Source organism: Ptychodera flava, chromosome 16 (genome assembly GCF_041260155.1).
Source record: "Ptychodera flava strain L36383 chromosome 16, AS_Pfla_20210202, whole genome shotgun sequence".
Lineage (NCBI taxonomy): Eukaryota > Metazoa > Hemichordata > Enteropneusta > Ptychoderidae > Ptychodera > Ptychodera flava.
In genome coordinates, this window is record NC_091943.1 from 13,143,650 (window position 1) to 13,432,007 (window position 288,358).

The 288,358-nt window shown below is 37.7% G+C and overlaps 8 protein-coding genes and 2 non-coding genes across 22 annotated transcripts in view; 4 read left to right on the forward strand and 6 right to left on the reverse strand.

Annotated features, from left to right (window-relative positions):
• Nucleotides 1-23,233: 23,233 nt before the first annotated feature.
• Nucleotides 23,234-30,588, forward strand: LOC139114048 (large ribosomal subunit protein uL18-like). Its single transcript, XM_070675525.1, has 7 exons — nt 23,234-23,371; nt 25,328-25,513; nt 27,159-27,293; nt 27,856-28,058; nt 29,099-29,276; nt 29,862-29,953; nt 30,390-30,588. The coding sequence occupies exons 1-7, from the start codon at nt 23,369-23,371 to the stop codon at nt 30,478-30,480; spliced, it is 888 nt and encodes a 295-aa protein (XP_070531626.1). The 5' UTR covers nt 23,234-23,368; the 3' UTR covers nt 30,481-30,588.
• Nucleotides 30,589-31,793: 1,205 nt separating this feature from the next.
• Nucleotides 31,794-52,827, reverse strand: LOC139114047 (protein-associating with the carboxyl-terminal domain of ezrin-like). Its single transcript, XM_070675524.1, has 11 exons — nt 52,499-52,827; nt 50,353-50,538; nt 49,612-49,725; nt 47,931-48,090; nt 47,516-47,621; nt 46,043-46,260; nt 45,340-45,542; nt 44,145-44,285; nt 40,756-41,041; nt 37,467-38,302; nt 31,794-35,799 (listed from the first exon to the last, which is right to left on the reverse strand). Exons 1-11 carry the CDS (start codon nt 52,790-52,792, stop codon nt 35,740-35,742), a joined length of 2,604 nt encoding a protein of 867 aa, XP_070531625.1. The 5' UTR covers nt 52,793-52,827; the 3' UTR covers nt 31,794-35,739.
• A 3,323-nt stretch (nt 52,828-56,150) lies between these two features.
• On the reverse strand, nt 56,151-80,259 carry LOC139114049 (protein PRRC2C-like). 6 transcript variants are annotated; one of them, XM_070675528.1, is made up of 21 exons: nt 80,102-80,259; nt 74,049-74,223; nt 73,354-73,537; nt 72,639-72,790; nt 72,019-72,162; nt 71,501-71,834; nt 70,776-71,027; nt 70,427-70,529; nt 69,763-69,870; nt 69,276-69,434; nt 68,215-68,545; nt 67,864-67,973; nt 67,271-67,523; nt 64,701-66,896; nt 63,851-64,068; nt 62,671-62,806; nt 62,351-62,523; nt 61,519-61,774; nt 60,688-61,235; nt 58,935-60,122; nt 56,151-58,621 (listed from the first exon to the last, which is right to left on the reverse strand). In XM_070675528.1, the coding sequence occupies exons 2-21, from the start codon at nt 74,161-74,163 to the stop codon at nt 57,380-57,382; spliced, it is 8,202 nt and encodes a 2,733-aa protein (XP_070531629.1). In that variant the 5' UTR covers nt 74,164-74,223; nt 80,102-80,259; the 3' UTR covers nt 56,151-57,379. The 6 variants fall into 6 exon arrangements, with proteins under 6 accessions (XP_070531629.1, XP_070531628.1, XP_070531630.1 ...); XM_070675527.1 differs by having other exon boundaries at nt 67,271-67,526; XM_070675529.1 differs by having other exon boundaries at nt 67,271-67,526; nt 70,427-70,526; nt 80,102-80,252.
• Nucleotides 70,133-70,202, reverse strand: LOC139115053 (small nucleolar RNA SNORD83). The gene has a single exon (XR_011548033.1). It is a non-coding gene; the product is annotated as a small nucleolar RNA SNORD83 (small nucleolar RNA).
• On the reverse strand, nt 71,107-71,176 carry LOC139115055 (small nucleolar RNA SNORD83). The gene has a single exon (XR_011548034.1). It is a non-coding gene; the product is annotated as a small nucleolar RNA SNORD83 (small nucleolar RNA).
• A 6,022-nt stretch (nt 80,260-86,281) lies between the features above and the next one.
• Nucleotides 86,282-113,999, forward strand: LOC139114056 (syntaxin-6-like). Its single transcript, XM_070675546.1, has 6 exons — nt 86,282-86,536; nt 96,337-96,506; nt 97,979-98,136; nt 99,236-99,453; nt 100,747-100,841; nt 109,004-113,999. Exons 1-6 carry the CDS (start codon nt 86,502-86,504, stop codon nt 109,078-109,080), a joined length of 753 nt encoding a protein of 250 aa, XP_070531647.1. The 5' UTR covers nt 86,282-86,501; the 3' UTR covers nt 109,081-113,999.
• On the forward strand, nt 97,681-181,956 carry LOC139114055 (L-fucono-1,5-lactonase-like). 2 transcript variants are annotated; one of them, XM_070675545.1, is made up of 8 exons: nt 97,681-97,691; nt 168,231-168,268; nt 177,138-177,318; nt 178,269-178,348; nt 178,741-178,898; nt 179,539-179,724; nt 180,497-180,563; nt 180,669-181,956. In XM_070675545.1, exons 2-8 carry the CDS (start codon nt 168,257-168,259, stop codon nt 180,867-180,869), a joined length of 885 nt encoding a protein of 294 aa, XP_070531646.1. In that variant the 5' UTR covers nt 97,681-97,691; nt 168,231-168,256; the 3' UTR covers nt 180,870-181,956. The 2 variants fall into 2 exon arrangements, with proteins under 2 accessions (XP_070531646.1, XP_070531645.1); XM_070675544.1 differs by lacking the exon at nt 97,681-97,691 and having other exon boundaries at nt 168,147-168,268; nt 177,157-177,318.
• On the forward strand, nt 116,129-144,332 carry LOC139114054 (WD repeat-containing protein 47-like). Of its 4 annotated transcripts, none has more exons than XM_070675539.1 (9): nt 116,129-117,711; nt 129,261-129,527; nt 132,287-132,547; nt 134,395-134,534; nt 134,960-135,129; nt 135,682-135,849; nt 136,740-136,895; nt 138,013-138,231; nt 139,484-144,332. In XM_070675539.1, the coding sequence occupies exons 1-9, from the start codon at nt 116,515-116,517 to the stop codon at nt 139,624-139,626; spliced, it is 2,721 nt and encodes a 906-aa protein (XP_070531640.1). In that variant the 5' UTR covers nt 116,129-116,514; the 3' UTR covers nt 139,627-144,332. The 4 variants fall into 4 exon arrangements, with proteins under 4 accessions (XP_070531640.1, XP_070531643.1, XP_070531644.1 ...); XM_070675541.1 differs by having other exon boundaries at nt 116,139-117,711; nt 136,740-136,877; XM_070675542.1 differs by lacking the exon at nt 132,287-132,547 and having other exon boundaries at nt 116,136-117,711.
• Nucleotides 148,357-159,020, reverse strand: LOC139114050 (uncharacterized). Its single transcript, XM_070675533.1, has 4 exons — nt 158,896-159,020; nt 155,863-158,320; nt 152,912-153,343; nt 148,357-151,763 (listed from the first exon to the last, which is right to left on the reverse strand). Exons 1-4 carry the CDS (start codon nt 159,001-159,003, stop codon nt 151,546-151,548), a joined length of 3,216 nt encoding a protein of 1,071 aa, XP_070531634.1. The 5' UTR covers nt 159,004-159,020; the 3' UTR covers nt 148,357-151,545.
• Nucleotides 181,957-185,611: 3,655 nt separating the features above from the next.
• LOC139114057 (retinoic acid receptor RXR-alpha-B-like) overlaps nt 185,612-288,358 on the reverse strand; it is a 103,711-nt gene continuing 964 nt past the window's right edge. Inside the window, exons 1-7 of one of the 4 annotated variants that reach the window (XM_070675548.1) lie at nt 268,082-268,274; nt 256,334-256,765; nt 202,495-202,674; nt 198,057-198,208; nt 194,432-194,558; nt 193,565-193,789; nt 185,612-192,897 (exon numbers count right to left, since the gene is read on the reverse strand). In XM_070675548.1, coding sequence (XP_070531649.1) covers nt 192,647-192,897; nt 193,565-193,789; nt 194,432-194,558; nt 198,057-198,208; nt 202,495-202,674; nt 256,334-256,765; nt 268,082-268,241 — 1,527 coding nt within the window. In that variant the 5' untranslated portion in view covers nt 268,242-268,274 and the 3' untranslated portion in view covers nt 185,612-192,646. Of the gene's footprint in view, nt 192,898-193,564; nt 193,790-194,431; nt 194,559-198,056; nt 198,227-202,494; nt 202,675-256,333; nt 256,766-268,081; nt 268,275-288,358 lie in introns of those variants that run through there. The other 3 variants (XM_070675547.1, XM_070675549.1, XM_070675551.1) reach the window with 3 other exon arrangements.

The following is a 288,358-nucleotide window of genomic DNA, read 5'->3' on the forward strand; positions in this document are numbered from 1 at the left end:
TCCTTTTGCAAGGACATCGGCCGCAGTGAACACAGGAAGGAGAGAAGAAAGATGATCAACATCGGAAACGAAATCAAGTCAGTCAAAGAGAAAATTAAAGAGAAAAAACTCCAACTGAAACAGTTCAGTACGGGTATAAAAGCTTCCCAAAGTACTTATGCATCTAAAATAAGACAGAAGTTAATCAACAGCAACAGGGACAAATATTTGTCAGGCGACGGTTCAGTGAATTGGCTGGAAGTGAACACCGATGCCAGAAAACTGGAGACTGCTTTGAATGGTGACGTACCCGATGAGTCAGCAGATTTACAGCAGCTCATCAAAAATTACACAGAGAAACTCCCACGTGTAAATGTAGCAAAGAAAGCTGAACGCAAAGTTATCAGTCTGTGGAAAATGAAAGGAGTGGACTGGCCAGGGCAGAAGACCGAAAATGCTATTGAACCTCATCACAACATTGAACACACTAGTGATGTAGACATCGGTACACTGGCCAAACAACATGATGACCTGCTACTGAAGCTAGGAATGGAACAAAGTATGAAGACATACGAAGCGGAACGACAAAATGAGCGCGACTCTGATACAGGCCCTGGGACAGATAGTGACAAAATAATAAACAGCGTATTTGCAGTTTTGTCAAATATGCAGGAACAAATATCCATACTAAGTCAACAAGACACAAGAAGTGTCAAAACAAAATATAATGCACCCCCTGAGTGTTTGCCAGGACCAAAAAATCCTCAAATTCCACCTCAAAGTTTGTCTCTGTCATTGGGTCGTCAGTCTGACAATTCAACATTTGATAACGGCAAATTTCAAAACACGCCTGAAGCTGAGAGTAACAGTACTCACAGGCGTCGGAGAAAAAATATGTTCACTGTTGAATCTATGTTGTCAAAGTCACCGCCAAAACAGCAAAATAGCTATGATGAATCGATGGGTTTTAATCCAACAAACCATAATATTATTAACCCTCTAATGTTTAGACAGCCACCAAATATACCCTACTGGTTATCACTGCCACTGCAGCAGAGTTCCTACACATTGCCACACATGGTCACACATGGCCAGGGCATTGCTCAATGCCATACCATTCCTCCGGTTCAACCATTGGAAAATAATGCAGGCGATTTCAGTGAACAAGCGCAAAGCTTGGTAACTCAAGGTGAAAATAACCTGTATAAACCATTGCATGATCCCGCCATTTTTTTCCCGGTTGCAGATCAATCTGTCGGAGATTCCATGCAGCCGATTGGTCAAAATTTTTCATCGGCATCTGTAACTGACAACAGTCATGCAAACAGTGTAAAAACTGACACCCGTATTCCACTGATGAATACTCAATCTTTGAGTACAGTTCCGTTACCACAAAATACGGAAGATGAAAATACGAGTAATCTGATGGCATTGTATGAATCAGCGCGTCTACTTAGAGACTTGTAGTGAAAGTTCCTGAGTGACAATACTGATTTAAAGTCACAGTTTTCACTGGGATACTGAGAACGATAACTTGATCTTGCTCTGCACGTATCACAATTTTGAAATTACTGCGATAATTTTGAAACTCTTCACATCATTTCGTTTACTTTGGATTATATGAGTATAATCCAGATCCGATCTCAGATAAACATTAAACAGCTGGATCATTAGAAATTATTACAAACTTCCTCACTGTGAATTTAAAAATCAGAAGTCTATATCAAATTTTGGTCAGTTTAATACAAAAACTAAAAAGTTCACATTACCGTATACGGTAAATGTATTCATTTGATAATTATAGATTTTTCATGTTATTTGCGAGTTGCAACATTTTTCTTGTTGCTCATTTGTAAAAGATGAAACTTTTCATGCATAAATCATAGATAATTGGTAGAGCAGACCGAGTTGTTTGAAATTTCATGTTGTTGGTGTTCATGTGCTTTTGGCTTCAGTTTTCTAGTGTTACAATTTCAATTTGTTTTGATTTTACTTTTTACCTTGGGGTATTTGTTACGATTCAGCCCATTTGTTATGGACAAAATATTCAACTTTGAAAATCTGTATATTGGCGTGAATTAGAGGGTGACTTATTCAAGACAGTAGTAAAGAAAGGGTGGTACACTGGGATTAAGTAAGAATTTACACCCCATTTTATTCATTTATCTACATGAAGTGAAGGAAAAATTAACCATCCATGTAACTAAAGTATGACCCTGACCTATATATGAACTCACGCATGCGCAACAGCTGGCGCAGCAGTGCATTGTCCTGAACTAAGCGGGGAAATTCCCTGCTGAGCATGTTTATACACGTTCCGAAGGTGTACGGGAAATTCCGTGTGAGTCATCACCATCAAACTAGCCTATATAAAGGGACTTTTACACCCGTTGTCAGTCCGGCCGGTCGCGGAGTCTAGCTGATGTTGAACACGAAGTTCCTATCGGTGCGAACTAAATTTCATATCCATTCAATCCATAATGTCTTAAATATCTTTCCAGAGGCGGACTAAATCCTTCTTGTTTTTGAATTTCTAGCGCCTGATGAAATATGTCCTGAATAAGTTCTGACTCCGGAGCCTCCTCGTTCCGAAGGGTTGCACCTTTTTCTTGTATTTGTGTAAGCAGCTGTTTATATTGAACATAATAATGTTTATATTTCTCTCGTCTCTTTGCTACACCAGTTTTCCCTTGTATCACATCAATAACAACACCTGGTATAGGAGTTAAGGCTAACAGTACCGGAACTGTTGAATTGCTGCTATTACAGCAGAGCTTACAAGAATTCCCTTAGTAATATTGAGAACCATATCAATTCGACCCATTAATTTATAACTTCGTCGATATGCAGCACTTGTTCTTTCTATGTAATCAGCCAATTGTTCAACGCTTTCAACAACTGAGATGTGCATTTTTACTGTATATGTAAGGGATGATAAAAAATAATTGTAGTAATATAGAAATACAATATGGCAGAAGGAGGAGAAGATATACCACTCCAGGGTTTAGATGATGCAAATGTAAATGATGATGATGATGACGCTACTGCTGAAACAACTTTTTCCTATGATGATGATACCTTTGCAGAAGCCGATTCTTCCCAGGCCGTCTCAAGCGCGCGGAGCCCGCAGGTAGATCCTACGACTAGATATAAAGTAGAACTTAGAATACAAATGGCTAAAGAATTCTTAGATGAGAATAATATTACTGATGAAGCAGCACGAAACGAATTATTTTTGAATGCAAAGATTAGGTATGGAAAGCTGTATTATAAAGAACTCAGGCTATCAAAACTTTCAGGAAGTGGTTTTAAATCGCTCAAGACAGTAAAAAAAGAAGCAGGAGGATATGAATTTGTAACTAAAGTATACAGTAAGACGGGGGACAGCGCAGAGCCCGAATATGTGAGTCGTACATTGTATTCTGTAGATGTGGAAAACGATAAAATACCGGCTGAGAAGATGACGCCAGAAGACATGGGTATATACAAAGATAAACTGACAGAGTTACGACAAGATGCTTCTGGTAATGCAGATAAAATACAAGCTTTTGAAAATAAAATCGAACAATGGAACAATCTAAACCCAGAATATAGAGCTATTAATGATGAATTAAGGATTGCGAATATGCGTATTAGCGACCTTAACAACGAAAAAGTTAAAATAAGGCTATTGAAAAGAGAAGCTGAAAAACAGTTAAAGGAAATTCCTGAAGATCACACCCAAGGAAAAGAAAAAGCCAAGAAACTACTAGCTGAACTCATAACAAGAGAAGCTAAAGTTGACAATCGAATTGAATACGAACATGGTAAGATCAGTGAGGCACGTGAAAGTCTGGCTACGACTAGGTCTCTTCGTGATGTAATTTCCGATCCAGAATTATCACTGAGACTGAAGCTGACAGAGTTATTTAAACGGAATGGTATTACAATCGCTGCAATACTGACTGCCCTTGGAATGACAATATCAACAATTGCCCTGGCTGTGACTAGAGGAGGAGGAGGAGGAGCGGGAGCAGGAACTGGCGGGTCTGGTTCAGGTCCACCCAAAGTATATACAAAAGCGAAAGAAATTGTAAAGCAATTTGGTGAATGGTTAAAAACATTGGCCGCAAAAAGTGCTGCTGCAATACCAGGTTTAATCGGCTCCCTCGTCAGTTTTCTATTAAAAACAGCAGGATCGGTGGTTGGATTTGTTGGAGAACAGCTATGGATATTTTTAACTGGTTTAACATTAGTAATTATAAATAAAATTATGTATTAATATATGACACTCCCCTACGGCATCAACATGTTTGGTGAAAAGAATATTGCAAAGTTTCTTTCTAAAAATAAAGACCTGTTTGGTTTCTCTGTCGAATTGGAATGGTGCAAACTCCGACGAGTAAATCGACATATACTTCGAGCAAATCCAGGTGTCCGTCTCAAAGATGATAATCTATATCATAACATATTAGCTTTCGTGAAGGAATGTCAGAAGACTAACTTCTTTAAGCGACTAGAATTCATAGCTGTATTCCAGGATACTGAGGATGACCAAGAGGCTCATCATCTCCAAGAATATTGGGTTCTTCGATTGATTCGCGACACAGGCAATCGATTTATCTTTCAGTCAGACGGAAATATTTACGTAAAGATGTGATTTTTTCTTCTAAGTCATTATATACACGAAGTGAAATGTAAGATGTGATTTATTTTCTTTTTTTCTTCTACTATATACATTACACGAAAAATGGGGTACGATAGAACATTATCACCGACTTTCACCAACCGAATACCGAATGGAACGAAGTCAGAAAGAACTCATCATGTGATTGCTCATAATCCAAGTGAGGCAGATCCAGGCCAGACACTTATCATACGATGTCCGAAGTTAGAAAGCGGAGTACTCTTAGTCCAGATACTTTCGACCTGGTTTTTGATCTCGAAGTAACGGGAGGTGGAACTACCCGTGTAGTACAAAATGTTGCAAAAAATTTGGTGGAGCGTATGAAACTCACATTTGAGGGTCAGACACTTTTCGATTTGAATAAATATAACCTTATTGAATGTTATCGCGATCTCTTCAAACATAAAAAGGAGAGAACGAACATGACACTGTACGGAATTCAGAACGAAAATCTAAGAAAATTAAGAAGCGGTTCGACCGATGCAGATGCCGCCGTCGTGGGCGATAAGTTACTTTTCGACACATATAAAACAAAATATGCTATTCGTCTCACTCACCCCCTCATAACAGGCCATGGAGTTGCATATCCATCAGCGTTAGGGAGTCATATCGAATGGGAAATTACGTTGGCACCCGCCCCCCAATTACTTGTCAGTAATCAGTTTATTACAACCAATTATAAATTAAAAAACATTCAAATGGAATACGAGACAATTTCTGACCTCGATCTCGCGAGGTCAACTGCTGGTTATTACAACGGTGGAAAAAGTTACCTTTACGAGCATATACATTATTTTAGAACAATCCCATTCAAAGAATCGGACACGGTTATCAATGAAAATATAAATGTACCACGACGTAGCATTAGAGGTATCGCTATACTCTTCACTAAAAATCAGAATCAGTCAGAACTGAACAGTGAACTTTTCTTTAACCCCATCCATTGAATCTGTGTCTGTAATGATTGAAGGCATTGCAAATAAAGTGTACGCTCAGAAGATGATACCAAGACAATTTTGGCGAGAGGTGCGACGGTATTTTGCTGAAGATAAAGATTGGTGTGAAATTGATATAGATGAGGCCGATTATTTGAAGAATAAATTCTGTCTGTTTATCGATCTGCGTAGTTTTAAAGATATTGAGTTTCATGGAAATGGTTTAAAAGTAATGAACACAAAGGACGGAATTCAACTTGAGATCCTGAAGAAAGATACCGCGTGGGGTGGCGATGACGCTCACAATGATAATATATTTGCCCACATTTATGTTATCAGTGATGCCCTAGTCTCTATTGAAAATAGTAGATTAATGTCTTTACAATTTTAAACCGTAACCATGACCGTCGTCCGTCCTATCGGCCATGTTTCTGCCAACCATTCGCCCGTGTCTGGATTGTATAGCTGCACACGTTTGATATCATTTGGCGCCATCATGATTTTACTACGCTTTTCACTACGGATTTCTCCAGCCTTTTTCCGTACAAACTGTACAAACTGTGCCGGCTCCGGCTTCTTCCCAGTTTCAAATAGATCTTTATAATCTTCAAAGTTCAAATGTTTTCTAACACAAACATCTTTCACCCCTTTATTTTTTTCGTCTCCGAAGTTGGAGTTCGAAAAGCATACACTTTCGAGCGTATGCCGACAAAATCAAGAATAGGTTCACCATTCAACTCATCTTTAAATTTACCTATCACTTTTTTATTAATCTTCGGAAAGTTGGGGGCCACCATGGGTCCACTCATCCCACTAGTATCATATATAGACTTCTCACCATTCTTTTCAACATCTTCCCGAACTATATCATTGAAAGTTACGTCCGGATCCGGGGAGGGTATTGGCACACTGTAAACAAAACTGTCAGTATCCATGTAGGCTAATCGTATTCCAGGGAACTTGACCCGAAAGTAATTGTAATGCGTCTCATACATTAGCAGCTTAGAAAGTTCCAGTACTGCGGCGCCGATGAAAACTGGTTTTACATATCTATGCTCATCCGTTTTCAGTTCCAGTAGGGCACTGTCGCAGGAATCGCCATCCTCTTCGGAAGTTATGAAAGTTATATGTTTCATCTTTGGATTATACTTCTGAATCTTTTTACGTCCACTATCCGTGCCGTTCCAGTCCGAAACAAATTTAAAGTCTCTGTACTTTCGAACATCTTCTATTGTCTTACCGAACATTGCATTATTCATCAGCTTATAGAAATTCTTTCAAATCTGTCCTCCCCTTTGCCCTCATTTTAGTGTTAAAGTCGATATATTTCGCGAGACATGGAGCTTCATCGAAAGCAAGCACCCGATAAATCTTTTTCAATCTCATTCCCATCCGAAGATAGAATTCCAGCAACTTGTAGTGTAAGACATAGGACTCTCTATCCATCACACTTGTAATCAGTCGACCGCCGTCTCGGAAATTCATAGTGATGCGGCGCTAATGGCAAATCGCTGTGTTCTTCATGTAATTCGGCTGGGTATTCTAAGTCTACTTCTAGAAAACTTGGTGGAAAGGTGGCGCCAGGTCCCCACACTCCGCCAGCTCGGGCCCCCGCTCCACCGACTCCGCCTTCCCATTCCTCCCACTCTTCCATCGTCATCCAATGAAGTCCGCCCGTAGGCATTGCCTGACTCATTGCCCAGCCGTAGAGATTGTTTGCATCGAGATATTTTATTTCGGTCACCGGCTTCTCTGGATCGTAATTCCCGCCAGTGGCGCCGGCCGCAGGATGATTTGTCTGTAAATAATGAATATTACACTGGCTGATACCGCCTCGAATCCCCCTCTGTACGAAATTCATCTGCTCAGCATCTTGAATGAGCCCAAATTTATTACCTGTGTAAAGTAACATAGCATCCCATGTCAAGCCAGGCGCTGACATATAGTGGGCTGGATCTAACTTGTATGCTTCTAAACATGTGTCACGGAAATTTTCAAATATATTTGCAAGAAGTAGAACGTCAGTCTCACAATAGAATTCCATATAATCACGAATCGTCTTACACTCCAACTTCGTCCCATACTCTTAATGCATGTTCGTAATCAGACTCTGAAATCCCCTCTTCCGTCAATTCGCTATAAAATTCCCCCCTCTCCGGGAGCTCACCCTCTCCCAGTCTGTCAACCGAGTCTAAATATTCGTAGGGGAAGAAACCTTTCGCCCTTTGAATGTCCGGGTACGTAAGTGGTACTGCCGTCCATCCGTGGTCCGGCACAGTCGTTGCCAACTTCGCCAATGACCCCATCATCAACTGAGCACTGTCCATAAACTTTATAGAAAAGAAACGTCTCTTTATCTCCCTCTTCCCTCCGGCAACAACAATTGAGGCGTGAAAAATAAATGTTTTCAAGAGACCCATAATTCCTCCATTGCTCGTCTTAGCTATGATTTTAGGCTCTGGTCCGGAACCCCCATCATCTCCTTCGGTAACGATTTCATGTAACTTTTTCAAAATAAAAGAACCATCGTATCCCTTGAGGTTGTGAAAGTAGATAGGAATGGTTCTCGACGGGCGACATCCTTCGCAATAGAAGGTCGCCTCCTCCTTCACTACTCGGTATCCTGCCGGCTCTCCACATGCAATACAGACTGGATCACATCCGTCGCGCCGGTAATTAGAAGGATCCCTATCGGTATTATTTTCCAATAATACGATTTCGAATAATACTCGGCCCGTTCTTTCATATCCTTTAGAAAGTCTGTAACACAGGAGAGACCTGTGAATGTTCTTTTACCATAAACAGTGGGTCGGCCCGGGCCTCGTTCCGAAGGTCCCCACCCCCGTTCCACCATAACATACGAAAGACAAATTGGAATGTGCCGGCCAGTCCCCTTCTCAATAATTGCCTCAGTATCTGCATAGACGACGTAGGGGGCGGGGACCTTCTTCCGATGTCCTTCGAATTGACACACTTCCTTAGGAAAAACTGGCTGGGCGTCGTCTGTTCCACAGTACACCTGATGTATTTCTAATTCTTCTGTTGACTTAAAACCTCTTTTACAAACCAGGCAAATACACTTCCTTCTGCGCTCATTCTTTCGATTAGTACGAGAATTACGAAGGCGATTTAACGCAGTAATTGGTATGAAGTGGCACCTTCGGGCTTCGCCAACTATCAGTAAGATATTTGCTATTTGATTCCTATCGGCTCCGCCTTCGGAACGGGCTCCGCCTTCGGCTCCGCTACAGCTACTATATAACACATTTATGCCGGACGGATCGGGATCATTCTCGTAGATCTGAAATACTTGAAGTTTGACCCCTGGATTTTGCTGCTCGAAGCGCCTGAATACAGTCATATCGGCGGGCGTGGGCGTGGGAATACCTTCCCAACAGTAGTCAGCCATAAATGGGGCGTACGTATTCCATTTTCTCCTTACCTGACCACATTTCTTTCACGAAACTCGGGGTCGGCCAACTTTAAACTTGCTACGATGGCGTATTGAAAACAGTTCTCGCTGCCCGAAGGTAGCACCAGATCGCTCACACAATGCTTATTTTTTAACCATCTGGGAAGTTGGACTGCGCCAGCCCCGAGTAAAACTTCTACTAGAATTACTTCAAAATTAAGTATCTCCTCGAGAACGAGACCAGAACCCTCAACATTTTCAATTGTATCAAGCATACGATCGTAGCGATCTATTAATTGTTGCCCCACATCCGATCCCGATCCTCTTACATCTTTTGTGTATGTATCTTTTAATTTAACAGGCAATGTACGATTTTGTGTATTACCAGTTTTCGGATCCGATAATTTGACTTCCATTTCGGTAAAAACAGAGTACATCTTTCGTTCCGAATGGACCATACCTTCAATATCCACCAGCTCCCCGATATCCTTGACTCGCTTGACTTCAGGAAATTTTTTTGTAAAACTGCTCCCTTGAATGCTGTATGTATCGACGGGCCATAATAATCTTTATGATATATACTATCCTAAAAATTTTTAAAATGAAAAAATAATTATTCTATGATAGGTCATCAAAATCCACTATAATATTTTTGTCAGCATTTATTTGTTTATATATCTCGCCTAATCTTTCTAAGTCGACTAGTTCTTCCACATCTTGAATTTCTGGTTTATTAGGCGCAGCACAAAATATTAATCTCTCAACAGTGAAAGAAAGAGCACGCTTACTTAAGCGCGGTTTAAATGCTAAGAATTCTATCTTACTACCTTTTCGGATATTACGAGGTACAATAGCAGGATTTTCTCGGACTGGTAGTAACGGACTCACTGTTTTAAAACCGCAGTCAATTTCTTGAACCATATCAATACATGTAGCGAAATCGTGAGCCCCTCTCCCTCTCCCTCTTTTAAACTGAAATTTAAAATACCTCATGCCCGGCTGTCCTCGCTCCCTCGCTTCTGATACACTTTAGATGGATTGTAAAATCCCAGTAGTATTCTTGGAGTGAGCGGCCAGGCTTAGAGCATAACTTTTAGCAGTAGATGCATCGAAACTTTCACCTAGGGTACGGAATATTATTAAATCAGTAAACTTTTGAAGACTCAGTTGCCAACTGACACACACCCCATCACATGTAGCTGGATCTCCTCCCGAACCATATTTAGGTCCGATGTTGAAAACTACTTCTAGCTCACTGTCTACGTATATGAAAGGATCTACATATTCACCAAATACTAATTTGCCTCCATCATCAATTTTGATGTTTTCTCCGGTTTCAAGTATTTTTATTGCAGTTGAAATAGAAAGGATTGTCATTGTCTTATCGTATATATCTTAATAAAATATTTTAAAAAAATTTTTTTCTATGATATAGTATCCCACAATGTCATACATATTCATAAATGGACCAACTGGAAGTGGTAAGAGTTACGATGCAGTAAATTTGGATCCGTATCACGTACCAGAATTTGACACTAGTTTTTTCCAGCAACATTGCCGACTTTTATAATGGGCGCCACGTTTCGATTGCCGATTTTCAGAACCAGTTTATAGAACATACGCTTAGTTTACAATGTCAGGCTGGGAGGAGGAGGAGGAGGAGGAAACCTCCTCCCCCCTCCCTTCAGAACAATACATTATTTGTGACTCTTCCATAATTCAACATCTGACTTTTTCTCGAATCCGGGGCGTTTCCACGGAGTGGGAAGAAAAAAAGATTGTTTCTAGAGCATTTGACCATTTACCAGTTTCATTATCATATTCAAAGATATGCCTTGGGATTATTGCAGGCGGAATGTGTTGACTCGAGCCAGGTCGTACGAAATAGCCGCCTTAGAAGAACTAGAAGAGATTCACAATAAGTTCAAACAGACTTTCTTAGAAATTTGCCACGACTAAGACTTCCATGTTTGGTAATTCGGAACGCTCTTACCCCCCTCGTTCTCAAGAATATACTTAATCCAACAATTGATACCGAGACAGTCGGACCAGTAGAATATCCACGAGCTTTTGACTTTGGAATTGCATGGGGCAGCTCACGCGATAGCGGCAGCCAGGGATTTTTAATAGACGGTTTCAAGGAGGAGGAACTTGAAAAAGCGTACTTCCCACCTGGTCAAGAACAACTAGAACAACCTCGAGTCTCACTAAAGAACCTACACAAACTTCTTAACGCTTGTGAATCTGTGTGTGCTTATAATGCTTCGTTTGACCTACGAGCACTTGACATTATGAAACCCTACGGTTCTGTAACACCGGACTTTGAAGTTACTTGTCTATGGCTCATGTCAGTTGTGTACATTATACTTCAACCAGAACTTATGATAAAGCTGAAAAAGGGGGACTCGAAAGAACGGACTGTGGTAACATGAGAAGTCGTTTTGAAGATCTTGCAAACTTAATATGTGCCTCCGGAGGAACTGAGGGGCCCCCCTCATCCACATACGGCCGAAAAAGATGCAGTAAGTGAACATTACTTACGACAGTACATGATAAATACTTGGCCAGGTGGGGGGTGGAAGTGGGGTGGTAAACTGACACTTCGGCTTTCAAGAAATTAAGACTTTTTCCATGGTACTTATTGAATAACTTTCGTAAATACTTACGTTAGTACTTACGTAGTACTTGACAAGTACCATGGACAGGAACTTACGAAGTACTTACGAGTACCATGGACAGGAACTTACGAAGTACTTACGTAGTACTAATAACATTTTCCTCCGGCTCCCAACTATTGAAACTTTCTGGATAACCTTTCCATTTTATCAGATAATATTTCTTTCCTCTAATTTTTTTCGTCTTCAAAATTCGTTCTACTCTGTACAGCTCGTCGCGTTCTGAAGGTGCGCTCTGAAGTTCATCAGAATAGAAAGTGCCGAGTATTTCCTCTCCATTCAGATCTTTTATTTTGTAAACTGGCGGCGTTCCCAAGCCAGCTGCGTACACAACTTTTGAAACCACGAAAATCTCCTCTGTCCAATTTGGTAAATATCCTTTCTTAAAGTGGTCTTGTATTTTTGTAATTCGGACCCGTTCTCCCGGCTTGAATTCAGGGTTAACTCCCCGGCTGCCAACTCAGGACCGAATAGTGTATAAAATGCCTGCCAATCGTTCTCCTCTGTTACGTCCCTGGGTTTCATTTTGATACTTCCGTGAACGGTGTTATTGTAATTCTCGAGAAGGTGGGGTAGAATAGAAAGCCATTCACGTGTCTGTCTGTATGTAAAGTATTTCCACATCATCGTCTTGAGGGTCCGATTAAAACGTTCAACGACGCTAGCTTTTTTGTCACTGTAGGTGTGAAACCAATGAATGCCTGACTCCTGGAGCCACCCCTGCATTTTTCGATTAGTAAATTCCCGCCCCTCATCTGTCTGAAGTTTGTCGGGTCTTCTCTCAGATTTCTTAATCACATCTTGTAGTGCCTTCAGAGTGTCATCGGCCGTTTTTGACTGTATTGGCCTAGCCCAGGCATATTTACTGAGTACATCGATTACTGTTAGCATGTATCGAATGTTATGATTCTCTTTTGCGAATGCTGCAGGGAATTCCACAAGGTCTGCTTGCCACTGTGAGTCTATCGATGTTACAAAAACGCGTCGGCCGCCCCGGAAGGCACCCCCGCGAGTACGAGGTACCGGTTTATGTAGATTATAAGTTAGCTGAGTTTTTAACCAGTCCTTCACCTCTTTCTTAGTAACGTGTAGTCCGCTGGCCCGTGCTGCGTCATACAATTTTTGTACACCTCCAAAACCAGTTTTCGGGTTGTAATATAATTCTCTAAGAGTTCCTTCGGGGGTGCCTTCGGCTTCAGCTTCCATAATTGCTATATTATACGAATAATTTTATGTCGTACGGATTCCGTAAACGAAATACTAGTTTACTGAATGGTCTACTTTTCAATTGCTTGATTAGGCCCACGGCTTCCGTTCTGACACCTCCATTCCATATTCTTTTATAATAGTTTTGTTGTCTATCTTGTTCGGTGTGTAAAATAGTACTAACATCTGTATGTTTTCCCTAAATGGTTTACTAATACTAGTATATTGTTGAGTCAGAACCCAGACAGATAATCCGTCATGTCTTGCGCTGAAACCAAGTTGGACTAAAACGTTACTGCGCTTCTTCATATCTTTGGACGAGGCGCAGTCATCGAGGATTATTAAAGTGTTCGTTCCAGCCCATTCTTTATGCACGTAGGTTAATGTATCATCCACTGCATCGAGTCCGACTGGAAATATAAACACATTATCATCGGTGAAAATGAATCTTCTATTATACGCTTTATTATTCATGAATGTTGGGCAAATGAATATCACATATTCGAATTTCCTTAAGTACGGACCGGTGAGGAGGTCCAACATAAATTCTGTTTTGCCAGAATATGTCGGTCCAGTTATAATCATGTTGAATGGTGGGGTTACGTATATTGACATTTCCTCTGGATCTATATACTGTAAATTAATGAATCTCTTCTAGTTCTTTTAAGTTACTGGTTCGAGTTAGATGAAACCCAGTCACATCGACAGCATCTGAATGAACTATATAGTTAGTGACTTTATTCCAGTACCTACAATAGTAATGAATATTGCTAAAGATAACAAACCAATTTTACCATATTCGTGAATAGGGTCTACGCTGGTCACGGCTGCTGCCCGTTCTGGGGAGGGGAGGGGAGGGGACCGAATCCGAGTCGTGTCATTGTGAGGTGACTCTCCGGGCTCGTCCTGCCACTTCACAGGATCTCCCCCTTCCATCTCGTGTACAGCACTTTCTCGAACTTCCGTGTTTATATCACCATTCACCCCGAAGACCATAGATTCTGTTGCGTATTGCAATTCATTATTATAACCCGAGATTGCCGGGCCCGAAAGGATGACCATCTCAGACGGCAAGAGAAGTAAATTGGGTGAAACTGCCATATCAAGTTTGACACCAGTATTCATTATTGTGTCTTGATATCGCCTATAACTGATTACTTTGTCAGTATTGCGAATTTCATCTTCGAGGAGAACGCCGAATTCTTTTCTTACTTGCTGTGCACTGCCAGTATCACCCACTATGGTACTACGAATATTTGCTTGTGCGCCAAGTATGCAATATACGTAGGCTTCAAGGCTTTCATTGAGGCGGGCGAGACCGGCCTTTGTTAGTCCCGAGTCTCCCTTCAGAGGAATGAAACTATTGTATTGTCCCTCCGATCCATCATTTCGGAAGAAATAATAGTGTGGTCTGTCTTTGTCGGGCAGTACATGTTTTTTCTTTCCAAAAATGGTATGTGTATAGAAAACGCCTCCGTCGGCGGAGAGGAAAAAGTCATGACCGTTGTATATCGCTTTTGGCTGTCGAACAGGGCCACGATTAGTGTAATATTCATATCCATAACCAAGACCTTTATTTTGACCTTTTCGATAACGAAAGTCGGACTTCGTTGGACTTATATTTCCAAATTCTGTACATAGAAGTTCATATTGGACGAGATTGTACGGATTGTCGCCCGCTTTGAAGGTGGGGGTATCGTCTGGAAGTGCAACGCCCATTTCGTGAAGGATCCGACGTATTGTAAAGTATACATGGAAACGGCAGAATGATCGTATTTGCGGAGGAAATTTCTTATCGAAGAGATGGGCGAATGATATACCACAACCAGTAGTGCTACACCATACAGCGAAATTCAGTTGCTGGTCCCAGTATTTCATGTTTGGTCCGCCCAGCCAGACATTACTTTCTTTCGCTGATCGATGAGTGATTACGTTATCTTTGAACACATCCCGAGGATGGAAAGTAAATTTATCTGTCGGCGTTACATATATTTCTAAGTCCATGAGAATAGGTTTTATTCCCCCGTCCGGTTTGGAAGGGGGGGTATCAGCATGCTGTACTGTCGGTACGCTCGTCTTATTCAATTGAAAAGCAACTGGGAATAGGTCTGTACTCATTATTCGTGTTTCTATATACAGATAGATTTAAATGGAGGAGAATTTTCTCGGAATCCCTGTCGGAACGATTTCTTTAGGGGTACTAACATTCCAGACTATGTTAATACTTTATTTCGGATTCAGGTTTAAACGAATTTTTTATTTTTACTAAGAATAGATAACATACTGCAAACAATGGAGAATTTAATAAAGTCATCGGCAGCGGCAAATATGGCAGCGCCCTACCGGAACGGTTCCGAAGGGGCTTCGGCGCCTTCGGACAATAATCAATCCATAATAGAGACAAAACGTGAAAAAATACTCTGTGTCATCGCAAGTGGTCAAAGCAAGTTATTTTTTGGTAAGGAGATTACAGTTGCTGACGTAGAAAAATGGAAAGATGAAACGGTGGTTAAAGCCTTCAAAATGTACGAAGCGAAATACAGTTCTCTTATAAGTGATACCATCACTCAAAGTTTCATAGATCTAGGAGCCCGTGCAATTAGTCAGGTAGTTCCAATCGATGATCGAGATAACTATGCCACTGATCTTAAAAAGGATTTTATTCTAAACAGTGAAATAAAACGATTATCAGGACGGATAGGGTACACATGGGGGCCCCTGATTGCTCTAATTTCCACCGGTTTAATTACGGGTAAACATTTAAATTTTAAAAAAATCGGGTTTAATATAGTACCTGAAATAAATGGATTCAACTTCGCCGACTCAGCAAACGGCTCCGCCAGGGACTCCGTCAGAAGCCCCGCCGACGGGGCCCCACCGCAAACGGAAACGACGACCTTCCCTACGCCACAGCGCAACATAGAGAAAGTGACGTTACCGCCGAAGCATCCAGGGAGAGTTGCTGCGGGCAAGAAATTAGCGGAATGGAACAGGCAAAACAGGAGAAGAAACTAAAAGCAATGGAGGGGGGGAGAGGGGGGGAGGGGAATGATGCGGTAGCAGACCTACCGCCTACAATGAAAGAACAGTGTGATAGCTCATTCGATAGCTGGTATAATAATGTTATCTTGTTTTAGGAATTGTGTGGAGTTTCATTGACTGCATTAGGGCTATATTGGAGGCGTGCTCGACATACCCCCTGTTCCGTCCGGAAAGATCCTCCACAGAAAGCGAAAAAAACAGAGCACGTAGCAGCTCCATCCGGAACAGTTCCGACAGGGGTTCCGAGAGGAGGGGAGGGGGAGGGGGAGGGAGAGGTTCCCAGCTCCTCTACATTGTATGAGATGGATTAACTCCCCATATTTTTTATTTTTATTTTTTATTTTATATACTAGTCAGCAATCATGGATATTAAAACAGTTGTAAACACAATGTACGATGGTATTGTAATCGCAGGACTTGCGATGGGATATCTTATGATCTCCAGCAAATTTCTGAAAATAGAGGTTGGCGATCCAAGTCGTCCAAATTTGACTCGATTGGCAAAATTAGGCGGTGCGACTGCTGCCGCGGTAGCAACCAAAGATCTCCTTGAACAGAAAAATATTATTCCTGCAGAACCTTATACTTCGTAATGGGCACCTTCGGAATAATAATAATATTCATCGAACATTTATACTTAGTAATATATACATACAACGTACAACGATGATCATTTGGATTGAAAGCAAAACAGGTGAACTGTTACTGTTAATTTTTACCCTTGTATTGACACGACACAGTTTACGAAGATAAGACTGCTAGAGTGCGGACTATATAATTCATGGCATAACATAACATCGACAAATAATGTAATAAAATATCAAGAAGGTGACCAACCGAAGAAGACTAAATCAATACGTCCAGGTAACTACAATATCGATACGTTAAACAAAGCAATCGGGTTGAAGCAAAAAATTAATTTTGAAAAACATCTGCCGACAAACCACGTTCTTCTAACTTTGGCTAAAGATGTTAAAGTTTATTTCAATGCTACAGGTAGCTTCGCCAACGTCGTTGGCTTTTCAGATAAGCCAGAGGACAACCCAGTTATAAAAGTACTATGAGTCCGAAGAAAGTGGATTTCTTAACAGTCACTAAATATATAGTTCATTCAGATGTAGTCGATGTTACTGGAAATTATGTTTCATTTGGTTCGGGTGCCTCCGGAGGATACATACAGGGGAAAGTATCGAACTGTTTACAAATACTTCCCATCCGGGATACGAGAGAAATAAGTGAAAAGGTTACTTACGATTTTAAAAACGGAGCAATTTCTATGCCATTGAGAAAAGGGGGAGATTACATGAATTCAATGCGTATCTGGATAACAGATCAGGATGGGAACATGATCGATTTCAATAACTGGCCAATTAGCTTTTGTATTGAATTATTGTAGTCCCGAAGCGGGGCCGGTGTAACCCTATCGGAAGATAAACCATCCCACGACCAATCCTCCAGCAATATATATCATTTCATATTTCTTTTGCTCAGGACTGGGTTGATAATAATCTGAGAATTGCGCTAACGCTTGCGCTGGACTTGACGTAGAGTTGCTTTGCACCGCTTCTGCTTCTTCCAGGATTTCTGCATCTGTATCTCTTAATTCTGCCGCAGCATGTGCATCCTTTGCCTGATTTTCTCTTTCCCAGTCAGCCTGTAGTAATCTTTTTTCTGACCAGACGTTGCGATCATGTTCAAATTTTCTAATGCTTTATCATGTCGGACCTTTTCTTCAATAAGAGCATCACCATTACCGGAAAGCTTTTGTCCGATAATATTTCCTCCTGTGAATGCCGTTGCATTTAATACAGCACCGAGAACTGTCATTCCTATAGCTGAAGCCATGACTGTGTATTGTATATTACAAGGTATTATTTTAATTTTCACTGTATATAGGTCCCTACGGAGTATGTCTGATCCAAGTGGCTTCGGTCTAGGTACAATTCGTATGCAAAATCTTGAGCTTGAAGATCTGAGTGATGTTAAAGTTAACAATAATACTAAGATGGCTGCTAATCATAATAAGGATTACGTCCTTCGTTATAAAGACCGCGAAAAATATTTCGTTTTAGCCAATGCCGCGGTGCAATCCCACGAGCATGCTGTAGAATTTTCCGAACTTAAAGACATTGATGAAACTGTAATTGACGCCACAAAGGCTTCGAATGATTCTACTCCTTTTGCTCTGACATGGGATTCAGCTAGTCAGAAATTCATGCCTTATAATGTGCCGCGTAACATCTTAGATATATTGGATAGTGAAATTGCAGGAGGTGTTGCTGAACCACCAGGAACTCCGAATGTGATTTATTTGATAGCAATGTAAACAAATATAAATTGTTAGATTTTCGTAGTTGGCTTACTCCTACGAATCCATACATTGCACTTCTTGGTATACCGATTCACCTTAAAATTAGTCCTCTTAATACAATAATGAAGGCAGATAATACACTAAGAAGGTGGATAAACGAGGGGGAGAATTATTGCTCATATACAGCTAGCGGAGTTCCAGTTAGATTATTTTGGGACACAACTTTAAAGAAACTGGGTCTTAAAAGTGTCGGTGATGAGGCAGCTGTTCTCACTTTACAGACTGTAAATCAACAGATGACTGATAATATGAAAATACTTCAACATGGTACAGTTCTCATTAGATGTGTAAAGTTAGCTACTGGAGATGAATTTGACGATTTGGTTGGATATTATGCTATGAAAACAGATAACAGAACAACTTGTGATATTATCATAAGTATTGATAAAGATCGGGGAGGGGAAATGAGTATTGAATGTTTTGTTGGTGGGAATAGAATAGAGAACGACTTAGGAACTACATTTGTACGTAGAGATAAAAGAGTGAACACTTTAGATATCAGTACCATTCATCTGAAACGTCTCATATTATTTGAAGTAATGGTCTTCCGTCACATTTTAAGTTCAGAGGAAATTACTAAAATTTTATCTATCAGGTGAACAAGTTCGCACCGATAGGAACTTCATGTTCAACATCAGCTAGACTCCGCGACGGCCGGCCGGACTGACAACGGGTGTAAAAGTCCCTTTATATAGGCTAGTTTGATGGTGATGACTCACACGGAATTTCCCGTACACCTTCGGAACGTGTATAAACATGCTCAGCAGGGAATTTCCCGCTTAGTTCAGGACAATGCACTGCTGCGCCAGCTGTTGCGCATGCGTGAGTTCGTATATAGGTCAGGGTCATACTTTAGTTACATGGATGGTTAATTTTTCCTTCACTTCATGTAGATAAATGAATAAAATGGGGTGTAAAATTCTTACTTAATCCCAGTTGACCACCCTTTCTTTACTACTCAAGACTAATCAAATCAAAATTGTGTTTGTTGTGTCGAAAACAGTGAACTTCATGAATATCATTCCGTCATGGTCAACTCAAGTTTTGTGACGTCATAAAATCAAACTGGCTTGCATGCGTTTATTAAATACTATAACATGTATTCATATAAATATTACACTTCGTATTTACGTAGCTTTGCCAGTTTTAAGAAGTAACTGTCTAGTGTATTTCTCGTATACGTGTGCTCTACAGCAGGCAAGTTACTTGAAGGCAATGGCGAATTGTTTTTACGTAGTTGTTTTTTTCTTGCTGCTAGTCCCTGTTTGGTTGTTGTAATAAAAGTTACATTAGTTTCCTGTTGATTTTATCTGTAGTATTAATGATTTGTTTGCAATAATGCGCTTTAATTTTATAAAGAGAAAAATTCATGAAATTCAAAAATAACGCGATGTCCGGGTGCAATCACGATCGAACAACAGTTTTAATAGACATTAGAAGTGTGAACAAACTAGATACGAAACTACGCTATGTTATGTCCAACAAGAGCTAAATGTCCAAATCAGAAAGCCAACACTGCGATAATAACCGAGAACATCTGATGGTTTTATCTCGCGTAAAGCTTCGAGAACCGCGAGGTGTAGGCGGCTCTGGCCAGAGCGTTGAAGTCCGGTCTCGACAACGTTTTCTTCAGTTTTCCGAAAACGAATTCGGCAGGGTTTAGTTCAGGAGAGTAATATGGCGTGTATACTAAATAAATACCCATTGAATCAAGCCAAGCGCCCAATATCGACCTCCTTCATGGTGATGAGTTGGATGGTTGTCGACGACAATGAAATCACCATATTCTAAGACCGGCCGGTTTGTCACTAGACGTACGTTGTCACTTGCGTCTTCAAAAAACTGTAAAAATTGTATGGTATTGGTGTTTTCTCTGATAACTTTGGCATAACTAACCCCTTCTAGACTGACCATCAAATGCAAAGTTACTGCAGGAGATCTCATATACCGCTGTATTTCAACTGCTCTTTCGCCACGCAAAGCGTGACCATATCTGGGGTTGAGATCTTGGGTCAGTTTTATACCAGCCTCATCAAAGAACTGGATTTTGTGAGGGTCTTGTTCGTGCAGAAAGTTCACGAATTCGTTGCAGTAGGAAATATTCGCATCAGTGAATTTCTCATAAGCAACTGGCGTCAATTTTTTGAACGTCCAGGGCCCATCCGATAGACGTGTTCTCACAGCTCGTCCAATCGTACTGATGGAGATATTATCGGCAGTATCGCCATACTCCGCTATCTTTTCTTGAATAGTCCTGTACGTCATAGATGGCCGATAGCGTTTTAATGTTTCAACCAGTTCAATGTCACCATCTTTAAGCTTCGGGTACGATCCCCTGTTTCCCTTTATTGGTTTACATGATACAAAGCGTCGCCATAATTTTCGCACCCCATGATCACTAAAACGAAACTTTTCAGCGACCTCGCGAAATGAAGAAAAGTTACCAGTAACTGGATCTCCGCCAAGCAGCAGTATTTCCTGTACAATACAGTTCTGCAAATCTCGGGAGGTAGTTTTCCCCCTTTTCAATCTCCGTCCAGTTGAAATTACAAAATTATATTCTGCCATGTCGCTAAATATGCCGGTCTGCTGACGTGAACGTGGCCGTCGAAGCTGTTTGTGAGCCTTGAAAAAACGTGCAACATAATATTATCATAGTGGGCGTGTCTTTGACTTTGCGGTTTGGCGAGTGAATGTTTTTGGTTTCGCGCCACAATGTTTTGAGTTTGGCGCGTTAAACTCTTTATGTGACAAGTTGCCTGACAGCTCATAAAAAGTTGCAGTCAAACGCGCTGGCGGGGATGCTTATCTTTTCACGCATTGGACACTTCGGTGAACTGCGCAGTATGCAGGTTTGGAAATCCTAACGGAAAGTCTGTAATACATGAGAAAACAACGCATTGAATAGGAATTGAAATAATTGACTGAACAGACCATAACACATACAACATATTCAAGATGCGACGTCGGTATCACTACTCAGTATACTTCCCCGATAAAAAAACAAACAAGCAAACACAGATACATACCATCAAATAAAATAACAAAATTAAATAACTAAGCAAAAAAAGCAAATAAAAGAGAAAAATAAATTGAATAAACAAACATACATACTAACAAAAAGGTAAATAAACAAATAGATACAAGCAAATAAACAAACTAAAATTAAACAAACGTACCAACAAACGAAAACAAACAACCAATTAGATACATGTATAGGAGAAAATAATGAGAATTGAAATAATTGACATACAGCAATGTCATATTGCTACTAACTGTACTCCTTTATTGCAAAGTTAATATATATACATTTTGTTTTGATTTTTACAAGCAATTTCAGTTCCACAAAAGTTTTCTCCTGACAGCAACGATGTCCCACTTCCCCTGGCATGTATTTAAACAAAAAGATAAATGTAAATGTGGATTATTGTAACATGTACTGGTGTTATTTTATCAATTCAAAAACAACTGGAAGGAATTACTGCAAAGGGAAAGCTTTATACTGGCAACTGATAAAAAGACACGGGAATATCTTTAAAAAATCCTAATCCAACAGGCAGCACAAGAAAATTTCAACCCCCTACTGCAGAAGGGAAAGTATTCAAAAATGAATTATACTGACGATATTGATCGGAAAAAAACATGGAAATTGATATGTTAAACTTCAAAAGAAGTGAAACTAAGGATATTTGCAATTCAAAGTCTTTTACTGTATATTGGCTACAAATATATTTTTGATGAATAATAAAACCAAAGACAATGCTTACTGTCAGCATTGTAACCTTGAAGAGACTATAGAACAAGTCTTATTCCAGGAATGTAGTAAAGCCAGACATTTTTGGACAACCTTTCAAAAGTTTTGTTGGCGTAAAACAAATGAAACATTTGTACTGGCTTGTCAAAATGAAATTAATTTTGTGTAACGACTGGCAATGAGGGTATGGAAATACCTTTGCCTGTACATGCATCCTCAGAGGGCAGATGTCCCATAGGAATTATCATTAGCTGAGTATATACATTGTTATTTGGTTATCTAAAAAATGATTGAATTAGTATTTTTCTAAACAAAAAGGTTCCAGTTTGAATAACTTTGTAGGATATCAATGAAAATGATTGTCAATGAGATATTGTAAGAATCATATAAATGTAAACATTGCTTATTTGGAGGGCAAAGTAAACCTAAAAGAAGGCTTTCAAGAGGAGAACAAGTATTTGAGTCAAGTAAAATGTGACTACAAAAGGTGATAACACAGATACAGTTGAAGTGAAAAATTGAAAAAAAACTGAAGAAAATGTGATGTTCATTCCTATCATTTGCAATTGAAAGGATCGGAAGAAAAGATTAATTAAATAGTTCATTTGAAGGAAATTAAACTTGAAATTAAGTTTTATGAACTTAAGAGATTATGAAATGTGTAGAGATAGCATGTCGCGTTTTGTACTCACCAAGATATGCATACCCAATTATGACCTAGCAATTGAAATTGGCAGACATGCAGACCAAAAACTCCAATTACTGAAAGATGACATACTCAATGTAACACTAAGATTATCAAACATAAAATGCACTTGCTGGTCTGTCCAAAGTGTGAATTTCAAAGAAACAACTTTCTCAATAAACTTTAACTCCAAATTGAAACACATCAAAATAAGCTCATTTTTCTACTATCAAAGCAAGAGTCGTCATTTAATGAATAACTTATAGAATATATTTGTAAATTATACAATCACACACTGAGAAATACCTAGATATTTTTTCTATTGTTATCATATTGATCTTGTTATATGTCAGCGAAAAAAATCTGAAGTCATTTTCATATAACTTTTATTGCTACAATCTGTGATGTTAATCCTTTGTTTACAAGCGAGCAATAAATATCATGATTATTATTACACCTATACTGACACATAAAGAACTGTGTAATACTGGCCTCAAGAAAAGTTGGGGGTCATTTTAGTTCGCACATCCGGGGCTCGTTCTCGATTTGAGCATGCGCAATATGTGTCGGTCTTTTCGCAGCTCTCAGCCTCTAGCCGAAGCTACCTGCTCAGTCCTCAACTTTGAGGACTGAAAAAATCACCATGGTAAGCGTATATTTTCATAATAGTAACAGAAACATAAAGAAATATAAATAAAGAATACTTAATCAGACCCTTTTCAATTTGTTTGTCCGTCTTGCGTGCAGATGGGATGGATTGAAGAGTTAATTTTTGCTGACTACGCGCATCCAAGATGGCGGATAGCAGGCATGACTTACGGTTTATCACATGTTCAAGAAGTTTTTCCGAAAGGAAATGTGTGAAGTTGAATGCTCATGTCATTGTATGTTACCTATATGTGTCGTGTGAACTTTACGCAGAGCGGGGTGTCTCTGCCGCTGGTGTGCCCAATGTTTTGAACAGTCGTATGGTTTCTTCGCCAAGGCTCGATTCAACTCCCAGTCAAGTCGATGGCTGAGTGATGACGGTAAAACTTCCACGTGGCCAAACTCACGTGGAATGCATACTAATGTCAAAACAAGTAACGACCAAGTTCATTTTGTTCACCAGCTTTCTGTCAGAGCTGTGTGCGGTTTGGTTATTTCGATCGAACAACTATCTTCACGTTCAGCGGTTCAGTTGTTTTGGAAAAAGTAAGAGCCCAGAAGTACATGTCAATGTTAACTGATAGCAAAACCAGATGATGCCACTAGACAACCCACTCCTGCAAATTTTAGCCTTTTGCTTTAATGAAAATGCAGTACATCATGGATTATTTATTCAAATCAACGCAAGAGGTCCGTGAGAAAGTATGTTGACCCGTGTGTGACTGCCGAAGACTTACAATATCCAGTGACTCCTGACCGTGTAATTCAACTCTTATTGTGTATTTTCAACTTTTACCCAATATTTTGTGGTGAGCATCGCCAATAGGGAGGGTAGATGTGTATAGAGTATGGACCCAACTGCAGCGCCCCGAGGGGGGGGGGGGAAGGGGAGACAAAATTTCATGGGAAAGAGTTAGTTCCCATCCCAAAATGTTTATTTTTGGGAGAATGTTTTTATTTGTTTGATGTTACGTTACTCTAACCCTCTGCACTGTTATATAAGATCTTTCTGTCTTCGAAGGTTTACCATTTCTAATTTTTTGGACAATTTACAAACTTTTTTGGATTCAGACCACTGCAAATGTTGTGAATATGTGAAATTTTCTTACGTTAATGAGACCCACTTTAGTCAGTGGTGTAGCTGTGATATGGCAACGATGCTTGTGGAGTCTTTCGAAGGCGCTCGGGTCAAGGGTCACTGCCACAGTACCGCTGCTAGCCAACCCATAGGCTTTTTTCGGTAGTTTACTATGACACCAATTGGTGTCGCTGATTTGGATTGCAAAATAATAAAATAGATCAATCTTTGAATAAATCAACCCGTACCTACTGTGTCACTCACTATCTATGACTCATCTCCTACTCCTATCCCGACTGTGACAACATGTATTTGTGACCATTTTTCGGTGAGCCGTTGACGGTTCCTGCTCGAATTTAAACTTTTGACCTCCAGTGTATTCAGTGTATTGTACATGTGAGCAGGCAAACATCGCAGAAACCATCGATGGGAAATGGGTTGAAAAAACATGTTCTTAATCGTCAAGGTAATTAACAGGCTTAGAGAATGAGTCTTAGATAGTCAATGATAAAGATGATACAAGTTTATTTATTTAAAGACGTATACATTTCAATATTGTGCAAGGTAAATCAGCGATACTGATCTGTGTCGCAAACTACCAAAAAAGCCTATGAGTTGGTTTTGCAGCGGTACTGTGGGGATGACCCTTGACCGCAGCGCGTTCGATGGCCGCCACTAGCACCGCTGTGATATCACAGCTATCAGTGGTATATCTCAATGGCTTCTGACGCCATGTTCTGTGCTATTCCTCCCATAAAGGAAATCTTGCATGGGACGCCATGAGAACTCTTGCTCTCCCACTGTGTTTGCACACTAGTATGAGAACTTGTTATCTATCCATCACTGAACATTTTTGTCGTGTCTCCGTTTATCCAGGGGTTTGTCAAAGTGATCAAGAACAAGGCCTACTTTAAGAGGTACCAAGTGAAGTTCCGTCGTAGGAGGGAAGGAAAAACTGATTACTATGCTCGCAAACGTCTTGTAGTCCAGGATAAAAACAAGTACAACACCCCCAAGTATCGTATGATTGTACGATTCACAAACAAGGATATTATATGCCAGGTATGAATGAAGGCTTTCAAATTTGTGGAAGTAATGTTGTTTTGATTTGCCTTCCATGTTTTCCATCAATATTTTAGTATAACATATATACGGTTATTGTGTAATTGTGTCAGCCGTAGTGTGAAAAGTTTTGATTCACAAAAACGGTTTAGAAATGTCATGTTGTAACCAAATAGCTTATCGATAGTTGATGTAAATGATAGTTTGTTCAAAGCAGTGGTAAAAAACACGATTTATGTAGTTTGTGCACAAGGTGTGCGTGTATGGGAACAGTTCATTTACATTTTCAATGATGATAGCCAATGAAATAGCTGGAATTACCGAATGATACAGATGATTCCATATTGGCGTCTGAGAAGTGTACTATATATTTATGGAAATCAAAGCTCAGTTGTACATAAGTAGAGCAAATATTGTAGCATTTTGAAGAAAATGTCTTTACTGTTGGACCTATTTTAAGTCATATACCTTCACTTAAATACTTCGGGATTTGCAAAAACTGTACACCGACCAAAAAGGTTAAACAGAGGGTATTCTGTTAAAAATAGTTGGGGTTATAGCAAAATTTTGCAGTGAAAAGTCTAAAGTCTAAATTGTCTGAGTCAATTTACATTAATCACTTCATGAAATGATTTATGGTCACATGTGATATCTTACGTCAAATTTAAAATAAAAGTTATAGTGAGATCTTACCCAAAGCTAATTTCCACCATAAATATGAAAGAGACAAATTGTTTTAATGGTCGTGTGAAGATAAGAATGGACAGTGAAATTGATCCAAATGTTATCACACTTGTGTAATTGGTTTGTAAAGTTGTTCCAAAACTTGCTGCAGTATCAGTACTTGTAATCAACTTGAGGCAAAGAACAGGATGATAGTGTTGTTTCACAGCAGGCTTCAGCTGTAATTGCTGAAGTAAAGCAATAAAACCTGTCGGCTGGTAGGAACTGATTAGTGTCTATGTGTGGGATAAATGTTTCCTACAAGTGTACACACACTTGTATTTCAGTAGTGGCCATGGCCGAGTATATGTTCAAAGTCGAGTTCTTGTACTATTCCCAAACACGGATAGTGCCCGTCTTCATTTCTGAAGCTGACTTTCACAGCATGTCTTACACTGATGACTTGCCAATGCCGGTCGCCGCTGATATCTGTCGAAATGACTTTCCATCCACTTACATTTCGAGAACTTTCTCACATACTGCTTCTGGCGTATGTACACCTCTTTTCCCGCGGATCATGATTTTTTTTTGCACAAAGAACTTCGTACAGTGCGAAGACAACAAGAGTTCTGATGACAACTAGACACTGACTTGGCTGTGACACTCAGGGCGGCGGTAAGGAATGTAATATGATTCTGCGTATGTGAAGTGCACCGCAAAGTGTACTCCCATGGTGTGTGTTTATTAGGGGTCCATAAAAGCTCTCTGATTTTCACCGCAATTATAACAAGTCAGTGCAACTTCTAAGGCAAGTTTTGAAACAACTTTACAAACCAATTACACAAGTGTGATAACATTTAGATCAATTTCACTGTCCATTCTTATCTTCACACAACAGTAATGTTACTTTACCTATGAATTATTTGGATATTTATCTGCACAAACTGTCTTTCAAATCTGATTCTTTTCTCTGTCATTCCAGATAGCCTATGCCAGAATTGAGGGAGATATCATCATATGTGCTGCCTATGCACATGAGCTCCCTCGATATGGCGTGAAGGTCGGGCTGACAAATTACGCTGCTGCCTACTGTACCGGTCTGTTGCTGGCACGTAGGGTAGGTATGAAGAATCTTGTTATGATTTGTTAGCAAGTATATGTGGCAATGTTTTGGTCAATGTCGGAATCATTTGAGTGTGTCTCAGTTAGTGTAAGATTGCATAGTAATTCTATATCAGTGATCATATATTATATTTCCCCAGAAATCGCGTGTCATCTTTGTAAATTTTGATGGAAGATAACCCTAATAAAGCGCAGCTTGTTTTTAGCAAGTGGTGTATGATATGTGCCAGTCATCAATGATGAGAAACCAATATACATACGCTGGAATTACCGTATGAGGGTCCATGGCCCATGATTCCAGTTTGGCATCTGAGAAGGCACATCTTCCTTTCTGTTACCCTCCGAACAACCAAACACTGATAACGTAAACCCAGAGACAAACTCCACTAACACTATCAGCTTCCCAGTTTCTGTCTCAGGGCTTTCAAGATCTGTAGAAATGATATTCACCATGTATTGTCGTTATGTTCAAAAGCTGTTGGTTAGTTAATGCTCAAAATTCTCAAGTCGTTCAAGATGGCCTCAGAGCAATGACACTTGTTTGATGTCTTGAACAGATTCTCACAAAATTCAATCTTGCTGAGATATACCAAGGAGTTGAAGAAGCCACAGGAGAAGAATATTATGTTGAGAGTGAAGATGGTAAACCAGGTGCCTTCCGATGTTTCCTGGATGTAGGTTTGGCACGTACCACGACTGGTGCTAAAGTGTTCGGAGCACTCAAGGGAGCTGTTGATGGTGGGCTGGATATCCCACACAGGTGAGCTAACAGTGATTTACTGGTGAAAATTCATTTTTCTAGTTACAACAGGGAGAGTTGTACTGGCTAAGTTTTCTCTTTGAGACTTGACTTTATCTGATAAGCATGTTATACCTCATGACACTGACATATGCAGATATTTGTGAAAATGCCTGATCTGGTGGGATTCTGTGTATTTGATTAGAGTGGTTAAAGTTTAAAGCCTGAATTATGGACTCTTCAATCATGTTTCCTAATCAACTCTCCAGAATTGATGTGCACTCTGTCGATGATGATAGCCAAACACATAGCTGGAATTACCGTATGATACGCGTATACGCATGATTCCAATGCGGCGTCTGAGAAACCTGTGCTCATCACTGAACTGCAGTCATATGTTTTGTTTTGAAGAGAACTTTGACAATTTTCCCTTCCACAGAGTACAATTATTTAAAGCAGTGTGGTTTTACACAGAGAGACTAGAAAAAAATGGATGTGATTATGCTATCAAAGCAGGAATAATAGTGTTTTTGTCACTGATAATATAGGGTTATACACAAAATACGGCCCTGTATGGACGAGGGCTCAGTGAGTGACGTATTGGACGAGCCGAAGGCGAGTCCAATACGTCATTCACTGAGCCCCAGTCCATACAGGGTCGTATTTTGTGTATAACCCTATTATTATACACCTCCCTCCATTAATCGTCCGTATAAACTAATTCTATGGTAAATTTTGAAGGATGCGGCACGCGCGATATGAGTGGAACGTGCGCAATTGTTGAAATAAAATTGCTACAAACCCCAAACAGGCACGTTGCGCGTCTCCCGTATTCGGGACTCCGCGTACTATACAAAATACGGAAAGTTATTGGACGGTCAAACTCCCATAGGTTACGGCAGTAGGTGTATAATAAGTAATGGTATTGTAAACTCTGAAAGTATTTGTTAGCATGGCCGGATTCCTAATGCATCTCATAGAAGAGAAGTACATTTATCATTTTGTGTGTCAATATTTGACATTTTGCCAGGTGTACTTAACTATTGTCTTCTAAATTTTAGTTCCAAGCGCTTCCCTGGCTTTGACCCAGAGGGTGGAGAACTCGACGTGGAGGTGCACCGAAAACACATCTTTGGTGGCCACGTGAGCAACTACATGAAGGAGCTGCAAGATGACGATGAGGAAGCATACAAAAAACAGTTTTCACAGTATATCAAATTGGGTATTGGGCCAGATGATGTAAGTGGATATTTATTGAACTCTGCTTATGACAGAGACTTTGGATTTCAAAATTTAAACAGCCAACAGCATTGAAATGGTGAGCCAGCAGTCACAATCTTGAACAAGGAATGTGCATGTTGTCAATGATGATAGCAAAACACATAGCTGGAATTACCGTATGATACGCATGATTCCAAAGTTGCATCTGAGAAACCTTTGCACAAACCAAATCGAAGACGCATTTTTACTCGTAAATAGTAAAGCTGTTGTGTACCAAATATTCATTGAATTTGTCAAACTGTTCCTCTGCCAGTTACATTGGATTTTAGAATTCCTCTGTTCAGTTACTGCCGTTAGTCACCACTGTGAAAGTTGGGGATGAGCCATACCTAAAGCTGTATGTTATAAAACTTCTCTACATTGACCACAAAAGTAGGCTTTACGGACTGCTAAAAGTAGGCTAATGCCGGTGTATTGATCACCAAAACTTGGTCATTGTTACCGTATGATATGTATACTTCAAATGTGATGACTTCGCAGAGAAAATAGTATGTACTCATGACTTTTGAAAAAAATCTCATTGAATCTTTCTTATATTTGCAGTTAGAAGAGGTATACAAAAAAGCACATGCAGCTATCCGGGAAGACCCGACACAAAAGGACAAACCAACACGTTCAGAGATGAAAGTTAAGAGGTGAGAGAAGTGGACAAGTATTTTGTCAATGTTATAACAAATATGTACAACTATATTGCATTTTGCCTGTATTGAGCCGGATCATCATCTGTGGGAGAAGCTTTTCTGGTTCCCCATCGTGTCTCAGCCCGATTCATTGCCACGTTTCTTAGCAAGAAGACCAGCTACTCCGAACAGCAGGGTTAGTCCAACCTTGCATTTTGAAGGGTGACCCTCCTCTAGCCTGATTACGGTGCAACCCAAACTTTGGTATAAACCATACTTGTTTGCCCTTATGTGGAGGCACAGTAATTTGTAAGGATATTTAAACTATTTAAAGGGGAAGTCTTATGATCGAATATGCCTTTAAAAGAATTGCCACACATTAAATTGTCACTCTCCAGCATTTTAATATCTTGATTTATGTATGATACATGTTGTCTTTTTCATCTCTCAGATGGAACCGCAAGAAGATGTCCCTTGCACAACGTAAAGACAGCGTCAGACAGAAAAAGGCATCGTACCTACGGGCTTTGGAGAAGGACTAAATAACAATTCAGAGAGACTATTGAATATTTCCACCAGATGTCTATATATTGATGTATATGACATATGTCTTACAAGAAATAAAGCCTTCAATATGTGGGCAAACAGAGCTTCACGTGTCCCTGTGTGATCATGATTTGCATATCTTCTTTTGTACTTCATTTCTCTGGTTGAGATGGGCAGAGGTCTTTCTTACCTTACGTTGGCTTACTTACATGGTGTGCGTTGAGCTATTAGCAATATGGGACCTAGACGTACTTTCTAAATTGAGGAATTGCCAACACTGTCATGTGTAATTTTCATCTGGGCAGCAATATTGGTCTATGACAAAGAAATCAACCCTGTCTTGGAGGAGGTAGGGATAAGTCAACAAAACCACCGCTCAGAATGCATCATTTGCAAGGTTATGTGTAGATCTGGTAATATTGTTTGGATTGCGTCCGACTTCAAGACTGTTTCAACCTTTGCAGAGTTTATTCTTTTTGATCAAACGATATTACTGCATAGACGATAGTTACACCTCTAACAGTGTTGGCAGCAACTCGATTAGGAGAGCATGTCTAGTTCCTGTGTTTCCATCGGCTCAATGTAAACCACTGTATTTGCAAAGCCAGCCCCCACAAGTAGTGCCCGTGAGGTGATATTCATTCACTTGGTGTATATATTGATACAAATTTGCCAAAGTAGGTGCTACACATTGACCTTGTATTTCTATGGCTGACTGCTGAAATAAAAAAAATATCTGGTGCATCTAACTGAAAGTTCTCCCTCACTGTCACTGAACTTGTCAGGTGAAAACAACCCACCACACTCGAAATTTTCTCAAGGGGGACACTCCCCTACCATTTATTTTTGGGGACATTTTGCACATTTTGGGGGCGTGTCACTTGTTAATCAAATTTTGCATATATTTTCACAAATTTGTTTCACAAAACAAAATTCAAGCTATCTGGACCGCATCACTATGCTTGAATTTCAGCAAGTGATTGTGGCAGCTAGTATACTGTATCTTCCAATCAGAGAGCTCAGTCAGACTTATAATATCAAGTGCAGTGTTCTAATCTGTGCTCAGAAAGTTAAGAAATATGAGCCACAAAATAATCATGCAAGACAAAGGTCATCGTCAGTATCACATGTTACTTGCAGACTAAACTCAACACAGTGCAAAGTCGGCTCATGAGTGCGCCCGAGGTGACCCGCAGTATGCAAGAATGCAGGACAACTGGTTTGATTTTGGGGACATTGATGCAAGGGCACGTCCTGGCTGCAACACTTAGCCAGTACATCTTTGAATGATTAAACACAGTACACGCTATTTCTGAATATCCCAATTATTTTATTGACAGCGATTGAAGACAGGCAGTCAACCATCCACTGCAAATGGTTTCGCCTTCCACAAAAATTATTGCACCATTCATACCTGATCACCAAAATGTCACAAATACATTTCTACCATCACGCTGGTACGCTGTGACGGTACTGGGTAAACAGACAGTCTGAAATACCTCATATTTGCCTTCCGTTCAATTTGTACAATTGCTTGCATATAGGAGACGAAAGATTCTCACTCTCCAAATCTAAAGCACCAGAAAGAGTGTTGAACACTGGTTCAATGTTTAACTGGGTTACAATCTATCATCATCCTAGGGGTATGTTGAAATTTGTTCTAAAAGGCACCCTAGCAAAAAGTAGATTACATGTGTGGCATTCAATTCTATTCTGCGGATAGGCTGAAGGGCCAATAAATACTAGTACAGTACACACTACCGGTATCACAGAAATAATACATGCACATCAACATACAACAGATAACACTAGATAGTCCTTTCTTTACAGGCTTCCAGATCACAATGAATCATCATTCCACTGTTATAACAGTATGATTTGATCACAGAGTTCATAATCTACAAAGTTGCACATTATTTACATAAATTTACAGATTACCCTTGAGGCCTGTTTTACACATTGCCAGTTCAAAACAACCTTTAAAGATGCATTTTAAGTATGGTTGATTCTATGCATGGAATGGGGACAGAAGGGGATTATATCAATGGTAATGACCTTGACAGGACTAAGTAAATCTAACATCTGGGGTTTTACATAAATTACCCAAAAGTCCACTTACTCAGGCAAAAGCATGCAATTAAATGTACAATGAATTCTAAAATTTCATTTCTTCACGTCATTTGAGACTATTCTGTTCAAGCAAAGCTTCCATTATTTATAGCTAAAAAGCTTCTTGAACGCATCTGATACAGATAATTTATTTTAGAGGACACAAATCAAGCTAAAAAATCTCTTCAAAGATTGAAAATACCCCATTTTAATAATTTCAGCATATGATTGTGACCATCGGCCTAAAAAATTCACAATTTGACAAAAAAATTTGTTTACGCAAGTGAACATTAAAAAAATTGACACAATCATGAGAATAACTCTAATACCCCTATGAAACGAAAAATCTGTAATCCGCATCAACTTCAAATATGGCCATTTTGAATTGGCAAAATTGAAAAAACAGATAAAATCAAACGTGGAGTTTAACCCTTTCACCACCGTGGTTTGGCCCAAACCCAGTGTTATCAATGGTGATTGTGGACCTGTTTACAGGGCATTTGGATGAACAGGTTATATGTAATTTGGTGATGAAAATCAGAGTACTGGGCTGAAACACTGAGTTCATTTTGATTGTCGCTCAAAACAATATATTACCTGAATCAAAACCATAAAAATTTTCAACCATGTGATGAAGAAATCAACTTTTTTTTTGAAGTCCATGTAATTTTTTTTCCCCTAAAAACCTCTACCTGTGAATTTTGAATTGTATATTTTAAACATATTCCTGGCCAACTAAGTTGACAAAACATGGCACAATCTTTCAATTCCTGTTTTCCCAGTTTCCCTCTTTACAGGTCCTTCCGTTGCAACATGGGTGGAACAAAGTATGACCACATATAGCTCCACAGACACTGACACAGTAAACTATTGCGTCACGAGCTGGTGAAATGTCTTTGTAACGTAGAGTAGACAACAAGCACTTAAGGACCAAAATCAGTGAATGTTTGATCTGAAAATTTCAATAAATTAATAAATACTCATCACATATCCACATTAGCATGCAAGAATTTCAGTTACAGAACTGGTGCACGGCACATGGAGTCTAAAATACTGCACTGTATTTTCAGTCGTTACCAATCTATGTGCCATGGAGATACAGTCATCTTGGAGTGACATCGCATCATACAGACAGAGAAATGAGGGCTAAGGTGTGGCATTCAAGAACTAGATATATTTGAATCAGGTAAATCAGAATGCCACATTAAGTCAATTTTGAATCAGATCATATTCTCTGGCAACCTGTCCATATACCGTGATGACTGTGTTCCTCGGAGGCAGACTGCTCTGTGCAAACAATATTGGGGTTTTATCTCAATATATCATTGCAACAGAAACCTCACCTCAGAGTTCCTCTGATTCAAATTTGACCAGAAAACATTGAAAATGTACCGAGCGTGTTAATGTTTTTTGGCACACTACATAGCCTCATTAATCACATTTTTCCTTGGTTCTTTACATCTGGAATGCACTACAGGGTATTATCTGTGTAGGGCAGCTCATGATAACAAAGAAATGCCATGAAATCTGTACAAATTATTCAAATAATTTTCCATTGTGCATTTTAAAACTGTTCAAAATGATCATCTCAATATTGCATGACGACGCCTTGACAAAAAATAGACAAAATTCTCAGCAAGCCAGGCTGAAATAAGTACTAGGACATTCAAAAAATTCATCTTTTAGCATTACCATGATTATAATCATCATAAATTATCCCCTTTCTCTTTTTTACCACTTTAGTCCCAATATGAAGCATGACACCCCTCCCCCTCCCCATTACAGGAAGGGGGAAGTCTTTTTTGTCACCACCGTAAATGCAGGCAATGTGGTTAATTCCAAATATGAATTTGAACTTGATGTAATCCACATCAAACAATGAACACTGTACAATAAACAGGTAGTACTGTCCAAAGGACTGACTGTGAGAAATGAAACTTTATAGAAGATTTTTGATAAATTCTTTTCAGTATCCAATTAAACACATGCTTCAGAAAACCTTGATAAAGAGAAAAACATTTATAACTTAAACTGAGATGTGTCGATGTAAGAAAACAAACGTTTCACATGAAACTAAAGCTTTGTACTTTAAAACTTTCCGTGGTACCTACTGGAAATAAAATTATGAGGTGGAAATGCTGAAAATTAATTTAAATAAATAAGTCTGACAACTTCGATACCACCACGATATTAGAGTTTCGCGCCAATATAATGAATACAACATTGTCAATACTATGCAGCATGGAAAAATCATCGGCAGCTAAAATTAAATTGAAATAAGCGAACTGCTATGAGTGTCTCTTTCATCAGAAATGCGCAACATTACACAAGGCACATTTTATAAATAAAATGTTATTCTTTGGTGAAACGTTTCACAAAAGTCTTTAAATGAAAACATGAACAGCACAGTTCCACCTCTCCACTGTAGTGGTTTCTCCCAAATCCATTGGCAAGCTAAGAACCTGTGTACAAGGAAATGGGATGGAAAGTTTAGTGAATTTCACACAGTTTTGGATGAATCTACAAGAAGTATATGAAAGGGTGAGATTCTGTTAATGTCATGTATTTTTCCTATGAGTAGTCCATGTTACAAAATCTGCCTAGTTATTCTTATCACAGTTTTGCTTGCAACAGTACACTGTTGGCGGTGTTATATTGAAGGACAGAAGGAATAGTAAATTGTAGGAAAATAATTTTGGGTTCGACTACTAGATCTTGTTATCAAAGGGAATGATCAATGATGGCAAAAGCCTGCAGAGCCAAAATTGCAGAAACAAATGTGCAGCCATGCTGCTTTTTGAGAGAAAAAAATACTTCCTTGAAAGTCAGCTGGAAATATGTGTGGAAATTTGGGATAAAAATTCACATGCCTTGCAAGATCCACACTTGAAATTATCAAAGTTTGGAACGAGAAAAATATTCCTAGTCATCATTTTGATCATCCCCTGCTTCCAAGATCTAGTGGTCTACCGACTACAATTCAACAACCTTGGCAAAAAAAGCATTGTGTGTGTAAAGTGGCTGCCGTGCTGCTTTTGTGTGGTCTGTCAGGGGTCAAAGGGCAAGGTGTTGAGTTTTATCCATGTATGGAGTGATGCACAGTTCATAAGCCAAATAATAAGTCCACAGTCTTGCATTATCCTCAATCACTGCTCATCAACTTCCACATCCAAATCTAGGTCATCGTCACCCCAACCTGCTTCAACCTGCAAAGAGAAAAAGACAACAAGTATTAAGCCAAAATGATATGATAGTGCCAATGATACATGACAATATACTTTTTCATTACAACTGTACATAAAACCAACAAAAATATCACCTTAAAATCTGTAAACTACATTTCACAGCAATTCAAACGAGCAGTTCCCTGGAGGATGATATGAAGTAAATAATATGAAGTAAATTACATCAAAGCTATCACTTTCTATTTTTAAGTGCAGGTTCCATTATTAAAATCAACAAGGCTACATTACAAACAATACCTGTAAACAAGCTATCAAAGGAATCTGACCAGACTTTCTCTTTTGGAAAAAATTTTGACTGTTAGCCTACTTCAGTTTTTGGTATTCACACATAATTAATCATAATCTCATCTACAGGTATGATGGATGCATCCTAATGTTACCGCAAGTTTGTGACATGCAGAATTTTGCAAGTTTCAGCAGACAGAGAGACAGACAGACAGACAAACAGACAGACGGACGGACAAGAGATGGTGACGGGGGAGAGGAAGATTTTTTTTTATCATTGAGGAGGACAATGATTCTGCCTATGAAGTGACTTTTCTAATGCATTTGATGTGAATACCTGCAGATCTTAGACTGAGGAAACCTGTATAATAAAGTTGGATGGCCCAAAAATATTTGGCAACCTCTTGATGACACGTTTCACACTCAGAGGTTATATTCACTTTTGATAGTGGCCATGACAGTGAATATGACTTTCACTCAGTATGTCGACGTAACATGGCTAAAAATATACCATGGTCATTAGGCTATGAATTTCAGGATGACAACTTGGTACATGTTCTGCAGTTTTGGGGCGATTTTTGGCAATATTTCTCTGCCATCATGGGATATCTTTTGTACATTTAAGAAAGCATAATCTGTAGATGTCCGGTCTTTGACTGTGGGGGGTAGGGTGGGATTTGGGGGTGTCACTTCCTGATGCGGTTTCATCGCATGGCCCTCGTTGTCACTGGAAACAAGTCACAATACTTATTATACCTTGCTATTTGAGATTGAATGAAATTAGCAGAATAGACTGTCAGGTTTTTTGTTGGGATGAGATTTCTATAATTTTGTATATACACTGTAATTGTCATTGACGCATTCAGTGAAAATACATTTTCATTGCCTTGCCATCATTTCCCGTGCCTGTCATCCATGTACATCAGTTCAAGCATTGATATTTAATTAAAAATTTGTCACAAAAATTAAACTTCACTGTTGTCTTTTTAATTTGCATGATAAAGTCATAATCGGGTCTGTAAATCTAAGAAAGAGTCATTTGTTCATGCATCAATGTTGACAGGCCAAGACCACGCCTCATTTATATAACAACTGTCAATTAGCCAAACTGACTGAGATTGCAGAAATATACCTATTTGAAGCCACACATGGTTTTCAGACTTGTCTCCCAGGGGTGGTAGAAAAGATTCTCTAACAGAAGCCGCAGATTCACTTAGGAACTTTATGGAATATATCCCATAAAATTCCTGATTTATATAAAGATTTCGTTATAGAAGCTGCAGATTCAATGAGGAATTTTATGGGATATATCCAATAAAACTTAAGGTGAACAGACATCACAAAAGGTGAGAAAAAGTTGTTTCAAGATGGGTGGTGTGCTTTCTTGAGGAAATGGTACTCACATCATCAGTAGTTTCCACGGCGGCAAAAGAGGCAGAGAGTTCAGCTTCAATCTCAGCTTCAATTGCTTCTCTTTCTGTCTTGGTTATTTGAGATGATGTAGTATTTACGGTGGTTGTATTTGACGTCTGAGGGGAGGACTTCAAAAACGTTTTCGCCTTGCTAGACGCTGATTGAGTTGTATTCAGTTCATCCAATCTTACAATATTGGGTTTGACGGTCGGCACCATATCGGCAAAGAAGTCCGGCTCCGGATCCGGCAGCTTTGCTGTGATATTGGGAATAGCATATCCCTCTCCGAGATCCTTCGGCGTGACATTCCGCCCACCTTCTTGAGTTGTTCCTTTGGAAGAGGCGCCTTGCGGTGATTTGGGAGACCTGGGACTTTTCACATGCCCAGCAGGTGACGTGGGTGACTTTGGAACTGTCTTTTGAGGTTTACTTTCCTTGTCTCCCTTTCCGCCAATTTTCAGTTTCAAAGAACCACCCTTGCTCTTGGCAGCCATTTGACCATGAGCAACATTTTCCTCCTTGCCATCGTCCCAGTTGGACCAATCATTTTTCTCCTCCTTGACTGCTTTACTCTCCGCAGCAGTTTCCGTGTTCGCCAGTTCAGTTTGTTCCATGTCTCCCCAATCTGACCAGTTGTCCTCTTCCTCTTGAAAATCCACTTTTTTGGTATCCATGTCTATATCACTAGAGTCTCTCTCAGTTAACTCAGTTGCGTTCTGCTCACTTTTGTCTTCAATGAGTGTGGCGCCCTCTTGTGGCTGGTCCTCCTCCTCAGTCCACTGGTCAGCAAAGCTGACGTCATGTAAAACTTCTGTGGCTAGAGTGACTGAAAAAATAAAATGATGAACTTGAAAAAGTGTGATCCATGAGTACACTCTCTTAACTTGACAAACAATGCTGCTTAGCCTGCATTTGCTTGACAGTAAAACACAATACATTTACAGACAATTTATTCAACAGCAACTGCACTGTATGTCTAATGAGTGAAATTGGGTCATATCTGACCACCGGCAAAGACAATGTGTAAAACTATTTCCGACGACTTACATGGCCAAAATACATATGAAGTAAAACAGTAGCATAGTGCCATAAATGACAATTGGTTGCCTTGCAATTTTGAATTTCTGTGGTTATCGTTCTTGTTTTGGAAAATTGCTTCTTTTAGGTTTTGTGTGCATTGTTTGAAATGTGCACTGATGACCCAGCTGCATGGATGCTGACAAATGACCCTTGACCTATGAACCATGCATTGTGCAGAGAGAACATCAACTTTACAGCACCCTAAGCTGTATAAAACTACACATGTGTCTGAACTTCAAGGTGAAGTTTATTATAAAACTCTGCAATATGTTGTCTATGTACTACACCATCTAAAACATCTTATCCATGCATATACAATGATTTAAGACTTGGCAAATGTTAATTCTTTTTGCTCAGCATACTTCACCATATTATAAATTACACTACAGAGATGGTTTAATAAGCAACACAGCTCTGTCTGCTGATGCCACTGCATACGGAACTGTTACGAAACCTCTGCAACCGCATAGCTCTGATTTATTTACCTACAGCCATGCAGGCTGATAACAGGTATGTCACCCCTGTTCTGAACCACATTCTGTGATTGTGAAATCTGAGTGCTTGAAGGAGCCAGTAGCTGCAACTTCTGATGAGTTTTTCACCATTTTTGTTTTCAAAGTAAACTAGTTTCTTGTTCCACTCCCTAAAAGCATGTTGTCAACTCAGCCTGTACACGTGAAAACTGCATTTTTATTGACGGCAAGTGAATTCTGGGTCCGGACAAGAATTCAAATGTAAACAACAACAATGGATTTTACACGCAAAGATGCTGCAATGACAGGATAAAAAGTGGGTGTTTCAACATGCTTTGGGAGTAGAACTAGAACTGTAAGTGTTTCAACATGCTCTAGAAACTAGAAAGCATTTGCAAGCAAAAGCGAAGTTCCAGAGACCAGAGCAGCGGAAGAAACGAGAGAATGTGTGACAAAGATAGGTGCAGAATGAAAGAGTGCTTTGGATTTTAATATTCAGGGCTGATAGCAGTGAACACGATAATACAACTAAAAGCAAGGCAGTCCGGGGAATTACAGTACACAGATTACAAATGCCTACATGTACGGTAAAAACGCAACAGATACATACGGGGGCGACAACGCACGGAAATGTTTATCAGACGACATTCTCGCGAGCCAGAGCAATAATTTTCGCTCCGCTGACCTACGCAAAAATCAATCGCTTGACGGGTAGCGCTGACTTGTTGCCGTAAAGAGGCATGTGATTTACGACGATGATCAGACGAGAGGAAACATCGGACCTAGGCCGTTGAAATTGAGCCACATGCATTTTCATTTGATTAAAAGCACAGACTAAAACAATTTTCATTGCTATGTCGCTGTTTGCACAAGATACTGACCGTTTGATCTTGGAAAGTTGAGTTGCTTTTACGTGCAGCCAACGCATGCCGGTGCGAGACAGACAGTACGTACACTATGAATGGCTAGCTCTGCATGGCAGGGCTGTGTGTTACCGGCCCTCCCACCACAGCCCCGCAGACTGATATAGGAAAAACCACAGGTGGCTCCTCAGAAATACGGCGGGCAGTTTCTCCGCCAAAACAGCCGATTTTGGGTCCAAATTTTCATTGATCATCGTTTTTGAGCACACCCACCTCGCCTAGGTAAACGATATGCCCAGCCGTGCTTGTAAACTTTCAAAAACCATACTTTTCTCTCTCTGTCCGAGCAATTGATCGATACGCCGCCATTGTTGTCTCATGAGCATTCGGGCGAAACAGTATAGCGCCACGTACGGCGAGTATTTAGAGAAAAATAAAATCAAAAAGCAACAAAAAACAAAGCGAAAGAAAGCTAGAATTATTAATAACTGAACGCAATATGATAGTTGAGCAATGCCAAATAAAAATAAATAAATAAACAAACAAGAAATGCCCGTAAAACCCGTCCGAGCTGAGCGATGACGTCATAGGCGTGTCGCAATGCATTCTGGGTAATTAAGGTAAAATTTGTGTATAGCATGTGCTATGGTAGTAATACCGGAAATAGAGAAAGAAAGAAAGAAAGAAAGAAAGAAAGTAAAGAAAGAAAGAAAAGAAAGAAAGAAAGAAGGAAAGTGAGCAAAAACTAACAGTTCCAGAGCTGGTCTCTGGAACTAATAACTTTAAAAGTTGACCTACAAAACAACAATAGGAATGAAATCAACAGAATTTACCGCCACTGTCCATTTAAAAACTTTTCACACCTTTTTTCTGCTGTTCCTGTTTCCTCCTTTCTCTCTCCTGTCTCCTCTCCTCACTTTTCCTCTTCAGTTCCTGTCGCCTCTTTTCCCTGGCCTCTTGAACTGACGCATCTAAATCCCTTTCTTTGTTACCCTGGTTACCAGTCTCCTTGTTACCCTGGCTACCGGGGATGTTGTCGTCATGGCTACGGACTGGTTTGGTGATCTTGGGCAGGTTTATGACCCCACTCACTGCAGTAAGGTTGAATACCTTGCCACCGCTATGAAATGCTTTCTTCTGTTTCTGAAACTGCAGAGAAAACAAATGATGTAAGTTATTTATCCTGCTCGTATCTTTTTACAATAAGAAATTTAGTTATTGATTTATCATAAGGCATTCAATATGATATGTTAATGGTGGGCCCTCTAGATCAAATGTTATTATAACTGGTCCTGTACCGTATATCAAAGATTATTATAACTGGTCCTATACCATGGATCAAAGTTTATCATACCTGGTCCAACACCGTAGATCAAAGTTTTTTATAACTGGTCCTATACTGTAGATCAAAGTTTATTGTAACTGGTCCCATACCGTATTTTGCTCAAATCACATAACTGCAGCGATGCAAGGTTACCCCATTGCTTTGATAACTGACGTCTTATATACAAATGTGGTTTAGTTCAAAAGCCTGTCAAGTGGATGACATGAAGTGTGGTCAGACTGATAGCCTAACAAATACATCTATCCTGACAATGTACAGTGTAAAATACTTCATTGCTGATAATGACTGCAGTGGCTGAAACATTTTCACATCTAACAAGGTGTAGTTCTTCCTGTCCTCTGCACCTTATCTTCACGTTTGCATTGCTACATACTTTTACTTATTTATTTATTTATTTATTTATTTATATACTTTTACTTATTTATTAGTGAAACTTGAAAACAAACTTGGCAACAAATCCTTGTTTTCAAAGATGGTGGTATATTTTCCTAGCGAAGACATCACAGTCAAAAACCATCAAAATATATCAGTTGAGTGCTATGAGTTCTAAGACTGTTTCTGCAAATAACAACAATATCAAACTATAGAATGAGGGTAACAAAATGGCTGCCAAGTAGACGCAATCGACAAGCATATACCAACATATGTTACAGAGTGTATTGTCCTTGGTCAAGTTTGAATGAAATAGGTCCTGAGAAACAGCATTAGATGGACAACATTGAATGAACTCACCCAGGACCTAATAGGCAGTGACTATTGAGCATTCTTATGCTTGCAGTGGGCACGGGAAATATATTCTAATAAATTCAGTAAAATGACGAACACTTTTTATGATATCACAAACGTGAACCAGGAGGAATCAGCTGGATGGCACATTTCATTTTTGAGCGTGCTTGAAAATGGTAAAATGTTAAGCACAGAAGTGAGCTTGAGAGCATGAAAAACTGATAATTGCATTCTGGATGGAAATCAAACAATCAATTGAAGTGATAACAATCTCAAGCATTCATACCGTCCTATACTGCTGTAATTTTCCTCAAAATTACTCCAGTAGTTTTTTTATGATTTGTGACAAAAGTTCATGATTATTTTGTGACCTGGATATCACTGAACATGAACACAATTCAGTTGTGGTGAATAAAATTCAGATACTATGGCAATGAAAAGCAAAATAATTAAAAATTCATGTCATTAGGCTGAAAACAAAACAGCTGAAAACAAATTAAATCAAAAGAAGCAAAAATGCAGAGAACAGAAAGGTACAATTGTGGAAAGCAAGCACAAGTTGAATCTACCTGCAAGTTTGTAAGAGCTGATCCGATATTACACAGCAGAGAATGGCAGATATAAACGGTGTACGTGGCAAACTACAATATGCCAATATATAAAACATCATATTGAGTAGGATTACCAGGGAGATAAGCTTTGGACTACACCATTTGTGTGGTAGGGGTGTACAGTGATGCTGGGTATCATAACATTACATTGGGCCAGTAATAGTCAATCAGGGCACTTGCATTTATACCCTAGGGGTGTATCCAGATGGTGGGTACAAAACACACAACATTCAACCTTTATACCTGGCAGTAAATTGTAGAAAGTGATGCTGTATGTTGAGCTACTCTTACCAACATACATCCTTTATTACATGAACCGTTACACAAACTATGTGATATATACCTGTAACACCACGAGGCAAAGAAAACAGTCTCTCACTATGATTTTTAGTTCTAAGTTGTTGTAAATATCTCTAGATAACACAGTACAAATGACTTAAAATGGAAAGATTTAAAATGGAAAGATTGACCAGGCTTTGGAAGGACTGATAGCTGACATGACCATCTTTCAGAGATACCTTCAGCTATTTTTCAATTTAGAACACTTTTCTGTTCAAAGCTTAATTTGCTGTACAATGGACTATGAGATTTTTAGTATTTCTAAAAATGTCCCGGAAACGCAGATTCAAATGGTATATGCAGTAATGAAAGCATGAACATTCTCAACTTTTTAAAGTGGAAATAAATAAAAGTAAAATATATTCAAAGAGGAATAATTCATTTTTCATGATATTCATTTCTGCAAAAGTGACCATTTCTCTATTATCTTCACCAAAATGTCACTTTTTCTTCACTACCATGAGTCAGCCATCGTTTCACAGTGCATAAAATTAAACTGAGCCAATCTGGTATGCCAGTCGCCTAGCAACACAGCTGGTCACACAATGAAGTGTCTGATATCGATACACAGCTGTACATGCTAAAAATGGATTAATCGGAAGTAAAATAAGCCCAAATACAGTCATCATTTATAATATTGAAATGGTATGGTATAAAAATAATGCTAATCTTAGAAATAATTGTCACATGAAGTTGATTTTGACCAACTCTTTTAAAGCAAAGCCATAAATATATATACAGTCCCGTTTCTCTAAAATAATAAATTAATTTGAATAAATTTTATCTTATTGTCCATATTTCATCATAATTTTTAAAACATACTTTTGGCCTTTCATTTGTCACTTTTTCTGGTGTACATTTTACTAACAAGGTAATATACAGTGAAAGAGAATGGACACGGATAAAGAAATACTAGATAGATTACAAACACAGCTGACATGCTCCATATTATATAAACATCAAAAATACCTATGGAAAAATGAAATGGCACTTTTTATTACTATTGATTAAAGTATATTGTTAAATCTGAAGAAGGGGAAAACAGGGCAATATGGACACAACGTCAACGTATGTCCCTTCACATGAAACTCTGAATGCATTGTGTCCACAAACAATTGTAATGTACGTATAACTGACCCTCTCATTCAGGTCACACAAACCCCACTAAGTACGTTCCTGACGCAAGCACATTTCGAGGCTATCACACTACGAACAGCAAGATGAAAGTTACCTTGGGTCTGCCATCCAGGAAGTACTTGTGTCGCTCTCCACCGACCACTATCTTACCACCGAGGATTGGCACGACATCACCAAGGGCTCGGAGACTTGCACTGACGATGTCATCATTGGTGTCTCTCAAACCCAACAACAACTGAAATGAAGGACAATAAACAACAATAATTAACACAGAAAGTAATAATCAATTTCCTTTGAATAATTAACTTGGGGATGTACTATGCATTTTTGTATGATGCATTGAACTTTTCATGTCAGATAAACTGAATGTAATGTAAAGATTCTTTCATGGTTTTTTAGCAGATTTTCTCAATCTCTAAATTCTGACATAAAATACAATTATGACACAAAATATGATAAATTAACCAAGTCTGTGATTACAATCATTTCTGGTTACAGTGCTTAGTCAGAAAAAATTGTTCTGGAGAGCAACTGGTGTTCCTTTAAGGGTTTATCCATGATAAGTCTGATACAGAAACACACAGAAAATGCCAAGGTCTTGTTTAAATTTTATTGAAACCGATGGGAGCAAGTTCAATTTACAGGCTAAAATACTTTCATTTGAAATTATAAAATGCACCCGTTCAATGATACTAGAACCCTTAGCTACTGGGTTGAAAATGCATTTGACATACAATGTCTTGGATAAGAAAATATCATCCTGGCCACGCAAGGGATTAACAAACAATCCTCTGATGAAAACGTTTTCGTTCTGGATAATAAGACAGATTTTAACATACTACATCTACTGGCGAAAGGATTGGTAGTATGTTTAATATAACTGAGCATCCACTACCGTAAAAGTTTGTATCAGTAACTTGCAGGTGGAATGCGCCTCAGGGACATATATTCAGACTCAAAACTTTTACAATTCTTTTTTTGTGTACCACTTGTGGAGGCTCATTTTAAAGATTTTGTTGTTTGAAAATTTTCAACATCTTAGTTTTTGAAAATAGAAAATTTAACTTTCCCCACTAGGGTTAACACAGGGATGGCGGCCATTTTGAATTTAAAATATCGGTAAATCTTGTGTAGTTTGTTTCTCTAGTACAAAAATTTGCACAGTGACCCCTGATTTTATTTTTGATTTTGAAAGAGAATGGTTGAAAGATTCTTTGAATTTTGAGTAATTGTTTAAGTCTTCCACTTTCGAGGCGCATGCTACCTTAAATACAATATTTCTTTCTCACCTGTGGCATTATTGTCTTCCTGAGCACGTCCGGATCCACCAAATTAACATATAATGGAAAATATTTCAGTAACGTCAACCTGACATGAGTTTCTCTGACCAAGAAGATCTTCTGTAGAATCGGAATGACACTCTCTTTGTAGGCTTTCACTGGAAGAATTGGATTGACTTCATTGTCTTTGAACACAACATCTTCACTTGGTTCTGAAAATCACAGAGATATTTTCCTGTTAATGACTATTGTCAGTTGACAGGCAGGGCATTCTTACAAAGATGTGGCATCTTTGAATACATATATGTTTTCCATGATGATAATTTATTGTCAGAAGATATGTGACATCATTTTGCTACTAAGTCTTTTTTCAACTTCATCCCTCACCTCAAACCCCCTCCACCCTCATTCCCCTGTACATGTGTATACCTTGATGAGGGCACTACTGTACTGAAAAGGATAGCCAATTCTGTCATTAAATAGATCATCCCAATATGAACCACTGCAATCAACAGCTGTTGTCACAGCTTGGCACAAGGGAAGCAATTCTGAAGGTAGTTTTATTTATGTTCATGACAGGATAAATACCCAGTATCACATTTTTTCACATTTTATATCATCAACTTTTATGGCAGTGTTTCTAATTACATATCAATAATCCGACCTACAAGTGCACAGATTACATGGTCAAAATATCCATAAATATACTCACCAGTGTTTGGAGTAAATAAATGTGGATAGACATACTCAGCAGCTGATGCCTCAGCCATTACAAATCTAGTCAAGAGTTTCGGTACCAGTCGGCTGGCGATCAAGTCAGTCGGCAAGGTTAGTATCTTGGAAACCAAACCTTTGAAGAATGTTATCTTCTCTGCCTCCTCCTTGATTGTGATGTTGTTTAAAAATTTGATGATTTCAAGAAAATAATTTCTGTAAAATGAGAAGTTATGAAATTTGAAGCCATGTCTCCCCTCTGCCACATAAGTAGCCTTTTTCAGGGTACACACTCGGAGGGCATAGAAAAATGCCCTCAACAGGCTGAGATGTTCCACTACACATCACTGCTATGGTCTTACTCTTAGCATATTCCTGCCCTACATTCAAAACTTCAATAGTTGTAGTTGGACTGACTCTTCTTACTACAATGTTTCTTTTGGTGCAGAAGCTTGATTTTGTACACTTGTGAAGTTCAAAGTATTGAATTTGAACTCTTTCTGGTCAAAAAGGAATTTTTTAACTATTTTTATTCACATTGTTTCCACTGGTACATGTTCAAAGTTCAAGGTTTCTTGCTTATTCTCCTTTCATTTTCAATACAGGAAAAAATTCAGGGGTAGGTCCCTCTTACACCAGACCATTGAAATGATATCTCCATTTTTGAAGCAATGAACAGCTTGTTTCATTGCATGAATGAACCCCGAAATAAAGCTGTAACTGTTACTAATAAAAACAAATGATGTATCATTTGAACAACATCTGCTATAGAACAGACCAATAAATTTATAAGATTTTTCTAGCTCTCTTGTTACAATTGTGAATTTCTAGTACTATTTGGTATGCATCTATATATTCTGATCATGAAACCTTCTACTTCCAAATCAAAATCCAAAATATCATGAATGTATTTTACTACTCCATAAAAGTTCAGAAATCTTTGAAATTTTGTGGAAATGCCATTATCAAGGGCAGAACATAATGTCATTAGAACAAAGACTAATATTCCATTTTCAAATAAGCTGAAGGTGATGTTGAAAGTCTTAATAAGACAACATTACCATTCTCACATTAAGCTTCACAGTTTTTCACTTTTTTTGCTACATAGAAATATTATTGAAAATCTGTGAACTGAATCTGAAAAACAAATTCCTAAAGGAAAACTAGAATCTTAATTGATGGATTCTGTCTATAGATCAATATTGGATAAAGAGCAGATTAGTTAGAATTTGAAGGTGGTTGGTCATCACGTTGAATAGTTTGTATCTGAAGCAAAATTATTTACTTTTTAGTGAAGTCAAAATTTTCAAAAAAATAAAGCCTAGATAAGGTGTCATAGAGGCTACAGATGTTTGAGCAAAAACTTGTAGAATTCTGATTGAGTACTTCTATACTTCACCAAGCTTTCACACTCTGTCAAAAAGGAAACGATATCTACCAAGAACTATGAACATATGCGTTTCCTACTTACTTGAAGAGTCTGTCTGTGAGTAAAGTGTTTAACTTTGGTCTGAGAGTTGGTTCAGGGTTGAGGAATCCATCCTCTATTGCAGCGGAAAAGTCTGTGGTCATGTCTCCTGCAAAAAGTGTTAAATATTCATTACTTCCTGAGGGTTGGGCCATTTACATAATAATGCATAATTTGCATATCCGTTTGTTGAGAAAATGTAACCTTTTGTAGGGTTATTCACAATGTAAATATGGCTGGAAAAACACATGGGTAGCTACCCATCAAAAACGCCCCTGTGAAGAACTGTGTATTGTATTATTCATACTAAAATATGACAACTGCCTCACTGTACACAACAAATAATATTCAAAAGACAATTCTCTGATGGAAAACTTGCTAACATATAATTCTGTGGAAACACTAGGAAATTTCTCACCTAATTCTGTAAGGTACTCCAGAAGTTGCTGTGCTAGAATTCCAAATGCATATGCATCTCTGGCATGTCCAAAGTCAGGAGAGGTACTGCTGACTTTCTTCTCTTTCTCCTCTGGTGGTACGAATTTAGGGTCCCGGAGGGGACACATCTGTTCCAAGAACTGAAATAGCGCAAATACTTGATTAATTACAAGCACGCTGAGTTTCACCTGGACACCCCATTTCCCAGTACAAGGATTCATATAAAACACCATTGATAACAATCAGTCTGGCCCGAGCTATGGAAGCGAAATTGTCAAACCTTTTGACTGGGTTTCATTTCATCATTGGTGATAAACACACAATGTGGAGTGTGAATGACTTCTAAAATCAGTTTAAACAGATAAAATAAAACACAAGAACTAAATTATCAAAATAAACATTAGATACGCAACACTCACACCATTTGATGCTGACAAGACACATCACCAGTTATAAAATTGACAGAAGATCTGTTCAAAATCATATTAGCAGCTGTTGCAACTTTATGATGTCACATATATGATTATGTTATAATAATGGCTAATTACCCTGCAATATTCATGAGAGTCCAGCCATATGGGGAATTACCTCAGTTAAAAGAGCAGTTTACAAGTATTTTCTCTGCTGTTGGCCCTCCGCTAAAATCAGCTGAATTTGCATTTCAAGGGGCACTTTGTTTTGTCATTGTCATAACAACCTGTGTCATTTAGTTGATTTTTCAGTTTTTTCCATGAATTTGTTGCATAGTCTGCTGGATTTTCTTTTTGAATTAAGTGCTATTTGAATGTTCAGATCATTATTTTCAAAAAGTAATAAAGCAATTCACAGACTGATCAATTTTTTAAAACTTATCGACAAACTTGTTCATTGATGAACTGTTGCTCATTACATACATATTATTATTGACTCCGATCTACTCGAAAAGTTTGTGTAATTTATTCAAAGACAGATTCTTTCAAACCTGCTACAGTAACAGATGAAAGTACACACATATTGGTACATGGAATTAATCAGCTTGTATCACCTGCAGAGTGAGAGAGGGGACTTTGATGTTTAACCCTTTCACCCCCAGTTCCCTGTATACAGGTCCAACTTTACCATAGAAAACAATGGATTTGGGACAAACCATGGTGGTGAAAGGGTTAATTGAATTCTGGTCAAAAAAAGCAGGCACAAACTGTGATGAAAGAACAGCTGTATTTCTACAGCAATCACTGGGCCGCACATAGAGTGAGCTACATGCCTGTGTTGGAAACCATCTTGTTGAAAAGATGCTGGCTCCATGGCTGGACAGTGAAATGAAACACAGGCTAATTTTGCCAGCATCTCAACATAAATTATAATTCCTTCAGCATTCACTTTAACCTGCCTTGAGGTTTTGCAGACACAGATAAAATGCCAGTCATCCATAATTCTACTCTTCAACATTTTGTTGTTTCCGGACAATCAAAATTATCATAGACAATAGAAGCGAGACTGTCCAAGATCTTACCAACAACCACTTATACAACTGGCGGTAGTTGGCACTTTCATGGAGCTTTATTGGCTGACTTTAGGAGACTGTCTAGCCAAGCAGATGAGTACTTGAAGATAATGCCGAGTGGTCGGTAACCTCAGTGTTAGTAATGTTCCCAACCTGTTAGCTATTTAGGGTTACACACCTGTACAGTCGCCTCATGAAACTTGCACAGATGTTCCATACCACCAAGGCGCCATCCTCCATCTTGGCTCACGTAAATGGAAGACATACAAATGTTATTGTGGGATACACCACCCTGACCAAAAAGAGACAAAACATTTTGTCAGTTGTAATACTTTTAGGGCCAAATGCCAAGGGCTCACCTTTGCCGACAGTATGCAGTGAGCCAAAATATTACTCGTAAAATCTATTCATAATTGGTTCTATTATTTATGGGTTGGAATGGGTTGATGATGGTCCTTTTTGAATATTAATCCCTTTCCTGCCAAGTTCATATTTCACCATTCAGTCACGTTCATTAAAATAGGTGAAACAAAATATGTCCCATTTGGTGCATTTTAACAAATATTGAACATTTGAAGGTCCTTGAAATCACTGATACTGTAATTTGTAAACATGATTTTTGTGGACTAAAGCTGTTCACACTGACCAGCCAAATGGGTGGAAATATACATGGTTTTGGCTCAATACCCCTTTAGACTGAGTTCGCTGATAGGAAAGTGACGCTGTCTGGCAGGGAAAGGATTAAACACAATCAATTAGGACACTATCTATTGTAATCACTGGGATGTGTTGAAAACTTTGTTCTGCTCACCATACATCCAGTTCTCTTTGATCAAAGGACAAAAGGACTCATTAACACTGACAAACACCCCCCCCCCATTCAACGATGTATGTGTAGCAATGGATTTCCATAACTCACCCTTTCATGAAGGAAGCTCAGGGCTTCTATAACATTGTACATGCCAGCGCAGATCTCCTCTGATGTTAATGTATCGAGAACCAACTCCAACGGTTTCACCAACTCAGTGATAAGGTATGTCCCTTCAACATTGTTACAGGAATCAAAGAATTTCAGAATTGTAGGATGCCGCAGGATTTTGAGTTGCTGTGAATAAAGTAAGAAAGGTTATACTAGGGTCCAGACTCAAGGACACTCAGCCACATCCTCTTTATGGTAGGAATCAGTAACTGTCTAAGGTAGCCCTATGAGTGTATGGCAAGAGCGTCCAGCTTTGGCTAACGCTGCCTCCTTGGGAGGTGGTGTAGCTAAAGCTAGACACTCACATTACTCGTAGGACTACTGTCTAAGGGTGCCTTTAAAGGGGAATAAATTTATACAAACAGGACCTTTTAAGTTCCTGTTGAATTCCACTACAGCAAGACATGGGGCCAACTATACTTCAGTCTTGCCCTGGGGTTATCATGCTCCACAGTGCCTCAACCACTGACAGTTATTGTGATTGCTCCAAAAAGATAAAACATCTAAAAACTTAACATTTATGTATTTCTTTACAAATCGCAATGTTCATGATAGCACTGATCGCGATTTTTAGGTTTCTTACTAACTATACATGCATGAGCACGACTTCCAACACAACTGCTTGAAATCGGGACAAATTTTATTGTTGCATGTATGGCTGTTGTTGCAGTTTTGTAACTCTGAGCCTAGCTGCAAAATTGTAGCTCTACGGTGAGGCGGTCGGTGAGTTTTGGTTTTTTGCGACATCGCTCACCAGTAGAGCTACAATGCCGAAGGCCCTGAAGCATACAAAATAAGCACGCTGCACATGGCATGGCATTTTGATGTAAAATCCCATATATTTACTGCATTTGGTCATACTGATTTATCACTACTGAAGATTAAACACTGTACTACACTAACCTTGTCGTGTATGGGATTTGGTATTTGTTCAAATACGTCGATAGCGTTCCAAAAACATTTCTTGGAGCCGCCATTACCAACTTCCGATAATGGCGGCTCCAAGAAACACGCTCAATGTTTATGGAACGCGATCGACGTGTCTGTGCTAATACCAAACCCAATAAACGACAAGGTTAGTGTAGTATAGTGTTTAGTCTTCAGTAGTGAATAAATCGGTACGACCAAATGCAGTAAATATGTGGGATTATACATGAAAATGCCGCACCATGTGTGGCGCGCTTATTTTGTATGCTTCAGGGCCTTCGGCATTGTAGCTCTACTGGTGAGCGATGTCGCAAAAACCAAAACTCACCGATCGCCTCACCGTAGAGCTACAATTTTGCAGCTACTCTGAGCCATGAGTTAGTGTCACCTTCAGTACCCTTTGTAACACCAGTAGGTTGTCTTTCCATCCCTCTTGAGGAAAATGCAGAAAAAAAAATATTTTTGCATATCAATGAAAGGAAAATGACGTCACTTGCAATTGGCACTATTCTGAGCTCATCGTTCATTTTCAGTCACTTTTAAAGTATATTTAAAACAGTTTAATTAAAGCATAATACAATTCAAGACAATGGTCTTTGGACTTTGATTTGGTTTGAATGAAGTTCAGCCCTAGGTCGAAAATGCAGCTGTTCTGAAACATGATAACATCCATATATGCCTGCTTTCTGATCGGCTGGGCCAAACAACACAAAATCTAGTATTGACTTCATCGGTAATAGCATTGGTCGAAAATATCAATGGAAGCATGTGTTTCTCATACTGATGGTGGGTCATACAGTTTCCCCTATACACGCCCCAGAACGCTGTTACCCTGGTGTGACAGAGAGGGTACGTACATCAGAAAAGAGCACGTTACACATCGCAAAGTGTAGAATTTAAACTTGCTGTACGCAGGGATGTAAAAATTTTTTTTTATTTTTTACATCCATGCTGTACGCAGGAATATAATAGAAGAACAGCAACGCACCATCGTCACTACAAGTACTGTCAACATGACGGTCATATGACGTCGCCGTAGTGTACAGCAACTTGGTAAACACCATCATGACCAACAAAACGCACGACGGACCTTCGCCGAAGAAAAGAGCCACTTCAACTTCATTTCAAGCTTAAGTCAACGGTTAGATTTAAACCTTACCCTCGCAGCGTTTTCCAGTCTCTTGTCAGACGTCTGTTCCCTATTTTGTTTCTTATGGAAAAACACGGAAACCCTCGACCCATCATTTCTCTTCGCCGGATGTATTTTCCAGTCCTGTTGAGAAGTTTCAAAGGGTTCTTCTAAATCACAGCCTTGTAAAATACTAGCTTCCGTACCCATGTCAGTGTTTTCGGCTTCTTCAAAAGTCCACAATGATTCTTGTGTAGTTGAAATAGTACTGCCGCGATAGTCTACATACTGAGATTTGGAGATTTGACGGATTCCACGAGTCATATATCCACCATATTGAAAATGAAATCTCGTTTCAATCGTAGTCTCGAGAACTGCGATTTTCATTATGAAACTGTGAGGGCGCCAGTTATACACATTTCATAGGTATTCATGAGAACATTTGACCTATGTTTGACTTGCTTCATTCTACCACCACAATTCACAGGGGGTTCATGCCTTGCAAGTAGGGATGGACCATTAGATCTTGGGGGGGGTGGTCACAATGAAATTGTGAAAATTTTTTTTTACAATTGTAAATTTCTGAAATTTTTTTTTTCCAATTGAGATTAGCTGTGCAAATTTTTTTTTTCAGAGTAAATTTTCAGATTTATAATTTTTTTTTAGTTCGTCGCTGTCTGAAGATAAAGAGGGCAAAGATGTGGTGCCAAGCACCACAAGCGGCCACGCAAGCGGTCACGGGGGGGGGGGGGGAGGTCAGGAGAGGGGTGTCCCCCTGCTGCTGTTGGAGCTTTTGAAAAATAGAGATTAAAATGGTGTTATTTGGTGGCACTTGGGGAGTATTTTGAAGGGGGAGGTCAGGAGGGGGTCCCCCTCCTGCCGTTGGAGCTTTTGAAAAATAGAGATTTAAATGGTGTTATTTGATGGCACTTGGGAGTATTTTTGCGGGGGGTGGTCAGGAGGGGTGTCCCCCTCCTGCTGTTGGAGCTTTTGAAAAATAGAGATAAAAATGGTGTTATTTGGTGGCACTTTGGGAGCATTTTTTTCGGATTACACATCTTCCTCTGAAACATGGTCTTCTTGCTCCTCAGTAGCTTCCTATAGTTTTGAAAATTGACTATTTTGGTTTCCTGGCTTCCCTTTCTACTGCGTGGTGAAATGGCTACATGCACCCCACCAAACATCATGCATATCTCATGATTCACAATTGATTTTGACAAGCTGAGAAGCTAAAATAAGCTAAATAATATAGTTAAATTTGCATATTTGTGTTTTAGAGCAATTGTTGCCCTTTTTTGATCAAAACATCTATTTCTCTGTAGCAGCATGTCCAAATTGATTGGATGTGTGTAGATGTGTTGAAATTTCAATATTTGTCTTTTTAGGGCAATTTATGCCATTCATGGTCAAAAAATCTGTATTCTCTGAAAGGGCTTGTCCAATTTCTTTGAAATTTGCTACACAAAAACGATTATTCATGCAGATTTATTCAGTATTTGCTATCGAGAAACTTTCAAAGTTCAACCCCTTTTGTGTGTTTTTGTGTTGGGATTTGTTGGATAGATGGCATTCTACGTAGTGTATTGTTGAATGTTAAAACATGTGTTGCTGTTGTTTTTTGAGGCTGTTTTTTGAGAAAAAAGAATTGAAAATACCTTTTTAAAAGCAAAATAATACATAATGACTTGATATCATTATTGACGTGTTTCTACTTGTTCACCCATTCTTGCAGTCATCATTGCAATAAAATGCTGTGAAAAAAATGAAACTGATGTGGCCTGCATCTGTTTACCTTGATCTTAAAAGGCAAATACAACTTTCTGTCTTGACAACCATACCATAGTTTCAATGTTTTACCTAGTGTACCTGCTTGGTTTGTACGCAGGAAACAAGTAGAAAACAGGTTCTATAATTTCATAATTTTCAAGTGATCAGAATACAAAAGTCCTGAAAAGATAAGATAATCACAACTTCCAGTATAAGGGATACAGTCACTCTAAATGTATAAATTAAAATTAAAAATGTGCCGGGAGGATGTACTAAAAAATACAGAAAGTTGCTTTCTGTCGGTAAATCTAAAAAAATTCAAATTTTAAAGACTTTTGCAGATTTTTTTTTACGCCTTTGTCTTCTTATTTATTTTTTTTTTATTTTGCAGACTAGTTTGAAGATTTTTTTTTTCCTAACTTTCTGCTCTGAAAATTTTTTTTTTCTGTTTTTGACCACCCCCCCTCCCAAGATCTAATGGTCCGTCCCTAAGCATAGTGCCTCCCCTCCATAGGGACTGTGATGCTACCTAAAGTCATGTCTGATACTTGGTATGTGTGGAATCTCTTTACATTGTAAGTGTTCTGAACATTGTAAGTGTTCTGTTCTGTGATCTATCAGGAAAAATCTAAATGTGTTTGATAAATCTGATGAGACCTAAGAGCGTGAGCAGCAGTCTTGTCTTAGGATTCAAAACATGCTTGTACAACTCCAGATTTGCAAAACATGGCACTTTGACCACCAGTATGTGAAATTTCATAGCAAGAAAGACGCTTCTTGTAATTGTAGGACTTCCTTTCAGTTTGTATGAAACAAGGTGAACCGCGCAGGGATACTGAGATCTATTGTGGGGCTTGTGATTCCTACGCTGATTTTCAAATGAGACACAGCTTATTGGTATCAAAACTAGTGAGACAGGGATATACATCCAAAAGACTCGTGAGGACTTTCAAAAAGTTCTACGGTCGATATGATGACATAGTGGCCAAATATGACACCTCGGTCACTCAAATGATTAGCAACAGCATTCCCGGCTTTGACTTAATACAGTGATTCATATACTGTATCACTTCATACAATATTTAGACAATTGTGGGACCAATCCTGATGGGTGTAGCATGCTAGCAGGGTACGCTTAACCATTCCGGACACCTGGTACCACCACTATCAGTGGTTCACGATGGTCCTACTTAAATTTGTAAATCTCAAATGTCCCATGGACCTGGTAATGTATTACCTTGAATGGAAGTGATTATTGGACCAGTTTAATGTCATATTGAACCAGACTGAAATATAGGCAAACGGTGCTCATCTCTCAGAAAAGCTGGGATTTTGAAAGCACAGCTCCCATTTCCTGCATTGAGAGAGGTAATGAGACGTATCATTTGGGCTTGGGCAATTTTTGTGATAGTAATGTGTACAACGAATTGGAATACTGAGATCACATGTATGGTAACATCATAATCCAGAATTTGGATTTCATCGTTGAATAAACAGTGTTGGAAGAATGTGATTTTGCCGTTTTGCATTTTAAAAAATATCATGAAACAATACCAGTATGGAGAGAGAAAGAGAAAGTGGGGTAAAGCATGGCGATGATAAATTAAAATCCTGACAAGATTCTGTTATAGTTATTCTCTGTAAGCAGTCTTTATTTGTAATATTGACAACCTGGAAATAGACCCTACTTTCACAGCAGAGGATCTGAGATCGAGAGGAACACTAGATATCAGGTGATTTCCTTGTATTCTTTTTAATAATAAAACACGACTATTGAAATGGCAGCGGACATGTACATTAGCAAATGGAGAAGTGAAAGGAACGAGGTAACACTATGTGGGGAAGGTTCGTGATCAAAAGATGATTCTTTAAAAAATTTTTTTTTTGCATTTCATATTTCAGACCTTACAACATGTCACTTTGCAAAAGGCAAATTTATTTTACAAAAGAAAAAACATTGCTGTTTTTTGTGTAATTTTTTTTTAAGTTTTCAAAGACGACTCCTCCCATCAGCCCACATTGAAAGTCACATCACACGCACACAGTGTATTGTGTGTTACCTGGGCGTATGCTCTTTTAGTCACAGATACACCACTGCTAATCAATTTTAGTTACAATTTAATCATCACTTTTTGAAACGTATACTTCTCAAAAAAGATTGATTTTTTTTTAAATTGTGCACTGAAATATACATTGGATTTCAGTACAAGCAATGAGGCTCTAAACGGGAGAGTTAGCCACTGTCCCCTGTCTATAGTGGAACCTTGTATTACAGGAAAAAAAAACAACAAAAAACAAACCGGAAATGGTAATCATACTTACAGCCACAAACAAAGTAAATTTTATTGTCAATTCTAATACCAATGTTGTTTAAGTAAAACTGAGTACCATTCTGTAATTATACTCTACTGCTTGAGAGAAAAGCAGCAGTTTCACTGTAAACTAAACCATACCACCTTTATTTCTCCCAAGCCACTGCACATGTAACTTTTTTATCAGAACAACACATGCTACTGGTGCAAGAGTAGCAAAAAACTGCTCTATAAACTTCAAGAAATTTTTTTTTTGCTGCACACTTCTTCACGTGCAAGTTATCTTCAAGTCGAACCACAGAAGACTCAATTACATCGTTGAATCAGATTTGAACAAACGGAAGTGCAACAGATTAAAAGTCGCAGATCTGTTGCACTTTTTAGTGTGTGTTTTTGGTTTGGAAAAAAGATTCATAGTATCAACCATTTGACTTTTTCGGCTGTGAGTGTGAAAATGTGACAGTGCCGTGGGGGCAGACACAGCACTGTCAATGAAATGTAAAGCCTTGGTCACACCATCATCATCATCAATATCACTTAGCTGTTGGTTGATCTATAAAGACATGAAATTGAAAGCTGTTCATACTTCCATCAAGTACCACTTGTTATTTTACCGTATTAACACTCATCCCTTTTTTCATAAGAGAAGGCTAATTGCAGCCACAACAAACCATCATATCCTAGCCTATCAATATTTGTAAAGCCTATCAATATTTGTAAAGTCTAACTTCTTCTTATCCTGTTTTCAATAGTTAACACCCAATGCGTGATCTCCTGTCACATCTCCTGTCATTGAAGTGCAAGAAACACTTTTATTAAGAGTTCGATTTATTTATGACTTGGGTGCCTGTTCACTGCCTTTGACTTGCTCTGTATCTTTGGATTCAGAGGGGGCCTTTTCTTCCTTTTTCACATCTTGTTTTGCTGTGTCCTCCGTGGACTCTTCCTTCTTCTCGCTCGACTTCACAGGTTGTTGCCCGAACTGGGTGAAGAAGGCCTTTGTGGATGCGAGTACATCCTGTCTTTGCTTCTCCAGCTGTGTCTGTCTGGAGTTTGGCGGCTGGTGCTGAGGGCTCTGCTTGTTGCTTGCCACCATTGCCTGCTGCTGCTGCTGTTGTTGTTGTTGTTGCTGCTGCAGGGCTGGATTCATCTGTGGCCTGGGAGGCGGCTGGTTCTGCTGCTGTAGAGGTTGTGGCACCATTCCTTGAAAAGGCTGGCCACTCGGCCTTTGAATTGGCGCCGGGTATCTAACACCAGCTGCACCTGCTGTAGGCGGGACAGTGCCCTGTACCAGACCTCCCATCGGGTAGTTAATTATTGTTGACTGAGGACGTAGCATTGCCGAGGGATGACGGGCTACGGCCATCTGAGGTCGGATACCACGTGGCATGTTGGTACCACTGTAAGTATTGGTGTATTTCTGTTGGCCAATACTTGGCGCTTGTGTGTATACTGCCTGCACTGGATGAGCAGCACTCATCATCTGAGATTGACTTTGATTCTGCTTTGGTGAATGACCAGTTCCCTGGCTCTGACCCTGCGCTTTGCTGATAGGGCTGTGAGATGGTGTGGACGTCCGGGTGCCAGGGGGAGTTGCACTACGACCAGGGCTGAATGGCTTAGCATCAACATGTTGATTCATATCAGATGCCCTGGGTGACATCTTCCCGACCTGCTTTGCTGAATGCATGCCAACGTTGACGAATGGTGCAGATGTGAACTGCTTTGGGGGTCGTGTTGGCTGATTCATCATTGACCCTTGTAGATTCATAGGGAGACCTTGTGGTGGTGGCTGGGCACCACTGTAACTCTGAGACGCATACTGCACTGGTGATCCTGCCTGGGGGATCTGGACGCCACCACCTGGTACTGCAGCAGATGCCGACTGTGCACTGTTGAAGAACTGGGTGGATCCATGCTGAGGGGGTGGAGTGTACATGGAATTTGGTTGTTGCGGCTGTGGTTGCGGCTGCGGTTGTGGTTGCTGCTGAGGTTGAGGCTGCTGCAGACCAGTCTGTAAAGCTACAATAGCGGGAGATGCCACCATCACTTGTCCACCAATCACTGACTGTGTCTGAAAGTAGACAGCATATTTTCATAAGCACACTTGTAATTGAATGTATTTACAATGCAATATACAGACTTTACCATCAAAGGCAGTCAACAAGACATATACGTCAGTGAGTGGTCTCATTTCTTAATAAATATCACTATCTACAGACAATAAAAAAAAGTTCAAATGTTATCACCGAATGAGATATTACACATACTGACATCTAAGAAATTTTATTTTTGAAATCATGTTGATGGTAAACAAGAGAATTTTAAAAAAACTTCTGAAATGACATCTATGCAACAGTTAACTGTGCATACTATTCAAAACTCACCGGCGCATACAACTGTGATGGTTGAATAGTTGCTGTGGAGGCGCTACCATATGTTTGATGAGTCGCAGGTTTAGTCGATGAAGGCAAGGAGTAAGTGCTCTGTGGAGCTTGTGGTTTCACAGACATCGTCACAGTGGTTGATAGAATTGGAGCCTGTGTATACACTGGTGAGAAAGAGTATCCCTGATAGGGCTGAGATGGCACTACTTGTTGGGGCTGTGGCTGTTGTCCCAGCGTCGATGTCAGTATGGAGCCAATGTTACGACTTCCAGGGGCCTGAGTAGTAGCGGTCTGCATCTGCTGCGGCGCACCAATCTGGCCATACAGTGTAGGATGTTGCTGGGGTGGCTGCTGTGACAAACCAAACTGGTAGTTGCCGCTGTAACCCGGGGCAGCCTGAGCTGGTGCTTGGACCATTCCTATTGAAGCCACTGACCTCTGAGGGCTGTCGGTCTGGAAGAGAAACGGCTGACCGTTGCTGCTGGCAAAGAGTGTTTGTGCGGTGCCTGAACCTAGGTCCGCTGCAATGCCACCACCGGATGGTTGAAGAGAATATGCTATTTCCAGTTGCCGCAGCTGATCGGCGGATGCAGGTCGCACAGGTACTGATGCAAATGCAAGGTTACCTGAGTAAGGTCCAACCACTGAAGCCGAGTTGAGACCAGTTGCCTGTGTAAAAGATGCCATACTATCCACCGCACTTGATGACGACGATGCAACTGCCATGTTCCCTGGAAAGGTGCTATACGACCTGGGACTCACTTGCATGGATACTGGAGGGGATTCACTGCTACCCGGGGGAAGGAAATCTGCAAAGGTATCGGTTGGCACGCTTCTTGGAACAGCTGGCACGTTATCTTCTAATGGTGTCACAGCTGCAAAGTTCCCATAGGAGCTGGTTGCAGTGGAAACAGAGGTCTCGGTCTGATCTGTAACATTAGGACTTCCCCCAGTTTGTTCCATAACAGGCGGCAGGGCAGCCTCCCAGACTCTCTTTGCAGAAGCTATTTTTAAGGTGAGATCCGCTGACGGTGAAACCGGCGTGTGGCTGCCGCTCACATGGAGATCCTTTTTGGTATCATCTAGTCCAGATAGAGACTGTGATAGAGCAATATCACCTGCAATGTTACTATCAAGAGAAACTGATGCCTGACCACTTGTTGCTGGTGTTCCAATGTCACCTAATCCCTGGAAGATATAAGACAGGAGAGAAAATGAGGTTTACGCCATGACTTGCTGATGTATCAAACATCCAGCGAATGTGTATTAAAACTGCACACCTGCCTTTGACACATAGCCTTTTGTACAGCCAACATTCAAACATTTTTGCAGGAGGCATGTAACATTACAATATTAGATCTACTAGCCAGAGTTTATCACCCACAATTTAGAGATGTTCTAACTACTACAGGCAAATTACACTTAAATTGTGTTTGGACTGCAAAAACGTCAACGGAGAATTAACTCTTCACAATAGTGTGGATGATTTCAAACTGTTCAAAGACACCTTGCTATGAAGAACACTATGAGAAGTACTTCAGTTCATATTACACATGTCCTGAATACAAAGATTAAATTTATGCGTCAGCTATTTGATGATCCCCTTTCAAAATTTAAATTTCTCTCGAGCAAGAGTCCTTATCACAGCTGGTTGCACAATTCACCGTGTGGTGCAAAGTGTATAGCCTAGTAAAGCTTCTGTATTTTCTCACTGGCTATGTCACTCACAATGATATTGTGATTGTTTGCTTACCCCTGAAACCAAAGTCTGTCCTTGAATAGTTTTGCTTGAAACAGTGCTTTCATTGCCGATTTCTGCAGAATGATCACCACTTTTTTCTATGTCTGTCTTCACATCAGTGGGAGCAAGCGCCTTCTGACTTTTCAACTGTCCTCCGACAATTTTACTTTTACTATCACTGAGTTGTCCAGGTTTGCTTCTCTGCTGCAACTTCTGCTCTCGGATTTTATCGTTGAGTTTATCCACAAGGTCGGAGTCAACTTTGCCTTCGGTCTTGATCTCATTGCTTGGAGAGCTTCTCTGGGAGGACGGATTGGAGCCATGGTGGTCACTGCTAAGATCAATACCGCTGTCGTGCTGTTCAAAGTCACCTTTGTCAGAGTCCTGTTTGGGCTTGGCATCCTGGCCAGCTGCCGCTACTGTGGTGACTGTGTGAAGCGTTGCACTGGCTGAGGAGAGAGGAGCCTTCACACTGACAGTGGAAGGAATCGCAGCTTGGCTCTGAAGTGGCTTGTCCCATGCATTCACCGAAGGTGGAGGAGGTAGCGATATCTGTGACACTGCGACAAAGAAAAACAATCTTCTTTTAATGTAGAAATTCATTTGTCAGGAAAAAGTCGCTGTTTCTTTCAGAAATATTTTTGATAATGTCACATAAGTTATGAGGTTCGTTGTTTGAAACATACGGTACTCACAGTGTTGATCAATGAAACAACATCAGTGGTTAAATATATATAAATATAAATTTACTGCATCATGCATGTTACATATCATACACTCACTAAAGCATGTGTGTAATTCAAGGCAACCTGAACTCATAAGTCAAATAGTATGAATACTCACCCTTTTTGTCTTCAGGCTGAGTGGGTTGCTGAGGTTGTGGTGGAGGCTGTTTGACTACTTCAGCAGTAGTCTTGCCAACTTCAGCAGCCACTGCACTTGCATCCCACACCCCTATGGTCATGCTGTTAGCAGAGTTGCCATTTGTCATTGGAGGCGGTTTGCTGACATTCTGCTTGTTGCTGAACCTAGGAGGTAGCTTGGCATTTCTTGTCTTCTCGTGGTTGCTGTTCACATGCCTCGCTGCTGCCTTCAAACTCTATATGGAAAATAAAGATTTGACATTATTAGCCATCACTATAAAAGTATCTTTTCTTAGCCACTGGTCTGCCACCCAGGATGTGACCATGACCAGCCAGGTTTCAAAACACTCTACATTGTCAATATTTTACCATTTCATTAGATATTATGAATTATTCATCCACTTTGGAATATTTTATCACATATCACACATATTGATGGAGGGGCAAATTTCAAAGACACTCAAAGTCTGGAATAGTGTAGAAATGATTTGGACATGTTCTATTCGTGAACTCATTTGGCTAATTACCGGTCATGTATTCACAAGCACTGACTGAAGTAATAAATGGTCACAGTGTTATGGCCCAAGTGAGGGCCACCAAACATCCAAATTAATGGTCAGAAGACGGCTATTACTGATCAAGTGATGACATAAATTTTCAAAAGGATGAGTGTCTCAGCAACTACCTGATGAGTTCTCCATAAAGGTCACTCATCTGCATCAGCTGAGGTCAAAGTTCATCACCTGCGACCTCCTTTCAACTTTAAACTGGTGTATTATTTCCTAACAAAATTAAGCACTGTCTTTTCTCACCTCTTCTCTCTTCTTCTTTTCATTGGCTCTCCTGAACTCTTCCTCCTGTTGCTGTTTAAGTCGCTCTTTCTGAGTCTTTTTAGAGACCACCTCTTGGAAACCTTCATCCGGCGTCATTATCTGAATAGGGTCTTCCAAGGTAACTTCCGGCATATCATCGGCAATTACTACACCTGTACAACGAGAGCACAATACCATGTGAAATATGTCCATCATATAACCTACAGTAACAGTTCGTTCATCCAAAAATCATTTGTGCAGAAGATTTGTTAACTGGAATTAAAAGAGTTTGTCAGATGAGAAGACAATATTCTACAAACCTGCATAATTATTCAAGTCAATATGTGCTAATGCATTTGGTTTGTCAATCTTCTTGCTATTACTTTTGGCAGTGCTATTCTCAGGTTCCTGTTTCTTCTTTCCTTTGGTCCGATTGGACAGATCTGACAATGCATCCTGCAATCGGTGAATCAAAAGGGTAAAACAAACATTACTAATTGTTTGGCTGAGAGTGTACCCAAGGTTTTTAAATATCTTATGAATACATAAACTTGCATTGTCTATCTCTCTCCAATTCTCTGAAAAGCTACAAGGCAAAGGATCATTTTATATTCATTTTTGTTTGGAAAACACTGGTTTTAAAGATTTAGGAAACATACAGCCACTTTGACTCTATACAGATATGATTAACCCTTTGAGCGCCAAAGTCAATTTTTGTCGCCTTTATAAAATGTACCCCAGTCAATTTTTCTCAGATTTTTGCCAAAATTTTGATGAAAAACTGTAGCTAATGACATTTGATAACAATTTGCTCCAAAATTATCAAAAATTACAGAAAAATTCATAAAAATTGGTAAAATATTGCACTCAAATTTTGGTGCGAAAAAATTACAGCACTCAAAGGGTTAACCCCATGAGGGCTGTGATTTTTTATTTTTCCCACCAAAATTTCGGTGAAACATTGATTTTACCAATTTACCAATTTTTATGAATTTTTCTGTAATTTTTTGATAATTTTGGACTAAATGAACTTTACCTTTCTATGGCTACAATTTTTGACAAAAATTTGGGGGAACTCTGAAAAACAATTGTTAAGATCTGAAAAAAGTTGCTGGCTATGTTGTATTCTATAAAGGCAACAGAAGTTGACTTTGGCACTCAAAGGGTTAAAGGTATACTGTCACCTGTTCCAATTTTGCCACAGTTACCATGGAAAGAGAAAATCTAACCAATCACAGATTTTAAGTGGGTGGCCACTTTTTAAAAACAGCGCCCTCACATGAGCATTTTGAATACCAAGGAACGCCCCTTTGACCATATATGGGCATATTTAGATTACAGGTGACTGTATACCTTTAAGATACGGCTAGTTTTCAATCAGGTTCGAACCCACAACATACGGCATCAGTTGCCTAGCGGAGAGGCCACAGAGACTTAGAGCACTGCTGACACTTCATATAGAACAGCCATCTCCCTTCCAGTGACAATCAATTGACTTACTTGTATAGCTACGGGATCATTTGGTATAATTTCATCTACCCTGTATGCACTCTGTACAGCATATGTACCATCACCACTGTTTTCACTATTGTGTTTTGATGACTTCCCTGTAGATCCTGAAGGAGCTGATGAGACCTTTCTGTCACCCGGCTTCGATTTATTGCTCATTTTATCCCTGTTCATGGGACTGCGTCCAGTATCTCTTCCTGACCGTCTCTCTGAAAGATGAAATATAAAGACATTAACTTTAATCAACATCTCTGTACTTTCTGATGGTTTTGGTCAAGGTAAGCAATCGGACATTTCAGTCCTTAAAAATTTGGAGGTATTTTCAGGCGTGCAAAACTTGGCTAAAACCAATGGTAACATCTCTAGTTTTCAACACAATTACATTGAATTCTGGAAAATGACTTCTTTTGCATGCACAAAACATGCAAAGATCACTTGCAACAAAATACAAATATGCAGCTTATTCATAACTTCAGTTATAGTCTCCCATTACCCAACGTGTATTGAGAGTATACAAATATTTCTATGTTCTAATTTCAGTCATAACATTATAGTATACATGTTACATTAGAGCAGTCACAGTTGGGGATGGTTTTACTGCGGCTGTGGCTCCAGACAATTTATCTATGATCCACAACTTAGCAAAAACACTGCTTAGAAGTCAATTTCACAGCAGTGTAACCTGTTGAGAAAAGCTTGTTTTCAACAGCAGATGCCATGACCACCTCCAACAAAGGCATATTATGGGGAATATTTACCAAAATATATGAGTATATGGCACCACACAGGATTTTACAAATTTTTCAAAAACATGACACTCAGGTTGATCAATGCACTTTACCTTGAGGAGGTCCTTTCTTAGTTGTCCTATCTCCTGGCCTCTGATTCTGGAAACTTCTTCTGGCTGGATTGGTGTCTTTCCTTTGGGGAGCTCCACTTTCCTCTTTCTTCTCTTGGTCAACATCTTTGGATGTACCTTGTTCCTTCTTCCTTTCTTTGCGGTCGCTGAAGTCGCTACTTTCTGAGGCAGTTTCCCATTCTTCATTGGCTTGATCTGATGAATTTTGGCTTGTCAGAACAGCATTCCTATTGCTCTTTGGTGACGGCCCTGAAGTAGCTGCTACCTTCCCTTGCCTTCCTTGTCCACGACTGGACTCTATTCTACCCACCCAGCCACCCCCTCTTGGTGCTTTACTTTCCTGCTTCTTCTGAAACCTTGGCGGTCGCTCATTTCTTGAAAACCTCGGAGGTTCAGAACGCCTCCTATCTTGCCTGGTGTCTCTGCTGTTTGGTCTCATCTGTTTCTCGTCATCCCTCTTCTCTGAGTCGTACCTTCTTTGATTATCTCGATACTTCTGCCGTTCAGAGTCTCCTTCATATCTGCCACTCCTACCACCTCTGGAAGAGGTTCTCCCACTGTTGAGTCCCCGACCTCTTGACGAGCTGCCTCCTCCTCTACCCCTACGTGACGGTTCTCCCCTTGGTCGGAATCCGCCCCTATCTTGCGGCCTACGATCATGATCCTTTGCCCTGGATTCGGCTTTCTTCTCATTCTTGAGGTCTTTCTCTAATTTTGCATCTCGTGCTTGATCTCGGTCTTCTATGGTCTCTAGCTCCTTGTCCTTCTTTGCCTTGTCTTCAGCCTTCTCATGAGATGACTCACTCGCCGTCTGGCTGGCATTGTCATCCAGCGATTCACTTTCTTCATCATGCTGACGCCTACGTGGAGGTGCCTTCTCCTCATCAACCTCATTTTCAGCATCTTTAAATTGGTCTCTCCCGTCTCTTGATCCCCTAGAATCCCTGCCACTTCCGCCACCTCGCCTATAATCACTCCTGCCTCTACCTCGGACTGGGTAGCCCCTACCTCCACGGCCTCTGTAACTGGACCCAAACTCTACCCTCCCTCGGGAACGGCCACGACCACGTAAATTGCCTTCCCTGTATCTATCCCCTCTCTCCTTTCTCAAATCCGACCTCTTTGCACCTCTGTCCCTGTCCCTATCACGGTCTCGATCTCTTTTACTAACACTTCTGCCATCTCGATCCCTACTGTCTCTTCTTTCTGACTCCTTGGCAGGTTTTCTCTCCCTGGTGTCTGGCTTGATTTCATCTTTCCTTCTATCTTTATTGTCAGCCTTCACTTCCCTAGCCTTTTTGTCAATCTTCTCTGCCTCAGTATCTGACTTCATTTTATCCTCTGATTTCTCACTATGGTTCAAGCCTTCTTTCTGAGGCTCTCGTTTCTTATCCTCAGCAATCTTGCCCTCTTTTTCACTCACTTTACTGTCCTGCCCGTACTTCTCCTCACTTTTTTCTTGTTCCTTTGGTTCAACTGGTCTATTCAGTTGTTCATCTTGCTTCTCTCTGTCCTCGGGGGCATTTGCTTGGCCAGTGCCCGGGTGTCCAGGCTCTACTGCTCTTGCATTCTGTGGTGGCATTGCTCCAGGGGGAGGTCCGTGTGGCCAGAAATACGGATCCTGTGGATGGGGAGGAAAAGGGGCTCTGTAGAACCCAGGATGTGGGGGAAATGGATGAGGAGGTGGAGGACCTGCCCATTCTCTGTTGAAAGGCTGTGGTGGCCTCTGTTGTTCATGTGTATCATCAAATGGATCGCGCTGAACTCTAGTTGGCGGCTTTGAATATTGTTCAGAATCCCGCTGTGGATGATGCTCCCTTTCTCTATCAATATCCTTCTGTCTATTATCCTGTGAAGGTCTATCAGCTGCTTTGTCATCCTCTCTTTCACTGCCCCTCTCTTCTTCAATCTTATCATCCTCTGGATGTTTCAAGTCTTCCCGATGAGCCCTTGCCTCATACTCCTGCCTAGGGTCATATGGCCTGCCATATGGTGGATACCTTCGCATGTCTGCATCAAATGGCATCATCTGGGGTGGCATCTGCCCATAGGGAGGTGTACCCCACCTTTTCTCGTGGGAATCAGGTGTATGGCGACCACTGTCATGATCTGATCCTGATCCAGTACTGTCTGCTCGCACACGCTGCATCATTCGCTTGTCAGGTGGCATTGGAATCCCTAAGAAAAAGGCAATATCACCAAATTAGAATCTGAAGAACAACCACTTAAATCTTTAAACAGTCTCAGGAATTCTGTTTTATTAAATGCACATCAAGCAATAGCAGCTCTTAGTTTTATATCTATATGCAGCAAAGGAATGTTAAAATGTACAGAAAATAGCTCTGCAATAGCATCAAGCTTCAAATTTCTCACTCCTTGTAACATCTGAGTCACTATCAGATAGGTAGCAAATGGTAACATTGATTGTGTGACTTATTCTTTACTTCTCTACTTGTACAAATCGATATTCTAATATCAATTCTTTGTCAGCTTTGCCGTTTACTTATGCATTCACTACCATGAGAACTTTTGATACAAGTCACTTTTCTTACCTTGGGATGTGGGTGGCATCCCCATAGCCCTTGGGTCCTGCATGTAGGGATGCATACCATGCTGATGCAAACTGGCCGCCCATGCTTGTGCTCTCGGATCTCTGGGATCAAAACCCATTGGTGGTGGCGGGTGAGGATGCTGCTGCTGAGGTGATTGTCGCTGTTGTGGATGTTGCGGGGGTGGAGGATGCTGCGGCTGCTGCTGCTGTTGTTGTTGCTGCTGCTGCTGTTGTTGTTGTTGTTGTTGTTGCTGCTGCTTAGAAGCAAAGAACAGGTCTTATACATAATAGTCATTAAAGCAAACACTAGAATCAAGTAAGTTATAAAAAGAGATAAAAATCAAACAATTTATGTTGATAGTGAAAAAATTCAACAAGAGATAAAGACTTATCTCAGTTGTATTCCTCAAAGAGTATGATGTAGGGCTAGAGTTTTGCCATTGCAGTCAATTTATTACTAGTTCTTTCAAACAGTTGCCTTTTTTGATAGTTTTGTAGAAGTAGTTTGGCAAAATACTGACAAAAACTATAACTTCCATGATGTAAAGATACTATTAATTAAACTAATTGTCAATCAAAAGAGTGCTAAAGTACCTGCATCTGTCGCATCTGTTCTTGTTGTTTCTGGAACCTAGGGGGCAGGTTCTTTGGCATTGATCTTGAGAAACCCTGCTGTCCTCTTTGCGGATAACCTTCATGTGACCCTGGCCACAGAACAAAACAAAAAGATACAAGTGAGGTATTGCTTAACAGTTTAGTTATATGCAAGAACGTATATCTATATACTTTCAAACCCTTGGAGGAAAGGGCAGAATTCAATGTCTTTACGTCATTTTCATACACGTTTAAGAAAACCAACAGAGCTAAGAAATTCTCCAGCAGTACAAAATGTTAGGTTTAACTTCCGTATTAATTGCTGTTCACACCAAGTATTTCACTACATACCCTTCTCTCTACCCTCTCGTCTTGATCCATCACTGCTCCCACTTTCTGTGCGCTGTCTCTTGGGTTGTTCTTTGGGAGCTTCTGTCACCTCCTCATTTTCCTTTTCCTCTTTTACTTTGCTGCCATCGGACATTCTCTCTTCCAGGCGCCGGAGTTTCTCTCGTGCTGCAGCTTTCCTGTCCTCTTCCATCCTCCTCTCCTCTTCCAGTCTCCTCTGCCGTGCCCGTTCAATTGCTGATGACATCTCATCATGCTGCTTTTGCCTCTTTTGTCTCCATGACTCGTCTTCATCGATATCAGTGGTCTGCGGCAGCCTTGGAGGATAAGCACCCTGATGAGGATGACCACAGACGGAAAATTGGGTGAAAATTCAAGGGAAAGGACATTGTGCACCAATTGAGAATACTGGATGCACAAAATATTCAGTAGCGGGAATGAATGTTGGTGCACCAAGGATGACAACACGTGCTTTGCAACTTTGATAAGAAAATCAAAAAGTAATGTATAATATAAATTTTTCTGCAAACCACAATTCACAGTGTTTCTGTTCACAGAGATATCAGAACATCTCATGCAAAACTACATCTAATTAATAAACTAAAACTACACACATGTGAAAGTATGCACACCAAACATGCCACTACATAACAACACACTCACAGGTTCTCATAGCTTCATATGTGCAGATAAGTGGTATGCCCATCAAAGTTCACAATCATTGCAAACTTGATCCGGGAATAATTATAATATCCCATCTGATGGACGCTTACCCAAATGGTGTTAATTACGTAAGAGATGGGGCAGAATTATTTTGTTTTCCTTTCCATTGATGAATGTACCAATATCACTTGTGGGTATGACCATCTTACATTAACAAGCAGCTTATTAAGTCATGGTAAGTAAAGGTTTTTCTCATCAACAGCAAAGAAAAGAGAGTTTGAAATTGGCTATTTTAAAGTGCAATGCAAGAACCCAATGTGCAATAGCATGCAATACCTTGTGCAACTCTAGATGAGTTAGTTCATGCAGATAGGTTATGAGTTTGATTAGTAGAAACCTACCTGTTGAGGTGGCCTATGAAACTGTGGAAGTGATGAAGGTGGTGGTTGTGGTTGTTGTTGTTGTGATGATGGTGGTGGTGGTGGTGGATGTTGATAATGGCCTGGAGGTGGCATTGGACCCCTTTGATCAAAGGGCGGCTGCTGCATTCTGTTCCATCTCTGTTCAGACACAACAAACAGAAATGTCACCAGGACGGAACAGGGAGGGAGAGGAGCAAACATAGGAACACCACAAAATATGAACAGAATTGAACAAAATGAATAATGAGATAAAATGAGAAATCAGGATTGTTTAAGATAGGAGGGAATTTGAACAGATTTTTTGATGTGCAGCAGCCCCTTTGAGTAAAAAGCTTTGGTTTAATCAAAGCATTTCTAACTAAACACACACACATATGTACTACTACATACCATACAGCATACACAGGCAAACTCAGGCGGAGCCATACAAATCTACTTTTACTCCATTCCAAATTGACAACTGTACCTGTGTTTCATAGCCCGATGTACTTGTTGGTGGTCCCCTGTTACTGACGCTCCCCTGTCCTTGATTCCATGCTTCTCTGGGCGGCCCAGGTCTCCCTCCTTCCTGGTCCTACATGATGATATAATGATCAGAACAAAGTCACACAACGGAATTTTCAAAGCAAACAGAAGACCTTAAATCTATGACTGTAATTACCATATAAGTCCAGGGAGCAATTTCACATTATTACAACTATAAACCCTAATATGTTACATCAGTGACAAATTCTGAGAATGCACTCTAAACTTTGCCTACTGCTCTTCATATTATGCTCAAGAACTATCATACTAGCATTATTCAGACATGTTCATGACATAAGCACTTTCATGAAAGCCATCAGTAATGGGTGATAGATGGAAGTCTTCATTGTAAAGACTAAGAAACTATATGCATCATCTGGCTTGCAAGTGCAACTTCACATATAGTTAAAAGAAACCTACACAGTCAACACAACTGTTTGGAGGTATAGCATATTACCTGCGATGATTCTTTTTAGGAAAGACTGGCACTGATAGAGTTTTTAAGTTTTCACCTCATCACGCACCAACTGACAAACTTGCTTCTTCCCTCTCTAAAGACGGTTAAAACCTGAAGATTCACGGCCAACAATGTTGAGAACACTTACCCGAGAATTAGAGGTTCTTTGCCTGTCATCAGTATGTTTATTTTTTTCTTCATCTCTTCCTTGCTTATTGTATGAATCTTCTTTGTTTTCATAAGTTTCTCTGCTGTAAAAAATGTGAGAAAAGAGATGATCATGCTCCATCCATTATAATATCAACTTTTTTATGCAAACTATGGGTTTGAACATAAATTTTGTGTATGACTAAAATTGCAACCATCATAAATAAAAATTCACACATGAGAGACGTGATGACTGAATATTCTACAACTGATTACATAAACCCAGAGTAGACGAGATTCTACAATTGATCTCTTTAAAACCTCATCGATCATTGCTTGTCATAGCTTACTTTGAATCTTTCTCATTTTTTCTTGGAGTAGTAGGCTGTGCATCTTCATCATCACTGAAAACTAATTTTTCTGAGTAATCAATTTCTCCGTGTGCTCCCGCCCATCCACCGTCATCAGCTTCATTTTCCAGTTGGTCGAATTCTTTGAGATTGGCAGCACTAATTATTGAAGGCCTGGCATACTCTTCACCAACCTCAACTTGGCGCTGGGACGATGGCGGTGGCCCTCTTCCGGGCCCAGACTGTTGGTATCTGGCAAGGAGAACGAGAAATTTGAATTTAACACTCTAGCACTTTAGATATTGCACGTGAAAATTTGGAAATGAATGAGAGCCATCAGTCATGGGTGATAGATAGTAGTCTTCATTGTGAAAACTTAGAATGTAATTGCATCCTGTGGCCTTTATGTATTTGGTGTAATAACTTCAGAGTGATAGAATCTCTTTATAGCGACAATTTCCGAGCTTGACTAACAAAGTATTATATACGGCGGTTTCAAATCGATTACGTAATCCCTGGATACAGACATGACAATTCGGTGGAATTAAAATGAACCTTGGAACAAAGACATCATGTATACTTCCAGTTTCCTACATCTGGAATACACAATACACATAAAATCAACTCAACTTCCCAATATCAAACCGTCAACATGTTGTTATATTCTACACTAAACCATTTCAAACTATGCATTTCATTAGAATCCTGGCCTTGCAGTGACTAACCTTGGGTCTGAGTGTGGGTGTGGATACGGATGTCTTGGTCTCTGCATGGGAGGCATGTTTGGTGGATAGCTGCCCGGTGGTGGTGGACCTCCCACATATTGGCTGAACATATAGTGAGGCATCATACCCCTGTACTGTTGTGGTGGTCCTTGCATGGGACCCCCTTGAGCACCATTCATGCCCATGCGAGGAGGAACGTTACCACTGGGTTTCCCACCATCTCTCTCTGCCTCCTTCTCCCTCTCCTTGTTCTGTCCCCCTTGGTCTCCTCCAGTGTCCGCATTTGCATTGCTTTTGTTCATTAACCCTCCTCCTTCCTTCCAGTTTCCTACATCTGGAATACACATGTACTATGTTAGATTCTCTGGACAGTTAAAATCTTTGCAATGGCAATTTACTCCACTGTATGTCCTAGTTGTTTAAATTATGTTGTCAATACCATGTGAACTCTGCCATTTGGCTATATTGCCAGACATGGGAATCACTTACTAACATGCTTCTATAGCCTGATTACTTACTCTGTGGTCTTAAGCTTGGCCCTGGGCCATACTGAGCCTCCTTGTTGGTTTGTTTGTCTTCTGAATCTGCAGGTACATCCCCACTGCCGAGTGTTGGGAACTCTTGATTGAAGTATGAACTCTTGCCTTTGCTTTTGCCCCGTGCTGATGGAACAATAAGACATATAATCTGATGAGATGCTGTGAGCCAGTGGGTCTTGTTCATCATTAAAACAGCCAACTCAAACAGAAGAGTGCATGGCCATCAAAAAATTTAGCGACCAATCTTATGTCATGGCTTCACAGCCATTGTATTCATTATCTGAACTCTACATAACAGATGTCAAGCACTGAAAAATCTGATCTTCCTCAATATAGATGCTGTTTTTCCAGTCATTAGTGTCACTTGGTCACTGTAAGTTGCATCTCAAATCCTAAAGCAATGAAAGAAACTGAACAAATATTTTAATTTCATCCCTTTGAATACCTTCTGCACTGTTACTAAACAGATATATTTTCATTTCTAGTTATACATCTAAACTATGAACATCATGTTCTGTCAAACAAAGTTCTCATTGTGATGCCAATTACTTTGTGGATGTCGCAGGTTCATACTCCTAGACTACAATCTGAAAGGTTACCTGGTTGAGTATCCCCCTGGGCCCCTGCGACTGAGCCCCAAGAGGGTTTGTTGGATGATGTATCTTGTGCTGGTTGTGTCTGAGTCTTCTGTGTTCCACTGATTTGCCCCTGTGGTGTAGCTGTTTGTGCAGTCTCTCCTGTTTGTCCAGAACTACAAGGAATATCATTAAATTGTTGTAAGTATCGTGAATGTCTAGAAACATCATCTTCACTAACAGAAATGACATATCGAGCTGTTACACCATGAAAATAAACACATCATGGTCGTCACCTTTCTAAATTCAGGCTTCACCACAAGGGGACTCAGAAGGGTGGACCACAACTCTGACTTTGGAGCAGTCTATTCATATGTAAATAACCCTACAAAGCCAAACATTTTCACAATAAAAGAATATGGTAATTACTTAGGAATTGCTATATAAATTGGCTGCCCGTTTTTTTTCAAGCTGTGGAGAACGCTGATACCGTATTCATAAATTTTACAAATTTACAAACGTATGACATAGAAGCAACAGTGCAACAATAGAACGTAGTCAATTTTCCGAAATTCACTTCTATGTACCAAGCCTTGAGATAAGTTTTCTCACACAAACATACACATACCCTGAAAATAACACTGGCATCCTGCCTGCTTGTATGCAAAATAACTCTCAAATAATCACTCTGCTCCACAAAGAAATTGTACTTATGTGAGTAACAATTAATTTTAAATACCTGTTGTCCGGTTTGTCTTTGTCCTTGCCTCCTGAGCCCCATCCTGATCCTCCAGAAGGTACTAAGTTTACGTTAGGATCGTTTCCGCTGTGCTCACTTTTCAAACTTGGTAGATTGGCAGGTGGTGGCATACGCCGAGATACGTTAACTTTACCAAGACTTTGTAAGCCATGACCTCTGCTGACTGAAATCCCATGATAGAAATGTTGAAATATGAAGTCATTCAAATAAATACTGGAACTTTGGTTGACATTTGTAAATGTACACAATACATTACTATCAAGGTCAGTCATATACATGAGGATTTAAATAAATTTTACACAAAAATTAGAAATGAGCAACACCAGAAATTACGAGCTTCACTGCTGAAGAACACTACGCATGTTTTGATTATAGACATTAATATAATCAATTCTGTTTTTCCATCATGCAAACATTTTTTCAGGTATTTTCTTCTTTAAATCCTTGATAATATTTGTGAATAAAATTCTGAAAACCAAATGCTAGATAAAAGTATGACACTCTTAAATGAGTATCTATGGCAGACCACTTCATGTCAATTCTCTGTCTTGGTCAAAGGCCTTGACCAAAAACACAACAAAAGAAGTTCATTATCATACATGCCTTTAGGCTGCCACGCATTGCTGATGATGGATGCGTGTTAACTACATCTATACACGGTGCAAGGTAATTACCTGAAGTTTTCTGTGTTTCTACACTCTTGCCTTTATACGTATTATACAAATTAAGCGAAGCATATTTAGTCTTGCCATCCTTCCCCTTACTGGCTAGCCCCGAACGCTCGGACATTCTGCCAACCGGGTCATTGAGTTATTTCTTGTAATTACCCGAGGAACGTGCAAGAGATTTCTGAAAAGGACACAAAGAAACACTTAGCAATTTTTTTGTAAATACAATTAAGTAAAACATGTTCATTTGACAGCAAAATGTTAATTTTATTACACATGGCTTACATTGTCTGAATTTTGTCCATTGTGACTTGGTTAACAGTGTTGTTTAATAACTTATCAAAAGGCCACCAAAGGCTATACAGATGTATCTTGTGATGTAAAGACCTATATTTTGTGCTGCTAATCACGTAGAGTTATAATACTTATTCGAATTCAACACTACATCAAGAGGCAAAATTGGTGTCTTCCTTCTTACGTATCTCTGACTACATAAACATGATCACAAATTCTGACTATAATATGACTGCTGACATTTTTTGAAAAATAACCAAAAATTTTTCATTCACTGCCATTCTCAATTTGCTTGAATACTAATATGAGAAACCCTTTCAATTTTTGAGGAGATATCCTTTCGGCAGAAATGGTGATCGTACATTTTCAATGACAGTTAAGGGAATGATATCAACATCCCCATATATTTCGCACATCTTGCCATTCTTGTGATTAGACAAGAAAGAAAAGCAAGGAGGGAAAGTGAATTTCTCAGTTCAAGACCATTGCCTTGACATTGCGGTTATGTTGTCCTGTTGCAAGCAGTAACATTTCCCAATGCAGTATTTTTAATACACGTCATTTCTGTCCGTAAAAAAATCTATGTGTAAGACTTGCGGTGCGTATCATACATTGGATACATAGCTATACAAAGACAAACAGCTTGCACCAACAAAGTTGAATGACCCTCTTTTGCAGATGGACCTTGGCAATATTGGAATTACAGCAGCCTATGATTGAACAAAACAATATTCAGTTTTGTGAAATAATTTGAGGAGCAAATCAAGAGACAGCTCTCAAGAAATTGATGTTTGTATAGCAGCTGAACTTGACTTAGCTGCGTGTACCTCCTGTGTTGCAGCTACGGTGCACTCTGAAGTAACTAACATACAAGAAAAGGTTGATGTAGTGTCTTTGCTATGGCACTCATATTTTTTGTAATCTATCATTGGCATGCTGAAACTTTTGTTTTGACTTGAAAACAGCTGACAGGTATTTGCAAACTGTTGAACAGCCACAGAAGAAGGTACCTACAATATATTCCAAAGCAAATAATACTGCTCTGAAATGTAACCATAGACCCTATACAAACTGCAATGTAACCCAAATACAAAGATATCCTGGGATGGAACTTGTAACTAAACTACTTCTGTGGCAAAGTCAAAAAGATGGATCATGCTGCAACAGTTCAGGAACTCACAACATTGCTCGATTATGGAACATACAAACACAATGAATGTCCACACTTACATGTAACTCTGCTTTTATTTAAAATTTCTATATTATTGATGTAAGGAACCCCAGAAAACAATATGAGGAATGCTGCATTTACAAATCAATTTTTGCTATCAACTTTAATTTCCTACCGTAATTGAGATAAAATCTTAATGTACTTACAACCAGTGTAATGATGAATGGTTACTTGAGTAAAAACTATTTTATAACAAAAAGAGCAGAAATGCTTTTATAAAGTATTATGTTAATAATTCAGCTCGTTCTTCCCGAATTAAAGCCTTTGAAGGAAAAAGTGATATGCCAAACTTGTCTGTTGTGCCAAGGTCAAATGCAGAAAAGAGATAGACACACCCCACCCCCACAACACATTTCCATAAACATGATTTACACAACCTTGTATTACTGAACGTACACAAACAGGGTGATTTTCACAGTCTAGGCCTCAAAGTGAGTGTATCCTTAATGTGTTGTTACAGCGATACTCATTACTCATGTACACAGAATGACTTGCCTACACGTAGAAAGAAGGTAAATGTTTCTGGTCAAATGAGATACACCATAGACCCTCAAGAATTCTAGAGGTTCTATGGCTACACCTATAATGCTATGGCCTTAAATATTTTACAGTAGCCATCATACATTTCATTAACAGATCACCTTGAATACAGTGAGCTATGAAAGTCCAAATACTTTCACGGAAAATTTTTGCTCCCAAAATGAATGCACTTAGTGACTACATTCTTTCCTTTGAAAGATTTTAACGGTAAACTTACTATCAAAAGCCTTCAGCACTTTAATGTGGTTTAAGGTGAGCTCATTTCTACCCTTACATTGAGAGTTGCTGAAGTGTTTTTCACTGACGAAATCTTCATGCTTCCTTCACTGTGTTTTTAATTAACTACAGAGCAAACATCTATTATGAAACTATGAAGCACACACCTAGCATCTTTGTGAAAACTACTTGAACAGACACCTCACAAGTCTAAATGCTGGAAAATGACATACTCAAATTACTTGAAAAGGGTAACTCAGTTATCCCATTCAGAGTGTGATGAAGGACATCCTTAACAACCACTGGGAATGTCAGATATGGAGAAGGAAATTTCTATGGCATTCATCAGCGGTAGTTGATTCACTATCAGAGTTGTCCACTTATTTGAGGATCTGGAGGTCTTAGCACAGGGTCTCGGGATGACATTCAAGTGTTTCCAATTACGTACATCTCTGTCAATGAGGTGGTAGGTAATTTTAGGTGGAGAAAGATATCTTCAATACTTAGACGATATACACAATTTCTGCAGGTTCATTTTACCATATTGCACTCCTTGGGATATCTAATCAAAAGCATTAAATGCTTTACAAAGAGGAGGTATATGCATGTTCTTGTGTTTTGCATCGGTTTGCAGTCATACAAATAGGTACATTTATGCAAATGTATCCATATAATGTGCACTTTTCGCTTTTGATCAAAACATATTTTTTAAGTAAAAGAAAAGATTACATTTCAAGTAAAATATACTAATGGGGCAACCACAGCAATTTTAGCTCCATGAATATTTTGGTCAATATTAACCAAATTACTTGATATTGTATGAGGATTATTATATATTGACCAAAGGTTTGTCTACATGTACTGTAAGAAATACAAAGAATTTTTACAACATTCAAAGATATGCGCTATTTAGTTTAAGCATGGTTTTTCTTCATAGTACAGCCACTAAAGATAATCTGTCATTTTGCAAACTGGTTTACATTAATGACAGGAAACAAAAACAAGAGTTCATCTTAATTAAGCCTTGACATATTGCTACATTCTTCTGCTGTGTAGAAAATTTCATCATAAATTTTGATATTACTCTTCACAGCTATAGGGCTCTCCCCAAAGCAATTACACTGTGAAGCATAGTGCCCACTACTCTTTAATTACAGTAAAACAATAGAAATTCATTATCATGACAATTAATTACATTGTTATACAAACTGGCCACTATGCTAATCAGAAATTCCTGGGAGAACACTGCAGTCATACAAACAAGGAATATACATGCCATACCATTTTTCACTTTTTTAGAGGAAAGAGTCATATTTTCCCCATAAGTAGAAATACTTGATAACCTCTCTAAATTCCATCATTATGTAAAATTGGACTTCATGTTTTACAACATTCTTTATATACAGTGCAAATATCTGCCCTTCAACAAAATGTTTTGATCCCAAAAAAACTGCCGTATATCTTTTCTAATGTCAATTGATAACATGAAGAAAAGTTCATCAGGTTGGTGATAAACTCAGAAATATTACTATTAATCTCTTGTGAAACAATTGAACAAGTTAGTGAGATATGCCTGTACTTTATGTCAGTAGAGCTCTGTCCTTGGAAGACCTTGAAAATTTTTGTGAATGTTTATCATTCAACATGCTTTGCATTTTCTGATGGCTAGAATACATTGGGAATAAACAATTTTAACGGTGAGAATATAACTGCGCCTTCAGCTACATTTCTGTCTATTAGATGCATACATGTGATAATATGACAGTCATATATCTGGAGAATGAAACGCTTCCCTCTCAGCTATTCTTTTGCAGTGTATATGCAAAACAGGGTTTGAACGATCTTGTATTTCCTGGAAAACCAAACAATGTAGGTCGATCTTCAGTGGAAGTCCACATAAAATAATACGTCATAGCATACCAAATATGATGAGCATTGAATGACCATATCTATTCATTAAACAAAGCTACAGAGTATTTTTCTAACATATGTAACTATTTGTAAGAATCTTTCAAGGAAGAAGTGACAGGTACAGGCACGTCTGAAGGTCATTTCAGGGTCATTGCTGCTGTGTGGCCTCGGCTACACTATCATCTCATCCATCCCTCTTTAATTTTGACAGACAATCCACATCACATTTTATGAAATTATAAAATTTTCAAACAACGTGAATCATAAAGGGACACACCCTTTAAAAACACCTGATAGGGTTTACACTTTGGCTTGATTTGATGATTACAATGTACAATGATAGGTACAGAAATGAAACTCCCACTTAGTGAGCCACCCTGTCATTTTAACTTCCTCATACTTTACACAAAAAACAATGTGTGGATTAGACCAACAAACAACAGCAATAGTACTAATACTCATTTATAATTATAATTTCATGTAGTACATGGCTAAAACTAATGAACATTTTAATCTCACTGAGAAAAACAATACCAAACATGACGATGATGTGTAATAAGGAAGTTTTGCCAAATTTCACTACAGCAGCTGGGCTTTGTGTACAAACAACAGTATATTGGTATAACGCACGACTACAGTTTCAGTTCAGCACAACATCACGTCAAGTTGTATGGCAAAAGGTATGACTCCATTAACTTTTAACTTTTCTTCCTGTGTCCACATAAATTTCCTCCGGTCATATGAGCATCAATCTGACCTTGAGAGGAATGTTTCAGTAAATGATCAGTGAATTATAATTTCAGTCCTGTAAAGAAGCCTATCTGCGCACCTCAGAAAAAGAACGATAAAAAGTTCACATTATACTGAAAAATAATAACAACCTCAAAAGATTTTTGGCCAAAATAACATTGAGCCACGTGAGGCAATGTGTGTGAAATTGTGTGACTGTATTACCAGCGCGGAAATATTTGTGTAAGATTGTAACTCGCTTGTACACTTCATTTTTTCTCCAAGGAAACAAAATTATTCAAAATAGAAAAAACATCTGTAGGTTGGCAATGTGATGATGAGTTCTGAGGTAACCAATGACAAGATGCGTTTGTTCTCTTCGATTTCAAACGGACACATCTTCGGTTGTGTCTCGCGCGACAATCCAGAAGCACGCTCACCCACGGTCTTCCGCTGAAGTTCCGGGTGATGCGATACTTATGACAGCGGCACACAAGTCGGTAGTGTTTTGATATGTTGTATTATAGTCCAGTGCATAAAATGTTTTTCCTTTAAAATCTTATAAACCAACTGTGGTATATTTGCACGACAAAAATCGTCGCCATTTTGAATTAAATCTCCGGAATGACGTCCAACACGACACCGGGTTTGTGATATACTACAAAAACCACAGATATCAAAGAATGACAATATGGAAACAACAATAATTTATGTTTTCTACGTGACGAGTGGTAATCAATACAAAATCGGAGTTTGGTATAAACAACGGATATGATGACCTACTAATATGCGTTTTGAGGCGCCTTGCCTGATGTCAAGAAAAGCTGCGCTTGGTAACGATCAACTGACTGTGTATGTCGTAATGTCTTTTCATATTGTAAATATGTACTACCATTTGAAAATTTTAAAGCAAAGATTTTAAGGCAAGTATCTCAAGTTTAAGTAAAGAGAGACGTGGGTTATAAGAGTGTCGATCTCAGCTATACGGTTTAGTCTTGCAAAGAAATAATTGCCTTCCACTGGCTACAAAATATGCAAAATCGGCTTCCGTCGACGCTGAACAAAGAACGTAGGTCACTGAATCAGGGCTCATTTTACGGACAATCCGTCAGATTTTATCAACAAAACCAATACTTACCCTTGCCCGTTCTTATGGGTGATATCCACAGAACAATTAGAACTTCGTAAAGGGAAAATTCTACAGGATGGCAACGGATTTAACGATTAATACAACAAGGTGAACGTTCGAAATAAAGATGGCGTACAACGACAGCTCAGAGTAATTGCATAAATTATGCAAATATCCATACTAACCTGTCCCAGGATGCACTGTTGTACTGAGAAATCAAGTTGCCATCATGCAGGCGAGGTTGCCTTCCACCTTCGAACAGTACATGATATCGGCTGGGAAACATTGACCAACTTTATTATAAATATGATCGAAATATTAAAATAGAAAACTGAAGGTAATAAAAATATTTTATTTTAATGGAAACCGATGAGGAAGACACAATTATTTTTCTACGGGGACGCTCGAGGTGGCAAGGATCAATGAAAATAGATATAGTATTTCATATAGCGGGATGACATTGTCAATGTCATTCTATTCGAACTCAAATTTTCAAATTGTTACGTAGTGTAAGTGCCATCAAAATATTAACTAAACACGCGGTAAAACATCGGGTCACACGGCTAATAATCGAGATACAGGACTGCGGATGCCGGTTCTATAGATATCCTCCTCCTCTTCCGCCTCCTCCTCCTCCTTTGAGGAAATGGTTGATGGATATTAGTAGTCTGTGACTCCGTACCGAATAAGCCTTTACCAAGTTATGTTTGGGAAAATGACAGTGCTGACATTTTGAATGATACATTAAGTAATGAACATTTCACTCATGCCTTTGATAAGTTTATGAAATATGATCTAGATAGTACAGATACAATACAGCAGCTATAGAGTTGACAAGGATATTTTCAACAGGCGCCAGGCGATGTCTGAAAGTTAAATACAATAAGTCTAGGAAAAAGAAGACAAGAAATCAGTGGTTTGACAAAAACTGTTATAATTTACGCAGGGAACTAAAATATGCTGCTAAAGCCTTTGATAAAACCCCTAATGATCCAGTTTTGAGATGTAATTATTTCACCCTGAGGCAAAATTACAGAAAGCAACTTAAATTTAATAAACAGCAGTTTACCAAATCATTGATAAACAAACTAGAATTGGCACACGGAAACAGTTCAGGTGAATATTGAAATATCTTGAAGAACCTTAGGAAGAAATCGGGTGTCCCATTGGATGAATCTATACAGTGTAATGATTGGATTTCATATTTTCAGTCATTGTATAATAATAAGTCCACAACAACTGAAGAAAAAATTGTTTCTGAAAAATTGGGAGATTTGGAAAAAATAAAGAGACTAAATACTTACCTTAATACTCCAATAACACATGAGTTATTATCTACCATTAAACAATTGAAAACTAGGAAAGCACCGGGTGAAGACTGCATAAGAAATGAGATGATTAAAGCTAGCAATAATGTGTGTATAAGTAGCATTTTAAAATTGTTTAATCATATACTGGATAGTGGTAAATTTCCTGCATTCTGGAAATCAACATTGTTAGTTCCACTTCACAAATCAGGGGACAAATGTGATCCAAACAATTACAGAGCAATTGCACTTTCAAGTTGTTTATCAAAACTTTTCACATTGGTATAGAACAAACGTCTCATTAAGTATCTAGAGGTCAATGATCTTTTCTCACCTTATCAATTTGGTTTTAGAAAGAATAGACGTACTTCAGACTGTGTATTTTTGTTAAAGACTGTAATTGATAAAATGTTTTCTACTAAAAGTTTGAAAAACTCAAGCTCAAACAAGCTTTATGTAGCTTTTGTAGACTTTAGAAAAGCTTTTGATTCTGTTTGGAGAAAAGGATTATTTCTTAAAATGCAGAGGTTGGGAATAACTGGTGGTTTCTATGATGTTGTAAAATCTATGTATGATAACACTCAGTACAAAATGAAACTACCAAGAGGTATTTCTGATGGGTTTCTTTCTACGTGTGGTGTTAAACAAGTTGTAACCTTTCACCAACTTTATTCAATATTTTTCTGAATGATCTCCCAGGTATTTTTGGTGATATGTCTGATTTTCCAATAGAAATTGGAGACCTGAAAATGAGTTGTATTTTGTATGCTGATGACTTAATACTTATGTCAAAATCTGCAGAAGGTTTACAGAATTGTCTGAATAAGTTACTTTCTTATAGTAAATTATGGGGTCTCACAGTTAATGTAGATAAGACAAAAACAATGGTATTTAACAAGAGTAATCGTTTCATAAACAATGTGGAATTTTATTTTGAAAACAATTTGATTGAAACAGTGAAACATTTTACATATGTTGGTGTTCTTATTACACCAAATGGAAAATTCAAACAAAACCAGAATAATCTTAAAAACAAAGCAATGAAAGCTTCATTTAGCATAAAAAGGTCAATTTCATGTGAAAGAATGTTAAATCCTAGACTTTGCTTAAAACTTTTTGACACATTGATTGTTCCAATTCTTTCATATGCTTCTGAAATTGGGCAACAGAAATCACTAGTACTGATAATTGTCTTGAAAGTCTTTGTATGTCGTTTTACAGATTTATTCTAGGAGTCAGTAAACGTACTCCTTTGGAAGGCATAAGAGCTGAGTTGGGTAGACTACCATTGAAGATCTCACTTTATATGTCTGTTATAAGATATTGGTGTAGACTGAACAGTTTGCCTTCAAATCACATTCTTAAAAAGGCACTCACAGAAAACAGAAAAATTCAATCTTCTTGGGTGAAATTTATTAATCGCAATTTGGGGGATTGTAATCATATACATGTTTTCAGTTCATTGGGAGTGAAATCATATTGTCAACTGAAGAAGAAAATAAAAGAAAATCTTACAAGTGAATATTTGGGTTCATAGAGGAGAAATCTGTTTGATGATGTAAAAAAAATGGAAATGGTAACAAATACGTACATATAGAATTTTCAAAACTGAGTTTGTCTTCGAAAATTACTTAGATTGCTTGTCTGACTTTACACTCCGTAAACATTTGTCCAAATTTAGATTGAGTGACCATAACTTGGGTATTGAAATGGGAAGAAAAAGTAAACCTAGATTACCTTTGAGTGAAAGAATCTGTCAGAGATGTGATTATAATGAAATTGATGATGAATTTCATTTATTATTTTCATGTAAAAATCATACCATCAGTGTATACAGGCACACAGTCCATGTAGCCGACAATTAGATGCAAATGATATGCGGTCAAGGTCTCCTCAACTAACTTTCAGCTGGTTCTTCACTTTCTACTATTTTTATAGTATTTTTTACAAAGGCACAGACTTATTTCTACCTGCAAATTAAAACTGATAGTGATTTTGTAGCTCATTCTTTACTATTTTTCATAGTTTTTGGTAGCCGGTAACAGACACTCGTGTTCGTGTCGGCTACATGGACGATCTGAAGTTCACACGCTATCACAGCAGTACGACTCCAAGCGATCAAATCATAGGGTCATAAGGCGTTATCAGTCATAGCAAGAGTGTAAAAAAATCAACAAATTTATCATTATGAATACTATCCATAAAAATTACATATTTCTGTCATTATTGTATACTTTAAAAAGAACCCTACTGCACTAGAATCCTGAATGACGATTGGTTTTCATGCAAAATTCACGCAGTTGTAGCACAGACCCTCCGAAATATGGTAGTTGCTGCAGTAGCACTGCACTGTGCGGTCACAGTACTGCCTCGGCAGACTCTCTGAACAATAAATAAATACTTATCATCATTTAGGATTCAAGTGTTGTAGGGTACCTTTGTAAGTATACAATAATGACAGAAATATTATTTTTTTATCAAGAATATTCATACTCGTAAATTTATTAATAACAGGGCCTGTAGTACAACTTCGCGAATTTGGTATGAAGACTAATCATCATTCAGGATTCGCATGCTGTACGGCACTTTTGTAACTATACAATAATGACAAATATTTAATTTTATAAACAGTATTCATAATCATAAATTTATAAATATTTTTGCACTCTTGCTATAACTGATAATGCCTTGTGCCCCTGTGATCAAATTGTAAAAAAAAAGCTTGCCATCGAAAACGTGAATACCGATACTATAAAAGTACCCCTCTCCGATTTCCCGACCATTATCATCGCTGGTTCTTTAAGCTTATGGCTGTAACTTTTGATGATTTTTTATCAATTATTTTTGTCAGCCACACTTTCTTGTATTCAGGTTGTCAAACTCCTCCTGTACATGTCTAATAGACCCAATATTGTTGAAAAGAGAATTTTAGTCCGTACCAAAATAAAAATTTTGGTCTACATGTATAAGCTTACACGATGTGCATGCGTTGACAAGCTGGACAGTGGGTGTTTCAATCCTTTAAGGGGTAAAATAAAAACTTGCGTTTGGCATTTAAAGTGTGAAAAGAAATCATAAAAAGTGTACCAGCAAGTGTACAGTGTGTGTTCTTGTAAATACATGTTTTCGTATAACCAATGTCAGCAGATGAATGACCTTCTCAGCCTGCTGGAGGTTGCATACCGGTAATAAGCTAGTTTCAAACACTAAACCCAAAGTGCCACTTTTTTATTTTTTATTTTTTTTCCTTGCATCTCATTTTATCTTCAACATTTTAAAGTAATCATTCAGATGATATATGGAGTATAAAAATCCAAAAGCGAAAGTTTACACCATTTTTAAAGAAACGTTGATAGAGGGAGCTGCATGAAAGCAATGCACTGAATGAAATCAAAAGAAACAACCTGTAGCTCAAGGTTTATGGAAAACGTACCACAATGTCCATGGTCCTGTACTTCAACGAATCAGTTCCCTCGCGTACTTCCCACAATTTTCAATCAACTCATGTCTCCTTTATTTCGGTAGTTTCTTCAGCATCATCCGAATAAAAGACTCTTCCGCACAGTATACTCAAACAGTGCATGAAAAATCTTGCTATCAATACTCTGGAAAGTACGATACGCCGATCGACCGATAATCGAAATATATCTAAATCAATCCATTTGCCAAAAATAACTTAATATTCAGAGCGACTGGTCAGTCCAGAAACCAATCGATCGATAGATCGATCACTGAAAAAGTCAACGCCGAATCCAGGTGACTGGCAATATGTTCGATTGGAATAAGTAGAAAGGGTAAGGATAATTGTCGGCAACATGAAAGTGAAACTATCCATATAATGTACCGGAAAACTTTGTGAAAATAGAGGAAATGATGTCCTTTTATTTCTTAGCTGAAATCTCACCTGTATTTGCATTTATTTGTTTTCTTGTTTTTGCGGTTCTTATTGGATGTAGGAGTATTTTGTTGATGTAGTGTGTGCTTTTTCCAAAGATGGGGTGGGTCTTGAAATCAGGGTTATTGTTAAGAAAACGTGTCACAGAGTATGATATTGAAAAGACTTTCACTAAAACGCTTTGGGAGTTGTATTTATGCAGCCATTGACCTGCCTAAAAGCATAGCAATAGTCCTAAAGACTCCTACCTTAAATTTGAATTCAAAAACAGGGGAAATAATGCTCTGTGTCAGGAAAGTGCTCAGGAGTTCATATTTTCCCTAGCTTCTCACGAAAAGATGGTTAATTTTTTTAAATGTAATTTTATCGTCAGTTAAGACCAACTGAAGGAAGTTTCGTTCTCTGACGTCAAATAGGTTACCCATTTCCAAAATACACATTAAAAGTGTACAGAAGAATTTCATAGTGCAGCCTGATTGGGTGTGTGAAAACGTAGAACGTATGAATGACTGCTCACACCACACTGAAAATATGTCAGAATTGAAAATTAAGGAAATTCATCAGGTATCAGTGGGCTTGCGAGACATCGGTAGTGCCCAAAGTCCCGTCGATCGCAGTGCCAAAAAATCATAAAAATTGCCTTTTATATTTTAAACTTCCAATTTCACACTACAGCGAGTACACGAATGCCTTTGCTTTTCCAAACTTCGATTTGAAGAAACTCCCCAGTTCGTTTCAACGAGTCATTTTAGAGATAAATAATGTTATAATAAAAGGATAGTCATTGTAGGACTACATGGTACATGTAAGGAATATGAGTGGATCGTCAGAGTGAAATTAAAAGCCAATGGTCAACATTTGCCCTGTCATGTAGATGTGCAACTGTATATATTCATGTAAGTGCAAAGGGTGGTATACTTCACAGTCACAGTCCCTCTACCGGCCTACGGAAGTCTAGTTTCACAGTCGAAAAAGGGAATCCCGAATAATTTCCTTTGACGTCACGAGGTCAGCAGTCACATGATCCTGGCGAGCAGCCATCTTCGCCACGAAATAGGATAGGCCTATACCTGACGTCGACTGAACCGGCGTGTTTGTGTTATTATTGTTACGGAAAGGATTTCTTTTTAAGATCAATCGTGTATTCGTTATACAGAAGCATATCTTAAGAAACCCATATTGGTGAAGACAGCGTCGCACGACCGAAATGTCTTTGGAAGACCCATTTTTCGTCGTGAAAGAGTGAGTATGCGTGGATGGATTCTGTTGACAGCGTTAGTGTGTAAATGTGGTTTTGCCTGTACCACGGTCCTGTACTGTATATTGTGACGTACATGAGTGTTATGAGCACTTCCTGATGAAAGTGCCAGTCGTGTTTGTGAGGTTTACAATACAATCAGCCACGATGGCTTGAATCTTTAAAAGGAATAGTATATTCTTTTCATAACAGTAAACGAGACGTTTCCGCTCCACGCCAATCACAACATTCACAATATTACACATTTGTTACACCCGAAATACGGTCGTGAACGATATTGAGCGTGACCGTAGGCTGTCTGTGGCCATGATATGGCATGATCAAGTTCTACCGGTGTGTCCATTGTTATTTATGGACAGGCCATGAAATACTAATGTAGCATTTGTAAAGGTTAATTTCGTTCAGTGTCACTCAAAGTGATGCACACGTTACGCATACGCTTGTCGACACTACAACATCGTTATTTTACGATACAGGTATGAGGTAATATATGACGATATTGTCGCTTACAAGTTACAGTAATTTTGTTATCGCCAAATTTCAACTGTGAAACGCCCCAATGTCACAGTGATCTACTCACACAATATTTGCGGTAGAGATCATTGCTCCCATTGCAGTGGTATATTTCTATTGGAAAGGTGCACAAGGAAGCCCTATAAAAATTTGCATTTCTCCTCAGTTTCCTCGGTCAAGGTCGTGTAATTACGATGAGCACAATTGCCTCACATATTGTTCAAAACAATAGCTGAATGATTGTCAAGCTTCAGTTTCATGTCTTGTTTTGGTCATGTTTTTGTAACTTTCCAATAAAACAAATGAGCAGACGCTACTTCAGTACTTGTCACTCTATAGCATTGGCTGTCTGACCAAAATGTGTTTCAGGATTTAAGGTAGTATGCGCCTCGAAAGTGGAAGACTTAAACTTTTGCTCCAACTTTCCTCAAGGAATCTTTCAACAATGCTCTTTCAAAATCAAGAAAGCAAACTTTGGTAATAGGAAACAAACTACCCAAGATTTACCCATATTTGAAATTCAAAATGGCCACCATCCCTACATTAACTCTATGGAATAAAAGAAAATTTTCAATTGTCGAAAAAGTAAGACATTCAAGGTTTTTCTTTCATCAAGAGCTTTAAAATGAACCCCAAGAAGTGGTAGATTAGAAAAGTATTGAAAAAGTTTGTGAGTCCGAATTTCTTTCCCTGAGGCATGTTCTACCTTAAGGAGCAAAGGATAAATTTTATACAAGACATTACAAATTGTAACACCAATGATCATGATACACGCAGTGAGAGAAAAGTCAAACAATCGAGTGTGGTCAGAGAAATGTTTGCAATGAAGATGGATGTCTTCAGTCAATTATTTTAGATCAGTTTTAGTGGTTTTTTCAAACAGAAAGAGTAGTATTACGGTACTACAATGTCAAAATATTATATTCGGATGGTTTGCTATGGTTTAGGAATCGCTATACCATTGCATTGATAAAGCAGGGGAAGCCGATAACATGACTTTGAACTCTGGTAAATTTACCTTGGTACAGTACCACCCCTTACAAAAAGATTGATAGGCTGGTATGTCTGCATGGGAATGTAAAAATAGCCACATCATCTGTTCATACATGCAATTTTTCCATAGACCAGTCCAAAAATATCTTAAATTTCTACTTAAAAGTATAAGTGAGAATGGCAAATGTCCCCAATTATGATGAAAACATGACCAGACTGACAGATTTCTTTTTGCTCAAGAAATACCAGGTAGACGTGCCTTCACATTTGGTTTCATCAAATCATTATTTCACACTGTGGAGAGAAAAAGGAATGAATATTTACGCTTGTGTTGCGGAACTGTTAATAGAATCAAAGTGTTAACCATTTTCCAAATCTAAATCTGATCTAATCTTTATGCAAATTACAAAGACCTCCAGTTACGTGAGCGGGATAACACAGTTTGCATTGTGGCAGTTTCTGTAGATTTTTTCAAAGCGAAGGGTTTTGTACAGTATATTGTAAATTATTGTATGTTTGTATTGTGTGGACATATCACAGTTTCAGAGCGATGATGTTGAAGGTCTTGGGTCTAAGTCCTTGCAATTATTCTTAATTTTCAACTGTCAAAGATGAAGTAGCAAACCTCGTTAAGTCAGTTTTCCATGCTCATTCAGACTGGATGATAGCTGTGCCAATTCACACTTCATACAGTGTTACTATTCATGGACTGAACATTCCTGTACACATTCCAAAGGGGATCTCCTGTCAAACCACAACATGTGATGTTATTGTGAGAGTTAATGAGAAGTAAATCAGAACCATCTCACAAACCATGTGCCTCCTCCAATGTTGGTCACAGCAACTGGACTGGAATGTTGTTTTTGAAATATTTGATATTGGTTGCTATGGTTTCAAATGAAAATACCAATCAAAGGGACATGTATACTGACTGCTGGATACACCCAATCAAAGTTTTGATTAGTATAATCTTAAATCCATTATTTTTAGAAATGATTTCTCCACACACTCTCTACAAAGTACTTCACACCTCTGATCATCATTTATTGCACATTATTTTTTAAAGAACACTTCTATCAACTGACACTTTCCAAGTCTTATAACAACTACGTGATCAGGATTATGTCAAAATATCTCTGAATTTGATATGCAAATAGTGCAAAAGTCGCCTATGTACAGATAAACTTTGAAGATACATTGCTACCTGCAACATAGCATTACATGTATTGCCATATTGCCATTTTGCTCGAATCTTTTCCATTCACTTTTCATAAATGATTCATATTTGTTCTTTGGTTGGTTAACCCTTAGAGCATTGTTCTTCCAGAAAAGTACAGTATCAAAAAAAATGACTTTTCACAACATTTTATCAACGCAACAATGTATTTTCACCCAGTGTATCATTGACAGTCCATCTGTATTGATAAACCCAGTTTTTAGCCTATGTATATATTTATGTCCCTAAACCTGCCAGATACTAGAGATAGTTACCACTTCCCCATCAGCCAAGTCAGTAAAAAGCCATATTGAGCAGAATCTATATGTATTTCACCTGCTTGGCATGGTGTACCATAGCATGTTCAGTTTAGTCAGTAAAAATCATTTTGACAGTATCTGTGTTTTCCGGGGCCTTCAAATATTCAAGCCTTTGTTAGAATGCAACATATGGGACATGTTCTGCTATATTGGTAATAACAAACTTGACCTGATGGTGACCTATGACCTTGGCAGGTCAAGGGATATTGCTATTATTTACTGTAAGGCTCAAATGTAATTTCCCAATGGATTCTGTCAAAGTGTTATAAATATGTATTATTCATTTATACCCAAACAAATCAAGAATCAGGGAAATTCACAATGTTTGAACAGATGGAGAATTTTTAATAAGTACAGCCATTGTAAAAACAAAAGCCCACTGTTTTTTTAGGTCAATTTCTATGTCATTAGAAACTAGAATAATAAATTCAACTATTAATGCATATGCATGATACTAAAGAGCCAGATATTACCTCAAGGTACAATACAGGTAGATTAGCTTTCTGTCCAACCAGTGATTGGCTCATTAGCAAATGTTTCTGGTAAATGTAGGCAAGTATACTTTGTTTTCCTATCTATTCTGTCTACTGGTGATGCAGCAGGGGCTGAAGGTATATTTATTAACCAATCCATCAGCTTGTACCGAGATACCCAACAAATATTAATTAACTTTTAATAATACAAAAATTATAAAAAACAATGTCCAAAGATAATAAAACTGACTCTTTATATATAATCAAATACTAGTACATTTTTTGCCATGCTCTACTGCAAATGATTCCTTTGATAGCTCACTTAGTGCCAAAAAAGGTGTATCAAAATCGTGCCTACCATGACATCGCCTGACAGTGAATGGGCCGTGCATGACCTGGGATAACCTCTGCATATTTTCCAAATGTATCATGGGTGGTGTAATCCAAGGCAGTGTCATGCCAGGTTAATGGTACATCAGTGCCCCCATATCTACCCTTACAACATGCTGAAAAGGCAGTTCAATAGCCATGAAAACAAATGAAGTCAGAGTGTTATCAAAACTTGTGACTGAAGTGTTCCAGAATTTTCAACGATGCTGGAGCACATACAGTGGATGTTTCCCTCCACTGTCTATGCAGCCAGGGGAGATGAGCTCTATTGATGTGTTCATATAGTCAATGATAACCTGTATATACCCCCTGAACACAAAAGAACAATCTTGTATTTAGGTCCAACGGGGTTATGGATACTAATACAGAGTATCATAGGGGACCAGAAATGATTTACAACACAGTGTAGGAAGCTGTTCTTTTCTTGGAGGTTGTAGATTATTTGATTCAGTTTGTTATTGCTGTATTGCCTTTGGCTTGTGAATGTGATTTGGAAGATTTTTATGGCAGCCTGACCCATGTCCCCAGACTGTGCTTGAAATTTGATATAATTATTCGCCAGAATGCAAGTGTTCATGTACAGGGAATCTATTGATTCTGAATAATCTCTTTCCTATATTTTCACAGAGTTTTCTGGTACATTACAATTACCATACAGTATTTTTTATCTCATTGTAGTTTTCAATTTAGTACCATGTGAATTGCCGTAAATTATACATAAATTATTTTTCTGATGGAAAATGTGTTTTGAGTCGCTCAGTATTCAAAACAGCCCTAAATGTATTTTCAGCAAATTGAGCTGTACTAATCTAATACTGAAATATGATGAAAACACGAGGGTTCAAATTATTTGTTCAATGCTGGCTGCAGGGCAGTGGTTCTGAAGAGAGATATATGATGTTTTCAACAGCAACCTTTGTCTGTATACTCTCTTAATTGTCACTGAAAACAGGATATCTCAGATGTAACTTTATTATTGAAAAGGTCAACTGAAAATAATTGTATAAAACAGTATAAATTATGATAATTAATACCAGGGTTTGGATCAGATACTAAATGATATATAACATCCAGCCGCGTATACAATATGACATAGCGTAAGTAGCTATATTTTCTTTCAATGAAGTGGTAGAGTTGATCCACTTTTCAATGAAAGTGGTATAGGTTGATCCACTGTTTTCCTCAGATTCATTGGATTGGCGCCACTCAAGGTCATTATCAATTGATTGCAACTGTTGCCATGGAAACTAGGCAGCTTTCATTGATTTCCTTGAATTTTTTCAGCAAATGAAAGTCAAACATTTCAGTGCTGGCCAGAAATAAAGTTGAGGGATAGTGACAGTGATTAAATTTTACATTTTAGACTTGCCCAAAGCATGCAGGTTTGTTGATGCTGTATTGAAGTGAGTAAATTTAAGGAATAAATTTAAGTGAGATGTGGTGTTTTCATCACACTGGTGAAATGAACGAGTGATAGTATGATCACAAAAGCTAGGTGTGCCTCTGCGGGTAAAAACCTATTTGTACAAAGGGACAGGACAAATTAAATTACAGCTGTCAAAGAAATAAAAGGGCTACTACAGAATTTCAGTTCATAATTAATATTACAGTATAATATAGTATGAAGAATTGTTTTAGAAAAACATCTCCCATTGTCACAATATTTATAATCTTCACTATCATTGCTAAATTAAGAATGTTTCAAAATACAAAATTTTCATGGTATTGAAATAAGCTTGCACTATTAATATTAAAAATACTACTTTTAGTTTTAGAGGGATTCTATCACCTCACAAGGCACTCATCTTTCATCACAAGGGTGGAACTATATAATTTGCTAAGTCTATTTCAAACGATGGATTTAGAAACTGGAATATGCAGCATGGTGAGCCATTTTTAAGAAAATCCAGTGTTGCTGGAACAGTTACTAACTTCTCCTCTTAAACCTCAGTCCAGAAACAGCATTGCTGAAATAATTCAGCCTTGTATCTCATCATGCTGTTTTTAGTGCTGATAAATACCAGTGACATGTAGTGATCTCTAGCTGACTTGGAATGTTAACATGGCCGCTGTAGGTATCATAGACTTCACAAGACGCTCCTCTGTCACGATTTCATTATCGTTTGACTGTCCAGCCTCAGGGTGCTTTTGTAGAAAAATCTGTTGGATAGCTTTTTGTGACTTGCACTACTATATGTGTGATGGGATTGGAAGTAAGTAAAAGGAAGGGGCTTTGTCAAAAACATTTCCATTTGGCAAACTTACTGATCTTCTAAGTATATGTAAACCATGATAATTCTCAGAGGTACATTTAGTAAGTGTGTAAACTTTGACGATGCTGAAAATGTTAGCAAACTCACGTATTTGCTCCAAAGGTAGATTTATTCAATTTGAAGTGCTGAGAAACAAGGGATGATGACCTCAAAACATTCCTATAGGAAAGCTAAATATTGTATTATTAAAGCCATCAGAAAAAGTGCTTGATTCACAGTTGGATTTTCTGACAAACATTTCATGGACCCCCTAAGCTCCCCCATATTAGTTAGCTCCCGTGTTCAGCATGATAGGTTTACAATAATGAGGTGGAACCTAGCTACAGGTAAAAGTGTCGATTATTAAGAACTCTGCAAAGAATAACAAAAGGTCCTCAGTAATATTTTATAAATGGTAATTTTTGGCTGATAAATCTGTTTGTAATAGCTGTAATAAATGTTATTTCTTCTGTGTATAAGAAATATATTTTCTTATTCTCCTTCTGAAAGTACGGAATGTTGAAGTACCCAATCTGTGAACATGAAGCACCATGTACAGAATGCATTGTAATTGTTGACAAATGAAATCTTGTGTAGATTATTGTAAAATACATGTAAATACATGTAAAATACATGTTTTCAATGATAACATATACAGGACATCGCAAACACAAACTTACTGGACAAGTTGAAGATCTGGCAATCCATCATGATATTAGGACTATCATCATGATATTAGAAACTAGCTGTATTTTACATAAAAAACAAATATAGTTGAGAGTACAAGAAATATTACAGCTGATGGAGTTTTATACTGTAATAAATGTCCTGAACTATAGCACAAATTTACTGAATTAGTGAATACTGGTGGTTCAGAATTGAGGTCTGGATTTACAAGCCACTCAAGCCCTTTAAGTATACATTTATATAATAAGCTGAGAAACCCAACAATCTCAGGTATTTGCATAACGAGATTATGTTCAATGTTTTCTGTAGAAAGAACTATAATAGAATAGGTAACCTTGAGATATTCCCAGTACCAGCCAGGGGCTTTGAACCACTCTGCATGTAACACATATCATAACAGTTGACTCATAAGAATGCCTAAAAATTCCATCCCTAATGCTTTACTTTCATACAATACAGCATGTTTGAAGATATAGTACAAAAGATATTGTACCACAGAAGCCTAGGGTATAGCAGTAGCACTATTTTCTTGTTGTTCTGCCGTGTTTTCAATCTGACTGTCAGCTGATTTTGGAGAGTTCCAGTTTTCTTGGACATTTTGCCCAGCTTTTGTAATTCTTGATTTCTCAAGATAATCACCTGCATGCTAATACGGGAATCGTAATGACAAATCCTTGCCTATGAGATATTTGAGTAAGGCATTAATTCAGTCTGAATGATAAAAGTTACTCAAAGGAAAAACATCAATTTTCATGCCAATTTGTGAATATTGATAATTATATCATACCAGTATATTGATGGCGCAAATACAGAGATCTGATTGGTCGAGACGCGAAAAGAATCGTGGTATATTGGCAATATACCATGGTTGGCATACGCGCAAGCTCACAGCTTTAGCAAAAATTTGTCTTTGATGTTCCACGCCAGAACTTCAATATACAGTTATGATATAATAGCAATAAATCACACCCAGCGACGGTATACCAGTCGATTTTGACCAGTTCACTTCATATATATGCACTCACTATCGCGTGTGCATATATTCGTGAACTGGTCAAAATCTTGTGGTATATCGTCGCTGGATGTGCTTTATTGCTTAAATATAAAATGCCAAAATAAATAATGCCAAATGTAATATAATCCAAAACATTGCTCTATTGGATTTTTTTATTTATTTATCTGTTTATTTATTTATTTATTTATTTATTTGTTTATTTCAAGAGTAATAGGGTACCAGTAAGCAAGGTCAGAACAAGCATATAATTCTGTCATGTTATGTACAGACATCTGGATCGCAGCTTGTCAACTTACTCTCCAACCTCTGAGCATAAACATAGTGAGAGTTGTAATTATCAGACAACTATTTATTTTACATTTGTTTACTTGTGAAATAGCCTTTGCAGTACAAATACATACCAGCAGTGAGAGTCATTTAACACAACACATAACTAATCCAGTGCTTGTTTATGGGAGAACAAAAGTCCATACTGGATCAGATGTCATGCTGTGGCTGATCAAATGTCAACAAGTAGGTGATACTGAAATTGAAGAGAAAATGATCACCACAGTCAACAAATACAAACTGGAAGGGTTATCGCTGTATGCTGTCACAGATATAGCCAACCAGCTGATTTTGAGTAATTACCTGAGGCTGTGGGGAATAAATGTGTATGCTGTCACAGGGGCAGCCGACCAACTGATTTTGAGAAATGGAGGTGTTTGCTTGTAAACATATATGCTTTTACAATGTGGAAAATTTCCCCTCTGGCCCTTAGATTTTCCCATTCCCAGCTCCCATCAGGTAATCCCTCTGCTTCCCCTCCCCCATTAAAAATCTCCCTAGGCCCTCTTCCTTCCTCCCCAAATCCCCACTGCTATATGATTACCAAATGCTTTTCCTCTCTCCATCAGCCAACTCCCAAAACCAACCAAGTCATACTTCCTACCAACCAATTTCCACTGCCGCTCATAAGGAAAATTTGCTCATTTGCCCACTCCATACTCACTGCTTCATAAAAAAATTGCCTTCCTGCCCAACTTCCAAGAAGTAACTTACGAACAGCTTTCTGCAAGAGCAGCTTTGATGTCTGCCCTTGCTTTCATCCAACTAGTAGTCTACGTTGACTGGAAAGTGGAAGTTACTTCTGGTATAGGAAACAATAGGCTTCTAATTACCAGTGTGACCTTTTTTTTTCTGCCCCACAATTTCTACTCCTCTTGCGCTAATATCCCCAGTTGTCACTGCACAGAGGAGAGTGGTCTATGATGATGATATCTAGTAGTCAATAGGTTTGTCCGTATCCTTAACTGCAAAAAATGACAACTTGTAGGTTTCATGATCACTATGAATATTAAAACTTATGTATCAGAAGTCTTCATGTTGTGGTAGGGGCAATCGAAAAATGTCATGGTTGGACTGAATTTTAAAACTTCTATTTAATACAATGAACAGAGGAGTTTCTTCTGTTTGTGGCCATACCAAGTCATATGAAATACCATTCTTGCACATCAGCATACTCGCACGAAGCCTTGTTGAAGCTATCTAGTCATTCCAATTGTATCTTTGCACATATCACAAGAAGTTGATGTCATAGATTGTCCAGATTGTTTGTTCCTGAAAAGTATGTGTGTATATTTACATTCACATCAGACACACTCTCATGTTGACAGATCACTACAACTATGCGTTTTATGCACTGGTAACATTTATATCTGCTGACTATCACCAGTCATTGTTCTGTACCCTGCTGTCCCTGTGAATTCCTCCAGTGTCGTCCCCTAAATGATGGTTACTGTTGCTTTCAATGGTGTGGTTCATTCCATGTTTAGACAAATAGGGGAGTATAGTTGGCCCATTGCAAAAAATATAAATCATCATTGGACGGACTTGCCAACTCTCGCACGCCTAACTTTTATTTTTATCTTTCATCCCTTTTTCAGTGAAGTTCAGAAGGCTGTGAGCAATGCAAGAAGTCTTTACCAAAGATGGTGTGAGTTACTTGAAGACCCTAGCGCAGTCAGCAAGGAGGAGTATGATTGGACAACAAATGAACTGAGGAATAGCTTACGGAGTATAGAATGGGATTTGGAAGACTTAGATGAGACGATTGATATCCTTCTGTTCAAAATAAGTTCAAAGTTCAGAGCTTTGAGGTGAAAGTTCACTGAATACCCTGATGCTCACAGTTAAAGTTATTTTCCAACAGTAATACAATGGTACTCACACTGAAATATCAAACTTTTTCCAAGTCAGCCCTACAAAGCCGCTATTTTGAAACATAAATATTTATTTTCTTCCATAAGCTGCCTAATTCTTACATGGATATATATTGACTGTATGGTATGTTTGATCTCTGTTGTCAAGGAAACTATGCATGCTTTCATGGAAAAAGCACTTCAAAAGGTTGATGAAAAATTCATACCACATGATGAAGTGAGAGCTATCCTGTTGGTAGAATGTACTGATCTCAAAGATGAACTTTCTTCTTTAACCCTTTGAGTGCTGTAATTTTTCCCGCCAAAATTTTACTGCAACATTTTACCAATTTTTATGAATTTTTTCTGCATTTTTTGATAATTTTGGAGCAAAAGGACATCACATTTCATCGGCTACAGTTTTTTTACCAAAGTTTTGGCAAAAATTTGAAAAAATTGACAGGCGGATATTTTATAAAGGCGACAAAAATTGACTGTGGCACCCAAAGGGTTAATCAGGAGAGTACTACGCAAGCTTACACCAACATTGTCATCACAACATGTCCTTTGATCAGGTGTTAGTATGAGTTTCCATCCAATTTATTATAAATATATATGCTGTTTTGATACATAATATTGATAGCACCAGGGTGAAAAAAATCATACAATTTATGAAGGCACAACATGTTTTTCTGGAAAATGTAAGTAATTAAATATATGCAAGTACACTACGTCAATTATTCTAAATTGTTTATAGATGAGAACGGGATATGTATAAAGGCAATAACTTGGTAGAATGACCTGGTTGATTTGTTATTTGTGTAAACATCCAAAACATAGAAAATACTGTACTGTACAGTTTTTTGTCCAAAAAGACTTTATTCCAAGCTGCTGGACAAATTCTATCTTAACACGTACGCTGGTTTGATGCATAATGTATTATCATTTTAGGAAACACATATCTAAACCAAATTTTCAGGTCAGTTAATAATGTAAAATATCACTGTTTGGATCATCATATTTGAGAACTTCAGTGTCCATAAAGAGTAATTCTGTGAATGCTGCGTTTATGGAACTGTACTGCTAATGGTTTTCTCTGTACCATTCTTGTAAATTTCAATACATTGCAGGAAATGTAATTTATCATTAATTTTACTGTTTGACTTTAAGCCAGCAAGATAAATCATTTCATATCATTTTCAATAGAAGATTGAATTTTTGCCAAAATGTCACTTACGACCGTCTAGCACTGACGCAACAAAATATAATGTATCATTCATTTTACTGCAGTTTGATTAATTTCATGTGTTTTCACTACCAGACAATTTAGACTGGCTAATCTTTGCCTCCAAAATTCAACCCCACATTTTCTTTAACGCCACATTACGAATTGTAGAAACGAATCCCAAGAAATTTAAAATAGATTTACCGGAACTCGAAGAGAGAAAAAATTTTGTCCTGCGAACCAAAGAGCTGGTGAAAGAAATGAAGGACCATATGGCCAGTCCCAGTACTAAGTCAAGGGAAGAGAGAAAATCAAGACAGGTGGGTTCCAAAAGTTGCTCTGTTGGATGGGTCATATACCCTTTCACCCCCATCACCCAATGGAGTTACCCAATTCTGTTTCCAAAATAACGAGTTCATGCGAGGATTTGGCAATGAAAGGGGTAGTAAAGTGTAATTTTAGCAATTTTTTGTCTACAGTTTCATTAGTTATCAAATAGTTGTTGCCGACCTAATTAAATTCTCAATTTGTGTGATGCATATATCTAATTTGAGAATGCGAAGATCCTAATTTGGTAGTGTGTCATCGGCAAAAATGTTCACGCTCGCACAGGTTAGAAGAATAAGTCTGTTTGTCGAATGAGAAAAAAGCTTGCTTTAAATGTAGCTTCAGTCTATTGTGAATTTGATGATAAATTGACCTGTTACCTGTTCTCTTACTTTGACATCTTTGTGATATTTGTTTACAGCCCCTAGTCTACTATGCAGCTTATAATTTTTGCCTTACATTTAATTGCGTCAATGTCTCCTCAGTGTGCCCTCAGTAATCTCGCTAAGCTAGCCCCAAAGCAAATGTACAGTTAAACCTGGTCTGCTATGCCAGCTTATTGAACCAGGCTACAGAAGGCTTAAAGGTGTACAGTCACCTGTAAATATGCCCATATATGCTCAAAGGGACATTCCTTGATATTCAAAATGCCCATGTTAGGGCACTGTTTTTAAAAAGCAGCCACCCGCTTAAAATCTGTGATTGGTTAGATTTTCTATTTCCATGGTAACTGTGGCGAAATTGGAACAGGTTACAATACACCTGTAACCCTTTGAGTGCCAAAGTCAATTTTTGTCATCTTTAAAAATTTCCCCAGTCAACATTTTCTAGATGTTTTCCAAAATTTTGATAAAAAACTGTAGCCAGTGAAATGTTATGTCCATTTTGTTCAAAATTATCAAAAAAAGTACCTAAAAATTCATAAAAATTGGTAAAATGTTGAACTATAATTTTGGTGGTAAAAATTACGGCACTCAAAGAGCTACTAACATCAGGCTAGGTGAGGACCCCATCACCTAGCCAATGAAGGGATATGAGAGATTTTTCTTCACAACAGTTCTTTCCCGACCAATCTTTCCCTCCCTCTTCCAGAGTTTAATGCCAAACGGACCAAAAAGAGGGCAGGACAAGTACACTAGGTTAGAGAATGACATTGAGCAATCCAACCAAAGATACCTAGATGACACGAGACAACAACAACAACTGATAATGTCACATCAAGACGAGCAGTTAGAAAAAGTAGGAGATTCTGTTACCGTTTTAAAAAGCATGGGTCAGACCATCGGCAATGAACTTGACGAACAGGCTGTGTAAGTATGATATTCATCTGTAATATTACCTTGCAACGTTTAGTTTCCCTGATGGCTTTGTTATTTTACTGTTTCGGAACTGTCAGATATTTTGAATGCACACTACACTGTTTTCCATACTGTTATTCTTTCTTGACATCTTTTGTATCACAGTGCAAGTTCCCATTCTTAATATTTAATGAATATATTCTAATTATTATACACCTATGTCTGTAACCTATGGGGTTTCGTTGTACAGTAAATTTTGGTGTAGAAGACAGGGAGTCTAATTGACACTGAGTACAAAGGCTTTGGTATTATGGGACCTTAGTTGACCTTTGACCTCATACCAGTTAATGTAAACGCTGGGAAAACAAGATATTTCACTGTAGTTTTTAAAAAATATTCATCTAACAATCATTAAGTCAAGCAGTGAATGATGGTCAGTCCAAAACCTGTAAATTAATGCAAAATTATGCCACGGAACTACAATTTCTAGCACGTGCGCTGCACTGTGCGGGTTGAATTTTCATTCTGTATGCTTAGCGGATGCGATGATCGTATTTCCAATTTGCTCAAGAGCATGCAACGTATATTGTATGACAGAGCATTCTCAAAACCCTGTACATTTAAACATTTCCAGTAAAATTTGACTAGATCATACGACAGTACTTCCGCTGTACAATCTAATTGGACATAAATGCTGGTATTTTGTGAATAACCTTGTATTATGATGAATATAGTATGGCAATTAAGGTGCCTAATTGTTCATTACCAGACTTCAGTCAGTTGAACTCTATTGTAGTTTGGCGCCTTATTCTGTAAGAGTATCAAAATCAGCCATGTTCTGAAAATGACTGGTATTACTGTCAGCTTATTAGAGTTGGTTGAAAAGAAAAAATGAATCAAAAAGCATGAGAACGCACCCACATAGGATGAACCGATGAAACCTAATCAGATCTCCATTGCATACGTGTGTCTACGTTCTTCTGAAATTTGTGTATCTATAGACAACCATATTGAAATGCAGAAGTAAAGGAAGGTAAAATATAAATGATCAGAAATATAATTTTTTTGGAACGACAGATACAACAACAAGATTCCCATCATAGTGAATATAATATGGCAAGGTATGTGCCAAATATTTTGAAGTAGTTGAACATGGGAAGAGAAGGCACAATCTTCCCTCTTGTGTATTGTCAGATAAATACATATAAAAGATACCCATCATGAAGATACATAAATGAATCAATAGATGAGAATTATAATGTACCGGTAAAGTAAAAATATGATATGTTTTTTTTTACATGACAGAATGTTGGATGATTTCTCAACTGAGATGGAGAGAACAGATTCAAAGCTTGACGGCGTTATGAAGAAAATGGCAAAAGTTACAAGAATGTCAAATGGTGAGAGCAAATATCTATTCTGTTCTTTTGACATCTCTTCTTTGATTTGACCTGTCATATCGCTGGGCAGAATCATGATATCAAAAACTGATTTTCCAATAAAATAACTGGTGCTGATCCATTCGTAAGATCAGCAACTGTACTTTGTAAATGTGAACTCAAAGTGCAAAAACCTTGTGTGAGTATTCTATCTCTAGTGTAACGGCTGCGTGTGTTTGTAGACTTTCTTATAATTATCAGTTAAATGCTATTTTTCCAAAATAATCAGAATAACCATGTCTTTTCAATGAAGCATAATAATAGATTAACTGTGTTTTTCAGTTGTAAGTCAAGATTATCTGTAGTTCACTGTGGAAGTACCTCGCTCAAACCACTTGTAATACCAACCAGCCATATTTCCAGCTGACAGACATGTCAACATTGGCCAAATTTTTAAGTCAAATAATCATGAAAACCATATTTTCAGCAAGGTCCAGCCAATATTGACAGACAAGTTAATGGCAATATTTTTTAGAAAAATCACTGTAAAAAACCCCACTATTTTCAGCAGGGTACACCCCAGCTCTTTTCATCTGCCGATTGGTCGGGTGAAAAAATATGTAGGCTGTCCACACCTGCGCATCAGTTTCTATTGAATTGCTAGTGTTTCTGAGTAATTAATTTATAAATCTATAATAGTGTTTCCATTCACTCTGCCTACATGATTGAGTATTGTAAAAAAAGTAAGCCTCATCAGAGCCATTCCTACGACAGGTGTTACCACCCCTCAACCAGAATGAGATGGCCCATCCTGAAGGAAATGAGCATAACAGCATGTACATTGTTTGTGATGACGGCAATAGAGCTTTGGAAAAAATTCATCATCTTTTCTTTTGTCTAGAAATATCAATTTTGTTTTCTTTGCATATGTTCCGTCAGAGAAGCACTGAATATTTGATTAGAGGAAATTGTTGGCAAAGCCAGCCGTATGAAAGTCATATATCCTTCCATGCATTTCTCCTGTAATATACCGTACTTGTCAAAACAAGCTTTGAGTCGGTGACCAAGCTATATTGAAATTGACAATACGGGACTGTAAGACTGGGATGAAATACTGAACAAAAGTGATCTTGACTCTTTGCACCCAATTTTGGGGTAAATCTTTACAGGGTTGAAAGTAACTCCTACATTCCAGTGTTTTGGTAAATCCCTATATGATGTCATAGGTCACCAGGAGGTCAGGGTTCAGAGGGTTGAAAAATACTCCTGCATACCAGTGTTAAAGGAAATCGTTGCTTTAAGGATGCAAACAAATATACCCCAGCCACTTTGACATCCACTTTTGCCCTCATGGATTTTCTTAATGGTTTTTCCACTCAGCTCAAAACAGCATGAGCAGTCCGGGTCAGCTCCAAAATTGGAGACTCATTATGATAATGTATTCCGGCATTCAGCCAATCATCGACCAGATTACATCATTAATAAAGTACAGGTCACGCTGGGTCACAAATTACCCACCAAGTGTGATCGGCAGTTTTGGGCCGCTTATTAAGCCCCTGTCTTGTGAATTTCGACGAATTTCGACAGTCAACATAATCCACGTGTTCTGCAGAAGGTCATGTCAACAAGGAGTCCGATTAGTGAACAAATATTCGAAATATTGACGATTCATTTCTACCCCCAGTTTATCGATTTCGTTCAAGTACCGAGAATCATTTTGTGGATGTTCGTCATCTCTATTAGAAATACTGTTATAAAGGTTATTTGTGTAGGTACGCGTATAACATTTTGCAAGAAAGAAGAGCAATGTCAGAGCTTTAAAACGATACCTGTTTTGTAGTTGTCAAACGCAGACTAAAAATGGTACGCGATTTTGAAAATGTGTTGACAGAGTGGCCACACACAACTGTTCCCCATACGGTAGAATTTGTATCGCTGCCATCTCCGATACAAATGGGGTATTCTGAACGATCTGTGTAGGTACACGATTTATATTTCGCAGGACTTCAAGCCAGAGTCTAGGAATCACGGCGATATATGGGGTTTGGTTGTCTTAGCTAGAATAAAACTGGTACGCGATTTTGAAATTGTGTTTTGACAGAGTGGCCACACAACTGTTCGACATTATGACAGAATACGGCGCGGGAGTTCGACACAGTATGGCGTACGTAACGAAGGACGCATGTGGAGGTTGCCAGGAAATACAATTTTTACTGATGGCGCGCTGGCCGCTGATTGGCTAATGAGAGGGGGAAAATATTATGGTATAGCGTCTCCAATTTTGGAGCTGACCCGGACTAATGAGAGCAACAGTAGGTTTGTTGCTAAATCATATATGTCACTTCATCGTGAAATTGGCCATGGCTGGCAGATATTCAGATCAAAGTGTCTCTTTTGTACCTGTGTCTCTTTCTATAGGCAATAAACAAAGTCTGATCAGAAATTCTGGACAAGTGTTTATTTTAACATATTGATAACAGAACTGTATCATCATTTGGAATTAGTCTGGTTCATTGCAAGATTAAATATTCAGAATGTAAAATCACGGTCCCTCTATCCACGATAGAGGGACTGTGGTAAAATACACAGTTAAGTTTGGTATCATAATGTCAGTCTTGTCTTATGCAAGTATTTAGGTCACCTACATGTAGGATCAATTTTATGTCTGAAAGCCATGGCTGAGGGTGACAAGTGTACTTTTCCTCAGGGGAAGTCGGTAGTGAACTTGATAAAGGGACATGATCACCATTGTTGGAATGATATTATTCTGGTTTTCATTTCAATTTTGTGGAAGGAGTCATGATATTCTGTAAGATGGAGTATTTCTAATGGTCAGTTGCCAAACGTATCGTTTCTGTTCACAAGCAGATCATTTGAATACTGCAACGCCATAATGACAAATCCCCTACAGTCGACGGGATTTGAAAGAGGCAGCAGTCAGCCATTATCTTGACACACAAGCATCAATAAATCTCCAACCAGAAGGTACATCATGCAGATAGTCGGACTGTGATATTGTCACATCATGACTTTTCACAGCCTTAATTTTGTTTCCAAATTTTTAAAATTCAGCCGTATTGTCTAATAATTCAAAACTTTTGAAACATCATTGTCTTTGACACTGTCATTTCAATTCATCTCTTCATTCTGGAGACTCCATAATGCACTTCTCATGTCGTACCGTGATGACACTATTCTAAATTCCTTTGAGAGTGTACTTTACACGAAAGATGTACTGAAAGTAGAAATCACTGTATATAGAATGAAAGTAGCTGTAGCTTCTGTAGTTCCCATTGGTGTCATCAGACTGGTAACCTTGGCAACCAGTCGTTACATGGCTCACTGGGCTGGAAAATTCCTGGATGCTCATATTCAAATAGGGGCACTGATATTGCGTGTACATTGAAGCATATAAAAGTGTCTGATGTGTACCAGAAATTGAATTGCCCTACACGTTACTTTGACAACAAGGTGAATGGTGGAGTTGCAGTGTCCAAATGAGGGAGCATGTTTACAATGGCAGAATGCAATAAATCAGATCTCACAGGGAGAAAAATGGCAAAGATTTTGTCAATGATGGATACTTCATCAATTTTGTCCCCTTGGACAGCGGCAGATATGCCAAATCCAATAATTGGATAACAATATTGAAGTGGAAGGAGATATATTTATAAATGGCTTGGATGCTGTGAGATTTGTGCTTGCAGAATTTTTTGCTAAAACAGTGTAAACTCAAGCAGATTTACCAGAGAATACTTATAAAATTCACCAAATCCTCAAAGTACAATAGCGCTGATCGCAAATGATGTCACATTTTCTCTCATTAATATGCATAAATTAATTATCGTCCGCATTTTCAGCATACACGATGAAAAGATAACCTGTGAGTGTTACAATTGCAACAAAATGTCAAATGATTCGTATGAATTTATGGTTTTGACGACAAGCTACAACAAAAGCCGTGCATATAACAACAAAATTTGTCTGAATTATAGGCAGCATTGTTGGAAATTGTGCGCTTGCAGCTATATTTAGTAACAAACCTGAAATCGCGGTCAACGCTATTGATGAATGATAATCATTTATGCGATGAATGTTAATGAATGTTGTTTATGTATGCAAATCAAGAAACTCATCGACTCATTACCAACATAGAATATTCATGTATCTCGGATCCTGCACCATATAATAAAATTCAATGTCTTACTTTACCGGCTTCCAGAAACACTACAAACCTCACAAGAAATAAGTTATACACAATTAAAAATTAAAAATGGACATTAAAAAGTGACATTTTGTGTACATTTATATCATAATCTGACAAGAAATAAGTTATATACAGTTGAAAAAGTGACCTTTAATCCTTTGCACCCTGACCCCCTGGTGACCTATGACATCATACACATTTTTGGACACCGTGGTGCGAAGCACCAAAGGTGTCCTATGTCGCCACAATGTCTGTGTGTGTCCGTCTGTCCGTCCGTCCGTCCGTCCATCCGTCTGTCCGTCTGTCCGTCCGTCCGTCCGTCCGTAGACAGATTTTGTTCCACTCATAACTTAAGAACCCTTAGGTCCAATGTCATGCAATTTGGTATTTGGTATTATCATGATGAGACTTAGATCTGATTAGATTTTGGTGGGTGTGGCTTATTAATTAATTGCTCATTTGCATATTTTATGACTTTTTTCGTTCACGCAGATATCTCAGAGACGCCTGGAGCGATTTCGTTCAAACTTTGTAACAGGATAGTACTCTACCTCATACAGATGCACATTGATTTGTTTCACAATGTGATCAAATTTGGCCGTGTTAGAGGACTTTTTAGTTTTCGCCTCCATAGACTCCCATGTATAAGGCAATCCATAGACTCCCATGTATAAGGCAATCCATAGACTCCCATGTATAAGGCAATCCATAGACTCCCATGTATAAGGCAATCCATAGACTCCCATGTATAAGGCAATCCATAGACTCCCATGTTTAAGGCAGTCCATAGACTCCCATGTATAAGGCAGTCCATAGACTCCCATGTATAAGGAAGTCCATAGACTCCCATGTATAAGGCAATCCATAGACTCCCATGTTTAAGGCAGTCCATAGACTCCCATGTATAAGGAAGTCCATAGATTCCCATGTATAAGGAAGTCCATAGACTCCCATGTATAAGGCAGTCCATAGACTCCCATGTATAAGGCAGTCCATAGACTCCCATGTATAAGGCAGTCCATAGACTCCCATGTATAAGGCCAAGAAAAATAAAATTTTAGTTCTCATCGTATTCATATTGCAAAAAGGATGCAGTGACACAGTTTTTAGTCCCCACAGATAAAGTCCAGGGGGCTCATAGATTGGGTCATGTCAGTCCGTCAGTGCATCCATGTGAGTCCATCCGTTCACGCAGATATCTGAGATGCTTTGACAAAATGTCACGTGACCTTTGACCTCAAATATACATATTTGTCCATAACTCGGTAACCACAAGTGCTAAACCTTTCATATATGGTATGATGGGACACCCTATGATAACACATATTGTACCTCATTAATTATGTGCATATCTAATTTTGAGCAAGCCAATAGAGCTAGAGGTCTGATTTTGGTATATATGGATAACTTAGCAATACAATTTTTTTGACAAAATGTCATGTGACCTTGGTGACCTTTGACCTCAAATATACATATTTGTCCATAACTCAGTAATCACTAATGCTACACCCTTCATATTTGGTATGATGGGACACCTTATGACGCCACATGTTGTACCTCATAATTATGCACATATCTAATTTTGAGCGAGCCAATAGAGCCAGAGGTCTGATTTTTGGTATGTACGGATAACTTAGCAATACAATTTTTTTGACAAAATGTCATGTGACCTCGGTGACCTTTGACCTCAAATATACATATTTGTCCATAACTCAGTAACCACAAGTGCTACACCCTTCATATTTGGTATGATGGGACACCTTATGACGCCACATATTGTACCTCATTAATTATGCACATATCTAATTTTGAGCGAGCCAATAGAGCTAGAGGTCTGATTTTTGGTATATAGGGATAACTTAGCAATACAATTTTTTTGACAAAATGTCACGTGACCTCGGTGAACTTTGACCTCAAATATACATATTTGTCCATAACTCAGTAACCACAAGTGCTACACCCTTCATATTTGGTATGATGGGACACCTTATGACGCCACATATTGTACCTCATTAATTATGCACATATCTATTTTGATTGAGCCAATAGAGCTAGACGTCTGATATTTGGTATATAGGGATAACTTAGCAATACAATTTTTTTGACAAAATGTCATGTGACCTCGGTGACCTTTGACTTCAAATATACATATTTGTCCATAACTCAGTAACCACAAGTGCTACACCCTTCATATTTGGTATGATGGGACATCTTATGACGCCACATATTGTACCTCATTAATTATGCACATATCTAATTTTGAGCGAGCCAATAGAGCTAGAGGTCTGATTTTTGGTATGTAGAGATAACTTAGCTATACAATATTTTGACAAAATGTCACATGACCTCGGTGACCTTTGACCTCAAATATACATATTTGTCCAAAACTCAGTAACCACAAGTGCTACACCCTTCATATTTGGTATGATGGGACACCTTATGACGCCACATATTGTACCTCATTAATTATGCACATATCTAATTTTGAGCGAGCCAATAGAGCTAGAGGTCTGATTTTTGGTATATAGAGATAACTTAGCAATACAATTTTTTTGACAAAATGTCATGTGACCTCGGTGACCTTTGACCTCAAATATACATATTTGTCCATAACTCAGTAACCACAAGTGCTACACCCTTCATATTTGGTATGATGGGACACCTTATGACGCCACATATTGTACCTCATTAATTATGCACATATCTAATTTTGAGCGAGCCAATAGAGCTAGAGGTCTGATTTTTGGTATGTAGGGATAACTTAGCTATACAATTTTTTTGAAAAAAATGTCACGTGACCTCAATGACCTTTGACCTCAAATATACATATTTGTCCATAACTCAGGAACCACAAGTGCTACACCCTTCATATTTGATATGATGGGACACCTTATGATGCCACATATTGTACCTCATTAATTATGTGCATATCTTATTTTGAGCAAGCCAATAGAGGTAAATGTATGATTTTTAGTATGTAGGGACAGACTATAGGATAGAAATTTTTTGACAAAATGTCATGTGACCTCGATAACCTTTTACGTAAAATACACGATTATGTCAATAAATAGGTAACCACAAGTGCTATGTCCTTTATATTTAGTAGGATGGGAGACCTTATGACAACACATGCTTTACCTCGTTAATTATGCCCATATATAATTGTGGGCAAGCCAATAGAGCTAGAGGTCTGAATTTTGGCATATATGGATTAATTAGCAATACAATGGTGTTTTTTTTTTCAAAATGTCACGTGACCTTGATGACCTTTGACCTTGAATATGCATATATATGCATAACTCAGTAACCACAAGTTCTTTACGCTTCAATTTTGATAGGATAGTAGACCTTAAGATGTCACATCTTGTACCTCATTTATTATGCACATATGTATTTCTTGGCTGGCCAATACAGCTAGAGGTCTGATCTTTTTTCCCGATTTAGAACCATAACTTAGACATGCCTGTTGTTTCAAAATGGGAACAATGACATCGACCTATGTGTCCATAGATCTGAACATATACACTCCAGTGATACTTCTTAATGACCTCATTTCCCTGCCCCATCAAGACTAATACTCCTATTACAAGTGGGGACTATGTCAATGTCAATGACTTGTTACTTCTATACAGAATATTATCTCACATAGTGAGTGTCTGAATATTATTCTGAATTGTATTCCAAAGCACATTCTGAAAGGACTCTTCTGGAATATACAGAATATTATCTCACATAGTGAGTGTCTGAATGTTATTCTGAATTGTATTCCTAAGCACATTCTGAAAGTAACTCTTCTGAAAATTTCACATTCTTTGGCACTGCACCATCTCCCTAATACATACTGATGACCCACGGTGTCCACTCAAGTCTCACTTTGATTTTCCGAGTCGGGGTTAAAGGATAAAAAGTGACATTTTAAATACATTTATTATCAAATGTTTCTAATCCAAGTTTTTTTTGTCTTTTCTTTTTGCAGACAGAAGACAGTGGATGGCTATCGGGGTCCTCATAATTATAATGATTGTAGTGATAGTATTATTCTTTGTACTTTAAAGCAGCTGTTATTTATTCTCAACATTTGTAAAAAAGAAAGACAACAGTACATTATACAACTGAGTCAGACCAACTAGCAACAAGGAAGGCCCGACATGTATCTGCAGAACCTGTCATTTTACAAAAAAAAAAATGCCGTTGTGATACATATTTAGTGAATTTGAACTCAGAACAAGGTAGAAGGGATCTTATAGATCAAAATTTATATATCAAATTTCATGTCCTGTATATCATGCATTTATAAATTCACACATGAGAGAAGAATAAAGAAGTAAATAGTACTACATGACTGTACTTGGTCTCAATATCCATAATCTTATCTGTCTCTCTCAACAATCAACGATGGATTTCTTTTTATTTTATCTTTTGTATATCTTTCTTCTTCTCTTTCAAGGAATGTTGTCCTATTGTATTTCTTTGTTGGTGCTACATTTAATTTTTGTTTGGCAATCAGTCCTCAAATTTTTATTTAACAACTTTAAAATGTGTAATTTTTTAATTCTGTAGCAACAGCCCAGTTACACGCAGTACCTGTTTGAAATTTGTTTGCCAGTTGTAGTCTGAAGATTGAACTGTATCCATGGCCTGTAAGTAAAGTACAACAAAAAGTACCTATAGTTGGCAGTCTCCTGTTGCTTGTTGGTCAGTTTCAGTTGTACTTAGAAGACAGAAATGGGACAATACAGTATTACACACCATTTATGGACATTAAGTGTAGGTTCCGTTACAACTCATATTACATAATCACAGGGACAACCGTTTTATTACCTGTAATTGACTCTATGACTTTGCAGGGCTCCAGTCAGAATCAATTTGTTGGAAATTAAGCGTAGATTGAAGATTCCTATTTTCTTATCATATTTATAACATGATCGCTCTGTGACTAATGGCTTCTGGCAAATCTATCCCTCATAATTTCACAAAATATCCTGCCTTGTAGATTCTCATTTTCAAAATGAAAGCATATTTTTGACAGACTTAACCCTGAACGCTGTATTACAGAATGTGACAGTGAATGGCTACAAACACATTTAAACCTGGTCGTTCAGTCTGTTATTTGCATAAAGGCAAACATTTACTTTGAAATATGCCGTCAAGGAGAATTTGTGATTGCTATGTTCCAACATTTACTTCACAAAGTTGCAGGCTTCTCAGCTGTGTTTAGAATTCACTTGCTGATTACAAATGCCAGTATTTGACTTGAAAATGACGAGGTTACCGGTATCTGTTCAATATGGCACAGTGCTTTCTGTTACATGTACTACGCCCATACAGCAAAACTCTACATTTATGAGAACAAGCGTTTTGAAACTTTCAATCTTTCCAAATTCTGTATATTTCACTTTTGACTCAAAAAATACATAATGACCTAATACAGTCTTTTACAGTTGAACCAAAAGGACAAAATTCTAGAGGAAAGACCGTCTTTTATGTATCCTATACAGTGTAGTGCTGATCCAAGCAGTAGGGTCTTCATTGTCATATCGTGTTCCTGGAAACTAAAATGTGTACAATGGTGTGTTTGTGATGTACATTATGTATAGGACTTTAAAGGCAGAACTTGCTAAAACACAGTCCTTGTAAAATATTGACCGTGTTTATGGACAGAGCAGGGTTTAGATATGCCTTAGTAGGGAAAGAGACGGATTATCAAGCCCAACAAATCTCGAATATTGTATTTTACCATGTGAAAGATACAAAAAATTGTAGTCTGCACCCGCATATTCCAGTAATTGGTGCCTGTCTTGTCACTTAAGAAAAACACTTCACTCATTGTAGCTTTCATGATGAAATCTTGGAGCCATATTTTTAAAAAAAAGAGATTTCATTAGGTTTGTAGGGAAACATTTTTTGCCGCTTGTTTGTAAATCCTAAATTCTTCTTTGAATAGGTTTGGCTGAATTTGTTTCTGTTCCATCTTGAAGGAGATCACAGAAAATTTTGATATTTACCAGGGTGTTACAGTTTCTAAGATACATCTAGAGAAGATGAATTACTTGCAGACAATTTGTCATGCAGAATAAAAGGTGTGACATTTTCTATGATTAGAAAATTGGTTAAAATGAAGCACAAGCAATGAACATTGTCACCCAACGGACTGAGGTTCTTTGCAGCCTTTACCTTATTTATGAAGAATTACGGATGGCTTGAACACTTGTATACATATCCCTCAAGTTCAAGGTGACATCCCTACGCACATCAACTTTGGCTTGGGCACCCCTAGGTTCCCTGTGATTTGGTTACACATACCCTCTGCTCAGTCTTTATCAATTATTGCTGAATTTGTGCAGAATCAGAAAAATCAGAAAAACACCAAATGACATGGGATGTCTTACAAATGTGACTATTTTCTAACATTTTTTATAATGAGATAAGGAGCATTTATGGTTTATTCATTAAGCGCTCATCATTCATGGGCCAGGTTATTCTTTGGAGCAGTTTACAACCTCTTCAAGTGTTAAAACCTGATGTTTACATTATCAAAGCTGTGCTGTGAGTTTACAGAGCAAACCAACCATAGATCAGTGCATTGTTATTCATCACTGTTGTTGTCATTGCCTCTGTACTGTACATCTTTGAATGAAAAAAAAAATTGATTTAATGTGACATGGAAATGAGACCAGGAAAGTTACAAAAAAGTGTACAAGACCCAACATTTGACAACAGATCTGACTTCAGAACTTCACATTTTGGTGGTGCTTATCGTGATTCTAGAATGTATACCAAGTAAAGCATTACATGGGCGACATGGCTTGTGCTGACAAAATTCTGACAATTTTCCTCCTTTTTTGCCAGTGAATATTGCTGTAGCCATCAGATTCCTCAATATAAGATTTCACGAAGTCTGTCTGTAATATCAGTGATAACTAAGTTCAAACATTGTCATCCCAGTAAGCTTCATTTCAGAAAGTCCTGTTTAAAATTCTGACAAATATTTATTTTTATGTACTAATAATGGAACTGTAACATTATCACAAACCAGTCTGATTTGAAGTACTGTTTCGTCCAGGGTCATGACGTGCTGTCCTGTGAAATAACATACAGTACTGTCCCATAATATGTTACGATGTGATCATTAAGCCAAATGTACATATATATTTTTAAATCAATATTGTGCGTGAGCAAGCGCTATGTTTCACCCAAGTTTAATACAGGGTTAGTTCACATATTCTGTTAGTTATTCCTTGATGTTATATACAATGAATACTATCGAAATTTTCAAATGTATTTTATTTCCGGGAAGTAATATAAATGTATGCTATGATAAGTGAGGTGATATTAAAGCTATGTAAAGCTATGTTTTTTGATCTTTATGTTCATTATTGCTCACACTCCATATTTTTGTCTTTTATCCCACATTATCTGACATGGATTTTAAATCACTGCCAATGTAACCTGGTGTCAAAAGTGTTGTGCATGATATCTTAAATGAGGTTTTACTGATTTTTTCGGGTCTTTTTTGTTGTTGTTGTTTTATTTATGGGTTGATAATGCAAATGTACCTGATACAGATGTATCGATTGATCTCTCTGAGATGTATCTTAGCTGAGGTAGGGTGTAGTAGTAAGTGTAGTGTACCAGAGCTTCTCCATGTTACTGAGGTGTCATGCTGGCCTTCACCATCCTGGTACTTTTACCATCTCAGTGTCAGTGAGGCAAAACTCACATCCGTGTGTACCCTGGAAGAATCATTAGCAATTTGCTAGGAAAATTTCTATAAATAGTTACCAAATACTTTGTCCAAATAGAAGATATCTTTGTTCAAGTGGTGTGCATTATAGAGCACTCCATGACAACTGGCATTTCTGTATTTCCTTTGTGATAGAAGTCATTTGCATCGTTGGACATATAATACATCTTTGTAGCCCGTATTTCTTGCAGGAGATAAGTATCAAAAATTTCCACCTGAAATAAAAGCAAAACAAAATTGACAGATGGCCGGAAATACTGCAGAGAGAAAAGCAGATACCTGGTCAGCATGTACCTAATGATAATGATTTAATTTGTTTGGGGTATATATTTGTGATTTAGAGCATTTCAGTTCTCAAATTGTGAATTCCTGAAAAGAGATTCTCAAATTGTTGATTTCTGAATAGAGATTATCAAATGGCTATCTCCTCCAACATATCACTGGTAGTGTTACATTTCAGTGGTTTATGCATACATACTGGTTTGATGTACATGCAATATGTATCACCTGCGTCCAGTGTCCAACCATCTGACTTATTTGTATATAAAATGTTTGAAGCCTATAGTTTTTTCCTGTTTATCTGTTTAATGTCAATATCCGCTTTGCTTGGTATCCATTGACTATAGTGCTGTGAATTGAATGTCATAGACTGCGATTATTGCCCAATGTTTCATGCAAAGTTCATTATAGCTGACAGAAATGACATCTGGTATGGGCTAACAGTGAGTTACCCATGATAAGAATGTCATTATTTGAATGGAATTTCGCTGCTGGAGAGGGTTTAACCTATTCACCCCCCCCCCCCCCCCCCCATCCCCCTGTGTCTACCAGTCCAACCTCCATTTGAAACATCAGGATCAAACCTTTACACATAGGTGTCAGGGTGAGCTATAAAGAGCCTAACCTGTAATTTGCATGTTCAATGTGTGTGAAGCTGTTAACACACCAAAGTTGCTTCTTTTTTAATATCATTTAAAAAATATCCCAGTAATGTTCTGAGGAATTCCTTTTACACCTGAAAGTTTGAATGTAAAATTTCCAAGTGACAGATTCCATATTCCACTGTAGAATATGTATTTCTTGCATTGTAAAATTAATTCATCGGAAAGAGTTGTGGCAATTTTCATATCTGTACGTCAGGAGTTCTCTTCAGGTAGCTCAAATACTTCTCAGTTCAGCATTTAATGAGATTAAATAGAAAATAAAGAAAACAAAGTTATCCACCGAAGAGTATAAAATTAATTTGCCAAATGTTCCACCCAGTAAAAATTTTTGGTTGTTATAACCAGTTATAACCAGTCCACTCACTTGTAAGTTTTTGTTCAATATTTGTGGGTTCTTCTTTCAGAATCTAGGTCTGAGAAATATTGCAGTTGTTGTATTTGTGTTATCAAGTGATATCAGTAAAATCTATAAACGACACAAATATTTAATTGATAAAAGCAAATGTTACCTGATATTACTAGTCCATATTGTATGGGTTTTGTGGTAAAACAAGAGTATCTTAGGCTACCTCCTGCACAGTTTTGTGTGGTAGAATGTGAAGCAATTACCAGATTATGGACATGTATAAAAACAATGAATTTTCATTAGAAATCTGTGGGGGCGCTCTTTTATGTAGATGACCATTTGAAAACATCTCTGTCCAGCACACAATGTGAACAATTACTTTGTTGAAATGAATGTAAACAATATAATGTAATCAGTGATGTTATTTATTTGTAACATTTAATTTTTTCCCACAAAAAAGCATAAACAGAGATAAAAAAATGTGAGTTGTCTGTATGTTATTATAATGGCATAGTAGTCATTGACTTACTTGGGCTCTGAGCTTTGTGTAAGGTTTAGTTTTGCACACAGCTCAAAGTCAGTTTCAAATTTCTGAAATAGCTCCTATCTTTGAAGTTCATTGTAGAGAGCGTCCTTGGAATTTCACAATATCAGCACACTGCCCAAAGATTACAACTCTACAAGAAATGATACTATATGTAATTCGAGATACCAGAATTTTACAAACTGTATTCTGATCACATTCAGGTTATTTTAGCAGTCTGTGTGCTGTATATTCAAAGTTTCCATGAAAAGCTGATATTCAATGGTGTACAAGGACCGTAGACGACGACTACAACCTGCGCGTCTCAAATTTTCAAAAAGGATGAACTTTTGTATTACAAATAACCAGATCTTTTTAAGCAAGGAATCTGACTGAAACAGCGTGTTTCAACTCTTTCAAAATATATAGCAAACTCTGATTGACAGATGCGCAGGAAAGCTCAGAAGTTTTCAGAAAGTGAATTTCTCTTCACAGACGAGACAGTTTTTGATGGGAAAATAGCCGGCCAAGTTAGTGAATATTGTTTTGATTTGTCCAGTGTCTGTGAAAAAGGAATGTGCTGTGCAGTGACCATTAAAGTAAAGTTGTGTAATAATATAAACATTAGTTTCCTGAAAATAAGATTGCGCCATGCATTCCCAACTACAATTTTGGAGTGAATTCAGCTGTCAACAATAATTTAACCCTGTTACTGACGGACAGTAGGTTGAAATGTGGCTGTTTTGACTCAGTGAATGAGGATAGGAGAAACAAAAGCTGTAAGATAACATTGCTGACCTGATGTCTATGAAATTTTTTTGCACATGTTACATGTAACCATGCCACATTTTGTTAAGTGACAATAAAAAATACTGTTTCTGAGACAAAGAAACACTGCCCTCTATCGGTGTTTGTCATTAATTATTGAATCTTTGCTGGTTCTACTTGTACAGGTGCAGCAAATAATATTACAATAATACAGAAGATTGTGTGCATTCTCAACCTTACATTTTTAAACAAAATAAGAAACAATTCATTTCTAGGAGAAGTGCAAGATGCAATGGGTATGACACCAATTTTTCACTCTTTTATTTACATACCTTTCCGTCTTTATGACTTTGGTACACTGTAAAAGGGGGCAAAGCAAGGAAGTTTTGTGACCGTATAAAACTAAGATCTGAAAGGGTTCTACTAAATTGTCAGTACCTGTCAAGACAACTTTTTTACAGTTTAATGGGTACGATCTCTCACACACGTTGTCATGGGAGCATTTTTTCAAATTTCTACGTCTGCCAAAGCACCCTCCCCCACCCCATCCTCCAAGCAGTGAACAGTTCATCCCCAAATTTTATTTGCCACATTCAAATGGTGAGGACAACAGGAATCTAGGGGACACATTGTTTACTTAAAATTAACATTTGTTTTTCGCTGCTAATCATATCTATTGCACTTGATCGTTGAGTCATCTTCCACTTTCTTCATCCGAAAGGGGCCGACGCCCATGTCCATTTCGCCTCATCATCGGAATCAAAATCCAAGCATGCGCAGTTTGTGCTTCTCCAAGATGGCGGACTGTCTCTGAGTGTTCATCGTGGAGGTGTGCCAATTTTCTTGACGATAGTCGGTGATCGCAAGGAACAAATTCAAAGCCCCCCTGTCGTGAGTATTTGTATACATTTGGAGGTTAGGCTGACCGCGAACCGAATTGTTTCCATCGTGGGAACGGCTGTCTGCAGTGAGAAGCGCCATCGCTTCGGACATGTCGGATGTCAACAACATGCAAATGTATAACGGAATGAGACATGATCTAACTTAGGTGTCTCACGCTGAACTCATTTAGACGCCGTTCATACGGTGTACGGGACGCAACGTTAGCTTAACCGCTGCTTTTAGGTATTCTCGACTGTCACACTTACAAAAGTTAATCAAGATGACGGCCACAAAAATCAGTCTGAAAGAACATGACATCATCAAGCTCGTACTTGAATTTCTCCATTCACGGGAGTTGTTTCTGTCGATGCGTGCTGTCGAGAGAGAAACTGGGACCATAAATGGGGTTTACTCTGATGACCTGATATTCCTCAGAAGCCTGATTCTCGATGGACAGTGGGATGATGTTATGGAGTTCGTTCAACCGCTGGAAAGCATCGAGAGCTTCGATTCGAGGAAATTCCGGTACATGATCATGAAGCATAAATTTCTGGAGATGGTGTGCATGAAGTCAGAAGACATGGGGAACCTGCAGATTGAGTTCTCCATCGACGAGGTTGTCAGCTGTCTGAGTGATCTGGAGCCGTTCTGCCCCACCAAAGAGGACTACAACAGTCTGTGTCTGCTGCTAACTCTACCAAGACTGACCGACCACAGCGAATACAAGAACTGGAACCCCAGCATGGCCAGGGTGCAGTGTTTCAGAGACGTGCTACCTCTCATTGGGAAGTTCCTGCCTGTGGACAAGAATATGATAGAATCTGAGTTCACTGCAAGTAATGACAGGCTAGTCCAGCTTTTGCTGAAGGGACTCTTGTATGAATCCTGCGTGGAGTTTTGTCAGCAGAAGGCCACATCTAAAGAGTCAAGCACAGTGAACTTCAGCATACGGGGGCTGCTGTACGGATCACCTTGCGATGACGCAGACACCAGTCTATTTTCATGGTTGCAGAGCATCCCACTGGACACTTTCACATGTGCATTTGAGCAAAAATCTCTCGATGTCAACGTTGAGAAATTGGACAAACCAAAGCAGTCGTGGTCGGAGCAGATAATGACCCCTCTGACACCCACCCCAGTGAAACGCGGATCTGGTTACCCCTCCCCCTCTCCATCAACCCCAACTCTGTACCGGGGACGGCCCTGGGGTGGGAGTTCACGGGTGCTGACGCAATCTCTATCACCATCAGTTGAGGGTTATCTCCAGAGACGTCAGTCAGACTCAGACAAATTACCACCAGATGCTCTGTCGAGGTCATTTGCAAATTTTCATCTGCCACCTGGAAACAGAAGCCCAGGTCTGACGATGCCAGGCCTAGCTGAGAGTGTGGAAGATGGCGTCATGAGGAGAAGTAGTGGGAGGAGTCCCTCCTCACCAAAAACAAAACAGAAACCTCCCAGTCCTCTGCCATCACAGGTAAGGTTAGAACTACCCTCCCTTCCTCCCTCCTACACAAATAAGAAGTACAGATCGTCACCTCCAGATAGCATGCCATTCAACATACAAGTTTGTAAACATACACACTAAATGTAATGCAGTTTGCAAATCTTCAAAAACAAATGATATTAAAAAATAAATTTGTTAAAAATTAATTGAGGCATCAATCAAGGTAGGCTGCTTTATGATGACAATTTATGCACAAACCCATCTAAACAAATGTTCAATTTATGAAATATTAGCATATGCAAATTTTATCATCACATGCATATTAATCACTGTTTTCTCATTTCAAGAACTAGTAAACACATTTTAGTACATAAAAACATGTTGATCAACACAATGAGAGTAAAAAAAACACTAAACTATGGTAACCAGACTTTTATAAAGGTTTGTTAGATTGTCTATGAGAAGGATTTTGTTCTTGTAGACACAGTCATTGTATGCTCAAATTAAGCATTTGAATAATTCGAAAAAGTGAAATGCTGCAAATTGTTAAAAGAGGAAAGAAGTGTAAAAACAAAAAAAATTCAGACTTCAATAATGTAAAAAAAAATTGAGTATACTTGTATCTGGATACCATTGCAATCCAGGAATGTCTGACTGGTGATTTGTGAATTTTAATCAAAAGCTGCTAAGGCATCAAGCGTATCAGCACAAATTATTGATGTAATGCTGGACAAATTAATCATGCAGAGCTGGTTTGCATATAACTTTGCAATGAGTTGCATGTAACTATATCAGGGGACATGGATTGCAAAAACTTTATTCATGAAATCTCCTTTCATATCCACCTCCGATGGAAGTCCGAGATGAGACAATGTGAAATTATTCACCACTAGGAAGTAATTACAAAAACATCGACCAGTACAGAATAATTTCCCGTATTGCTTATTGTAATTTCATGGAACTGTTGGACAGATCCGTCACTAATATCCATGAAAGGTCATATGGGGACATAAAGCGTCAGGAAGATCCGAAGCATATGGCTGTAATTTTTTTATTTCCAGAAGCAGACCACCCGTAGATCCGTCATTTTCATCCGGCCATGTGTGTGCGAGCGTGTGTGTGATGTCGTAAGAGATACTAGTTAAATGTTGTAATGCTTGTAACTAAAAGCAAGAGTTCAGAGGAGATACCTCATACAGCCCCCCTGGTAGGAACAGCTGAGCAGAATTACTCATGCCAAAATTCAATCATGTGTACAGCAGAGTGTCATTTGAACTGTATAAACTGTGCATAAACATGTGAACTGTGTTGCAAGATCTAGAAGAAGGCAGTTTTAAAAGAAAGTCTTGATATAAGAGGTTATTTTGTCAAATTTTTTTATGTAAGCGGATTCTTATTCTGATCACTGTCTGTTGTGTATAGATGCCAACTTGTCTGTGACCAAAGGATGAACTTTCATGATGTCACAATACCTTATTTATATGCATACACATTAACTCTATCTCTTTTACATCATTATAGAAGTTGGAAGCAAAGGATATTACTGCTACTAGGGGTGTTTACTTTGTAGTACTTTGAGAATTTCAAGTTTGACTCGATGATCACTGTAAATCGTCAGTTTAATTGTTGATCATTTCCATCACCACGATGATTACCATCATCACTTTAACCTGCTCACCCCCAATTCCCTGTGAAGAGGTCCACACACCCCATTGATATCAATGGCGTGTGGGTCAAACCATTGTGGTGAAAGGGCATAAGCTGATTGTAATTATCACAGGCAGCAAATTCACCCAGAGTATGGTTTACTGACAACCACAGCAATAGTGTTAAATGAGCTATCATTTTGTGTCAAGAAAATCCTGAATTGTGTATAACAGAACCCAGCTAGCAGCTGGTACCCTGTTAGCTTGCACTGCTCATAGATAATTCTGTAACATAAATTGCATCACAAAGGGAGATGCACAACCTTTAGAACAAAAGGTAACTAAAGTTGAAAACACTGTGATACCTGATGTTTCAGTAATTCACAAAAGCAGATTTCTTCAGACTATTGTGACAGAAGACAGTGTTTTTGGAAGATTTCCTGGTTTGTGCCAAGAATATAATGAACAGAAATAGCCTCAGGATATTTGGTTTACACTCTCGTTTCAAGATACATGCCTAGTACATAGATACTTTGCTTAGTACTGTTTCAACCTTTGAATCTGAGGTCAGTTTATTTGATGAATACATTCAGCTAAGGCTTAAGTGGCCTGAACAAAACTTGCAGAATTAGATACTTATCATTGATAATTTTCTGGTATTGTCTACTAGTACATTGGGCACCAATTCCAGGCAGGGAGTATGCATTAAATAACAGGTATAGGGGCTTAGCCATCAATTGGCTAAGTAGGACATTTTCAAGAAAAACTTATGACATCATGGTGTGATGATGAAAAGACTAAGAAAATGCTGTTCCAGATACTCTATAATCTGCCAAGGAATTCATTCACATTCTAAATAGCACACAAAGTACATCCATTGTTTGTTCCAAACGCCTTGATTTGACCAGAATCTCATCACACTGGCTCTTCTAATCAAAATCTGAAGTTTCAGTGCCATTGTGGTGGTAAAGTCCATTCGTTATTTTAAGAGGATGACTTTGTTTTTAAAAGTACATAGTCATAAAATCAATAAATATTTTTAAAAAGTTTGTACATTAAATTTTACATTTTATGATCAAAATTGGCTTTGTTCTCACTCTGTGAACAATGAGTCAGAATCAAATGTAGTAACATTATTGTACATCAATACAAATGTTTGCATGACTACATCAGTGTTTATTGCTGTAAATGTTATAATTAATAGAGCCTCAGAAAGCAACGAGCAATGCAAATCATACTATAAAAATATTAAAATTTTGAGATTAAAAAATTTTGTAAAAACCAAAATGCTCTCAGACAGACTTCAAAATGATTTAGGAACCTGAAATAAAAAAACAACACTGAAAAAGCGTATACTTAAAAGCAATGACAAATCTTGTAACATTCATGATGTTGAAATGTGTAGTTACAGTTTACCATAGCTTGATGATAAGCACAAGGTTATGGGATGGGTGCAGTACAGATACTGATAGGATTTCCAATGGAGTTCTGAACGAACTTAGACTGTGAAAAAGTGATTTAACTTTCAGAAGAGGTTATAACTGTGATATTCATACCATTTTTTAATTATTGAGCGTCAGATGTTCTAAATGAAGCTGTGAGGAAAAACTAAAAGTTTTGAACAGTTTTGACCAGTTGTTCACAGGCAGTTCATATTGTGTGAAACAAAAATGACAGATTAATTTTCTTTCCTTTCCATTTTCGTTGTTGAAAATCTTGTGAATTCTGCGAGACTTGCAGCATTCACATACTGTTGTTGTAGAAGCCATAGAAGTGACTCATTGCATTATCTTGTATGACTGCAATGCTGCAGCCTTCATGAAACAATGCAGAATATTGGATCAGTTTTCAAATGTCTTTTTTCAGAGCAATTTACAGTTACTCTTGTTGTGCCAAGGCACTGTTTCTAATTGTCCGAGTTCACCAGACTGAGCTTGGAAAATATATTCTTGCGAGTGCTATAATTTTTCCCACCAAAATTTTAGTGCAACATTTTTTCAGCAAATTTTGTTAATACTTCTGCAATATTTTGATAATTTTAGACCAGATGGATATGATTTTTTATTGGCTACAAGATTTGATCAAATTTTTTGAATATATCTGAAAAAAATTGTCTTGGTTGGATTTTATGGATGTGACAAAAATTGACTGTGGCACTCAATGGACTAGAATGAAATTCCTCGTCCTGTTAAAGTGTGTGTGTAATTCACTCTGTGATGTTAGGTGCCTGGGTAAACTCCTTACCCTCATTCCAGCTTCAATCCAAAGGTTCAACTCGGCTATCACAAGGAAGGAGATCAAAGTACCAAGTCATTAGCTGAGAGGCAATGCTAGAGCAGTCACATTGTAGTTTTTGGCACAGTGAATCTGCTGAGCACAGAAATATATTCATATTAACAGATACATAAAAACACTTATGAACAGAGAATATTATTTGTGTATGCATTCTTTAACAATCACAATATAATGGCAGCTTGTTCATAACAACTTATTTCGAATCTTTCTCCTATCTTAGGTTTCATCATATCATCAAATATTTACCGGTAATGTACTTATCAGGTTGTGTACAAATACTCTCTGAGCGACCTTCTAAGGTCAATCTGTAGTGACTCTAAACCTTGCCTCGATTTCTACAAGTTTTGCAATTCTTTATGGAATACGCACACAGAATACCTAAATAAATATTACTGGTGTTTCTGCATGTGTATGGCTCTGTGTGTGTGAGTGTGTGCACACACATATTACATGGATAGAAAGATATATAAGCAAGTGTAGTGATTTGCAAATTACACATTCTTTGGTACGTTTTATGACAAGACTTAGTCAGTAATGAGAGAGACTTATAGATACCTTTGTTATGCGCAAGCCAAAGACTGCAGAAGTATTTTATGCCCAATAATTTTACTATGAATGTTTTAACAATAAATTTTACTCCTGAAGACATGATTAATTAGACTTGTAACAGAGGTGATGCATCTAGATCCGTAAGAAGTATGCATATTTGATATCATAAGTTATTTATCTCATCCTCTGCTAATGCTAAAAAGGGAATGTTTTGTATAAAGGTTAAAAGTTTCATGGCGTACTGCATGCTATTTACAGCCAAGTCTATATAAAATGTTGCCATGATTAAAGAACTGCACAAAATTGAACCGAGATAGTGTGTAAGCTTTACTGCGCTGTGCTGACATTTTTTATTCTGTTTGAACAAAAATAACTGAAAAAACGGTGACGTGACTCCGAAGGATGTATTAAAATTTCCTGTCATGCAGGCAACACAAGGCCTCCAATTTATAGTTGTCGTCTGCTTAAAATATTTTGTCGTTTCCTTATTTTTTGTCTGTAAATTTTAAACAGTGAAGATAGAATGTCATGCAAAATCTGTCAGTGTATTTTTAGGACAGGAAACGGGATGTGGAAAATGCTGTACTGTACCTGTTGCGAAATAATTCAAGTTGTTTTTCATCTTTTAAAATATAAATGCTGTCATATAATTGTCACGCATGTGTCGGTTGCAACAATGATGTCCATCATGTGAATAATATGTTGTTGAGTTTTTACAGTGAATCAATAATGAATAAGAGAGATTTCTCAAATCCCAGCTGAGATACTTTGGCACGTTGTTTGTGTATCTTTGAATAAGAGCACATAGAATACCACGCATCATAACATACCAAGTAATCACTGATTGGTGCACGAGTCATTTAACCACATGACCTTTCAACTCTGCCATACAACGGTGATTCCGGGGATGCAGTTGGATTTTGACAAAGTGCCGAAGTGTTGCAAAGCGTTCATAAGATTTTGTGGTTATTTTACACAAATGGTTGAAAAAACAATCTAAGATCAGTTATGATAAGTTGTAAAATTAAGGTGCAAGAAATTTTTTGTATCCTTCTTCAACTCCTATTTTGCTGTATCATACTTTAATAATAGCAGTGGGAGGTATCTTTGAAACAGTTGTTTTTTTCATCAGCAGAAGTGCAACAGTTTTCCCACTGTTGTGTTATCAGCAACTATTATAATTGATACCTCTCTATGCTTGCTGAAAACATACCCGACTTGCCAACTGAGATTACAAATAGCCAGAACCCAGTCTGAGCAGACACACGTTTGTATGAAACCAAATTCATGTGAAAAAAATAAAAGTTTAATAGGACATGTCAAAGTGGAAGATATCTTCTTGTCATTTAACCTGATCGACAGTCTAATTAAATATACTTGAAATCAAGAATTGAATGAAAAATGATATACATAGAAATACCAGCTTTTTTATTTTCAACTGTACAAGGCATTCTTGCCATAATCACATTTTCACATTTATTGAAATACAACGAGTTTCAAACAATGTCAAACCAAAGCAGGATATTTGAAACTCCGATGTTTTGGCAGTGGTCATTTGTGTCAGATGATTCATTACAATGGTGTCCACTCAATGATTATTAATAATCAGGAAAAATTGTATATGATCAACAAACAATGTATTGAGTCATAATAATGGAAAGGAAACAGGCCAGATGCACAAATGTTTTTTGTAAATGCTGAGTATCTTTTGACTGTTTACTCACAGATGCCATTATTAATACTTGTCATAAATTATCAGGACATTACAAGCACTTACTCAGATGCAGACATATTTATTACATAGAGTCACAAGGCTATAAGACCAATGGATAAAAACACTTGACATTTTGACAGTTCCTGTGTTTGTCTATCCTGTTCTTGAACTTTTGAACAGCTTCTGAATTTAGTAACGGCTGTTTACAGATATCAAATCAAAATGAAATATTGTTTTATAGCCAACTGCAGTACTGCTGGTTGTTTCATTTGTACAAACTACAGGTATTCAGCTTTACCCTTGGGGGCTGAAACACCAATAACAATATTGAAATAATTCAGGGTTTGCCACGGCCTTTTCGAGTAATTCTTTTTAAATTGTTAAGAAACTCAGAATAAAGTAAGTCAAATAGTTTTAACCATTTTAAAAGACATGAAATTTATCATTTGATATTGAGCAAGCCTCCGGTTCAGAGCTGTGACAAATTCTTGTTGAATCCAGAATCCAACAACTTTTATAGAATGCTAAATATATGCACTCTTTACCCAGCAAAACTTGTCTTGAATTCCAATGAAAGAGAATAAGGCATAGACAGTTACTTAGGAACATGCATGCATATTACTGTAAATTTGAACAAAATCACTCTAGTTTGGTGGGTCAGCATTCACTTTTTGCATACACTCAAAATTGGATTGAAATTGGATAGTGATCAGTGTTCATGTACAGGTCAATTGGTAATTAGCATCTTCTAAGGTATTTCCATTTTCCATCTCATTCAGTAACCTCCAGAAACCTCTCAGCCTAGACTTAGACCATCAAAGTGAAAGAACTGGTAGTACAACATGATAAAAAGTGTATGACAGATTTAGACATTTTAGTGATGAACAGTTTAATTGAGTACTAGACCTATTTATAGATACTTGAATCAATGGATAGTATGTGGAACTCAGTCTGAAAAAAATCGTAATGATAATATCAATGAAATTTTTACGTAGATTCTTTGACATTGAAATTGAGTGGTGGAAATTTTATTACACACTAAATCAGGTGTTGAGTATTTTGTATTTCATGATGGGAGTGTATACAAACACGATTATCCGGCTAAAATAATTATCTTGATGTCTGTATTACAGGCTCCTTCAGTTGTAAGATTTATTGATTCAGGGGTTGTAATCTGTACAGCGACTGTTTTTGAGTGGCACTCTAGGCCATCATTGACCTGTGCTGATGGAGTACTGTGTTTGGGCAGTGCTGCCCAAACATGGACATGCCAGTCGTGATGTCAGGTGATCACTTGCCAAATATGGGCATGTGTTAGTCAGGTGGTAATTCAGTGAATATTGATTGGTGGAGTCAGGTTTTTCAAATTTCGTTACTGCAGTCCCTTGATAAACATCAGTGTTATATCGGGTTTCCCTTTTAACAAAAACTGCATTGATCAGATGATAATAAATATTCAAATGATAAAAATATTAATAAAAATAAAATTAATATAGTAAGGGAAAAATAATTAGACATTTTTCATAGTTTTTACAGGCCCTCAAAAATTTTGCAAAGGTATTTGGGTAAGTAATTGGAAAACACATTTGAAAATATAATGCAGAGTTAATTTGCCTTCTCAATTTGTGAAACTAGATACAGTAAACTTAAAAGAAGTTGACTTTTATGTATAATACGGATGGTTCCTCTATCACAGAGGGACCATGCTGTACGCACTCTTTCTAGCTTGTACTTTATTGAGTTACCACATGGTTCAAAGGCTGGAATACAACCCACAATAAAGTAAAAGTCCATGGCTTCATTTTGCAATAGCAATCGTCAATAAAGGAGCTTTTTGCACAGAGAAGTGTGCATATGATCTCCTGAAAAAGGAAAACCTACATGTATTGACGCAAAAACTGATAATTTAATTATTCAGGCTTTAAAACCCAATTAGCTGAATCATTTTGCGTGTTGTTCGATAAGATGGTTTAAAATCAAATGTAGCTTATGTAAAAATGCTTACCAAAGTGTGACCACAGAGCGTTGCTCAAACATTGGTGATGAATGTACAATAAAATGCTTACCAAAGTGTGACCACAGAGCGTTGCTCAAACATTGGTGATGAATGTACAACCTAGATTTCAGCAACTAAATAATTTTTGACTAACAAATCAAATATGGCCGCTCACATACACACATGTGTAAGCGCCTGAATTTAAGCAATCAACTCCATCACCAAGGATTGAAAAAGTGACATTTTCAAAGACAATATGGCTGAGTAACATTATGCAAAACATCTTTCCAAAGATTGGATGATATTTCTCTGGTAAATAAAATGCAAAAATATTTAGCCAGTGGGGCTTGAAAGTACAAATCAGATATTAATCAGAACATCATCCTAGTTAGATGTTTACGTCTTACCAATCTGATTGCAATCTGATGCATGGATTGACTTCCTCCAATCAAACCCTCTAACCTAATCATATCCTGTCAAGGCAATTGTTGCTTCTCGTGGGTGGGTCGGGCAAAAAACAGAAAGGACTGAAACACGACAATATATTTGAGGTTATAAATGTTCCAGTGTCAGTAGAGTTGTTTGGAATAATTTCCCCAAGTTGTACCCATCTACTTTATCATTGCAAAAAATGTTGATTTGTATGACAGCAACATTCTTGTCCCCCTCCAAAAAGAATTGTCTATTTATAAATACTTCCTCAAGTGTGGATGTTTTGTTGTATGAGCAGTATCAATTTGCTTTTGAAAATGAACTTTGTCAGAGAAAAGTAGCCATTGCCGTATCAAGTGCTGATTGGGCGAGAGAAGTCACATGACTTGTTTTGCTGTCAAATAGTGAACAAAAGTATTCAACTTTACAATAGGAGATACGTGAAATGATCAACAGCTGCTGATTCCAAATTTCCATCGGAACGTCTTTGACAACATAGAAATACAAACAAGTATATACTGCGTCAGCTCATTGCAAGAAATCTAGCGTAGCAATGTTGAATACGCTCATTGCAGAGCCATCCCTAGAGAATGAGACACAGAGAATTTTGCCCATACAAACCCTTCACACTGGATGATGACACCCCAGTTAGCTGTATGTAATATGTACATGCATGGCTGCTATTGCATTGAGTCTGGAGTTTGGTCTCTGGGTAAAAGGTTGGAGACGTGCCCCTGCCATTGTCTGTAAAGATAGTAATTTTCTGTAGTGTTCCATCGGGTCATTGGAGTCAAATGAAGGGGTCAGATAAGCAGTAATGGTATTTCAGTGATAACGTGAAATCAATGATTACAAATTACATGGAGATAATTTGCCAAATGGACAGAACCATAAAACATGCACCCAGTGAAAGAGGTCCCTTTGCAGCTAGCGTCTGTTTCATTTACATGTATTCTTAATAAACTGCGCACCTTAAAATTTCTGAAGAAAGCAAGGATGAGCAAATCATTTTCAGATCCACTGTCCCCAGGCATGCAGTCACAGTTGCCAAAAAGATCCCCAGCCAGACCTTCAGTTTCCCGTAGTCACTAGCTTTACAGCAGTCTGTAGAGAGCCATTCAATAGCTTCATCAAGAGTCATGTGACTTCTCTACCCTTTATTCAAATCTACACTTTGAAGTCTTTAGTCTCAACACCGCTGGTCATGTGAGTGGTATTTTCAAATGAAAATTTACCCCTGTTCAAAACATAAATACACATGCTGTAATCTCCATACTGCCGTAGCAGCATCTGCCTCTAGCATCAGTGCTATATCAGCCTCATTCACTGGTACATTCAGGTTTCTCATTCCTAAATTCATACATAGAGACAATAATATCAAATATTATTACGTATGTATTGTGATACTGTTGTTCGTCAATGATGGCAAAACATTCCCCTGTAGAGGAGGAGAGTCATTAGCATTCTGTCATACCTAAAACTATCTAACAGAGTATTGAAAAAAAAAAGGTGTTAAATTAAGCAAATGTGTAACAAACAACCATATCTCTCTTGATATTCAGTTTGTCAGCAAATTGCCATCTTGCGAAAAAAACCTGTCTTTATTAGTACATCACTCATATTCTTTTAATCCTGTAATATTGTTTGACAACTTTCTATAAAGGTATGTGAACTCGGCAATGCACTTTTGTAGAATGTGACACTCTGATTTTTTTTTTCTGTTTTTCCACAAGGAAAAAAGAGATCAAATTGACTGCCAGCAGCTGTGCAGTGAGAGGGTCAAAGGTTGCTTGATTGAATTGCATTTCACGTGTACTATCTGCAGACCTCCACTGATACCCGGTCAGTGAGCTACATTATCAGTACAAATTAAAGTGTGCTGGTATCTGAATTTGTCGATTTAAGTACCCTGATTAAATCAGTTGCCATGGTGATTTTGGTTCCAAATGGCAGTTGGTTTGTTCATTCATTTAACATATTGTTTTATCAAAAGTAGGGCAGGGCTTCCATGAGTTTACAGTATGTGTGTTGAAAATGCAGATTTTGTTCAATCCAAGGTCCCCCCACCACTGTGAGGCTTGTAGCTTATTGGTCAGTTTGAATTTTATAATTTTGCATATAAATCTCAATCCACCTTCCTGTTACTATTAATACGTCCATCTGCAGAATACTACCAAGATAGTAATTTTAGGGCAGGAGTACCTTACGCCATTTTGTGTAACAAAGACTTTTGTTATAATGTTATTATGATAATACGCCCAGATATCATCATAATATCTGGCATAACTCCATGAGAGTGGCTTGTGAGGTCCATAAACTTTAATGAAACAAACTTTTATATACACATAGTGTGTGTATCTGCCTATTCATGATATATCTGCCCATCACAACTGATAATTGTATGTTACTGTCATCCTACACAATATAGTTTTTAAAAATCCTATCAATTCAGCTATTGGAAGCTGCACACAACATACATGCAGATTCACACAATACACAACACCTGTTCCGAACAATATCATGATGTCAGTTCAGTCAGTTCATCATTTATTACACAGACACAGACACACACACACACACACACATACACTCACACACATACACACATAAATACAAATACACAATAACACCATGCATTCATGGTCTCAAGACCATGGACACATTGAGAGATATCTGTCTCCAGAACATTACGTAAAGTTTGTCCATGCATACCATGTGAAAGCCAAGGTATCAAATTGATACATACAAGTGCAAATCCTCTGTATGGAAATTGTAGGAGTGCCTATGTCACATTAAAAGCCAAAAAAAAATGAAAATCTAAGCAAATAACAATACTTCTCTGTGAAATATTCTAGTTATGTCATGGATTAAATACTGCCAATGTTCTTCCATTCAAGAAAAGATGTACAAGAATCACTGCATATTTTCCCCGTCTTTTGTTTTCCAGGGTTTGGCCCAGTCACCCAAGTTCAACCAGACGGGTGTTATGGACACCCGGGAGTCCACCCAGATGTACCATCAACACCAAGCTGACCGGGAAAAACTGCAACAGCAACTGCAACAGAGAGAGCGTGAGAGAGAATTACTGCAGCAACAGCTGATGGGCACACCAAGTGCATCTTCCAGTACTGGGAATGTCAGTCAGTCCAGTCATCCAGGTGTAGCGGCTACTCCGCCACCGCTCCAAGTCAATCCAGGATTTCCTGTATCCCAGGTAATCATTTCTGTTAATATGAAAATTTTTCTCCCAAGCCAGAAAGAAAAATGTATCCATAAGAAATGGGTTGCCATTGGTCAAATATCATAATTGGATTTGCTGTATTAGTTAAAAGGCCTGTAGCTATAACTTTTGATGATTTTTTCATTATTTTTGTTTTGTTTGTGTATTGCAAATTCTCGTTCTACTCTCCAAAGCATTTCAAAACACCGACCATTTAGCTTGCCAACACTGTGTCTATACATGCACTGTTATTGTTTACATTTGAATTCTAGGCTGGACCAGAATTCACTTGTCAATAATAACAATGCAGTTTACACATGTACAGGCTGAGTTGACAAGCTGAACACTGTGTATCTCAACATGGTTTCGGGAATACAACAAGCAACTGTAGTTGAAATAAAAAAATAGTGTTTTAAAAAAAATCATAACTTACAGCTACTTGCCTTTAAGAACACACAACACCAATTTAATGTAGTAGTTGGCCTGACAGCGTCAAGCCAGGTCCCATTGAATAAATAAATTTATGTCAATGAATGACGCTGCTTTTTCAGGTGCTGTGTGTCCTCCAACTCTAGAGAATTCTAAATTCTGTGATTCAAATTTCAATGAAGGAAGTGCTTGACATTTCATTCAGCCAGCCGGCATGTATCATGTAAGATTTTATTGCGTCAAAGAAAACACTCTTGAGTCAGTTAAGAGTCAAATTTGCATTGCGGGCACACACTATTCTGGTTTTATGAATTCACTTCCCAAAGCCCCGGGAGAGGAGAACATTTCCATGGATTCTTTGCTGATCCAGCGTGCTTTGCTCTTAAAACCAAGCTGTGCAAAGTCATCGTAAGTGTCCATCAGTTGTTAGTGTTCAGGTAGGTGATGGTGGCGGGGCCCTTGACAAGGTGAAAGGTGAAACTCGGGTAATTTTAGAAATCACACGCGCCGTGAATAAGCATTATAAACGTGATGAAACTTGGCTTGCTAATTGAAGTGCCATGACCTCTGTCACCTAAACTTCACTAAAAACATCAATATTTGTGATAAGGTGTAAGCTACCTGATAGCCCCCACAAGGCCATTTTTATCAATCACGCGACTTGTGTAGTTCTTTCTCACAAGTTGAAAAGGACGTAATGCATTTTATTGAAGTGGCACATAAAGTGGTTGGGTGTGTTATTTTACTGGCAGTCTTCCAAACACTGAACAACTGCAGGTGCTCAACACTGTTTACTCAGCTCTCTCAGCCCTCATGTGTGTCTGTGGAGTTATCAAGTATAAAAGAGTGGAGCCCTTTGCAGTGTTTTTGCTAAGGTTTTGGAAGACAATTTATGGTTTTGGAAACCTGGAACATTTCTGTCATCCTCTATGTATGGCTTTTCAGAGAGGAACACTGCTAAATATAATTAGAAAACCATGGTACACTTTACTGGAGTACAACCCACAACAAAAGACTGCTTTTAGAAGAAACTTTCCTCACTTTCAGCAAAGATTGACTTTTCACAGACTACAGTAAATTAGTCAGCGTGTTTGGAAAAAGATATTTCCAAAGTCATTCCAAGACATTGCTTTATGGGCTTCAAAACATGAAAAAGACTATTTATCCACATAAGGTGATGAAAACCTATACACCACAACCAACTACTGCCAGGGAACTTCATAAAATAGTATAGAGGAGCTTATAGTTGAAAGAGGGAATAGATTTTGTGAATAAAATCCAATGACAATAAGAGTCTAATGCCAGATTTTTATCTCACGAAGATTTTTTCTTATGTCTTGACATCCATATTGATGATGCATAATCTTGATGATGTATTTTGTACTAGGTAGTTAAACACTTGCCTAATCATCGTTTTCATTGTGATTTTCTATATACTTTTTACCCTGTTCTGTGTATTGCGCACAATACTCAGAACTTATCTCGTGTTGTTCGACAACAGGTCTGTACATATCTATGTACAGGATACCAGGTAAACGGCATTGCTGAGTTTCTGCCCGTAACAATATCATACGCTATCTCACCATCTCTCTAATAGCCACTGCTAACAATCAAATAGCTTGCTCACATTCATTCTAACATAGATTTCGTTATCACTGCATCGGTTTAAGATCATGCCAAATCAGCTGGAAGGCAGTGTGTCAAAGGTGCTTGCTATCTCTTCACTGACAACAGCGGCCTGATCTAAACAATTAAATAATGCATTTGTTTGTCCTGTATCTTCTCTGTTTCACACACCCTGTTTTCAACTTTTAACTGTATAAAGTCCCAGCCAACCTCTTTTTTTTGGAGTTTGTTTCAAAAAAAATGGCTCCCTTTGCTGAGAAATGTCCAATAAAACATACAGAGAGACTTTGAATTATCCTGGTATTTAGAGATTTATTAACATTCAAAACCAAGCCAGTGATATCCTTTTTAGTATTCAGCGTTCATTTTAGTACTGTATTCAGTGTCCAAAATTCACCCTTTAATTTGCAGATTTTAGAAAATATAAAGAGTTCTGCCAATACAAGGGTGCATGACAGTAAATTAGAATTATGTGACCTACGAAATAAATCATTGTTTCTGTCATTTTTCTCTGAAATCCTTTTCCAGTTGTTTGTGTGCAATTTTCAAATAGTACAGACTTCAGAGCCATTTTATTCACATTGCACCCTTGCCAGTGTATTCTCTCTGACTCCACATCGGATCATTCCATTGCACAAGAAGCACAGGGGTGATCAGACGTATTTACCATCTCTCCTAATTCTCAATCTGCGTAACAGATGCCTCCACCACAAGCTAGTGTGGCACCTAGCCCTCGACACCACTCCCGGCCCGTCGGCCCCATTCAAAAAGTCCAAACCTCATTCAGTGAGCAGGCTAACCGAAGTGGTGGCGCTGTTCGTGGTCTGAACATGACCTACACGGCCCCAACTGGAGCCAGCCAGGCTGCGTCTCAGAACATGTACATCCACCATGGTGGTTTACCCCATCACTCAGGTGCTAGGCATGATGGGAAATCTCACACTAAGTCTGTGACTATGGTTAGTGATATAATGCTGTCAATCATCTTTTAAATACTTCAATATTTTGTGCTCTCCCTGTTAAAATTGTGATCGTCAGTATTGCATGTTACAAGATTTCATCTTCTGTTGTCTGTATTTGAAGTGTTCGTTGTGAAAATCATGGAAGCTACCTCGTGTCCAATTCAGGCTGTGGTTTTCTGTGCTGTGTTATTTGTTGTTCTGTGAGCTTGTAGGAGTTCAAATGTAAGCTGTAGCACATTTGTTCAACCAGGATAAATAAACTCACTGTCCGTTTTCACAAAGTACAGCCATGGAGCCTTCTCCAATAAAAGTTTGACCGGAACATCACACAAATTGAAAAGTTCTCGGTACCTCTGTTCCAAAATGGATCAAAAGGTCATGAAACTTCTGTCCATGATACAAATTCTAGTGTCAAAACTTTTTACCAGAAGGCTTCAGTGTGATTCATAATATTGCATGAATTATTAATGATACACATCACTGATATAACAATAAAATGCATGTGGAGAATGCAAGAAAATTAATGCATGAAATGTGAACCTGTAGTAGACGTCTTTACTCATGGAATGCTATATAATCTATCATTAAAGTGCCGGGTAGTCATTTTGTCAATTGAGTTACAGTCAGTGTTTTTTCCAAGGTTATGTATATAGGTAAGAGTGCGGGAAACCCACTACCAATTGATATATTGATACTCTTAGGGTTACCCCCCACCCCCCAACACAATATAATGGGTGAACTCGGGTAAATTTACTTGGGTGCCAGGGATGGGAAAAGTACTGACGACGGTGTAAAATTCCAATAGATTGGAGTGTTTTATTATTTGAAAGAGATCAATTATGCTGGTCTACTGGTGTACTATTTTTATTCTTGTTGATTTGCATGCAAAATGTATAGTAGGCTTTATTGGTATGATTTTATTATCCCAAAGCCAACTGCTGGATACTCTTTTGTTATTATTATATTATATCAAGATCTTATGGTATTTATATACTTGTATACCAGTACAACATTATCATAACTTATTGCTTGCGAGTTTTTTGTTTTCGTCACGTTACGTTATTTTCTTATTGTAAGTATATATACGATATTTATCTTATCCTATGCCATTATAGTGATGCAGTTTGTCTGCAATTTCAAATTCATTTTCAAGCTTTACTCCAATGTGAAATGATCCATGAATCTTTTTGGGCAGAAAGTGACAACATATGAATCAATCTATGTGTGAATTGAATTTTATCATAAATAGCAGGATTTTGAATTTTTATCACAAACAACTTAGTTCAGTTGAATCCACAGCAGCTGTTGCTATCCCTTGCAATTTTGCACTTCTCTGTAAGATAGAGAATATTCTTCTGGCACATGATGTCTGACGGAAATTGTTGATGTCTGTGGTCAACCTTTTCATAAAACAATTTGTGTAATATCTGTGGAAAGTACGCTGAGGCCATGAGTTGTATTTTGATCAAAATATTTTACTGCATCACTGTAAAATACCGTCCTGCTGTCCCATCCACCGGATCTGCCATTCTCAGCTTCTAAAAAGTCCATCCAGGACCCTTATGATAAAATTGAAACCCTATGATAAAGAAGTAGGTTCATCATTTGCATAGTACTGATGTAATTTGCATAATAGTATCAAATATAGATAATATTCTTGTCCTTTTTCTATGAGTTAAGTCTCTTGGCAGTCCCAGTCTAATCCTCATTTGCTACACATATTCATTTAGGCCAGTCTATATGTACTGTTGTCTACTGGTGGCAGTGTTAAGCTTTCCCAAAATAATCCATGTAACAGTTGGAAGGTTTTGTTGTGATACAATTTTTTTTCTGTCTATTTACAGGATAACCGATTTTTTCCGGTAACCACTCTTGAAGATGTACAAGCAATCCGCGCTGTGGCATTCAGTCCCTCAGGCTCACTGTATGCAGTTGGATCCAATTCAAAAACTCTGAGAATATGCGCCTATCCAGAGATCCCTTCGTAAGTGACATATTGTGAGAAAGACATGAAATTCTGCCCTCTGGAGGCCATGAAGTTCACTTGCTGTGATATTACTTAACCTGTTCATTCCCAATACCTTGTGGAAAGGTCCACATTCACCATTGATAACAATTGGCTTGGGCCAAACCATGGTGGTGAACGGGTTAAGCATATGTGGATATTGTGAAAGGTCGAATGAAAAGCAATAGAGTCTGTCATCAAGTTCATGTTGTTAAACTTGAATGTTTTTCTGTGAATTTACATACAAACTGACAGCTATGTGGATATTTCCTTGCCAAAATGAGAAAAATCAGTAATGTTTCATATATTTTACGCAGTATAGGCCAGATTACTAACTGCCACAGTAGTAAACATCCAGTTTTTGCAAAAAAATCGAAAGTTCAGCCATTTTGTCTTTTTTTCAGATCTGAACAGCCGATGAAACAACCCAATGTGTTGTACAAACGTAACCGACATCACAAGGGATCCATCTACTGTGTCGCATGGAGTCCCAGTGGTGAGCTTATCGCGACAGGGTCCAATGACAAAGCTGTGAAATTGATGAGATTTGACGCCAATAAATGCAATGCAGAGGGTAAGATATCCAACACTTTGAAATATACAAGTATTTATTTAACTGGCAAATACTGTCTTATAATTACGGTATGGTATGTGGTGTTCCACCTATTTTAATTATTTATGAACAGGGATTGTCATGTCAGGAAAAAGATTTGAAAATGTCATTTTGAATATGTTAATTCCGATGTGTTGTGTGGGGAATAAGACTTACAGTTTGCACAAAACTACGTTGTATATTTATGATACACGTTCAATATGGTTTGTGAAAATCTGACACTGACAGATCCGATGCTGGTAAGTAAGATGCTACAGTGTCTTCTCAATGGGTTAGGAAAGGTCCAACTAGCACCCCTTGCTTCTGTACTTGGTTCCATCTAGACCGCGGAAAACAATGGGGTGAAACCACTGTGTTGTTGTTAGCAGTTGACCCATTACACACACACACACACACACACACACACACACACTGTGGAAGTCAGCCATTTCACAACAACTGATACATGCAACACACCACGACAAGCTTTAAAAAGTCAGTGTATCTAACCAACCTGAAACTGCTCATTGACAGGTCCCGACACAGAGCTGACAATGCACAACGGTACTGTACGAGATGTTGTCTTCCTGCCGGACCCAAACAGTGCTCCACTGCTGTTGAGTGGGGGCGCTGGTGATTGCTCTGTCTACATGACCGACTGTAGTCGAGGAGAGAATATCCATGCCCTGTCTGGCCATTCAGGTATGAAAAATTTACATTAGGGTTATACGCACCTCGTCAGAACAAGAAGTTGTAAACGTTTGTTCAAAGTTTCTTCAAAATTCAACCCATTCTCTTTCAGAATCAAGATAAAAAATCATAGGTCAACATGCAAAGATTTAGATGAGAGAAATAAATTACCTCAAACCTACCGATATTTGAAATTCAAAATGGCCGCTTTCCCAATGTAAACTCTATAGCGAAAAGCAAATTTATAATTGTCACAAAAACAAGACATTGAAGACTTCATTTACTCCACAGACTTCAAAATCAGGTCACACAAGCAGCAGACCGGAAAAATAATGTAAAATTTTGAGTGTTTGGATATCTGTATCGGAGGTGTATTCTAGCTTAATGTATGGTACTTGAAAATGTTTCTATGTGTAGTGTGGGTATCCAGCATGTGTTGGTATTAAATGTCCCTAGTTGATCTGTCATACTTCTGTCCATATTATCACAAAGTAACACAACAGTCTCAACACTGTATTATTTCTTCACGTGTATTTCAGATTATGTCTCATAACAATAATAATATTACTTGATAATCATTATCTTTATTACCCATAAAATAATTCTAAGTCTTCTTTGTGTTGGGCTGCCAACAAATACTGAGATACTATAAATATTTTTGTACACTGTACTAGTATTACAGCAGAATAGATAGAGATGAGACAGTCATTATGCTTTCCAAAACGATTTTGTCAAGTTTATTGTTAAGTTAGTTAGCTGACAGGAGAGGAAATTTCATAAACCTGTAGAAAGTGAATATTGAAGTATGTATCCCTCTATTTTGCCCACTGTCCTGCATATACTTTATATTTTGTGTGTCTGGTCATTATTGTGTTATATTCACCCTTTCTCATCCTCTGCAGGGCATGTATTATCATTATTTGCCTGGGCCGACTGTATGCTTGCATCGGCCTCCCAGGACAAGACCATTCGCTTCTGGGACTTGCGAACGCCTCGTTGCGTCAATATTATCGGTAGTCCAGGATCTGACGCTGGGGAAGGTAGGGTCAGTTTTTCCGGTAAGACTACATTCTCTCTCTGTTTGCTCAAGAAACACTCCATATTTGATTGCTTTGCGTGAGAAATAACAGTGATGGTATCAGATGTTTCTGCGTATGCTGGTATGACTCTAAATAGGTTAAGTGTGTATCAACGCAGATATTTGATACTGTTTTTAAATCTTACAAAATCCAGTATGATACAAAATCAATATTTTACACTCTGTACAAAATAAAACACTCAAAGCCATCCACAGTAATTCGCTTCCTCTGATAAGTTATTTCGTGTGATCTTGCTTATAACTCCATCTCTGATAACATAATGAAAACAAATATTTAGTCTGGTCCAGTTAATATTTCTGAGAAGTGAGTGAATGATTGCCACAAAGGTGAGTTAGAGCCTTGTAGGAGTTTAAAATATTTGCAATGTAATCTCAATTTTATTTGCCTTTGTGTGAAAAATAAGAGAGATAGTTCCACAAGAAAAGATGAAGATCTGTGGTGCCATTGTCATGTGTGTTTATACCACCTTGCTTTTCACTGTGTCATTTGAACGTACAGCATTTGAGACATGATCATGGTTTTGGTCAGACAGGAAAACATGCAAATATCAGGAACATAACTTGAAAAGCACTAGAACAAAACTTTAAAAATATGGAAAAAGACACAGTTTTAAGCTGGAAAGTGTAATATGATAAAACACTCTTATGCATTATTCTGTGCTTCATATCCGGGTGTATTGACTTCCTGTCAATGTGAAAAAAATGTTGAACTGCCATGTCATTGCTGTCACGTCTTTAGTTACTACTAAGCGCTTTTGTTTTTTACAAGTCAAATGCCATTTACGTTCCACTATCATTGACAACATGAAGTGTTTTATTTTTGTTTTGTTTGTTTGACAGGGAAGATATTATTGTTACTCATTCCTTCAACAATGATTTAACTTTACTATGCCATTTACGCTTTCAGAATAAAATCAACTTCACAGATGTTTTCATTTTATATTAATCGGAGTAGGCATCTGTGAGACAGTCCATTGCCGGCAATGTCGTTATTCAAACTGAACTTGATATTTTAAATGTCTACAACTTCTGATACATAAGTATGCTGATGCAAGATTTCCATGTGTATATTCCAGGTAGCGCAGTAGCATCTCTGTGTGTGGACCCCACCGATCGTCTCCTAGCAACCGCCCAGGAGGATGGCACAATCATGTTGTATGACATCAGAGGAGCGCGCATTGTCCAGACGTTCAACCCCCATCAGGACGAGATCCGGTCGGTGAGATTTGCGCCGAACTCCTACTGTCTACTGACAGGCTCCTATGATACTAGCATTATGGAAACAAATCTCAAAGGTAAGACGTGTGTCGTATCATGCGTTGTTAAGCAGTGTGGCCCTGCCCACCAAATTGACTACTCTGCAAATTCACCATAATGGGTAGAGACTCAAGCAATTTCATTGCTTAAAGTGACAAAGTCGGCCATTTTTCATGAATTTTGTTTGATACGAGATACTACTTATATTGTTTGACTTGTTGAAAGATACTGAATGAATGGGTGACCATGCATATATTCGACCCCGGTGTTAGACATGATACATGAAACATCGCGAAAATGAATTAATGGTCATGACCTTTAATTCATTTTCGCAATGGTTTCATTTAATTTGTCTAAAACCGGGGTTGAATATATGCATGGTCACCCATTCATTCAGTATCTTTCAACAAGTCAAACAATATAAGTAGTATCTCGTATCAAACAAACTTCATGAAAAATGGCCGACTTTGTCCCTTTAAGTCTAGAACTTCACAAAGCAGCATGGGTATGGGATGTCATCTAGGCCCCATCAGCACAAATTGACTGCTCTTCCAATCATGATAGTGGGTAGAGATTCAAGCAAATTTCATTGCTGAAGTCTAGAACCGTACAGAACAGCATGGCTATTGAATGCCTTTCAGCTCCATTTTGCTGAAATCACATAAATTTGGGTTTTGTTGAAAGCTGTATTCAGCACTGCGCTGAGAGTGTTACACGGATGTAGACTAACAAGTTATTCCTTTCAGCCCATGAACTGCTCACATGACTTCACCCACTCACCACCTTGGTTTTGACCAAACCCATTGTTATAAATGCTGAGTGTGGACCTGTTCACAAGGAATTAGGGTGAACAAGCTTCCAATGTTTGAAGCAGTTGTAGTAATGTGACGGACAAAAATTCAATTATCACACCTGAAGTAACTTTTCCAAACTGGCTGAGTTCCCCCCATATTTTGGCATTTAGTTAATCACTAGTTATTTTGTTGTGCTGATGAACTCTTCACATGCCTTTACCCGATCATCACCTTGGTTTTGTCCAATACATTATCATAAATTTCAGATAATTTGTTTCCCAAATCCAAAACTTTGTGTGAAGACCCCCGAGTTCCTTGATGATACCGAGGAAAAAGTTAAAAAACTTTCTTTTTCAAAGAAGTGTTACCTTTATTTGGATCAATCCACCATTTACGAAGGAACTCACTGCCTGTCAAATTCTGTTCCATCACTGTTAGTTGCATTGAGTTTGAAGGGGTCATTGTACGCTCTCATATCTGCAATTTTCTGTTGCAGGTGACCTAACTAAGCCTCTAACAACTACCGTGGTCGCCGAACACAAGGACAAGGTGATCCAGTGCCGCTGGCATCCAACTCAACTCACCTTCCTTAGTTCAAGTGCAGATAAAACTGCCGTGCTTTGGGCCAAGCCTAATTAGGGGAAGCAAGAGACGGTTGCCGTGCCAACGGAGAAAAGATACAGTTCAACCTTGGAGATGTGATGCATTTCGTGAAATTAATCTGTATTCAGTGCTTTCAATCATATGATCTTATCTGTTGGAAAAGTCTGTTTCCACAAGCTGATGAGAAACAACGAAATGTATGAAAGGAAACTTTTGGAAAATGCATTCGTCAAAATATTCACCAATAAGGGAGGTTCAGGATGGGGTGATGTTGGCGCTAAAAATTATGCATATCTTGCAGTGTTTGTGATCATTAAAGCTTCCAATGTTTTACTCACCGTTTCAGATTTACAGAATGTATGGACAAAAATTACGTGTACCAGGGTGTGTGTTGTTTGCACGCGTGTTTCATCCAGATGCATGCTGCTGATGTTTGTAAGATTGTTGGTCATCCACATACCTTCTAGAGATGTGAGTGTTTTCAAGTAATTTACAAAAGAAACTAAGAAGCTTGTTTCTCAACTTTTCTTTTTTTTTCTTCATCAAGTTCTGTAGTTATAGTCTTGACACTACAGAACTGTGTAGTGTTGTTTCACTTACTGTGATGGATAATTACCCTGTAAGTGTGCACTTATGCTTTTGGTCAAAGTTCTGAGTACGATGTGAAACAATTGATTTCATGGACTGATCAGGCGCAAGTTAATATTCTTGCATTCTTCACTGAAATAGGCAACATGTATTGTGAGTCATTTGAAAGAGGTTGGAGTGATGGACAGGCTGTGGCCATCTTATTGTCATCATTATCAACAAATTACAAATAGCAAACTCTGAGAATGACAGCCATTTTGAATTTTGCGTTTTGGTGAGTCTTCAGACAGTTTGGGTGTGTAGTTACTGAATTAGTATAGTGATCCCCAGGTTGTCTCTTGATTTTGACAGACAGTAACTAAAGTTTCTTTGAGCAAACAACTATAAGCAAATATTTCCAGTATTGAGGCACATATTACATTAATTCAAAAAAATGGGTGTCATGACAACCATACCTGCTCGCCAGTATCAGTTCACTAACATGTAAGACTTGAACTTGGTGGTATTTTCAAGTGGTTTACTATTAACAAATGAAGCAAAAAATTAGAAAATGCATTCCGAAACCAATTCCTACTTGTAAACTGATTAGAATTGTATGTATAAGAGTAGATATTCATGTATAATATGTATATGTATGTAACGGAGTTGATAATTTATTGTTGATCAGTGTAGAATTTTCAAAAAGTGGTACATACTGTGGTATGTTAGTGTAGTTCTTGAGTTTGTTCCACATCATGTGACCAAGCATTCACGTTTTAGATCCAGATTTTTCTGGGTGATCACAGCAAAACTGTCCTCAAAGGAATGGTAGGGGCTGTGCTGTATTTGGTGTTAATCCTGGTGTTTATTATTGTTTTATTGTTCAAAATAAGAGTAGATAAAAAAATATATGAAACAGTTGAATATTTAAGATGATTTGAATATGCTGAGCGTAATCAAAGAAAGAGTTACAGATTAAGTTACCAGAAATCTGTTCAAAAAGTTGGAATGCATGGACACATACAGAAATGAAAATTGTTAAAAATAAATAATAAATAAGTAATTAAATGTAGGTAACATTAATAAGCGTTGTTTCAGTGATCATACTTCATTGTTGGAATATTTTTGAGAAAATTAAGCTTGTTCTGTTGTAAACGTTCAAAAGCTTTGCATGAACAAGGAAGGAAGGATTAAACTGCAAGATTCATATTTTAAGGTTTACTGAAAAGGCTTTTTATCTTGCCGTAAAATTGTTGTCACAGAAGTTCCACTGGAGTTTTTCTCAAGTCTAGGAACGTAGAAAAATTCACAAGACCAGACATGGCTCTTGTAAGTCATGTTTCTAAATTTGCAAAATTCGTCTTTCACGTTGAATGGTGTGTATGTGTTTGTTAGCACAGTGATCAGCCAAAAGTGTTATTATATCCACATTTCAAGTTAGTCAAGTATTTAACATAACACTTTAAAATGTTTACCTGTTAGGAATTTACCAATTCCTTGTCTTTGCTCTCAACCATGGAAGACATACATATACATCCGTAAAACAAAACACTGTTCTCTCATTTTAGGGTTTGAGTCATTTAAGAAATGGCCACAAATGTCTGATACACAGTACTGGCTATGGAAGTGCTAGTCCAAGTTAGATGTTTCTCATTGACCTGTCCAAAGTCGGCCTCAGATAAGCTTTGCATGCATTACTATAGAGAGCGCCCTCATGTGACAGCTGTTCCATTATAAAGAGGGAGTCTAAGATGGACTTCGCAGCAAAGCTTCTAAAAGTGGAAGCCAGACTTTTATCACATTACGACACTTCCTTATCATCTAATTGCTGTCTTTTTTATGCGACTTTGTGCTCTACAAACAAAAAAATTCAGATTTCAACTTTGCTACAGTGTGTTGAAATAGGCAGTACGCTGTTAATCTCATTTGCAACTGAAATATAAAATAAATATTTACTTGCAGTTATAAGATGGGAGCTGTGTTATACTATTATCAGATGTTTCCACATTGATGATTCCTCTCATTGGCTATTTATGTGACATATGTAAAGTTGTGTCCACTCATTCAATGCTCCTCCAGGTCAAAGTTCACTTGATGCATCATGGAAACACCATGGTACCAAAACAGTGGGTCAGTTCTGTTTAATCAGTAATGACAGAGATGTATATGTATGTAAACTCAGTAATTTTGTAAATTTTGCCTTATCTGTTCAAAACGCTATGTAGTGTAGTTCAAGAGTAGTGGCTGATTACATGCCTCAACATTTCAATTGCTTGTGTTTTATCAGTTTTACAACTTTAGTAGCATATCACCATAGTTTGTCCGCAAAATGCTTTGAGAACAGGTGCTGTATTGACGCTTTTTGAACGATTTTCAATAGAGTAGTGTTGGCAAATCACTGAAATATTAACAGATGATAAATAACAGCCATACCACAGCATACACCCTCGCCACTGAAGTGTTAGCCCAACGACCGTTTTCTGCAAACAGATATTTTTTTAGTAAGTCAATTTGAGAACAGTAGAAAGTGCTTCCGATGGCCTCAGTCTTAAATCTGCACTTCAAGATTTACTGTTAAGAACAGGTTTGTGTCTGAGACGATCTGAATTTGAGGCATATTTTCTGTAACCTTATTAAAAAAGTACTTATAATGTAAAAATGATTTTTTTTCAAATTTTGATCTCACCGATTAGATTTTCGCACATTGAGGGTCAAAGGTGAAATGTGTTGCCCAAACTACAACCCGAACTTGTAGCTACATTACCTGCCTCAGAGCAAATCAAATATCTGACAAGCATTACTATAATTTTCCAATCTTGCACATGATTTTCCAAACATTTCTACTCCTATTCATTTTCAAGCGAGATGTATACATCTAGAGTGGCACACTGTACAGTTTGAAAAAAAATTGACAACTTTGTTTTTCCAGAATGCAGTAACTTTCAGTTCAGATTGAGGCAGCTGCATTGTGAACTGTGACCTATGGCCTGTGATGTTTTTTCTGCTAAAGTGTCAGACTTGGCTCTTTCTGTGTAATTTTTTAGAAAATTAGATGAAAAGCTCCAACCCAGTGCTAAAACACCAGCTGTCCAAAATAATCTGTCAAAGGAAGGTGAACATCGGTGTTCATCTGTGGTGTGTTTACAGGTCTGCTGAAAATGAACAGTTTCTCTAATTTCATCAAAAATATATTCTTGCATCTTGTGAAGTTTTTAGGAAGTCACAGGTCACGAGTTGGAACTTTTGTCTGATCTTTCACAGGAAATGTGCATGGTGTTATGTCAGTCAGTCTCTGGAATGTAGAAACTATGAGCATGTAATTCAAAATGTCAGTATTGAAAAGTATTTGTAGCTCTACTGACATACTTTATTCTCTTCTTTGAAATTTTTCTGATTTTTGAGTCGTGTAGTTTTTAAAAAACATTATGGCAGCTGTTTTTAGCATACAATGTGAAATATTTGTTTTTGTTTTTATTGCTGCAGCCATTTTAATAATAATTGCCATTGAGTCTACATGAAAAGGATTTTGATTAAAAAAAATAGATGACTATGCCAGCATGAAATGAGAAATCAAGGGGAGAGAAATCAGTCTCCATATTACCCATCATGCAACACTTATGAGATGCTGTGACCTCTGACCTCTTTTGATCAGTTTGTAGAGCCATCACAAAAGCAAATGTATATATTTTGCAATTAAATGCTGGGCATTTTTTGTAGCACCTCCGATGAATCGTTTTAGGAATTTTCAACAAAACCAGTAAAGCAGGATTGTGTTCCGGAATATTATCCATCACCACTAAGAGGAGTGAACAGAATCTCTCACAAAGAAGATTAGCAGTTCTTTCAGTTTAAATTCTTGAAACAGAAAATTTATGTTTTATGTAGTTTTTAAAAGAATAACTTTCTCTTAATTGTAAATAATTTCATGAAAATTAGCGTTTACTTTGGAGTTTGTTCTTTGTATATTTTTTTCAGATTTTATTTTTTACAGATTCTGATCATTGGATTGTTTTCGTTTTTTTTTCAGTGTGAAAAATTTATTTTTCGCTTAATGTTTAGAATGTGTTTGTACATACTGAGGGTCAAAGTCTCTTCAAATGTCACTGTTTTTAAAAGGAAAGAGTATGTGTTCCAATAAAATAGATGTCATTAAAATTTATCAATGGAAAAATGCAGGAACTGTCTATGATGCTGTTTGTTTTTCTTTCCTTTAAAGAGACTAGCAAGATACTTTTTATATTTTCGTTTATTTATTTGTTCCAGAAACTAGGTAAATTTTTCTTTTCTCATATGAAGTATTCTGAACATGCAGTGTTATTGTTGACAAATGAATGGGACTAAAAACCAGTGGTCACAAATTAACAGTAGACATGTCAATACACGCTGCTTTGACAAGTTGAACATAAGACATTCCTATGTGATTTTTGGGGAATCAGAAATTATTTTTGTACAAACCGACCAATTGAGTGGAAAGTACACCAAAAGTTACAGTGTGATGGAGTTTCTGAGTTGGTTGGCAGAACTCTGCTTGTCAAATTTATTCATTTCGATCAAAAGCCCTTGACCTAGACAAAACAGTAAACAGAGCCGTGACTGCCAGGGTGCTGTTTGATATCTAACAGAGATGACTATGGAAAGATGTGTTGAACATTTTCTCATGGCCAAAATGTAACCATACAGTTGATTAACTTTATGTTACATATGGTACCTCCATTATAATCTAACAGAACATTAGTACGAGAATGTTTATCCAATATTTTATGAACAGGATTTTGCAGTCGACAAAATGCACATGAAAATGGTAGCGTTCTGATGTAGTTGATGTCAAATTTACAGCTTCACCGTCAAAGCAAAACCGTTTTCACTTGGTTGGCATCTTTATGAATCTGATAGCTATCCCAACATTTTGTGAGAGTTATATCTAATATTTTTTCAGAGAAGCAGTGTTACCATCTTGGACACGCACCTGTTCAAATGAAATAGATATTCTGTGTTCTGAGTAGATACTCCAGCGCTACCCAAGCTCAATATGCTAAACAATGTAACAGATATTTCATTCATTCCTATCTTATGAGTTTCACAAAGCATATCTGAATGATTCCACACAAGAGGATATACAAGTGTGACAAAACGTATAGCATACATGTAACATTTATCACCATGTATAATTTTCCTCCAAAAGTGATTCATTGCAAGATAAAGCTAGCTAGAAACCAGTGATGCACAAGATTGTGCACCTTCTGAGACAGTGTTGGTGTGAAACACTAGCATCCCTGACTTAGACTGTCAGATTACCCAAACATGTTGATAAGGTCACCAGCAAATTTCCTGCTGTGATCTTCCGTACCATTGAATTTATTCCTTCCTCCCTTTGTGTTTGGTAAACCAGTGTTCTGGTGTCAGCTTAATCAGGAAACCCAAACTTTTTAGAAGTCAGTGATGGATACCTTGTAACATTTTAACTTTTGTTCAAATGTGGTTGCTCAATGAATGCCATACTGGTCTCAATGCCATTTGATTTGTGACTCATTAGATCCTTTTTAGCTCATGTGTTCACACACATGGGCTAATGTCGCAGCAATGTCTGTCTGTCTATCTGTATGTCCGTCTATCTGTCTGTTGGCACGGTATCTCAAAAACAGCTCATCAGATCAGAATCAAATCTGGTACATAGATTTAGTCAGCAATGGCAAGAACTGGTTAGTTTTGGTGGGTGTGGCTTGCATACTTTTTGCTCATTTGCATATATAATGTTTTAGAAAAAAAACACGGATATACACGGAGAACAACTGCACACAATTTGATTAGACTTGCTACAAATGTTGATCACACCAGGATATATCAGCTGTGAAAGGTATTAAGGGATGACATGAAAGACAATTGCTAATTTGCATATTTAATGAACTTTCCTAATATATCTGAATTGACTCGACCAAAGTTGACGAAACTTGCTACATAATTGAATATACTATGATACATCATTATTGAAAATTATAAAGCATTTTTACTTCAGGCAATTCTGAATTTTCATATTTGATGAACTTTCCTAATTAGGGGTATTGATCTGAAAGAACTCGACTAAAGTTGACAAAACTTGCTATCCACATTAAAGATAACATGATACAACAACATTGAAAGTCGTTCAACATTTTTACGTCAGCCAATTCCCAATTTGCATATTTAATGAACTTTCCTAATTAAGGATATATATCTTGATTGACTCGATCAAAGTTGATGAAACTTGCTATGTACATTGAAGATACTATGATACAACATTATTCAAAGTCATTTAGCATTTTTTTTCAGCCAATTCCGAATTTGCATATGTAATGAACTTTCCTGATTATACTTGATCAAAGTTGGTGAAACATGCTATGTATATTGATGATACCAAGGTAAAACAATATTCAAAGTCTTTTCACATTTTCATGTCAGGTAATTTATAATTTGCATATCTAATGAGCTTTCAAAGTTTGGCATATATTAAACTTGAAGGACTTGACCAAAGGCAATTACACTTGCTACATAAAGTGGTGATACAATGACAGCAGTCAAAGAAAGTAGTTTTATTTCAACTAATTACATATTTGTATACTTAATGACCTTTAGAATTAATCTGTGGTGAATACTGTTCATGATGTTGATCATGAACATTCACTCTGTCTGTATGTCTGTCTGTTTACACAATAGTCAATAACTCAAGAACGCCTGGACGGATTCTAATCAGATTTGGTAGGCAGGTACCATACACTAATGGCAAGAACTGATTAGATTTTGGTTAGTGTGGCTTGCATATTGATGAACTTATGAAATATCATTTTTTTTTTCACATACAGGTAATGGTTTCCCATGGAGACTGTAATGAAAGTGTCGTCAAGAAATACTGAACCAAATTTCATGAAACTTTTCACTGATAACAATATCAGACCATTATGATGGTACTGTGAGTGTCATGTCAATTATCTGCTCATTTGCATATTTATTGAACTTTTATAATTAGTGATATAAATCCAAATTACTATACCAAATTTGGTAATACTTGGTACAAATATTGATCTGACAGACATCTAATTGTTCTGAGATGCATTTAGAGTGTCAAGTTAATAAATAGTTCGTTTGAATTTAATGAAGTTTTGTAACCAGTCATATACATGTAACTCCGAAATAACAGCACCAAATTTGATGAAATCTGCTGCAGATACTGATCCAACAGATATCTGGCTGTGTTGAGAAGCATTTAGTAGTGTGAAGTTAATTAAGGGTTCAATGAACTTTGTAATTAGTGATATAACTCTGAAATTATCGCACCAAATTTGGTGAAACCTGCTACAGATATTGTTCTGATAAATATCTAAAGTTGTCGCGTGAAGCACTGAGTGTCAACTTAATAAATAGCTCATTTGCATATTTAATGATGTTTTGTAATAAGTCATATAACTCCGAAATAACTGCACAGAATCTGATGACATCTGCTGCAGATACTGATCCGACAGATATCTGACTGTGTTGTGAAGCATTTAGTAGTTTAAAGTTAATTAAGGGTTCATTTGCATATCTAATGAACTTTGTAATTAGTGATATAACTCTGAAATTACAGCACTAAATTTGATGAAATGTGCTACATATATTGATCTGATAGATATCTAATTGTGCTATGAAGCATTGAGCAGTTTCAAGTCAATAAACAGCTTATTTGCATATTAAAAGAAGTTTTGTAATAAGTGATTTAACTCTGAGAGTGCTGTGCGAAAGTTGATGAAACCTGCTACATATAATGATCTGACAGATATCTGATTGTTCTGTGAAGCATACGACTATGTAATGGAACCTGTTGTAGACCACGTGACCACATTCAGTTCACATCTGGTTCAAATTTGGGAAGGGATGGGGATGTGGAAATCACAGTTCATCAAACAAGAAATTATTTGATGTCGCATATAATGTAAGTCACACATCACTGGAAAAACTCACTGCTGGTCTCACTGACCAATCCTGCGTGTTGTGAAATCAAGTAGAACAAACAAGACTTCAAAATTGGCTTGAAAAGTCTTAAAACCAAAGTTGGTTTCATGGTGCAATTGGCAAAAGATGTTACTCGCATCTGAGACAAATATTTTGACAGCTTTGATCCCTGTTATAAATTTTTACAGTGAAACAGCAGTTTCTGAGGAATTATAAATCATAAGAGAGACTGTACAATTATTTTGTATAGAAAAGTTTAATCAAATCATGTGTTCTGAGAAAAATGTTGAAGAAAAACATATTAATGTTAAGCTATTCATCTCATTATCTGACAATTGATAACCTAAAAGAAAAAATTGTACATGCTGACATCAGCTTCTCAGACGGAACGCTATCTTGTTCACTTGGACAGTGTTCCAAATACTGGAATAAAGAAATTTCTTGCCGACTCTTCACTGTAAAGAATTAGCAAATGTTGATCTGACAGCACAAACATGAACTACAGGGCTTTTGAACCGTTGACATTACAGGAACTAGACACTGTCTAAATTGATGAGTTGCCAACACAGTCAGGTCTTAACTATCATCTAGCGATAATATCAATCGATCGTAGAGAAACTAACTCTGCAAAAGTTGAAAAATTGTCTTGCAGGAGGTCAGACGTAGTCAAAATAACACCACCAGACTAGCACACAATCCTGTGCAAAGCAAATGATGTGTTCAAACGGGATGAGTGGATGTGTTGTGTTGACTAATCATGACCTTTCCTTCCAGACAGTGTTTCAACTTTCACAGGGTTATTTCTTTCTTATTGGCAGATATTATGCTGGATGATAGTTACACCTTACAGTTATAGGCACTCCTCAATTAAGATGGTATTTCTAGTTCTTGTATTTCCAACGCTTCAATGCAAGTCACTGTAACAAACACGTACATAAACATAGCTGAGATTAAGAGAAATTGGCTTGTCGTAAAATACATTTCATAAACACTGAGGTGCGGGGTGTTCATTACGCAAAGTATGACTGATAGATATGTTCAAATTGAAGATGGAATGATAAATTTCATCACAGGCAACAAGACGACATTTCATACAACAAGTTTGCCATCCTTCGTCCGACATATTGATACCAGTGTATTGATCAGAAGATGTGCAGGAATCTCTTCCAATTTCACTTTCCCTTTGTACACTGTTTTATTATTGACAGTTTTCCATTAAATGCTTTAGGTCTACGAGAGTAAGAAATTTTTCTTGCTGCCAAGTCAGTGAAATACTGCACTAATTTTGAGGGTGCCAAGAAGCTGGCATAGTGCACAGTCTCAACCCACCTGTGAGACTGTGCATATAGGGAGCCATTACCATCGCGTCAATGAAATTCAGCAGTGCCTCTATACAATAGCCCAGTCAAGTGACACGTACTACATACCCAGCACAGCACAACTATTAAGTTACATTGTAAAATAGGAGTCACATGCCGAGATGATATTAGGTTTTGGATAAACACCTCTGACTGGTGACAAGCCCAGCACCATTGATAAACATGATAGATAACCGGTACTACAATAGAAACCGATACGACAAAATTGACACTTGCATACTGACTCACTACACAGATATATGTCAGTGAAATACAGAGAGCTGTCAGGTTACTGACATTTCTCTTAAAATTAAATTAATAATAATTGTTTATCAAACCCAGCGATGCGTTGCATAAAAGTTACAGAAAACATACCTATACACCAAAAAACCAAACAATTTTGGACCAAATATTTACATCACATCCAACGCAACTGTTCGGCATAGGATTTTATTTCATATTTGAATTTGATCCAAAAAATAACTTGCGACGTAACAAATTTGACATAACAGAACTCATGGCAAATTGAAAAATAAACAATTCTGAATTCAAGTGAGTTTTTTTTCTGATCAAACTCTTTGAGCTAGTCTGTTTTGATTGGAAAGTGCCCCTGGAGATTAATAGCACTTACTTGATAGTTAAATTATGATCTTAAAAACTTTTTGACATAGAAAGATGAGAAAATGCTTGCATTTTATTATATAGAATATTGTTAGTTACAAATATTTGCAGATATACACCCATGTTCCTGTGTGTTAAATAGCAATATACATATAAGAGCATAAGCATAAAAATAGCTGCATCATACTATCTTATGTCAATTCCATTCTGATTTAAGAGTAAACAAATTTCCAATTTTAATTCATTCTACATTAATGAACAGCTACAGTTGTAAGACAACAGTTGGGAAGCTGATTATTGTACAACCCTAAACCAACCATCAACGTCATGTTTTTTTTATAAATCTAAAAGCACATTGACCGACTTCAGTTCTTGATTCTGGACCTACTAGGCAGCAAATGCACATAAGCTCCGAAGCATTGCAGAATGATAGATCTTTCTATGCTGGCAAGGAAAGCACCCATAAATGAGAGATTTCAGTTCTGTACAGACTCACATATTTACTCCATCATGTGTGCAACGACCAAATTCCTTTATTTCCATTTTTTTTTCAATTCTAACAACATAATGCTTCCAGTGTCACCATTGTTCTTATGTATGTTACCTTTCAGCTGTTTTTTGTCCACATATCGTATTATTTGACATGTCTTTCACTTAATAATCTCGGTGGACATACTATATTATTCTGAAGAATTCGAAAGAATTAATACTTATATATATCACCACAGACATGTCCTGTATAGGTAAAACAAAGATAACCACTAAGAATATTTGAAAATTTTGAGTTGATTGCGTGTGTGTATACGTGTGTGTATTTGAATTTTGTGTAAAGCAAGAAAATGGCAAAATTCAACTTCTGTTTCACGTCTCAAAAGCAAAAAAGTTCTTCCATAACATGAATGTAAAACTTGATTCTGAATTACTACTAGCATTGCTGGGAACAATTTTTCTCCCTCGGTTTCAGAGTAATCATATTTAAGATTTTCATACCTACTTTACAGACTAAAAGTATAAAATCTGAAATTCTCTAATGGAGATGTACAGGTTTGTCATTTTTGTAGTTTTCTCTTTTAAGAAACAAGTTTTGATCACATCATGAAATATCGCTTTGAGACATAAACATAAGCTCAGCAACGATCAGCATTTTTGTTTCAGATAATAATTTCTGAGTACCCTGTGTTGAAGAGGAAAATGAACATTTTGTTCGAAGTCATCGAAGTTACGATGGTCAGCTATCACTGTTCCATTTCCTGGTAATTTGCAAATGCCTCGTCCAAGATTTTTCACCGCATTATCGCCTTCATCATGAAGTCACAAAACCATGCACTAGTCAATTTCTGTTCTAAGATCTCTAGCTCTGTGTTATTTTGAACATAGAAAAAATTACAGATTTACTCAGTAAATCAACAAACTGACAGTGTCACTGTGAGAGGTAACCACAGCTGGACTATTCGTCACTATCTGAGATCACGATACACTCCATGTCTTGTGACTGCGGAACTCTGATGACCGGCACATTCCTGTATGCACCCTGAGGGAAGGAGACCGATGCAGCGCCCCCTACAGGCAGCTTACTAGGACTGCAACTACTGGTGACATCTTGAGGTGGGGTTATGCAGGGACTGATTGTAGACATCGGCTCCTGTGGTGAATCTATGTTGTAATCTGTGGAGAAATTTACATATATTAGGGTAACAATAACGTTTCACATTTGTGAGCAAATGTGATGGTAGACTTCGTCTTGTGAATCAGCCAGTACCCAATACCTTGCTTACCTCAACTGTTCATCTTCAAAAGAATGCTAAAATCCCCATTGGTAAATTCATTTTTAAACTCCTCTTCAGGTTTACACCTGCCAGATTGAATTGTGTTGCAAGTCCGCCCTGAATATTTGATGAACATACAGTCAAACTGTTCTGAACACGTTCGTCTGATTTGAGAATTTCTGGTAACCTGGCCATGGACAATGTACATAGATGCACATTATTTATTCTGAAACACAGTTGTTTACGATAATCATGAGAAAAACAGCTTTTCCAATATGCAGTGAGTGACCTTTAACCATTTCACCATCATGGCTTGTCCCATTTCTATTGTTTTCTACGGTAAAGTTGGACCTTTACACAAGGAAATCGGGGTGAAAGGGTTAAGGGATGTACAGTTGTTTTATGCAAAGATGGGAACAGGGATCAATAATTGTGGATGTGAAAATGAAGTGGCTGCAAGACAACAAAGTTCTGTACACTGGTGTGCTGTCCTTATTGTTACGTCTTTGTGATATATTTGACAGAGGTTCTATGTCAAATAGATTTACATGAAGATCACAATTTTCATATTTGTTGACTGATCCAAGTGTATCGATTAACGCTGGATTAATGGATTAAGACTTAAAAATTCATGGACTTTTTGAGCAATTTTCAGTTTTGAAGTACAAAATACCACTTTCCATGTATCCTATCATTTTTATATCATGACTGATCATCTTGCCATTTTTGAAAACTGTCGGTAGATTAGAAATTTTTCAGGACTTTCGAGCACTCAGTAAGAGTTTCATTAAAAAGCACTTTCCAGGAGCCTACAACCAGTGGTAAACTGTCATTGCTGGGCAGCCAGCAAAAGGGGGGTGGGGGGGGGTGGCGGTAGGGGGAGCTGCAGGGGTTGATGGGAAGGGTGTGTTTACATAAGTTAATACCCCTTGATGGATGAGAACATTTACTTTGGAAAAACAGAGCAACAAAAACTTATTGAATGAAAAGTCATTTTGTTGACTGGCCAGCTTTACACAAAAACTAGATGTACATTCAGTCACTCACCTGGGTCAAAAGATGGTTCATCTTTCACAGATATACCACCAGATGAATCTCCCGCTTTTTTCACAGATAAACCGCCAGGGACTGAAGCTGCAGCTGACACTTTGGCTGATTTTGCCAGCATTTCCCAGTCCAGTTTCCTGAGAACCACCTCCGCTTTGGACTTGCACACAAGCTTCTCCAGACTCTGAATGGGAAGGTTTCCCGGATTCAGGCCGAGGGAAGAGTTGCTTGCCTGCATCCTGGTCACTGTGCTTTCTCCGTCACCAGACGCGTCAATGTTTTTGATGCTGCTCGGCACGACGTCAGCTGTATCACTATTGTCAGCACCTTCCTCAATGCTTGGCAGGGGACTCCACTGAACTTCAGCAACACTTTGATCACTCTCATCACCATCATTATCTTCTCTACTTTCAACCTGGCTGGTCATGTCACCTGGCAAACAAAATGAAAAAAAATCACAGCTAAAAACCTTGAGTTTCAACTACAGCGTTTATTCATATAGTTCTGACATGCTGCCATACATCTTTTAAAGATTTGAAGGAATAATTCAAATTCTACACTAAAGAAAGATGCACTGTTCTTACCCTAGTCTTTGTCGGTGTTCTAATAAAGATTGAACTTTTGTAATAGTATCTGTAGAGTCAATTTTACACCGTCAAACACAATGCCTTATGCCGGGTCACGCCGGCAAATTTTAAGCCTCAGTCCTCACTTCCTGGCAATAGAATTAGTTCTTGTTTTGTTTTGTTATTTTTTATTTTATTTACTCCATCATCTTACCATACAAGACCTTCAAAGTTTTTCTGAAAAATATTTGTTGACCAGTGCCGGGCTTGAACTTCACTTACTGGACATGTGTTGCCGTTCTGACATGTACGCCAGTGTTGCAGCCAGGGTTTTGAAACCCGAGGACACAGTGTCCCACTACTGTACATTTTTTAGGACATTTTCACTTTTTAGGACAACATGCGTCAGTTTTCAATCAAATTTTATATCATTCTGTAAAAAATTAGTTTCAATGCAAAAAAACAAAATTAAAGCTAGCGGGACTATGCTTGAATTTCAGTAATTGTAGCAGTATACCTATCTGCCTCATATCAGAGCTCAGTCGGACTGCAAGCAAGTTATGATATCGAGTGCAGCGTTTTAATTACTTCTAATCAAAACTCTGGAAAGTCAGTAAGTATAAGCCTCAAAATAATCATGCAAAACAAAGGCTACCGTCAGTGTCCAATGTTACTTTCAGACTATGAGTAGACTCATGCACCTGAGGTGATCAGCAGTACGCGAGAATGTGGGGCAATGGGTTCCGTTGGGGACATTGTCACAAGGGTGCGTCCTGGCTGCAACACTGTACACCAAATTTTTACTTGTCCATTTGTAAAGATCCTTGCCTGAAGCACACGTTTGGACTTCAAGTAAAAAGTGCATGAATTGATTGTATGTGTAAAATGCAGTTTTAACCGCTTTCCTGCCAAGTTCATGTGTCACCATCAGGTCAAGTTTGTTAAAACCAGTCAGCCACAACTCTATTTTGGAGTAATTTATTCATATGTTAATATTATAATAACTATACAAAAGAATATGTTTTCACAATAAAAGAATATGCAAATTGTGCATTGTTATGTAAATTGGTCACCCCCTCTGGTTTTCCAAGCTGTGTAGAACACTGGGTAGTAATCATGATCAGTAGCTGATGGTGTATCCGCTATCTGTCTGCTTTGGTCATAGCGGTAATGGGCAAGCACTTCTATCGATACTATAATGGTCTCACAGCCAAACTTTGTCTCCATTCTGACAATGTTGAAGGACTGACGATATGTTATAATAGGTATGCCAGTCTCACTGTCTGAACATTTGAACTGCTTGAAATCAGTCATCTGCCCAAAAGGACAAAATCTTTTCAATACTCTGATTTCAAGTTTTCACTTGCCATGTGCAGGCAGGCAACTGTTACACTGAACCCTTTTCTAACCTGACAGTAACAGTTCCCCATCTGCTTCAACCATGTCCAATTATTTTTCGTAAAATGCATCGTATCGGACATGTTGTATTTTGCTAGATTTAACAACCTTGACCTGATAGTGAAAAATTAACTTGGCAGGATAAGGGTTAATGCTTGATGAGTTATATTTTTTCATTTCAAATTGTATTTATAAACATTCAAAATCCAATGATATATAATGATCAATGATTGATTGTAAGTATTTACAGATTATGCATGACATACTTTGTAAAATTTTGAATGGTTTAAAATTGAATATTAAATTCTAATTCCCACACATATAAAAGGTTTCATTGTAATAAGAGATGGCATACATTATTACACTATTTCCCCTCAGCAGATTAGTGTCATTTTACCTGTTCACCCCTAATTTTCTGTAAACAGATCCACACTCACCAACGATAACAATGGGTTTGGACCACACCATGGTGGTGAAAGGGTTGACATTGATAAAAAGCTGGCAAACACTATTAAAATACTCTGTTTATCACACGTGAGACCAGTCCCCTTTGGTGAGACTTCAAAAATTTCATGGTACGAGCAAACCCATTCACTGGCCCAGATCTAAACTAGTGGTCTGGTTGGCTAATCCTGCACGTTAATATATAGGTACCAGAATATCACAACAATGAGTTGGTACACCAGCATGACAATTCTGAAGGACACTGGGCTCACATGCAATCACCGAGCAAATTACAAACCAAAGTAATCTTGGGGGATCCAAGTTGCTTCATAGAACCTTTGACGACCCCCTAAGAAAACCTTATTGCTTTCATAAATAAGGTCAAGTGTTCTTCAGGAGCACCTTCACAGGTCCTTTGGACTGGTGGTATGGCAAATACATGTGCCTGGTCAAAAATTCAGTGATTCCAGACCTTACACCTCTGGATTTGCTCACTCCTGAAATTCAATTTTACATCCACTCTTCATTTTCTTTATCACTCACCTTCGGTATCACTCACACTTTGTAAATTTAATAACGGGTCATCGTGATCATCCGCGTGATCTTCTTCTTCTTCTTCTTCTTTGTGTGCATTTTCCGTATCTGAGCCGTCATCAACTAAATGTCCTGACTGCTCTAAAGCATACTGTTTTTCTTTGTATTCATTGAGAACACCTTCTAAGCGTTTTTTCCCAATGGACTGATTCGATTTCAGTCTTTTGAACAGGTCCTGATCACGTTTAGCGGGATCGTTTGTAGCTTTGAAATCATCTGTCAGGTGACTTCCAAAATTTAGTCTGAAATCAACCTCTCGCCTTTGCTGTAGAGATATTCCCACCGTCCTGAATGCATCCGCTGCAATCTCATTTAAATATTTGGGTTTCAAATTCATCTGTTTTTTCCTGTTGACTTTTCGAACGATGCCCAGAACGTCGTGGTAGTCAGGGAAACCATGTTTGTTGACAAACTTTTCAATTTTTTTGTTTATCTCTTGATACCGCGTCCCTTCAAAACAAATTCGTTTCTCAATAGCTCTGCCGGTTCCTGACGACAGGCCTTTCAACTCGCACAATTTATTCCAGATTTTCATGAACCGTTTCTTCAGCCGGTGTTCCTGAATGTGATCTGAGTCCTCCTCATCCAGTTCATCCAGTGTTAGTTCTTTTTCTTGCAACCTCCTGATCTCATCACTCACCTCTTTCAGCAGATTTTCAAGCCTCCTTATTTGGGAGGTGGATGCAGTTTTTTTCTTCTTGGTATCCGGACCAACATCAAGGTCGGCATCTTGAACCGACGACGATGGCTTGTTATCTTTCAAAGGATCGGAGTCTCTTTTGCGTTTTCTGTCTTGCTCCACATCCATTACAGCACCAACACTGGTTACACTGCTCTCAGCTCTGCATCCAGATTCAATCTTTTCCGGTGCTTGCTCGGGCAGCTTTTTAGTTTCACGCAGTCTGTCACTGCTTGCTGAGGTAGATGGCCGACACAAGCTTTGGTCTGTTTCGTTCGCATTTTGAAAGCCATGTGTTACAACTGTAGTGGAAGATGGCTCATCAGTGGTGCTTTGACAGCTGCTCTGCACATTGCCACACAAGCTAGGTTTATCACCGTCGCCAGTCTGGGTGGTAGAAACAGTGCCAGGTACAATTGCGTTGACGTCAACACAGTCACTTTTGTCTTCGGGCCATTCCACAGAATCACACTCCATGACAAGTTCACAGCTGGCATCGAGCGAACTGGGTTCCAAAAGTCCGCCTGTCTCTGGCACCTCTGGCATATTGGCATCATCGTCTCCTTTCATTTCAACATCGCCATCATAAAGACACGCAATTGAACCTGCAGCATTGTCACCATATTGGGGAATGCCCATGGCTGGTTTTGCATCCTGAACGCCACGAACGTCAGGTGTTACAAGACTTGGAGAGGTGACGACAGACTCTAATTTGCATCCAGCATTCATTCCTTTCTTATCAGCACCATCTGTGTCATCATTTAACGCTACCTCAGAGTCCTGAACATTACTTTTTCTGTTTTTTTCATCATTGTCCGCTGTATCCTTTTCAGTAGAGTCACTAGCAGTATCTATCTCAACAGCAGTATCTGTCACTTCTCTGAACACTGCATCATGACTCAACCCTGCCTTAGATTCTAGAAAATCACTATCTCTGTTTTCATCATTGTCTACTGTATCCATTTTAGACAAGTCACCACTAGTGTCAGTTTTCACTTTTTCAGTCAGACAGCCTGATTTTCCAGCATTACCAGAGTCAACAGAATCTCCTTTAAGCATTTTATGGACAAGGTAGTCAGTGCGGCCAAGCAATGCACATGACGTCTCTTGCAATGGCCGTGTCCCTATTGAAATTATTTCAAGATCTGAACCTGAAGATGTGGCAATACCAGCATCAGAATCAGAGCTGGTTTGCCTGTTTGTCTCTTTGTTTTTCTCTCTTGTTTTGAATTTGCCGTCGTGTGTTTCACCAGCACTTTTGAACACACCGTCATGTAATCCACTGGCAGTGTCATTGTAGGCAGTCACCGTGTTATCAATCACAGAGATTGTCGCAGGTTCACGCTTAGATGAGGCACCTTGCAGAGCTCCACTGTTGGCAGTCGAGTTCAACAATCCCTGACAGGTTTCACTTCCCTTCTTGTCTTTGCTACCCTTACCACAGAGAGCACCTATGCCACCATCAGCGCTCTCTCTGCCATTGTCTGAATCTGACGTCTTCTTTTCAGGCTTTCTCTTGTAAGCCTTCAACAAGTTGCAAATTTCATAGATATGCACGTACACTGATTTCTTGGTAGTTCTGATGTCTTTGTATTTGCTGTTGATTGTATGGTGGAATTCTGGTGACTTGGTATAGTGGGGCTTTGCGTTGTCGTACCTTTTCCACAAGAGAGTCCTGACTGAAGTTTGGTTCTCTGCCTTGACAAGAGGGATGCATAGATCGACAAACTGCAAAGAGACGGTACATTTATTATCAGTATTGTAGTACATGAGAATCATGGAGGCGTTTCCATTTAAAGAGCTGTTATATCATTATCAAATAGCTAATTGGGATAAAAACTTCTCTTCGGGCAAAATCAGGATATATGGATCTAAATGGAGAGTGAGGGCAAAGATGGGCGAGGCGAAGCAGGCTTGACGGGGTTGGTCGCATCGAACGACCGCTGCGGCCCTGCGTTTCCCGGCTTCGGAATATACCTTGTGATTTTTGAATGCTGGTAGCATTACTATGTTTTGCATTGCAACGAAGTTCGCTCCATTTATAGCGACAAAATATTGACACATAGCATGATTTTACATGCCAGCGCACTGTATGGAGACAAAAATATGTCCCAGTGGTCGGTACATCGTCTCTTTCAGTGTCGGCACGATGTCAGCGACGAAATGTACGTAAGTGTAAAAGAAATCACCCAGGCACCATGCACCACCATCATAGTAAATATAAGTATCAGCCACTACCTTGCATTTACGACCTCACTAACTGATCTACTGCATTATTTCAAAAGACGGTAGGGATCACTTACCCTTTCAAACAAAATTCTGCCTTTATCAGAGTTCTGACGGAGAGGAAACCTGCGATGTTCATCATTCGACATGCTATCGCTGACCTTCCGCTTTTCTTTGTGCGCCATTTTTGGCGGTGAACCCTTCAATCACTGGCGGCGCTCTATCTTTCCCACCGTCAGACTGCTATTAGCGCCACCACCGTTTGGTCACATCATATACTCGAGCTTACCGTGATTAATATCCCAGACAAAACAATTATCAAAGCACCTTCTTATACTAAACTTTATTTAACAAGAAAGAAGTGAAATGAGTTTTATTCCTACAGTATACAAAATTTGCCCCACTCCCACTCTCAATACTAATACTAATAATAAGCTTATAATAATTTACTGGTACACACACACATCAAACCTTTTACCACTGTCCTCAAAGCCTCGATCGATATTATCCGATAAAACAGTATCGAGTATCAACGACTAACCCAACGCTTCTAACACTAGAGTACTTCGAAGTTAAGATCTATCGATTTTATCCGATAAAACTCTATGTCGAACATCAGCCATCCGGATCGATCAAATCGGCTCTAACTTTGTGTGTAAATTTATGGGGAATATTAGACTAAAACTTTATTAGGCCAAAAAAAAAAAATTGTGTGTTTCCTGTAACATGCTCTTCAGAAATAGGGTAGGTAGGTAGGAAAAAAAATTTTTTTTGGTAATTTTTTTTTCTCTGCAAAAAAGAAAATGTGAAAATTTTAATACCCTTCGACAAGGGTCAAGGCATCGTCATTGTCAACACAAAAGATTACATACACGAATGCAAAAGACAATTACGCAACACTCAGTATTATACACAACTAGACAGTGACGACACAGAACAAACAGTAAACAAAGTACACGAACTATTAAACAAAATGTACGAGAACAAACACATCGACCATGATACTTATAAGTATCTCGATCCAAAAAACATAAAATCCGTACCCAGCATTGGTACTTATTGCCTAAAATTCACAAAACGCCGCCTGAAAACTCAACGTTTGCAGGGAGACCAATATTTAGTGGCTGCTCCAGTCCCACTAACAGAATTTCTGAATTCCTGGATTACTTCATAAAACCACTGGTCCAGCAACAACCGTCAAATATAAAAGACACAACAAACTTCATACAAGAAATAGAAAAAAACAAATTTCCCCAACATGCATTTCTTGTAACACTCGACGTGGTGTCGATGGACACAAACACAATTCACGACGAAGCGATTCGGCTAGTCAGTGAAACATTAAACTCACAAACCTCGCTTCAAACAAATTACGGCATCAAAAAACCACCACGGAAGACTTAATAGAAATGATTTCACTAATTCTAAAACACAACAGTTTTGAATTTAACAAGCAATATTTCCGCCAAACCCGCGGCTGCAGCATGGGATCGAATGCCTCGCCAGAGATAGCAGACATTGCTTTTCATGAACTTGAAAAGAAAATAATCGTAAACAACCACAACAACATTCACTTCTGGAAAAGATTCAGAGATGATGTCTTTGCAATCTTTCTGGGAACACAAACCGAACTCACTAACTTCATTCAAAAAAATCCACACAATGCACCCAACGTTTAAGTTTTCATACGAAAACTCAACACAAGAAATTACATTCCTAGATGTAGTAGTAAAGGTGCAAGATACCACAAAGAAAATATCCTCGACATCAAAACACATACTAAACCAACAGACACATTCCAATTTCTACATAGAGAATCGTGTCACCCGACAGCAACATTTAATGGCTTTATCAAAGGTGAAATCCTTAGATACGCTCGCAAATGAAACAACAATGACGACTTTACTAAAAAAGTCGCTTTCTTTAGAAACAAACTACTCGACAGAGAATACAAAAAACAATGAAATCACGAATATAACAGAAAAAATAAACCACAGTATTCGTAATACACTAACAAACTGTACAAGTACACGTAAAGAAGCAACAAACAAACTCATCTTCAGTACAACATACAGCCCTTACATAAAAACAAAAGATCTTAAGGGAAGTCTTTTGAAACATTTGGCTGAACTGGAGAAGGACTCAACACTAAGGAATCTATTCCCAGAATCACCAATCATTGCTTACAAGAGAAACAAAAACCTAAAAGACACACTAGTCAAAACAAAATTTACAGAAGTAAAGAAACAAAAAACAAACAAACCAGACCACCAAACGGACTCACAACGAGACCCAAACATTGATATTCTTGCCTCGCTATTCGAAGAGCAAGACCACTAAAATACATTAAAATAAATTTTCACAAACACAAACTAACGAAAGAATCTACATTGCGACTGATGAGAAACCACACTCGGGTTTCGAAACGCAAGCGTCAAAGGGCCACTCATCAACTTTGTAACACAATAAGTCCGGCTGCGTTTCGCCATAAGCTTTCCCCACACAAACAAAACATTACCGTACACACTAATCCAAAATATCCGAGGCGAAACAAACATTTTCATTAACAAAAAATCGGATAAAAATGTAGGAACACATTTTTGAAACGAATCAAACACAAACTCGACACAAAAACATTTTGGATAGTTAGGTGGGGAGCCTCTTTCACACTTTTTACAATCGCCATAAGCTTTCCCCACACAAACAAAACATTACCGTACACACTAATCCAAACTTCCCTACAAATATCCGAGGTGAAACAAACATTTTCATTAACACAAAAAATCGGATAAGAATATAGGAACACATTTTTGAAACGAATTAAACACAAACTCGACACAAAAACATTTGGATAGTTAGGTGGGGAGCCTCTCACACTTTTTTGCATTTTTTCTTGAACGTGATCGCATTTCTCACATGTTACGGAAAACACGCTTGCACAAGCAGTCGCTATTGTTGTTTAATGACGTCATGAAATCACGCGTGATTTAAAACTTTTCCCAGCCAATCTCGCGGGATTTGTTTTCAAGGTCCAAAAAAAAGTTTAGGGTCGGGGGGTTTGAACTAGGGTAGGTCGGGTTACCGGAAACACACAATTTTTTTTTTTAGGCCTTAGCTAGGAAGATGATACTATCGATTTAATCCAATATTAAGCCAATCAAATTCTATAAAACAGCACGTCGAGCATCTTTCACCCCTGATCCTCCTAATATCAGACTCCAACTTAGAAGTTATCGATTTTATCCAAAATGATGAGATAAAACACGCATGTCGGGCATCTCCACTTCCCAACCCAATCGATAACTTCTTAGAGTCTAGGCCTAATATTAGGAATATTGGATCATCGCTTAGAAGACGATATTATCGATTTTATCTGATGATCGAATAAAACAACAGGCTGAGCACCTGCAACCCTTTACATCTAATATTCGATTAGAAATTTAAAGGACATTCAAGTTAATTTTATCTGTTCCATCCGATAGAATCAGATAAAGAGTGGACATTTTGATTTCTGGGTAAGGCAACATTTTTTTTCAGCCAATCATGGCAGCAATTTTTTCCCCAAAGGTTACCTTGAAACATTTTTGGATGGTCCTGTAGAGTCAAAGCAATTTTGTTCACAAAAAAACCCGAAATTCCTGGATAGCAATCTATGTTATTACGCGCACAGCACACAATAGATTACCCACATTTCAATTGATTTGTACCAATGGTGATACCCTTTCTTATTACTTTTCCTGCTCTGCACGTAAGCGGTAACAGTAAGCATTTACAATTTTTTTCAATAATATTAAGTAAAAGTGCGTTTAGATATTGACGTAAAAATTTCAAATAATCATTGTAGTAAATTACAACTAAAGTCACAACTTCTGCGGGTGCCTTTGCCATAAGGCGTTTTTATGTGGACCGGGTGGTTTTTAAAAGTGTAGTTTATGCTATGAGTTAATGCTGCGCCTACGATCCAATAGTCTTATCACCAGGCTACATATCAGAATGTCGGAACGTAGCATAAACCTCACCCGATCCACATAACGCCTGTGGCCTTTGCGAAGCAAGTCACGTCAAACTAAATGGGTTTTCTCTTAGAAAAGTCATCAAGTAACTTTATTTTGTCATTTCCTTTGGGAAAAAAATCATATCTTTTTTGTTTCATAAAACAGATGCAACTAGTCTCCATACTTTCCATTACATTATTCCGTATTGCTACACGTGGATACAATCTGTGGAAAATTTTACAAAGATTCCAAATCATTAAAATGGGAATAGAAAAGAATGGTATGCTTAAAATATGTTTTCAGAATTGTTACATGTAAAACTAGTGACAAGTCCACTTCTATGAATGTGTCTACACATGGGAGGCATTGTCGACTTCCCCGAAGAATCAACACGTGGTACAAATCATAGTGGATCATGGGATATCTCCAGTCCTGTGTAGCATTACTATGTTTGGAAACTGACTAGGGCTGGTGTCTAGCATCTGTAGCATGAGGGTGCATCATGCGGCCCTTCCCAAAACAGATCCTGGCACTTCTTTACCATTCAATATTTACAAATCATGAAAAGTGTTACCTCTACCTATCTGCAATTTTACTATGATATTTTGTCTTTATGATATTTTGTATTTATTTTTATTTGGTTGTATTAAATCTTCCATGAAACAGTTTGTGTACTTCTTTTGAAATACACTTTGTTGATGCCTAGTTATTACATGTAAACTTGTAAGTTGTTGTGAAAAAAATAGCTATATACGTGTCGATTAATAGGACAGCTTAGCTTCTAAGGTATCGACAAATGTTCTGCAGAAAATGCTTTGTGTTTGCTTGAAGTTCAAATTTTCGTTAAAAGATACCAAACATTCCAAGAAAGTTGCTGTTTTATAAAAGCTTTAGAGAAAACTGTTAAAACAGACTGAAGTTTTTAAAGGGACAAAGCCGCCATTTTTACCTTAATCTGTCGAGTACAATTAGGTTTTTAGGTTTCAGAAAGTTTATAAAGTTGATTTCAGTTAACTAAAAAAAGGTTTTATATAACGTGCATTTATTTTTCGAAAATTTATTCAAAACTCTTGTGAAATGTTTTTTCTTGGTTCAGCAAAGATTTGCCTTCATATACAGTTCTTTATGCATGTTATTGTTCATAGTCTCAAAGTCATGACCTTAAAAGTTTTAACCAATGTTTTACAATGCACAGTATTAGAGATGTTTTATATGATGCAGAGTAGTATAATGCTATTTACGGGTCATATCTTTTGCAATTTCTACCACTGTTAAAACCAAGTCAATGTAAACATGTGTAACAGAAGATTGGAGCTAAGGGACCGTTCAGTTTTTACGGCCGGGGGGGGCCGGCAAAATCCAGGGGGGGGGGGTCATCGTAATTTTGGAATCCACAAAGGGGGGATCATTGCTTTTTCACTGGTCGGAAAGGGGGGGGGGTCACCACATTTTCAAAAACATAATACCAACAATAAAGTTCACTTTATGCCATGGCCATGATCGACCCTCTTTACCGGCGGGCGCCTTCGGCGGCCTACTACAATAAATATACATTATGTATTACCCATGACCCTCTTAACGGGCAGATGCCTTTGGCAGCCCACTCCAATTAGGTTTACTTCATGCAATGGCCATGATTGACCCTCTTTACCGGCGGGCCGCCTGCGGCGGCCCACTATACAATAAATTGACTTTATGTAATACCCCACGGCATTCTTCCGTACAATTCCCAATTGAAGCCGCGGCTTGTATTAGAAACATTTTTGAGAGACCCTGGGATCACTGAATAATGGTAATGGTAATGGCCGCGCGCCTTCAGCGGCCCTGTCCAGTAAAGTCTACTTTATGCAATAGCCATGATCGACCCTCTTTACCGGCGTGCCACCTTTGGTGGCCCACTAGAATAAAGTTGACTTTACGTAATGGCCTATGACCCTCTTAACCGGAGGGCTGCCTTTGGCGAACCACTCCAATAAAGTTTACTTTATACAATGTCCATGGACATGAGTTGTCTATGGAAATGAAGTTAAAAATTGCCTTACAGTCGTCCTAATTAACAGACGTTTCAATGGATGTGGCTGAGAAGTTTGTGCACTGGCATCTCTGCTGCATCCATGGCCAGTAGCCTAGAATTCTGCACGTTTTACATTTAATACATTTATCCATGCACGAAATACATTCTTTACATTAAATACATTTATTACATGAAAGGTCTGCACGAAATACATTCTTTACATTTAATACATTTTTTACATGAAAGGTTTGCAGGAAATACATTCTTTACATTTAATACATTTTTTACATTTATTACATGAAAGGTCTGCACGAAATACATTCTTTACATTTAATACATTTTTTACATTTATTACATTAAAGGTCTGCACGAAATACATTCTTTACATTTAATACATTTTTTACATGAAAGGTTTGCACGAAATACATTCTTTACATTTAATACATTCTTTACATTTATGTCATGAAAGGTCGGTCAACAGTTGGGTCTAGCTGGGCTTGCACGAAATACATTCTTTACATTTAATACATTTAATACAGTTTTTACTTTTATTACATTAAAGGTCTGCACGAAATACATTCTTTACATTTAATACATTTTTTACATTTATGTCACGAAAGGTCTGCACGAAATACATTCAGTGATTCTTTACATTTAATACATTTTTTCAACAAATGTCCGTACGAAATACACGGAACTCTCGGGCCTTTCTCGGGAGTTATCGGACATGATCGGGATTTTGGGCCGGTCTTGCACGAAATGCATTTTTTACATTTAATACATTTCTTACATTTTTTTAATTTAGTACATGAAAGGTCTGCACGAATGAATTTTTTTACATTTTATACATTTTTTACATTTATAACATGAAATACATTCTAAGGTCGAAATACATTCTAAGGTTGGGTCGGGTCTAGCTGTGCTTGCAGGAAATACATTCTTTACATTTAATACATTCTTTACATTTAATACATTCTTTACATGAAAGGTCTGCAAGAATTACATTCTTTACAATAAATGCTTTTTTGTCCGCACAAACTATCAGGACTTGGTTGGGAGGGACGGTCCGACCTTATCGTGAGTCTAGGCGGGCCTTGCCCGAAATACATTCTGTACAATTAATACATTTTGTCGTAAAAATGTCCGCACGTAAAACACGTTACAGTGGCCTGTGTTGAACTATCTGGACTTCGACATGGCCATAGGTGTGAATGGGTGCTGAATATCAATACATTATGTAACACTTTGTCATGTCAAACTTGTCCTAAGTGTCGCTTAGCGGGAATGTACGTTGTGCTAAGACGATTTTCGCCCATTTTGAACTTTTACAAGCCACATCTACAACCTGCCCCGAGCTTATGATGTATTTTGTGCAGAACTTTCATGTCATCCATGTAAAACATGTAAAAGTGTATTAATTGTAAAGAATGTATTAAATGTAAAGAATGTATTTCGTGCAAGCCCATCTAGACCCGGCCCCGATCATAAAATGTATTTCGTGCAGACCTTTCGTGTAAAAAATGTAACATGAATGTAAAAAATGTATTAAATGTAAAGAATGTATTTCGTGCAGACCTTTCGTGACATAAATGTAAAAAATGTATTAAATGTAAAGAATGTATTTCGTGCAGACCTTTCGTGTAAAAAATGTAAAAAAATGTATTAAATGTATTAAATGTAAAGAATGTATTTCGTGCAAGCCCAGCTAGACCCGCCCGACCATAGAATGTATTTCGTGCAGACCTTTCGTGTAAAAAATGTAAAAAATGTACTAAATGTAAAGAATGTATTTCATGCAGACCTTTCGTGTAAAAAATGTAAAAAATGTATTAAATGTATTAAATGTAAAGAATGTATTTCGTGCAAGCCCAGCTAGACCCGCCCGACCATAGAATGTATTTCGTGCAGACCTTTCGTGACATAAATGTAAAAAATGTATTAAATGTAAAGAATGTATTTCGTGCAAGCCCAGCTAGACCCGACCCGACCAAAGAATGTATTTCGTGCAGACCTTTCGTGACATAAATGTAAAAAATGTATTAAATGTAAAGAATGTATTTCGTGCAGACCTTTCGTGTAAAAAATGTATTAAATGTATTAAATGTATTAAATGTAAAGAATGTATTTCGTGCAAGCCAACTAGACCCGACCCGACCAAAGAATGTATTTCGTGCAGACCTTTCGTGTCATAAATGTAAAAAATGTTAAATCGGCAGCTATTGGCCATAGTTCCTCTACGGAGTTCAAATCCAAACCATGCGGGTAAATTTTTACATATGGGTTTTGGTTATTTTTCAGGGGGGGGGGGTCATCAATTTTTTTCGTCTGACAAAGGGGGGGGGGTCATATTTTTTTCACAAAAATGCAGGGGGGCCTATATTTTTTTGAACACCGGCGACAAGATTTTGCCGCCCCCCCCCCAAGGCCGTAAAAACTGAACGCTCCCTAAGGCCGAAGAAAAAAAATCTGCTGTTCCGATAACCCGACCCTATCCTATTTTATACCTGACGACCCTAAAGGGACAAAGTCGGCCATTTTTCATGAATTTTGTTTGATGCAAGATACTTCTTATATTGTTTGACATGTTGAAAGACACTGAATGAATGGGCATATATTCGATCCCGGTTTTAGACAAATTAAATGAAACCATTGCGAAAATGACCATTTATTCCTTTTCGCGATGGTTTCATATATCGTGTCTAAAACCGAGGTCGAATATACGCATCGTCACCCATTCATTCAGTATCTTTCAACATGTCAAATAAAATAAGTAGTATGTCGTATCAAACAAAATTCATGCAAAATTGCCGACTTTGTCCCTTAAACTTTTTGGAGCTACGTAAACATGGGAGTAAAAACAAGAAAGACAAAAACCCGTAAAATCACGTGTTCGTTACTTGGCATTTGAGTTTTGATTGAACGCGTATGTCTTTTGTTTTTATCCTTTTATATGTATGATCCTTTGTTTGGAAATGTTGTGGTCAGTGTTTGATCGCTCTGAACCCCTGAAAAATGCATATTTAAAACTAAAAATATTTCGGGAAAAAAAAACCTGCCGACCTACCTACCCTTTTTTTGAAAACCGGGTTATTGGAACAGCACAATTGCCTAGTGCAATTAGCCTACATACTTACAATGAATATCACAAAATAAAACGTGATATAGTTGGAGTTGAAGTTTTTGTTTTCTTCATTAAATATTTTATAAAATGGCATACTAATATTTATTCCTATAATCCGATAATCATAATGCCTAAAAGTGCCAATTTCTCGGCATCCCCAATTTCATACCGGAAAGGTGCTAACAATACGTCACAAACTAATGACGTCACAGTATACAGTGTGTCGACCTACTGGGTGAAGCCATATCGTCACGTATGCCATTTAAGTTTTCTCTGTCATGACATGATGGAGTTAGGAACGCCAGTCGATGCACACTGCCGTAAGTAAACTTTATTCAGCCAAAACTAACGATTTAAGAAAATGTGTAGATCCGGGGTGATACCAACCTCAGCGCTGGCATTTGTTGGATTTGCGGTCCAACGAGCGGACTTTTGATCCGGATATACACATAAGTGCTACGCGAGGTTATGAACCTGCCCTCGGAAAATACACATTTACAGTAAGAGTCTGCCCACTGATCCTATAGCCGACAATCAGGACAATGTCATAGCCTAGACCCTATTCGTCGCTTTCGAAGGCCGAAAGCGACGAATAGGGTCTAGGCTAATAATGTCATGACTAGCAAAATTGAAGTGGAAATGGTTCGGCATGGACAGCTGTAGCTCTGCACCTCGAACAACACACACAACAGTGCGATATACGTGTTGCCGTTTCATTTACAAGTAGTTGAGGGGCGGATACCATTTGGTAAATATATAGAGATCGCGATGTTTGTACAGCCCGAAGCCAGAATTACAGTTTACGAGAAAGTTACCTTAAAATTTCTACGGTGGACAAAAATGCAAGCTATGTTGTATGACTCTCATGAAAGCCACATATTATAGGCCTAAATATTTTGTACCTATCATTGTATCAGAAAATCAGAAGGAAACAAACCAGTCACGATGATGTCATTTATTATCAATGTTGGGATTTGTCTCTTGCCACACACACACCAGATACTTATGACTGCCAGACAACATTTCCATATCATTTTTATTCATTTTTAGCTCACATGGTCACACATGTGGGCTAATGTCACAGCGATGTCTGTCTGTGTGTCTGTCTGTCAGTGTGTCTGTCTATCTGTCTGTCTGTGTGCGCGATATCTCAAAACTGCTCATCAGATCAGAGTCAAATGTGGTACATAGATTCACTTTGCAAATGGCAAGAACTGGTTAGTTTTTGGTGGGTGTGGCTTGCTTACTTTTTTGCTCAATTTATAATTAATGATGTTAGAAAAAATGGATATACATTGAGAACGACTGCACACAATTTGATGAGATTTGCTACAAATGTTGATCACACAAGATATATCAGCCATGAAAGATATTCTATATATACAGCGTGCGAAATTCACGCTAACCCGATGGCCTGAGACCAGCAGTTTTCATGCCGGACCAGTAACTGTTGAAAGATGTCCTGCTGTTCCTAAAGACGCAGGCCAGTAACTTTCCTTATATGTACAGAAGTTTACCAGAATGTTTTGCTAAGCTAAATACCTGACAAAATTATTCAGAGATACGAAATTTATTCTTTCAAAGGATTTGCAAAACATGGAATTCGCAAATAAAAAGTGAACAGACTGATCGGTACTGCATCAAATCGAAAGACCTTACCTGGCGTTTACTCGCGAGAGTAGTGGCGCTATTCGATATGTTCCCCCTTTGTTAAGCATGTCTTAGGTTAGAGATCTCGTCGTGGTCATAATAGGAATCAGTCAAACAGGCAGAGATATATGCATATTTCGAGGTAAACTGGATTTCGAGGACACTCCAACATCGCACTTGATATCGGATATTTAAAGCTACTGGACAATTCAGTATCCAAATTAGAATTGTTTGATCAGATCATAGACCCTCAACAAAAATTATGGTCAGATATATGAGGTGGTGAAATATCCAATATTGGATCACAGTCACCTCAGGTCTTTTCCGCTCTGAGTCTATGTGCCGTATAGACGTGTGTACATATGCCTGAGAAGACATATGTACACACGTCTGTATGGCGCATAGACGCAGAGTGGAATAGACCACAGGTGACTGTGTATTGGATATTTACCCACCGTTTTAGACAAGTCTAATATCGTATAATTTAAGCTAGAGTCGGACTACTGAAGTCGGGCTTCGCTAGACTGCGGGGCCAAATCTGTAAGGTAGTATCTCCCAGATATACATCGATTATTTGCCCGCGATTTGACAAGTATAGTATCGTCTAGTATCGAAGTTAGAGCCGAAATGATGACGTCGGGTTTAGCAAGATCTGTAAGGTTGCAAATATCGGGCATATATATCGGACATTTGTCCGGAAATCGCCGATAAACATCGGTGATTTTACATAGCCCAGACGTGCCTGAGACACAAGGCGAGTCATTCTAGTGACGATATTAGAGTCCCAATCGCCAATAAATATCGAGTAAATATCTGTGATTTCACAGATCTGGTGTGTCGAGACTAAAGGCAAGTCATTCGAGAATTGCCTATTATCGTTTACTATAAAGAGTCCAAAAATCGCGATATGTATCAGCCTGAGGTAAAATATCGGCAATTTCTCAAACCCGGAGTGCAGCGACAGAAGGCAAGTCATTCTTGTATCATCTAGTATCGATATTAGACTCGATATATAGATTGTTATGTATGACAGAAATATGTTGGACGTCAAACTTTGATACTAGAAAGTAAATATCCGATATTAAAACATTGTGCAAAGTAGGTCTTCATTGTATTTTGACCTTGATGGCCATTTGCCTTGGTCACCTGTAAAGATTAGCTTACATTTTCAATTTGTGATTTGTCTTTTAACGTGGGTTTCGACACTTCAGTATTATTTCTCTTCATCAGTTGCCCTCATTTTTTGTATTCCCTTCCTTGAATTTGATGAGAAGTCCCTCAAAGGGGAGAAGCCAGAATCGTTTTTTGGAAGAGTCAACTTGTACTGACTCCATTTGTGTGTGATCCGGTGTTTGTGCAGCCAAAACTTACCCATCCCTGATGGGAGTTCTGGATGCTTAGCATTTCCGTGTTGGGACATATTTCACTCCCATGCTTGTACTCGTTTTCTCAGTGTTAGAAATGTTTGTTGTGAAAAGCTATTTTAGGAAATAAAAAAACATTTTACGCATTATAGTGCTTAATCTTTCGCTGATTTCATATGTTTTTGGCACTGAGATCAGTTACCCCCAACTTTTGGTTTTGATAGTCATCTTCATTTGAAGAATTAAAAAAGAATAAAAGAATTAAAAGGCACAAAAAGCGGTTTGATGTTAGGATTTTGAAGTGGTGTCTTTCTTGTTTTTTTAATCACATGTTCTTGGCCCCTATACTGAGTGCAGGTAAAAAATCTCCACCATTTTTGGATTTGACCTGATTTATGATCGGACCAGTTGATTTCCTTCAGGGCCAGTGATTTTTTAAAGTTGCTGGCCTGCTTGGCCAGTAGAGATTTTGCTTGAGTTTCACACACTGGATATATACAATATATTATATATACAATATATTATATATACAATATATTGTATTGAATTGACTCAATCAAAACGAAATTATTGTACAACTAATGTTCACAATTTTAAAAAACTACTCAGTTCAAACAATACTGATCAACTGGGCAGTCTCTTTTATTTTGTATATAAAGCCTTGAAATTGAGAGAATCACACGAACACAGTGATTGATGGATGCATTCTCCTTACTGTTCTTTTGTGTTACAGTTGACGAAATTGTATGTATTTCCATTTCTTTCTTTCTGATTTGTATTATTCTCTGTCACAAGTTATGTATTCTATATAACTCCTCCTTGTATATGGGCCGGTGGCCTTGGAATGCAAATAAATACTCGAATTGACTTGACCAAAATTGATGACACTTGGTATGTACATTAAAGATACTATGATATAACATTATTGAAGGTCATTAAGGAGTTTTACCTCAGCCAATTCCTAATTTGCATATTTAACGAGAACATTTAAGTCAATTCCTAATTTGCATATTTAATGAACTGTCCTAATTAGGGATATTTATCTGAATTGACTGAACCAAAGTTTACAAAACTCGCTATGTGCATCAAAGTGCATTATATTACTTCAACCAAGTCCTGATTTGCATATTTAATGAGAATATTTCAGTCAATTCCTTATTTGCATATTCAATGAGAATATTTCAGTCAATTCCTAATTTGCATATTTAATGAACTGTCCTAATTAGAAATATTTATCTGAATTGACTGGACCAAAGTTTACAAAACTCACTATGCGCTTCAAAGATAATACATTATTTTACTTCAACCAATTCCTGATTTGCATATTTAATGAGAATATTTCAGTCAATTCCTTATTTGCATATTCAATGAGAATATTTCAGTCAATTCCTAATTTGCATATTTAATGAACTGTCCTAATTAGAAATATTTATCTGAATTGACTGGACCAAAGTTTACAAAACTCACTATGCGCTTCAAAGATAATACATTATTTTACTTCAACCAATTCCTGATTTGCATATTTAATGAGAATATTTCAGTCAATTCCTTATTGCATATTCAATGAGAATATTTCAGTCAATTCCTAATTTGCATATTTAATGAACTGTCCTAATTAGAAATATTTATCTGAATTGACTGAACCAAAGTTTACAAAACTCGCTATGTGCATCAAAGTGCATTATATTACTTCAACCAAGTCCTGATTTGCATATTTAATGAGAATATTTCAGTCAATTCCTTATTTGCATATTCAATGAGAATATTTCAGTCAATTCCTAATTTGCATATTTAATGAACTGTCCTAGTTAGAAATATTTATCTGAATTGACTGGACCAAAAACTCGCTATGCGCTTCAAAGATAATACATTATTTTACTTCAACCAATTCCTGATTTGCATATTTAATGAGAAATTCAGTCAATTCCTAATTTGCATAATGAACTTTCCTAATTAGGGATATATACTTGGATTTACTTGATCAAAGTTGGCAAAACATGTAAATTGATGATTATACCAGCTTATAACAATATTGAAAGTCATTTTGTATTTTCATGTTAGCTTATTTATAATTTGCATATCTAAATGAGCCTTCACAGTTTGGCATATATATTGCTTGAAGGACTTGACCAAAGGGAATTACACTTGCTATATAAAGTGGTGATACAATGACAGCAGCAAAAGAAATTAATTATTTTCATTTCAGCTAATTATATACCGGGTATTTGAATTCTTAATGACCTTTAGAATTAATATGTGGTGAATATTGTTCATTATGTTGTTGCAAACATGTGGCAAAGGTTAAAATTTATACATAACCGCAATATATAATGAAACACGTGAAAATTTTCAGTTCATATCTGGTTATGATATTTAGTTTGTTTTTCCATATTCTATGTCATTCCGTACGTTATGTAATTCAAAATTAAACTTGATTTTTGACTATACACACTTGAAGAGGGCTAACCTAACTTGTATTTAGTCTCATCGGTTAAGATGCACTGTTGATTTACAGTCTCTCCATATAATTAAACTTTTTTCATTGAACATGTATATTAGATTAGTGTACACTCCAGATATATGACAAAGTACATGTGATGTATGTAGGGACCAAGCAAATGTTGTTCTCAATTTTTTCTCCCCTTTTGAGTTATAAAAGTTCACCATTTTCTTCTTTAGGTATTTTTCATCCTTTTGAGTCCCATGTCTTAATTCACCTTCACACATATCAAAGGCTGTTGATACTTAGATTCCACACTTGAATTTACATATTCCAGCTCCTGACAATCACAGTTATTGTCTGTTATGCTGGAGTAGAAACCAACCAGTTCAAATAACTTTCATCTATGTCCAAACATGGAGCTAAAAAAAGGACGCTCCATGGTCCAAACAGTTCGACTTTTTTGACAAACCTCACATTCATATCACATAATAAACACGAGGAAGTACAACATAATAAGGAGGTACAAAGGACGTCGGTGACCCCCGAGCCCCATGTTTTGTTCTGTCTCCATAAAATAGTCTTTGTGGGTTACCGTGAGGCAATCTGCGTAGGCCCGATTTTAGTGGCTATTGAATTTTTAGACAGTGCTGCAGTGCCTCCTCAATAGAAAACTACAGCTAACAATAAAAATTGTAAGATGTTGAAACAGTTTACCCTCCTTCCTGCAGAGTTGCAATGTATTGGAACAGTCTACGTTAGCTTCTTTCTACAAAGTTACATATTATTCCCTGGTGCGTAAAACCACTTATTGTTGTGCTGTTTGATAATACAATGAGGATTGGCTTTGCCTCTGCAAGTCCCCTTCATCCCTTAGTCTGTCAAAAGTTTTTCCTACTTTGCTTGGATCAAATTTGGCTTGCAACTACTCAGTTTGATAGTAAAATCCATAAGTTCAAAGGAAACTCTCACAAACAGAGTCATAATACAAGGGAAAAGGAGAAAACTCAGGTGTTCTCAAAGGGCAAATCTAGGTCATCGCATCCCATCATGTGATGTCATGCATGAAGACCCCTCAAGTACACAATAATGTTCAAAAGAAACCACCTAGGATGGTCCAATAGGTACAAGGTAATCTCTGATGCCTTCCAAATGGCATTCAGTTTGACTGTCAGTTTTAAATTGAATTTTATTTAGAGTCATGGCAAAGGGAAATTGTAGTAAGCATATCCAATTTCAAATCAGCACATCTGAGAACTGCAATTTTGTATGGTCACTTAACATCAAAGCAACAATTAAAAAGTAGAACTACTAAAATTGTCCATTTTTTACTATTTCAATCTGCCATTACTTATACAAGAAATTATGTGATTCTGAATGATTTTAATATTTTTGCAGATTCCACCAGTCTAATGATGTAGAAGTGAACATCACCAGGCATTTCTTGATGATATCAAAATATCACATAAAAAGATTTCTGGTCTAAAATGTTATTTTCTCTCTGGTGGTAAAAGTTAACCCCCAGAAATGAAAATGTTTCTATCCCTGAAATGTCATAAAAACACAAATAATTAATGCAATAAAAATGGATCAAATATTTCTTTAATGTAAAATCTACAATGAACAACATATAAAACATCTTGATTTGTAAAATTAGGAACTCCTGAATGCCGAGAAAGCTGTTGCTGCACTTGCGATCATAAACTGCCTAAAAGTTGCTCAAAGTGGCTACAAGATTTTTGATTTGGCTAATGAGTTGGCTAATTATTTTGGTGACTTAGGGGAGCCCTGCAGTTTATTAGGATACCAGGGGGATGGCAGTAAACTAAATGATAATAAAAGTTTCACGTGGGTAAAATTTGGCACAACACTGCAGTGGCCTATTATATACTTATACCTTTAATGCACTTACCTGACTTGTCTATTTAACACCAAATATGGTACCAGGTCTTGATGACACACAGTGAGACTTTACTGTGTTATTTTATTGAAATACGTAACATTACATGTCCCTCAAAATTGTAATTTGTCCCTCATTTAAACAATGGTCCTACCTGGTACTATGGGTCACTGTGTCCCCATGCTATCAAAAGCTGGCTTTAACACTCAGATGATGGCAGTCTAAAAAAAGGGAAAAAATCTGCACGGCGGCAAGGGGGGGTTTGATTGCTCCGTTTGCCAAAACAACTTATGCATCTGGTCATTAGATATGCAAATTACAAATTAACTGACATGAAAATGCAAAATATCTTTCACTAATCAATAAACTATTGTAGAGTTCTTCCAGTCTTTTGTCCCTAATTGGGAAAGTTATAGTTAAATATGCAGATTAGTGACCAGCTGGTGTAAAAAATGCTAAACGACTTTCAATGATATTTTATCATAGTATCTTCAATGTACATAGCATGTTTTGTCAAGTTTGATCAAGTCTACTCAGGTATATATCCCTAATTAGGAAAATTCATTAAATATGCAAATGAATTATTAGTGTGTCTAAAAATGCTACAACTTAAATGTCACATCATAGTATCTCCAATTTACAACTCAAGTTTTGCCAATTTTTGTTCAAGCTAAACCAGATAATATATCCCAAATTAAAAATGTTCATTCAATATGCAAATTAACAATGGCTGAAGTAAAAATGCTAGATGTCTTTCAATAATGTTATATCTTAGTATCGCCAATCTGATCAAGTTAATTCAGATATATATCCATAATTAGGAAAATTGTCAAATATGCAAATTAGTAATTGCTGAAGTAAAAATGCTTACTGACTTTCAAAAATGTTATATTATAATATCTTCAATGGACACAGCAAGTTTCGTCAACTTTGATCAAGTCAATGCAGATACACAGCCCTAATTAGGAAAGTTCATTAAATAAGCAAAGTAGTAATTATCTGATCTAAAAATGCTGAATAACTTTCATGAATGTAATATTATTGTATCTTTAATCTACATAGCAAATTGTTGTCAACTTTGATACAGTCAAGTCAGATATATCCCTAATACTAAGAAAGTTTAAGTGTGAAAATTAGAATTAAAAATGCTAAATGACTACCCAAAAGGTTATAACATAGTATCCCCAATTTACATAGCAAGTTTCGTCAATTTTGATCAAGTCAATTCAGATATATCCCTTATTTGGAAAGTTCATAATATATGCAAATTAGCAACATTTACATGTCATCTCTTAGTATCTTTCACCGCCGATATAGCCCTGTGTGATCATGTGACCAACATTTGCAACCTCATCAATTTTAGGCCGCCATTGTTAGTGTATATATCCGTATCTATCTACAATCATTCATTATGCAAGCATAAAAAGCATTTATATGTCTACAAAATATGCGAGCCACATCTTCCAAAAATAAATCAGTTCTTGCCATTTGCAAACTTAATCTATATACAAGATTTGATTCTGATCTGATTAGCTGTTCTTGAGATATCACGCCAACAGACAGACGGAAAGACAGACTGACAGACATTGATGCAGCGTGAGCTAATGAATTACAAAGACTGACCTCAAAAGGATGATGAAAAAACTACATGTTTGGCCAACTCCTACCACATGGACGACTCTGGCTCTCTGTTTGTTTGTTTAAAATATTTGTTTGTTTATTCTTTATGTATGAGTGTTACCATGTACAATAAAGAATCAATAAAGTTGTATTTGTGTTCGTGTTTTTCAATAAAGAATGGTGATTATTTGTTTGTCCTTCTTGTTCTAATCCAGTCCCTACATTCCGATGCAGATTTCTGGGACCTTCAGGCAATGGACTATGTCTGGCCGACAAAGGAACATCCTGCACTTTTCCATAATTTCTATCCAGAAGACTTAGAAGAAGAAATGAAGGAATCTCCATTCAAAAATGTTATTTTTGTTCAAGTTGTGAACAATACAGTTGATGAAAATTGTAAGTTTTCAACAGGTTCAAGCATATTGGAATACCCAATACACGGCCCGTCAACACTGTACATTGAAATACCAGGTATTTCGTTTATGAGGAAAATTGAATTCAACTCCTTGACTGAACTTTAGTTTCCAGCTGTAATATGTATAGATGTAAGGTATACAAGGTATACAACCTATGTTAAAAAACAAGTGAATACTGGGGTGTTTAGCGTGTGGAACAAGAAACTAAGGGTGATGCAAAACAAAAATATTCAAAAAAAGCTTGGTGGCTTCAATTGATTAGTGACCAAGAAATATCCTCTCTTTCATTAGAGTCTCACATTTTTTAAACGGTTCACCCCCAATATCCTGTAGACAAGTCTGCAGTCACCATTGATAACAATGTATTCGGACCAAACCATTATGGTGAAAGGGTAAAACAGTCAAAACTGTAGACTTTAACAGCCGCCGTGAATCTCACAGAATTATAGTGAGACTTGCCTAGTCGTGGTATTTACTTCAATGTATGCGCATAATTAGCTATGTGAAAAATACCACAGACTGGTTTTATGGACATGAACTCTTTTGATATTAAATATTCATAAGGTATGATGACCAGATATTTTATCTTATTTTTACCACCATGAATTTGTCAGATAAATTCTGCATGTTGTATGAATATATTCAATGTGGAGCTTGGAGTCAACCTCGGTGGCTGCTGTAACCTCAGTCGTAGCATCAATGTGTTCTTCTTATTTGTATAAAATGGTCCCCAAATCAGGGATGCTTGTGCAGATTCGACCAGGCTGTGGTTTTGTGATTGCATCCACAGAATGTCGCACAGATGCTCCAAAAACCACAGCAAGGAGCCAGGCTGAATTAAAACGATATTTTATGTCTTAATATGCTCATGAACTATAAGCTAGAAGTTGTCTGTGTAATATTTTCATAATGTCATCTGTTTCCCTCCAGATTGGGCATTTGATCTCGCAAAAAAACACAAGTCAATTGTCGGTGTTGTAGGCTGGGTTGACATGACAAAACCTGAAACGGTAATCTCTCGTCTTTCAATTCTATTTCAATAGTATGGGAAATTCTAACAAGCGCTTACAGCCACATAGAGGTAAACTGTGTAATTTTTAAAATGTTCCTCTACTTTCAATGCTAGGTCCTTTTACGAAAGTGTCCCAGAAATGGTAAAGTGCTCATGTTACAGAATAGAAGAAACAATTTATGGTAATTTCAGATATGGGGCATGTTCCTAAGCTATCAAAATGAAAATACATTTATTTATCTGGTATATTCAAAATTTTAGAGTTGAATTTCTTTATGATTCAAATTTTTGCCATTTGCATTACTATCGATTAGTCATCACAGTAGAAAAACTGCAACTCTCTACACACTTCCCCCTACCAAAATTAATTTTTTAATTCTAAATCTTCAGGTAGGGGACACTATCAATAAACTTCAGGAAAACCCGCTATTGGTTGGTTTCAGACACATCACAGAATTAGAGGATCCTGATTGGCTACAGCGCCCTGATGTTAATAAGAGCTTGTCAATCATTCAAGATAAGGGATTGACCTTTGACCTACTGATACGGTAGTTCTATATCTGTATAATTTTTTAGGAAGAGCAACTATCTTCTTTTCCATTCATGTTTAACACACAAAAAAATCATTTTGTAAAAGAAAGATTTTTCTACTATTTGAAAGTATGATTATGTATGATGTACAAGGTATGTGGCCAATTGCACCTTGTTCCTATAATCTTTGTAGGAGTTATGTGACAGACATAAACCAGAAATTTTGAAACAATTCAAAATCTATTTATACTGCCTTCTCTTATCATTCAAGGTTTCCAGTTGAAATATCAGTCATGAAAGTCAACTGTTCTTTCAATATGTCAGAAATTAGTTGGCCTCAGTTTTTTTACTCAAGTTTGGAGAAGCCCTCATGATCAGTTAACTTTCTTGTACCAAAACTTGTGAATAATTGCAATTTTTGTAGAATTTTATGAAAGCTTTCCATTAACTGTACAGCAAAGAGCAGTTTGAAAGAGCGCCCTCAAGTGGCATTTCTCTCAATTTAGTTCAGTTTTTCCTTGTGTTTGCTGCATACATAACACAACGGGAGTTCCATTGATGTAGTGCAGAGATACTCATCACAACAACCAGTCTTGGAGCAGTACACTATCTGCTAAGTTATTGACAAGAGCCAATTCTGGTCAACTTCTGTTCTAGGCCTCCTTTGACATCCCGTCTGGTACCGAAGCTTGCCCGAGACTTTCCTCAACTCAAGTTTATCATAGACCACATTGGCAAACCGAATATCAAGGATGGTGACATTGACAAGCCTGACTTCAACATTCATGAATGGAAAGAGGACATGAGAAATGCTGCCAAGTATCCTAACGTTTACTGTAAACTGTAAGTCACATTTTCCTTCCAAAACTTGTCGTCTTTTGATTTTTTTATTTCTTATGTACCGTGTTTCACATGGCATTGTACTTCTGCAGATGAAACCATGTTATTAGTTGAATGTCTACCCAAGTCCCGCTCACAGAAATATCTTTTAAGTACTAAGATACTTTAAACAAGAGCCACACCCTCAAAGTCACTGTAAATTCAAGCACTTTCTAACAGTTTTAAGCAGTTTCCCCTGGATATTTTGGGATGAGAATATCATTTTTTGAGAATGTCTCTGTGGAAAATGTATTTTAACTTCCATGCAACATGTATGTAGTCTTTATATGTAAACGTTATGACCATTGACTTCTCAAAATGAAAACTAAACAACAGTTAAATCTGGATATTATCTTTGAGTGTAGTTGGCATCAGCTTGATTTTGCCACATTATTTTTGTACTTTTATAGAATTTGTGTTCAGTTCAAATTTTGCAAATATTAGAATGATTCCACAATATCGTGCACAAACTATAATTTAAAATGTAATGATGAACATGAAATGTTCAGAATCCAAAGGGTTTTTTTGAACTGTAAATGTAAATTACACATACTTTGGGAAAGACTTTCAGCATAATTTGTTACAAAAAAGTGACCAACGATATTACTTCTTGTAAAACCCACCACAGAGGGCGGTCGTTATCTACACCATAGCCCCAGTGAAAGACCAGAGTCTGCACTGACACACTCTAGATATGTAGCAGAGCAGTAACATTTCTGTTTTTTGTGCTCTTCAGGTCTGGGTTGGTTACAGAGGCTGATCTCAATAAATGGAAACCAAATGACTTGAAACCTTTTGTACAGGTATGCTAGAAATTACTCTAGATTATATGTTTTAGAAAAAAATTGTCAACGTTAATCCATAAGCATACTTGAAAATGTTGATGTATTTGTCTTCTTCCCATACAGTACTGTGTGGAGCATTTTGGAGCTGATAGGTGCCTATTTGGAAGTGACTACCCTGTGTATAAGATGGCCAATGCTACCTATTCTCAAGTCTTTTGTGCCGTCGAGGAATGTCTTGAAGAATGTACTGACGAAGAAAAATCTGGAATTTTTGGAAAAAATGCTGTTAAATTCTACAATATCAGAGTGCCTCTTAATAAATGAACTCTATGTTCTGTAAGATCATGACATTTTAGAATGAAAAAAAATTAAATCTTCACTTGCAGGAATGAATAGTTCTGATTGAATGTCAAAATACCAAGATGAGAGGGGAAGGTATTCTGCCAATTTTATCACTGAAATATCATTACCATGGTTACATGATTATCAAATGACCAGTACAGTCAGAATTGACTCTAAAAAACAGAACTTTTCGACAGCAATTTCTTTCATTGATAACTTAAAAAGTACTGCTGGACAATCAGTTGTTTTATAAAACTTTGCTTGTGTGCCACTTATGTTGACTTATAGGCTGTAAGAGTAGCTTTTACTGTTTCATTCAGGTGAAAATCCAAAAATGTTCACATCAAGTCAACACAGTGAATAGCAGCCATTTTGATTTTCAAACATCACTAGTAGAATTTAAATAATCTGTTTTTTCTAATTCATACATTTGTATGGTATATCTTGATGCGATTTTTAGACCACAAAAGAAAATGGTTGAAAATATCTTTTTGGAAAGCTTAAGCAGAGGTTTAAAAACTTTCTGTTTCTAAGTGCATACCAAAGAGAGCCAAAAGTCAATTTTTGTCGCTTTTATAAAATATACCCCAGTTAATTTTTTCCAGAAGTTTGCCAAACTTATGATTAAAACCCGTAGCCAATGAAATGTGATGTCTATCTGTTCCAAAATTATCAAAAAAACATACAGAAAATTTCATGAAAATCAGTTAAATGTTGCACTAAAATTTTAGTGGGAAAAATTACAGCATTCCAAGGATTAATTTTGGTATTAATTTATGCAAAGTGAAGGAATAAGATTTGTTAAAGTATGCCAATCCTATCATAATGTCTGGTCATCAATCATGAATATTCATTATTCATGCATTGTGCATGCTACAGTGAAAACGTAAGGTATAAGTATGATTCAATACTTTCAATAGTGACTGACTATCTTGGTTGAAGTGGAGCAATATATAGTATAAGTAGACAACTGTTTTTTTTCAAATTGACATCTCAGCTTATTCTTTCTGTGAATTTATCTTCACATGGATTTTACGAAAAAGTTTATTAAAAATATTAAAGGTAACAATTTGTGCTTGACCTCTATTTTTCAACATTTATCCAAAGTCTGCATATCAACAGACAGATTTGACCATTGCCCGTATGTCATTATGAAAGAATGGAAATGTAATTCTTCTCTTGAACTTCAAACTCAAATCTTGAATCAACATGCAGATTGTTTAACAAAAGTGACTAAATAGTCAGCAATAGTAATTTTGCAAAAATTGTCAATATTCACTTGTTTCTTAGCCAAGCCTGACTTGTTTCATATCTCTGCTCAGTTTCAAATATCTACATGCAGATTCATAATAATCATTTAAATTTCAGGAGATGATATGGTCCATGTAATTCTTTGAGCAAATTATTCCGGAAATACAAAAATTCATATTGTTTGAGGAAAATTGTATAAAATGCCCTGCAGTTACACTCGGTTCACATGCTCTATGCTTATATTTTATGTTCATATGCTCTTGTGAATAGTGAGTGGCACTTGGTGGTCTACAAGCTTTATCTTTGCCACAAGAGGGCGCTACATGACATCCAGGCCCAAGGCAATGCAGAGTAATATGCACCCAGAACTCATGCTTGCGAGCCAGTTTTATTTTCTGCTCCACAAACCTGCGCAAAATTTCCATGGTAATGCGAGTAGCTTTTGCCATAAAGCCTGTGGTTTAAAAATATCCCAGAATTTAGTAACTTACCAACATTGCCTTGTGAATCCGTGGTTCTTGGACACATTTGGTGCGGAATTCTCTACGAACCATTGCTTCTAGTTTCTTCTTCGTTCTACAATTTGAATGGTTTAATCTTGTTGGAAACGCAAATGTTTCTCAACCAGCACAACAAAGCACATGTGATGTTTGCATTTTTAGCTCACATGTTCACACTCATGAGCTCATGTCTCAGCGATGTCTTCTGTCTGTCTGTTGAAGTGATCTCTCAAGATTGGAGAGAATCAAATTTGGTGTGTAGGTTCAGTTTGCAAACGGCAAGAACTGATTAGTTTTGGAGGGTGTGGCTTGCATTTTTAATGCTTATTTGCAAAATTAATGATTGTAGAAAAAAATGGATAGACATTAATGATGGATGCACACAAGGTGATGAGAATTGCTACAAATGTTGATCACACTAGGATCTATCAGCAGTGAAACATACCAGGGATGACATGTAAGTTAATTGCTAATTTGCATATTTAATGAACTTTTGTAATGAGAGATATATATCTGGATTGACTGGATAAAAGCGGACAAAAATTGATGTGTACACTAAAGATACTCTGATGTAACATACATGAAAGATGTGTCAGAATTTTTACACCAGCTAGCTACTAATTGGCATACTTAACTTTCCAAATTTGGAACATAAAGATTGGAAAGACTGTACAAAAGTTTTTGAAACTTAGTATGTATATTGATGAAACAATTATAATGTACTAGTGAAATATATTTTGCATTTTCGTGTCAGCTAGTTTATAATTTTCATATCTAATGAGCTTTCACAGTTTGGCATATAAAGCTTGAAGGACTTGACCAAAGGCAATTACGCTTGCCATATAAAGTGGTGATACAATGACAGCAGTCAAAAGAAATATAGTATTTTTATTTCAGCTAATTACATATTTTATACTTAATAACATTTGGAATTTATAATCTATGGTGAATATTGTTCATGATGTTGATCATAACACTTTCAATGAAGTTGCAAACATGTAGCAAAAGTTTCAATTTACAGACAATTGCAATGTGTACTGGAACACAGGAGCATTTTCTGTTCTCAGCTGGTTATAGATGATGATGCAGGAGATGATACCAATGGCAAAATCTATTGGTTTCTTTTGAAGTCCCTTTTGGCTGTTACCAATTTCCTGTGCAAAGGTCTGAACAGCTTGACTGTAAACAATGGGCTATGGACAACAAGAGTGTAAAAGGGTAACACGGCTTTTAATCACAGATAGATTCATCTGTTGGAATGTGACCAAACTTTTGGAAAAACCAATACATTGGCGTCTTTAATATGTCACAGATTAAGATGTTTACTGTCGGTAGTGTAAGAGACCTCTGGGAACTTATGACCTCTAATGGCAGTTGACTCCATACAAGGTTGGAAGGGTTAAAAAATCAGTCATATTAAGGGTTAGCTGGGTCAAGGCTTAAACAGCAACAGATAAACTGTGACCTGGATACAAGTTGAGCCATCGAAGACCACAACACACAGTACACAGCACTGTAACCCTTTGAGTGCTGTAATTTTTCCCACCAAAATTTGAGCGCAACATTTTCCCAATTTTTATGAAGTTTTCCGTATTTGTTTTGATAATTTTGGAGCAAATGGAAATCACATTTAACTAGCTACAATTTTTTATCAAAATTCGGCAAAAATCTGAAAAAATTTGATCGGAGTATATTTTGTAAAGGCTACAAAAATTAACTTTGGCGCTCAAAGGGTTAAAGTTACTTGTATATCCAATTTGATGTGTACAAATTTAACAGAGAATTATGAAGTTGGGTAAATCTGAATTCATACACAGAAATCCACTTAAAAGTTTCTGTAATGTGCAAAAAATTTAGGTTCCTTTCTATTCTCATTGCATATTATTCAGAGTAATGATTCTTTATCATCATCAAAGATCAGAATTTATGAAAGTTTCATATTGATTTGTTACTCACCATAGCAAATTGAAGACCTTTTGAACAACAAAATAAAGAAAACTACTGCATCCATTTTGGTAACACAAAAACAACTTTTGGAATGTATCCCATAGAAATAAGACAATTTTCATATTAGATCCATACAAAGAATAACAGAGCTAGAAATATTTACTTTGCTGTCATGCATGCTGTGCAGGTCAGAATTTGCATCAGCATGTACCTGTTTCCGAATGTATGGACAGTGACCGGGTAATAGTTCATCAGTAATATGTTAATTAAGTCATCTTCCTCATTATCACATCCAATTATTCCTCAATTTGCAGTCATGGTTGGGTCTTCTGTGTTGCATTTTGTCGTCTTTGCACCAAGTTCAATTGCAAGGCCACTGGTAGCTGTACATTTACATTCAACTTTGACCTTGGCAAAGTCAGGCTGACATTGGACTCACAACAGTGGTGAAAGAGCAATGTTTATTGACGATGAGCTGTTCAGAAAACAAGATTTTTTTTAAAGACTTGTTTTACAGCTGCATAAAGAGGTCGCCAATAATAAACAGCTGATACAGAGCCTACGTAATTTCTTCATGTATGGGGCTGGGGAGAGAGGTTAAGCTAGCTTATTTCATGAGCTCACTTGTACACCGCTACCATTTCTCCAGACAGGCAGTAAGTATCACATTGTCACATGAGATTTCAACAAATCTTTAGAAGACGAGAATGATCAGGATGCCATATAACTCAAGAGCTCTTGGAATCAATTTCACGATTTTTGGAAATTTGCATCAGCCCTGCACCAATAGGACTACTACGTATGAGATTTTTGCATCTGAGGAAATTTTCTTGGAGTCTGCTGCATGTGAATTAAGCAAAGAGGGGGCACTGTGATGGAGGAACTGATGATACACTGAAGTTCTTCCAGTCTCTCTATAATTCTCACACAATCAGGTAAACACATCCCTTCTTCCGAGTTCTCTCGTACATTGAACAATTTGCAAATTTTGACACCATTCATTCACAAAGAGGCCATAGCTCGGTGTCTTGTCTAAAATAAGGCTTTATTTACCCGTACAATACACAGATAGACAACATGAATGAAGGATTCGTCCTCAACTTAACCAATGATTACGTTACACATGATCAGAAAACGAAACCCACCGACCCCCTTCTACTACACACTAGAATACAGCAAGGAAAAAAACAGCTACAATAACTATTTTCCATTTATTTCTTGGGAGGGGAGAAAAAATGATACAGAAAATATCTATGAAGCAAAACGAAAATTTCAAATTTCCAAATACATATTTTCTTTAAAAATAATACTGTGTAGACAGAATGAGTCACAACTATTCTGGAACAGACACAGAAAACATGAGAAGTATGGTCAATAAAGCTGGGAAAGTGCAAAGAAATTTATGTCATTTTGCATGTTTTCAAATTTTTTAATATTTTTTTTATATCACCACACACCAAAAAAAACAATACAAAGATAAGTCACATTCCCCCCAGCTGTGATTTATTTTTCTTTGAAACAAGTTGCTTATTTACAATGCCTACAAAAATACTAATCTTCCACAGAGTTCAGAAAAATTCTCACCATTTCAATTTCAAATCTTGGATATCACTCAGCATTTTAATTTAAAAAAAAAGGATTTTCTGAGTTGAATTTTCTTTGTCTGTTCCTTTAGAAATTATCCTTGACAAGCTCTGTAATTGTCAAATCAATATATAGATCATCAAAAAAATGTTTCAGTTCACAATATTTGCAAGTTGCTCTTTTTTCATTCCCCCAATCCTTAGAAAAAAAAAGATGCTTTTTCTCCTATAGGCTGTACCACCAACATAATGTTACAAAGATCCAGTACATTACATGTACATCAAGTATCATATGGCACTGCACTACCGTGTCTCTGACACTCTTCCTTACTTCTGGTATTACTTCAACCATGGACATAAAAATGTTGTCTCTTGCATGTTTTGATTAGTTGTTGGCAAATTGGCTAGACGTTAAGCCCAAATCTGGAACCATGGAGTAGCTTGGCGTTGTCATTTTGTTGACTGTTACATCTTATCATGGATTTCCTTTGATATCATTGGTGTTGTTTGCAACCAAGTCATATTAAAGCCATGAATAAAAGGCACTTTCTGATTGGCCAATTTTCTTCTGATGTCACTTATGCAAATACTGTATTGTGTGATTGGTTGATTTTCATGCATTGTTTCAAAGTCTGATTCTGATTGGACATTAACCTGTAAACTTGGTGGTTGTCCACAGCTGTCCTGAAAGGTTGTCTGTTATTGGTCCATTTCTTTATATTTCGTTAGACCATGGCCTTACATCTTCTGACAAAGTTTGGTCAGCTCAAGGTGTACTGCTTTAAAGCAGTACAAATTGAGTAAATAGTGGCACAGGGCAAATAACATCAATGATAGATATTGATTGAACAGACAAAATGTAACAGCCAATTTCATTGGCTTCACAGAAACTCCAAAAATCTCTCAGATGATTTGATTGGCTGACAACTGAAAAACTTGTAAAGAACAGTTCAGAGATACTGTAGGCATAGAAAGCATTTACAAACAGCAAGGCCATCTAATCTACATCGCATACTAACATATACTTTTCAATTACAACTGCAGCATATAATATCTTTCATTTTTTTGTCTTCCATTTTTTTCAAGTATTTTATCTCTTTTTATAATATTACTGTTGAACATATTTTTCTAATAAAGTACTACAGCTTATTTCAAAGATTTACTAAAGAGCTGATTTTAAAGTAAAAAAAACAGACTCAAAGAAACTGGCTCCTATTTCTTGTCACTATAACAACCAAGCCAGTTTGAGGAGTCCTTTTGAGACGAACGATTTGCCAAAAAAAAGAGTGCTGTGGTGTCATGATGTACCGCAAAAAGTTCAAGAAATGATTTTGCAAGTGACATACTGAAGTTCACAGTCTTGGGATAGCTAGAAGGGTTGACTTCACAATCACGGGTACAGGACGCCCAATGAAAACCTTTTGTTACCGTTGTCCGGGTTCTGGCATGGTTTCAGTTTTACTGGACTCAACAAGATGCAAGCAAAGACCTGACTGGACACCATGCACTCCACAGTTCAAATCTGAAGCTAGATTCTGGTCACTTTACAGATTGATATCCGCAAACACAATGGAAATACAATGTATGTTTTTTATCACCAGCAGAGTAAAGTAAACATACTTAGCATTCAGTGACACTCACATTTTAACATTTGAACAATTCTGTCATTTTATAGGGCCTTCATTAAACTTGTTACAGCTGTCAACAAATGATTGAAGTGAATGAAATTCAGAAAGTTTCCATGGTCAGTGAAATCATCAAATCATGCATACTTTTGACAGTACTACATTAGATGGATAGGAATAGAGTTATGTTATCATGACTGCAGAGATTGACGGCTATTTGTTCTTATCCACGCCGGAGGAACCTAGGTACAGTGCACAGTGAGTCTGTTCCTTGAGAAATGACAGTCCTGTCTAGCATTGGTTGTACTATCAGACTGAAAGATCCATCTCTCGGGGGCTCTCCCTATGCTCCCCCTCTTGTGTGCAGAGCGTAGAGAGTGATCTTGAACGACGGATCTTTCAGTCTAGCGTAATATATGAGTAATGAACTTAGCTGAATTTACAGCTGACATTAATGAAACTTTTTTCAGTGTATTTTTGCTAAGATGCCAAACCCTGACCACTTAAGGTAGAATGTGCCTTGGGGACAGATATTTAAACTCTTAATTTTAATTTCATACTTTCCTGGTTCATCATTTGTGAGGCTCATTTTTGTGGTCTCAGAGTAATAAAGATTTTCATAGTCTTAGCTTTTTGAAAAGTTAACAAAAGGATGGCGGCCACTTTGAATTTTAAATTCCAGTAAATTTTACGCACTAATTTGTTTCTCTAGCACAAACTATGCATGGTGACCCCTGATTTTTATCTCAATTTGGTAAGGGAAAGGTTGAAAGTTTAAGTCTTTCATTTTCGAGGCGCATACTACCTTAACCACTGAGCCAAAGACTGCCTACTGAACCCGTATGTACGACCACTTACACTGACCCTAACCGCCGAACCCACTGGTGTTTCAAACGTGCACTGTTCTTCACAGCTGAATCTGTTTGGTGGGGCATCTAAGCCATTTGTACAGTGAACCCAGATGGTATGACCAATGCACCCCAGGGGTCTTACAGCACTGTTAGCTGTCTTTTTTTGCATTTTTGTTAGATGGTGCGAATATACGCAACTTTAATATAAAAAAAAACCTTACCATAAGTGTGACCACACAATGTTTTTCAAACACTGGTGACCAGTGTAACTTCGATTTTAACAACTGTGTAATTTTCAAGTTGCGACTCAAATATAGCCTCCCACAATACTCAAATAAGCATCTGAGACTGAAATAGTGACATTTTCAAAGAAAGTGTGGCCTAATCAGGGAATCCAAATCATGTCTCCGAAGATTAGATGGTATAATTTTGGCGCGTAAAATGCAAAAAGATGCAGCTAACAGTGTGTTAACCACTGAACCCACTAAATGAATACCTTCGTAGGACAACTAAGGCCAACAGAAAAACCTGCTCCAAACCAAATGAACCTGTTTGCCAGGACCCTGAGCCCCACTGTAACCACTGAACCCACAGTGGTCACATAAGATAAGACAAGCCAGAATTTAAATCAAAGCCTGTTTACATCAGAAACGCAGCAAAATCAATCAACTAACATTGTCGCTTGCAAAGCTCAGAAAAAGACCACCAGAAAGTAAAACCCTACCACAGAGCACGGGAACAAAAAGGCATTTCAGCTGCATATGTAAACAATCACTATACAAAGCTAAGAGCTGCAAGATAATCTGTAGTAGCATTTAACACTTATAGTACTGACACAGTGCAAAATAGTCTTGGTTGTTGTGCAACTGTCAGGGAAAAAAGATTATACAATCACTAATTGTATGAAAGTGTGGAAATTTTTGCATTTCAAACGAATAAAGATTCAGTTCATTGACTTACACTTGTTAAAAGAATACATTGTCTCAGGTTTGAAGCAACTACGCCAAGGTCAAAATTTTGCATGCATTCATATGCAAATATTTCATCCCAACAAAATTTTTGAATGTATTCATATGCAAATATCTAATCGCAACAATATTGCAAAAAATATTTACATATGAATAGTCTTCCTTCTGACCTTAGATTACATATGCTATACATTATTTGTCATATTTGAACATCACAAAACCTTTGCCTTTCATACTCTCTGCATTTTAAATATTTTTTGTGTGTAGTATATATGTGAAGATTTTGAGTAGGGGTCTATACAAACGATTTTTATATTACATCAAACAACACCGGAATCATGACATAAGATCAACAGTAATGTTTCTAAATATCAGTCAATGAAAACAGAAACAAAGAAAAAAATAAAAATGTGCAATCATAATTTGAACAGTGTGGGAGTTCATAAATTGTGACACAGTCGTGGTGTTTGCCATGGTTCTGTCTCCTGTTCAAGTTCATTCTCCAAACAAAATGTGAATTTTTTGTCACTGTGATGAAAGTTGGCACTATATCAATAGGTAATAGTAACCTTTCTTATACTGGAAAAGAAAACACTTCCAACTTTGGAAATCAATTGACCACTAGTTATACTCTACTAACATGAAAGATTGTCATCAAAATGTTCAATATTTCAAAACCAGTAACCTCGCAATATATGACAGACATAAAAGTGAGGAAATTTTCAATGATGCAATACGAGGTCACTTCAGTGTACATCTGTGCATCACTTAACTTGTAGGAGGTGAGCTACAACTTGGGATTGTAACACTGGAGGCCCTAATGCACAAACAATTTGTGAACAGCAAAGAATTTCCATAGGTTTCAAGTGAGCTTTCAGAAATTATGCAACTTTTGCAACGCGATTCCTTGAAAATTAAATCCTTCACCCCTCTTCCTTTACATGGTCAAAACCACATCAGTAACTTCAATGGCAGCTTAATCAAAGATGAGGAGCACAAAGATAAAAATAGACTTTGCTACATTTTATCAAGTGTTATGAGTCACACACGTTATTTCAGGAAACCTTTTCATTACTCTATCTCAAGAGCTAAGTGTCATGTTAAACATACCCTTTCTGTTCTTATCAAGTGCTGAGTCACATTATATCAGACAATTGTTACATTGTATCAAGTGCTACATGCCACATTTTCTGAAATCTTTATCTTGTTACAATGTATCAAATGCTATGTGTTACATTATTTCAGACACCATTTTGGTTACATTGTATCAAATGTTCTGTACCACATTTTCCAAACACTTTTGTTCTGTTACATTTTAACAAGAACCATTTTGGTTACATTCTATCAAATGTTATGTTATCATATTTTCAAGACACTTTTTTTCTGTTACATTGTACCAAGAACTATGTGCCACATTGGTACAGCACTGAATGTAATAACAGTCCAGGTTATAAATTTGATACACAAACACCAATCTCCTGAGAAGAGAGACATACTTACAAGAGAGAAAGAAATTTTGCAAATTGTTTGAACCACACATGATGCACTAAACATTTAATCTCTCCCCCAGTGGAAATACATGAGAATACATATGAACACTATTTGAACTACCTACAGGATAGACCACAGTGCTGCAGTAAAAAGAAATCGAAAAAACTTTATTGTACATGAATCTGCAGGTAAAGTGTGCCTCGAGACTAGGTTTTCTGAAAAGGAGTCTTAAAATTTCATTTGTTGAGATTTAAAGCTTAAGATCACTCTGAATAGTAAAACACGTACGCCAGTGTTTACCATTCATTTTTGTAAAAATCAACATATTTTCCTCTAAGAAGGTAAAACAGGGAGCAGCCACAATTTTGAATTCAAAATACTAGTATATGGTAAATTAACAAAGTTTGATTTTCCAATGCATGATATCCTAAATTTTTCTCTCTTCAAAAGGAATTCTTTGAGCATGCGACTTGATGTAGTTTAGAGGCATGTTTTTACCTTAACAGATACATGGAACCAAAAATAATCTCATTTTTATCTTTCCATTTTTCTCCCGCCACTGTGTTCTTCTAAAAACTCTTGACACGTTCAAACTCTGAGTCAATGTTAATTGTGAAGGTGAATGACCTCTCCCTGAAGAAAGAAAGACAAGACTGAACAGGTAGATTGGAATATTTCACAAGAAACTCAGGCACTTCATGTATCTACACAATAGCAGAGCAGTGGCAAATCAAAGCTTGCTACCACAAAATTTCTCATTCAAAGTTTTCAACATCAGAAGAAAATACGAAAAACATCACCCAAAATTATGATTATCTATATTCATTACCACTTCAGCACAGAACACTTTTCTGTTTGTTGTCCAATGCCTGGATTTATAATGTACTACACACAGCCAGAAACTCATTGAGATGTTTTGTTGTTTTACGACTTTGACATATACTTTCTTTTACAGAAAATTGCTTGAAAAAAGTAGTTTCTTTCTATATATCAAGTGATAGAAAGCATCCCGTACTGAATGGCTTTAAAAATGCACTTTTCTAATCTCTACAGCACTGCTTCTAAACTATACTATATGTCCTGCATCTTCTGAAACTGAGATTTTAATTCCACTTTTGTAAATGTACTGGAAAATCAGACTACTGACACATCAGACTATTGACCATGACACCCTATTCACTAGTTTTCCTAGCAAAAGAAACTTTTTTGTTCACAGTAGAAGTACTGCAGACTTGAAAGACTTGTCCACAGAAAGCTTAACACAAGATTTGTGGGTAAAGGTAAGCTCAAGGAAAGGTACGAAGAAAGTTTAGTTTTAACCCTTCCACCACCCAACTTTGGTCCAACCCTGTTCTTGTCTATGGGGAAAGCTGGACCTCTCTACATGAACATGGGGGTGAAAGGGTTGAGTTATGGCACTGCATTTCACCATGGCTTAAAGCCTTCAATGTTCTAGAACAGTATTGTAACTGAGAGATTTGATTAATATGGTAATGAAGAACAAAAAAATACAAAGAGAGAAACACAATAAGAGAGATATATTTTAGTTGTTGCTTGGGGCCTCCAGCATCTCCATCAAGAATGTGTCAATCGGCGTGTCTCCGATCAACTTGAAGAAGAACAAATGTTCCAGACATTTGAGACCAATAGATCGTAGTGCTGGTAGGCGGAGGAGCAGTTTGGCAAATCGGCCAGGTTCATCTGGGTAAGTTTTCCGGCAATACTCCTCTAACGAAGCGTAGACTTTCTCACGTAATTCTTCGACTTTTTGGATGGCTCCCAGATTCTTGGCATCTAGGTAAAACAGCAGAAACAACATGCATTAACTTGCTGAGTGCTGTAATATTTTCCCACCAAATTCTAGTGCAACATTTTACCAATTTCAATGAATTTTTCTGTAATTTTTTTGATAATTTTGGACCAAAAGGACATCAAATTCATTGACTACAGTTTTTTATCAAAATTTTGGCAAAAATCTGGAAAAAACTGACTGAGGTATACTTTTATAACGGCAACAAAAATTGACTTTGGCGCTCAAAGGGTTAACCGTATCTTTACCTTTCTATACTTTCCACTAAACTTTGTACAAGAGTTTGGTTTAAATTGTATACAGGCAGATAAAGATGAAAGGAATCCACATTAGATGTAAACAGGAATATATATGTCACCGGTCAGAACATTCTGTAACTATACTAGTAACAGTGGCAGCTTCTATACTCATGTTTCATTGGTGAAAAACACACTTGTAGAGTATCCTTGATGCCCATACGGCATGCTGGTGATGCAGCTTTCTTTGATGGAGGAAAATTTTTGTATTGTACAAGGCTGACGCACAGAAATTTTAAATTGTCTTCTTTTGAAAAGAAGCTAAGATATAACGTCCAAAAGGCACGGAGTGCCTAGCAGATAAATTTCCCTACCAAGGTGGAACGTAGGTATTTGCTCAATGCAAGATGCTTACCAGGATTGAACAATACAATTGCTCGGAGACAGCCAAGCTCTGTTTTATCCATCTTCATTTCTCTCATCTTGGCGACTAGCTCCGTGAGCACGCGGTCGAAGATGGTACCGACGCCAGCACTGTGGGCGCTGTTTCGGTGAACATGAAGACCAGTGGCCAGTAAGATGCCGTCTCGGACAGCAATTGAACGGTGTGAAAACGCAGCAATTAGTAGCTCATTCCATCCTGACCAAACAAAATGACATGCAAACATGAGTTATTACACTGAAAAGATGGGATTTTAACTGCAGTCACTTTCAATGAATGCATCTTTTTTGAACAGGAGTGGTTACCTATTTACTGACTTGTTTCTGTTTTCCAGTTTCACATATTGATTTTGAGATGAAATGCAGCACAGCCATGCATGCAAAATAAACATTTGTGTAAGCCTGAACTTTTGTGCACCTTCACTGACCATACGGCAACCATCAACTATTTGATACCAAAACTGCCAACTTCACAAATCTTGCTTTGTGTAAAGATTCCACATTTTGTGAATGGCGCCATGAAATTGAAAGACCAGATAGAACCAGTTAAATGAGCTATTGACACAGTCATTGTACCATAACAAGTTCATGATACACTTCAGGTGATATTTCTATCACAGGCAACAACACATGTTATCAGTCATGCAGAACAGGGCAAACCACAGCCCTGTGGTCACGGCCATAAATCATGTCAGTGGTTTTGGTATAACAGGTTGTTTTGAAGGCTCTTTGTCACTGTGGATGGTAGGTATTGCTAGATACTAGATCATGCAACACTTGATCACAGGCACAAACAATGTGCAAAGTCGTAGACAAATATTCGTTTTACGGCGCCACTCACCTGCTCTAAGAAGGATGACCTGGTCATCTAAAGGTAGTTCTGTGAAGTGTGGAATTCTCTTTGCCCATTCTACCAGCGTGAACAGCTGTTTGTCTGCGGCCTGGCATATATTGGTCACTGGATCGTTCTGCAAAATGAGTCACACTTCGTGTTAGAAAATTCACCCTGGCACAGGGGAAATCATGAAAGTATCACAAAGACATGACCGTTTTATAAGTGATTACCAAAATTTATTTATAAGTGATTATCAAATACGGTTTCATAGAGACCATGGTACTGCTGATGACAAAAACTGCGAGGACATTTTTCCACAAACAGAAAGTGTTAAGAGATGTTTCAGTTTCCCTCTTGGACTTGAATGCTGATCCTGACACACCCTGGATCATTTTGGGCTTTTGTCTGGAATCGGGTGAAATTTTGCCAAATTTTCAACAAGGGGTTATGATGGCGATGGGCATAATTGAGAATGTTATCATGACATAAAACGAATATGGAACCTTGAAAATGCAGGGATAGAAATACTTTTTTATTTCTCGTGGCAAAAGTTTGCCACTGGATATAAAATCAGGTGGCAATTATGAAAAATCTGGTGGCAGTTTAACACATGTGATCGGTATAATACAACATCTTGTCATTGCCACATACTCATTCTAATTTATAAATTCTTGAAAATATGGTGAGTACACGTCACAAAAAATCAACCTATACTGCAGGCCTCGACAAAATTTTTTCAAACTTACTAATCGTGGGACACGTGAATTTCATTTTTACTTGCCCGAGAGGAAAAATTACTTGCCCTAAATTTCTAATAACTGTACTAGTAATTTGTAACAGAGAGCAAGAGTTTGGCCATATGAAGTGAATTCAAAGAGGGAAAACACAGATTCAAACATGAACTACATTCTTGTTAAAATGAAGGACTATTACCAAATCTGAAATGTCGCAGAAGAAATGTGAGAATACTTTAGTTTTTTACTGTAGATTTGGCCATCTAGAAAACATCTTTGAATTTGGAATTTTTCCACAACCTAATCCAAATTAAAATCTTTGCATAAGAGTAATAAGATTGTGTGATTTACAATGTGCATGGCTGGCTGCTGCTCTTTATTATCAAGCTGAGATCACAAACAACTGCTCTGCCAGTGTTTATCTGCCAATGCATATGCACATGTACATCTGCAACCCTTTTACCTGTTTACATGTTTACTCACTGAGCACAGCCGTCTTTCAAAGTTTTATTTTGATAAATGTATTCGTCAAGAGAGCAGATTCAAGTTTCGTTTTCGTTATACTCTTCAGTGCAGATTTGTTTTCTGTAAGTGAGAGCCGATCCCTAACAACCAAGGTCACGTAATTTGAAACTTAACTGTCTGCATCTCACGCAATATGTAGCTGCAATATGTGGCCTCCTTGGTCGACTGAGCCCGTTTCGACTAGGATGTAAACTTGTACTTTTTCAACTAAGGGTTGATTTACGTTGAACAGTAAGCATTGCCAAGATCCATGGCTTCGAATAAGTTAACATCCATTTACCAAGCACATGGTGCAATTACACTATCGCGTGAAGCCGATCGACTGTCATACGACTCATACACTTGCACAAAGAGAATGGCAACCACTGTCAAAAGCATGCCACTTTACGGCACACATACAAAACAGTGAGTTCACTCCATGTCGTCGGAGAGAACATGTCGCAAAACTCTATTTTTACGACTTTTTGTGTTTTACAACAGCAAGAATGATTATTTTGCGATGTCGGGCGGATTTTCAAGGGTTTTCAGAAAAAAACTTCTGAGAGTTGAAGGACTTACAATGATTGTAGGCGTTCGTGTACAGACCTAATGAAATACGTTTTCAAGCTTGAATTGTCCAGAGCTTAGATAAATCAACCGTTGGTGCACTTGCCCGTCGGACGGGAAGCATATTGATTTTACTTGCCCGAACGCAAAATTCACTAGCCACGGGCGTCGGGCGATAGGAATTTTTGAGCCCTGTACTGGCTGATGAATTGCAAGTATTTATTGTTATTTAATTCATGCAGGCTGCAGTTTGGCTTTGTTTTCAAAATGTCACAACATGCTTTTATCTTGTGCCATATGACTGCATATGCGGCTATCACAGAGGGCAACAACATGTCAAGTGTACAAAAGCTGCTGTCATCGATATGGAGATTAGCCAATCACAAGTTTGGATTCACCCTGTGTTTTCATTCATGCCAAATGTCGCAATTAGTTTGGGTTTTTTTTTGCTAATGAGTTTTTCCGTCGTCAGACAACGCGTGTTCCTTCAGTGTTCCTTCATTCAAGCCGTAGGATCGATGACATGATGACCCAAAATTTAGTGGCAGAAAAATACCACCAGAAAAAAATTTTGGTGGCAGATTGACAGTTTTTGGTGGCAAATGCCACCATTGCCACCGATTATTTCGATCACTGAAATGTTATCACTTGAGACAGAACATAATGGTATGTCACTCAGTAAGTGATGCTACCCACAATTCTCCTTGATTCAAACACACTGAAATTGCTCATTGAACTGAAGCAGATTTCTTCTGTACACAGAACAGCTTGGTCCATATTTCTAAATTCTAACAGCATTGTATCGATAATCATATCCCTCTGATATCCCTGTTTGAATAATGAGAAGATCAACACCTTTTCCGTGGAGGAGATAGCAATTTTGTAATTTTGTCAACAGATAATTTTGACAGCCAGACAAAATGTTTTCAAGGAAACAAAGGCAATAAGCTACACTTGTGTTGGCAAAAGAAAGGATATTGATTTTTTCTTAGTTGTCTATTGCAAAGGAAATTTATGTGCTACACAGATGGTAAGATGACACCCTCTCTGTTGATGACAATTTTACCTTGAAAACTGTATAATTTATAGCACCTACAAACATTAACTTTTAATTCAATTTACCCTTGAATATGTAGCATAATTGATTATTTTGGAGCATCCTTTCAACAAATAATCTTGAAACTAAATTTTACAGTTTTTAATCGTTCAAAAGTGAATAAAAATGAATGAACTTTCAGCAAACAATACTGAGTGCACAAATCACACAGCATTGTGGGTAACCTCGCTGTGCGTAAGATATCACAGTTGGCCAGTGTTCAAGCAAAGCAAACACTACTTCAGCTGACATGGGTGTTTGACTATATTTTATTATTGTCAGCTTACTTTCAGCAGAACGTTTACATGGCCAAGATCCCCACTGGGATACAACTTCAAACCAGGTAGAACCCTTTCACCACCATGGTTTGGCCCAAACCCATCGTTATCATTGGTGACAGTAGACCCTGTTTACAGGGCACTGGGTGTGAACAGTTTAACCCGATCACCACCAGAATTTGTTACATCCCCACTGTAAAAAATACGGCACAAGGACCATCATTCGGGGGAAAAGGATTTGAATGTAACAATAGGTAACATAAAAAAATTAAAACTGATGCAGATGAGATGCCACATCAAGTTCAACCACAGACGCTTGTCATTCTAGCAGGTATTGTTTTGCCAGGCCACAAGTGAGTGAGTTTTGACCTTGAAAGCATTACTGATATTTTTGAGATTTCTGAACTTTCAGTAGATCGAGGGAAAGCTGAAAGAGTACTGCTACAACTTACAGGAGTATCCACGTAGGTATCTGTTTTGGGTTCTACCGCCAACTCTGCTTCCAGTATCTTTTCAACGGGCATGTCATTGTTGGCGTTACTCGTACTCTCAACCTCACCGTCGCCACCGGCTTTGTCTTTGCGCTGACGTTCCTCCTGTACGGCTGTAACAGAACACACAGCTGCTTTGTCATAAGCATCAAAACTTCCAGGGATTCAATTTGCCAAGAGATGTGAAATGTGTTTCGGGGTGGGGGGGGATGATATATTTACAATTTCTAACAAACTGACTACAAAACTGTTGGGGACTCATTTGCCGAGGGACCAAAGGTATGTTCAAAGGGTGGGGATGATATTCGAAAGTTCTGACAAACCTACAAAATTTCTGAGTTTTATTTGTCGAGGGACCAGAGAAGTGTTTAGCGCCAGGGAATCACCTATACCTTCCCACCAACCTACTACAGATTTGCTGTGTGTTCAAATATACTGCTAAATAATTCCAGCAATTTTCTGTATGATATTGTAATATTTTTAAGACTCTTCAGATCTATTTTGTGTATTGAAAAGATTAATACTGACAGAACCATGGGTGTATTTACAAAGTTACACTGCAACCAGTTTTTTTCAGTGAGAATATTGTTCAATGTTAGCTTTCACAAATACCAGTTGAGTCTAAAATCAATCATGGAATATGCGAAATGAAATGCCAGCTAATTTTAACAAAAATTATGATTTGCCTGCACCACCTTGAAAGTTTAGAGGATACAGCTGAAGGGAAATCATGGCTTTTTTTTTCCTCATATCAAAGCCTACATATACCTGTAAGACAATTCAAACATACACTTAGACATTTACGCTACCACCTGCGTCAATTATGGCATTTTTCTCACATGCACCCACTCTAACCAATCAGGATAAAGCATCCCCGGAGACAGAATGGCATTCTATTCTTGTTCACCGACATTTATCAAAATCAATCAGTTTGGACAGAAAAAGAATCTTTCACATTTTTCTAAATATGTGCGAAAATGTCGAATAATTTGACTGATGATCACGACTCCTAGATGGATTTTCAGTTACTTCAATAATTGATAAGAAGAATTTAGTTTCAATTTCAATAATTCTGATTAATTTTCAGTAGGTAATCCATGGCCTTTTCCTCATTTAAGTTATAGAAGTAAAGAATTCTGACTTTCCATGATAGCTAGCTAATGCAATTTAAAATGGCTTCATTTATGCTTTTGAAACACATTGTGGACAACGCTGTATCACTGTGGTGGACAAAGAAACTATAGCACCACTGAAGTTGGAAATTCTAGTGATGAGTTTAAAGTGGAACATGTCTCGGGGACAGAAATTTGGGCTTTCAATTGTATAAATGCTTTTCTGATCTACCACTTGTTGGGGCTCATTTTAAAGCTCTTGGAGAAAGAAAACTTTTAACTGTCTTAGTTTTTTGAAAATAGAAAATTTTTATTTTTCACCATAGAGTTAACACAGGGAGGGTGGCCATTTTGAATTTCAAAGTATCAGGAAATCGCTAGTGATTTGTCTCTCTAGTACCTAAGTTTGTTCAGTGACCCCGATTTTTATTTTTTCTTTGGTAAGAGAATGGTTGAAAGTTTCATTTAGGAAAGTTTGAGCAAAAGTTAAAATCTCTCACTTTCGAGGCGCATATTACCTTAACTGAATGTTTCTCAAAGTCACCCCAAGCATTACTGATGTGGCAAGGTGAATAAATGGAACAGTTGGATGGGTTTCAGTGTGATATGAGATTTCACCTCGATATCCCAATGACTGGACAAATGAATCTTCAATTCGTGCGAATATGACTTGGAAAATATCTCTTCATGCGTGACTTACGCAAAGAAAGAACTTCAATGCAATCCCCACCATACACCGTATATTCAGAAATGGCTGAAAATTCATGGCTATTTTGTACTACAATGTATACCAAGCTCGCTATCATTTGAAATAGAATCTAAAACAAGTCATCGTTGATGACACAGTCCCCGCTTGTCCATTTTGTCATAATCTTTGGTGTCTAGGTAGCTGTGGAATGACATTGATGCAACGGGTGCATCAGGCCTGTGACTTGCATAATAAAGTAATCTGAGGAACGTTCAATAAAAGACTCATCTCTGCCGGTGTTGACCACTAAAGGAACTTTTGATTACATCACACATAACGATGCCCTCACTGCCTCTAGTGTCATGACAGCACATACTATACACATGGTTTGGTGGAATTTTCGAAATGGTATGGGATCGGGTATGTTGTTGTAATCAGCCATTTCGGATCATATAATAAAACAAATTAATGTGCACAAGAATGCAGCCATATCACGTTTAAACAAAATCAGTCCATTGAAGGACAGTTACCTATGTTTATAAAATTGAAATCAAATGGCTGTCTATTGACCATATGGATCGTAGCACAAAATTAGTAGCCATGCATAAGTATGCCATAGTACTTTATCTTTGTACCAAGTCTCAACAACATTGGATAAGGAATATTTGCATATGATGAAGCCTCAAAGACATGAAAAAATCCAAAAATGACAATCTGGCAGCCATATTGGAACATGTCACGAAGTAAATTGACATGTATACATGTATGTGTGCCATAGTGCTTGATCTTTGTGCCAAGTTTGGACAAAATGGGTTTAATGACCTTTGAATTATGCTTCAAAGACATGCAAAATTCCAACAAAATGGCAGTTCTGCAGCCATATTGGATCCTATCGCAAGGTTAATTGATACATGCATATGTATGCCATAGTGCTTTGCCTTTGTGCCAAGTTTGAACAAAATCAGTTCAAGGATGAATGAGTTATGGTTCAGAGACATGAGAAAATCACAAAAAAATGGACGCCTGTCGGCCATATTGGATCATATCATGAAATAAAGTGGCGTTCATATGAAGGGCATAATGTTTTGCTTTTGTGCCAAATTTGAACAGAATCTGTTCAAGGATGTCTGAGTTATGGTCCAAAGACATGAAAAATCGCAACAAAATGGCTGCCTCACGCCCATATTGGATCGTATCGCAAAATAATTTTACATGCACATGAAGGCCATAGTGTTATGCCTTTGTGCCAAGTTTTAACAGAATCTGTTCAAGATGTCTGACTTATGATCCAAAAACATGAAAGATCCCAACAAAATGGCCGCTTCACGCCCATATTGGATCGTATCGCAATATAATTTGACAAGCATATGTAGGCCATAGTGTTATGCCTTTGTGCAAAGTTTGAACAGAATCGGTTCAAGGATATTTGAGTTATGGTTCAAAGACATGAAAAAATCGCAAACAAAATGGCCGCCTCGCGGCCATGTTGGATCGTATCGCAAAATAATTTGACATGCACATGTAGGCCATAATGTTATGCCTTTGTGCCAAGGTTAAACAGAATATGTTCAAGGATGTCTGAGTTATGGTCCAAAGACATGAAAAATCGCAACAAAATGGCCGCCTCGCGCCCATATTGGATTGTATCATGATATAATTTAATATGGATATAAAAGCCATAGTGTTATGCCTTTGTGCCAAGTTTGAACAGAATCTGTTCAAGGATGTTTGAGTTATGGTCCAAAGACATGAAAAATCGCAACAAAATAGCCGCCTCGCGGCCATATTGGATCGTATCACAAAATAAATCGACATGCATCTGTAGGTCATAGTGCTATGCCTTTGTGCTGAGTTTGAACGAAATTGGTTCAGCAGTGTCTGAGAAACTGTTGATGACGGACGGACGGACAGACGGACGGACGGACGGACGCACAGACGGGACCCAATCTGTAAGTCCCCGCCGGACTTCGTCCGCGGGGACTAATAATCTGACAGTTTGACATTTAACTTCATGGTCAAACTAAAAAGCTCTGAATAAAGTTCTTTTATATGTAAGAATTATATGACATTTCAATCTGTCTCTTTACAAAGGACAAGGCTGTTATCTACTATGTATTTCTGTCTAATGATGGTGAAATTTCAGTATCATCTACATTGTCTCGAAAAATGTGTAAACTGTTATTTCACAAATTTCAGTATTCAACTGTTAATAACAGCATACAATAAGACTACATCTTTGATGGCCAGATAAGATTTCTCTAAATTATCAGTCAGGTTGCTCACTGCCCACCAAGGCTGGTCCCTTCTGCTAATCAGTTGAGGTCTTTCATATTCATTGTCTGCTCAGTAAAGATTAATATCTTTGGCTATTCATAATGCTCTGGCAAGTGTGCATTGGGAAGTTGTCAGAGAGATGTACAGCGCCTGATACGCTATCAATATTGCCAGTCACCGTACCTTGAAGTAAATCTAAACAAACCTTGGCTTGAGGGAAAAACCGTGTCCGTCCTCACAAATCCAATGATCAAACTACATTTTCCTTTCTTTTGAAAAAATTTCAGAAATTATCATATAATACACAACTTGGATGGACTATTACCTTCTCGTCTCATGCCCATGGCTATACATTTTTGGTATCGGCAATACTGGCAGCGATTTCTCTGTCGTTTGTCCACGATGCAGTTCTTCTCATCTCTGCAGGCATAGTGGAGGTCCTTCCTCACAGTACGTTTGAAGAACCCTTTGCAGCCTTCACAGCTATAAACTCCATAATGTTTTCCTGGAAAAGGACATAAAAAGCAAAATAAACATTACATGTCAAGAAACCATCGAGCCACGTCCTGTAAAGAGAGATAACAAGTTCCTTTCATAATGATTTAATTTCAGCCAGAATTTATTCTGACTGGTATTCTGTGGAACTCTCCTTAACCCTTTGAGTGCTGTATTTTTTCCCACCAAAATTTTAGTACAACATTTTACCAATTTTTATGAACTTTTCTGTAATTTCTCTGATAATTTTAGACCAAATGAACTCAACATTTCATGGTCACAGTTTTTTCATCAAAATTTTGGCAAAAATCTGACAAAAATTGACTGAGGTATATTTTATAAGGGCGACAAAAATTGACTTTGGCACTCAAAGGGTTAATTATACCAGTTTCATTAATTGTGTACAATAACATCTCAATTTGTAATTCTCAGGTCTATTTAAGTACCAGTGCTGAAAACTACTACTGCTGAAAATTACTTTTTTCATGTCTTGCGCATCCTTTGACAAGTCACCCTTTTAACAAAATGGTCTAGACAAAACCTATTATCAACGGAGAGTGTGGATCTGTTTTATACCAGAAAGAGGGGTGAATAGGTTAATAAAACTAGCACACATTTCGCACACAGAGTCACAACATTACTCCAAAGTACTTGTGCCTTTTACATGAAGATGAATTTCATATTGGTCAGTCGCACCAACTGTTGACATGAATGGCTGTACTTGGCCACTGAGGGCACTGCACATTCATGGTACTCTACAAGTCTCCATAAATCAAACAATCACATCCATCCAAAACAAACACAGGTTGCATTAAGGGACATCAGACAGGACATACTCCCTGGTTACCACTGTATTCATGATTCAAAAAACCAGAGTAAATGAGCTACTTTGGTTTTGAACAAGACCAGATATCCTAGCAAATGAGTACAATACTAAAGTGCCCTAATGACTGACAAATCATGCTTGAAAATGCTGGTATATTACATTGTAAAGTAATATATAAGCAAACTACAAAACTAAATTACACTCTATCCATACAACTCCCAGACAACAAATCACCATGGGCAATAGATGTTAGTTAAATTGTTTGGTGCTTGAAGACTTGACTAGACTTTCAGATGAACTGCACAACTGTAGGCCTTTTTCATTCTTTCTTCAACATTACAATACAAGAACACCTCAAGGAATTCTGCATCTATCATTTACATGTCTCAATACAAAAATGACATTCTCTAAGTTTTGAAGCCGCGGCTATACTACAAAAACAGCATTTGAAACAGTGTGCGGTACTATGTTGGTGTCCCTGCTTGTTTCAATAAATATCTGGATTCCAAACATGAAAGACGTATGGAAATGTGCAAGCTAAACACTGGTACAACTTGGGTTTGACTATAATTATGTATGTGTGTACACACACAAATGTATAGTTTATGTGTCTGTGTGTGTATATGTACATCACAACTTTCAAATCAGTATAATTCTGTACTTTTAATAAATATAGGTATGTTTTATAGGTATGTTTTGTCAACCTCAAAATCGATAAAACACAACCAAAAAAGATAGGAGCTTCTTCGTTTTACCATATACAACACTCTGCAACTTGGACAGGCATTGATCTGCCAATAACAGAAAAGACCTCTCTGTCAATCCTAGTAACAAATGAAAACTATCACTTCATTGGCAGCCATCTTGACTTTCCAAGAAGCACCAGACTATTGAAAGAGAAAGATTCCAATTTCCAGTCCACGGGATGTGCTCACATGGTTGTTGACTATACCAGTTGTTTAACACCACAACATGGAACTATATATAGACCACAGTATTCATACGGTTATGTTCAGCATGCATATAGTCTGGCAGAGACCCTGCGATTCGCGTTCTTCCCAGTGTCAGTCAGTTGGAACACGCGCGCGCCCTTCAGAGACGCGACACGAATCCCAGGGTCTGGACGTTCTTGCAAGCGACCGGTCGGATTTCTGCCTGATCCGGGTACTTTGTAGAACTCCACACATCTGTTAATCGAAACAACAACGACACGTACCATAGCCAAATAAAATTAAAAATGAAAAATAAAACCATACCGCGTATATAGGTTTACTAGCTACTAGTACAAATTCTCTCCATCCAGTTAGATAGGTGTTTCTTTTGAAGTCACAACCCTTATGAATATTCATATACTTGCAAGAACCGACAGTCGCTGTGTCTGGCAGCGCGTGCTCACAGCTGCACAGCGTCGCCTTCGAATGCAGGCCCAACTTTGGCGCGCACAAAACAAGGCACAGCGACTGTGGAGAGTCTACATGCATACAATGGGAACTCTACGTTGAAATTATGAATGCTATCAACCCGACATGTGGAAACTTCGCCACCTCTTCATTGGATCTCAGCAACTTATGGGTTCAAAAGGTCATTGCACTTCGCTTCTCAAATAGCTTTAGGAAAACCAGACTGTAGGGTTACAGTCATACAAATGAGACCTTTTGACTTTCTGCTTTTCTTTCAACCACACATCTCTCATACTGTTTGCCAATTGTATTGCATGGCAGTGAGAGAGGGGGAGAGAGAGAGGGGGAAGACAGACAGAAAGAGGGGAGACAAGGACAAATAGAGTGGAGTGGGGGAGGGAGATAGACAAACAGAGTGGGGGAGGGACAGTAATCAAGCTAATGGACAGTGAGTTGAAGTGTTGCCTAACGCATTACTTGCAGATCTGTTTATGTCACACATGTTAAAAACAGACAGGAACATGGGACTATAGCCTTTGTGTACATTCTGTTGTGAAAGGTGTCACCATGGAAACAGCTTACATTTGTGTTTGAAATGACATTTCCATGCCTATTTGTCACGTTTTGTCATAAAAATGAAAACACACGCACGACTGAGCTACGTAATATAGCTTGGTAATTTCTTTTGTAATAGCTTTATACAAAAATGCCTTTTTTCATATTTTCTTTCACTTTTAATGCATGAGCAAATCTCCCCACTTTTAAGGGTTTTTAATAACAAAATTCAGCCATATCACGTCTAGAAAATAAGATCTAAGCACTTAGTTGTTAATCCTCTTCCTAAATTTTCTTGGTTACATGATTATTTCAAAATAATGCCAGAAATTTTACCTAACGTCACGAGAAAGCTCTAATTCATGCAAGAGATGGTTGTCATGGTAACCATTAAAAATGGAGAATAATGATAGGGGGAATTATGTAAACGTAACTGAGTAGGTATTTTCCAGAATAAGTGTAGATAAAAAATAGCAAAATTTCACTGTTGCCAACTGCCTTCACCATTCGTCACTGACACTGGTCAATTACTTTCCAAACACAGTGTACACAGCACTAGCTTGGCAACTACATTGCTCAGCAATTTTAGAGAGGGAAAGAAAACAAGAATTATAGACATCTGATAACCACACTCCAGACGTCAGAGTTTGGTAAAATTGTACTACCAACTTGCTTTTCAGGGAAAAGAGTTTCTGTTGTAACGTAAACACACCATGCCACCCTTTGATTTCTATACACTGCTGCTGATCACAGATTTTAGAAACATGAATATAGTATTTTTGTTTTCCTGCTGAGCGGTCGACATGTGCAATATTCCATGTCTAACACTGTGACAGCTGATCATGCTCACAGTGACATCAATAGATGGTGAGTTTTGGTAAAATGTTTTTCCTGTCATCTCAATATCACAGCCATTCACTCCAGGACCCTTGTAATACTGTGCCATTCATTTTAAACTCAGTGGCTCAGTATTACAAGGGGTCCCAGAGTAAATGAGTGTTTTACATCCATAGAATCCCATTTAAGACATTCATGTCATCAGAAAAGGGTTTGCACCGGCTGACAAGATTCTCAAGGATTATACATGTAACTGTGCCAGTACTAACACATATGCCGGCCAGCATATAATGAAAAACTTTTCACAAAATATATATGCTTATTGCCAATCATGAGATTTCCATGAAGTCAGTATCTGATCACTTCCATTTTCATGAAGTGATAATCTTTTTATTCTGACAACTTTAAACCTTTCTAGATAAAGAGAGAGCTGCAGTGCTTTAATTCATATAAGTCTCTTTACCTAAGGAGACCACACTGTTTGGCTTGGTATCTTGAATAGCCATTGCATAAAAATGTCATGTCTATACAACTTCTGAAACCGGCCAGTGTCTGTGATTAATGACTTCCGCCTGCATCACTTCAGCGTCATGGGTGACAGTTAAGTAAATCTTTGTAAACAATTCCTCCGCCTGCCAGTCTTTTTTCTCTGAAACCTTTAATGGACCCACATGTCAAAAGTTCAGACCTTACAACATGGGGAACCACAATATGCACTTCATTTGGAGTCTAGCAGAACAGTCTACATACACGTGAAAATCTGAGTAAAATTTGATCTACCATATAAATCTCTTTTGCATCATATATAGATCAAAAAATGAGAGACTACCACCAGGCTAGTGAGCTTACAGGTAACAGTTGGATGAGCTAGATTTTTTTTATATGATATTTCACTACCATGCATTCTGATTTTTGATGGTATTTGCACTTGAGTACTACTGCACTTGCTGACACCTGTGCTTTCAGTACCGATTCTCTGGTTCCCACCTCAGCCATTACAACAATGGAAAAAGACCAAATGAAGATGCATGTTCACAAGCTATACAAAGTAAACTGTGTTTATATTCAAGGTAGAGCTGGCTTTACATGAATACATTGTTTGTCGTGTGTGTGTGTGTATTTGTTTATATAAATATATATATATATGTGTGTGTGTGTGTCTGTCTGTCTGTCTGTCTGTCTGTGTTTACCGAACTTCTGTCTACAAAATAACCAACTTATCTGGCCATATCCATTAACACAGCAATCAAGATTTCTATAAAGCTGTAACACTACAAGGCCATAGCAGGGTGATACTGAAACCGTTCTCTTATACTGCTGGGCTCAGGTAGACTATCTGCTATGTATCAATAATTCATAATGCTTAATCGGGATATCCATATAAGCTACAATTGCTGTTATAACAAGGCATGAACACATGTCTGCATACAATCATGTTGAACAAAAACCATGCACTGCCAAAACATAGGCAATGTCTTGACTGACAATCAACAACTTTCCCTGTGGCTACTACCAAAACCAAAGGGAACTGAGCAATCTGAGTGTTTAATGTTGCCTTTGTTGTAGTTTATGCTGTTGTTGGGTAATAAAATTGAACAACCCCCTTTTTTGATTCATTTGTATTGTAATAACTTTAAAAGAAAACAACAATTATAGAGCTTCCAAGGCTTTGAGGTGGAAAGAGATAGAATACAGTGCTGGCGTCCGTTCTTTCCAATATATGCACGGGCGCTGGTATCCTTCTTGAAACTTCACTCAAATGGACAAAACGTAACTGTTCAATCATCTGTCTTCAAGGTGCAAACAAGGATCCTTGAGAATCTGGGTCTACTATGCTGAGTACCAAGAACATTACGTTTCACAGAAGCGTATCTTTACGCAGGCAGGCATGACTTCCTTCACCCTGACAACCAACTGATAGTGGAGACACCAGGCGTCTACAAAATTACATTATAAAGTATAATTCTAACTTGATAAAGATTAAAATTCTTTGCATGACCATAATATTCATAGTAAGACAAAATGACAATAAAACACAATTTTTCTCTATGACACAGAATCAAAAGTGCAATGAATTATGAATAACTTAATATCTCAAGTTTAGCCCAAAACCCATATGCCTTACGTAAAAAGTAGCTCTGCTGATACTGCGAGTACAGATTAACATCTTATGAGTTTGAAATGAAAGATTGCTTGATTCCAAAATTGCTTAATTCCAAGTTCACGCCTGGCATAGTGTTAGAAAGCACCACACCGGGTCATTACCAAGCCAATGTCGAAAACATGTCCCTTGCAGGGCCGGGATAAATATCCTTATGGTAGATCTATGAACCTGTAAATTGTACTGTGTACTTGAACAGAGACATCTGATACAAACAGACTTGTTCATTAAACCTGACACCAAGACACGGTGCGGTCACCATTTCATATCACACAATGAGCAGTCATGGCCTGTGCTATATATAATTAGAATAGTAGCACATCTATGTACATCAGCACCAGTGACCTGCATATCAAAGGCAATCCTTCACGAAGCTGGCACACAACTTACTAAAAATAACCCTGCCCCATTAGAGAAAATACTTCTATCCATGCCACAACGTAAACAATGTCTCCCTTTCTGCATTTCTGACATATTGTATGGCACACTTCATGCTGCCTATTTGCATCATGGGAAGAGTTCACTTGCTAGGGATCATAGGAAATTGTACTTTGGGTAGTACTGTGACAGATTTCAATTTTTTTTTTTAGCACATACTAGTATTATACAAAGGATAAGGAATTATGTCTGTTTCTATCTGCGTATCTGGTCACAAAAACAGTACAGTAATGCATTTTTTACTTTCTTTTTTTTTGAGTTCACGATTTCTAATTATTGACAAAGAAATAAAAAAAAAAAAGAATTTATACATGGAATAGTAATTCTGATAAGCAGCACAATAACTGCAGTAACTCACTATTCAGAATACCCCTGATTGCAAATGACGTCATTTTTCTTTCATTAATATGCAAAAATAAATATTTGTCCCTATTTTCCGTGAGAGGGACGAAAATAAAAACCTGCTAGTGTTACAATGGATACTAAAGGTCACACTAACTCAGACAAGCTGCAACAATAGCCATACAACAAGGAAATTTGCCCAAATTTTGTATGTCACACGTGTGCAGCTATATTCGGTAACAAAGCTGAAATCACTATCAGCGCTGCTGTACAGTACCATATAGACAACATCTTCTGCTCTGCCAGGCACTCTGTGAAAGTACTTTCAATTTTCAATGACCTTGTAGATCAAATTATCTTCTGTCAGTTATATTTGATTTGATAAATCATCTCGTCAATGCAAATTATAGTCTAAATCTGGTAGCTATTACTTGAATTTCTCACATTTTTGTCAAAAATGTGACATTGTTTAAAATGTGGTGTCATGAAAAACGACAAACAAGTAAGAAATTTTGACTTCACGGTGCGAGTTTACTTTCATCTTTGAGTATTGAAAATCTGATTTGTGATTTCTAGACTTAGCTGACTTGGATGGACTTCAATATTTTTCAGAGTGAATCGCCTTGAGATGAATCAAACGGACCCATCAGTTCTGGGAATTCCTTCTCTAGTGGATCATGACTCAATCCATTCAGATGGTCTTTAAAGGACAATCACATTAAAAGTGAATATCACTGTGAAATCTCTCACATTTATGCTGATAAAAACCAGATATCGTATTTAATGAGATCAAATTATCGGAAATCTAAAATTAGAATCAAATCTGCGTGTAATATTGACTGGGCTTTGTCATCTACGCTTTGATTTACACACAACTCCTGATAAATACCTGCATAAATCTTGCTCAGGTCAATATCAAAAGATATGTTGATTTTCATCACTACCCTTCAAAATAGTAATAACAGTACAACTGAATTAAACAAAGAGGACTTGGCAGAATAATATGAACATGCCTTACTTAAAGCAACACAATTAAAAAAAAATTATGACAAAGATAATTTTGAAATCAGCTTTTAAAACAATCCATGCCCCAAGACCTTTTTTTCATGACTAGAGGGTTATACAAAGAGTGATGGCTGACTGTGGGGATTCAGTTATGGGATGGCAACACTCCATTCAAAAATTGGGGCAAATCAAAATAATGAAATCTGCCATCAGTGACTATACGTAGGACTCATTCTAAACATCAGACAAAATTTGAAGAAGTGCCAAACGATTTCTCAAATTTTGAATGGTCTGTATGTACATTCAGTGCCTCATTCAATTTGAATATTGAAAAAAAAATTGCCGAAGAGCAAAACTCAACACTTTGACAGAATTTAATAATGATGTAACATCATTTTAAAATTATTCTTGTGTCATTGAGTAAAAGAGAAGTCACAAAGAGAGGTGTATTTATTGAATAAAATCTCCAATGCATGGGTGTCTATCAATTACATTACAATTTATGCACAGTGTCCATAGAACCAGTGTGTGGCCATTACTGAAAGTGAAAGCGTACTATTAATCACAACGATTGAATTGGTGATTAACGCGGAATCTGCAAGGACCTAACTCAATTTTCAATGAATCATTGCGAAAAGCTGTTACTTAATGCATTTGAATGTCAAGGTCTTTCACTGCACGCACCACAGCTCCTGTGTGTGTGCTAAATCTTCTGACTGGATCATGCACTCATCAAGTTGAGTTGGACAAGGGATGGGGTGATGCAAGGCAGCAATTCATACACTTGCTTGCTTTGCTTGTTTTTCACTCTGCTGAAAGTCTTTGCACCTCCTCCATACACAGAAGCTGTGTTTTATTCCATTTACATGTCCTCTGACAGTCTTAGAGACACAGACCCATCTACTGAGACAACTTCATCCTCTCATCCCTACTTCACTGTAGAGGTCTAAAGTAGCCATAGAAAACAATAGGAATGTACTACACCTTGGTGGTAAAGGGGTAAAGCCATTTCCATCAACAAATCTCTGAGACTCTTAATTTCAAAGCCTCATTATTATCAACTTTAGTGAATCCAGTCATCATTAACCCTTTTCCTGCCAGACAGTATTAACAGGGCCTGAAAAATTTAATTTTTATCCACTTGTCCTCGGACAAGTAGCCTCTATTTTTCTACTTGTCCGTAGCAGAAACTCACTTGCCCTGAAAATTTTCAAAAAAAAAGATTTCTGCTCTTACCAAGATTGTGGGACCTCGAATGGTTTGTGACAAATTGGTGGTATCTACAGTTTATAATTGTAAAAAAGTACATTACTGTAATGAAAATTATTTAATATGCTTTCGTCGTTTATGGGAATTCTTTCCAGTTACCGCATTAAGATGTGTTTAACAGAAATAAATACTAGTAAGATGTTTCATCACACTTATGACTACAAAAGTAGAAGTGATTGAAGACAATAGTCTAATAATGCAGACATTTCACATGGTTTTTTCACTGGTGCTGTAAAGTCAATTCATTTTTATAATTGCCCAATTGATTGATACTTTTTCATTGAAATTGCAAAAAGAAAATAGGTTGAAAACGCTAAATATCTGAGAGGAACTCCTTTCTCTTCATAATAGCAATAGCAACTTGCCATACCACGGCTTTGACAAGCTAGGTGGCTTTTGTTAAGGTCCGCTACAATCAAGATAGGGGTTCTTGACCATGTAAGGAATTCAGCATGGTGACCTACACAAGCTTGCTGCGTACGATCGAAGAGTGGCATGAGACTCCTTCTGGAGAAATTTCTGACTGCAAAATACTACTTTGAAAGACGGGGATATAATGCTTCATCAAAATTTTGGAGTTACTGATATTTTTAGGTAAAGTTGTGAGCTTCCATCACACCACATAGTGCCGTTTGATGTCCCGTGCAGTGTGGCTAGAAATTTCATTCTCCGTACACACTGTGTACTATAATATAGCTAGCAGGTTAGTTGGGTAGAGTAACCGTGGTTGTCAATAAAGTTTGCTTCACTGTTTCACTGTCCAAATTGTTTGGTGAAAAGTTAGTTGTTCTATTTAAAATGATCTAGGCTTCCGCTTCAAACATCATTGTCTGGTTATTATCTCGTTACATTTTACATGTAAAATGAGTGGAGAAGTACGTGGCCCTGCATTTGCCAAGGGTCCAGTGACTAGTGGACGCACATCGACTTGCTTACCATAATTCGCAAACTGTAACAGAGTAACTGATTTTTCTTTAGTTTTTCGGTTGAGACGAAAAAAGCCCCGATTTGAGTGCGTCCGAGTGACCCATGTCTGGTACTTTGGGGGACATTGTTTCTAATTTGCGTCAAAAGACGAAAGAACGCACTCTTGGCAAAACACTGAGTTGACTCTGAACTTTCTGCCCGCGGGCAAGTGAGGGCTAGTTTTGCGCTAGTCCGTATAAGAAATCAGTCTGTCCCGGGCATCGGGCAAGCGTAATTTTCAGGCCCTGATTAAGACTATTACTTCCCCATCAGCCAAGTCAGTAAAAAGCGGTATTGAGCCCAAACATGACGTATTTTCACACGCTTGGCTTGGTATGTTATAGCATCTTTAGTCCAAAAAAATCAAGTTTACAGTATTTATGTTTTCAACAGCCTTCAAATGTACAGTATTATGTTAAAATACACCATATGGAATATGTTGTGTTTCATTGATTTTAACCATCTTGACCTGATGGTGAAATATGGACTTGGCAGGAAAAGGGTTAACTAAAACCTCCCCATATTTTACTTCCAACTTTTAATCAAAGCTGCCTGAATCCCCTCCCCCTCCCCTTACACCTCCTCTCCCTCTTATTTCCCACCTCCCTCCTAAATGCTTTTTATAGGTTTGGGTCAACTTTGTAAAGAATATCACCCACAGTTGCTGATGAACCCTGTCACACACTTCTCTTCAGTTTTTGGCTGATTTTGTGTTGCCATGGCAATTCGCCATTACTGTGACACTGGGATCACCCATTAACACAAAGGAGTAGGAGTCTATTTGCATCATTTACATTCAATTAACCTGCAATAATTTGACCGTGTATCTGTTTGTGTTAATGATCAGCTGTCACTGGCAACATACCTTGAATCAAAACAAACAAGCTAATTACCAAATTAGGCATGGATGTGAGTCAATATTATCACTGAAAATCTGTATTACTTTCATTCACAAGTAATGAATCACATCATTTTATAAAAGACCTGCTGGAACTTCAACTGTAAATCATCTGAAGTGTAGAACCAATTCATTGCACTCCTCTCAATCTGATAAATTACGGTCAACTAGCATTTCATTATAAAACACTTCATAAAAATGCAGGGGGTTCAGCTGAATATGGAACTACACAGGTATGTGAAATATTACCTTAAAGCCCCAGGACTATAACACAAATTATCTTTCTGCCTCTTTGCGTCTATGTGTGCTTTTCTATCTCTGTCTCTCCTTTCCATCTCATGTCAAATGTGTGTTTATGTGTGTGTGTGTGTGTGTGTGTGTGTGTGTGTGTGTGTGTGTGTGTGTATGTGTATGTGTGAGTGTGTGTATACACCTATTCACATGTGTATATGGATATGTTTATGTGTATGTATGTACACATTATACATATATACATATAAACATACTTACACACATACTATAATGCATACATATAGAATAAAATTGTTTCAAGTACAGTACTATATTGCTGCAATAAGACCTGCCCATGCAAAAATACACTGGAGTATAGGAAACTGACCGCACGATAATAGACATCTTTTCAGAGGAGTAAATTAAAGGTTTTGCCTTGATCCAAAATACAGACAAAATACAGACAAGTATATATATCATATTACTTAAAGTACAACAGACTCTCCTAGATACTTGAAGTATAATTTCAATTTTGATTGGAGTAGAAGTTGACATGTTTAACATAATTTGGTGAATTAAAAGAACCACGGCGTAAAATGACAGAACTCCGGATCTGTCAAGTTTAATTCAAAATGGATAAATTAGTACAGCAGTGAATAAAATACAGCAAAGATACAGGCAGAATGACAGCTATATCCTATGCACAAACAACTGAACTTAATTATCGAATAAAAACCGGTGACTGAATCACCTTGCAATGACCGTAATTTATGAAATAAAATCTCCCATTTCCGGTTTAATAATAATAATTTTTCCGTGACAATGTGAGTTTTATATTAGTAATCCATTGAGGCTGGTTGTGATGTTTTTAGATGAAACTTGCTGAGTAATATTTCAGCTGGCAAAGTCATCAAACACAGCTGGAAATATATCACATGTTCACTGGCAGTTTCTGAATTCTAATTGCCTGGTTTATATGGCAGTATACTGTATTTTTTTTGCAATTTCAAGGTTATTCGTTACTCTAGTCTTGATCAACTGTCAGTAACATTGTGAAAATTATTCCGTCATCGTTTCTCTGCCTTTCATAAATCATTCTTGAGAGTTGGCTCTTTATTTCCGTGATCCGATGATTCAGAGAATTCTTGCGGAAACACAAAGCCATCGCAATGCACAAGGCCAATTGGAAAGATGATACAGAACTAAAAAAAACATCTTCCCTTCCCAGAATGATGCAAATTTGCTGCTTTCTTTAGTACATAGCTTGATGAAAAATAAGGATTTCTCTGCCTGATATATGTATATAAGCTCTGTTGTCAATATTCATTCTGTTCATCCCCAATTCCTTGTATACAGGTCCACATTCACCATCAATAACAATGGGTTTGGGCCAAACCATGGTGGTGTAAGGTTAGACAAAAACCAATAATGTCACACCAGATCAGGAAAATTGCTGAATTCCACAAATATTTCCTCCTGAAACTATACAAGAACCACTGAATACAGCTGGAGACCCTGCATTACATTTATAGCTGCACATCTTCTCATATGCCTTCCTGTTAATCTTTACCCAAAATAAATTTGGACTCAGAGATATCAGTTTTTATTAAGGGGTGAGGAAAGTTCAATTTTAAAATGATGGAAATACCAAAGTCAGAGAGAACTGGCGGCTTTTATCGACATTTTACGAACGACATGGACAAACGCAGAGCTGTACAGGCTAGAATGAAGTTAAAATATTTCAAGCTTATACTACAACAAAGATCAGTACAAACATAGCACCTCATTCTTTCATCCCCATTTCGTGATAGTAAGGTCGATCCATCCCATTGGAAACAACAGGCATGTACCACTACGGTTAACCATAAACTTCCTTCTGAAATCCTTCAGATTTGCACTTTACCAATAAAAGATATAAAATTTTCAGTTCTAAATACTTCGTGCAACAAAACAGTCCAAAGACCTAATTTCATCAAAACTCTCCTTTTCTGCCGTCCTACTTCTTCAGAAAGCTATCACATCAAATGTGAATGCACGGTAAGACATAAAACTACCCACTGCACAGGAAAATTGGGAGATGCTTAACGGCACAGTGGAATGTAATTTCAGCTGAATCCTGAGGCCTACAGGCAGCCTGTCAAGTTCCTTACAAGCCACAATCAGACATTGGCTGATTTTCCTTGCCTGCCCAGAGCACATATATCTTCAGATTTTGATGAGATACAAATTGCTGCTGGTGATTTTCAATGGAATTGATGGATGGTCAGTGACCAAAATCTCCAATATACATGCTGCTTCATTCAGTCTCTGCAGTGTCCTGATTGTGAAACTTCATTTGTAACTGAAAAACTTCTTAGATGCGGGTTTCAGGCTGGCCAGGAATTTTCCATTTTTTAACAATACCGTTGGTAAAGGTTCACTAGCTGTAACTTTTGATGATTACTTTTCACCATTTTTGCTTTGTGTGCTGACAACCGTTTCTTGCTCTACTTTCCAAAGATGTTCCCAAAGATTCACAGTACTAGTAGTCAGCCAATCAGCTCAGTCAATACATGTATCGACTGCATTGGTATTGTTCATGAATGAATTCTGGTCCGGACTACGATTCTAATGTAAACTACACATTGTGCATTTTAAACAATAGAGATACTATGTTGACACACTGCAATTGTGGGCTTTTCAACACACTTTGGGAATCATAATAACAAGAACTTGCCATGAACATAAAAATCACATATTGTGGAAAAATAGTCATAAAAAGTTGTAGCTACTTGCATATCATTAACAATGACATGATCCTGGTCCAAAAGCACTAGGACATTTGACAGTTTAACACTTTAATATCATCGATTTTCACTGAGTAGTTTAGTACAGAAACGAAAACCAGAGGCTTTGCAAACGGAGCTATTAGATCATACATGGACAATCTCAGTAACAGGTTATACACAGACTATCTACACGGATGTTTAGGGTTTTTTCTGCTTTATGCTGGTTGTAAACATTGTTTTCCATACGAACTGCAAAATGGTTTGAAATTTTATAATTTACAGTAATTACCCGGGTCCATATTTGCAGCAATTACTTGTCGATATTGTAACTGTATGTATCCTGACATTAACTGACGCAGAGAACTATGCAATTTCAAATCACAGTCATGGCACAAAAAGCAGTGAATTGTCTACTAGCTATAGTAAGACTGCACGTCAGAATTTACACAGAAAAGTTCTGCTACATCTAATTTGTAGTCACGCAGAGCATACACACAGCCTGGGAAAAACCTCAAAGTAATTCTTGTTTGCTCATGGAGTTTCCCGACACCACGACACATGAACATTTCATCACAAATATCACAAACCGCATTTAATGTGTTGGATGTTTACCAGATTGCATCAAGATTCTGTTTCCTGATTTGTGCGTATCATTTTTCAAAATGAACAGTTGCCGTGAGGGCTTTTACACAATCCTCAGTTTTTCATTTCTCTATCGTAAAATAATCCCTTATTTTATCCCAGGCAGGCAATCTTTTAATCTTTACTATGAAAATTGAAAAACCAAAATCCTTCCCTTTCTTTCTAGGGTTACCAACGTGCTGTCCAAAGGTGTGTTTTTTAAAAAATCCATCTGGAAAATGGTGTGCAAAATTTTTGAAATATGATATTTCCAGAAGCCTCACAGTTTGTCGTGATTATGTGACAACAGAATCCATGTACCCATACAGGCTGAGTTTTATAGGTGAGTTTTAGAAGATTTACTAGACAAAATAAAGGGGTGTTGAATAATCTGCCAGGGTTTTTTTGGTCTTTTAGGTTTGTCGGAAACGCCAACGTCTATAAAATCAACCATGAACTCACATGAACCTGATGTTCCAAGGCATGCGAATGCCAAATCAAATCATGCTAGAGAATCATAACACAAAATGTTTGTGTTTAGTTTGTGGTGTTTAGTTTGTGAGAACAAACATGAGCTCAAAGTCTCATATATTTCTGTAAATTCAAAGAAAAAATAAAATGGTTTTCTGAATGCATGTTTTGTAGACCATTCTTTGAGCAAAAGTCACCGTTATGTTATGTGCAACTGATTTTTTAACACCACAGACAAACAGGAGGAATACTGAGGTGCAAAACTTAGCAGTCCAAGTTTTTGTAGTGGACAGACATGTACACATTATGATAGTAAATGACATGACTGAATCACAGGCTCTGTGAGTGCCATCCCTACATACCGGTATATGCGGCCTGTAAATCACAAACCAATGTCATTATCCACAGATGCTACATTGCATTTCGGGGTAGCGAAAAAGAGTAATGAAATTCAGTCGGTATTAATCTTGGATTTTGATGGCAATTCCTGGGACTGACAGCATTATCAAGTCTTCTCTAAACTATTAAACAAATGCCTCTTCTTTTAGATTGAATCTCGAACAAAATGAATCACACTGGCCAGAATCAGGCTTCTCACCCTGATTACTATGGCAACACACTATAATTCAAACCTTGGAAGTCTTGTACAGGTGGTCTATCACAAGGCTTCTTCCTCCTGTTACTGAAGGGTTTAGTATATCATAAATTTGCCCCTGCGGGACAAATTTGTGAGAGTAAAGTTCAGCATGTTAGGTTTTGTCAAAATCAAAACAAGATGCTATACAATGTGCAGCTATGCGCTGTTGGTGGTGCTGATCAACTTTGACTCTACTCTGCAAGATCAGGCAAGTAAGATGAATTTGATAAGATATCAGTGTCATTTATTTCAGTAAATCTTTATGATCTGCACATTTGATCAAAGCGTCACACCTCTGCCAATGTATCCCTGCACAACCTTTGCTTGTAATGTAATTTATATTCAGATATTCAGACTCTCAAATGTTCATAATACTTTTCTGATCTACCACTTGTCTGAGAACCACTTTTGTGTGGGCTCATTTTAAAACTCTTGCAGGAAGCAAATTTTAACCATCTTCCTTCGAAAATTCCAAATTTCAAATTGAAAATTTTTCCCAAAGGCTCTACATTTTGAATTTCAAATATTGGTATTAACCCTTTTCCTGCTAGACGGTAATAACTGTATCACTTCCCCATCAGCCAAGTCAGTAAAAAGCGGTAACTTGGCTTGGTATGTTAAAGCATCTTTTGCCCCCAAAAATCAACTTTACAGTATTATGTTTTCAACAGCCTTCAAATGTACAGTATTATGTTAAAATACATCATATGGAATACGTTGTGTTTCATTAATTTTAACCATCTTGACCTGGTGGTGAAATATGGACTTGGCAGGAAAGGGGTTAAATTGTCAGGTAATTTATTTCTCAAGTACCAAACTTTGCATAGTCGTGACCACTAACTTTTATTGTTCATTTGGTAGGAGTATGGTTAAAAGTTTCATTGAATAAAGTTTGAATTTTGCACTTTCGAGGTACACATAACCAAAAGAGATATGTGCTAACCACTTATCAACAAAGCGCCGTTTTCAACAATATGAAATCTGATGGATCAAGTACGAATTAAGCCTATGACCATACAGTTTTACCAAACCTGGGCCCAATCTTCCATATGCAAATAATCGGTTTACTTAGGGGGTCTTCAAATTGTTAGTAAACATAGAATCCCCCAGAATAACCTTGATATGTAAAATTATCGTGCGTGGGCCAATTGTTCTTAAGTCTCGCCAGAGTTTTCATAGAGGTCACACTTGCTCAATTAATTTAAAGACCTGCAGTATACAGAAAGGCAGAGAAACAATATCTCGTGGCCTTGAACATTTTGTTTCTGTCGATAAAAAGTCACATCATCCATGATGCTGTGTTTTCCTGACACTGAAAAAACTCTATATCCATGATGCTTTTAGGTGATGAGTACCTACACATGCTACATGCATTAAAAGGAAGAAAACATTTACCAATCATTATCAAGATTGCATTTTACATGTATATATGCTACGGATTCAGAGCGCAGGTGCGTGGCTTGTGATCCCAAATAACATTTCTGAATCTGCTGTCCCCTGAACATGATATCGCTTTGAAATGTCAAAGGGAATTCTGCCAAATGACTGCATGGATTGGGAACCACGGCAACGTTTACTGATTGACTTACTCATATTTCAGTATTGTATGCATACAGAATTAAGAACATCAGTAACAAACAGTATCCTTTCTAAAATGACTCTTACAAAACAATTGTTGTGATGGGAAGTCAGATTCCCCGCTCTGATTTCAGAGCAACGAATCTTTGTAAGCATTAAGAAAACAAAATACTGACACAACCTAGTCACAGAAGTCACGTCTTATATGATGGTCACGTTAGTTTACATGCATTTGTGAATACACTCTCACAAACTTACTGAGAGTACACTTACATTTAGAGCATGTGACGTCTGATTGGATGTTGTAATGGTATTATGCAAATGTTTAAATATTCCATATGTTGTATATTTCTGATGGTGTTTTATAGACATATGCAAATCTTAACAGTGAACATGTGTCGTCTGATCTTACCTTGCACGGTATTGATGGAAAGGACACAAAATATCAAGAAGTTTTTTTATACATACATTAAAACATTGTATAAAGCACATGTGAAAAAGCTATTGCCAAATATAAATATGGTATGGTATTTGGCATCCTGGTATCTATGCACAGTTAAGAAAAGTATGACTGTTGGGAATTACTTGACTGAACGACATTGGCAATGAACAGACAACGGACTTCTACAAAAGCAAGTCAGTGCAATGTATTTGTGTTTTAAAATTGACCTGCAGGAAATCTTATTTATCTACAAATGTAACAACGTCAATGCATTATTCACCCAGAAATCATGACATTTAATGAACAAAAATAAACCAGACAGATCAATAACACCATCATTTCACATCTTCATTCTCCGTTCCAAGTAAATGTTACATTGAGTAAACATTTATGTTATAGCTGCCTCTTGATAATTTACATTACTATTACAATTCTCCATCACTGTAAACTCTCTGAGTCATACATGTAGTTGTACAAATAATGACCTTGAAAATTTCTCTGTGCTTTGAAGGTCACAGAATGCAAGTATGCTTTACTCAACCCTTGTATATTTCATGTTGGCGTCAGGATTATAGAAAGTGTGTTTGATGGAATTCATACATCAACATTCTTTCCAAATATATGTCTGTTGCTGATCAGATAGAAGTTACCGGCCACAGTTTTATGCTCAGCATCTGTGGAGAAACTGCTGATCATATTTTCCTGCTGAAAATTTTTGTAAATATTAAACTCACAAAATGTGTGGACATGTGTACAATCTAAAGACTCAATAGAAAACTGCAAACACACCTGCTGTTCAATGCAGGTCTAATTTTTATAATATTCAGCCTGATACGGTTACACCGTTATACTTGTTGTCATGGAACCCAACCTTTGGAGACGGCTAGCTGTTCCCACCAATTCTGCCCCAGTACCTGGCAAAGTTTGAAATTTCTCTAAATGATGTGCCCACAGAATATCTGGGCATGTGCAAAATAATGACAGGGAATGTTGTGTTGACTTTGTATTGTGGATCCAGGGCAAAGCAAGAATTACCATACATTCATAATGACATCATCAGCTTCCCTGTTATGATACAGATCCATGTAATTTAATGAAGACGAATGATTCTTCCATATGATATAAATCAGTTTTGATCTGTTTAAAAGCAATATCATCAGTATTAAAATAAATTAACGATGGGATAGAGTAACCACACAAACTGTTCTTACTACATGTAAAACCAATCTGCCCGAGGTGCAGATATCACCAGACTCAATCAGTGATAGCTGCAAAATGTGTAACATATGACATGATCATTCTTTTCAAAGCATGTGATATCATTTCTATCTAACAATCTGACATTTCAATATATTTTTCTGTGACTGATGTGGTGATGTTTGTCACTGTATTTTGTATGCGTGTGTGTGCATGTGCATGTCGTGTGTGTGTGTGTGTGTGTAATCAAATTTTTCGCACACTTGACTCTGTTTATATGACTCCCATTGTTTTTGATGGTTTGGATGAATCCACATACAAACAGATAGGAGAAAAAAAAGATTTAAATGCAAAGATATTCAAAAAGCAGCATAGCCAATGCCTGATTTGAATTCTGTAGGCAAATCTTTCATCAGGATATGCGACATGATTTTGAAAAATGGTGAAACAGGAGCATGGCTGTGAGGAATTGATAACTTTATTACCAAGATAGAGTTATCGCATTGTCATTCCTATCAGGTCCCAGCGCTATTACTTTACAGCTAAACATCCAACCACAGGAATTCCTCTCCTCTGAGCTGAGCTGTCCGAGAACTGATGGACAACTTCACAGCAGCTAGTTATTTGGAAAAACCGCAGACAATAACACCGACAATTTCCAGATCAGCAGCCACAGCCCAGACACAAGGTGAACTCACTGATGTTTACACACAGCCATACAATGAAGGGCAGTGAGGAATATAGTTGGCAAAACAGGAAATTACCTATCATGGCCAGTTTATCAACCAGAAAATGTCTGATAGTAATAATCACTCTCAAACCACAGTGAAGAGAAACAGTGAGCCTTGGATTTTCTAGGCAAGATCATACTGAGAGACAGCAAGACTTGTGTTTTTTGTCCATGCATGGAATCGAACCAAAAGCTTAACAACTTTTTTAAAACATGTATTATCTTCGTCGTAACAATACAAGAACATTGGAATCAGTGCATGCCCTCTGGGCTCTATGACTAAAGATTATTCAAATATTTAATACATTACTGACTCAAGGAGACCTCATGAAATCCCAAATTAGAAATCACTGACTATCACTGATTGTCTTACAATGGATATATTTCAGACGAAATTCATTTTTTAATACATTTTAGATACCTTTATCTCATGAATTTTCAAACAACGAAATTTCTAACAATGTTAGGTCTTTTTTTTCATGTGAAGTAGATGAAGAGAGGAGATGAAGTCAGTAGTTTAAATGGCTTTAATTCTGTAGAAACGCAACGACAAAAAAAAACTGATAATGTCATACATAATCTCAAGAAGAGCGATGCATACAGGTGCATAACAACAGAAATTAAATATGAAAAATTTCTGTTCTGAGCAAACAATAGAGGGTGTTTTTTGCAAAGTGTATTATGGAAAGAGAAATGCAGTGTATCTTAAATTATGGTAAGGAAATCAATGTATCTTGAAATAACAAAGTCACTGTATTATTTTATCTTCCTCAAAGATGATGAGGTTATTACAAAAATACTGCAAAGGACGAGGACATTTGCGCCAGCATATCACCCAATGCAAAGTGAAGGGCGATGTGTGGCGGCAATGTCCAAGTGCATCCTTTGTGGTACTTTCATACATTTGTGATTAGGATGTCAAATGGGGCAGGTATTGACCTTTTTTGTACAATATGTCAACAATTTTTCTTCCGATTCATAACAAGTATGGAACTCTTTCTAAGACATACTTCTGGATAGCCTGTGAACTACACATAGAAGACATATTCTGGCAATAGTTCAATTGGGTCAATCGAAACTGTTCAACAGTGAACATACAGATGCAGCCACGGAGTGCAATGCACATGGAGTCTGGTGAGGGACGCCTGGAAACAGTATAAAGCTTTTTTAGCCCACGCAAAATTCTGCTGTTCACAATGCTAGATGTCTGTAATAATGACAGGTATCCACACTGCATGTATTGATATATAATGAACCTCTACTTGGAAGACATATACATGTATCACAATACACCTTGAATACATGATCCACAAACACCGGTATTTCATTACCTTATCCAACACATCAGTGATAACAACACTAGCAGAGTAGACATTAGAGAAGACTAAAACCTAGAACAAAATCAATTTTGAGACATTGAATTGAAATCAAATTTTGACCATGTCTTCAAATTTCATATCTCCTTTAAGCTCAATGCTTTTCCGAAAGCCTATTCAGTTTTTGTAGCTATAGGGCACACTTTCCGCAAAAAAAATTGTATTAATTCCTTTTTCAGACATAACAACCAAAAACATTGACCTGCATTTAAAAGGAAAATGTCCAATCTCAAAGCTGTGAAACCTGAAAATAAAAGCTGACAGTTCAGAATGTGAAAATTCAAATCCTTCAAAATGTTCATTCAACAAGAAATCTGGAAAGGTTTTCTTATAAATACGTAAAAAAGGGGGAAAAAATGCACAAATTTGCAGCATGTGACAGAGTGGAACAAGAGTTTCAAGCCCTGTCAGATATGAAGTGACCTTTTCAAAAATAATTTTCCACATGAATTTCTTTTTGATTGAGATTGATTGCTATGGAAAGGACACAATCTGACCTTAAACTGTTATTATGCGATGGGTTGGATGAATTGCCCAGCCCTGTACTGCTTCTGGACATCAGTCAAGATGCTGGTGATTGAGATGATAATTACACTGCTTGCAATTTATGATGAAGGCAAGAGTTTGCGTGGGTGTAAGGTGATTGCAGCATCAAGGTAACTTCAAAACATGTGGACAGGTACATTTGTATAACCCTTGACGTTGGGTAAGATTCATACCATCTGTGAGGGCCCTTAAGCTAGAATGCGCCTCGGGGACACAAATTTGGACTCTAAAACTTTTAAAATTCTCTTCTGATATACAACTTGTTGGGGTTCATTTTAAAGCTCTTGGCGTAAAAATACTTATAACCAGCTTAGTTTTTCGAAATTCGAAAATTTTATTTTTCTCCATAGAGTTAACACAGGGATGTCGGCCATTTTGAATTTTAAATATCGGTAAATCTAAGTGATTTGTTTCCCTAGTACCAAAATTTGCACAGTGACCCCCGGTTTTTATTCGTGATTTTAAAAGAGAATGGTTGAAAGATTCCTCAAGGAAAGTTTGAGCAAAAGTTTACGTCTTTAACTTTCGAGGTGCGAACTACCTTAACAAACCTTGCTCATTTTACATGTGATGAATATTTAGCAGCACAAGCCCTATTACCATCATGATTTCACTAAGACCCACTGTTATCAATAGCAAACTAAGACCTGTTTTCAGAGCCTTGGGATGAACAGGTTAACATATATTCCTTTGTTCATAAAAATGATAAATTCTATATCATTGCACAACCTGGATAAAGGATATAAAGAACACAGCAGCCTAGTAAAATGAGAAAGGTTTGAGGGATAAATTCAACAAGTGGTTAGTCTCGTTACTGGGGTAGCTATTACAACTTTGTAACACTATCCACTGTTTATCCACGAGCGATGAATGAAGCGCTAACCTACAGAAACCCAAAAGATTGCGATGAAGTTGCTGCATGTAAATGTATCATGCACATGCAGTACATAAATATCACATACACATATACAGCTTATTTGAAACCTTGCACCACAATATACCCGTCCGGTAGTTTGGGACTAAAGTTTGAATAGAGGAGTATCCTTTTTGCACAGGTTTAATTAAATGCCCGCTATCGAGTGATTTCCAGTATCGTTGACACTTTTTGACACACCAAATGGTATTACAACCACTAAGACTGAGTTTGTTTAACTTCCCCACTTGTCAGAAAATGAAAAAACAGGATGTTTTGTTTCATCTTGCAATGGTTTATCACTAGGGTCCACCAAGTTTGATCTTACAACGCACTTTCCTATAACACATCGAATTGTAAACAATGCATATTACACACATGTAAATATCAATATAAAATATACATCGGTGCATGCAGTGTTTGAAAATTTCAGACAGTTTCCCTCTTTCAACGAGACTAAATGTCAGAAAACAACATCCTGCCATCCACCGCTGGGAAAAATTATCCAGCAGAGATTTATTATAGAGTCAGCAGTGATTATTTATTCATGAGTGAAAAACCATTCTTCACAGCCACTGTTTACACTCATATACAGTTACAACTCCCTACTGCAGGTACTGTGTTTTTATCTGCCGTTCAAAGCAGCTCAAAGTTACTCATATTGAGTTTGGATGGTTCTGTTTCACTGGATCAAATAAACATTTCGCATTCTGTTTTCCAAGGTGTCACATTCCTTGTTTCTCTACAGCCTGCATCTGGACTAACTTAAAATTCATACCACATACTGTACTGTATGAGAATAAACCTTTTTAGAGAGATACAGTACGCACATTACGCTCTATTTCTGTTTTTACAATAATTTTCCTTGTAAATTTTACCCCCTTTGTTGGAGCAAGTGAATACACAGCGCCCCTCAAATGACCTTTGACCTTTCTATCCAAACATCTAAACGACATATAACTTTATCCAAAACAGCACTGTGGAACCATGCATTGGCAGTAAACTGTGGATCATGCATATAAAAAGTAAACTCTTTGCATCAGAAACTCAGCTCACTTTGTAGAAGTAACCACTGAAGACGTGCAAGAGATTGATTTCGGTATACAATTTGACATTAAATGCGAGCCATTGATGCTGAATTATTGGAATACATGTAAATTACTCCTTTTTAGGGGAAAACAGTCTCCCAACTTTGCAGTATGTCTGTGAGTTTGTTTTATAATTTCCTCTTTAGCAATATGTCATAACAGTGTGGTGGTCCTGCATTATACCTTATGACTATTGACTGTTGTCGGAATCATGCTCCCTGAATGATCTAACTTGAAGAACCCCTGACAGAAGGACACCTATCCCACAATTCCAATAGTTTCTGTTGTTATTCATCATGACCTTGGATCTTTCACTGTATCAATAGACATGCTGTTTAATTATGAATACAAACGATTACCACCAGAGTCGATTCCTACGCCCAAACTGCGACTGAAAGAATTCCGTGTGACGGCCTCAATTGCCATCAGTAGAGTGACAAGAATTCACTACATGCACATGCCTCAAACCGAAAGATTTAAACTTTCGCTCAAACTTTCCTCAAGTAAACTTTGAACCATTCTCTGTAAAAGTCAGTACTAAAAATTTGGGGTCGATGTGCAACTTTCAGTACAATATATATAGAAACAAATTGCGTAAGATTTAGTTACATTTTATACAATTCAAAATGGCTGTCATCCCGGTGTTAACTCTATGGGGAAAATCTAATTTCTGATTTTCACAAAAATAAGACCATGTAAGCTCTATTTTCTTCAAAAACTTCAAAACGAGCCCACACAAGTGGTAAACAAGCAAAGCACTGGAAAAATTTGAGTCCAAATGTCTGTCCCTGATGCCCAATCTACCTTATGAACTGGTACAACAGTAGAATATGCATATACTCTTTCTCCTGATATATGTAGACAGTGAGAAAAACTCATACGCAACCAAAATGGGAAAACGTCTTTACTTTTCATATCAGAATTCCTGAGGTAACAACAGACAATTTTTCTCCTCTGACACTGTGCCTATGTTTATCTGGCTATCTATTGGCTGAACTGAAATCCCCAAGGTAGAATAAACCTGTTATGAAAATAAATTATGTCGGTCTAATCTCTCCCTTGATATAATAATAATAATGACGATAATCAACATCACTATCACAGGCATTATGATAATCAAATTATGTTGTTCAATTTAAATTTTTCATGTATTAATTACATATGCCTGCAATATTTACCATGTACAATATCGTTCCAGATAATTTATTAAAATTAATGAAAGGTACATAATTGAAAAAAGAAATGTATCAGTAAAATACAAGAACAAATATTGATTTCTTTCAATTTAACATCTGATAAACCCAATGGAGTTGAGCCCTCTACCATACGTCAGAGTTCCATCCAAGCAGACATGATGTATCAAGGATACTCCTTTTAGTTTGGCATTCTCTTTTCATATTGACTGGATCTACAAGGCTGAAACTCACACACACGTTTTAGGAATGCACAGAATAGCACAAAGAATCATAAAATTCTCAGTGAGATTGCTAGCAAACTGCCTTGAAGACTACCTCGAAGACTACCTCAAGCTTTTACAGCCCATATGCAGGCTTCCACAACCTTTTGTTGCCCCATACAGTACTCATGTATTCCAGCTGAACATGGATTCATCCATGAACCACGGATGAAGTCCAAGGCCTACTACACTGACATGAACCACACCACATGTGCGTATACACAGCGTTCAAACAGCTATGCAGACAATACACAAAACAAACTGATAGAAAGTCCTTGCATCTACTGGTGGCCATGACTTCCTTTGCACTGCCTTCTGGTTCAACCTCCACACTGTTACAAAGTGTCATGGCCAAAGTCAGAGTCAAAATGTCCTACTTTCACTCATGCTGGCTACACTTGTGAATACAAACTTCAGGTTTAATCAACCGAAAAAAGCTATCCAATTTTAATAACAGCTTCCTGTGACATGACTAGGTTTTGCATATTATTATTGACACTGATAAGCCACTAACTGAATAAATATATATATAATCTAATCTCTCATATATCCAGACACCATTTTTGTCTTATCTTTTCCAAGATATATACATGTGCAATTAATCTTTGCAAGTTTGTATACTAACAGAGATAAAAAGAGGCATAGATAGTTGGGCTGAAAATATGTCAAAAAGATGTTTACAATGTACATGTACAATCTTGTGGTGATCACAGCGTGAGGACATTATTCTGTATCTTCAGATGTCTCCTCTTTTGATGTTGCACACACAGCATAAAAACATATACCGCATCATAAAACTTCCACAAAACTACAGTACTGCATGAAGACTGAATTTGCACTACAGTCAGAATACCGCACTTCTATACCTGTGGGTATTTTTCAAAGCAAAACGTCCATTTCAAAATAACTACCCAGCAAAAATGAATCAACGTGATACTGTTCAAGGCTTGCTGTTACATTTTTTCTTCCCAGGCACAATTATGATCCATCAGAACAGAAGGAAAAAGATATCCCTGAGTTAATCCACATACATGAAAGGCTGAAACTCAGCAACTCATTTTTGAAAGCAATCATAATTATTGACAGCTTCAGGAGATACATTTCATTGCTGGGCTAATCCTTTTCCCCTCCAAGCTAAACAAAATCCAGCAGCCCTGTCCTGGCTATTACCAGCCTACAGTACACGGAAAACAAGTAAATACTCACAACTTGCCCCAAACCAGATCTTTTGTGTTCTTTGATTTGGGGACGATTTTCCACTACCCTATGATTTCGCTACGATTTCATCTTCTGCAGTGTTTCATTAATTTCTATTAATGACTTTCTTTCGTTTATGTCGAACCTCTGGCATTTCCAAAATGTCATCTTTCATATCTATAACTCATGATTGAAAAGGTATAGGCCAAACATTTCCCTAACCACACATTCATCCAGTATCTCTTTCCTTTCACTCCCTGACAACGGTCTTTTTTTCTTTTTTTTCTCACCAAAATGAGCGAATACGTCCACGTTATTTCATTTCAGTTAGGATTTCAAGGCAAAAATGTTCATTATATCGTGAGTGACTTTCTAGGCTAATTTCACATAAAGAGGGATAATTTTTTTTTCCAATTTAAGATGACATTTGCATGTATATATCTAAAACTACCGATAGAAAGTCAATATCTCCTGCACGAAGCTGACCATGCATTGAGGAAGAAGCACAAAACTGATTTGTTTACTACAGAAAGTACAAAAGTGCTCTTAGACCCTTGTTACCAAATAGTACGTGATGAAAATGTGATCCATTATATTTGGCCACTTATGGATTTTTCATTGCAAGATCAGGTAGTTACTGGATGATAAAAACATTTCTAATGGTTTGCTTACTTTGAACATTGAGGGGACAGAATGCAAACAAAAAGGATTTAAAAACATAGGGCCAAAGTCCCTGAAGCTACTATAGACATGGATACAAAATTAAGTATTTCCTGACTGTATGAAATTATCTCACTAAGGTCATCCTAGGGACCTGTAAACCAAATATTAAAGGTAAGTTTCCTTTAACTGGGGGATTAAAGCTGTCTGACCAGCGGTTTTGAAAAAACAAGCGACTCAACAGTTGACAGAGCTCTGCTGTGTTATGTAGAGAATAACATTTTGTGACACATGTATTGATGAAGAAGGTGGATATCTTTGATAGCTCATTTCAGGATGGCCTGACCAAAAATGGAAAAAAAAATTCCGTAAAAATACCGATTTGCTATTTTCATCAGACTATATTAGTCTATAATAGCAAATAAACGAGAGTTAATTACATTCTAATTAAAGTAAACAAGACTTGCTTAAATCAAGATTTACGTCATAAAAAAACAGCATATCTGTCAGGTTAGAAAGAATCTTGAGCTGGTTATCTTTAATATCAGTATTTTCATCCTATTAACCAAGCATTTTAACTTTCAAATTAACATTGTAAGGAAGTTCTGTTGAATAAGTTGAGACTGTATGTACTCAGAGAAAGCACACTAAAGAGACAAATGTTTGAAACTTAAGAAGTTCAAGGTCATCCAAAGCATTATAAGGAATCATGTTACACTTTTATTGCACTGTTTACACAGATTGCATAAGTGCTATAAATAGCACATTAGGAATCTTACAGCCCAGCTTTACCATAAAAACCCTATCACTTTGACCACTCTTAATTGACCACTCTATTTTTTTCCTCAAAAAGTAATCTTATTTTATCCTTACCAAGTCAACCATAAATGGAAATTAGAACTTTCTCTATCTCTATTTATTTGACCACCCTATCATGACACTATTAAGAGCAATTTCTTTTAGATAACATAAATGGTGTTCAGAATATATCAAAGTTGGGATTCAGGAAAGTTGCCTTTACATGTTTTAATCCTCCAAGATGGTAAGCATTTCACTTGAACTGTCAAAAAAAGTTGAACTTTCTGATAATTCCACACTAAAATTATTTGACCTAATTAATTCAATTATTTAAAATCATATTAATTATTTTTTTCTGGGTGAATTGATAGGGTTTATACAGTACAAGAATTACATACAATGTAAGTCAAATTTTGACCAAAAATGACAAAAAAATTCCTTAAAAATACACATTTGCATATTTCATCACAATTTGAACAAGTCTAAGTTGGGTTATCCCTAGGGACCTGTATACCAAATAACAAAGCTGTCTGACCAGCGGTTATGAAGAAGAAGATTTTTTACCAAAAACGCCTTTTTTTGCATTAATTTGCCTATTTTCAACAATATCAAAAAATTAAAAAAAATAGTTTCTCAAAATCATATTTTTCATCTACACAACAAATATCAAATCAGTAAGTACTGCGGTTCTCAAGATATTTGAGTGGACGGACGCCTCACAAACGGACATACATACATACATACATACATACATACATACAGACTGACGACGGACGCCGGACGGATACCCATCCCAATAGCTTCTATAGACCACAGTCTATAGTAGCTAAAAATAACGACATTTAAAAAATACATTAATACTGGATGCATGCATGTATGTGCCATACAACCGCATTGTTGTTACCAAGAGGGGTTTTATCAGGCAAATTCCTGTCTGCATAGCAGAACCAGAGTCATATTTCAGGATTCTTCACACCTTTTTAAAACATCACTATTTTTGTCATTATTGATGTAATTTTTGAGAATTTCTATGCTATCTTACGGATTTTTTTACTGTCTTTTTTCTATAAATTTGTATTTTTATCAAGTTTTACTAATCAACTTGTAAGTGGTAGCCATTTGATGTTGTTGACATGAATGAAATAAAATACAACAAACAATACAACAAAATGATATCATTTGTGTATCCAACGCATTTGCACATATACATTTTATCTGTTTACTCGCCTATTCCCAGTAAACAGTTCCACAATCACCATTGATAATGATGAGTTTGGACCAAACCATAATGGTAAAAGGGTTACATGTAATGACCATTTCTACATGCAAAATGATATGTACATGTATATCCTTTTCACTCCTTTAAATCCTCTTACCATAAACAGAAGATGAAGGTCGTTCACAGATTCCCAGCAAATTTGCAGGATATAACTGCACCATAGCAATGGTCATCCATACACTGCACAATAGCATGAAAAAACGATGGCGCTTTGAAAAGGATATATACCTTGTAATTTTGGACAGTTAACTGACACTCGTTAAAATAAGTGAGCTGTGAAACAAGCAAGTCCATCCATGAAATGCTTGGCTCTCTGTGCTGATCGGAAGTGTTTACGTTTTTTTATCATGCCTTTTGGTTCAGGTCATTAGCATCACCATGAAAATATAATTGGCTATCACATAGTCGCCGCTTTTTATTGAAAAAAAACATTTGATTTTCAATTCCTTTGGAGACATTACGAGACTTCAGTATTATATAAAAACTGGCCACAAATCATGAGGAATCGCTCATGTTTCGTGACAGTTTTGCATCCATTTGGCACCGATGTTGGATTCCTGTCCCCACAGCTACACGAGACAGCTTTCATTATTCTGAAAACCGTAAATTTTAAAAATCTTGTTATTTATACATGCTTTTCTTTAAGGTTCTTGTGATAGCTTGCAAACTGTACACTTTTGTTGCCTCTGCTTCATCGGACGACGTCAAGATTGGCATTTTGCCAGCAACGCTTTAAATGTTTCAAATCTAGAAAGAACATCCCTGTGGCTTCTCTGCTTACACTCCGATTAATAAACTAATATAAGTAAGTGATACAGTTTTCCATCTGAATGCTACCCTGGCATCTAAAACATTCAATAGGAAAAGTTGTCCAACATCCCAAGCGCTTGTATCTCGTACCGGAAAAAAAGCTCAAACACGATGCCACGGATAAAAATAGACCTGTCTCTTGGAGATAATCCAAATTGATATTATTCACGTGAACTGGTGGCAATGTCAAAATAGGTGAAGGACGATATAAAATACAGCACACCGCCTTACAAAAGAGAATACAGAGCTCTCCCCAGAGCAATTACAGCATAGTGGCCACTACTCTGTAATTATGGTAAAACAATAGAAATTCATGAACATAAAAATTAATATTGTTATGCAAATTAGCTGCTATGCTATCGGAAATTCCTAGGGGTACTGTATTTACCTGCATATGAGAAACCTAACAAGTGAAAATCTTTTTTGCTTTCTTAAACTCGTCAAAAAACTGGTCAAGGACTGACATTTACATTTAGATTTTAAGAGCAATGCAGTAATTATAAATGAAGTAAAAATATAGAAATCTCAAAGTAACAATTGATAATTTAAACTGATTTTTTTAAAGTCTGAACTGAACCTTCTACACTCAAACACTGACTAAGGCTTGACTATTACATTCTATATCAACACACTTGAGGAAGAAGAAGAAATATCATTTTCTTGAACAAAAACAATGAAAATATTACTATAATAGTATCTTTAAACAGACACCAGTAACAAGGCAGAACAAGTAAGAATAACCAGTACCGTCTCTGTTGGACAACCTACCACAAAGGAAAATCTCCCACTTCATGTAAATAATCTCATGAAATGTACTTGCATTTTCATTAGTGAGCACCATGAATCAATGATAACATAAAGTAAACGTGATCATAATGCCGCAAAGTCATTCACAAGAGGTGTGATTCAATGTTTCCAACAATACACACAATGACGGAGGACAATTTTCAGCTCTTTGTGTCGCTGCACGCACTGTACAGTCTCCATTATATTTCTGATTAAAAATATTTGCTACCTTCATACAGATGCTTTGAAGAGTTGACATATTTGACAATGTTAAAATGTCAGGAGTGCACTTTCAAATCCCTCTCAATTTTTTCCAAGGAAATATTCTTCCACCATTTTACAATTTTTTTGTTTCCCCAAAAAACAATACTCATTCATTTGTGAAAATATCAAACATAATTTCTGCAAATACCGGTATTTCACACTTGAATTTGTCACAGTATCTTGTGCAGGCTGGTGTCGGCATGTCAAAGACCGTTCCATTATAATGCTCATGAGCTGTCAGTGTTGGCGCTAGGAATTTTTTCATTGTAGCCACAGCCTGTTAGTGTGGCTAAAATGATCAAAATTTTTTTAGCCACAAGCAATTTTTATTAGCCACACCCAACAAATCAATTTCACATACAAATTGCACAAACCCTATTTTCAATAACGTTTGTACTATATTATCCAAATGTTGGGCCAGGGCCGGGCCAGGGCTGTTGTACATACACTTTAATTCCTTGACAGATAAACTGCTGAGCACATTTTCTGCCAATTTATAGCTGCACATAATAATGACCACTGAGGAGCACGGTAAAACTCCAGGTCCTTTGTGAAAGTTGTCTGTCCTTCAATTAAAAAATATTTATTAAACAAAAATTGGTCTTAACTCTGTTCAGATCTATATTTCATAAATGCTGGTGAATAAATTGACCCCTCTCTTTATAGACAGGGACAAAAAAACTTCTGTTTATTTTTAATCTTTATTATGACACAAACAACAAATCGAGTTCTTTTCTTGGAACAAAACTTGCACAACATGTTATGAAAAAATCATCAAAGTCTTATCATTGGCCATAATTGTTCCTCTTTTTTATTTTTTACATGGTTTAAAAACTGCTTTATACCGTTATCTGGTGATATGGATAAAATTACAGTGATTGCCTGACTATGCAAAGCATTGTCCATAAAGTATCAAAGAAAACTATTGGTATTAAAAAATTGCTAAGGTTTTGAAAATTAATTAAATTCGCAAACTCAGTGAAAAATCAAAAGAGCAGTTCGTCAATACGACAAATCTATGACCAACCGACTCATCTGTAGTCTCACATTTTATACACCCATGTACAGACAAAAACCTTGCTGAAATTTGTTCGACCATGGTCTAGAACGTGGTTCGTCTGTCTTTGTTCTCTTCTCGGTGGTTTCCCTATTTCCTTTTTTTTTCGTAAGCTATTTTAAACCTAGTTTCTTTCCCAGCTGAGAACAATCAATAAACTATTTGTAGTTGGCAATCGTAGCTGCCCGCAAGCTGCATGGCATTGTACCGTGCATTCGTAACACATTTGGATTGTTTGGGTGTCTCGAAACTACCCAAACCGCACACTGACCGGAGTATACAAACTGGGGATCTTGAAACTTTTTCACGCATGCTCATTTAAGCTCTGGGCAAAGTCAAACGCCATCATTTTAGTCTGTCAGAGTTGCATGGTCGAACTCTGCCGTCTATCATCGGATGACGTACGACAAAGCAACTAATTATTTCGTTCAAAGGCTAGATATTTAAATGACTGAATATTTCGATAGTCTGAGCGATCTACGGGTTATTTTGATACGTTTAAAGTGACAGAACCGGCGTGATTAACGATGGTGCGCGCTGTTTGGAATACGTTGCTGCTATGCTGGCCGGCGTGAACTCAAAGTACCCTTCATGCTTGCATCCTGACGCGACGTACGTGGTCAAATGTTTCGTACGATGCTTGCAGCGTTTGTGCTTGAAAATTTGGATTGCGGAAAATAACGTAGACTTATTTGTAAAAACGACTAGTTGTTAGAATAGTAGGCTACATAAATAATCCAGTACATATTTCGGATCGATCACCATGAACACCCACATGTCGAAATTCTTGGTCCTTCGGGAAAACCGTCGGTCTGGGATCCCAAGACTGACGTGACTTTCGAAGGCGTCTAGGGTCAACACGGCACCCGGTCACGAGCTTTCGCCACGCGTGGCGAAGGCGTAGCAATTTTTTTTCGCCACATCGGACGATTTATTCGCAATTTGCGACTGTGGCGAACGTTAGCGCAAACCCTGGCTGTGTTATTACTGGGTGATTGTATACTTCTCGATGTCCAAGGACTTTGACAAATTACCTCTGATTATTTCTTGAGTCTAGACTTTGAGAGCCATAGAAATTGGAAAAATCTCTTGCCAGAGCACTTACATAATTGTTAAAAATCATCATGTTGGCCACAATAAAATACCTTTTCCCTGTTTCAGCCGACTTTAAATTTATGTTTGATATATCTTTTTACACAAATACTTGAAAAAAATTTTGGCATGAGAGTATTCTGGCCATGAGAGAAACTACATGCTTCTTTTCATATCGTCGCTCAAATAACTGTATCTTCGTTTCTCTTGTCTCCTCCGATCCTAGGTCTCTAACAATAATGATGCCGTGATACAACCTTTTTACTTTGTCTTTATTTTGTTTTAGCTCATCAGATCAAACTGCACACACACACACATTCAACGACACACACATATACACACTATGTAACTGTGTGTATGTATGTGCATATGTATGTACATGTATGTATGTATGTATGTATGTATGTATGTATGTAAATGTATGTATGTATGTATGTGTGTGTATATATATATATAATATATATAGAGAGAGAGAGAGAGAGAGAGAGAGAGAGAGAGAGAGAGAGAGAGAGAGAGACAGAAGAGAGACAGACAGATATATAGTGTATATATGAATAATACCAAAACTCTCACATATGAAATTTTACACTGACAGGTTTTATTGTCCTGACGATGACGTATGTGACAGCCACATGTATGTGTAAGCTTCACATGTGTGTATCCCTCTTTCACGTGTCGATTTAACGTGATGACCGTGCACACTCACTGTACTACGTATGGTTCACCTTGGCTTGTATGTGCTTCCCTCTCTGATCACATGGTTGTGACATAGACAAACAAAATCCATTGAAAATCCATGATCACATGTTCCCTACCTTCATATTTTTACAATTTTAAGAAATGCTTTGATGGTCTAACCCTGAAGAGAATGACAGTGGGATCTCTCTTGACTTTCTGCAGCCTAATTTTGAGTTTCGCTGCTGCAAGGCCTTGTGGCAATCTCCCATAAATGTAACAATTTTGAGATTTTAAAACTCAATTCACCATTCTACACCAAATATCTGCATTGCTTGGATTAGCCACCAAACAAGGACGACACTTTTGTGTTTGTAGTATTCTTTCCATCATGGGTTCTACACACGTGAGCTGGATCAACAGATTGACTGGCATTCCAGACTTGGATACTGTCATTCTCATAAAGGTCACTTTCTTTCCAACTATTAAAATAAAATATCTAACACTGATATCAATCATCCTTGTCTATGGCATTCTCTTCTCATTAATTCTCTAGTTGTTTTTTCATAAGGTACATGCATGAGGAATGTTTGGATCTCTGTATCCATGGTAACTTGAGGGAAATGGTGATCCAGAATTAATTCAGCCTTCTCCAATTTGGATTGTTTTGCAAAAAATGGTTTTTATCAGTGGTGCAGCTCAACTTAATCAGGATAAGCTGGAGAGGCGGGGAGCTTGATGTTCATGTAAGACTCTTCACTCCATATTCATTCCATTCTGCCATCTCAAATAATGTTTGCCAAAGTTGTATATCAAATTCACAAGGCATTTACGTGATATGTCATGCATATACCATAATGTTCCCAATTATAGCATAATAGCCAATCGACATGCCCTTCTGTTTTCTGGGAGGTCACAGTTCAGTACTGCTGAAGTAAATTTAAAATTGGGCTGTCTAAGTAAAAACTGATAAAGTACCCATACAAATGTGGTAACAGACACAGACCAAGTCACTGAAGCAAACAGACAGATACACATGGATGCTATTGAAGCTCTGTGTAAAGTTTCTGCCAGAATGAGTTAGGCACAGACTGACAAACAGATAGGTGGAGGAATCGCTACATTTTTGGCTATCCTTTGTAGATATACACCTTTAATTAACATCGTATAATTTTCTCAGCTTGCAACTCAGGCATCAATGAGCATGACATTACCGTATGTCATGAAAGACATCTGGTAGCTAGGATAAGAAGGGATTGTGTGGCCTTGGTACATTGCGTAGGTTGGAAACTTTGGTGATGTCGTACGTCATCAACATGGAGAAACAACTTTTTGAGTGTCAGCTTCCGGAGCGTGAGTCTTAACAAGGATGAAGGATACCTCAATAGATAATACACTGATATACAAATGCTGGTGGCACTGCAAATCAAGCAGACTGACAAGCAGTACATTCATAATGTAATGCAGACTTCAATGTAGGGGGGAAATTACTCGATGATTTGACAGTACTTTTGATTTGTTGGCTATGTGAAACAAATCTTTCACATGATGCAGCAACTGCTTTTATGCCATGGCATAGTGTTTCAAGATTAGAGATTGTGCTATTGAGTCTATCCCTTCATTTTGAAATGATAGTTACATTGTACTTGGTAAACATGTCAACGTGTCAACATTTTCAGATTGAATTATTTTGACAAGTCTCATCACTGGACAGTGTCTTCTCCTTGGACGGCTCCTCTGGCTTGCAACATCATGTCAGGGAAAAAATGTGTTACACTACACGCTAACAGGTCTTTGAACAACAGACATTTCAAAACAAAATCTGAACAGTGATCGATTGAGTAATTGGCAGATACAATTTCTATGTTGAATAAACTGCGATATTATAGTTATAAATGCGAATTTGAACAAGAAAACCAAAATCCGTTATTACCAAAGCCCTTCTGCTCTCAGTGTGATGACTTTTCTAACGTTTTACAATGAGTTCACTCTCTTGTGTGGCTAACAATTTGCTTTTAGTACATTTTTTTTTCTGTAAGTTATTGAATCTGATGTATTTATAAGTAAATATTTATAAGCCCGATGCAATGAACAAAACAAATAAGTGAATGACAAAATTATCCATGACCCCTCAACACCAGAAAAAATACTCAAACAGACTGGTACAAAACTCCAACCAAACATTGTAACATCTGATATATTTCCAAACAAGAGAGAAACACCAGTCCCAGCTCTATTGAAGACATTTCTTTAATAAACTGATATATTTAATATTTCAAACTCCACTGCTCCATTTCAGTTAAATTGCCCAATCAGTAATTCAACCAATGGTAATTTTTTCTGAAATTCATTTTTCACCACATCTGATAATTTACCTTTTTGCCAGTAATTTGTCTAGGAAAAAATACAAATATTTTTGTTATCAAATCCTTTATTAAATCTGTGTTACATTTTTATGAACCATCATTTTTTGCTCGATATTAGGGCAAAAATTAAAAGTAGAACAATTTACATGTAAATGTGTGCTGCAATCTCTCCTATAAATTGCTTTGAAAACATCACGACCATGGGGGCTTCTAAATGTACCTCATGGAAAATACAATTTTTATACTGTTTTCCTGTTTTTAATGTGGCCATTATTTCTTGTCTTCAGTGATTTGAATCATGCTTCTCGAAATAACAGTAAAGTTCATTCCAACCTTCCACAATCTCGAGAAGGTCGCACAGTGCAATAACTTATTCATACGCATTGTGTGTCAGTGGAGAGTGGGTGGCATAAGGGTTCATGCTCTTTACAGTAAACACCGATACGCTGATGGGGATGTATCCCAAATGTATACACGCATGCAAAAACACACACTGGCACAAAGTCTTGAAACTTCCTTCCTTCGGGGAAAGCACGTCACAGTATCAGATTCTGATAGGAGACACGATCCATTGGGTTGGAGGTAAAGAATTGGTTGTTTCATCGATGTCTGAACAGAATCAGCGACATATGTAAATTATGGAGAGCATTCAGACGCAAAATATGCCAACAAAAATGTATACAATAAGCTGATTTCATGGATTTCACAGTTTGAAATCGATTACACACACTTCTCAGTTCGTTCTCATGGTATTGAAAACCAATGTTCTGGGTAGAGTATGTTGATGACAGACATTGTAATGTACTTTGATCGAATTTGTACAAAGACATATATTCATCGCAGACCAGAAAAGCTACAAATGTACATTTACAATTTGCTGCAGTCTGATTAAAATCCAATGTAGAGATGGGTTGATCTTTTACGCTATCGTAACGGTCTTTTTTCTGTGGTCCTCCCCCACCACATAGTGAGGGGAGGATGGCAGAAAAATGAAGACCATAGTGCGATAGCGTAAAAAACCAACCCATCTCTACATCGGATATTTATCAGACTGCACTTTGCTGAAACTTTGCGTGCAATTTTTAGGTTATATCAAAACAAGAATGATGACATTTGCCCGTATCATCACAGTGATATTTACCATGGCAGTTGTGTATAGAATAGATCAATATTTGAAACAATGTCATCCAGACATAAACCAATCTCACTCTAAATATCAGAGTTCAGGCGCTCGATTTCAATTCATACACATATTTATCTGATCTGTCTATGTCAGTGCCTGTATGAGCAAATATGCAGATGTGACAGAAATAAATAAAAATACCGCAATTATTCGGTGTCGCTCAAATTTGATCAGAATTGGTATATTATATACCAGTATGGGTACCAAAGATCAACAATACATATTGTTTCTATCTGTTTAGAGCAGGAAAATTCTACGCTGATGTTATGACAATGATTTCTGCACAGTACAACCAGAAAAACAACAAGAAATATTTAAACCAGCAAAAATAAGAATGACAAAAGTAAATAAGGTCTGAAACTTTAGGTACTGGAGTTCAACTTTAGCAACATGCATAGCAGAAACAGTTAGTTCCTCTTAGTTGGACCATAGACAGTCTTCCCCCCCTCTACTGTCTATGGTTTCGATCTGGTCTGTTAATATGTAACAGTTCATAAACAATGACAGGAAATGACTCAAGCCTGTTTCAGACACTGGCCATCACTCTTGCACATTTGCAGGATTTCGCTTTTTCTTACCTCATATGCACATTTTTGACACTGACAAGTTCATTTGAACAAATTCACATCTCAACCCCTGCATCTACCTGTACACCAAATACTGAGATGGTAGCTTTGGCGGTATGGGAGCCTTTGTGTGTGACCGACATACATCCGCACATACCCACAAATATACAGACATTAGACGCCACTCAGACTCATCATATAAGCTCTTTTTGGTATTTATATACAAAACCAAATATGAGCTAAAAACACTGCAACAACTAATTGTTATACTTGATTTACATGATGGACATTAGATTTGATTTTTATGGCTTTTCCCTGCAAATTGTCATATGAAGATTCTAGTCTTTTCTCTTAAGGAATATGTGAACAAATTATTCATATTTTAATATTTTATTTTTTCTTCTACATCTATCATCAAATAAAAAATTAAATTACATGGTTTTCTGATATTCTATGATGACAACGACTATGTCTTTTGGGTTATGCCTTATTTAGTTTCTGCCAAGTTATCATAGTCAAAATTTGATTATTAGAGGAAAAGAATAAATTACATTGTAGCACGGGTACACCTACATGTACCATTTTAAGCAAATATACCATTAAAATGTTATTTTACATTATTTTTTTAATCAAACTTTAACGATAAATGACTCGGCAGGTGTTGAGGGTTAACTTTTAAAAATTGTCTTCTCATGACAAAACTAACAGTGAGTTCAATCTTACTATAAATTACTTTCTTCACCGGGTCATTTTTTTGAAGTCTTGATGAACGAGTGAAATGTCGAAATAAACAGATCATAGACTCATCATTCCCCTTGACAATTTGTTGTGTATTTTTATGTGTCACATTTCAAATCTGACAAACATGTACTCTGTCAGTACAAATGGATGGTGGATGTCTGTCTCAGGCACACAACCACATATCCATCAACCAGCACATATATGGATTGCGCCAAGATTACACATAAATTATTCCCATTATAAATATACCATTGCATCCTGTTTTTTTCACATGCATTTAGAAAATTGCTATCCTTAGATTTAAAGTGTCAAGAAACAAGCTATTTAATCTGATTTGTTACAATAACTGTTTCTCAAAACTCACGAGAGTACTTACTGAAGTGGCATTACCTTTCACCACAGTGGTTTAAACCAATCCCATTGTTTTCTATGGCAAAGTTGGATCTCTAGACAGGGATATGGGGGTGAAAGGGTTAAGGGTCTTACTTCAATGACAGTTGTTGATATTTTACTCGCAATCAAGCACAGAAATGGCAAAAACAAGAAACATTGTATAGTTTCTTGGAGCTGACCCCTGAAGATTCACAACTGTCTCCCATTTTTAAGCAGACATGCTCGAAAGATAATCTCCGGATTCATACTGTTCAAGGGAGTCAATATCAAACGGGTGTCAGTGATGAAGGTGTGATTTTCTGAACTGAGAATTCACTCGGCCATAACATTACAAACTTGCCATAGAAAATCATCATTTATATTGATTTTGCCAAATTTGAACATAATTGCGAGATCGAACATAGATGGTTGGTGTGCAATAAGACAATGACCCTTTAACCCTGTCACTACCTGTATAAAGATTCAATTCAAAGCCACTGAAAACACCAGGAATGTTCATAACTTTGTTGTTGAAGGTTCATATCCGTGGTTGTGTGTTCAAAATACTTATCCTACCAAAACCCAAGCTCGGAAAAACAACAATTTTGCATATTATTATCACACTGGTATTAAATTCACATCTCTCTTGTATTATACATGTACGCCTCTCCCTTGTATGTATATGCAAGTTGCAAAACCTACGAACTTTGTCATGAAAATGCTGTTCCTACCCCGGTATATTGAAGTGTGTATGAACTTCAACTCCTCAGACTCAGATATGAAAAGCTGATTTGGAAATTATTCACTGGTGGATGTACAATATCATTTCCAGAATATACTGACCTTGATTTGACCTCTACAAGAGACATTCTTATAGGTTAAAAGTTCAGTTTATCTGTCTTAGCTAAAAATAATATCAAATGTGACCACAGCCTAGTCAAAAGGAAATACATGATGTCATATAAAATCTGATTTTATTAAAATGGGAAAATTAAGGAATTTTTTAAATTTGCGATGATTTTGGCTTTGAGTCTGTACTGGCTATAAAACTAACACAAAGCCACTCTATTCTTTACAAACAGAAAACTTGAATAAAATTTGATTTTTTTCCCTCACTTTTTTCACACTGATAAAACATTTTCCATTCACACGAAAACGAATAGGAAATATTGACATGTACGTCTTCTATATCAACACTACACTTTCCAGACACTGCATGATTATATCAAAACATGCTCGTGTCGTGTACGTTATATTCACATAAAAATTTAGCTGAACGAGGTCGCAAAAATTCACGATGCATTTGTTGATGGTACACCAGTGACACTGAGACAGTATCAGTCAATATGTTGAAAATATCTGTCAACAAACAGAAGCCAGTCACGAGGAAAAAATTACTGACACTGAAAGCAGGTAGAGATTTTAAGCACTTTGCTACAAAAGGCAAGTTACCATGGAAATCAAATGATTGCATGGAGAGACGAGCACTTCACAATGGGATGAATGGTTTGCTGAAGAGCAAATTCACATTAGGTCTTTAAAATCCGATGAATGTAAATGGTGGGTATCTCTTTCTCATGAAAGCTACTTCAGCTGTATACTGACACTTGGCCATTGATAGGGAAGTGTCTACCCATCAGCCTTGGAGCGTACTTGTGACACGCTTCTGACGTCAAATGGTGTCAGTAGGTCACGATTGTCGCAATGTCTCAGTTCTGGAACATCGTCGTAAAGCGAAAAGCTTACGCAGTAGACAAAACTAATCAGATCATTCTCTGCTTGAGTGTGTATGTGTGGAGGGAGGGGAGTGGGAGGGGATTTTACTGAAAATGAGAAAAATCTTCTCAGATGCGGATTCAGGCTTAATAAGTATAAGTTCGTGGTTACAAGTTATAGGACACTGCATGGAAATTTTTTTTGGTAATTGAGACAAAATGTTGAAAATACACCTGCAGGCTAGACATGAGCAAGAAACAGAATAGAGCGAGACAGATACTTTATATACAACATATACAATGTCTAATGTTATTACAATGAATGCCAAATAACCTTTCTGCCATACAGATCCATCCTGCAGTCACTGCTGTGACATATGGGCCTTAAGCTAACAAAAAATTATAGCTTTGTTTCTCATCCTTAGTCTCTCACAAAAATGACGAGGCCATGCGTTGTTTATTTGACTCTTTTTCAAGCAAACAAGATAGATCTACGGAAACAACAAACCAGGAATATTTACATATATAGTGGTATATGTACTTCTGGAACATAGAAGTGGAGATATCGGATAACTTCACTGTTCAGGGCCATACCAGCCGGACGTTATGTGTTACACTTTTTGCCAAGCATAGCATAATTTCCTTTTTTTTATTTTATAAATTCAAGCCAGAATAGAATAGAAAACAACTGCCTAGGCTATAGTCTATAGGTGTTGATCAACACACGTGAGGACAGGAAAAAAATCCTTACATCGTTTTTGCAGAAATGTGGTTTTGCTTGTCTGAATCTACCATGAATATATCAAACTGTCAAAGTAAAATTAATCCCTACTCACATTTGAAAAATTACTGATACTTTGGACATACTTTAAATATACTTTTGGTAGGGTGGGTTTTGGTAAGGATGCCAGATTTGGATAGAATCATGTACTGTTCAACGGTGGTTGTGCTTTAAAATGTGCAGTCATGTGAGTTTGTGTGGTATTCATGTTGTTTTGTATCTGAGTCAAATTTTTGAAAATAGTTACCTATGAGTATCTCTTCACTAAGTAGGTAACATTTCAGTCAGTCATATCTATAACAGTCTACAGTCCCACTCAGTTTGTCTACAGACTATGTCATCACAAACTATTTATCCAGGGACAAATTTTTAAAAGGAAGTGATACGTGTATTTCTAAGACATAAACCACTGGCGCACAGCTTTTACAATATGCAAAAACCGACCAGCAGAATGCCTGAAAACAGATCTCCATTTCCTAAAGCACAGCAGGTTTACCACAGTTTAAACTTCGAATCAATAAACAAATTATCGCCATATTTTCATTTTGAATTTTACATTTTATTATCTATAATACCCAAGGCCTACATTTATGTCATTGCCCTTGGAATTGTATTGTCTCTGCACAACCAGATTTACCACAGTCCCCTTCCAACACCGACAGCACAGCTTGCCTTCCCATCATGCAGTGCTTTCCAACCAGCAATTTTCGTTCATGGCGACAACCAAAAGGGGTTTGGAAATTTGCTTGACTACTTTAGGAAGACTGAATTTTTGATTTCATTTACTTGTCTACATATACCTAACCATAATCATAACATTAATCATAACAAACAATTTTATTTCATTTTGGCAAATGAGAAATCACAGATCTGATGGAAGAATCCAGATTGTATGACAACCAAATGCAAAACGCTATTAACAATGAATTTGATTTTTCATCAATTTTTCAAGATAATGATGTTATAAATTATTAGCTGTCTGTACAGGCCACAACATGACATCATTTCCTGTGAGGTAGCTGTGATAACATGGCCTTGCCACAACTGCTTCGATGTAACACCATTCTTTATCATCTTGGAAGAAAATTGACACCCATAAATATTTAACATGTACATAACCAAAGTGACCAACTGGCACTTGAAAAGTTACTGAATTTTTGACACATCAATTTTTTTGGAAAATTAATTTAGATGTACACACGTGTAGTATACTCTACTGTTTGTCAGTATAGAAGCACTCAACTTAGCGTCCGGGATGCTTAGAAAGATTTAAGCCACACCTTTGCTAGCATAGAATATACATGTATAGTACATGATACCTGTTTTTAATCTCATATTTTGTATACAACTGATCACCGATTAACACGTTTCACTATAAAAATCTAGCCAACATATGAATATTCTCCACTACGGATGAAATTTAACAAACGGAATGAGATGGGAGGTATGTGTGCATTTTCCATGTATGATGCCAGAAAAGATTTATTTTTCCATTTGCAGAAAGCATATTCCGATACCAGGAGCAGTTCAACTCTCCCACCCCGAGGGCACTTTTTATCAAACTTTATTACTTCACTTTCGGAAGGAAAAAACACCACAGTAGTGTTTCAAGGTCTCACTGGCATTTGAATGACTCATTCAGAATGGTTTACTCAATTTGACACGCTGCTGTCACAACTCACTGTCCTCCTTTCATGCACTCCCCTTCGTCTGTCCAAGTGAGCGGAAGCAGCTGTACTTTCTGAATTGTAACAGTGTAAGAAGTGATGTTGACGTCCACGAGATCTAGGTTCAGGTCATTCTGCTGATGGCCACAAACCTTATACACTACTGATCAAAGGAGTGACATTTTCCCCATAAATATTTGTTATTTGTGAACAAAATTTTTGCAAACTATTACTGAATTAACCCTTTGAGCACCAAAGTCAATTTTTGTCGCCTTTAAAAAATATATCAGACAATTTTTTTTAAGACTTTTGCCACAATTTTGATAAGAAACTGTAGTGATAAAATGTGATGACCATTTGATTCAAAATTATCAAAATAATTACAGAAAAATTCATAAAAATTGGTAAAATATTGCACTAAAATTTTGGTGGGAAAAAAGTACAGCACTCGAAGGTTAATAAATTGTCAAAGGAATGTTATAGGCATCTTCAGAAAATGATCCAAAATTAACCATTTTACAGCTTTTTACATGATATGGATTCGTGTATCAGTACGAGTTATATGTACACGTATATGGATGAGAATAAAAGCCATGAAGGAAAACATATTTTCACATTTTTTTGATAAAAATCAATATAACTGAGAGTATCTGGAATGCATATAAAAACAGTTCTAGTGACAAGCTGTTGGGCATACAGACATCTCTCCTGCTGATATCAAACATAACAGATATAGCATTCCATAACTTTAACGGTCAATTAGGTTTCCAATCTCAAAAGTTCATTACCATAAATTCCATGGAAATCAATGAGTCATGGTTAGAAAACAGTTTCATGGGAACACTTGAACTTGACACTCACATTCTGCTGCCTCCGTTTTCCATATAAAACAACCACTGGGAAGCACACAGGAATTACACAGAAATGGATGGTTGCCATATTTTTTGATGGTCACACTGTACTCTCAGGGGCCATGGATAATTGTAATACATGCATGATAAAGTGAAAACACTGGCCTGAAGGGAGGTGAATATTTCAATTGGGGTGCAAAAATTTTCATCAACTACATGAATACACCACTTTTACATCGTTGAACTTATGTAAATATGAATGATGCTAAATTACCCACTGTTCTGATTTTGTTTTGAAATCCTTGTTCAAGAACCTCCACTGTTTAAGGTAGAACGCACCTTGGGGACAGACATTGGGACTCTCAAACTTTTACAATTCTCTTCTGATATACCACATGTGGGGGTTCATTTTAAAGCTCTTGGTGAAAAAAAACTTTTCATCGGCTTAGTTTTTTGAAATTTGAAAATTTTTATTTTTCTCCATAGAGTTAACACAGGGACGGCGGCCATTTTGAATTTCTAATATCGGTAAATCTTGGGTAATTTGTTTCTCTAGTACAAAAATTTGCACGGTGACCCCCTATTTTTATTTTTGATTTTGAAAGAGAATGATTGAAAGATTCCTTGAGGAAAGTTAGAGCAAAAGTTTAAGTCTTTCACTTTCGAGGTGCACATTACCTTAACCCTTTTGAATGCTATAATTTTTCCCATCAAAATTTAGAGCAACATTTTACAATCTTTATGAATGTTTCTGTAATTTTTTTGATATTTTTGGATCAAATGGACATCACTTTTCAACAGTTACAGTTTATCATCAAAATTCTGGCAAAAATTTGAAAAAATTGACCGGGCTACATTTTATATCGGCAACAAAAATTGACTTTGGTGCTCACAGGGTGAAGCTTAATTAAAACATCAATAGACAGTAATTCATAATTGTCTCAATCATTTTTGCACTTCCAAACTTGCATTTAGGGAAGAGGGAAGGTCTGTGAAGTCAAATGAAATATGTTTCCCTTGTCATCTGTGTGTTCAAATTATCAACTGTCCTTAGAGATCACTGTGACCTCACAAAGACATAGTTTTGACCCAGCAAATTTGCCAAGCTGTAAATAAAAGCCACTTTCAAAAGAACAATTTTGTATTGTCTGCTGAGTGCGGTTGTCATACATTCTTTTTGATAATTGTTATTTCCACATATTTATTTTGTTGTTCCTACATTCATAATAATGATACTGTCAAGGCACAATTCATTGACCTGTAGACATAAACCAGCTAAAAATGTTTTCATAAAAATTCACAGAAGAATTTGAATGGTTTATCTGCTTGAATGAGAATGTGGGATCAAAACTGCAAAAATTTTGAAACATTTTATTTTCTAATTCTATTTTTATGTGCACATATATGGCATGCTGGTTAGTTTTTACTCATGCATGACTGCCCAGGAGGTGTTTGAGTACCCGTACTCTGTGGTTCACCAATAGTGCTGTTTACATACCTTACAGCACACAAATTTTACAAGTAAACATGTTGTAAATGTTAGAATGTAAACAACTGAATGAGGCTGCATAATCAGAAAATGTTGGCCATGGGGTTTCTTTCAAACAAAGCCAATTGTGTCTTAAAACATGCCCACTCTGATAGACTAAAACAAGTCATCTTATTTCATCGTACTGTGATATAATAGGTAAGGTCAAAGGTCAAAGCAAACTTCCATTCCATAAACAAAATTAGAATACTGCTGAAGAAAGAAAGCCCTCTTCTTGTATAAAACCATGACACAGGTCCACAGAGAATGGGACAGACGCTATTTGTGATATCAGCCTTATTCTTTGAGGTTTTTAGTTTTGGGGTTTTTGTGCATAGTTTGCTACAGACCAATGTTTACAAGTTTGACCAAACTGTGAAAGATTTCTATACAGAACAAAAATTACTCCCCTTCCATAAAAACCTCATCATTTGTGAAGATTTGCTGTTCGACAGCGCATGTGATCTGCATTATTGTATTCTACTGCACTACACTTTCCTATTTCTGTACACCAGGCTTGGAGTCAGCCCAGTGAAGGTCAGTAGCCATATGGTTATGTGACTGATTTAGCAAAATATTTACAGGTACCTCAAAAATTTAACAACTTTTCCATAGGTGCAATAATCAGGAAATTAAAAGAACGTAACTTATAAATGGTAAAATTTGTTCACACCTTAGCATTTCAAAGCTTTCACGGGTGAAGATGGCCTTACCTGTTACCATGTCTACCTGCAATTATTCCGGTCATATACTGTTTGCACACTGTTGTGACATTATGTAGTTCTGCATATCATAAATAAATGTACAGCTATGAATCTCATTAACAGATAAATATAAATCTGACTGGAAAGTTTCAAAGGATTAAACTTTTGCACCAACCAGCTTTGATTGAACTCGAATTGTCTATTTCACGTTGTCAGAACTAATAGAAAGGCTGGGCTTTTGAAATGTCTATCAGAGTTCTTTGCGATGTGTCACCTAGTTGCTAGATGCCAAATATTACGTATTATCCTTGGGCATTTATTTGATGTTAATGCCAATTCAGTTATTGTCTGGGCTTAAAAACACCTATGGACCCTTCTTGCTACTTTGGCAATGAAGAGGGATTAAAAGTCGTAATCTTTTTTAACTGTTGGGCGTCGTAAATACCTTTACAAGGGAACTATCTTCAGCAACTGTAAAGCCCAAATAGACGATGTTCAGCTGATCGCGAGATCTCGCGACACTTTAATACATGCCCGTATAGACAGGTTTCCAGCTTAGTAATACAAGTCAAACTTTGTATGGAACTAGAAAAAGTGCAGAACTGAGCAAAGATTGCAACTTCATATATTTTATGCAGTGTTTAACGTAATTAGCGACTTGTCCTGTTTTACGCAGTTTGTCCTGTGTTGCGAGAACACGTCCACTGCGAACCACATATTCTCGCGATATCTCGGAATGTCTCGCGCGTTTCGGAACATGGTCTATTCCGTTGATTATATCTTTGCTTTGCCTGCATTTTTATATGAAACTACGTCGGCACAAATGTTGCTTTCATAGAAAGACTTAATAATTCCGATTAAGTTAAGGTAATATTTTCATAGTAGAGGTGAACCGTTCAACGTTATTGGCTGTTTAAAGTCATTTTTACCTTTTTTTGTCTCGCTACGTGCACCTACAACGTATACTGGAAGGTAGCAAAAATGTTTCCAGAACTTTTGGTCACACATTACATGTCTCAAAACCGTCATCCATTATTTTGCACTTTATTTAGAAACACCTGGGATAAAGTTGCAATCCATGTGACAGAGTACAAATAGGAAAAGATAATACTGATTATTTATTCATTTCTTCTCACTTTTCCTCAGCAGCGTCAACAACATCACAATCTCTTGTCTACTCCAGACAATTTACCTTAAGTCCCGTGGGACGCTTGGTTTGATTACCATGGGGACGTGTTAATTGAGTCACTGCATTTACAGCCCAAGGCTGCCAATACTATCATTTTATGTGTCAAAACAGACTCGGGAAAGATGGCCGTCCTAGCAATGAACAACAATATAATCAGATTGTGTTTTTGTTGGCGGCAGAAATCGAGTCAGCCCTGACAGGTACACTCATGTTACTGGGCTCTATTCCTGGAATTACAAAAGTGAGAATTCAGTTCACAAAGCTACAAACACCAAGTAAGGAGTTGCATGCAAAGTCTTTCAAACTTTCAGGGATTTCGATAGTCCAGGTGAGAGTATACCTTGATAATATTTATAAATGAAAAGAAACCAGTCTTTACATAATTTCTTCAGCTTAGCAGCAAAAATCTCCCTATTGTTCTCAAACTCTTGAATGACGCACAAGCAGGGGATTCGGATGAGAGGTAATTTCCATATAAAGTGTATCAGCTACTACAGTTGATGTCTGAGAGTCCTGTAGAGTCCATCATTGTTTATCGTTTGTAGGCAAACATGTCAAGGTCGTTGCAACAGCAACTTTACATGGCAAACAGCCAAGCAGAAAAACATGTTTCAGGCAATTAGCAAACAAAAACCGAAGACATGGTTACATTAGCGCATTCTCATTCATGGATGTCTGTAATTCAGACAACCTGAAATTGATCAAAAATACCGTCGAAGCTAATCTAATGTATGTTCTGAATGTTTTCTTTGCATGTCACCCATTGCAGAATACATTGGTGTTGATGAAAAGTACACAAAAGCTACTTGAAAAACTCAACACCGATACACACCGATTTTCCAGAAAGACTTCAACTCTAACTTGTGCTAGCTGGACGTGATGGACACAGTTTTGAACTTGGAAAGTGGGCTTCATCAGTCACAGTGAGCTTGTTATGCATTAATTCAGTCTCAACAATGCCGTGGGGTTCATCAAGAGGAGCAAAGGTCAAAGTTCAAACACTTGTCCATTCAGGATGTTGACAATCAACTGGAAATTCCAATGACATGTAGGAGTACTGGGCAAAACTATATATAGCTACCGTAAAAGTCATTACTTCATCAAATCATAGAACATATTTCAATAAACTTGCAAAATATTTTTTGTACAAAATAAAAAGCACTTTAAAGAAAATGTAAAGAAAATTTTTCATCTATTCATTGGTCAATATTAATGGATAAAAGTATTACAATTAATATATGACAGTATTAAGATCAGAAAAAGGCGGCATGTAGTTTTTTAAAAGGGGCAAAATCAGCATGGATTTTTGGGGCAAAATCAGCAAGGATTTTTGTATGGTGAGAATTCATGAAATACCTCATTAAATATGAGTGTGAAGTCAGATTATAACATTCACATTTGATTTGATGACAGTTGAGTATATTCTCACTGTGTATACTTTAACCAAGGTTTGCACAGAGCTGATATATATACAATGTACAGCCAGCCATTAGCTCATTAACCTAGATTTCTGTTTGGCACCAGAAATCGCATCGTTGCTTCCGTTTGCTGTGTCTGCCGAGCCAACTCTCCTTGTCTCATATTGCAGGCTGAATAAACCTGACTTCTGAAGTGCCAAAAATTCTCTCTCAAGACTGTAGCTTTGATCCTGTAGACTGACTTTTCCCCCAGGGATTTTTGAAATATTCATGTAAAATATAAAATTTGTGGAAATAGTCATATTATCTTGCTGGCAAGAAAAATTACATATATACTGAATCCTTGTGTACCTTGGCTTTTTGGCGCAACTTTCTGAATGTTTCTACAAAAAGCCTAAAATTCTGACAAACACATTTTAATATCGTAAGCAGAGTTTGGAACTGAGTTCAGCAATTTACACTACTCATATTCAAAACTTAGAATGCGCCGACTCTTTGGAAGTTTTTTTGTCATGAAGACAGGACTGTCGCATACACAGGGTTTCTACAGAATGATCAAATTAGTAATGGCGGGAATTCTATTCACTCTGCATCTGACGGACAAATCTGACTGGGGTGCATGAATGTATATTGCCCAAAATAGGCAGAGACATTCATCCCATTTGGAACGCACCCAAGAGACATTTGTACAGGCGCTCCTTAGTTGGGTAGTCTGCTAAGTGGATCGATTTTCGGATCGATCTATTGATCCCGTAGTCGATATGCCCGCCACTGCAACCTAAATACTCACAAGGTGTGCAACACAGTCACTCAAAAAACACACCACCCGATTTGTAAACTGGCCGTGCGCTCGCAAAAAACATTCAGAACTACACTCCCATATACCTAGTTGGATCACAAATTTAACCATCTCCTCAAAAATCACGCCGATGAATGTGTCACTCGCGTCATCTTGAAGAAATCGGCCGTGTTTTGTGACCAAGCGCGGTGAAATGCGGCCTGCAGAACGATTCTACCATATGACGTCATTTTTTCCACTGCTGATTGGTTCAGCTATACTACACCAGTGACGTTTTGCCATGACCTTTGTTTTGGCCGTTGATTAGCCAATCAGTAGTGGAAAAAATTACATCATATAGTAGAATCATTCTGCAGGCCACATTTCACTGCGCTTGGTCTCAAAACACGGCCGATTTCTTCAAGATGATGCGAGCAACACATTCATCGGCGTGATTTTCGACGAGATGGGTAAATTTGTGATCCAACTTGGTATATGGGAGTGTAGTTCTGAATGTTTTGTGCGAGCGCACGGCCAGTTTACAAATCGGGTGGTGTGTTTTTTGAGTGACTGTGTTGCACACCTTGTGAGTATTTAGGTTGCAGTGGCGGGCATATCGACTACGGGATCAATAGATCGATCCGAAAATCGATCTACTTAGCAGACTACCCAACTAAGGAGCGCCTGTGACATTTGTACAGCTATTGCTCACGCTGAGGCAACTTTATTTTGTTGCAAACACAATGCATGTTCTGAGTCAAGCGTCATGCCGTCCTTTGGGTGACAAAGTTCACCTAATCTTATCAGTACATCTGGGAAGCTAAGACTAGGTGACATGGGACATAGGGGAGATCAGTCATTCTTAGTTTCCATGCCAACATGACACTATCAATGGATAATGAATGATTTAGGATTGCTGATGCTAAAGCGAATGACATTTGCTGATGACATGATTTCCATCCGGGTAATGAAAAGGTTGAACCATAAAGATTTACACTGCACAGTTGCCATGTGGTTAGGGTGTATGTTGGACGGCCCATATGGCACCGAATATCGTACGGGCTGTCTGATGTACTGTATGCAATATCAGCATCACTAGAAACTGAGTATCCATAAATTTGGACTGGGTTTTGGAAATGTCCAGGATTCTTTTGGGAACTAGCCACAACAAGGCCAAGTTAATCTTATGCCATGATGAGGTTTATCAGGCCAACCTGTGACTTCTGAATTCCAAATCAGTGATCATCTAAACAGGGAAATCAGCAACCACAAGTCCATACGAACGACTATGCAGGCTGGGGTTCGCATCACACAAAAACCTAAAACCAGTAACAGATCGGCCCATCTAACACTTTGAAAAGTAACAGTACCCTAGAAGGTACCACTTCTATCAGTTGGTAAAGCCCCCTAGGTACAGCAAAACTTTCGGCAGCAGGGCCTCTCCTGCATGTACATCCTCAAATCATACAATATTGGGACAGCCCTATTCTTTTCTGCTGCAAAAGTTGGACTGTTTCACATGGTGATAGACAGATGAAAGGGTGATAGAAGCAGTGGAAACTTATATGCGCTACAATTTTTGGATGAATATGAAATACTGTACCATGGAGGATCTTTGTATCTGTGAAAATTGATGCTGATGGCACTTGGGCTAATTTGTGTTGGCATCAGAGTTCAATCACTGGTATGCAAGAATTAAAAATTGTCTGAAAATTTCTTTCGAAGTTTATAACCATACATGAATAGTGAAAACGGTACTTTGATACCACTGGTGTTCTGAATGCAACTATAAAAGCAAGATGCCATGATACGACATCAAACAGTGGTGAAAACGACAGGTGCACTACGACAACATTTGTCTGAATTTCGGTCGGCAGCAGCAAATGCCGCCTGTGTTGCTATATTTAATAACACAACTACAATTGGTGATCAGCGAGATTTCTGACAATTAATTCTGATTTTATCTACTTTTATGATGCAAGGAAAGATTACACTTCTTCTGATTGCAGGCATGAGATACGAGAGATTTATCATATCTGCTGTGTGTATGGCATACAGAAATGACAGGTTTACAATCAGAATGATATTAAAGCCTACTCTGGAAGATGAGTGACCAAAAATGTGATCAGTGAATTTTTTACTGTTCTCTGTAAACTTACTGCTTCAAGAAAAACACTGTACAAAATTCAATTGGTTTTCTTACATTAATTCATGCAGTCAGAATAAATTGAACACTGCATGTACACAAAAGCTGAATGTCGTTGTGTAGCAAAAGCAGTCTACAGAACTTCTACTCCCACGGGTCTCCTTCTCAAACAGATAGAATACCATTTTCAATGGAAATTATGCCACGCTTACAAAGGAACCAAATTCTGACTCATCCAGCCCCCCTGGCAAGAATGCAATGGGGTCAAAATGATTGATGAAAATTGGTCTGGTCTTGTGGCAATGAACTTGGAAGGTGACTGACTTCCACAAAAGATTTTCATAGAAGTGTCTTGTTATATGGTAAATGGCGATAGGAACATGACTGAAAATGGAGACGATTGAATGCTGTATCAATTCAATCAGAACTTCACTTTGATGCAGAGAGTTCAGAAAATCATGCTCTGTTCCAATGTTAACAATATATTGCTGAAATAATGGTAAATACACCAAGCAAATGCATTGGTGACTCATACACGAACATACAACACTGATCAAAATTGATATTTCAAATGATGAATCATAAAATAAAAGACTATTTATTGAATAACATATGATAAATAAGTTGGTACAAAAACTGTTTGATCAATCTTTTCATGGTCATGAAAAAAGTCTGATTTTTCTAAGACCAAGTGCTCCATCAATCATGTTCAGTGTCAACTTTGGCACGCTTTTTCTTTCAAAGCCATAAAAAGTATGTAGGACTCCACGTAGGGGTGAAGTTTGGCATACAGACACAATAAACCTGTCCTTAATTACATATTACCTGTACTTGGTGCATTTGTAATGGGCTCTAATCCCATACATATACAGGTGGTTGCTTAGTCAACTTTTACTAGGGTTTCCTACAGGTACAATAAACCTGCCTTTAATTACATACTACATGCAATATTGTGTTTGTCGGCTGCCGTAATCCCATAAATCACACTGAGGGAATTCCCAGTCATTTTACCCCCAGCTTCCTGTGGTCAAATCAGCAAAGCTGTACCTGGAGATGGTTGAAATGTCACAGACAGGCGTTCCAGTATCATTTAGCCATGTTCTGTAACCTTGCATACTGACATACACATCACAGAGTTTTTTGAACATTTCAAATCAGCATATTGCTTGCCAGCCACGCTTTCTTGGAAATACTAGATGACTTATCCTATGATGACACTCAGAAGAAGGGTGTTCAGTGGCAGAAAGTCGTTGAAAAATCCACGTTTTATGGAGAAACGATACATCCATGCATCAACTGATATATTACAACTGATAGTACAGACAGGTAAGTAATCTCAAAGATTATAAAACAATTACGCTCAACAACATATCCAGAAAGTGTACATACGGACAGGAATGGGTGCACAAAGCTGGTGGTCATGTGACAAGTGAAAGATACGATTTACCAGTGAACTGTTTGGCAGGCTATAAACACAGAACATACATCAACCTCACACCAGCGTACACGCATACACAGACACACAAACACACACAATGTGTTTAGATGCTAAAAGTACATTATGCAAAACAGTAACACATATACAAAGTTTACCAGGGGTATACAACTCACACTGGAGTACACAAATACACAATTTATCACACAGGAAGGGACACGTGTCATCTATAAATGCTGAGATTAATCTTTGCCTCAGACCACAAGGTGACTTTTAAGTTCTACAGAACCACTGGATCCTTTGTCTGGCTCCACTACAGATACACAACAGGGGTCAAACCACCGGGTGATTAGGAGAGTGCCTGAGGGGGGCACGTACAACCATGGATAGGAATGCATTTGCCATGCACATATCTTATAAAAGTCATGATATAAACTGGACGCCAGCTGGAAAACAGAATGTTGTAACTTCAACACAACAGAAAAGCAATGAGAATTTGCAATACATCTGCTAAAGTCTCACTTTAATGCAGACGAAACCTCGACAAACAAAACAAAACAAAGATGCAAAATGGCTAAACCCGATCCATGTGAAGTCTCACTCATTCAACACCTACTGCAACTGTAAGAGAGAATCATCCAATTTTATGATCCCCATACATATACACACACATTCACCATGCACACTGGTAAATTCAGCATTTCAGAATATATTACTGCAGTCTACCAGTATCATCATCGTCAATTGTAAACAATGTATGGGTAAATCACAGATTTTCAGTGGGTAGAAAAATCTGTGATGATGTGGAAATGCTGCATTCCTCAAGTACACCTCCCTAGCAGAAAGGATGTCTGCCTTACCTGATGCTCGGTCGCCGCAGACTGCGCAGATTGTCTTGTTTAAGGAGCCCCCCTGTGTTGGTGTGGGTGGAGTTGATGGTGTGAGCGGCCCTGTGTGCATCTGTCTGGCCATCAGGTTGCCCTGGCTGGATATGACCGGCTTGATGTCTTCATGCTGGGCGCCCATGCCCATGCCCAAAGGTGAGTTCACGGCCATTATTGGCTGGCTCATGGCAACCAGCGAAGGACTGGACACAGAGCCCATGTGGCCCATGGAGCCCGGTGAGCACATCATGCCTGATGTGACGGAGCTCACTGGTGTGTTTGGCATGTCTCCTCTGGAGCCTACTGAGATTTGATTCCCCAGGTGTTGCACAGGTGGAGAGGTGACTGAACTGACTGGTGGCTGGTGGGGCTGTCCTGGGTGCTGTTGATGCTGTCCGTAGCCAGGTTCTGCAGACAAAACAAAACAACCATACACTGTAATCTTTGCACTATTCAATCTACGCAGCTGTTCATCAATAAAATCCTCAAATAAGGATTTCCATGAGCACACATTAGAATAACAATTGCTTCAAGAATATATCATGTGCATGTTAGCCTAATATTTTATGAAATGAAAAACAATTATATTCACTTACACATGTAGATACAGATAAATGTATACAGTACAATGGATTTTCTTTCTATCCTTTAATTTGGCCACAATCACGTGTTCCGACTTTGCATCAAATTTTGCTACCACATTTAAATATTGAGAATATCCTGGAATTACGAATACAAGACACGGGTGTGCAGTAAATCAGCAATGCCGGGCGACAGAAACAGACAGAAATGTTGGATCAATACTCATTCAAATATTCATCTCAACTCAAGGCAAATTTCAAGACAGTGCAAACAGAAACTTCCTTTCAGGGATTCAGAGAATTAGATACATGGATTCGTCCAGCCTTTGCTATTACAATTAATAAGTCTCGGGGACAAACATTGGACTTTATCACTTTCGAGAGTTTGTCATTTTCTAATATACGAGTCATGTCTGATAGTTTTGAGGGTGAGGATTGCTTTACTGAGAATGTTCTTTATAAGTAAGTATTGTTTTCTATGAAATAAAGTAATGATTAAAAAAATTACATAGTCATTCCTGCCATATGGCATTGTTTCTATAGATGAGATATCCCCATGTTGTCTAATGATGATTCGATTCAATATTTGACCCGTGCAAAGCACGGGTATCTGTCTAGTTATTACAAAAAAATACAAGCAACAGCTTGCCTGTATGTTTTGGGTTACTTTATACGCTTCCTTCTCGCATTTCTGATTGTTAGCCCCACATACTTGGACAAAAGCACAACCTTAAACTTCCGATGAAAGTTTCAAAAGCGGGTAAGCACCCATCCTGATTTTTGCATTTGTACAGATGTATGTCATATTTGTAGCATACAATACATAGATTGTTTGTTTCAATGACTCTTTATTTTCCATATTTTACCCCGCAAAATATAAAAGAAAATTGGTAGCTGCTTGACTTCTGTAGATAGGCCAAGACCACAGGTCATTTGCATAATGAGCCAGCCAGCTAGCTGCATTACTTTTGGACATGTCAGGAATTGGTCCTGGTGTAAAAGAACCCACATCCACTTATTAAAGAAAATTACATAATCTAGTCTCTGGATGCTAACACGGAGTAATACAATACAAATAACTTGAAAACAATAGCAAAATTTTCCTGCATACATCACAAAGTCTCCGTGCAATCGTTGCTAAGCAATGATACTCCATCATTATCGTCCGACACTGGTCATCATACAACGTCATACTACTTTAAAATATGCAAAGCTACAGAAACTTTAAAGTGTACTCTCAATATTTATAATATAAGGCTTCTCATTAGAGACACACATGTGCTAATCTCTAGACCAGCAAAATTGCTATTGTAATTATTCCTTTTATTATGCATATAAATACTATAAATACCACACAATCTTCATCTACTAAAGCAATTTACATAGTATGTTCTCCCAAAACATACAGTGTGGCATATATTTTATCAATGTTATGCTGCCTATGTGTACCTATTGATCACCACTGATGCTATTCAGATTCTGAACAATTAGTCAACGCCCTGACAAACATACATAGATTCTCACATATTTGTCAAAAAAATTACATAACTTCTATAGCTGTGAACTCTAACAAACACTGTTATAAAGTACATTAATGCCCGACAGACTAGAAAAATAAACACTGCATGACTAATTTACATTCATTTATATCAGTCACTGCTGGTTTTTACAGTATTTTTTTCAGTCCATTTTGATAAAGATATTCCCTACCAGCACTGTGCAACAATCAAACATCTCAAGACTTCAAATTCACCATGAAGATGATGACACACTGTAGTTTTTTTATCTCACTCTGTGACATAATCTGTTTACATTTCATCATAGGACATTTGTTCCTTCTTATCATTTGAAAATATACATTTTTAATTTGATAATTCAATCAAGTATTGACCAATTTCTTTTAGCCTGGCCTTATCAAAAACAAGAAAATATTACAAATGGTGTGAACATACATGTAGACTCATATCATGCAATATCAATTTCAATGTACCAGTACGTCTTCATGCAAATATAAATTTTATTGTTTACAGTTAAATATATCTGAATATATTGTGACAACTTTTACTAGTGAAGGTATTATAAAACGTGAGAACATTAGAATTTTTCAAAATTGTAAATTGATGTACATTGTAATGATGTAAATCAATTAGCTTTGGTCTGTATCTGTCTCTTGTTTCATAACATAATTATGTATGTTGATAAATGTGCCCATGTCAATAGTGCTGTTAAAGATAAGAATTTTCCAAAAAAATGTCTTTACATAATGGTTACGTATATCCTCAGACAGTATGGAAACACAACTTTGGCCTAGGACGGAATGAAATGCTTTGATGTCCAATGCTTTGGTACATCTTGTTATTTACCCCCCCCCCCCACCCAACCCAATCACATAGAGATATCAATACACTTGATACATATTTGAGTTATTCATCCAGAAGCAAAGGTCATGAGGTCAACCATGTCAACATGGACAAGGTTGGCACAACACACTGAGCATAAAGATGCCAGTCTTGTTGACACTGCCATGTTGTAATCTCCACGATGTCTTACAAATTTCTAAACAAGAAAACTGACTACAAAAAAGTACAGACAATAATAACAACTCTTGAATTTATGAGATTCCATATTCAAATTGTTAACCAACACTGAAGCTTTTGAAGAGTCACACAGTAGCTATCATAACGCTGTGTTGTTTGTCTATTAAAGTGCTTTGAAAACTTCCAGTTGTGTTACCATTTGCAGACAGAGAGGTATATACAGTCACTGCACTAAATTCACATTTCAAGAACACGATGGGGGGGAGGGGGGCTGGAAGGTCTAAACACCTACATACATGTACACAAGTACAAGGTTAGATAGCATCTGATGAAAACATTTACTTCCATATGACGACGTTTACAATCAATAAAGAAATGATTTACAGTCAGTGCCAATAAATCATGACATTACACTGCAGGGTCAGCAGGTGCACAGTATGTTTCTATCCCTGTCAACAATTGGTAAGGGTTTACAGTCTTTACCAGAGAATAGTTGATGGAGATTTTACACGAGATATGACCCCAACACCTTCCCACCAAAACATCTAGTAGTAAGCTAAGGAAAAACCTATTTTGGGTAACCTGACTTGATATTATTTACCAAAAGGATTCAGGAGCATTTGAAAAGATAATGTTTGAAGTTGCCATTTATTGTATCTTTTTGGTAAAAATTTTGTAATGAACAAAATATAGCTAGTACAAGATTGCAAACAGAAACTGACCTAAAGTACTCTATTTTGGACATTATTACTGAAAATACAAAAACTTGAAACAGAATAAATTGCAAAACATCATGGAATGACAATAACTGACTGGACAATTCAACTCTTGCTGCAAACAGAATGTACAGTGTACTTGTTTAAATGGGAAATATTTGGTTGATAATGTAAACTCATAATAAATAATTCAATACATTAATTGTATGGAGTATTTTCAAAAAACACAAGGCAGAGACTCAGAACCTTACAAATAAGTAACACGTGAACAGTGCAAGAAATTATTCACTCAATCCAAGGCAAGTTTCATTTCTTCAATTCCAATTTAAATCTTTACTCATTGAATGCAAATAAAAAAGGGCTCACACCAGCGGGTTGTGAAATCTCAGTGAATCCCAGATAACCCTTATTTTACATCATTTAACAAAACATGAGTACTTGGTTCTGTACATAGCAAACTAAGTTAGAAATATGTATTGGTGCTTCAGCAATTTATATATCTGTTTATTTTTTTTTTAGAATAAAAAAAAATCACAAGCATACATAAACTTCTACAGACTCAGATGTCGGACACTCCTCCAAGTTCACAAAGCTTTATTGACTGCTCTCCTTTCAAATCTCTACACTCGGGAAATATACTTCAATCGCAAGCCAGTTAGGTTTCTCTTTGTGGCAGCGTACCAATGAATGGTGATCTCTGCAAAAGGCCATCCAATGTCATTGACTCCATAAAGTAGTGCAAACATACGTCTGTAGCATTCATGCCTGTGACAGTATTTTGGTGTAGATGATAATTCCAAGAGGCTGGAACTTGTACGGAAAATCATTTCAAACTTTTTACTTGACCACAGACCATGAATTTCCTGTCCTTAGTACACGTATAGATGTTAATTTATGCTTTATCTAGTTCAGTAATTTGATATAACTTAAAGTCTCAAGCCTTGCGTCTTTGTCACGATGGCAGTTCAGTTCACATTACTGCTACTACATGCAATAACATGTGCAATACCAAGAAAAGTTTTGGGTAACTTTTGTTGAACAAAATCTTCAAAATCATACAGGCTATCACAAATACTTGTACTCAGCAATTTACTGATAAATGTGAACGCCAAACAAAACTATTGCAGAAAAGTTTTGAATTTGTATAGCGAAGTGGTAGCCTTTCAAAACACCAGGTACATTTTCTGGGTATACAGTGAAACCTGTCTAAACCGAACCCTGTCTAAACTGAGCCCTTTTCCCAGTCCCATTCCAATAGAACTCTATGGTAAAAGGACCTCTATAAACTTACACCTCTCCAAACCGAACAATTTTCTCAGTCCCTTTAAGGTTCGGTTTAAACAGGTTTTACTGTACCAAAGTGAATTATATCTCCCAGTAACAGTTGCGGTGCTGTTTTCCCTCTATTCTGCTTGGCAACAATAATTACAACCAGTGAATAATCAATTTTTTCACTGTTAAAAGGCACAGCTGCACCTGAGTATGCAAACTGAAAGTCTCTGGTTCAAAACATGCGACTTTGAGATATTTTTTATAAAAAAGGAATCTATGATTTTATTAATAACTGTTCAAAACTGTAAACACAGTACACACAACACTCTGAACCACAAAACTCTGACCACAGTATCTTTAAATGTTACATTTTGTTAAACTTATAACATATATCGCAGGCCATAGATGTCTAAGTCAGTGTGCCTCCTTAACTTATGAGATTTCCTGACCCTTTTAAATTGATTTCGGAATTTCTTTAAATGTCCTTATATAAGTCATATACTATTCAAGATGGCCGACGTACACACTGAAAATGCGCATCGTGTGCCTTCTCATCCACCAAGAGATTTGCCTGTCTCAAGACCACGGCATATTGTTGCGAGGTTTATTTATCGTAGCGAGAGACATTCCATCTTAAAGACCGCTAGACAGAATCTCAAGGATTCACAATGTTTTGTGATGGAAGATTTATGCCCGTATGATATTGAGGCCAAGCGGAAAGTTCGTAGTATCATGCAACAAGCTTTTAACGAAGGGAAACGACCGCTGTTCAAAAGAGGCAAGCTGTTCATCAATGGGACTGAATATTTTCATTCGACACCTGCTCCATGAGGACGTAGCCAGCTGCATGATGTTTTGTGATTCTCGTCGTCGTACATTCCAGAACACAGATGGCCTTCCCTTGTATTCACCATCAGCTCTGAACTTTACAGAAACACTTGTTCGTGGTGTAACATCAAACAAGAGGTGTACTTTCGTGCATGGAGGCCTTGTTTGCCTTCATTTTGTTAGTACTTTATTACTTTAAAAATTTCAAGAACATACCTATGACTTCCACGCTACGTTTCACTGTGTTTGTGGTATTTCTGCCCACAGTAAAAGAAACGTCAGAAATTTTGACTGCTGGTTCACATTACGTAGGTTGATTTGATCTCTGTACAAATTTCATGTGAGACCGGGAGCCTTCGAAGGCTTTTTGAGGCTCGTTTTTTGTTTTCATCTGTCTTTTTTCCCGTGTCGGGGTTTTTTTTTTGTGTTGGCATGTCAACGCTCTCCGCCGTGTTGTTTTTGCTCTTTGTTTTGTTTTGTTCTTCTGTTTTTTCGTTCATAGTGGCGCTATTTAGTTGTTGTAAAATGTACGCATGGCTACGTTAAAAGTATTAAGCCTGAATGTCAATGGCCTTAGAAACTACACAAAAAGGAAAAAGTGTTTTAGTTGGTTACATCATAAGAAAGCAAATGTGATTTTTTTACAGGAGACTCACAGTCTCCCTAAAGATGAGAAATATTGGCAACAACAATTTAAGGGTTATAGCATTTTCTCACATGGTACCAGTAATAGTAGGGGGGTTCTTACAATTATTAGGGATCTTCAATATGATGTTCAAGAGGTGGTGTGTGACCCTAACGGGCGCTATATATTAGCTTATCTGTTAATTGATTCTTTACCGTTTGTTTTCTTAAATATATATGCTCCAAATGATGTCACTTCTCATGTTAGTTTCTTGGAGCGCATGATCCAGCTAATTAGTGACCATAACTGTGATCCAAATACTCAGATTATTATGGGTGGGGACTTTAACTTTACACCTAATAATGATATAGATCGCCAGGGAGGTAACCCCAATACCTGGGAAGGGTCAAGGTAGCATTTACTAAATTGCTCGAAGAGCATGATCTTGTGGACATTTGGCGTCTCCGGCAACCGGATGTGCATCGTTTTACTTGGTGGAGAGGTGGGACTACCACTATCTTTAGCCGTTTAGATTATTTTTTAATTTCAGATTGTTCTCAGACTATTGTGGATTCCACTGATATTTTACCTGTTACATTCAGTGATCACTCAGCTGTGACTCTTACACTTATTTTGGGTAAAGCTCAATTTGGGCCATCGTTTTGGAAGTTTAATAACAGTCTTTTAGATGACCCAGTCTATATTAATCAGTTGCAAGATTTACTTGATGAATGGAGTCTTGAGTACATCCTCATTAATAATAAAAGTCTCTTCTGGGATATTTTAAAGTATCACATTAGGCATTTCACCATTAAATATAGTAAAGAAAAGTCAAAGGAGCGCAGGGCCAAAATTAATGATTTAGAGAAGAATTTTTCAGAAATTGATAGACTTTGTAGCCTGGACCCTAGCCCTTCAAATTTGGATAAGCGAAGTCAGATAAGTACACAGCTTGATCAACTTTATGACTACATCGCTCAAGGTGTTATAGTTCGCTCCCGTGCTCAGTGGGTTGAAAAGGGTGAAAAGAGCACCAAGTTTTTTCTAGGTATGGAGAAAAGGAATCGTAATAGGTCTCATCTTCAAAGGATAATTGGTTCTCAGGGAAATGTTATTCAAGACCACAGAGAGATTTTGTCAGAATTAAAGTCTTTTTATTGTAATTTATACAAGTCCACTCACCCTGGTAATAGTGACGACAGTGGTTTTAAAGATTTCATTAACGATGATATTCCAAGGTTATCTATGGACGAGAAACTTTTGTGTGAAGGTCGTATCACAATGAATGAAGCCTATGAAGCCCTATGTGGCATGTCAAAGGGGAAAACTCCTGGTAACGATGGCCTTACAGTTGACTTTTATCTTGCTTTCTGGCATAAAATTGGTCCTTTTGTTGTTACTCTCTAAATTTTGGTCACGAGTGTGGTAAACTTTCAACTTCACAACGCCAAAGTATAATTACTTTAATTGAGAAAAAAGGTAAAGATAAGCAGTTCATAAAAAATTGGCGGCCCGTTTCTTTGATTAATGTTGATGCAAAGATTGGTTCTAGGTGCCTCGCCAAGCGTCTGGAAAAAATTCTCCCAGGTATAATTCATTGTACTCAATCTGCATTTGTCAAGGGGAGGGATATCTCAGATTGTATTCACTTAATTGAGGAAATCATGACTTATACTGAGGAGCATGACTTGACAGGGATTCTTTTGCAGTGGACTTTCAGAAAGCATTTGATTCCTTGGAGTGGCCATTTCTTTACAAGTGTCTTGAAGCCTTTAACTTTGGTCCGTCATTTATTAGTTGGATCAAGGCATACTATCAGGATATTGAGAGTACAGTTATTAATTATGGTTACACCACTGGTTATTTTAGCATCGAACGTGGAGTTCGTCAGGGAGACCCACTTTCACCTGCTTTATTTATTTTAGCCCTTGAAACGCTTTTAATTGCGATTCGAAAGAATCCTGGTATCCATGGTTTCCATACGGGGGGAGATGAAGTAAAGGAAATTGCTTTCGCAGATGATTTAACCTGTACTTTAGCAGATGAAGAGTCAGTAACTCTTCTTTTTGTAATTTTGGAGCTTTTCTCTAATGTATCTGGTCTTCACATAAATTTAGAAAAAACAGAGGCTATCTGGCTTGGGAAATGGAAGAAAAGGAAACATAAATTATTCGGAATCAAATGGCCTAATGAGCCAATCAAAATTGTTGGAGTTTTTATTTCTTACGATAAAGAATGGGCTACTCAACTTAATTATGCTAAACCTCTGGAAAACTTAGAATTGACTCTTAACTTCTGGCGTCAACGTGATCTTACCATTTTGGGTAAAATCCAGGTGGTTAAGAGTCTAGCGGTATCTAAGATTGTCTACCTTATGCGTATGACAAGTGTTCCGAAGAAGATTTTGAATGAGGTTAATAGTAAAATTTTTTCGTTTATCTGGAAAGGGAAAGATAGAATTGCAAGGAAAGTAATGATGTCAGATATTAAGTATGGTGGCCTGCGTGCCCCAGATGTGTTTGTTTCTCTTAAGTCATTTCGTGTATCATGGATTAAACGTTTTCTGGACCCTTCTGTTAAACACCCATGGAAGCAATTTTTTATTAAACGGTTGCAACCAGTGGGTGGTAAATTTGTATTTAACTGCAATTATAATATTAACTTGCTCCCTGTTCACCTTGGTGAGTTCTACTGTGAAGCACTCGACTCCTGGATAGACTTTAAGAGTATCAATACTCAGAATACTGCTATGAATTGTATCATTTGGAATACAAAAATATTGTTATTAATGGGAAATCTGTGTATTGTCAAGATATCTTTGAGAAAGGGATTTGTTATGTAACTGATTTATTAGAGAGGGGAAGATTTAGAGGAGCTAATGACCTGAGAGAAATGTTTGATCTTTCTGCCACCCAAGCTTTTAAGCTAATCTGTATTTGGGATGCACTCCCACCTGACCTAAGGATAACGCCACCATCTTTATCTTTATCATTGACTACTCCAAATGTGTTATGTTATGATTTCTCTGTATACATAGTAGACAATTTATTCATATTCTTGAAGCCAGTAAAACTGTAATTAACAACAGCTTAAGGGGTAGGAATACTGCCCTTCCAACTAGTTCTGCTTATATTTTAAGAGATTTTAATATTTCCGTTGATGAACTTTCAAAGTTATATTTACTTCCATTTAAGTGTACAATTGACACTAGAGCCAGAAGCTTTCAATTTAAGTTATTACATCGTATTCTCTACACAAATAACGATCTCTTTAAAATGAAAGCTCTGAATGTCACTGATCCATTTTGTAGTTTTTGTCGTAGGGAAGTTGAAACAAGAAATCATCTGTTTTATTCTTGCATTTACGCAAGAGAACTGTGGGATACTTTTCACAAATCGTATAAAGAATTTGTAAGTAGTTCAGAGTTTCCAACTCTACAACATGTAATTCTTGGTTCCGTGGATTTTCCGAGCATCTTAAACCATCTTTTGATAATTGGGAAACAATATCTGTACAAGTGCAAAATGCAGAAGTGTTTACCGATATTTCCAGGATTTAGAGCAATGATAAAACAAACACGGAATGTTGAGGAATATATTGCAAAGCATAATGGCAAAATAGAAATCCACAACAGAAAATGGTCATTACTGAAAGACGTGTAATTTTTTTTTTTCTTCTCCAAAGCGCTCATTTTTTCTGTATGCCACTATTGTGTGTCTTTCTTGCTTTGTCTCTTGTCTTGTGTCTTTGTATTGTGTCAGCATAATGGAAAAGCTTAATAAAAAACTAAAAAAAAAAAAAAAAGTCATATACTAATGCCTATAATTAAATGTATACAACTTTCTGGCGTCAGAAAGAAAACTGTAAATTAATCAGTAGCATGTCATGTTAGCTTACAGGGCATACTGGCAGCAGTTTACTTTACAGCGAAATTTACACATCAAGCGGATTTTTTGGACATCAAAATAATCTTTTATCATTTATTGCTTCTAACTCATCTGCACATACGACTAGAATTTTGTGCTTCAATTATTCAGTTTTCTGTACACAAAATAGTTAAAAGATCCATATTTTGTGTAGTGGTTGGGTACTATTTCCCTGAGAATTTCTCACCCATCCAATGCATATATATTAAGGGATTACCTTACCCATTCACACATTTTACATTACCTATTTTAACTTTTTGGTTTGGCTAAAAAAAGACAGACAATAAAATCTCAATTGAAAGGGTTACCTCTGTGCAATTCGTAGCTGCGGGCCGAGGGGAGAGGCTCAAGGAATAGGTAAAATGCAGTAACATTAGTCTTTTAGGAGCGAGTGCTTGGCTTGTTTTCCTGTGCAACAAGCTGACCTCTCGCTTCCCATGCTGAAAGTAAACAACTTCGGATCTCTTTGCATATTAAACACGCTGCTCTGAAAGTGTGTCATTCTACGCCGAATTGTTTAATTTTCTGCTCGGTTGCGGGAGATATACAGCAAAACTAGCAGGTGTTAAAAGATTTCATGGTTCAAAATGAGAAAATTTGTCAAAAACACGGTTGTTTACACGCACTATCTCTCCTAACGCGTGAGTGTTTGCCACGCTCGACTCAGCCCCCTAACTTGCTCATCGCCATACCGTACGCAGTTATTCCCAGCCCTCGTGGCACGCCACACCAGAGTGAGAAACCACGGGCACGAATTCTGGTCAATTATGCTGTTTTACGGACATGCTACCAGCTGAATGAAAACAAGCCACGAATAAAGTGGGGAAAAATCGTTATTGTACAGTCTGGACTGAATAGGTTTACGTGAGTGGTTGGTCGGGGTAGTTATGTAACTCGTGTATCGTCTCCACAATATACAGCATACGCAATACGAAAACCCGCGCTCGACAACTACCACTAAAATGGGTTCATCTAGGGACACATTAAACACTATCAAAATACGCAATTTAGACACAAAATCAACCGCGCCAGTTGATACAAATTTCAACTTTAAGGTGTAACGTAACAGGGTGTTGAACTCGCTGGTAAATTTAGTGTTATACGGGGTAGAAATATGGTTGAAGGCGCGTCCGTTTTACCTCGTTTGACCCCGTATTAGAATTTTCCAAGGCCAGCAAACGAGCGCGCTATTTACCCACCGAAAACGTCGAAAATGAAGTAGTCATGTCATGACCTTACCTAAATCCGTCATATGATCCATGGCTGGATGTTTCAGAGAACCTCCAAACGTCACAACGACTTCAAACCAGTTCAATTCTGGGTGTAAATCGACCAACCTACTAATACACTGAATATTTTGAGACTTGCAGAGACCCCTTACCTCATTCCTACAACACATATGTTAGGAAATCACTTACACCCAGCATGCAACACGATTCCTCAAGGTCATTGGCTGATTGGCCAATCGCTTCTCACCCTTTCCCTGCACGTTTGCATATGCATAATATTTACGTCAATGGAGCTCTCGAGCTCATTATGTTCGTCGAGGATATAGCCTGTGAGAAATCAATGGACAATTTACATCGTTTCGCACGATTTTTTCAGATGGAGAAAATCGTTTTTGTAGCTTTCCTTGAAAAAGAATCAATATTGCCCTGAAAACGATCAGTGTAGACGTAGGCCTGCCATGACCAACGTCTAACAACATATGAAATTTCAGTGTATTTCTTCAACATTATTCAATAGAATATGGCAACACATGGTACACCCGGCCCTGCGCTGATGCGCGTCTTTTCTTTGGTCATCAGTGGAGATGGTGCCAGCCTTCGATTGAAGTCCCTAAAAGATATTTGCCCTCAAAATGCGCGCGAATAATCTAACTATATTACAGACAATGTCTCAGAAGATAGCACACTTTGTACTTGTTAAAACACGTTTATTGGGATATCTTTTGTAATCAGTACATCGGCAGCCTTTTATATTTTTATCTGAGATCACATTTATACCTACGGCAACGATGGTATGATGGGGATAAAGAGTGACATACTCGAACCGTTGCTACGATACAGTTGTCATGGAGAGGGCATGGATGTCTACTTTTTTACATCCATGGAGAAGGCAAGGTGACTGTCTGCCGGTCTGAGTGTTTGGGAATGCGCAGGTGAAAAGAACACGTGCTGTTCTTGGAAAAAATAACGTGTTGGAAATTTCAATTCATCTAAATTCTACTCAGGCCTATCATGATATTCAAGAAATTATCTACCAAGGGGAGAGCCTGGTATGCCTTGCCACTCATAGAAACAACCACAGTCCCTCTATCCACGTGGATAGAGGGACTGTAAAACAATAAACACCAAATCGTAGATCACAGTTAAAAAATCTAACAGTTAGGCCTAATTCAAAAATTTCCGCTGTAGTTCAAGTGTCAGGTGTTGACCATGAATAAGACATGCAGATCTTTAGCAGATTGCGTTAGGAAGGAGTCAAATCCGGAAGTTGGATATTGCACTTACGGGATGAACAGTAATTTGATTGCAAAGAAATCAGGGGCCTGTACCCAATGCCCATCGGAAGAAGGCGTATATGCCGTGGAAAGAGATAAACTAGCGACGCGTTGTTGTAAATGGATCAAAATGCCACCAATAATTACTGATAATTGAGAAGTTTGCTGTCATATCTTTATGCCAAACACTATAACCTTTCAACACTGTTACTGATAAAACCTTCTCCTACAAAAAATGTTGTGACATGTTGTAATTGCTCAAGATGACAGGCTGGGTTCTATGAATGTTTTCAAACCATGACTGTTTTTTAAAGTTGCCAGCTTCGACTTAAAATATACATTTTGAATATCTTTTAAGTTCACTATAGCAGAGGGAACTTGACAGAGTTCACTGTCAGTAATTATTCCGTGCACTCTTGTCTCGTGAACAGGTTAGTTTCCTTAGAAAACATATAGTTCGGGGAATTCTTGAATTTATGGAGATTGTTCGTCCCCACAGTGTTTTGGGAGCACAGTGCCACTCCGTGAAATGAACCTGGAAAATAATATGCAGAGAGAATATTGTTTAAAAAAGCAACAACCTTGCCCCTTTTTTTTGCAAAGAAATTCACATGAGTGGAATTTGAGTCATTGAAAAAAGTATGCATACCTAGCGTCCTTCGAAAAATGTAGTCAATATTCGAAGGTAAACAGATGCACGTACTTGTTCTGACTACGCAGTGCGCACCCTGTCCAAGTTCTGATGGAGCATGCCGTACTGTAAAGAAAGTTTGCCCAGGGAGATGAGATTCCATTCCTCCGTCTCTTACGGTGAAATACTTTTAACGGCGTGCTTAGCGGTGTATAACGCTGAATTCCCTTGCAGTCCACGGCAAGGCGGGCACTACCTCAAGCAAGCAACGTGCATTCTATTGATTCACATGTGCACACACGTGGAAAATAAAACAGAACCAAAAAAATCGAAGGAGAACAAAAGCAGGAAGACTGCATTGTGCATGTGCGTTTATCCAGCACTTTTCTGCAACATATTGTTAATTTGCTGAAACAAAAAGTTTTCAATATAATGTGAGTGCATGCACACATGCATATGTATGTCTGTATAAATGTATGTATGTATGTATGTATGTATGTATGTATGTATGTATGTATGTAAGTATGTATGTATGTATGTATGTTTCTATGAGATCCACATTTTCCGTTTATACCGACGGCTTAAAATGCACTCGTCAATACATGTTAGCAAAAAACATGGGAGAGGACATTGAACTACCACAGCTTGTACTGACACGCTGCGCTGGATGACTGATGTCATAGATTACTTAATAGAAGGATGTATGGAGAGAGAGAGACAGACAGACAGAGACAGACAGAGACAGACAGACAGACACAATGGGATGTAAGTTCATATGGGCTATTGAAGCAGGACTGCATTTGTATTATGCGCAATGTGCGAAGATAGGGTTATATACCGGCTTTTTCGATCTCTCCGTGATGTATGAGTGTGCCTGGTAACCATACCAAACGAACATTGCACGATCAGTATTATTTAAATGACAAAGAGTGCTCCAATTAGAGTTAACAACAATGCTTATTGAAAACAATTATGATCAATGAGAGAACCCTTTGTATCAGAAAGCACAGGCGGAATCATGTATTTGGACACCTTAAAGTTGCCAGCAATTTGAATACAATGCTTTAATATATCTCCTTTAAAATGCTAGAACGATAAAAAATCATGTTTTAACATTCAAATGCAAATTGAAGGTAAATTAACAACATAAATTTAGAATTAATAAAAAGCGCACTGTGTGTGCGCACCTGCTCCCCTGACATCCGAAGATCATACATTAACTTCTAACGCGAGTTTTTTTTTTCAAAGTGAAAAAGATGAAAAGAAACTATCCTATTAAGTTTTGTGTCTCCAAACATTTGAGTGATCAAAGGCTGCTACTCAAAGTAACTCACAATATTTTGGGCATTAAAATCTTGACATGTGATATTATTCGGTTTTATGGCAAGCTAAAGTGTTGTAGTAGTTTCATCATGACAATAAACACTTTGGTAGGCAAAACCAAAATTATCTTTGCCCATTTTAGCCCACTCGTATAAAGAAAACACGGTTTCAATACGCGTTAAGACTTCAAAAAGTGCCCTTGACTTCCACGTATATGGGCTGCAATTGCTTTCGGGTTTCAAATTAGCCTTGACCAAATTTTGTCAATTGTATAAATTGTGACCAGATTCACTTCTGAGGGTCTAAAGTGTGCAATGTCTTAGTTACATAAATCAAACAAAGACTTAATCTATATACCTTCAAATGAACGTAGGCGATCCCAGGGATTGCAAACAGTAACAGAAGGAATATTCCCCTGTAATTACTCTCTTCTTGTATGTATTTTTGTAATATGTATAGTTATTCACATTTTCTTCTGTATGAGCCCCGATGAAAATTACTGTATACTGACTCGGCCACTCAATAAATAAATATATATATATATATATTGTTAATATTGCAGATTAATTATTAGATCTTAACGGTGGTCAGAAACGACAAAACTCTGCGGGAAAAATATCATGAAACTTGCGTTACCCTTGCTGCTTTTGCAAGAAAACTGGAAACTTAAAAGTAAAGAATTCAAAAAGCTGGCACACTCTGCTTATGCTCCAGTATTAAAGTCAAAGCCTGAAAATACGAAAATAATTGCTGTTCTCTCTCTGACGGCCTCCTTCAAAGCTCCGTCCGGATCCCTTAGGAAAGTTCAAGAGAAATATGGGCAGTTTTACATGACAAAATATATTGTAGCAAAGTAGATCACATTAATTCTTAACCGGATCAAAAGGAGGCCTCCCTATATATCATATTAAACACACTTCAATGGTACTATTTCACTACCTTCGGCAGATAAAGGGGAGAAATCCATGTAAAAAGTGATGAGATCTTTTAACCACACACACACACACACTCTCTCTCTCTCTCTCTCTCTCTCTCTCTCTCTCTCTCTCCTCTCTCTCTCTCTCTCTCTCTCTCTCTCTCTCTCTCCAATCGTGCGTGTATAAATATTAGTGTTCACACACCTACAAATTTTGTGTATTTATCATAAAGGAGAGTGAATGAGATTGTGTGGCAAATTTACGATTTCTCCACCCTCTCCCTATCAGAAAGTAAACGCTCATTAATATATATTTAGTTTGTAACGATCGATGCCGAATGTCTCTATTAGTATTTCTCCATGTGAAATATGTAATTGTATTTCTAAATTTGAACGAAAAGCTATAAGTCCTTGTATGTAACTCGCTTCGAGTTCAAGGGAAAACACCCGCTAGAATTATACGGCGACCTAGAAATGCAATCCCTGACATTGTCGGGTTCATCCTGCTTATTTATCTTTAAATTAAACGCACATGATGTAACGCTGCGAGCGATCGCAGCTCTCAAGGGCACATTGGTACGCACAGCGTAAGTTCTGGAGAGTAGAGTGACCGTGGTTCTACCCACAATACTGTGTTCCACCAAAGTTCACGTCACCTTTGGCTGTGACGTCAGAAGCCTGACGTCACATGTACAACGGTCTGGCAGAGAGTGCGCAGGTACATTGAGTCTTTGTTTCAAAAAATCCGAAAAATGTAAAACACTTGAAGACGAAGACTTCTCCAAAATGATATACACCACTGATAATGACATCACTGCATATAACTTATAAAACATGTAAATTTTTTTTGCGTAACGTTGTCGGTCCTATTGGCACTTCAAATTCCTATGTGAAATTATTTTGTTTGATTTGCATAAGCCTTCTGTTCTGGGGTTTTATGCAAAATAGGCACAAGCTAATTCCGTAAAGTTCAAAACCTACATTTCTTTCTTAAAGATAAAGCAAACCCCCTCCCTTTACATGATTCCTCGATCAGGCGATCATTTGAATCTATGAAAGTTTAATTCTTGCTCATTGGGGAGGGTTCTGAAGAGTATTTGTATAGTTGCAATACAGTAGTGGATGCAAAGTATCTCCTGTCGCTTTGTGTCCAGGATCTTGCTGTCGCCAAGGCCATTTAAAAAGGGAGGGATAGCCCTGGTCCGGCTCACAGTCCCTCGTGGGCTATTCAGCTCTGGGACTATTCGCCCCATAGACGAGTGTACAGAAGCGAGAAACAACCCGCTTCTGTACACTCGTCTATGGGGCGAATAGTCCCAGAGCTGAATAGCCCACCAAGGGACTGTGGTCGGCTGCTCGACTTTCCAGAATGTCGAGCAAATGTGAAGCGAATTCGGCATTTGATGCATGTTCATAGTTCATCTGTCCAGTTTTATAGCTTTCCAAACGATGCAAGATTTTGCTAAATAAACTTTTGTAGCGTCCCTTCGGCCGGTCATATTAAGTGTCGGCACAGTCGCCAGTTAACAATTTTAGATATGTGCAAGGGATGCTGGGATACAGACAGCAAATCCGTTGAGTATAGATCCCATAAGTACAGCAGCAGCAGACGGGGCGACCCGTCCCCTTAAACTGTGACAAAGAGCCTTGTTTTTTCACAGCGCAACATGAGAAATTTATTCGTATATAAGAAGCCCGGAAAATGTTGAAAATTGTGCAGTTTGTTCGCAAGCGTTTGTTGTCGTTGTTGTTTTCTGACGCCAGGTTGGTGACTTTTATCAGTATCAGGAGGATGGGGAATGGGCTGGTGGGTAACCATCATCGGTCGTTTCCAGGAGAGGGCAACGCACATGGCAAAATAAACGGTTGTTCTTAATGGGGGAGGAAGGCGGGGAGGCGGAGAAAGCAAGTAGGGGAGGGGAGGATATTTAATAGCGCAGAGGAGTTGTCACTACTGTTTCAACCCAGCTGTCTTTCTTTCCCTCCAAATTTTGATTTTGTTCATACTACATCAGAAAATCAATTTGCTTCTCGTCTAACAGTCTCCCTGCGATGTACAGCTGTCAGGTTTTAATACCTGGATCACGTGGTCGATTGGAATAATGAAGGCAAATCTCGAAGTTTTACTTTTCGGCATCTGTGCCTTTGAATACAGGTAGCAAAAAAATGTATAATGCGTTTGCCATTTGTCACTTTAAAAGCATGTAAGCAAATCAACCACCATATTTTTATCCATTTTACAATCAAACACAACCAAAAACTCCAAATAACACTTTCTCCGATATGCATGCTGCTCGATATATCGAGCTTTCGCTCGATTGCACAACAAGTTGCCATAAGAACCAAGGCAGGGTGCTTCAAATTACAGGTGCAGCCAACGAACAATGCACTTTTAAAAAGGTCCTTACAATGATAAGATATATTGTGCATGACAAATAATGTGAACTGACTAATTTTAAGTCAAGAGGGTAATTAATTAGCTGTTCATAATTTGCCCTCCCACATAAAATTTTTCGACTTACCCTCCCACACTCAAACTTCATTTTTACCCACTCCCCACTTATTTTTGCCTGTTTCCCCTCCCAACTGTGAATTTTGGAAGCTCCCTCGCCCTGTGGCGAAAAAAACTTGCCAATTTCCCCTGCCCTGGAAACAATTTCCTTCAAAAAGTTTTTCGCCAAGCTCTGTCCCCAGGACAATCAACCGATATCCGCCCTGCCCTACAAAAAAAACTAAAATTTGCTTCCCTACCACCTAAAAACATGTCCCCTGCCCTAGCAAAATTAAAATTTCCCCTGCCCTCAGAAATTGCTCCTGGAATAGCTTTTTCGATGAATAGCTCCGTTGGCTGCACCTGAAATTATGAGGCGCATTGCTTCGTATTCAGACAAGATAATGTTCAAACTTTTGGAAGACGCTTTACAGTCTCGCCAGAATGTGCACGTGTCATTGTTCGTGCTGTGGTGTGTCCTAGTCACTACATACTGAATCCTGATATTGGTAACTTCACGTGTCGCGGCACACGATCGCGTGTTGATGCGGTTAAATCATTAATGGTGAACAGCCAGGTTTAACATACGATGTGAACAGCGCCCCCATAGTCCGGTGAAGTAAGTGTAGCCAATAAACCAAGTTCCGACGACTCACAATTACCGTGTCCTAATAAGGTCATTGAGCGTGGATGTGAATCCTCCGACAGGGAACGAATAAAACATTTACTTCCATTTTTCCGCGGTAATGATTCCTAAAGCGACCCAAAAAGTGGAGTCAGGATGTCGCTGTGATACAGTTTGTGCCTGTGTCTACAGTCCCTGCCGAAGCTCGGAGATCTTGTTCGCATTATTGATAAACTGCAAAAACCTTCACAGTGAGCTATCTTGGCTGCTCTTTGAGCTGCAATGTGACTGAACCTCGTAGCAAAATATATCCAAAAACCCCGTATCTTATTTCAAATCACAACACTTTAAAAGATCGAAAGACGGCACATTTTATCCACGGGATCACGTGACAGTTCCGACAGAAGTCGGTATCATCGTCGGCTGGATAAGAACAAAAGAACATCACCAGTCACTTAATACTATGTCAGGAAGAGTCTAATTTCTGCCAGGGGATAGAATGGACTGTCAAAACAACGTGTCAAAACAACGAAATCGAATCACTGGTGGGGGGGGGGGGGGGGGAGCTAGAAGCTACTCCATTTTGACTCCTGTGAGTGTTGTTATTAAATATATTAATATTGAGATGTGACTACGCGTCATCACACATTTTCAGAGCGAAAAACACCAGAAAATCGGTCAATGAAGTCGAAGACACAAGGTTTGTCCTTGCAACCTGAAATGGTGAACCTGATATAAACTTGAGTTCAACTACATCCAACACTGCATCCAACGACAAGTTGATATGGGAGCCTCATCATGTAATTGGGCGTTCGCCTTTTGGATGATGGAGTGAGTATAACCAAAGGATGCGAAATGGGAAATGTATAATAACAACTTGCAAAAGGTTCTAGACGTCTGTATGTTTTCAGATGAAAATGATACCGATACAGCAATGCAATGTGGCGGACTATAAAAGTACTTAGAATTCTCTACGCATTTGTACAACAGATACCTGAATGTAATATCAGATGTTTATTAGAAAGATATATATACATGTAGTTCAAGCTGAATTTGCTGTTTTACTATTAGACCAAGAAAACAAACTGTGCTGTTCCGATAACCCGACCTACCCTAATTTTTGCCTGCCGACCCTAAACTTTTTAGAGCTACGTAAACACGGAAGTAAAAAAAAAGAAAGAAAAAACCCGTAAAATCACGTGTTCGTTACCTGGTATTTTATTTTTGCTTGAGCGAGAACGTCTTTTATGTCTTTATTCCTTTTATATGTATGATACGTTTTTCTGGAAATGTTGTGGCCAGTGTTTGATAGCCATGGACCCCTGAAAATTGCATATTTAAAAATAAAAAATATTTTGGAAAAAAATCTCTGCCGACCTACCTACCCTATTTTTGAAAACCATGTAATCGGGACAGCACAATTTATTTATTTATTTGGCCTTACAAAACCTTCACATGTACGAGAGTCGTTTGTGCGATCGTAAGAAAATATAAAAACATTCGTGCGATCTAACCTGCCCTCAGTGTTCTGATTTATTTCACGAATTTAATGGCTGTACACACGCTACCGTTGAGAGAAGCCGCTGTGCTTTTGACATTGAAGTTGTCAGCTTTTTGCCTTGCACGAATTCCCAAAGTGGCAGAAGTGGCAGACGGCACACCTATCTAGGGATGCTGCAAGGTCGTACGAATACAAATAAAAGCAGGAAATATAATGACTTCCATTAAAAATATTTTAGAATCAATTTGACGGAAAAAACATCGACGTGGAATTTAAAATAGAGGCACTCGAAGGCTTAAAAGTGCACTGTATACACATTGAAAAAAGTGTGTGGGGCATAGATATTCCGACTCTTAAAACTTTTAAAGATCTACCACTTGTGGGGGCTCATTCTAAGGCTCTTGGAGTAAAAAAAAATTCACCGTCTCATAGTTTAATCGAAATTGCCCATAGAGTTAACACAGAGCTGGCCGCCATTTTGAATTTTAAAAATCGATAAATCAGGTTATTTCTCTAGTACCTAACATTGCACTGTGACCCCTGATTTTATTCTTAGAGAGAATGGTCGAAAGTTTCATTAGGGAAAGTTATTTCTCTAGTACCTAACATTGCACTGTGACCCCTGATTTTATTCTTAGAGAGAATGGTCGAAAGTTTCATTAGGGAAAGTGTGAGCAATAGTTAAGGTCTTTAACTTTCGAGGCTCATGCTACTTAACTTTAAGCCACGGGCTGGGCACATGATGAACTTACAAGACGTGGAAGGGTGTCATGAGGGTATCAGAAGGATAATGAGAGTAACCCAGGGGGTAATGGTGGCACCCAAGGGTTAATGAGGGTACCCAAGGGTTAATGAGGGTACCCAAGGGTTAATGAGGGTACCAAAGAGGTAAAAGGGCAACAAAAGGGTACCGAGGGTACAAAATGGCAACAGACGACCGTTTTTTTGCAGACTGCAGTATCACCTAGTTTTTGTATGCTTTTGAGGAACATCTAGAATCAATTCATATTTGATTTCCCTGATCGAGAAAGACTGCATTTTCTTCGAAGTTTCGTGGAGGCTCAGCGAGAGTAATCAGAGATGAGACACATTACATAAACCATAGACCCTCGAGGGTCTATGCATAAACACGCCATTCCACCATTTTGTTTTCCGATAACACGGATATATCCACTTTATTCAGTACTCTCTCAACAGATGTCATATCGTATACCGTAGTTCACGAAACAAAGTGTACGTTTAGTGAGGCGTTGCACATAACTCAGAAGATTTTGCTCATTATCACATTTTTGTGCAGATTCATTCAATTTTCATTAGTTCGTTACCCAAAGATTAAAGTTTTGGTTGGGTTCACCTTTTAGCATGCAGTCATAAGCTTACGTTGGGTAAGATAGAAGAGTAAGTTTATGTGAATTCCCAATATCCTGGCTTCTTTTACGTTCTTTAAATACGACATGATTAAACTACAATTTTGTTTGGCAATAAAGTTCTTATATATATTTTGAATAAGAGTCATTTCAATTTTGCTGATCATGATTTCAATCATTTTTTTTCGAATGTCGGTCCATTTAAGAGACTCAGTGAGAATAGAAAACGCCAAACAAAATTAACATTTTTTTCTATATATATTCTAGCTTCAAACGAGATATTAAATGTCATGAGGTAGTATCTTCTTTGACTTTAATTAATCTTTATCATTAATACCAAATTTGATCTACCCCAAATATGTACCACTTTTGTCCTCTAACTAATTTTTAGAATCTCTGCTTTTTGAAAATACAGGGTCGTCATGTCATCTTTGATAAGAAATATTGCTGATGTGTAAAAGATGTCTTGGTCAAGTGTAACACCACCTTAACTCTATGTTGCCGGTACAACAGCATCCTCCCTATCCACTGAGGCCTATCATTGCAGTGGTATTGCATGACAGACTGCCAGAATCTCTTGACAGTTGTCATTGGAGTGTCACCTTGTTGAAATAGAATTGATGATGAAAAGTTCAAAGTTGTCGTCATTTGCCACGACTTGACGCAGTTATAAGATGGTCACGGTCGGCGTGGCTGGGTCTGACTGACTCCACCAAATCTCTCAGACACTTGAATGTTCAGCGTCACTTTCTATGGACAACACAACACTACACTTTTGACATTTACTACCAAAGAACAACCACTAAAGAAACACACCGGAAGACGTCGCTCACGACCCGCGACATTATGAAAGACATATTTGAGTAAAATTGCTTTAAGATCAGTCAAGCTCGGTAGAAAACGGCAGATCTATCCCGAAAATACCACGTTGCTGATTTTGTCATAATTTGAAGAAATGTGACTTGGAATATTCTCAGGAACCATGAAAACCATGTATCGTGACCAGTTTCCTACCAACTGAGAAGTTGAACAATAGTTTTAGAAGATTTTTTCCCTCAAAATGACTTACATATGCACACATACAGGGTTCCTTATGTCACCATGGTGTAAACAGTAATGGATGAAAATATCCCAACAAGGTCAACTTCTAGGACTTACACTTCTTACAATTTTTTTCCGTGACGTCATTAGATATCAAATGATACGAGTGTCTCGGAAGGACTTAATACTTTTTCAAAGATATGGCCATATGGACATAAAAAATCAAGAAAGATCGGCAATGAAGCAAAAAATTGCTAGTTTTTACTTTAACACTGGGGACGATGTCTTTCAAGACAGGTGCGCATTAGGGAATTATTTTCGAACTGCTAAAAATAAACCCAAACTGACACGCATTTGGTGGTGAACTCATTTTGATTTTAAAAACAGATTTTTGCCATTTTGTTAAGTCAAATCATTAACATTTCCATACATCACTTTACACATAGAAAATGGCGGACGGCTTGAGTTTTCAAATATCGGTAAATTTGGGTGATTGGCTCTACTAACATTAACATTGCAACTTTGACCCCTGGGTTTCTATTTTCTATTTTGAAGTAGTGTAGTTTAAAGGATATGCACAAAGTATGAGCAAGAGTTCAAAACTCCACTTCACTTCTCTAAACTTCAATTCATATTAACTCAAAAAGTACCCCCTCGCTCGATGTACAAGTATTTCTATACTAATCATTATTTAATACCCATTATCCATCAGTATTTTTCTACATATTCAAGCTTACTGTAAGGCAACTTAACGTTCCCCTTCGCCGCAATTTACGTAGAGTTTCTTGGGTCAGTGTCCGGTGAAACGTCCCTAGAGAGTAAGTACTCATGGCGACCCACTTCCAAAACAACCATTTTTATGATAAGCAAAGATTAATCTGCCTAAAATGGCGATGGCTTATAAAGCGCCTTCTGTAGATCAATTACAGTGAAATGGCACGCAGCAAATTTTAGACTAGGTCCGATGTGCGTCAAAAGTAATGCTTCTCAACTTAAGTTTAAAAACTCTATCCGGCCATAAAATGCGTGTTTTCGGTAAGTTCGATCCAGATAAATGTAGGTTTTACATTTTTGTGATTGGAAGATTTGGAAAGTGACATTCAACGAGACTTATTTAAATATCTAGTTTATAAAAGTTGATAAAATTAATACACTATAATTATTTTGACATGTATACATGGTTTGAATGCATATACGGTCAATGTTTTTTCTTGTTTAAACTTAGACTAAGAACGGAATATCCTCATTTTGTGAGAGACAAAACTTACAATACGCATGGAAGAGTAGGTAACTTGGAGGGTACACTCAAAGCAATTATCAATAACTCCTTCCCCCACCCCTCATCCGAGTGGCTGTGCCTTCCAAAGTCACAGTAGCATTTCTGGCAGTCATCATTTATACAGAACGTTCATTCCAAAACTGCCAGATTGAAAGAGGGCACGCGAGATATTTGACGACACATCGTTTTTATACAGCTGACGCTGTCACATATCGAGAGGTACCCTCAGAACATCTAGTGTTAATATCTGATAATAATCGAATGCACTTGCCTTCATCGCTTCACCACATGCCACATACTACTTTCAATAATAAATGAAGTTTAACTTTCTTCAAATAAAGACAAGAGAACGCTATTCGTTATCTGCCCTTACATGCCCTAGCTCTATATACATGGACGATTCCCTAACGATGACCACAAACCACGCTGCCGATGTACCCTCATTTCCCCAATCATCTAACGGCAAAAAGTTCATGAGGCCTCCCTCAACCCCCCTCCCCCAATACAGTGATTCCCTCTGTTGTTTTATTTAACTATCGGCAGTTCTACAGGATATATTGCGTGTATGTGTTGCCCTGGTTGTTTGCCTCTTGTTTTAACTAGCGTAATTGTCCGTAACCACTTCTTTATTTCTTTTTACTAAAGTCCTCCTGCCAGTGCAGATGTTTGTGGTTTTAAACTTTATCATATCTTTGTTGACGTTCGAAGTAAATAAATCATATGCATGGCCTGGCGACCGCACAACGTTGACTTGTGTCAAGGAGACAAGAACGGCTTCATCCACGTCCTTCCCTCGTCACAACATGAACCAAACACGGAAGACTTTTAATAATCACGCACGTCTTGTGACTGGGAAAGGAGACATGTTTGTCTAAAGGGACAGTAGCAGTTACTTTTGACATTTTCCCGCTATTTTGGTTTGTATGTCAATTGGAAGCTTTCACAATTATTACATACGTGGTTGTCATTAAAATACACGTACACAGCGCTATTTACTTACATATGACTTAAATTTATGGTCGTACCTAAAGAACGCTCTGATCCGATCCATTTCATGACTTCAATGTACGTTTCTGAGGAGGGTGAATTTCATGTTAAATACGAACAATTCCACAAATGTAATGTCAAATCGTGTAACTGAGGATTGTATGCACAGGTAACTTGGAATACCATTCCAATAGGTGAACTGCCGATGCAGTAACTTCAAACAACGAAGACTTGTTCTTGTATATACTGTGGGCTGGGCCGGTATTTTCATGTACATAAACGCACTATACCCTGCTTCAAAACTTGCCCACGGTGACTTTGTGACGCAGACAAAAGCAGTGGTCTTTCAGACATCGCCTAATTCACCAAAGGGCGTGTCCGTAAAACCGAAACAAGGGCCGACTAACTCGATGAGCAATTATTGCACTCCCACAGAAAAAGCATGTCCTGAAAATATATCCGCGTCGATCTGTATCAGTTGAACTGAGGCCGAGGACGTGAAGAATTTATCGAATAATATCCCCTAAAGAAACATTTAGTTGGCTTTTTCATAGTCTGAAGTTGAAATTGAACAAGTTGAATTTGAAAAATTGAGATGTTAAGATTTTGAATCGTAATGTTAATCTAGCTAGGTTAAACTTTTCCGTTCGATATTGATGTTTCATATTTATTTATGTAGTTTAATTACTTGTTTTCTCTTACTGTTTCCGATCCCTTCGAAATGCAACGAAACCTGATATATTTTTCATTCTGGTGGTCTTTACATCTGTTGCTTGGTGTACTTATTTTTTATTTATATATTCAACACCCAGCCGTCAGTTAGGCTACTGTATCATTTCCAAGATACAACCGCCCACTCAGAAATCATGAGGTCGCTGTGTAGACATCTGACGGGCTTCACCTTTCAGATCTAGTGGTTCACATCGAGGATGCGCTACGCTGCGCGTCGCCTAGGCTTTCACTGCGCGTGCTTATCAATGCTGGCTCCTAGTTGTCATGGGAACGGGCATCGTCTGCTTCACAGGTACGCGGTGCAGCTGGATGAAGGTTAAGTGAACATCAAAAGCGAAACGTGAAAATGATGAAGTTTGACAAACCACAGTCCCGCCATCACGTGATGGAGGGATGTGGACAAACAAACAACATTGTAACTGTAATTTATGGGACGGAGAGAGAGAGAGAGAGAGAGAGAGAGAGAGAGAGAGAGAGAGAGAGAGAGAGAGAGAGGGGGGGGGAGAAGAAGAAGAAGAAGAAATAATATCATCCTAGCTTCATAGGATGCGAATGAGAAGACGGGAAACATTTTCATGTAGAAGCTGTCAACACTGAAGGACGTAATGCTCGGATATAATGTGATTCCTTGAACGAGTTATTCCACGGATGCAAGTCACTGAGAAATGGAGAAAAACAAACGAAAATGCGGTTTAAATGGTAGCTTCAGAAACAGAGAACCACCGGATTCTGATCGCCACTTCTGGGCAATTCGACGTTAGAAATTAAGCAAGTTTTACGCTGCGCAGCTGCCACAAACGTCGACTTAACCGCTCCCGCTGGTAATCGCGGGAGACCAGAGAAGTCCACGATCGAACATTGTCGTCAGGGCGAAACCAGTGTCCCCAAGGCGAAACCAATGCTCTGCATGATGTTGTAAAAAACGAATTAAAATTAATAATAGAACGATGTCGCGAGAATGACGGAGAGAGGCAGGAAGAGATTAACGAACAAGAAAAAATTGAAACTGTAATTGTGATGTTGCTCAAGGCTGTCGTATTTTACGGAGAGAGTAAAGTCCCCCTCCTCTCTACGTCTTCCAATATGATCTGCAAGAATACGTTGAAGGACCAACACTGATATACGATCAATGGCCCTGTCCTAACCCAACGACATCATAGCGTGAAGTTAGAGTATGTGCGCCGTTATATGACGTAGCAAGGGCAACCAAAACATGACGTGCAATAACGGGTTGTACTCCAGCCAAGACGCCAGCTGTACGGGAAGTTGAAGTTTTCTACGGGAACGTTTGGTTATCAGAAGATACAAACCAGGCGTTGGTTGCGTGAAATCACACGTTTCTCAGTTTAGCCTGAGTGATACTGTTTGATCATAAGCAAATTATTGTTTTTTATGAAATCTGTGACTGGTACGCAGTCACGCGATCACCAACTTTTCGCAATATAGCTCGCATGTTGGATTTCAAACGAACACACCAGCTGAAAGTTGTGTACACCGTGAAATGTGATCCGATAGTGACAGACACACCGACGTAGCGTTTATGGCACACACAACTGACATAGATAAACATATTTTAAGGTAGAATAGATAAACATATTTTAAGGTAGAATAATGCGCCTCGGGACGGACATTTGGACCCTAAAGCTTTGACATTACCTTTCTATCTACCGCTTGTGGGGAGGGGCTCATTTTGAAACTCACTGAGTAAATAAAGTTTTCAACGGCTGATTTTTAGCGAAAAAAAATGAAAATTTAATTTTTTCTCATAGAGTTAATTCAGAGATGGTGGCTATCTTGAATTTAAAGTCTCGAGTGATTTGTTGTCCAGTACCAAAATTTGCACGGTGACCGCCGATTTATTCTTAACTTTGAAGGACAGTAGTTGAAACTTTGGTTGAAAGTTTGGGCAATAGTTCAATTGTTTACCTTTCGAGGCGCCTTAATTGTGAGTGTCTGTCCGTCTGTGTCTGTCTGTCTGTCTTTATGTGTGTATGTATGTATGTATGTATGTATGTATGTATGTATGTATGTATGTATGTATGTATGTATGTATGTATGTATGTATGTACGTACGTACGTGTACGTACGTACGTACGTATGTATGTATGTATGTATGTATGTATGTATGTATGTTTTATGTATGTATGTATGTATGTACGTATGTATGTATGCAGGCATGAAGGTATGTATTTATGCATGCATGTATGTATGATGGATGGATGGATGGATGGGTAGATGGATGGATGGATGGATGGATGGATAGATGGATGGGTGAATGGATGGATGGATGGATGGATGGATGGATGGATGGATGGATGGATGGATAGATGGATGGATGGGTGAATGGATGGATGGATGGATGGATGGATGGATGGATGGATGGATGGATAGATGGATGGATGGATGGATGGATGGATGGATGGATGGATGGATAGATGGATGGATGGGTGGATGGATGGATGGATGGATGGATGGATGGATAGATGGATGGGTGGATGGATGGATGGATGGATGGATGGATGAATGGATGGATAGATGGATGGATAGATGGGTGGATGGGTAGATGGATGGATGGATGGATGGATGGATAGATGGATGGATGGATGGATAGATGACTAGATGAATGGGTAGATCAGGGCTCGAAATTAGCGGTAGTCCCGCGTCCACAGACTACCAACTTTTCCCTGGGGCTACCAAAGTCCATGAAATGGTAGCCCACACGGACTACCAAAGCCTGGGACATGAAATACTTGACGTGCGATGTCCGTCACTTTGGGACGAGCTAAATGCAGTCAACATGCACTTTCATTTGTTTGAAGCAATTATCATTTCATCTGTGAAGAGTTTTTTCTAGAGACTGTTAAAATTGTCATTGTTATGTTGTTGTTTTCACAAGATGCCGAGCGTTTGATACTAGAATGTTGAGTTGCTTTTCCGTTTGTAGTCTTTGCATGCCAGTTCACACTATGCTGTTGGTCGGCAGCAAGACGTACTTGTGTCAAGTTTTGGGGTTTTGATGCTGAAATTTCACAAAACTGTCACTTCTATATCAAGAGATTGTGTAATCAGTTTGATTTGAAATAGTAATGTAAAACACTGTATGAGTTAAGCTTGGCTGAGTTTCGCTGTATTTTATCTATGGTTGTCGATCAGTATCAATGTATTACGTTCTGTTTAGACAGACTCGGGTGTAACAAGGCATGCCAGTTCATAAAGATCACGAGAATATTTTTTTATGTTTTTCTTTACTCAAGTTAAAATTTCTTTGGATGTGTGAGCCGATTTTGAAAGTGATAGAAAGTGTTTAAATGTACATAAATTAGCATAAATTAAGCGTTCGTGACACATAACATGGGGTTTCTCGAGTTGAAGCCCCTAGTTTTACTGCTATTTTGTGTCGCTGAACCGGGGCTTATACTCGGACGAGTACAGTATCCCTAAACTAAAATATTCATGGACCACCAGCCATAGTCACTGGGCTACCAACTTCAGAAAATGGTAGTCCAAGTGGACTACCAGAGTAAAAAGTTACTTTCGAGCCCTGGTAGATGGATGGATGGATAGATGGATGGGTAGATGTTGCAAGTCTCGATGGAAGTCCCAGGTGGGACAGCTAACACACAGGTATACCATGAGACCAGAAAATGGCGACATTAACAGTCTAGATATACAGTACATTTGGTTTTTGTCGCATTTTAAAGGGATATTTGTCACGATTTTGGAATATCTATGACCATTAACAAGCTCTACTCTCCAAACAAATAAACCAATTTCCCGATGAGTCCTGTTCTTTATTTGCAGCCCGAGCGAACGCTTTTGTCAAGTATTTGTACGTGCATACACCGTTGTATAATTTGGTAGCTTTGTTCACATTTGGGTTCCCAGAACATTCATTTTTTTCTCTCGATACAAATTATGTCAAACTATCCGCCTTTTTGTATTTAAACACGGACTTTACGTGAATGACATAAACTTTAAGATGACGTTGACCGTCGTAGATTACCTTGCAGCACATACATGCACGATGACAAGCCAAGCCAGTGCTTGGCATATCAATATTCTAGTGGGTTACAAAGAAACACTGTATTTGAAATTAAAAAAAAGAGCACTGAAAAAATATCAACAATTGTACATGTATATACCCTCTTCAGCCTTACTATTAAGCAACACTCATGCACTTAAAATTTACTGTCGTCGTTTGATAACATTTTTGCGGGATGAGAGAGGTCATTCATAAGGTAGGTCAATATCTAAATTTCTGAATAGGCGGGCCTGCGAACTTGGCATGAACATTATCCGAAATTATTGACGCAATCGCCCCTACCACCCGCACCACAACGATAAGTTATTACTGCTTTCAAGGGCTCACATTCCATCTATTTCTATGGTTATCGACGCAGTTGATGTTCCATCTTGGTTCGTGAGTAAGAAAAAGCGACCCACCCTCACTGACCACGTAATTGCAGCATGCATCAAATCGGTAGGTAATTGACCCTTTGCTAGGAAAGACACCCCCTGCAAACCTAACTGTCTTGAGCGTGACAATTACATTATTTTCAAAACACACACAGGTCATCGACATTTACCTTATTTTGGATATTATCTACTCTCTGTGACAACTTTTCTTTCGACTTCCGAATATTTTCGAAGAATCTGGCCAACATTGACTTAGTTTTATTGGAGTATACTCAACCTCAGCGGACCAGACTCGAGTAGGTAGGAGGGGTTGCTCAGACAGATCGTAATTTTTACAGTTTCTTACCATAAATAATAACTGTCAAACAGGTAGTGAACTAAAATAAAAGGATACCACAACCCAACTTGTTAAATATTCGAGAAAAATAGAAGTTGTGCATAATGCTTGACACGGACGTTCATGACAAACAACAAAGGGATAGCACTTGCAAAAAGACGTTAGTCTAACGCCAAAGTAGCCAGGTCTGGCATATTCCATCATCTTTCTAAGGTCGTCTTCACCCCGTCGGGATTGTATTCAGCCTCTTTAAGAGACCACTGATGATGAGGAGAGGACCATCAAGGCATGTTTTCCCAGTCCTTCAAGCGAATCACGTGTACAGACAAGTATACTGTAGGTTTCCTATCCAATGACAACCGAGGGAAACGACAGATGTCCGGCAGGTTTAAGGTCAAATGTGTCGGTAATTTTGACCGTCAAAACGCCAATAACAAAACCATACTATTTCAGTTTTTGAAATCGTGATAGTCCTTGATGGGAGACCATCAGTCAATTGGAGTCATATAGATCTCACAAATTACTTCAAGAACAAAGTAATAATATCTAATACTTAATAAGTTTCCTGCATCTGGCAATGATTATATATATATATATATATATATATATATATATATATATATATATATATATATATATATATATATATATATATATCAATGTATATATATATATATATATATATATATATATATATATATATATATAATATATATATATATATATATATATATATAAGAGACGGATAGACAAACAATGAGTGTGTGTGTGTTTTGTCTCCCTGTCATGCTCGTAGTTTGCATAGAAGGGAGAAGGGAAGAATTTCTATTCAGAATTTAAAATTCAATTCTGTCCTTGCTCCATCCTTTGTTCTTTTTTGTTTATCTTTTCTAATTGTTGTCAAACTGCTGTCGACATGTCTCCCGAAGCAATCCGAACAGGCTATGGCTGTAGTTTTCTCAGACGGACCTTACGTAGAAGAGTTTGCACTCGGAAAATGTTCCCGTCATCTTGATTTTATCATACCCTTCTACAAAAGTACTCATTCCTCTGTTCTGAGAAAGAATATTACACTTCGAGCGCATTTGCCTAGTTCGTCTACTTCACTCCGACGGTTCACATTAACTTAAAGGGATACAGTCGTCGGAACTGCACTCAAAGGTTGCATGGGACCCATACGACAAATGTGAACACAGTATCCAAGGTACGATGGTGATTGATGAAAGTTAAAACATGTCTGTCATAATCTACATCGTATAATTTGAATGTTGCAGCTATGGTGTTGAGGTGCATCTAAGAAACTCGCACAGACGCAGTTCCGACGACGGTTTCCCTTTAAACAAGAGCTGTACAGTCGATTAATTATG

Bases quoted from the DNA above. Each gene is read 5' to 3' on its own strand.
- LOC139114048 (XM_070675525.1), top strand. The intron at 28,059-29,098 runs GTGAGCTAACAG...TCTAAATTTTAG, and splicing joins GGGCTGGATATCCCACACAG to TTCCAAGCGCTTCCCTGGCT. The intron at 29,954-30,389 runs GTGAGAGAAGTG...TTCATCTCTCAG, and splicing joins TCAGAGATGAAAGTTAAGAG to ATGGAACCGCAAGAAGATGT.
- LOC139114054 (XM_070675539.1), top strand. From the start codon at position 116,515: ATGACGGCCACAAAAATCAGTCTGAAAGAACATGACATCATCAAGCTC. The intron at 135,130-135,681 runs GTAAGATATCCA...GCTCATTGACAG, and splicing joins CAATAAATGCAATGCAGAGG to GTCCCGACACAGAGCTGACA. The intron at 136,896-138,012 runs GTAAGACTACAT...TGTATATTCCAG, and splicing joins AGGTAGGGTCAGTTTTTCCG to GTAGCGCAGTAGCATCTCTG.
- LOC139114050 (XM_070675533.1), bottom strand. From the start codon at position 159,003: ATGGCGCACAAAGAAAAGCGGAAGGTCAGCGATAGCATGTCGAATGAT. The intron at 158,321-158,895 runs GTAAGTGATCCC...GTCTCTTTGCAG, and splicing joins GCAGAATTTTGTTTGAAAGG to TTTGTCGATCTATGCATCCC. The intron at 153,344-155,862 runs GTGAGTGATAAA...TTTGTTTGCCAG, and splicing joins AAGTGTGAGTGATACCGAAG to GTGACATGACCAGCCAGGTT.
- LOC139114055 (XM_070675544.1), top strand. From the start codon at position 168,232: ATGATGGAGTTAGGAACGCCAGTCGATGCACACTGCC. The intron at 177,319-178,268 runs GTAAGTTTTCAA...GTTTCCCTCCAG, and splicing joins CAATACAGTTGATGAAAATT to ATTGGGCATTTGATCTCGCA. The intron at 180,564-180,668 runs GTATGCTAGAAA...CTTCCCATACAG, and splicing joins ACTTGAAACCTTTTGTACAG to TACTGTGTGGAGCATTTTGG.
- LOC139114056 (XM_070675546.1), top strand. From the start codon at position 86,502: ATGTCTTTGGAAGACCCATTTTTCGTCGTGAAAGA. The intron at 86,537-96,336 runs GTGAGTATGCGT...TCCCTTTTTCAG, and splicing joins CCATTTTTCGTCGTGAAAGA to TGAAGTTCAGAAGGCTGTGA. The intron at 98,137-99,235 runs GTGGGTTCCAAA...TCCCTCTTCCAG, and splicing joins AAGAGAGAAAATCAAGACAG to AGTTTAATGCCAAACGGACC.
- LOC139114049 (XM_070675527.1), bottom strand. From the start codon at position 74,163: ATGTCCGAGCGTTCGGGGCTAGCCAGTAAGGGGAAGGATGGCAAGACT. The intron at 71,835-72,018 runs GTAAGTAATCAG...TGTGTATTCCAG, and splicing joins GCCAAGCTTAAGACCACAGA to ATGTAGGAAACTGGAAGGAA. The intron at 67,974-68,214 runs GTATGTAGTGAA...TTCTGTGGCCAG, and splicing joins ACGAGAGGGTAGAGAGAAGG to GGTCACATGAAGGTTATCCG.
- LOC139114047 (XM_070675524.1), bottom strand. From the start codon at position 52,792: ATGACTCGTGGAATCCGTCAAATCTCCAAATCTCAGTATGTAGACTAT. The intron at 45,543-46,042 runs GTGAGTATATTT...TGTGATTTTCAG, and splicing joins TTTATTTACTCCAAACACTG to AACCAAGTGAAGATGTTGTG. The intron at 35,800-37,466 runs GTGAGTACCATT...TTCTCTTTGCAG, and splicing joins CCGTGGAAACTACTGATGAT to GTTGAAGCAGGTTGGGGTGA.